The sequence below is a fragment of the Notolabrus celidotus genome, chromosome 6 (genome assembly GCF_009762535.1).
Source record: "Notolabrus celidotus isolate fNotCel1 chromosome 6, fNotCel1.pri, whole genome shotgun sequence".
In the NCBI taxonomy this organism is placed as follows: Eukaryota; Metazoa; Chordata; class Actinopteri; order Labriformes; family Labridae; genus Notolabrus; species Notolabrus celidotus.
Window position 1 is genome coordinate 7,499,606 of NC_048277.1, and position 288,358 is coordinate 7,787,963.

The following is a 288,358-nucleotide window of genomic DNA, read 5'->3' on the forward strand; positions in this document are numbered from 1 at the left end:
GGACTTACTGTTGTCAATAAATCACATTAACAGTCTATACCAATGACATTTTCTACTCACACTAACCGTGGCTCAACTTAACTTTGCATGTTAACATACGGATTGGTTCTCAACCTTTTTGAGTCTCGACCCTAAAGAGTAATATCATATATATTATAGCTTCTATAGCTTCTGTATGTGGGAAGCTAAAACCACTAGGCCACCAGCGCCCCCGTTATTACATTTTTAATGTAATTTTTAATGTCTTTCATTTATCTGAACAACCATCTGATGATCCCCAGATATTATTTTAGGACAAGGTTGAGAATCACTGCTGTAGTTTGCAGCTCAAGAACAAAGAGAAAGCATTAAGAAATCATGAAGAGGAGAAACACCGTCGACAGTGTTCTCATGAAGAGAGCAAATGCAGAGTTCAGTGATTTTGAATTGAACAAAAAATATTTAGCATCCACTCTGACAAAAAAAAGCAGCATTAGATTTATTTGCTACAGAGATAAATAAAGAAGTCAAGCTTTGATTTTTTTTTTCTTACAGTATGTTTGATGTTGGCTACAAACAGTGCAGTAACTATGGTAGTTATTTTTAATTCAGGAGAATCCATCTGTTCATGTGAGATAGCTGGAAAGAGTACAGAGGAAGAGACTCCTCTTGAAGAAGATGTGATTTTCTGTCTAATTACTGCACATCACTGAGCTCTTACTGCTGTTGGACACAGAGACAACTCTGCAGAAGACTGGGCACACACTTTTGTTTTTAATCTTTCCACAACAATGTTTCGCAACAATGATAAACACACCCATGCAGGAGGAAATGCGGATTTTCCAAAACAGCTATTACATTAGAGACGGGGAGGAGTTGGTTATCGTGTGGCGAGTATTCAGGCTGATATAAAGAATAAGATGAAAACTCTTAGAGCTCTGTGGCTCAGTCTAATGATGAGATATGACTGGTTTCAGTGTGACGGCCTAATGGTTGCAGTTAACCACCAGCTGCCTTACTTCCAGTTTACACTCAGAAGATGTTTATATATTTGGAAAAATGATATTCACTTAATACTGATTGCTTCCAGAACATTCCTTCAGCTCTTCCTGCTTCAGCAAACCTAAACACCAAATCCAGTCATTTGAAGACTGATGTGATGAATGAATAATGTTTGGGACCTTTGGGGGAAAATATTTAATTTCTCAGAAAAAGTAAAGAAATGTTGACTGCGAAGGGTGTTTCTGCATCTTTGCATTCATTTGAGTGTGTCTGCAGCTCAGATCTGATACTTCACATCTCTACTACACTACATTATCACTGAGCTGAGTGCTATTTGCAGGTTTTGCATTGAGTCTTTCCTGCTGGTCTCAATAAGGACTTTGTTGTCTCCTCTGTCTGCAGTGATCCTCAGCAGAGGCAGTTGTGCGTGCTGTTTGGGTATTTCTCCTCACATGATGAAGGTCTGCAGCCTCGTGCTGGCTGTGTGGCTTTCCTCGACACAATCAAAGGCATCAATTACAATCAGGCGTGTAATGGGGCTATCAGCGGTGCTTGAGAGGGAGGCCGTTTTCAGAAAGCCTGCTGGATTAAGATAAAAAGACGAGTTTGTGAGTGAGAAAGACTCATCATGTGTCTGAGGCTAAGTTTCAGTTTCTTAGATGAAGAACAGACAAATCTTGGCAAACAATGAATCAACATGTGGTTGTGTCTGTTAATTGTTTTAACAGCACTAAATGAGCTTTAGCCAAATAAACACTTCATCATTTAAACAAACAAAGACTGAGGCAGACATCACATGTGCAATACATACAAACAACAACTGCCATGTGCAGGTACGTCAGTGTTTACCCAAACTTTGTTTTTGCTATCCACATGACAACGACAGACTCCAAAAATCTCCACCTTAGATGGACTTTTTGAAAACCTCAACTTTTAGTGACCTAAACCTCTCTTTACATGTGGACAGGGCATGAGAGGAGCTGAGTATCAATACTTTACATATAAACTAATACACATATCCATTTAGTCTAGCTTTAATGTCATTTGGTTGTTTTATTCAATTAGTGTTATTTGTTGTATTGATTTTAATATTTTATTTATTAATATATCTTTAATACTTTCTCTTATTACTTAACACCTCATTCTCATTGCTATTTTTAGCACTTTTGTTTATCTTGAACTCTATCTTTTTCATTATCTTATCTTTTGACTATTTTTGAACTTGTTTTAAACTCTCAACCTTTTATTCGTTTGGTTACAGATATTTTTTATTGCTGTTGTTTTGCGTTGTTCCTCTTAAGTCCTTTATGTCATGCTAGTTCAATATGTCTCTCTGTCTTGATTTGTTCACTATTTTGGGGTTTTTATGATGTAAAGCACTTTGTAACATCTGTTTTGACAAGTGCTATATAAATATACTTCATTATTATTATTATAATTATTATGAGTCTTTACTCCTTAATGCTGTAAAGCTCTTTGGATTGCATTTGATTTGTATGAAAAGAGTTTTATAAATAAAGCTTGATTGATTATTTCAGCTTGAAAATGTATCCAGTAAACTTCAGAGCTGTGTAGCATTACCTTGGAGGCCTTGATAATCAAAATCCGGATTTAGCATACATGCCAAAATTGTGGAAAACACAATATTAGATAATACAAACAGTATAGTAGACAAAGCAAAGACAGGAACTTGGGAATAAACATTCAGAAGTCAGGCCAAAAGGAGAGATCTAATAAATATCAACAAAATGCAAGAACACAATGAAACAGCACAGAGAATAAATAGATGAATGTAAATAAATGTGATACAAGAGGTAGATCTTTAAAGGCGGTTAAATCAATGAAACAAAACAAAGAATGATAAGAATAATAAAATAAGCGTAATAAAAGATAGTATAAAGATTGTAAGGAGACAACCTCAGATCAGAAGAACTAAAAACAGATGAACGTAATAACCAGAACAATGAATTTCAAATTTAAGACAATGATCAAAATATTACATAACAAAGTTTTTATCAGAGAAATACCCCTGAGGATTCATCTGGAGCCCAGTCAGTCCTGCTGGTACACGTCCAGACCACAACCATGAGAGTTTCCACTGGAATCTGTATCAGACGTGTGAGGGGGGCTGTAGGCTGGAACCCTGGTGCGAAGCGTCTTGAAGCCTATTTGCAAATTACCTCCTTCAACAGCGTCTGGGGTAGAATAACACTCAGCAGCCGGCAGTCAGCTACCTGGCTCAGCTACCACAGAGAGAAGAGATATGAGGCATGGGCTGAGACTGGGGGTGCTGGGGGGGGATGTCAAACCTGACTAACCAAACCCTGCTGATACGAGACCTGTTGCTCCCTCCACTCTCACCCACCGGTGTCCTGTTTCAGTTGGTATGGGAGTTTTTTTAAAGGAAGTGTCCAGAGTTGTTAGCAGGAGACCTTTTACTGGTTTTGGACATGAGGGGATAATAAAGCTGGCTGTGGTGGACCTGAGTGTGGTGTTCATGTTCTAGATTTGCATGATGGATGGTGGCGATGGCTGAGCGGGACAGGTTGCCTGCTCTAATGGGTCCCTGAGGATCTTAATCAGCCGTTCCCACAACTCGGAGGATAAATAACAAGCAGGACAACTCAGCTGCTGCAGAGGTGGTGCAGAGAGAGCGTCCTGATGGCACTACCTTAAATAATGGTAAGATAATGAGCTATATCAAGACTCAAGGCTGGGAAACTGCACCCACACACTCTTATTAACTTAATCTTGGGCCACATGTCAATCTGCGTGCATCCAAGAGGCATCTTAATGTGTGGTGCAGGACATCATGAGTGTGTCGGCTCTCAGCCAAACCACATATTTAGGCAGTAGACACAAATACCATGGGAAGAGATCAGCTGCAGTGTGCTCATGTTCGGAGGAAACCTGCCAGGCTGCTTTAAACCCACTAGAGCTCTCAGTATAGAAATACTTAACACTGTGAAGTTCGGCATTCGGAAACAGCTGAACACAGTGGCATCCAGGTCGCAGGTTCTGATGCACATGCTGTTATGGAGTGAGATAAGCACTGTAACAGGATTAAGAACAAGAGTAGAGCTGTGGCTACTTGAAAGAAAAGGCAGCAGCTGTCAGAAATTGATGGAGTGTGTAGAATTTATTCTGCAACAGATGGTTGGAAACACCAAAGGAAGGAAGCAGAGCAGACTGAATGCAGCGGCCAGCAGGGCTAATGAATGCACAGCAGTCAGTTCTATGTGTAATATAATATGTAATATGAGCTTATACTGAGGAGAGATGCAAATCAGTTGATTTATCACCAGTTTGCTTAGGCATTCTGTGTTTTTATGCGGGTGAGTAGAGATCGGAACTCAAAGCAATGAAAACAGCTCCTGGACATTGACTGTGAATTTCAATCCACAAATAAATTAGAAAGTAATGATTGCAGATATAAACATGTTCAGACAAATGAGAGGTGATGAAGAAAAATATGACGTCTTATTAAATCTGATTCCACCGCTGTCTCGCATGCTCCTCATCTGACGTGTATGCACATGTGTAAATCCAAATTTATTAAGGCCTACACTTTCACAGTATTCTCCAGATGTTTTTCTCAAGAGTAGGAAAATATCTAGAAAAAAACGCTTTTTATTACTACGCCTTTTTTTCCTGGAATAATGTGCAGGAGGATGTTAAACTGTCAGGTCTGATTACTATCAGTACACACAACCACAATCATGGGAAGACTGCTGACTTGACAGATGTCCAGAAGACGATCAACACCCTCCTCAAAAGTGGAAGCCCAAGAAGGTCATTACTGAACAAGCTGGCTCGTCACCGAGTTCTGGATTGAAGCAAATTAATGGAAAGTTCACTGGAAGAGAAAAGTGTAGTGGAAAAACGCTCAAGCATCAGGGATGACCGAAGCCTTAAGAAGATTGTCGCCTCAAGTGCTTTGGAGAGCTTCACGAAGAGTGGACTGAGGCTGGTGTCAGAGCATCAAGAGCCACCACACACAGACATCTTCAGGAAAGAGATTACACCTGTCTCGTTCCAGATATCAAGACACTCCTTAACTGTTGCTTAGTGGTCCAAAGTCCACCTTTCAGATGAAAGTTAGCATTTCATTTGTAAATCAAGGTCCTGAAGCCTCCATAGAGTCTCCTAGAGTATGGTGGAAGAGTTGAGAGACACAGAGTCCAAGGTATTTGAAGTCCAGAATGAAGTTTCTGCAGTCTGTGATGATTTGGGGTGTCATGTCATCCGCTGGTGTTGGTCCTCTGTGTTTTATCAAGTCCAAAGTCAACACTGTGTCCACCAGGATATTTTAGAGCACTTCATCTGCTAACAAGCGTCATAAAGATACTGATTTCCTTTTTTCAGCAGGACTAAGCACCTGCCCACAGCGCCAAAACTACCACCATGGCTTACTGACCATGATATGACTGTGCTTGATTGGCCCGTCAACTCGAAACCCCACAGAGAAACAAAAATAAAGGCTTGAAATATATCCCTGTAAATAATATAGAATACATGAAAGTTACCTTTTAGAATAACCCTTTTAACCATTTTTTTCTCATAGGACCATTTTCTGTTCATGCCCTTTACTTCGAGGCAAAAGGAACCGTCTAACAGAGAACCGAAAATCCACCCCTTTAAATTTACATATACATCAAGATCCATCTCTAATCCACCAGCAGAATATATATATTGGATAGGTTGAATGCAAAATATTCTGTCTACAAAATTTCCAAGTCAGGGTTCTTAAGAAATCGTTCATTCTGCAGTCATCTGGTAAACTTCAGTCTCTCAGGTATTCAGTTAAACCCTTCTTTAACTCTAAAGGTGCTCAGGTATCTGTGCGTCCCTGGAGTTGATTGGTTTGTTTGCTGTTAGCATGCTCCTTTTTGATTGATTGGTTATCTCCCCATATTTTGCTCTCTGATCTGTTGGTGTTGAAGGTATTCACAGAAACAGTGAGCAGAAAGATAGGCAGTGCAGTCTGTGTTTCAGGGAGGTGGCTGTGCTCCATCAACACGACCACAGCTGCAGACAGATGGAAACCTGCCCAGATTCAGAGGCTTTGCAGTTGCGTCATGAATCCCCAGGATGGATGGAGGTTTTGATAAAAATAGATTATGTCCAAAAATAAAAAAGCTACACAATTTCATGAAATAAGCAGAAACTCACTAGACCTGCACTGATTTTACACAATCACAGCCTGCACTATGAAATATGTCAGATTGGATCCAGTGCCAACTACACATACTGGATGACAATATTGATCATGTTTACCTCCTGGTGGACATCAAAAATCAGAATAATAAAAAGGATTTTTTCTGATGGACTCTAGTTCTAACACTTACAACTGCAGCATTTCATTGTCAAAGTATTTCTGTTTCCTCTCAGTTTTTATGTTGTACTTGTCTTGTTATGTGTTGTTAGAGGAGCGTACAAATAATAAGACTGATGGCTGAAAAGGCTGTTGTGATGTGAGTGTGTAACAATTCAGTGCCGTCTCAAACACATCTCACAGCAAATGGAGATGGCAGAACAATTTCACTTGGAGGTGGAGACTACTCCTGGGAAGACAGAACAACATGAAAACACAGCACAGGATGCAATGCTTTCCATATAAGATTCTAGTGGAAGTGAACACCATCTGAGATAAAACAAACAGAGCTGAGATGGAGGAGGCGGGGCTGCAGTGAGCTGCCTCGAGCGTCAGCAGCTGCAGTACAGAAGACATTTACTACAATCAAATGATATGAAAGTGTTAAGACCTTAAGTAAAACTCACGTTAATGCATGATTTGAAGGTTGAGACATGATAGGCTGATGGTTTATTCTGCTCACTGTGGGGTGGTGTGACTGTCTGGGCTGCAGGACTCAAGTCAGACTCCAGTCCTGATTTTTAGAACTCCTGACCCGGGTAGGACTCACAAATTGACAGACTTGGACTCTGAAACCTTAAACTCATTTATTGATAAAGAATGATTCATTGTCTTAGATCATTTTTCTCCTATAAGGCCATAATAATTTATTCAGTTAGCAGCAGAAGCTGTCTCATGTGCGCACCTGCATGTGAGTTCACAAGCATGGGCAGCAGCAGTTTCTACCAGGATGCCTGAAGAGACGTCGCAAATCAAGTGCTCTGCTTTTAAAGCCTTTGCAATAAATATCAGCAGGAGCAGAGCAAGAACCATCAAGAACAGAAGAACCATCAGGAGGACAAGCTCAAACTTTAACAGACATCTGTTCAGGATTAATTCAGAAGACTAAGTAAGATGCTACAGTCAACCTACTTTGACTGGTGATTATGCTAGTCTTAGCAAGCTAATAGTGATAGACAATTTCAAGTGTCTCAACCACTGGTTAATGGACTGTGTCTACATAGTGCTTTCCTTTCCTTGTGTTCTGACAGCTCAAAGTGCTTTTACATTGCAAGTCACATTCACCCATTCACACCAAATCCATACCCTGATGGCAGTGGCTGCTATAAAGCCCATCAGTATTAAATTAACTCCGAAGCTGCCCCAATGGCTGTGCCATCGGTGTGTGAATGGGATAAGAGCTTGTCCAAGGTTGTGTCTGGGATCAAATCTCCAACCTACCAGTTGACAGGTGATGAACTCTCCTTCAGAATCAAATGTCAGTTTTATACACATCTAAAAGGTCCCCCACAGTCAGTGCAGGTTCACACTCTTTATAAAGAATCCTAATATTCACAATGAGGACTCAACTCAGACTAAATTTTGGACTTAGACTCCAGTAAAGGGAATTTGACCCAGACTTGAAACAGATTATTGTTTGTTGTCTCAGACTTGACTTGGACTTTTAACATTGAGGACTCAAAGTTTGGTGACTCAGCTACCGTTTCAAACTTGAATGTCTGAGTGGAGAGCCGGTCATGAAAAATGAGTGTTTATTTATTTTATTTGTCCGTCTACGTACCAGAGGTCTGATGAGGTTGAGAAGAAGTTGATGAGTTTTTTTATTCCTATCATGTGAATAATCAAGTGGCCACTTATGCAAAATAAATTTTAGAAACCCCACAATTTCCTACAACATCTATTAAAATGATGAGTTGCATTGAAACTGTTTCAACCTGAGCCAGTAATACTTTCATATCCTAGAGCTTTTTTAAAGTGCCTCATTAATGTAAAAAACAGAGAAAAAGAGAGAGAGACTGGAAGGTCATGACTCAAGGAGCTGAAGTTTCGGATGAATTCTTGATTCAGTCAGAGAATATAAAGAAACATGCTCTAACAGACACAGCTGGTGCATCAATGGTAGTCAATTTACAGCAACCACACAGTTGGACTGTTGGCTTTTGGGGCAAAGTGAGACCTATAACAGAGGCCCCTGAACAGTCACTGAACAGTCACTCAACTTACAGCGAGACAGATTCCTAGACTTCAGAACTGGCCGATATCACAGCCCCTTCGATGTTTAGTTGATTAAACAATATATTGGTGAAAATGTAATTTAACATTTTCTAGCTTTGTCTCAATATCAACATCACAATATTTATCAGTCTCTGTATTGTCGGAGCCAGAGTTTGGTTCGCATTGCCGGCATTGCAGCTGAGTGTGAGGCAGCGGGGATGAGGATCAACACCTCCAAGTCCGAGGCCATTGTGCTGAGTCGGAAAAGGGTGGCTTGCCCTCTGCGGGTCGGAGGAGAGTCTTTGCCCCAGGTGCAGGAGTTTAAGTATCTTGGGGTCTTGTTCACGAGCGCGAGATTGACAGACGGATCGGGGCGGCGTCTGCAGTGATGCGGACGCTGTACCGGTCTGTTGTGGTGAAGAGGGAGCTGAGCCAGAAGGCAAAGCTCTCACTTTACCGGTCAATCTACGTTCCCACCCTAACCTATTATCACGAGCTGTGGGTAGTGACCGAAAGAACGAGATCGCGAATACAAGCGAAGAAATTGTCTTTTTTTCGCAGGGTGTCTGGGCTCAGCCTTAGAGATAGGGTTAGGAGCTCAGACATCTGGGAGAGTCTCAAAGTAGGATGCCAGATGAGGAGGTTGGGCATCTGGTCAGGATGCCTCCTGGACGTCTCCCTGGGGAGGTGCTTCGGGCATGTCTGTCTGGGAGGAGGCCACGGGGAAGGCCCAGGACACGCTGGTGAGACTATGTCTCTCAGCTGGCCTGGGAGCGCCTCGGTATCCTCCCAGAAGAGCTGGTGGAAGTGGCCGGGGAGAGGAGTGTCTGGGCTTCCCTGCTGAGGCTGCTGCCCCCCGCGACCCGGACCTGTATAAGCGGGATAAGATGGATGGATGGACAGTATTTGCAAACAGAGTATACTAAGCTGTTTATTATCCTCACAAGATTTCACAACAGTTAATCTTATGTAAGGTATGGTTGTAGGTTGCAGATCTGTGTATTGAGTTGCATAATCGCTAATACAGGGGATTTGCGTGTCTAGTCAAGACAAGAATTACTGTAGCTCCATAATATCTACTGCCATAATGCTATAATGCTGTACTCCTCAGATGTAAACAAGGATAGATGACAGATAGCATTTCATAGCGTTGCGTGGTTTGTCAGCATGTTGATCTAGTAAATGGAGATATAGTTGTATGTAGGCTGTGTCTGGTTAAACTGATGTATAACCACTCCACCAGAGCAATGAGGAACCAGCACAGGCATGTGGACCTGCAAGGAGGACTGAAGGCAGGTGGTGCTAGCTCTGCTAACTTTAGCCACGCTCTGCATACCAACATAATTTACCTGTTGACTCTATAGTCCCATGTTTAGCTGTGTTGAATAAATCTCCTCAATCTGGCTAGTTATCAGTGTTTTCTTTCCTTTAGACTGCAGTAAATCAAAGTAGTCATAATTTAAACTTCTGTTTAAAAGTCCAGGAAATTCTGAACATCCTTAGCCAACACCAACACCAGTAACAGCCTTTGATTAAATCAAGTAAAGTCTCTGTCAAAACGTCCAAAAATTGACCACATATGTTAAAGTGAAACCAAACCATACAGTCAGATACAGGATCTGTTGTCCCACATTGTTGCTCCTCCAGTCGAGGACCTCCTCTATGGCTGTCAGTGCGTGTTAAATCATATGGATTCACCTCTCTCCAGGTCAAACAAATAATTCCTCTCTGTCTTTCTATAGCACGGCAACTACTTCCTGAAGAGGTTCAGAGCCCACACTGGATCGCACACAACTCACCTATAAATATTGTCACATGGAGTCATTACACACTAAGCGTGCATGAAGCCCGTGTGATGCTCTGAGAGGAAATCCAGCTGTCTGGAGGAGAGCCTGATGTTTTGCACTACACTGCTGGATCTTCACGTTCTGTCTCTACCTCTGGAACTAATCAATCCTGACGCTCAGGTCACACCTGCCTCCTCTCAGGCTACCATGCAGCACATGCACACCCACACAAACATATAATTTTACATGCATATTTCACTGTTCCAGGTTGGGGATCATTGCTGTTCAGCTCTTCAACATCAGTGAGGGAGGGTGAGCAGAATGAAAACAAAGTACACTCTGTCTGTGATTTATTTAAAAAACTGAACCTTTTCCTGAGATGTGTAGGTCCAAGCCTCCAGGATACACACAAAATGGTGTGTTCAGAAGGCCTCGAGGGTTTGGCTGTTAACAGCGCTCTGTAAATCCTCAAGGGTGGCCCTTTAGGGGAGATGGGGATCTGGGTTGTGTCTCTGACTCTTTTTTCATTCTAATATTGCACACCTGCACAAGCACACATGACTGCCCATGCAAGATCACACACAGGAGTATGTGTGTGTGTGTGTGTGTGTGTGTGTGTGTGTGTGTGTGTGTGTGTGTGTGTGTGTGTGTTTGTGTGTTTGTGTGTGTGAGAGTTGACTCTGGTAGCTGGTGCATGCAGAGATATAATCCAAGCAAGAAAACAGAGCAGACAGATGCGCCTTCACCAATTATCAGTCAGAACCCAAAAGGGATTCGTACATGTCTGCTCTGACATGTGGGCGACTCCTGGCAATGAAACACTTTATTTGAGTTCTGGGAATCAAATACATCAACAACTTTAGCTTCAAACTTTTATTGAATATATTTTCCAAACACATATCACACAAGGTTCACCTGTCAGTAAGCTGGTGTGAAGGCTAGAAACCAAATATAGAGTACTGAAGAGCTGAAGAGAGGATTTATGGCACGAATGACAGAGAACCACCCAATATGCTCATTTCCTGAAGTGTTCCAGTCTCTCTTTCTCTTTCTCTCTCTCTCTCTCTCTCTCTCTCTCTCTCTCTCTCTCTCTCTCTATCTCTCTCTCTCTCTCTCTCTCTCTCTCTCTCTCTTGCACGCACGCACGCGCGCATGCAGTAATTTCTGTGATACCATCAGAAACTCATTCCAGTCTGTGTTATTAAACTGCTTATCTACGTGTACATGTAGTCCTGTCAATGGAGGATTTGACATTGTCATGCTGATGAATGTGTTTTCATTTTGCTGGACTAAATTTATTGTGGAGTCTTGATTCTTAATTACAGCTCTCTGGCTTTTGATGTGTTTTGCACGTTCTTACATGTATGCATTTAAAATTAGGTTTCCCAAAGTGTGCGAAGAGAATATTAATTTCATGTGTTAGCCAAGCCATAACCTCCTGTGTTGGAAAATGAAGCCAATGCAAAAACTGCAGTTCCTTGAGTATCCACTTGAGGTTGCAGAGCCCTTATTAAAATGTCTTTTGTTGAAGCAGGAGAAAACATGTTTAAAGCCTTGTACAAAAAAACTTGATGGTTGTCATTTTATCTACTGGTTAAAACTATAGGCTGAGTATTAAAATGGACGCCACAAGGTTTTGTAGATTGCGAAGCCATAATTTTAAGAGGTCCCTCTACTGACTGGCTGCAGTATAGTTGATAAACCCCACCTCCTTCATGTTAACAGATGGAACATGGGTCAAAATATAAAATTGAAAAACACATCTATCTTTTTTCAAACATGCTCTCTCTTATCATAGTTACTTTTTATCATGTTGATTTATGTCCAAGAGTTAATTTTTTCTGAAAAGTTTTGATTGACATCCCTGTTGACAAATGCAGCGTTCTTTACCAGATTATCAGAGTAGGGAAGGAACTGTGAGGGAAAGCACATCAAACACTAACAGAAGAGTCATTGAAATTTCTATAGCCACGACTGTCTGCTTCAGATCGAAACAAGAATCTGTTCTGCTGCGGACTGGACCCTCCTGAGGGATTTAGAACGTTTTATCTGTAAATTAAATCTGTGATTTGGTTAGCAGAAAAGGTGTGACATCAGTCCTGCAACTCCACCATCGATTGCTTCTGAGGATGCCTTTGCTCCATCAGTGCAATATGTCAGCACTGATGGAGGCGTTCTTTTGGCTTCACATCACACAATGGGATTAGCATGGAAACACTGTCCATTTAATATACAGGCATTCATTATAGCAGTACCAGGGTGATTTTTTATTACTCAACTGTTTAGTTAGTTATGCACAGTTAGGCATGCTGAGAAGTGTTGCTGATTTGACTGGCAGGTGGGGGAATTGTAGATGTTCACAAAGCAGTTTAGCTAAGGCCTGAAATCCACCCTTTATTTGTTTATTTGAATCCTCATGAGCCTCCACCAAGGTAGCAACTACTCCTCCTGCGGGGCATACACCTCTCTGCCCATTTGTAGATTAGTCAAAAGTTAGGTTGAGTCAGCATTTCCAGTGTGATGACGGCCATCTTTGGGCTTCATAATGCCTTTTTAGAGACCCATAGGTAATGTCTTCTCTATCAGGACTTTAAGAGGTAGAAAGAGGGAGAGAATCAACATAACCATCAGGACAGATGGCTGTTCAACATGAGTCTGTTTCCTCCAAAGGTTTCTGCCCATTAAAAAGAAGATGTTTCCTCGCCAAAAGACTTGCTTGCGTTGGACTGATGTTCGGTCTCTCTAGATGATAACAAAGACAACAACAGCCTAGACTTGCTCTTATTGCTCTCTTGATATAGCTTTGGTTTTCATTTGGTGCTATGGAAAAAACACATTGTACAAATTTTATATAAGAAAAGGTTCAGAAAATCCTCTCCCTTGTGACCCCTATCATGTTCTCAGGAGCACTTTGTATTTCATAGTTGTTGCCTCTGTTTCACTGGGATACAGTAGCAGAAGTTATTGCTTAGTAACGAAAGCCAAAGAAAGACAATTTCCTCTCTGAACATCAAAACACTGCAGTAATATGAAGCAGAGTCTCATCTTAATGCTTCTTCTATCAAGAAATAACAGTGGATATTGAGTCCAGAGGAGAGGACTTTTAGCATCACGCACAGCCGACCGCTCTCAAGAAGCTGTGAGCGCCCGGCTCAGACTCTGCAGATCAAAGTGCTGATACTTCATCACACATACCACTACATGTTTGGTTGATAACAGAAGATTTGCCAGCATAAGGCATATTAAGGAAATTCCTCTCCCTGAGCTTGAGCTGTTCTTGATGCAGGAGGTCATATAAGGCAATAAAGTACATTAGAGTGGAAACACACTGATGATTTGAGTTCTGCTCAAAGAGAAGGCACTTAAGAGAAATGTAAATGAGAACAGAAATCAAGTTGTATTATGTGATATTTTCTAGTTTTAAAATATGTTTAGTCATTTAACATAACCATCTTGTGATATTGTGATAGGAATTATACATTGTCAAGGAAATGTAAAGTTCCTGTAAAACTTAGTGTAGAAGACACGCTTTTAATACCATCTCATATGATCCATATCGTACCATCTCTCTCTCTCTCTCTTTTCATCTCCCTCTCTCCCTCTCTCCAACATGGTCTCAGCAGATATGTGTCTAACATGAGTCTGGTCCTGCTGGAGGTTTCTGCCTGTTAAAGGAAGTTTGTCCTTGTAACTGTAACTTGCTAAATGCTGCAAAGTGCTCTGCTCATGGTGGATTAAGATGAGATCAGACTGAGTCCTGTCTATAAGACGGGACTGGATCTTATCCTGTCTTGATGTTGGGTTTTTGTTAATAATTTAACTAGACCTGCTCTGTTTGGAAAGAGTCTTGAGGTAATGTTTTGTGATTTGACGCTTTATAAAAAAAGGTTGATTGATTGATTGATAATTCCTGTGTTTTTGTCATCTAAAGAGTGAGTTGCATCATATACACCTGTTCAACCAATATACCAGTATCAAATGCAAAGAGATATGTTTGTATTTGTGTTTCGGTATTTTCCCAGAAGATGACAATAGAAGAAGCAAGCAACTGTTTCGCTGCACAAAGCATGCTCAGATACTTAACCATGTAGAACAGGCTGGCAGCTTCACTTTAGCCCTCATTAGGTCATAATCATACATTAAAAAACTGTGTTATGATATAAAGTTAATTTGTTGATTGAAAATACTTCATTTAAGACAAATAGCCAGCAGATTGATTGGTCACCAACAATTATCAATGCTACCGTAAACTATGCTCAGCAACAGTACTGGTCGCTAGCAGGTTGTTAAAGGAAGGAGCAACATAGTATCATATCAAGTACACATTACATAACAAAATGGGAGTTTTCACACAGTAAGACAGTTTAAACCTTCTTCCCTCTGCGAGCCTCCGAAACCAAACTGCATCTCAGTCACAGGTGGGATTCATATTACAGATTTTACGGTAAGTAGTTTCCATAAGAACAACAAACTTTGGGATTAAACACAATCTGAAAGTAGTTATGCAGATAGTTCAACCAAGTTCAGTTTTCAAAGCCATTGTTTAATCAATTTTTTAAACTTTTGTAGCTGAAATTAAATTAAAAACATTTTTTTTGGACAAGAAAAATACATTATTTCATTCTGTTTTATCATTCATGCTCTACTAAATAATAAATGTAATAAAACCCCTCAGTCCTTCCCCTTTTTCATTCATCACCCCTGCTGTGAAAGCAAGCCGCTGTATTTTGACGCGTACTAGAATTTACCCTTTCTAGTTATTCACGATTGTGCGGTACCTCCAACTGGTTTAGTCTCTGGATGATGATATACTCGTCCAAAGCTGATATTATTTGCAGTTTGCAATGATGAAAACTATTTTTTCTTCTGGTCCGTAGGCTCTCTGAACAAGCCTGCATATAATCTAAAGGAAAACCTTCTGAATGCTTCGTCGAACTAAACCAGATTATCCTCAGTATGGATTCACTGATGTTCACCTTCTTCATAATGAAGTAATTGGTAGATTGAATGGCTGCCTCTTAAGTGGCTTCCCCCTCGCAGCACTTAAAGATGACTGAACACATCAGTCTGTAATTTTTCAGATGATTTAATTTACAGGCTCTCTGCTGCAAATAATGATCATGTTTATTGAGAGGAATCCTTGATTTTATTTATCATTATCGCTATAATTACAACTCTGCATTATAAAAAACAACTGAGAGAATGAAATGCCTTCATTGACACTCGTGTCTCAAGAGGTTTAAATGCAAATGAGAACATTATAGCCTGGAAGTATTGATGTGTGTTTAACCAAGGATCTAAACAAACTAATAAGCTCAACATCTTCCTGCTGAGTTTATTTAAGAAAGCTAGCAGGAGTGTTGCTGCTGCAGAAACACATTATAGGTACTGATGAAAGGAGCATTTTAACAGCTTGTGGTGCAGCTAGAGGGCCCGGATATTTGCTGCGTTTAATACGTCTGTGAGAGGAGAGACAAGAATACCTCCAATCTCAGAGAGCATCTGATGCAGGTCTGTTCACGGCATGCTCATCCTGCAATGTGCCAATTTGAGAAAGCTGACACCATGCTTTTCATTTTAGTAGCAATGTATAGTCTGCAGTATGGTTCATTAACACCACTGATTAGGTGTACTTAAGAATATACTGAGTTGCAAAATCAACAGGTAAAAGTTAGATCTATGTGTCACCGTCTTTTTCTGTCCTGCGTCACGATGGGGGTCTGCATAATATGTTGACTGACAAGTACAACCGCACATCAACAACCCTCATGGTTTCCATATGAGGGAAACAGGCTACAAATGCAGAAACAATGCAAACTCCAAAAACAGATACAAAAGTCCAAAACAGGCAAAGATGGAAGTGCACTGTGCATGATAAAACACAGTGCAACAAGCTGACACACATCATCCAGGGACCCATAATCTAAGAGCATATGTAAAAGAAAAGCACTGCACACCATCATCTTAATGGAAGTGCTCCAGGCCTGGGAAGACTGCTGACTGGAACAGCTTCATTGTTGACGGGAGACAGAGAGAGAGAGAGAGAGAGAGAGAGAGAGAGAGAGAGAGAGAGAGAGAGAGAGAGAGGGAGGGGAAGGCAGGTAATTTACTTAGCATCAGACTGGAATTGTAGACCGACTGTGACCCATCAACATAAGTACAACTTTACAGTGTACAGCACTTCCAGGCATTAGAATATTAACCACCTGATGCTTCCTTTAGTTTAGGATCTCAGATAGCTATGCAGCTAGCAGTAGCATTATCTAACTCTACCCAGTGTTAGGCTCTGTTTGTGGTGTTAACTTGTTTACTGTCTTTGAACGTCTAGCTTTTTTTACTTCTAATATTTTTGCTTTTATCGTTAAAGCATGTTTTTTTTGCTTTTTGGCTGACAGTTTTTAGTTTGCAGCTGCTTTTGGTTGTTGCATCTGTGTTTGTTTCTTGCATGTACTAAAAAATCGCAATACTCCATATGTACATTTGCTGTAGAATGTCTGTTTAGCCGAACAGCTTGGGAAGTTTCAACACATTTTCACTTGTCGAACTGTAGAACAGAATACACATGTCTGCTGCCATGTTCAGAGTAAGCCTTTTTTTTATTGAAGAATGTCCTTTTGCACAGTTGTGCTTAAAGCTTTTAATGAAATGATAATGCAAACATGCTGATGTTTAACAGATAACATGTGTAACATGTTTGATAGCCTAATTTGGTATGTTTACATGCTAAAATAAGTAATAAGCACTAAACCTGGTAGACAGAGATGATGCTAGTTTTGCAAGTTTTCATACAAGTTTTTTTTTAATAATTAATATTAGATGATGCTTAGTCTATAAAGTTATTACTGGGGGAAAACTGAATGTCTCTATCAAATTGTATTTCAGTCTATCAAATAGTTATTGAATTTTACTCCTAAAAAGAAAGTAGGAGTTTGGGATGCTAGAGTCTGCGGTTTGTCATCTGGAAACCATGATTATCAACAGGTGAAGCAAATTCTCAGATCAATCAAAGATTTGAGTCACAGGTAGAGCTAAAGAGAATTTTATGATTCATCCTCTGGGGACCACAAATGCATGTAAAAAACCTTTCATGGAATCAACTGCTGCTGAGATTCTTCTGTTTTTAACACAAATAATGCACAGACCAAATGGCTACCAATAATACTGTCCCTGAGTAACATCACTTGTATGGAAAAAGATCTGTCTAAACAAGGCAAACACTGCGTGTGAAACTTCACAAACTAAGGCCCTCTGCTCCTGCTCGCCATGTCCCACATATTTCCCAGTCAGTGAAATATTTAATATCATGTTGGAAGAAACCCAAAATTCCCCTGCGAAGATATGAGAGCGCCTTGTCTTTGTATCGTGACTCTATAAACCCAACCAACCAGAAACCTTCATGTTTTCCATGTTTATCAAGATAAGTGAGGTGCACCTGTGTTATTAGAGATGATTCTGGAAACTGGAGCGGATACAGCAGGCACTGTCTGTTCATTCCAGTCCAGTAAGTCCAATCTGGGCACCATGCTGAGCGCTGATCATGGGAGCAGAGCTTCTATGTAGACATGTGAGAACCATCACGAGGCAGACTGTGGGGTTTTTACATGTCAGCGGGGTCTGCTTGTGGAGGCGGCTGTAATCAAAACACAGCAGCCATGTGCAGACTCAGAGCTGCCCCGTCCATATGGGAATATTTATGTCGCCTTTGTTGTGCCAACATCAAAGAGGAGGAGATCCATTTGAGTTGATTTTATGACATCTTTTAACAGATTTGCAGGGGGCAACTTAAATGCCCAGTAAAGTCTGTTCCACAGCATGCAAGACCACCCCATTAAGCCTCATATAATGCATGAATATAAAGGAATTCTATAGGGATGCATGTGAAAATCAAGGCACCCACAGATGTATGAAATAGCAGTTTAGCTGATTCTAATGCAGATGTTTTTTGCATTACCTCTTAGTAGTTCTTTGAGTATGTGTTTCAAATGAGCTCTGAGATTTTTTTGATTAAAATTATGGCTAGTAATCTGTCCTGTTGAAATGCCACTGAAGCAACTTGCAATGTTGTACAAACAGCATGTTACTGATCAGAGAGAGTGTGAGGGGCTGGACCACTAAGGCAGTTTTTTTTTGCACTGGCTGCGCCTGTTTTCTATTCAAACCAAATCAAGTTCAACGTTTTCAGTGCTCAGCATCCAAAGATAAGAAAAATACTTCAACGCCAGCTGTTTTTAGTTGCTGTGCACTTGGTGCTCTCAGTTGAAAATTGTTCAACTGTTGGAACACCATTGTGCTCATCAAAGTCACTTCTTGATCTCAGACCAAACCATAGACTGTATAAATAATGGATGTAGTATCCGTGACGTCACCCATGTGTTTCTGAACGCTGTTTTGAAGCCAATCATCAGCAGGAGCCATACTGGAAATGCTGAACTCAACATAACTGCTGTCTAACTAGTGTAAGGCATAGAGGCGGGCTTTGAGCCTCCTGGCCAACAGCTGCAGTGTTCCCGCCTGTCAGTCAAGTCAACTGTGCCTCTGATAATGGAAGACTCGTAATCTCATAACTCGTATCTTCGAAATTGACGCGATATGGAAAAATTCGCCCCCTTTCAGTGTGTGTGGATCGAGAAATGAGCTATCCAGACTACACTCGTTTTTTGTACCAGGCTGTACATGTTTATTTCTGCTGTAAAGATCAGCTTTTTTAAATTTGTGTGTAAGTGGTTTCCGGTACTTCCGGAGCCAGCCTCAAGCGGACAATCAATGAACTGCAGTTTTTAACACTTCCACCATGGCCTCAATCCTCGCTGCTGGAGGTTGCCGCTAGGAAACAAACAGAATCCAGAAAGGGCGGGACTTCTAATATCAACTTTGTCAACAGTAATGGTGGAGTTCCATACAGAATAGAAACTACCAACACTTGTTTATTCAAGGTACTTTCAAGGTCTGGAGCTGCTGCTGCTGCTGCTAATGCAAATAAGATTTATATTTGTTGTTTAATGTTTCCATTTAAAATACAGTTGAATGACAGCAAATATGAAGCATACTGAGAAATTACAAGAGACGAAATGGTCACTACCAAGGGAAGTGAATTCCCACAAGACAACTCTGACATTGAGGTCAACAGAGCAAAAAGCAGCTTTAGTGGACACACTAATGTTTAACTAATACAGTGGTGCATCCCTAGAAATCTCAATATAAGATATAGACATGGTCAACAGAGTCTGAAGGTCATGGGTGTTTTTGCATGATGGGAATTTAAAGAATGCAAATACGAACTATAAAAGTTAAAAAAGAAAACAGCACAAGAGACCAAAGTAAAAGCAGAACACCATAAATTTATTGTGGAAAAAAAGCAACAACTGGAAGAAAAAGTCTATTCTGGCACATTGTTCATCTTTATATTACAAAAAAAGGAGAAAAAAGGCTACAAATCTCCATAATTTATACAAATACAACAACTTTCAAAAATAAATCTTTAATTTAGTAAACGCTCTGTGAACAAGTTTCTGCAATAACCCACTGCTTAAGATCCCTGAGCAGAGACACAGAGTGAAACACCTTTTTACATCTTCACTCGAGAAATAACAAATATCAGTGTTTGTTCATAAACACTTTCTGTACACAGGAGACGTTAGGAGGCGGTGTGATGGTGTGGTGTGTGAGGTGTGGGGGCGGGGAGGACTGTGATTATCTTACTGAGCACATCACTGGTGATCGTCACAGTTAAACACAGAACAGTGTGAACACCAACTTGACGTATGAATTCAAACTGTGATCCTTCACTGACTATTTATCTACTCTTTATTTACTACAACAGGTGACCCCACTTTATTTTGGACATCCATTTTTTCCTTCATTTTACTTTAAAACACAGTGCCAGCTGGTTCTGTTGCTATGACATAAACAAAGCAATAACTTACAACGTTCTTCAAAACTAAGGACACGAATATTTCAGGAGCTTTGTGGCCAATCAAAACAAAGAAAAGATCACAAATAATGTACATACTCGTACTCCCGGGAAGGTGCTGTGTTATGTACTGTATGTTGACAATAACAAACAAACAAACAGATGTTAATTACACAGAATATATACAGAATGAGACCCTTAAGCCTGATGGAGAAATACTTCAAATGTAACAGACCAAACCTGCTCAATATCTGAGCTTCCACTTTTAGTCTGGCTACTTTTTTGCTGCACGATTTTCTGTATACTGTACACAATGTAAGTATATATTAGGATTCATTTTTACAAACACAATGAAATTAGTTTTATTCCAACAAAAACACAGGTATTCAAACATTTCCCTCCGACGTGCTGTCTTTGCATTGTTCTGTGATGAGAAACAAAGAGTGGCGTAGGCATAGCGCTTGTATTTGGTTTGAACTCTTTCACACACTCGTCGTAAAAGTTAGCAGAGTGTAAGGAGAGCGTGTAACAAAATCTGACATACCTGCCTCTTTGCTCTGTGGTAATCCCACAGGAGGAGAGCTTCATATTTCCACTCATAGCTTCTTATGTTTGCTGCAAAGCGATGCAGCCATGATGACTCAGCTTTTTTCCAAAGCAGAGGAAGAAGCAGCGGCGGTGAAAGCGTCACCTGTCTGCTTCTGTACTCTGCCGATACAGAAGATTCATACCTTGTTTTATAAGGCATTACTTTGTGAAAGTAGACTTGATTTCTTTGCTGTTGAGCTTTCTTAATAAAACGTTCCATATTAAAAAAAAATCAAGCCTTTGTCGAGAGCTAACAACAGCTTTTATGTGCTGCAATGGCCACTGATTTGATTCCCTTTTTTCAAGTTATTGTACCAAATATCCCGACTTCTGCTACTAATGGTGAGCCATGATGGTGCTTATGATCTTTATTATGAAGTGTAATCTCATTAGCAAAACAAAGTGAAGATGTGGACATAGATTTAAACTTAATTTAAATGATTATTTTGGTGCCCATTGATGGTAGCCATAATACCTTATTTTCTTCATCTGATAAACTCCAGAACTTTATTCAGATGCCTGATTAAGTTTTCTTTTACAGTTTATCTCACACTGCTTAGCGACAAATATCACCTCTTTATAAAAGCCTAATTTATCACAAATGATGATGTACCTTTCTTAGTTTAAGTGCTGCAGTTATAAAGAAAAATAAAGAAGAAGAAAGAAAAATGGTTCCTGTGAGACCTAATTTTGAATAGTTTCTAAAGAGTCCAAATACCATGCAGCGCCTGCCAAACTGTGAGCAATGCTTGTGAGGAGAGCTGCTGGCCTGAGGTGTATGCAGAGCTCAGGAGTTATTAGGAGGGCTTGAGCGCACAGTCATGGCCTCTCTGAGCAAACATCCTCCCTGAGTCTCTCCTGCATGTGGAGAGAGAATGAGGAGCGTGTGGGCCGTCATTTTCCCCCAGATCTGGCGTGCAGATGGCAGGTAGGAGGGCAGGCTGAGCTCAGGGGCTCGTGGTCCTCAGGCCCTGCTTCTCCATGATGTTCCACAGCTTACGCAGGTTGGACTGGGTGATGCTGTCGTCCGGTTTCAGCTGAAGTGCTCGGAGGTAATTGGCTTCGGCTTCTTTCAGTTTCCCGTTGAGGTGGAGGATCGCCCCCAGGTTCATCAAGGCTGCAGGATACTGAAACGAGAAAACAACCTCATTTTAGGATGAGATCAGTTTCATGCTAAGTACACCTCAGGGTAGCTTTAAGCTTCTCTGCAGAGTTAGACTCACTCTTCTGTCCAAGAATAGCAACACAACACTTTTTCCCTGGGACTGTAACTAAGTACTCTGGGCCTCATTCATCAAACAGCTTCTTAAAACCCACTTTAACAGTTTTCAACAGGATTATGACATTCATCACAGTTTTCTCATCTCTTGGATTCGTTCTTTCTTGGATAAAAAGCAAAATCTAACAACACACAAACCCAAACCCAAAAACACCCTTACACATGTCTGAGTGCTGATATGATGGTGCAAATTTAAGATGATCTTTCTGACATTTTGTCCTAGATAGGACAGCTCCAAAGAGAGAATGGGGAGTGGCAAGCACTAAATCTTGTCTGGATCAACCAGCACAACCAAAACTGTAGCCTCTGTAATACAACCGGTGTCTCATGCTGGTGCAAATCATTGGTTAATATTATCCAGCTGTCGTGAGTACTTGATTTTGATTGGTCAAAATCCAAAAGCATTGGTAATTTATTCTCAGAAGGAAAGGTGACGCCAGGGACAAACTGAACACACGTGATAGCAAATCATTTCATGAAAAATAAATCCAGCATGTTTCCCTCTACCTGTTTATACTGTGGCAAAAACATTACTGTTAACATTCTTAATCGGAAAAAAAAACCCTTTCCCCTTGTCTAACGTTACCATCAATGGAAATGTTCAGTTTAATGCGCATTATAAAAAATAGGCTGGCTAATGTTTGAACTTGACTTGACCTTGAATTAAAATGTTCTATTTAATGTTCATTCTTCCCTCAAGGAGGCTAATCTAATTTCCATGGAATTGCAACCAATCCTGGGAGTTGGATTTTTTTAAAAAGACAAATACATAAATAATTTCAAAATCAATTAAACATCTTTAAATCAGTATTTTTGACAACTTGTTTGTAGCTTAAGTTAGTATAATTAAGATTGTGTAAAGTGAACAGGTTGTTATGTGAATTAGAATCCTGACAGGGTCTTGCTTGCTCTGTTGGTATTCTATAATTGCATAACTGCCTGTGCACTTTACATTACCCCTTACTTACAGTTTGTTTCCTTAACCATGCAGCTGTTTTTTATGAAAGTAAATACATAAACATAATTTAGATGGAGTGGTCAACTTTCTAATCTGCCATGTTTGTCAAAACAACAGAATGACAAATTCTGATTTGAATATGTTTAGGCAAGAGTTTTAAAATGCGCTACAAACACTTATTCACATCCGTAATAACCTACTTTTACACACAGGTTTTAAACCATGTAACTGTCACATGTTCACTTGTTTCACAGCAGCAGCTTTTATAATAAATACACCTTCAAATAATTTGGATTCTGAACAATAACAGATATATGGTCAGAATTTCTCTTCTGATTCTGACATTTTCCCCCTCTGATTTAGGATCAAACATTTTTTTTCTACTTCATCTGGCATCTGTCCTTTTCTAGTGACAGAAATCAGATCTCATACGATGTGTCTGTTCAGAGAACTCAGTATAAATCTGCTGCTGTCACAGATGAATAAGTATCAGGTAAAGTGTTTTTTGTAAATTCTTGTTCACTTGCAGCATCTCTACCTCCAAGTCAAGTTTGCAACATTTTTTAGATTAAACTGAGGCATTGCTGACTTCTCTCTACTTCTCTTATCAGTTGTGTGGGATTCCTAAGTATCCACATGACCCTGCATGCATGCCCTTATATGGGCATTGGAGGCATCTATGTTAATTAAAAACAACTGGCATGAGCTTCAAACTTATCAGGACAGCATTCATCCACATAATAACAGACATAAATCATACTGCAGTTTAAAAACAGAGTCATGAATCTAAGCTGGACTTTTCTAAGAAACTTTCTTAAGAACTATTAGAAGAAATAGTGTGATGTTATTGAATGAAGTCCATGAGTGTTGATACGAAAGTCATCTGCTGAGCCGTGCGGTGAGAAGCAGAGCACAAACAGACAAAAACAGTTATTTACCCAGCATCAATGGTTTGTTTGGACTAAAGAATTATTTCATCACTGTTCATATTTTAAACATCAGAGGCCACCAGTTGATGTTTGGTGATATGAATAATGCAAATCAAGTCTATCTCTTCACACTTTGGGGTGTGAATTATTTAGCAAGGAATGGGAATTGGAGCAGCCACATCCAACAGATTATAATCTCAGTACGTGGAGTCTAAACAGGCAAACTCTGAACAGATTTGAGTTTTGAGAATCAGCTGTTTTATAAAATCAGAGGGAATGTATAACCCAATGAATGATAGGATCTACATCAAACAGTAATTATTTATATCACTGATTTTAAGAAATAGTTATAATTTTTATCGGATTAGTTTTTCAATTAAAGCAGATTTTGTGAGCCTACACAGCAAACTACAACCTCCTGTTTGTGTGATGGCCCAGACTGTATTGGTAACCATGCTTCTCTGAGTGTTCCTGTGGCTTCGGATGTCACAGGGACTCTGACTTTGAAGTGGGTCTAGATAAATATTCTGCAGATTCCTGCTGGTGCCGAGGGGCAGAGTCATCATCAGCGCCATGGCTGGTGAGTCATGAGGAAAAACGACCAGGGTGCAATCACATTAGGAGTGTGGTGTAACCAGGCCAAGGGAGGAACAACATCTGATCTCCATTTTGGTTGAAAGTGTGGAAAAGATGTCTGTCCTGTAGTGAGGCTACTGTTTTACTGCTTTGGATGAGGATGATGTTTGTAAATGTAATCCCTAGGAAACGAGGAATGCTGGAATAAAACACACCGTGTAAAAACAGCCCATCATGAGCTTTTACGGCACTGAATCTGACTTTTTCCTATAATTATCACCTCATAAATCACCGTCCCATGGAATGGCACATTATTATGGCTTTTGACGACTTGTGATGTATTGTACCACAGGCCCTAATTTCTTTTTCATGGCCTATTAACTAATCAGTAGTAATTCTCTGAGAAACATGCTCTGAATGAGGCAATAGTGTTTTCTTTTTTATAAATGTTACAAGAAATCTGTGGTATGTTATGAGAAAATGTGAACCAGCGACGATGGCAGTAAGACAGGAAAACAGCAAGAGCCACTTAAAATCAAAACAGCATATAAAAAAGATTATAAGGACTTATGAATCTCAATTCATGAACTGGAGGGTTTGAAAACAGAAAAAGATGTAATGTGTTATGGCCCTACCACTAAAAATAACATAATGGAATAAACCTACAGAACAACCAAATAAACTTTGTTTAAAACATTAAATCTCAGTTTGCATATTAAAGGTTTAGTTATGCATGCACTGAGAGAGATAAATAAAAACTTCTGTCAGATTGTATGGCCTTTATTTGGCTTTGACCTGAAGAACACTTACATGAATGTTGCATGAACTGCCCTTATTCAGTGGGACATTCTGTCCTCGTCTTAAACACTCAAACACTCATTGTTGATCCAGAGTGATGGTTGAATGAGTGAAGGCAAGAATTTCAACATAAATACTGTAATAAGTCCACTAACTCATTCCTCATAGGGAGAATAAAAACGTTAAAGGCACTGTTTTGAGTTTTTATGTTGCGTTGATTCTGGGGATCCTGTTTTAAATTGGTAGTGCGGTCAGAGAAAAAGACTACATTTCCCATGAGCACCATAGCTCACTGTGGTAAAGATGTGGCTCTAGCCAAAGTATGCAAATATTAATACTTTTGCAACTACTTCTGTTTGTTCATAACAACGTTTTATGCAGGATGCAGAGTGAAGAGATCATGTGTTGATTTGCGGTTTCATAAACTCTGATTTATTACCGTCAGTTAGCTTACAAAGGGGTGCAGACTTGAACACAGGAACTAAAAATGAGTATACAGAAATAACAGTCTGCCGCTGATTATCTAATTTTACTCTGCAGTTCATGAAGAGGTGTCAGTTAATAACCCCTCACAGTTCCTTTAAATAAGTCAAAGAGACTTAAGGATAATCATTTTGTCCCTCAGAGAGGAGATACTTTACTCCTGAACACATCTCAGACATGTTTCAGGTCTTAGGCTGGAGTAAAGGCTGGTATGAGTAACACTTCTGTTGTTCACCTTCTCCTCCTGTGCAGCATTACATCCACTACACACCAATAAACAGACTGGCTTTATACTCAGCTAACACATTAATCCCCAAACAGAGTTTCCTTGTGTTTGTTGATCATTTTTCACAGGGCAGCCTGAGTTTTTGACTTTAATGGTCGGGGTAATTTGGAGGCTGTTTGGTTTGTAAATTGCCTTCAGTTTGACTCGCCACTCAGAGGTCAAACCACAAAACAGCACAGGGGATCAATTTAGAAGTTCAGACTTTGGGGTAAAGTTAGACAAAATATGACTGTCTCTACATATGGACTTAGTTTGTAAAGTATTGTAGGGCTACATATTAATTTAGTTTCTACAACAGGTGGGTGACAAGCAGGTGTATATAAACAAACTAATGCTATTAAGATGAGTTAGTCAGGATCCTGCAGTAATTATTTAGCCTTTGAAAAGATGTTGGTTTGGTTTTAGGTTGTGATAGACTTGTTCTGTGTTACTTATATTACTAAAATAGGAGATTTGATAACTTTTAAAGTTAAAAGGTCTTCCTAGTATTAGCAAACTACTACTTTCAAAGGCAACAGTTAAAATTTTCAACATTTTCCTTTACCCTAATGAGCATTGTATTTAGATGCATATTGATAATAGGTTCTTGCACCTTTATTGCTGAATGATGATTAAAGAGGGGATAGTGTGTGGTAAAAAGAGTAGACTCTTGACAATGTGAGATAAGACCTGGATAGGAAGCTGATGTCACTGAGGATGAATTAGAATCATAAGCTTCATCAATTTGATGGACTCCTTTTTGTTGATCAGTTTGATATGATGAGTGTGATCAGGTTGTCCCTCACTTCGCTCCTTCTATTCAGAGTGAATCACCATTATTGAGGGGTTTCGACCAACCAGAATCAAGTATCTGCAGTCCTACGCATGTATACACATTAGTACCGAATTAACTACAGCTAACTTGAAGCCTTCTTATTATAAAGTCACATGACTCAAAATAAATTGTGCAATGGGAATGATCAACAGCTGCACATCCAATCTCATGCATGGATTTGATTGTTGGCCACATGATTCTTCGGTACAAAATTAAAGGCTCTTAAGGTATTTTCTTTGGTCAGTGGTCACAGTGAATCTGTGATCCCTGGTCATGGGAAAGGCTGATGTGAATGCTTTTAAAAAGTTACAAAAGATTTTTCTTCCAAACTCAGGAACAAAGTCTGCTTGGACCAGAGGAGACTTAGATGGATGAGAGGTTGGTGAAGATGTGTAACCACACTTCTGACACGAGTGTTAAAGATAGAAACTGTAAACCTTTGTGCAGACACCAACTTGGTGGAAAGTGCGTGAGAACCTGACCTAAACAGCCAAAACCCCAAACCAGGACAGGCAGCCTTCAGAGTTCATCCAGGATAGAAAGTGAGGAGTGATGTGATGTATAAAGCCCTGAGGAAAGATTTGTGAGTAGGAAATCATGTGAAAATCAGCTCTCAGTGCAGCTGCAGCAGAGACTTAAAGATCTTTTTCTCTGCGTCCATGCAGAACTTATCAAATCCCGAGTTTAGCTTCCTTCCTCCGCTCTCCCCAGTAAGCTCCCATCTTTCCTCACCCAGCCCTCTCCCCCACTTTCATACATCTTAGACTTCAGTGATTTATATCCCTACTTTTGCATTCTTCCTCACACTCACAACGCTGTGAAATGTTCCCTTGTCAGACGCTTTCATTTTTCCTCATTTCCTGCTGCTCTGTAACCTCTCTGCCTCCTTACCCTCTCTAAAACTGGCATGTAGCAGCCGAGGAGAGGCCAGATGTTGAGCATATTAACCTAGACCATAAAGTAACATATGCTACAAAGACTGAGTGAGTCAGGCTGCAGAATGAGCAGACCACTGAGGCTTTAGATTGGCATTTAGGTGAAGAATATATACATGGACTGGGAGATTTGCAAAGAACAGAAGTCACAGGGTGCATAGACCAACCACCAAACCAAGCATCCATTGGGACTCAGCTCATCTAGATGGGGGGAATTGTAGGACTGAAGGACTAAATCCTTTGAATGGAGGCAATTGTCCTCTCTCACTCAGAGAGAGCAAACATATGTGCTTAATATAAAACATGAGGGCCTTTGGAGAGCGAGGAGTCAGGCCACAGTAAAGCATGAAATGACAAATGAAGATGGACAGGGTACATGGCTTAAGTCAAGTCGTATCGGAGAGAACAAAGAATAATTGTAAAGAAGATGGATGAAGATGCTAAAGCACAATCATGCCTCAGCTGTAAGCAATATTAATAGCAAAAGGCATCCAAGCAAAGTGACCAAATAGGGGCAAAAAAGGGCCTTAGAGTTTGGATGTGGACAGTAAATGTGTGTTTGTAGGATAAAGCAGCCAAGAATCCGTCATGTGGAAGTGAGTTGAATCTGGCCTGAAATACAGAAGTATATATCCATCAAGAGGCCAAACACAGCGGTCTTCTCAATGGTCAGCCCTGTCTCATGATAATAACCCCCACCCTTTAAAATCTAAATAGTTTCAGGGGCCATTTCCACTCAGTTGGTGGAGTGTGGACCCAAAATGCAGAGGCTAACTCTTTGCTGCAAGGATTCTGGGCCTTTGCTCTTTGGTGCACGCCAAACCACTTCTCTGTTTCCCATATTTTCTGTTTTTGTCAGATGTCCTTCAATAAAGGCAAATTCCTAGGGAAGATCATCTGAAATAATCTACAGTAAAAGCACTTCAAACTATACTTCATTAAAGATGTGTAGTTATTAAACAGTTACTATCTTCCTCATGCTTGTTGTGGCCTGCTGCACATGTGCATCGTTCATTGGTTTAGCATAGTGACAACTTTACGTCACCTTGTGTATCTCAAACAGAAGAGTATAAAACCTGATAATCTTCTGTCCCCTGACCTTTCATTTCGGCCTTCTCTAAAGGTCAGGACTGATCTGGGGAAAAGGCATTTGACTTTGCTTCTCCCTTTACTTGGTACAACTACTAAATGAAGCGCTCTCATTGGATGAGTTTAAGGTGATGCTTGATTCCTCAGAGGCAGACACGTCTGGCTGCGGATGTCCTGCTTGATACATTTTGGATTGTGGCTGATCAGGACAAAAATATGCTGCTACATTTTGTTATTTCATGTATTCTAATGTGACAGGTCTTATGTTGTTGAGCCTTTGTTAAATGTGCTGGTGCTTGTATTGACTATGTGTTTTAATCCTTGTTATATAAAGGTTAAATAAAATAAAATGTCACAGAAAGAGAGCCTTTTGAAGCTCTGTAGTAAAGTCTAAAGCTCCTGTGAGGAACTTTAGTTTTGTGTCGATGTTGGCGACCCAAAGTGGTACCATGTCTTTACCTTTTAAATGTCAAAGTTTTAGGTATTGAAAATAACAATAACAATAATAGAAATAATCAATCTTATCAATGCTCATGATCTTCGAAAGTTTCATAGCTCATGAAGAAGCTTCTAGGGGCTTTAAGTAACATATAACACAAAGAGTCATTGCAGTTTGAGGAGTCCTGTCAGTTATTTATTTTAAAGGTAACTCTGTGGTCCCAAAAAGCCAACAAGGTCACCTTGCCACGCCACATCTTGACATTTTCTCTTGAGATACTTATGTGAGTTGTGAATACTTCTGTTTTATGTCAAACTGCATAAAACAAAGATAATCTTAGAAATCATCTAAAGTGTTTTTGGCGATAATGTGAGTAAGATTTATAAACCATACGGACCCAAATATAAGACAGGTTTTTATTCCTCTTAATACATTTGGAAAAAATGAGATTGTCTTCCAGTCAGGGTTCAGTGATTAAATGTTAATATTTGTTACAAAAGGCGGCTCAACTTTTCACTGTGAGTGCGCCCCTTCATGACTGAGGCCAACTGACTGCTCTGGTTTCAGGGATGAAAGATGGAGTAACACAGTAAACACATTTCTCAATTGTAGGATACGTTAATCGACAACTGAGGTGTAGCTTGATGTCTTGTTAAAGAAATGGTTATCAAAGCAGAGCAGACGTTTAACAACAGTCAAATATCCATGAAATATGGAGTCACAGATTGTAATGTCTGAAGATGGTGAGCAGAAACGATCGTCTTAAAACATGTGAGTATGTTTCTGAAGAACAGATCAAAGGTGTGCTTATTAACAGACCCTGACACCATGAGTGCTTCATTTACACATGATCACACTTTATTCCATCTATATGTGATAATTTAATGTTTAAAGACATTTAATGTGTTCAGCATTATGTGGCTGCTAGTCTATGTCTGTGTTAATTGTCAGGAAGGGTGTGTGTGGTCTCATAATCAGGGTTGTCCTTCATTCGATTCAATACGGTATGATCTATGTCAACAGAACACTGTGCTCACAGGAAGATGACCGTTTTCATGGTCCTCCTGTTTCTCCTCATCCTGTGACCTGATGCTCATGGGTCATGGATAATCTTGCCTCCAACTTTTTGCCACCAAAACAAATCTTTTGTCTTTAAAGTTAAGAAAGTTATAAAACAAAGAGTTATATCCATCAGCAGTTTCCCAGTAGCCTCTTAAAAGGCTTTTCTATCGGGGGAAACACTTCCTGGTTTCATGAGCCAGTTTCAAATTAACACCAGGTACTTGTGCTTTAATAAAAAGGAGAGACGCTCAGTGAAGAAACCCATCCTATCACGCCTTCATGCCAATATCTACTGATGACTAACATAACCTGCCACATGGCCCCTTATGCCCCATACGCCTGGATCCTGTATGAAGACAGATGGGGATAGATGGGCAGCGTGAGTTAGCTCATCACCAGGGTGTTCACATGGACACCTTCCTCCTCTGGTGTTTCATTAAGTTAGGCCCACGACACCTCGGGAGGCTTCATAGTTAGCTCTGACATCTCACAGTTAACCCCCTGCATGCCAGCTCCCACTGCCCATCACATCCACACGCAGAATCTCTTTACATGCAACATTATTTTTGCAGTTTCTTGGTTAGAGTGCCCAACATATTAAAAAAACAACCTTGGTTTGCTAAACTTTGCTTTTCACTTCACCTATGGAGTGAAAACAAGTCCAGCAGCAACCAGGCTGAATACATTGGTATACCCTGCCTTCCTCACATGACCCCTAAAGCAATCAGCAGCTTTGAAAAAATAACCCCAGAACAGCACCTGATCAGGCCTTTTAATCCAAAAATCTGCCCCTCACTTCGAGCTGTGTGGTTCTTCTGCACATGTGATGCATACATATAATGTAAAGCTATGAGAAAATATCTATTCTTTCATCTGGGTTAAATTAAATGTTTAAAATACACAATTCTCTGGCAAATGTTGAGCTCTGCATCTGCACTGAGAAAAACAGAGAGGAAAGGAGCTCAGTTTCATGTTTCTGTTAAACTCTTGAGTTTTAGTCTTTTGTTATACACTCCAGCTTTGTTTACCACTGTTTGTTTGTATTTCAGTTCATTGTGTACTTCCAGAACTAAACTTTATTGTCTGCAAAATGTTGTCCAGACATATTTCGATCATTAATCCTGAGCTGATTCCTTCTAATCAAAAAACCGAACAAACACAGCGACCACATGCCAAACATATTTGCCTCCCTCTGCACCCCTCGCTTCAACAACTCGACCCCTCCTGCCAGAGCTCTCAAAGACTGGAGCCCATTCATTTTCAAGATGTCAAAGTCCGGACTGAGTGTTATTATCATTATTCTTTCCAATCTACTTACCCAGGCTCGTCCTTTGAAGCTTGCTGATGGATGCTACACAAACAAACCTCTGAGCTCAGTAAAAACCCAGCCCTAATTTCACTGAGCGCCTCGGACAATGAGGGCAGTTGTCACGAGGCAGCCTGGGCAGTTATTATATTGGAGAGCCACCCAGACTGTGATTGCCTAAGTGTCCATCAGGGTAAACAGTAATGTGGATGATTAGCTAGCCGTAGTTATACTCACATTGGGTCGGAGGCTCGCTGCATGTCCGTAATACTTCTCTGCTGCCTCATTTAGGCTGGCTTGTCTGCAAGGGAAACACAGAGAGAGGCAGTCATTACTCATCTTTATTGCTGCTGGCTCGGGATGAGGCCTTGAACCCTGCATGTTTACTGGCACTCAGGGGTCACTGAGAAAATAACATGAAGGGAACAGCATGAGGGATGAGAAAATCCCCTCCAATCGCCTTTAGCTCTCTCTCTCTCCCTCTCCCTCTCTAGATAGCATCTTTCACTCGATAACATCTGTGCTGAGCGGTGCAGAGTCAGCACTTTCTGCTCTAATTGAACCTTGAGGTCGGGACATTTGGCTTATTGGGTACTTTCAGAAAAGTCATCAACAAAGCGAGGCTGATCAGGAATATTCACAGAGTTTCTGTTTATAGCTGGTGGGGAGATTGTGGTTCAGCATGCTGGATGAATCTAGAGAAACTGAGGGGATGCAAACAGTTTGGAAATAAATATTCATTTAAAGCTGCTTTGATTCTGGTTTGTGTGGATCTTGTGACCCTTGTAGGCGAATCAGAACACCTCATCTCTTTGCTGAAATGTTCCTTATCATGTGTAAGTGATATTCTTTAACATAACAAAACTCCTGACGTCATTTTGTCCTTGTTCACCGTTTGCATCACGACCCCCAATCTGTGACATCCTACGCATTTGCTGAAACAATCAATTAATCAGTCTTTATTTATACAGTGCCAAAACACAACAAATGTTATCCTCAGACTCTTTCCAAACAGAGCAGGTCTAGACCATGCTCTATGTTATATTATTAACAAAGACCCAACATCAAGACAGGATAAGATCCAGTCCCATCTTACAGACAGGACTCAGTCTGATCTCATCTTAATCCACTATGAGCAGAGCACTTTGCAGCGTTTAGGACAAACTTCCTTTAACAGGCAGAAACCTCCAGCAGGACCAGACTCATGTTAGACACACATCTGCTGAGACCGAGTTGGGGTTGGCAAGAGAGATAGAGGAGATGAAGAGAGAGAGATGATAGGAGTGAGATGGATAGTAGAAGTTGTAGCCGCTGGAGTCTGGCACGTCCACAACAGCAGGCCATCTACGGCAGAGATCCAGAGGAACCTACAAGACAAGGGAGCTCAGGGACTCCAGGAAGCATACATCAGGAGCCATAACCTGCAGCCATCGCCCAGTGAACATGCTGCCAGTCTGAAACAGCAATGAAACAACTTGTGTAACTAATACAGGCCCAAGAAATGATCCTGCAACCCTCATTCTGGTTGGGACTCAAAGGTTGAGAATCCCTGGTTTTGTCCAAGGTGTAATGTAACAACGTGATAATACTTTGTGAAAGTACTCAAGTACTTTCTGGAACTATCTGAACTTTACTTAAGTGTTTGTCGCTCCGTCAACCTCATATTATTTTCTCCACAACATTGAGTCTCAGATACATTTCCTCTGTGAGTCTTTGTTACTAAGAATTAAATCAGAAGACACTTTGGGGTCTGAAGATTTTTTTTAGACCACAAATATATATATATATATATATATATATATATATATATATATATATATATATATATATATATATATATATATATATATATTTATGTGCCTGAAAACTGAGAGGTGAAAAAGTGAAGGTGGCATTAATGCAACAGTGTGGATGCAAACTGGTGTAAAAACCTTGAAGAAGAAGAAGACAAAGATGAAAAAAAGGTGAATCAAGCGCAAATGTGCAACAAGATATTTCAAAGCCCCATTTTTACTTTGATTTTATGCGTTAGTTCAAAGCAAGTTAGCACTCTGTGTTCCTTTCTACTGCCTATAGCTGTTTTTTTTTACTGGGTACTCTGCAACCTGAAGGCATTCACTTTTTAGTTTTGTGATGTTTGAAACCCTGGCTGTCTGAATCTCCGTTTTCGAGAGCCCCATTGGTCCACCAGGTTTGAATATCTCAGTCATGTCATGCCTTGTATCATATTATAAACACTGAACCAAGGATAAAAACTACATTTTCCCCTGAAAGGGTCTTTGAGTTGAACAAACTGTGTTTTTTTTTCAGGCCTTTTATGGTTACAGTTTAAGTCAAATCTGACTATTTTCTTTTCAGTGACATCTTTTGCGTTTACTTTCAATACTAAGGTGCAATTAGCGTGGAAAAATAACCTTTGTTACAGTAAATAGCAGAGAGATTAAGACTTTTAGTCTGGTGTTATTAGAAAAGCTGAACTCACTTCTATCACTTCATTGTTCATTATAATTTCTGTACTTTTACTTTAGTATAGCTTTCAGGTACTTCATCCATGACAGCTGCCACTCATCACAAATGTCAGTCTGTTTCATAACCAGGTAAAACTTCTCACAGAAGCTTAACTCATGCTCTCATAACAAACAGGACAGTAGAGTAAATCACAGATGCACCAAAACATGCTGAATTTGCCAAACTGTGACAAAAAACTGTGACTTTTTGGGGCAGATGGCATGTCGGCATGAGTCCCTGGAACGAGACACGCTCCTGTGGACATAAAACCTGCAGTCATTACAGATACTTTCTATATTATTATTCTTATCTTCTCCCATAAGCCACTGCTCTGCCTACTGTTATACTCAGACCTCTGGCTCCTCTGTGACAAGACCCTTCCTGCTTTTAATATCCCTGAAACTTAAAATCACCTTTATAGCCCGCAGCTGCTTTTCACTGATGGTAACAATCGTCTCATTGCAAACTATCTAACTGTGATGAAGTCAAGGGCAGAGTCAAAGACAGCCGTCTGTGGAGCCCCTGAAGTCGTAATGATCAAAGGAGGAGAGGTCTTTGGAGCCACAGTTTCATTTAGGCTGTCGCGGTCTATTACAGGATCATCGTCCACATGAGTCCACATGAAAGGCAGAGCTTTAATTTAAGGATCAACAGATCACGGGCCAGTGTAAATACACATGATCAATGTTTGAAACACACAGTCTAATGTGTTAAAGTGGTTACAAGTTATTTATAATTCATCAATGAATGAGGTTTTTCAGTTTTAACGTGGTAAAGACTAAAAAGCCTCTAATAACTGTAATAATACTCAATACTTGTATATACTTTTCTTGGCTCTAGTTGTTCTAGTTAAGAGCTGAGCTGTTGCATTTTGTCTGAATACGGTGGATTAATATCTGATCGAGACAAACGTGAAGTGAACAGCAGGAGGAAAGAAAAGCCTGGATGAGTTTCACTACATCAGGGACTTGACCTTGGCTACATTTCTGAGCTGATAAAAACAGGACGAGCTCTGTGGCTCAAAACACAAGACCTGATAAAAAGTGACGCTGAGGTTTTTGGCTGAGGGCTGAACATAATTTGATAATTCACCACGATTTGTAATGATTAGATTTCTCTCTTTGATCTTTGACTCAGCTCCTTGTGTGTAATATTCCTCGCTAGTTTCTGAGCTGTGTCCTCATCTCCTTTTTCTCTGCTGGTAAAAGGTCTGCCACTAAACACAAATTAAAAGTTGTGTGCTCTCCAAATAACTTGAGTAATATTAAAAAAAACCTCCATGTTTTCAATGAATGATATGGGAAAGTAGCATTTTAGTCAGATTGTCAACAGGAGGGGTAAAATTATCAACAGTGCATTAGATGTGGCTTATTCCTTTGTGCAGATTGATAAGATGTCCGATCAGGTCCCTAGTGTTGCCTTTGCTATTCAGATAAAATAAAGGGGTTTTGACCAATCAGAATCAAGTACTTAACATGACCAGGTGATTGGGAAGTTAGCTGAGTAAAGGCTGATTTATACTTCTGCGTCTCCCCTACGCAGCAGGGGCTGACGCGGACATGAGCCCCACATACTTGTGCGTCGGTGTGTCTGTGTCGCGCAGCAATTCTCAACCGAAACGCCTGAGGGCAGTGTGGTCTCTCTGATAGCCGGTCGCCTGCTTCCGGTCCCACTACGATCTCTGTTTACTTTTCCACAGAGATTCAGAGCGTGTTATGTTAATCTACAGCTGATACATGTTGCTGTTTATCATACAGACATGATTACATGAAGAATAGAGAGGAGGAGATGAAATACACGGCCGATGTGCGGCCGATGTCCGGGATCCCGGAAGTGTTGTAAATGCGGGAAAGACAAAGCCGCCGAGCGGACCAATCACAGAGCTTGTGGTCCGCGTCGGCTCTACGGGGAGTAAAGGCTGATTTATACTTCTGCGTCGAATCGACGGCGTAACCTACGCCGTAGGTCCGCGTAGCTCCCGTACCTACGCAGAGGCCTACGCACGTAGCTGACGTGCACCTCCTCCAAAATGTAACTACGCGTAGAGCCGACGCGGACCGCAAGCTCTGTGATTGGTCCGCTCGACGGCTTTGTCTTTCCCGCATTCACAGCACTTCCGGGGTCCCGGACATCGGCCACACATCGGCCGTGTATTTCATCTCCTCCTCTCTATTCTACATGTAATCATGTCTGTATGATAAACAGCAACATGTATCAACTGTAGATTAACATAACACGCCCTGAATCGATGTGGAAAAGTAAACAGAGATCGTAGCGGGACCGGAAGCAGGCGACCGGCTATCAGAGAGACCGCACTGCCCTCAGGCGTTTCGGCGGAGAATTGCTGCGCGACACAGACACACCGACGCAGAAGTATGAGGGGCTCATGTCCGCGTCAGCCCCTGCTGCGTAGGGCGACGCAGAAGTATAAATCAGCCTTTACATTTTGGAGGAGGTGCACGTCAGCTACGTGCGTAGGCCTCGGCGTAGGTACGGGAGCTACGCGGACCCCCGGCGTAGGGTACGCCGTTGATTCAATGCAGAAGTATAAATCAGCCTTAAGGGAAAGACCAGTGAACAGAATAGCTTCAATGGAAACCACAGCTATAGGAGGAAGCTCATGAATAATCACCACAACAACCTGACTATCAGTGTTTACACATTAAAAAATGACGTGACTTTAACAGAGTTCACAGGTGTTGAAAGAAGTGATTTAAAAAGTCAAATCAAGCATAAAACTGTCTTTTTCTTTAAAAGTGAGAAACAAATTCAGTTTTTCTTAATGTCAGAAAATAATCCACACACACAACAGCAGTTCAGTGAGACTGTGCTTAAGAGAGCTGATCTTCTGATGTCAGCATGCTAACAATGACAAAGCTACATGAGGATGTTTAGAGATTCATTCCTCCTAATGTTTACTATCTCAGTTAAGTGTGTTAACATGCTGACATTTGTTAATTATCTCTAAAATGAAGTACTGTTAGCTTACTCTTCATCTCATTTACAGACACGCCTCATATAAAGAAGAGCATGCCACTGCTGTTTGTTGTCCTACACCACTGAGTTTTTCCAGCTCTCCTCCAAAGAAGTGTTTTACATTCCAGACGCTGACTCCAGTTGCCGAATTTGTCCGTAGATTATAAATGTGGGTTTCCTGTCCAACCACAACTCCGTGTTTGTTTGCCAGCATAATATTTAGAAAGCACGACCTTCCGGGGAAAAACAAGGCACAAATCTAATTCTATAATATCATTATCACATTTATAAACACATTATCAGAGCAGAGCTGGAGAGCTGCCACACCATGACCAGAGGAGGGGCAGCTGGACCTCCAAGGGCTGTCTGACTGCGGGTTCTCAGGCGATGGGGGCCAAGTATGTAAACCACAACCTGGGTCTAAACCCGAAAAGAGCGAGTGTGAGGCAGAAAGAGCACAGAAAGAGAAGGAGAGGGATGAGAAGATGGAGGGAGAAATATGTGAAAGAACAATCCTCAGAGGAGGAAAAATGTTTCAAATCAGCAACTCAACCGCTGATCTTTGTACTCTGACATCTCCTTGTCTGGAGACATTTTATTAACCCCAGACGTGAACAAATCACAGCGCTGACAGTACAGCTTGTAAGCATGACATTGTCGGATACTAATGGCTGAGGGAACAAATTGCATTTTCAGCAACAGCCATATATTGATGCTCAAACCACAGCCGCCTCGTCTGTCTCAGTGGAGAGTTTTTAAGGGGTAAGATTTGCTTTGGTAGAAAGCTGCACTGAGCACAGACGTCTTCCCCGAGGGTGGCACTGCCTCATACCGCCAATTCTTCATTCTATTACCTTCATGAGGTTTAGAGGAATTCTGAGTTTTGTGAAATAATGGCGGCTAAAAAAGCACAAATTGGTGTATCTAACATTGTGACATGGCAGTCATGTAGAGAGGGATCAGTCAGATATGGTTTATTGGCTCATAATAGGAAACATGTGGTTTGAATGGGGTTCTATCATGTGAGCTATGAATGCTTACCTTAGTAACAATGCTCCAGTGTGTTTCTATGAGCTTATATTCTCCTGGCTGTCTTCTGAGTAACAAAGATTATTTTCCACTTTCACTGATATTTTACACCCTGAAGTTAAGTGCAAGCTTGTCCCTGTTGGCTTGACTGGTAACCAGTCTTTCCTGTACTACATTCACAACATAAATCAGAAAAAAAGGTAACCATTGTTCAAAGGAGGTGGACGGAAATTATTAGTTTGGAAGTCAAATAGTCAAAAACCACAAACCCAAGAGAGCCATAAAGACATTTGTACATCTGAGAGAGTCTTCCTCTCCTTTAATCTCCTCCCTTCCCCCGTGTGGAATCACTTGGTCCCCTCCAACTGAGGGCCTTTCCTCTTCTGAGTCCAAGACAAACATATAAAGAACTTGAGCTGTGGAGGAGTGAGACCCCATGCCAAGCAGGCGGAGAAGAGTTCAGAATGAGCGCTGCATGAAGCTCTCTCTGGCTGCCAGGGGTCGAACCCTGGAAGAGGCTCTCTGTACGTGAGTGAAGAACCTGCTCCATAAGATCAGTGAGGGATGAGCTATGCAAAGAGCAGCTGGGGATTTGGATTTAAGACCAGGAGTGGGACAAAATATCAATACAGCCATTTATCTTCTGTCATCCTCTGACAGAAACAAAGATGCACTGATGCCAAATATTGATATCTTAATTGCTAAAATTTGGCGCTCTAAACAGATCTCACTGCCAGAATCACTATTTCATCACTCCTTCGATGGCTGTAATAACACGAATAAAGGTATATTAAAAGCATTTAATTGGCTGAAGAAGAGTTTGACATCAGGAAAATGAGAAGAAGAACGATAAAAACGTGTTCCTGCTCTTTATGCTGAGACGAGAAGGAAGGTGGAGGATGCTCTCCAGTCTGCAGAGACAGTTTTAACTAACCTCTGCCGGCTGGACTTTACTATCTGCAGAGTCCTACATGATGATTACTGCAGGTTCTGTCAACAATGAGTGTGAAATGCATTCCCATGTGCACAAGACTGTCAGCGTGCTCATACGTCAGAATTTTAACTGAAGGCTCCAGAGGAGTGGAGGCTGACTGAAAAAGACCCAGCTGTAGTTATTGACGTCAAATACAATATGACTGTTCACACAAAATATGAACAGTCATAAGCATAATAGTAATATAATACAGTATATATGTAATATATGATTGTCTTGCAATCAATTATCAAGTATCGCATTAATGTCAGTATATCTATTGTATTGTCTCGTCTCGTATCATATCTCATTTCGTCTCTTATCATGTCGTATGGTATCGTATCTTCTCATCTCGTATCTTATTGTATCGTCTTGTCTTGTATCATATTGTGTGGTATCGTGTCGTATCATACCTAATCTTTTATATTTTGTTGCAAATACTTGGGAGGCAGAGATAACTGATACCTGTCTTGTGACCAATTTTGTTCAGAATTTTCCTCCAAGCATCTCAAATGCTTCACACTGATCAATATGTTACATCTCTTTCAGGAATCCAAACCAAAGCAATGAGTTTTTTAAATAAGACATCTTGTTTAACAGGCTTTGTTGCATTTATGGAAGTACCAATATGATTCTCAGCAGAACAAACTTGGACACAACATTTATTCCATTTTATAATAATTTGATTACTTACAGTGTGTACTATATTTGCAGCTGTAAAGTTTGGAGCAGTTTGTCAAAAGTCAGTAAAAGCAGGTACAGAGATTGTTAATCCCCTGATACATTAGCTGAGTTTATTATATGAAGCAATAATAACATTTCATATAAAGTCATAATGAAACCTTCCTTTTTTTCATTATGTAAAAATAAAGTTAGAAATTGCAGATTTTTCCAACTGGTACTTTTTTCTGTTTCTACGTTTCTGTGTCTGTTGTTTGTAGTTCTGTCTTAAAGACATTCAGGTAGCACATGTGCAGGACTTTGACTTGGCAAACAGCGGTATGCTCCAGTCTCCAACTCACCAACTCATGGTGTCCATATTCCTGTTCTTGTGCACCTTTGAACAACAACTTACAACGTGTCATTTATTGGCTGTTGTAGGTGCAGGTGTAGGTTTCTCCCTGCTTTGTTTAAACAGTCTACTTTCACAAGCTGCCGTCTTCTGCATTTTTAAAGTTGTTTTGATTTTCTGACCTACCTCTCTGCAACAATGAGAATATCTCCCCCCTAAGAGATAACTGTATCCTCCAGGCTGACAGATGTACCAAGAAAATCCTTGAGATGTATTTAGAGAGGGAAATTTCTACTCTGGGTCATACTGTATTATTCTGCAGGTTTACTCAGTCATAGGGGTGGCACACTGTAAGCTGGCACATGGCTGTATTTACTAATTTCCACTCTGGCTTGTGTTCAGAAACACAACAGCTTGTGGGCTGCTAAAGCTCTGCCGCTCAGGCTCATCAGCTCAACCGAGAACTGATCTGGAAGCAGACTTTCAAGCACAAGCCAAAGCCGGCAGAGAGAGAGAGTGAGACAAAGAGGGAGGGAGGTAAAAAGAGAGAGAGAGAGCATATGAAGATGCATAGCTGCACAGCATGCTAAGACAAACCAGCAGCTCTCGGGCTGGCACTGCAGCGAGAGAGGAGGATTACATAGTACAGCCAAGTAAATCACAGTGGCTGAGGAGTAGTGTAAGCCTGTGGATAAACCCTGCAGACAGCAGAGCTCTCTCTCTCTCATACACAGACTCTTTTTACTCAGCCATGGAAAACTGCAGCCCACCCATCATCTCCACAAAGAATGCAATATATTTAGTGTCTTTGTGCGAATGCCGGGGCTTTGGGAAAATATTTAATTAAAGAAAGAATTGAATTCTTCCAGCTTCTTTCTCACACTCACCTAAGCATGTGTGCAGCACTGAAGACCACATCAAACTCCCCGCTGTCGAGACGCGCCGCTCTCTCTGCCATCTCTGCAGCTTCCAGCATCCGAGACTCTTCCAACAAAAACTGACCTGTCAGGGCAGGAGAGAACAGGAGCACAGTTAAAACGCTGAGGGATCCCCACTGAGCCACAGAGGGATACACAGTCGCAGAGTGTTTCATTTGGCCCTGACAGAAGGAGAGCCTCGTCTGGCCCTGAAACAACACACTGAAACATAAGATAGAGTGCAACAAACCATCATCTTTGGCAATCTCTCAGACTCATTTGTTCAGATTAGCCAACTTTGATAGATCTGTCTCTTTAAAATCAAATGCTTTTCTCACAAGAGGTTTGTGTCTTATTTCGGGTGTGGCGTTGTTCGCGGTCAACCTCTGCAGACCCACGGAATAAAATGGGATTGTGGAGCGCTTACAAGGCCATGAACTAGGGGCGGACCCCTCAGTAAGGGCCAGGTTTGGAGAGGAATTAATTCCCTGTTGACTTTGGTTAGCCCTGCCGCTGTACCAGGATGCTAAACCACGATGTGAACCTGAAGATATTTTCCTTAATAACGACGGATGAAACTGAAGCTGTGAGCACAAGCCTGAGGGGAGAGAGGAGTGTAAAGTGAGAGTTCAGACCTTTACTAAGAGTTAAATAGCTCCAGTGTACAGGGTATAATATATACTAGCATAAAAGCAAGCCCATGAGTTATAAAGAAGAGACAGTCCCTGAATTAATTAGTGTGGTGCAGAGCAGCTATGTTTCTATATACTAACATTACACATAATTCACAAAGGTGGTCCCTCCTTGCAGAAGTGGATACTGTAAGTTCTGCTAAAAGTCTGTGGCTGTATTCATAAAACTTCCTCGTCGAGACAGTTCCTCCTGGGATGACATTTTAAGAAAATTCCTAGAATAATGATGTTTTTGAAGAAGTTTCCTTGAAGGTAAGACCAGATCCTGTTAAAGATAGAAGATATGAAAGCATCTCAGCCCTGAAGAGAGCTCCTTAGGTGAAAAACTGTTGGGAGTGAGGAGGACTTTAGGAGGCTTCAGAGTTTTTCAAGCAGAGCAGAAAATAGCAGAAAGATGGTGAGATAGGAGAAGACTTCTCCAATCTCACCATCTGTCTGCTATTTTCTGATCTGCTAGGAGAAGAGAGATAGGCGAAGTCTTCTCCAAACAATGAATGACAGTCAGTTTATTATATTCTACAGATTGGATCGTGCATCTGTCCTCGCAGCAGGTGAGCCCTGCAGAGCTGAGAGAGTGCAGAATAACATTGATAGCAACAAGCTGCACAAACGTCACACTGCAGTCAATGCATGTCAGGAGAGACAGAACAGCTTATCCTCAGAGCAAGTGCAGATCACACACTGCTTTACTGATGTTAGTGTTTCAGATTTGGTTGGTGGGATTATTTCTTTAAGAAAGGGAGATGAGACATGGGCCTGAGGAAAAAGGGTAACGCTTTTGCTTTTCATCTTTTCAATACAGTCACAAATCACACAGCTGGGTTAACAAATCTCTTTAAAATGTACATTAACTAAGAGAAAGGAGACCCACCCGCCATTCCACCCAAAACCCACATACTTCATTGTGTTCATTTTAAAAAGCATATGCAGCAATTTCAACCAGTTCCCAAACTAACCAAAAGCTGCACATCAAAATCTTGGATATCAAGAATTAAAAAAGGCATGTCGCTTAACAAACTCAGCGGAAGGTTTTTTTAAGCTAATATCAATAAGGTTTCCTGTGCCCTAAATGTTCAGACTAAACCCCAAAAAAGTCTATCTACAGTTAAATCAAGACCCAGCAGGCACCTCGGATTACAATTCCCATCCCAAATACTGAAGAAGCAAGTGCATTTAATAATCGTCAATGTGTGTGTGACAGACGGGCTGACAATGTCAGGTAAACAACATATTTTTCCCTCCAAAGAAAATACTGGATGCAAAGATAATAATTATTCTTTCTGGATCCTTTGTTTGTAATATCTGTCCTCAAAAAGATCAGAGTTATAACAAGGTGAACGCTCCTCCTCCCAGCATCCATCAATAACACGTCAATCTGTATCCTGCAATCAAACTCCTTACTGTTTGTCAATCGATACAGTTCATCTGCTCCTCAACCGAGTTATTAACCTTTGAATGTGACAACTTAGATATGCAGTATGTCGAGTAACTGCAGGAACTCCCCTTTAACCCAGAGTATTGATTACATTAAATGTCACATACTGTAAAGGCTGGAGCGATGACAGCCAGCTGACATGTTCATTCATTATAAAATAAGAGAGGAGGTTTGAACACTTTCCAAGGAAGGAAGTGAGAAACTTTTCAGCTCATTCTTACACTGTCTCACTTTGATAGAATAAATCTGAGACAACACAGCTACATTATGAAAATACGAGAGATGCTGAAATGGTCACGTTTCATATTTTCAGCAAATTGAAGAGAACAATTGAAGGAAATCATCCTCTCTCATTGTGATCCTTCAGTCAGCACGTACAGACAGACACCACGGTTGATTAGAGGAAGAGTCCACAAAAGGGTCAGAAAACTTTGTTGACCAAACAAACCCCCAAAATGTCCAAGTTCCTGCCTTTGTGCACACAAGTTCAGCTCCTGAGTTTTACTGCCAGATTTCATACGTGAGGTTTCAAGTATTACGTCAGGAGATGTCAAATTGAAGGTTTGCAATAAATAATCTATACTCACCATAATGCATGTAACAGTTGCCTTTTGTGGGATCAAGCTGGATGGCCTTCAGGAAGTACCTCTCTGCTTCTGTTTTCTGCCCCTGAGGGAGACGGATTAAACACAGTGAAATTATTGTTTCAACTGCTCCTCAAAACGACTCATTATAAAAACACTACACTCAGCTCAAGTGCCAAAATACCTTTGAGTATGCCTAATGTCCCTCTGCAAACCACAGTCCCACTTCAACAATAAATCTTCCTAAACAGACATGAAACACACAGACCACAGGAGTTTTTCTTTCAGGCTTGAGTGTCGTCCTGTCAGAGCACACACTGTCATAGTTGGCAAAGTGATATGACGGGGCAGAGGCCCGTTCATTACACACTTTTATCTGTGCAAATAACACTTACAGAGAAAAACCACAGATTGTCGGCGTGTGTGGCCTGACCACAGTGAAACAAGAGAGAGAGCAGAGGAGAGAGACATTCAGAAACAAAGAGTGTGATCATTTTTCTAAAGGAATGTTGGGTTTATATAAGGATGCACAGGTGCACCACACACACACGTACACAGATACACACACACACACACACACACACACACACACACACACACACACACACACACACACACACACACACACACACACACACACACATACACAGAAGGAATTTTATCTGTGTGGAGTGTTTCTGAAGCCTGTGGAGAGATAAATGAATCAGTGATGGAAGGGTGAGCAGAGCATGATGAGGACAAGGATCACTGAGGCCCTGTGGACCTCCACAGCTCCCTCGGGTCCTTGAGACAGTGACACGTAACCAATCACAGCTCAAATAGAAACGAGCAGCTGGCCAATAGAAGTGCCAGCTGGGACTCTGACACATCCCTGCACTCAGTTGGGCACCAGATGTCATCACTTTAACAATTAACAATGTGCACTCATCTATGGAAGCTGATGTTTTGGCATGAACAATGCAGCCATCATATGAGTTTAATTCCAGTTTTTGCTTTAATTTGACATTTACATTGAAACTATAATACATCCAGATTAGATAAAGATTGCATAAGCCAGGAAAAACAATGCTTATCATCTCAGTGAGACATACAGCAAGTGACTCCAGTTTATTCAAACAGATGAGTGGGCTCAGATCCAAGCAGCACTGTGGTGCATTAATGAGTCAGGCATATTCTTTTTCAGAGAGCTGCAGATTCAATAAATACATGATTTTCTAATGTAAATATCTGAGCTGTGTTTCCCTTCATGCTGCGGAAAATCCAGCCCGTGTTAAGTATATGTTTGATAGATCTGATGGTGCCAAGTAATGATCACTGTTTCAGTATGAACAGCATAATCTCTGTGTGTTTTTACTCTCGTATTCACAGATGTAGGAATGTGTATGTTTGAGAGCCAGCTGGTTTTATAATAACAGAGAGCCACGTCTGTTTGTGAAACCTCAGGATTCAACTTCACACACTCAAATGAGTTGCAGTTGGATGGAGGATTTGGATTGTGACATGTCTGAGTGTATAAATGGGTGGTATGCTTAAATAAGCTGAGAGGCAGTTATGGGCTTTAAAAAAGAGAACAAGTTGCTCGTTCCTCATTACTCGTCTTAGAAGAAATGTTGTTACACTTCTTATTAATCCCTCGAGAAGCAATTGGTTACACCACTTGTTACATTAATACTCTGTTCAACCTCCTTAAACCGGCAACTGAATTCACTTTCATCTTCAAATTTCTGGATTAAAACTCATTTAGCTCACCTGCATGTCTCTAAGAATATCCACAACACCCAACCAGAACTAATGCTCAACTCTTCTTACCCTTTCTCTGCAAACTTAAAATCAAGGTTGTAATTCTGACCACCTCATATGAGTCTACCAACAGTCTACTACTTATCATCCAAAGAAAGGCAAACACTGACAGGGAGGGCAGGGGCCATGTGTCTTCTTATTCAGCTTTTTATTCAGAAGGTTTTGTGCTTCATATCTGGTGACAAAACCGTTCCTGTGAACAGATCAGGTTTATTAATCCTCTAATAATATTTATTATCTCTAATTGTTCTTATTCTTCTTTCTCTTATGTATTGCAACTCAACATGGATTGCCTTGTGGGAAGAGGACAAAAAGAGTTTAGCCAAGGTGTTGCACATGCCTCGCAAGCAAACCATTTATAACAAGAGGGTGAAATTAAGCCAAAATATGGATCCAGGATCTTAAATGAGAGTACACAGTATTATTCACAAATGGTACACAAAGGGTTAAATGCTCCTTAAAATGTCATGAGTTGCTTTTGTTTTGTATTTTCTTTGTTGTATTCTGTCTTTGATTTCTGGTTGGATTTTGTAGATTTACCTTGTGTTGTGCTGTTTATATTCTGCATTGGTTAATGTTTAGTGATCCTTGTCTTGTATTCCTTGTTTGTTTCTTAGTGCTCCTTGTGTGTGTGTGTTTTTCTAGTCTGTCGTGTTTTCTGTTTTATTTTGTAGTTACAGCTCCCTGTGTGTCTGGTTTAGTTTGACTTCCTGTGTTTTTCCTCCTCTTTGATTGTCTACACCTGTGCCTCGTTGTTCTCACCTGTGTCTTGTTACTCGTTACCCAGTGTGTTTATATAGTTTCTTTGTTTCCTCCCTTCTGTGTCCGTTCCTTATGTTATGTTGTGTTCCCTGTGCTGATACCCTCTTCTGCTCGCCATGATACCCTTGTGTTTTTGTCTGTGGATTCTGTGGACTTTGATTTAAGTACGTTTTTGTTTATTTCTTTTGTTTATTAAAACCTTTTATTTTAAATCTGCACATGGGTCCTCCTTCCAGTTTTCCCCAATGTGACACAGGCAGCATCTCTGGTGCTGTTTGGTGACTTTTAATGAGCCTTTATGTATTCATCTGGGGTAAGATTGGTCCCTTTCTATGTAAATGAAAGGGGCGCTGATGGGAGCAGCCATGTGCAGTGAAGTTGAAATTTTCACCTCCTACTGAGATTTGGTGGTAACTGAACTGCTGTATTCATGAGGGATGTCACACTCAAACATTGCCGCTATCATGACTTCCACCTCTGGTTGACCCAAAACAAAATATACCTGTACCTAAAGTCTGTTATAATGACTTTGACATCACTATTATTTTCATCGTTATCAGAGGTTAAACTAGTCTGGGGCTGTTCTAGGGTCAACACAGACATACACTGGCACACTTTCTCTACATGGATGAAGACGTTCTGGGTCGTTATACAAGACAGGGGTGAGTGTTTCTTATTTAGAGGAGCGGTTCTTTGCTGGCTCGCTTCAGGGAAGATGAAGCATACACAATGAGATTTGTATCTGCTGTCATGAATGGTGATCACGATAACGCCAATAAAAGAACAGATGCATCTTTATTCGTTTCAGAACTGGATTTTCCATCCTCAGCTGAACCACCAATAATACATATGACTCCAAATATGACCTGATGTCGAATGGAAGTACGGGTTGAATCCACAAAGAAGAGGATTAAAGGAAACCCCTCCAGTCAAAAACTGTGAGCTGCAGCTTCCTTTCATATCCAACCCAAGGCTGGATTTGTGTGAAATTATTATACATTTGAAAATTGTTAAAGCGTTGTGACCACTGCTGAGTATGACCCTGGTGAAGACCTGCTGTGGTCACAACACAGTCTATTTTGTAGATATGCTTTGTTATGTAAAGTAAGGTATTTAAATTCAACAGAAACACCTCATTGAGCCATTGAGGAATGTTTTTTTTAAGGAAGGTTGCAGTTTTTTGACCAAGTTTGCTAGTTACTCATGCAGCTGCCCTTCAAAAGAAAAATTAAAGATAGCAAGCTGTAAGTATCCAAGTTTGTGATTACAACAAAGACTCAGCAGCTCTCCTCCTCTCTCCCTTTGAACCCTCAGCCAGCTCCTCTGCTGTCACGCTGTTACCACACTTCTCAGCAGACGTCCCGGCCTCTTTGTGAATTGGATGCGCCCTTCACAGAATGATGAAAGAAGTCAATAACAAAGTGCCAACCACCCCTCAAACCAAGCTTTCATTAACTGTATCCACTTCTCATTCTAGTCAGCTCATCGTGTGGACACAACATCCCCTCCTTTGTCACACACATGCTGAGCTCATTGGCGCACACTTCAAATCTTTAAATCTCCTACAAACCATCAGATAAACTGCAGATGTAGCTCAGCTCTGTGTATGCTGAGGTGATTACAAATGCAGCCTGCATCACATTAGCAGAGGAAATGACAGGAAGATGACTGAATCCAATATAAGCATCAAGGCGGCCGTGTCTATCTCTGACCTGTGGTGTGTACTGAGAGCCTGAAACACATCCTGACCCCCGGGGTGTCAGCGGAGGTGTGGAGAGGGTCAGCACGGCAGGGAAGGGTGATACTAATCTATTTTATTAGCTCTCCTTCTATTTTTTCCTCCCTTCATCCACAAATCACAGCAGCTCTGTGCTCTGTAAACCTCAGCACCCAGCTCCGCTCCATCTTCCTTCTCTCACCTGTTTCTGACCTTGCTGCCAAATCTTATCTCACAGGCTCTGCTCCTCTCCCGCAGGGATCTGAACCTCAAATCTCCTGACAGAATCAGAAGCGTCTTCATCACTCACGTTGGTGCAGCAGGGAGTGTAGAGGCAGAGGGGGAATGGGCTGAGGCTGGATGGTTAACATTCCTGCACTAGTTCTGACCATATTTTTATTCTGTCGTCATCAGCAGCAGGAGCCAAAGCCACACCTGGAGGAGCAAGCTTTGTATTCTCTCCAACCAAGAGTTCACCAGTTCAATCTTTCTGCCACATTTCAATCAAAACATCTTCTCACTGTAACTTTCCTTCAGACAAAGAAGCACAAAGCGTGTCCAAACTTTCCCACTCTGATGGCATTATCTGCCCTCAGAGGATCATGTGGGCTAAACTCCTCCATCATCCATCATGGTCAGAGCTGTACTGATATTCACCCCTGCAAGTTTTTAGCTCCACTTTCCTGCACAATCAATAACACTGTCTTAAATAAAATGAGTTTCTCCTCACGGCTGACCGATTTCTTCCCGGAGTCCACTTCGCCGAGTCCCAACGCTCTCCTCTGAAGATATGTGCTCTTCCCCATGACTCCCCTCGCTGACAGTTTATCTTCAAATATTTTCTGATGTCCTGTGGCTTTAGTACAGAGGGGACCTCATGTCAGCTTAACTAGGAACTTTTAGATACATTGTCAGCTGAACTATACTTTCAGACAACAGGCAATCAGATGGGAGAACCAGTCTGGCATAGCACTGGAGCTCAGTTTGATGGAGACTCATAAATGATCTACAACCGCTGCTTAATAAAAGATGCAGTTTGTGCTTGAGTGAGCCGTGAATGTATGGCATGATCTTGAGATCCTGCACGTAATACCCAGAAGAATAGAACCCATTTTTAGAAATGTTGATGCCTTTGTAATGAACTTTGTAAATTAATGTTGATATGGAGCATCATATGAGTGACAATCAACGTTGCAGTCAGTATAACGCAATTAAGCTAGTGACATTAATCTCTTTGTCTTACCATAATAGTCAAGCATTTGCTTTGGATGGACTTCACAGGGTGCTGGACTGGAATTCTTTCAAACATCACGGGAAACATTTGATGTACATCACTGACGTATTATAAAAGGTACAGTGTGTAGAGATGGGAGTATTTAGTATTATCTAGCAGTCAGTTTACGGATTCCCTTGCTCACCCCTCTCGTTGGTGACTGATGGTGGCCTTCCAGGACAAGAAGCTCCTGTGATGCATTATAAGTATGATCCTCCATTTGTCAAGTTTTCTACCGTCAAGAACATTTATCAATACAATTATTTTGTGCACAACAAAGTACTGTCTTCTTCATCTTCATCTTCCAAATCGTGTGTCAACTCACTGAATGCAAATGCATGTATGTCACTAGTTTGTCAATTCTGTGCTGCTGTAGAAACATGGGCGTGCAAGATGGTGTCCTCCATGGAAGTGGACCTGCTCTTGCGTAGATATAAAAGTCTTATTTTGAGTGAAAAACAAAAAAATTCATTTCAAGACTCAGCTGACCATTCACTAATTCAAACATACTTTTAATTATTATATCCAATTTCTACCAAGTCTGTTCTGTTGACTGCCGCTCTGTGCCTGCACCTTTAAAGCTCATGTAAGTCACTTTTGGCGCTCCCCATGGACGGAGTGGTTTCTCTTGTCTCTGCTGGTTTTGTCCTGTACATGCAAAGCTAAGGTTTCTTTTTACAATTGAACCTATTGTTTATCATAAATATTAAAAATATGAGGAAGGCTGTTTCTGCAGTGCGCTGTAGGTTCCCTTGTCTTTTAGCAGAAACATGTGTTAAAAATGATTTCATTGAAACAGTCTGGTCTTATTTGCTTTCTTATGTCATAAATATGCATCAATATTAATTTTATGTTTTATAAACAAAAACTCCTCCATCACATGAACTTTAAAACACAAGAGTATAGTGTTTGAAAGACCATTAAAAAAAAGAGTGTAATATTTCTGTTTGCACAGAAGACTCCAGTGTTTCAGTGTGTGTTCAGATCATCATTAATCAGGACCCTGACAGAGAGGTGCTGGGTGTGAGCTGAACGGAGGGCCTCCACCCTTCTCCTGACCCTCCGTCAAACTCTTCTCTAATTTGTTTATTTCTCTTGTGACAGTCCTTTCAGCGCTAACCAATCCTCCCGATCAGCATGACTCCAGCTCGTCTATCTAGCTGCGATCTACAACGGATGACTGCGTGACCCGACCACATGACCACCTCCTCGTAAACTCCATACTCTGGAAACTGCTCTTGCCCCTGAGACCCCTCACACAGACGGCTGTTTCTTTGGTTACTGAAACCCCGGTCAGCTGTGTGACCCTGAGAGGATGTTATCTCTGAGGTCCTGGAAAATGCCAGGCAGATGTAGACTGTTCTGTACATTGTTCAGTGATACATATTCTTTGTATTGCACATGTGTGAGTGCAGCCTTTCTAAGTACTTTTAAAAACTTGGTACAAAGTTCGACTGACAAAAGAAGGAGAGCAAGGACAAAAAATGTAATCATGAAGTCTTATTCCCGCGTCACACAGGAGCATCTGGAGAGACACAAAGTAACCACCCTCCCTCATCCTTCTCTCAGGCTCACTCTTCTTCAATCACTCCCCTCTCTGTCTCACCCACACACTATTGATTAACTGTAGAGACTCCGGGAGAACATTACGACCATCAGTAAAAAGCTGCAGAGAGCTGATGAAAAGCCAGCGGTGATGAAAGGGAGAGCAATAAAAAGAGTGAACAGAAGTGAGGGAGCACAGGTAGTGAATGAGAAGTGGTTCAGGGTAGTAAAAAGTTTGAAAGCAAAGGTCAGACACGTAGGCAGCAGAGAGGATCTCTGATATGATACAGAGCAGCAGGAAACCTTTGAACAGCACAAGACTGATTAACATTAAGTGAACCCACTTTATTCCATCATTCAATCATTGTAGACCTTTTCAATCAGTGGACTTCTACATCCTTCATCTGCCTTTATAACTCTGCAACTATCTGGTATATATATCTATGTATGACTGCTGAAGAGGAAATGTGAATCATAACAGTTTGATCTGAAGAAATCTACTGTTTTATCTCTCTGTGTATCACGGATGGATGTCAGATGACGTCTTGTAGCGTGACCTGGTTTGTCAGTATTTTGATTTATGAAGTGGAAATAAAGTTAAATGAAGGCTGTGTCTGGTTAACTCCACCATGCGTAACAAACACAGGCATGTGTACTTTAACCTGCAGGGGGGACCAAAGGCTGGTCGTGCTAGCTCTGTTAACGGAGCCACACTCTGTAAATATGTTGACATTGTTTACCTGCAGACTCTGTGATCCTGTGTTTAGCCGTGTTACATAATTTTTTGCTCACTTTAGATTTTTTTTCTGAGTTCCTTTTTGCAACTATCTAGTCCGCTAGCAGTTAAAAAGACGAGCAAATTAGTCTTAGTCTTCAGTCTTTCCTTTCTTAAATGTTCTTTGTTCATTTTATAATGTTACTGCCCATAGGAAAATAAATTTAGAGAGGAGATTTCAAAAGTGTTTCATTTATGTCTCCTAGACAACAATGAGGTCTGTTTGAAAGCAAAATGAGACTATGGTTTATGTCTCCTGTTTCTCATTCTTGCCTTCAGAGAAAAAGTTGCAAAAAGTCTCAGCTTAGTCTCCCTTTCAGTTCAAAAGGAGATCTGGTCAAAATCTGAAATGATTCTCAGGTATTTCTCAAGTGTTGCGACTCCTTTTGAGCTCAGGTGGAGAAATCAGGGACCTCTCTCAATTGTCTCAATCTAACCTCATCCATTTGTTTTTGTCAGACTCAGTTTTTGTGTCTCAAGTTGAGCTCAGATGGAGCAAAGAAAGAGCCTGAGCTCATTTTTTCATGAACATTTATAGTGCCCTGCAAAATTAAGATTTCAATGTAATTGTCCACAAACTTACAATTCTCATTAAAACATTTGAACCACTTGCAAGATCAGCTATTTAGATGTCAAATGATCTCTTCTTTGAATTCACAAAATGGTCATTCCTTTACAAGTGTGTTTGGAACAAAACAACTTCACAAAGATTTAGTGGATTTGAGAGAAATTGCAAAAGATGGAGATTTCATACCAGGTATGACCGACCATTTATTTAAAATATGGGCTGACCAGATTTAGCCAGATTATTACAATTAAAGGGGTGGATTCTTTTGGGCACTGGTGGCCTAGTGGTCTAAGCTCCCCACATACAGAGGCTACAGTCCTCGTTGCAGGGGTCGCCGGTTCAATTCCTGGCCGGTTGAACATTTCCTGCATGTCTTCCCCCGCTCACTACTCCCCACATTTCCTGTCTCTCTTCAGCTGTCCTGTCAAATAAAGGCTAAAAATATATCTAAAAAAAGAGAAGAAAATGAGCCATTAATGAGATCTCTCATTTAAGTCTCAAATAAGACTCATGTCATGGTCTCAACTATTTCTCCTAGGGAACTTTAGGAGAAACTAATGAGAAACGAATGAGAACAATTTGAAACTTGAATGAGGCTGAAGTGAGAATCTCAATTTTGTCTCCAGAGACTTAGAAGGGAAAGTCTTCAGCAGTAACATTTTCCTCTGGGTGAGTCAAAAATGAGTTTGAAAAAACCTCTTTCCAGCTAAAATAATGGATTTACCTTAGTCATATGGTTTTATTATCAGATGATCATTAGTTTAGTTAAAGTATAATTTTTCCATAAATTAAATAATTTATGAAACAAAATACGTTGAAAAGGCTCATTGTTTTAAAATAACTATATCATGTTTGTATTCACAACTTTACAGAACCAAAGACTACATAAAATCATGGACAGTGCAACAGCTCCCCTGAGTGAGGCCACAACTCTAAGGATTTAAGCTTAATCTATAAAAATAAAACACACATCAATCAAATTTTTCTCCATCATGCTTTCTGTCATAGCGGTTAGTTCATATCATGATGATTAATGTGCCAGGGTTTATTTTCCTGAGAAATTCCCTTTTAATTGTTTTTCTTTATGTTTAAAACAGAGGATGTGATGTCATGATTGACACCTCTGTTGACCAATGAGACTCCTGCGACGTTCTTTACCACATTATCAGAGTAGAGGAGGGACGGAGAGAGGAACTATAACAAACACTTGCACAAGAGACACTGAACTTTCCGAAGACATAAGACCAATCTGAGGGATCTGTGAAGTTTATGGAGGAGTTAAAAGTGTGTTTCATTTAAAAGAAGGGTGTGACTTTAGTCCCATGGCTCCCCCGGCGCATTGAGTCAGCACCCATTGAGATGGTACTTTGGTTTCACATCTCACAGAGAGAAATGGAGGCACACTGTCCATATTAATCCATACTAATACACAGTCAATGTATAGGACTGGATGATGAAATGTGAACATGTGGTTTTTAAATTTGACCACAATAAGGAATAGAACAGGCCTGATTTAGTTGCTTATACAACTGGTATAATAGAAACTATTTTTACATTCTTCTTCTGATCAGTTTAGTATTTAAAGTTGAATAAGTGAGAATGAGGTCTTACCGTCATGGCCAGCAGCTTTCCGTAGGTCAGGTGTGCAGGAATGTGGTCTGGCTTGGCTTTCAGAGACTCTCTGTACCAGTGTTCAGCTTCAGGCAGCTTGTTCAGTCTGCTGTAGGCCTCTCCTGTGAGAGCAGAGGGGGGTCGAGTCAGGGGTTAAAGCAAGCTGGCAGAGGTTAAAATATCACACATCTCCCCATTGTTCAGCTGCACAAGAGTTTCCATGACACTGAGACCAGACCTTATTCCAGAGGGGCCTCAGACCACATGCTGTTTTTTATTATTTCATTTATATAGCAGGCACTATACTCAGAGGATACAAATCTTTACCTCCACATCTGCAGAAAGAGTCAAAAAGAGATGACCATTCAAGCATGCTTTTAATTTCTCAGAGACTGTAATAAGGCAGCTGAATGTTTAATATTAAAGGATGTGACAGAGTCAAGCCTCCTGATCTGTCAAACAATCATGTGATACCCCCTCCCCTCGCCAGATTTGACCCTCCGCCTGCTCACACCTGAAAAAACAATACCCACCCTCTCCTCGCCGTCTGAAAACACTCGTATTATTGCAGGAATTTGACAACACGGCTCGCTTATTGGACACAACACAGTTAAAATCAACAGACAAAGGGGAAGACCCGGATCAAACCTCACCAGGACTCTGTAACACGGCTTAAACCTGAAATGAGCGGACAAAATGTTTGGACTAGAGTGGAATGAGAGTTTAAATCAGCAGGGATTACAACTAATCACTTCCCCGATCAGAAAGTGTGATAAGCGACAGGTGAGACGCACGTAATCACAGCTCAGGGACATTTTCAGTGATTTAAAAACACGCTGTAAAAGATACCTCTTTACACAAGCATGTCAGGAATTAAATGTAAGACTTTTATTGTAATAAAATGCTCCAGACTTTAGACCTTTCCCCTTAGATGTAAAATAATACATAAGGATATATATTCAAGATGTTATCAACCAGTCCAGCCTTATGTTTCAGATTTAAGAGCTGGAAATCTACAACATATCAGCTTCATAATCAGAAATGTTGTCAACAGCTAACATCAAACTGAGCAAAAGAACAGATTAGGGAGTTTCATAAATCTCCAGAGTGTTGCAATAGAGTAATATTATATTCAAGAGAGTCCTTTATTCCTGCAGCCAGCTTATCAGTTCTCCTTTTCAGACTCAGATTTATACAATCTGACAAGAGTGGAGAGCAGCACAAGCAAGGGGTTTAATCTGAGTTTAATAAATCATCTGTGTATTTAATAGACAGGATTTTGTGGATTACAGATATTTCCCACCAACCGCTCAGCAATTTAAAAGCATATATCAAAATAAATTACTATAAGGCATGTTTTGACACAACCTTTTTTATTCGTTGGGTTTTAAAAGCAGCCAGAACGCTGGTCTGGCCTCCCTGGCAGCAAACGTCTGCATGAGGTTTGCACAAACGTCAACGTGCAATTAGAAGTGACGTCGAATCCAAGGAGCTGAAAAGCATCTCCTCAGAGTGGAACATTCCTCGGCCCACCAGAGAGAGCTGGAGCGAGCCCAGCGGGGTGCAGATTACCACCCAGGACTGCCTCTGATGAAAACTTGTGCTCCTCGACGTCTGACAAACAGCATGAGAGCAGCACGGTGACTGAAAGTGGAAATCTGTGTGAGCAGGTGTGCCAAGTGTGCAAATCAGTTCAGTGAGGAAACAAGACTAAGCTGCAGAAATCACAGATCTGAGGCCAGTGCCTCCATCACAGACGCAGAGCTGCTCCTAATGCTGAGAGCAGCTTTCATCAACATTTTGACATCGTCTCAGTCGCTCTGTCAAATCGCATTTTACCAACACGCAAGAAAACCTGTGGAACTACCAAGTCTGGATTACAGAAGTCCCAGGTCTTTGTGTCTTTGTGCCTGTGTTTGTGTGTGTAGCTGCTTGTGTATGGCAGAGGAGACAGAGAGAGAAAAAATGAAAAGCAAAGCAAGAGCAGCTATAACGAGCCAGAGAGCAGCTGTTCTCCAGCTGTAATCCAAAGAGCTGCGTTGTTCTTGTAGTAAAAAGTAAATCAAATCTAATTAACACGGTCATGTAAACCTCACAGAAGTCTGGTCAGACCCTGTTTAACAATTTGCACTCAAACATAGTTTGCCAAACAAAGATTTTCATCATTTTAAAGGTTGTTTGGATTATTTCTGTGATTTCAGCGTCTTCCCCCTCTGCTGCCAGGCTCGTCCATGATTCCCCTCACCCCCCACACGACACAGACTCTCACCCAGCCCCAGAGTCGCTTCACATTACACCAGTGTTGAGGCTCTATGTTTGACCTTATGCATGACATTAACACACACCGAGTACAAGTATAATCTGTTTACATTGTGAACTGATGTGAAGTTTGGTAGTGTGTACTGCTTTTGCCAAACTGTAGTATGCAGAATGTGAACAAGAGCAAAATCTACAATATGCCAAAGAACCCGGATATCATACTGATTCGGGAACATTTTTCAGTATGCAGCGGACCAGTCTACCTAGCGTACTGTTTCCCACAATGCACTGCACTAATGTTATTCTTCTTCTTCTGTTTGTAGCAGCTGGCACTCATTTCTCTGGTGCATTATCGCCACCTACTGTGTTTCAGACGTTAAATGTCTGTTACATTTAAAGTGAAGTAATGCGAAATAAACCCTGAATCGTGAATCTTCTAACTTCGAGGATTTACAGAGGGGATAAACATCTCACAGGTAACTGTTCATGTCTGTGAAAATTATTAAATTCTTCTTCGTAACTTCTTCAATCATGAGTGAATGCTACAGAAGCAGCTTGTCTGTTGTTTACTTCTGCTTTCCAAAACTGAAAACCAGCAAAGCTTGACCCAGCATACTGCAAAACAGATCAAACAGAACAGTCATAATAGATTCTAACTTTAAACAAATTTGTAGGTAGTTTATAGCAATACACTCACCATCACATTGCAGATTCCTGCACAACTGTACAGCTTTTGTAGACCTTTAAACATATTTTGTATTCCATTTTTTTAAATCTTAATCTTTATTATTACTGTGTTTTTATCACATTTACATTCCATGTGAGCAATAGTAATAAGAAATGTTATTAATGGAGCTCTTTTCAAAATCCTCAGACACTTTACAAAAACACATTTTAAAGGAGAACTAAACCCATTAAAAAAATCTCACATTAAAACAGGTTAAAACAGAAACATCAGCTTTTCAAAGCAGTTCTGAAGGTGAGGTGGGTTTAGGTCACTGATTTCAATCTTTGCAGGTCTGTACAGTCAGTACAGTAGGAGTACTGCTGCTTCTTATTAAATAGCATTCTACTTTTGTGCACCAAAACACTGACAAATCCTTGTATGCCTAAAACTATGAGCAATAAACCTGATTCTGATTGTTTGTCAAATCCCTTTTTATTCCTTTCAAGTTTTTTCAGTATGTAATGACCCTGGCTTAACCTAAACATTAAATCATGCTAAAATGAGATTAACCTAGTTTTAACTTCATATTTATCAAGCAGGGATTTCTTTAGTCCAAAGATTAAGGATTAAAATAGCAAGGGGGTTAATATCCTCTGAAATCTCAGAGCACTGTCTGATCGAAGACTATTTGATCTCCTCTTCTTCACCTACAACAGTTAAGTCATGGTGTTGTCCCAGCGTCAGTTATTTCAGTGTTTTCAACCTGATTTTTGGCGTAAATTCCAAAACGCTGAATGTGTAAACTCAGTGCTAACGCATGTTAAGAGCTGTAAGTGTAAAACAGCTTACAGGGCTGTACGATGATGTCTTACTGGAAACTGTGCTGCTTTATTCTCAATAAACATTGGGCTCAGATAAGAGTCTGCCGGTCCAGAAGAAATAAAATGGCTATTTATTCTAGGCGACCCAGATCAACTAAGAGAAACAGAAATGCATGATGTATTACAGCCATTTGTTCCAAAACGGCTCCAGAAATAACCCTTAACCTCAAATCCAGCCTCTGTTAGTTTTGCTGGTCTTAACAGCAGCATAGATTGTTCTGTAGAAACAAAAGCAGCTCTTACCCATCATGTTGTAGAGGCTCTGTGGTGCAAACTGTCTTGGCATTTTCTGTATTGCTTCTTTAAACACTGTGAGGGCCTCCTGTGAATGAGACAAACAAAAAGAGAAGGTGGGGGATGTTTGCGTTAGTGAGCGTAGAGACCCCGCCAGAGAAACTGGCACTGCACTAACTGCTCATTCCTCCCCTGCAGCCGGGGGCCCCGACTCTGTGAATGCACAGCGTGGAAATGGGGGTCGCTGGGAGGCTGGTTGGTACAGAGTCGTGTCTAAAGGGTCTATCCTCTGTGTCACGGCTGTTAGGACGACTAGAGTGGTGTCACATATTGATTCTGGGGTAAAGGAGTGTGGGTCCAATGATTCACCTCAGAGTTTAAACTGCAGAATGAGCTGGAACTACTTGATTCCTGAAGTAAATGTTGTGGTTAGAGGTTAGAGGAAGTGGGACTGTTCTCCTTCTGCAGCACGCCAACTATTTATAAAAGCCTGCGTTGAATCTGCAGCAGCTCTGCTTCAGTCCTGATTGACTCAGAAGCATCAGTGCTCGTGCTCAGTTTGAATACACAGCGATGGAAAATCAGTTAGTTTAGCCAGGACTGGAGGTCTTTAGGGGCCTGAAAGAGAGTGAATGTGTTCAGAACAGCCTGAGGATAATCTGCACAAACACCATGTCCCCTATGACACCGGCACTTTTGGAACACGTCCATATAAAAGCATCATTTTCTCAGCGTCGCCTGAAGGCTCTTCAGGGAACTGGCCGCATTTTTATCTCAGTTCAACGTGTTTTTACATTTTCCAGCACGTACTTTATGTTCAGGAGCACTCCCTGAAATTGCATGTTTAACGGTGTGGGTGTTTGAAGGACAAAATGTGTTTGCAGACATATTTTATGATACACAATTACCAGAAAATACTCTCAGGGGCCACTTTTGTACAATCTGTACAATATCAAGTAATTCAACAGAGCAGCCCAGAGGCAACCTGTAACCAAAAACTGAGAATAATATTGACTTTTTCTCCTCTGTGTATTTTTAAGGTCAAACTTAAAGGTGGTTACAGAATGATGAAATGTTGACAAGTGTTTCGAAATCCTTGTTTTCCTTTATGATGAAATGTGAGTGGCACATTATCAGAAAGACCTCAGAATAAAACGCAGCCAAGAAAAACAACACGGCCATGACATCACACGGTTTTAAAAGTATATTTTAAAAGTCTGTTAGAGAAAGTTATCTTTATGTGGTGCATTCTTTGGTGTTAGTTTTGGAAAACTTCTGGGATAAAACGTCATGTATTCACATTGATCAGCATTATTAGTGAAAATAGAGACATGATGATTTGATGCTACAAAGCCCTTTGTTTTTCCAATACCTGTCCCACAAGCAGTTCCTATTTGCGTTAAGTAATGTGAATTCAACTTTAGCTATGTAGTATCCACAACACATTACTGTATTTAATCACATATGTATCTCAATGTAGGAAGTAAAATGTGGAGTGTATTTGTCCTTCAGTTACCTCCTGGTGTCCCTGCTCGTGCAGCAGCTTGCCCAGGTTGTACAGGCAGCTAGTGACGGAGCTCTTGTGGGCGTGGGGGTCCTTCAGGTTCTCATCTGGGATATCAGCACAGGTCAGGAAGGTGCGCTTAGCTTCATCGTGGCGACCCTGGTTCATCAGGATGATGCCTGTGTTCAAGTAGGCCGCTGTGAGAGGAAGGACACACAGAGATGAATATGAGTTCAGGGAGATCTTTGATTTTGTGTTGATTTTGGACACTCATGTTAACAAAGCACATCTTCTAGATCTCTGCTGATCTAGTCTTATTCATGCGAGAGTATTTTCTAACGAAAAATAATACACTGCCTCTTAAAATGCTATCATACTACTAACTGTAAAACTTTGCAGGAGAAAATGTAAACAGAAGGATCTGACCCAGTTACCATGACAGGCATAAAAAATGACTTTACAGAAACTTTCATCTTCCAGCTGATGGTTTGGTTTGTATTTGCAGCTCAGAAAAATGCATCAGTATCAAAATAAAAAAATTGGAAAATGAATTTAAAACTCTACACCTCACGTTTAAAACCCCAAACTAACTTCAACAAGTTTTTAGCGTCATTCTTCAAGAGCACCTGGCTTCTACCTGGAGTTCACCACATTACTTCCCTCAACACACAGTAACTCTCTTTCTTTTTTGAGTGACCCAAACTATTCCTTTAATCTCAGTTTGCATCATCTAGGTGAATCTAAGGTACTTTGACTAACCAGTTTAAAACTGCATCCCACATTTAAAGGTAGAGTTGTTTTTTCTTCAAAGTGAGGTTGTATGAGATTCTTGTTAATAGTGAGTAATCAGCCACAGGGAGTGCTGGCCAGCTAGTTGATCAGCTGATCAATGAGCTGCAGGCAGAGGAACATGAATGCACCAATAGTGGAAAAACAAATGAGCTCTCTGAGGGTAAAATCAAGCACTGAACATTTTCTAAAATCTAAAATTGGTTCAAGGTTCTTGCCTGGTTTCTCAACAAACAGCTAACCTGGATCCTGTGGGTGCTTCACTCACTGTTGACAAGTACCTCATACTACCACACTTCAAAAACAAAACAAATCAATAACAAGAATATATCTCTTCAAATCCAGTTTGCATCATCCAGGTTGATCTGTGTTCGTTTTTTGAATGACATCAGCCAGCTACAAACAGACTGTGTTATGGACTGAACTGATGTTGTGATTTTCTGGTCTTAGGAGGACCAATCAGAGCGCTTTCACACTGCCTGTCACATTCGTACACTGACATACATTCACACACTGATGTCAGAGGATGCAGCACACAACACCCATCAGTACTTACTTATCTCATTCACACACATTCACACGCTGCTGGCTGTGCTATGGGGGGCAATTTTGGGCTCAGTATCTCACCCGAGGATATTTTGGCATGGAGACTGCAGGAGCTGGGATCAAACCGCCAATCCAAGAGAGACAAACTCTACCTCTGGGTCACAGCTATCCTGTCAGATTATCACCTCTGCTTAATAACATGCTAACTCATGAAGCTTCTCTATCAGTAAAAGTTGCATCTGATACTCACATCTGAAGACAATGTGTCAGCAAGACACAACGTTTTTAATCACAGACTAAAGATTCTTCAAAGACTGGACCACTAACCACAAGACTACCACTTGATTCATAACACCATTCAAGATGGCACAGAGGCATCCAGTTTCTCTCCTTTCCTACAGCAGTCTACAAGACAACTGCACTTTCTTTCTCTCTCAGTCATGTTTGATATATTTGATTTGCTCATTTGCAGCTTCTGTTCTGGTGCAAGTCAGAGCACATCTTGCTGTTGTCAACGGTCACATCTGAACAACACCATTAGCATACAATAAGACTAAACTCCCGTGATAATATATGTTTGATTATACTGTGATGCAAGGATAAGAAAATCAAACCACTGTAAAACAGTTCAGATTTATTTTCACAATCATCTTACACCAAATGGCCAAAATCCCTTGAAATGTCATCTGGTGCAGGGCCAGTTTTATTCCTCTTGACATACGGTAGCTGAAAAATTCACACAAACAACGCCTGCTGCACCATCTCTCTCCCGACCTCCTCCATATGTGATCTGATTTTCTGTTTTGTTGGTTTAACTGAGGTCTGATGTTCAGTCAAGTGTTTACTGAGGAGGGATTAGCTCTCTCTGCAGATTCATGCTGCTGCTTTGATTCATTGAGCGCTCCGTAAAGAGAAGAACCATCAGAGGCAGCTATTTAGCTGAACAGTCGAATGTTTTACATTTCACCACAGAGATCGATGCTATCATAATGAAACAGTAAACCAGTGTTGATAATTTTCTCTCTGCACTCTAGGTTTGAACTTTATAATGACCCTGAGTTTCATTTTTCATCATGGTTTAACTTTCCTTAAGCTTTCTAAGACAAAATCAAATGATCAATATGGAGCTGGAGAGTAATAAGTCTCTGTAGACCTGCCTATCTAAATAAATCTCTATCCCGCCTGACTGCTGGAATAAATTAACATGAAGCAGAAGCTCAATCTGGAAGGCGTTCTATAGGATGTTGAGCTGGAATCAAATAAAAAGTTATCTTCTTTCTCTGTGTGGATTATCTTAAAAGCTCACATTATTTTACTCCACATCCTCACACCTCACAGTCTTATCCGTCCTGTGTGCTGTTGCATTTAATGGTTAAAGTCCTGACTTTTTCCCACTGCATAGATCTGCACATAAAGAGGGAAAGATAAGAACATCTCCAAACAGACAAAAGAAAGTTTTCCAATTTCATCAGCCTTCTTAACTGATTTTCCTTAAACGAGAAATGTGAAAGAAATCAATCGCACTTTATCGCGACGGAGGAGCAGCCCGCATATTAAATGAAAAGTAGAATCTCTACAGTTTGCCTCAACTCGCTCCCAATTAGGCAGTGAGTAATGGTGTAACCTTGAAAAATGCTTCATCTGTCACCTTCTCATTCTGCCTCCAACATGTCTGCTGCTGCAGGTAATTAATTAACCTCGTTATCAGCTGTGCAGGATTGAATAATTGCACACTGAATGGAAATCTTCCTGTCGTACTGGGATCTTGATTAGGTCTATAATTAATCCAGGGATGAGAGGAAGAGACGTTTAGGAATTCTATGTTTGTCTGTCACTGACTGATGCCGTGAACAACGGGGAGCTAATGTAGTGCATGATCAGGTAAGATTGGGAGCAATTTGCACCAATCAGGAAGTGAGACCGCTGGAGGTGACACTGTGTGGAATATTTCAGGAGGAGAAGTAAAGTTGTGGTAAAATGCATACAAAGGAGAAGTTTGCAGGGGCGGTGCAATGAATCATAATTTTATCCTTAGACTGCAACTGGAGCTTTCTTTGTAAACACATGACAGAAATATGAAGCTATCGAAATAATAAGAAAAAATATTCTTTGTTAAGAAGCAATTCTTTCTCATTTAGCTTTAATACATCACATTTGTTGGATGGAGGTCTAAAATTGTCATGCTTTCACACTATTTTAATGCAGATGAAGCTCAGACACAGATTTATCTCTATTTACAGATTCTACATACAAATTATACAAATTAATCTATACACGAGGCTGTAGGTTTTCAGCATGGGAAGTGTTCTGGTTTCTTCTTGTAGTCTGAATAGTAATAACCAATCATGTATCAACATTCTCTAGTTTATGCAATAAAAAGACAACTGTATGGAGAGCAAAAGCAGGCGCAAAGCACACCGCCATGATGACATCTCAGATATCAGTGTGCAGGTCCAAATTGAAACTTGAGTGATTCAACAGGCTGATGCTGTGTCACACAAGCCAATCAGTTTATAGATTTCACGACTTCATTGAATGCATCAGGAATGATCGGTCTGACCTTCACTCACCAGACAAACCTTTCAAAAGTTGTTTTCTTCTTGAGTGCAGACCCAACAAAGCTTGACTTTTTTACTTGTTGTCACTTCAGCTAACTTAAACCTGGATAATTTCAAGTCATCACAATGAAATCAGTCCTTTGGTTTCCTTTCGCTGAAGTAAGCCTGACCACTGCTAAACTGAGCCACACTAGTAACATATGACTGACCAGGATGATGAAATGCAAGAAACAAAAGTGTTTATGTGGTAGAAGTAAACGCTTGGCCTGAAGTCGTTAAATGCTAACGCTGGCTACACTAGAATTACAAGTTGGCATCTGTTCCCAGAGGCATTTCAGACGATGATAGACAACGATTGCCAATGGGTCCTGAGGCAGCCCTCAGATTAATTGGCGCAAACTCAGAACTTTGACTTTTGGATTTTATTTGAATTCAGGAGGGACATGTTGCAAACACAAGTTAAGTGTAAAATATGGAGAAAGGCAGATAGACATACAAACTGAATTAAAGCTCTTCGAAATACCTGCTATATTATCACACTTCTGAATTTCATTCAATGGGATTGCATAACTCTCTCCTTTCATGCAGACCCATAGATCAGACACTCTGAGTGAGAGAAGTACTTCTAGAGGAGAGGTCAAATAAATGTGAGAGTCGTGCAGTTTTCATAATAAGTGACATCATGCAGTTATTTGGTTGACATGATTTGGTTTTTAAATCCAGTCTGCTGTGTCGAATGTTAAATTCAGTCGTAAACCCGATGCCCTCTTCCACCTTCCCCTCTCTCTGCACATAACCACAGCCTGTGTTCACTGTTGCCTGGACACCTCACAGCCACAACCACAAGAGCTGCAGATTGTCAATAAAAAAGAAGAGCTGTACTTACAAGCCAGAGTTGGCCGACTCCCAATGGCCAGCTTATAATAGTGGAGAGCTTCTGAGAACTTGTTGCTCTCTTGTAGCAGCAAACCGCTGGAAGAGACAAAGGGACAGAGGGTGGAGGCAGTTTAGAGTTTAAGAAATTCAAAAGAGGAGATGCTTAAAGTTAAAAAGCTGCTGTAAGGATCAGACGAGAACACATGCAGCTGATAAAAACCGAGGGGGGAGATTTAGATCTGAGCAAACCACAGACATCTGAGCTCACAGTGAGTGTTGGCTGTGGATGCTTTGTGTTTCCCCCCTCAGGCTAAAACAGCATCATTAATAACCCTGTCAGACAGACAGCACTCTGGAGAATACAAGACAAGACGGCGGCACTTCCTCTGAGAGAGCGTCTCTGATCAATGGACACACATGTAAAAGGAGAACCCGTTCATTTGAGCGCACACGCTCGCGTCATTGAGACGGCTTTGAGTGGAGACACACTTAGAGAAAATCAAGAATATCACTTTAAAGCCTGACAGGCACACTTTGACATCAGCAGAAATATTTAAAAGAATATGATAAAATGGAGACTCACAGGTTGTACAGCATGTCAGCCATGTTGCTGCGGTAATAGAGGGCATTTCTGTACGCCTGCTCAGCCTCCTCCATCTTCCCTTGGCTCTTCAAGACATTTCCAAGGTTGCCCCATGCTGACAGGACACAAAAGAAAAGGTTAATAAAAAGAAAATGTCACTCAACCTTTTTAAAAAACAACTTTTTCAAAGACAGAAAAAATCCTTACAATTAAAACAGCAGGAGGGGCATTACTGCAGAGAGTAATTATTTCCTTTTGTTATTCAGAGCTGCTTACTGACACATGCTCAGTGCTTTTAACCTCTGAGAGGAGAGTTGTTCTGCTGCACCTGGTGCACCCAGGCATTATGGGTAAAGAGAGATGACACACCAGGGGAGGTTTGTGCCAAAACCACCAGCCATTATGACAGGCTGCATGAAAAGGGGACCACCACAGAGCTAAAGCACAGCTAATAGCATTACTGTTGAAAGGCAGTGACTGACAGGTGTAACAGGTTTGCTAAAAGCTTTATACATAATGAGGCGGTGGAGTGTGAAGATAAATGTTGAGGGGGTCAGAGGACGGAGGGGAAATAATTGGATTTAAAAAAGCTTAGTACAAATTGCGTTGCGACGTAATATCTTAACTGATCTATCTTTAAGGTTGTTGAACGTTGATTCAGTTCATGCATGTGGACAAACGGAGAGCTGAATGTGCTCCACATTATTGCAGGAGTGAACACTGGTCTGTGCAAAGATATTGTTTGTTCTTCATCTCCACCAGTGGCTTCAAACTGGAATATTAAAGCTTGGCTTGTGCTGCTTTTTTTGAGATGTGTTGAAATATGCAGTGAGCCTTTGAGCGATGCATTTAAAGTATTTAGCTGTTTAAATTTACACCTTTGAAAAAACCTGGTCCACAGTCAATATAAAAAAAGACAAAATGTTTTCTTTTATTTCGATTTCCCTCTCAATGAGAAGCTTTTAAAGAGTGAAGAGTTTCTTTATACATCCTGAAACTTCCTGTTGTGTCTGTGTTTCAGACTGGGCTCTGTTCAGATTTCATATTAGTGATATTGAATGTGAGTGGGGGACATTACCGCTGCTCTATGGGGCTGACGGCCTGCCAAAACAAACAGCTGTCATGCCTCAGCCCTGCTGCAGAATCTGAAAGGGAAATTAGCTAACACAACATGTCTCTGTCTTGCCTTGAGTGTTCCCTGCCCGGCTGCTCTCCTCAGCAGCCCTGACAACTTTACCGTGGACGGGAATCTGTTTCTGATGACCTTGGACTTAAAAGCTGCTGAATATTTATCTGTTGTTAAAGGTGCCAATCCGAAGCGCGTGACGAGACAGGGCATCTGGTGTCAGTAAACAGATTGCATGCCGGGAAGGAGAAGATGTGAGACAGAGGTAAAACTTTGTCGTGTTCCCCAAACCCAAAGTTAAATCAAAGACACATTTGGCCATGAGTCATTCCAGTCACACCAGACTTATTTTGCCTCTGGGGATCAAATTCAGTTTTCGAAAACTTGAATATTCTACGGGGAGGCGGGTGATGAAGAGACGACTTTTGAAGCAGCTTTACAATTAATTATTCAGGGCGACAGTCAACTGACAGCGCAAACTATCAATCGAAAAGCTCACTCATTACTCAAATAATCAAACATGATGTCAGAGAGAGGTTCTGTGTCGTAAAAACACACCAGGATGAAATCTGCATGTGCTGGAGTAGCTACATGTGTGTGAAAGATGACTTGATGCATGCATGAGTCAGAGTAAGGCCATACCTTTAGCAGGATTGACATAGATCCCTGACTTGTAGAGCATCTCCTCATTCTGCCAGTCGCGGTTCCTCAAGACAGTTTTGACCCCAAAGAGAAGCACCAGGACAGCGCTGCAGTAGACCAGCACTGTCCTGGAGGACCTGCGTCTCAGACGGATGTACAGAGACCGGATCCCCACGGCCACCAGCAAGCAAAAACCCATGCTGGGGATGTACAGTACTCTCTCTGCTATCACAAAGCCCACGTAGAAAAACACGTTAGTGGCGGGGAGGAAAGGGATGGCCAGCAGACCCAGAGAGAACACCACAACATTTTCTGTGGTGGGCAGAGGAGTCCTGCTCTCGTAGTGCTTTTTGGTACCGTTTTGAGCACTGTGATTATGAGTGTCTGTGTGGGAGTTGTTCAAATGTTCATGATTGTTGTACTGGTAGCTGTGTCCGTTACTGTTCCCGTTCTTGCCGTTGGTGTAATGATGCGCTTTGCCATTGGTGTCCTTGCCTTTAGCTGCGTGATGTGTCCCGAGACTGAACCACGCCAACAAGAACAACGCAAGGTAGAAGGCAGCTGTGTGTAAGTTCCTCCAATCAGCAAGGCTCCTGATCAAAGGGAGGGCGTCCATCGACCAATCAAAGCTGAGCGTATCGGGGCACAGGAGAAGCCAGAAGTTGACAGCAGGTAGGTAGAAGAAGGTAAGCATCCTGGTAAGGAGCGAGGGTGAGTCAGCCGCTGGGTTGTCAGAGTTGGAGAAGTTTGGTGGTTTGTTTCCCATCCAGTAGAAACGTCCCGCCAACAGGACGACTCCCCAGGCTGCCAGCAGAAACACATTCAGCAGCAGGTGGATGTTCTTTCTCTGGAAGACAAATGAGGCACAGAAGCACAGATTAATCCCTCAAATTAGTCTAAAGAAAGAACCAATGTTAGAAAACGTACTGCACATATGAGAGCGTCAGGACAAATATAGCTTTCTGGGAAGCTGTAATATTTATGAGTCTTGGATCTTCACATTTCTTCTGCCCAAGGCCATGGGTTGGACATTGATCAAAGTCAGCCTTCATCTCACATCACTTAAACTCTTATGAATAGAAAAGCCTGGAGAGTACAGCCCTGCGATGCCATCTGGAACTAAATGAGTGTCCAAGGACAATTTACACACTTTTGAGAGTGTAGAGAAGCTTTGATATGTGTTTCATCAAAAATGTGTGTTTTGGATCATTCTGGAAACCCATGAAGGACGAACAAATCGGTGCAGCGTCATGTTTTTTTTTTCTCTTAGTGACTCTTTAAAGCACTCTTTCAGCCAACCCACCGGAAAAAGTCGGCACACTGAAGCCAAAACATTAGCACTGAGTCACTGATTGTTCAAAAACGATGGTGTCCCTCCATTAGTGTTTTCACTTCATGTACAGTTTTCCCTCCATGGCCTCCACAGACACTTCTAAACACAAACAATACAAACCTCTCTTTCCCAAACACTGTGTGGAACCACTTCTGAAATATTTATAGTGTGTTTGGTTGTTTCAAACTTTGTTGGCAGTATTGAAAAATGACTGGACATATTTCCAACCAGACATGTTCCATTTAAGGACCAGCTGACCTGTTTTAGCATGCTCATGGTGGAAACTCTTAAAAACATGTTTTACCCTGAAATAGCAGCCTGAGTATCCTGCAACATCAAGCCATACTGAGCCTCAGAAATACATCAAATAATTCAGGATCTCAGAATGCAAAGTAATATAGATTATCAATACATGACCTGCTGTTTGCTCCAATGCTTTGTTCCATTAGTCTACAGCTTCATCTCCAGGGCATCATATTTCCAAATGCTCTCTTTTTTATTATTCAAACTTTAACCCAAGGCAACCCAGTCTGACCTCTCATTACTTATATTTCAGTTGTAGCGATCATTCTTTATCCATAAATGCCAAGAGTCAAGAACATTCATGATCACAGACTTCAATCACAACTGCTTCAGGGATGTACTATTGATTTCCTCGCTTGTCCAATGTCATTTACAGATTACATGTGTGAAGAGAGCGTTTCATAAACTCTGGGGACGTATAACTGCAGGGTGAAGCTTTGTTGTCTCCTCATGATCATTGCTAATGCAAAAAGCTGCAGCCACACGTTGAAACAAGGCAAAAGACAACACAATTGAAACATTTGCAAACAAGTCTGGAGGTTATGCTGTTGTGAACATAGACGGTATAAAAAGGCAGATGTGTGTCTAACATGAGTCTGGTTCTGCTGGAGGTTTCTGCCTGTTAAAGGAAGTTTGTCCTTGCCACTGTAACTTGCTAAATGCTGCAAAGTGCTCTGCTCATGGTGGATTAAGATGAGATCAGACTGAGTCCGGTCTGCAAGATGGGACTGGATCTTATCCTGTCTTGGTGTTAGGTCTTCGTCAATAATATATCATAGAGTACGGTCTAGACCTGTTCTGTTTCTAAAGAGCCTGCAGATAACATTTCTTGTGATTTGGCGCTATAAAGATTGATTGAAAAAGATGGACGACATACGGTACCAATGATAGGAGCTGCATGGTCCCCCAAATAACCAGGAAAAAAAGTTTATATAGTAGCAGACAGTCACAAAACAAAGGAGGTGCATCACAGGAACAACTCAGAGTAAACATCTTCAGTGTGTTTACTAAAAACAGTCAGAAGAGCTGCTCTTTGAGAGGGTTTATCTAGCCCTGTTTTAAATCCAGTCAGTCTTTAAACACTCTGAAGTGTATGTCAGTGTCTGAGGGACGGCACTGTGGAGCTGTACAGTGTAGAAAACATTGATAGCAGTTGAAATATCACAAACATAAAAAAAAAAACCTGTTTAAGGTCAGCCCAGTCATGAGCTTCAGGGGAGACCTGACAGCAGCCGCAGAGCCTAGGTTCTCTACAGGGATGTTCTACCGCTGAAGAACTTATTCAGGTCTGTGGTACCGAAAGGTCATCGCTTCAATCCACATCAGCATCTCTCATTAATTTAAAGAGCCGCCAAAGAGTTACAGAGAGCTCTGTGGGAAGTCCAGGCACATATAGGAGACAGTGCATCTCAAATGAAGGTAAAAAATATGATACAGGATATATTTAGAAGGATGTATCACCAGATGATGTCAGATCATAATCATTAAAATAATAAAAGTGAGTGATTTCAGAAGAAAAATCTGAGCACACAGGCAAACATCTGACTTCAAAATATTAAAGTATATATGAAATATTTAACATTTCATGCATGATTTTAGAAAACAATGGAAAAATGGAAAAACGTCTGAATATCAAGATACAACTGTGTTTCATGATGTGAGGTTTCAAACTTAAGACCAAAACAGCTTAATTTTGCTGTAATAATTCATAGAGTGAATTACGTCTGCACAAGAGAAAGACTTGAGCAGAAAGCATGCAGGGCGTACAGGAAAAAAAACAACCTCCAGTCTTCTTGTAAACAAAAGAAGTAAATACTCTCCAATTCCTGTCTAACAAAGGTTAACACCACGTCGATGTTTCACTTTAATTAGTCCTCAGTGACACTCAGGAACGCAGCGTGTGTGGGATTCACCACTGAAGCTGGCTTTAAACAGACAAACATCACGAGGAGAAGACGGGACAGATACCAGACAAAAGTACACGCCATTTTTTTCATCCTTAATGATAGGGAGAAGAGTATAAAGATACTATTTACACGTTACTGTCAGCCTGCAGCCGCTTATCCAAACTGAGCACGGAGCCTCAGGCAAGACTGTCACGGTCCACACTGTGACTTTCCGCATACTCGTTTTTTTGTTTGGTAAACTAAATCTGGGGGAGAGGAGCTGGAATTTACCTCAAGAGAATGAAGACGACACGTTAGGATGTGTCCAGCTCAGATCAGGTAGTTAAGCATCAGTGATTATACTCGTCATTTAAATAATGTGTCGCAAACGACAAGAAAACAACTAGAAAAACGACTGCAGACGACGCTTCTCTAAGAATGCCTAAACTTCACTTCTTTAAAAGAGGCACTGATATTGACTTGTGCTCTCTCTCCTATTAGAGTAACCATTCACATGATATGAAGTCTGAAACAATGAATGAAATGGTAAGACCAAGCGGTAACCTCCGGTCGCGAGAATTGAAGCCAATGCGAAAGTGTTTAAAAACTGCAGTTTTTTGAGTGTCCGTTTGAGGTGGGTTGCAGAAACACCAGCAACCACATACAGACCAATTCAAAAAAGACAATCTTTACAGCAGAAATAAACATGTTTACAGCCTGGTAAAAAGACCAAGTGTAGTCTGGATAGCTCATTTCTCGATCAGCACACACAGTACGGGGGTGAAATTTTTAATAACGCTGCAATTTTGAAGATATTAAGATTACGAGTCTTCCAATGAGAGGCACAGCTGACTTGATTGACAGGCAGGAACACTGTAGCTGTTGGCGAGGAGGCTCAAACCCCGCCTCTTTACCTCACACTCTTTTGGATGAGTTCAGCATTTCCAATATGACTCCCGCCGATGATCGGCTTCAAAACAGCGCTCAGGAACAGATGGATGACGTCACGGATACTACGTCCATTATTTATACAGTCTATGGGTGAGACACCTGCAAGCTCAGGAAGGCAACTAAATTCATTTTTGCATTGTTCTCAGAACTACCTGACTTCTGACATACGACCCCCCAAATTAGGCCACTCTGTTTGAGCTGCAAGATGAACGGTCTCTAGCTTTGCTCTGCCAATGCCACTACTACCCTGCACTAGTGCTGTGCTCAAATCCTAAGCCCCATCACCTCCCCAGCATTCACCTGTAGGCTCTGAGTATAGGAGGTTTAAGATATGATGTCATCACTGCACGTAAAATGAACTTGGAGGAGTAACAACGTTCAGGGCGTCGATGCTCATCACAATGTTCTGCTGCAGTTAAGTTTCGTCCAACATTTGATGACCGACTGAACTTAATGTGACAAAACCAAGTCTGACAAAGCCTCCTGTACAAAGTTTCAACAAACTGCAGCAAGTTGAGCATTGATGCATAAAAAAAGATATATACGTATATATCCATTACACATAATTCAACATGAAAAAATTGACTATACAGAACATCAGAAGTGTGCAATGAGCTTTACTTCACAGGAATATGAGCGCTGTTTAAACCACCAGCCCTCTAAAAAGATTCTCCACATAGCTCAAAGTAAAACTCTTTCATCTGAACTTCACGTGAACTCTTGGGATGGATGGATGGATGGATGGTTATCATCCTCTTCAAATCTCACACACAGGGTTTCAACATGCACTTTCCATCCCTGAACCCACTGGAGCGCAGAGAGAGAGATCCTGTGGCTACTTTTTAATCAAAGCAGGTGAGCAGAAACTCTACAAAGAGCTGAAGAGGACTGAAGTGGTCAGGGGGGCCCTGGGGCTGTACTTTGTGCAGACTTTGCCACAGAGGCTTGCTGAGCACTGCTAATACATCTCAATCACTGCTTCAGGGAGATCCAGGCTGGATTTATGAGGCTCTTCAACTGGCTCTCAAGTTGCCTCTCTGGTCCAGGCATCGGCTTACGAGACGGCACCTCAAAGTTCACTCCGAGAAGCTTGTGAAGGGAAGACTTGAAGAAAAGCTTCCTCTAATTTTGGAGGGAATGGGTCAGACAAAGTTAGGTGTTGTACCGCTGGAGAGCTTAGCCAGGTTCCCTACTAGACCTCACCTCTACATTTCACCCTCAAGCTTTTTCCTTCTGGCAGATTTTGCAGCTTTGGTTCTGTGAAGTAACTTTCTTCCAGCTGTGATGTGGCAAATGTCAGCAGAGCAACAACTCTGCATGTTGCACAATTTTGTGTATAAATCTCTGAAGAGCAGAAAGTCCTGATGCAAACAACAACCTGGCACTGCTCCCATTTATCCTCATACCTGGCTGTGTGACAAACAGATATGTCATCCTGGCTCTTCTCAGACACACTCAGACGACACCACCTTAACCACATCGAGGCAGTGTTTCATTTGCATTCTCTGAGCTGCACTTGCACCTCCTCCTGTAAAGAATAAAGTCTTAGGGGCAGAATTGGTGACATGAAACAATCTTTTGACAGAACTTTGCACATTTGTAACCCTGCTGCTGCTCCTCTTGGCCTACTTTGACAACTGCTCTGACTTTCTAAGAAAATAACGTGAGAGAGGAGAAGTGTATCGACTTCAGCTAAACAGGAAGAGCTCCAGAGATGTTCTGAAGCACACGTGACCAAGGGAAAAACACGATTCCCTCGTCTATAACCTCTTGAATAAACAAACACGTATTTCCCTAATTTGTTTGCGGTTCATACGTCCACCATTCAAAATTGTAAGTTAAATTACCAGCTGGAAAACCACTCCCTGGGTGCTTCAGCTCTATTATGCAGGGAAAGCGTGGTATTCCAGCTTCTCTCTCTTTGGACTGTAATCCAGTTTAGTTTGAAATAAGTGGTTTAGCAAAACCCTGGAGGAGGCGTGAGGGCAGGCGTTTTTTCTGTTCTTGCGTTTGAGGCGCAGTCGCTTCAGAATTGAAACAATTTAGTCTCTACAAGACAGGCGTGTGTGTGCGATATCCTTGGAGATAAAATGCAAAACAGACCAATTACGGGATCCTTATTAATGCCTGAGCCTGCCTCGGTTTGACTGAAGAGAAAATGTAAAGTGTTTTCTTTCTGCATCCACTGGGGTGCCGGGAATGAGTCGGTGCAGGAAAATAAAGTGGAAAGAGCTCAGAGAGAAATTTAATTAATTAGTCTGGAGAAAGAACTCTATCCGCAGCCTGTCTGCATAATTGGCTGCTGCACCCCTCACCATTTTTCAGGGGCGTTTTAAGAACAATCCATCACGCGACACATCTAACCAGCTCATCAAACTGCAGCCGTGTGACTGACTCACACTCCAGCAGACACCTCGGAGAAAACCCTGTGTAAGAAGGAGTGGCGTGTCTCTCCGACCCCCTCCTCTTCATCATTACTGAGATCAATTGTCTGCAGAGAGCCTTTCATCAAGCTCCTGCTTCACATTGATAGACTTGTAATGGAAGTGAAAATGAGCTCAGGGTGCCAATCAGAGGGTATAACCACCGTCAAAGCCTTTACACTCACTCACACACACTTACACACACTCTGTTGAAATAGCAACCTAAGTTTTGGTAAGAACACTGGTTTGTTTGAAAGCTGTGTATTTTCTTTCCTGAGATCTGATGGATGGGTGTACGCTCGGCTCCTGTCTCTGTTCCCCGGCTGCTGGATCGGCTAATCAGGCTCGTGGTTGATGAACCACAAACTCTCCACTTATCTTCCTCCTCCTTATCGGCTGCAGCTGTTGTGAGCCTCTCCCCTGAGACACTAAAGACTCTTTGGGTGTAAAAACCTGATCGTGAGCCGGCAAAACAAGATAAGCGCTGGACTATTACACATCCTAACAGCGTGTTATGTATTACCAACAGCTGGCTCATGTTTCCAAAATGTGATTAAGCTGATGCCTGATCTGCTCAATGTGACATGAGAAAGCTGTTGTAGTTTCTTTTGGCCAATTCAATGGCCATTTGTGCTGCATTAAGGAATTAAAACATTGTTCAGGCTGTAGATTTTAGAACACTTTACAAACTTGATTATTTTATTCATCAATTTTCGTTCACTGAGAGTCCTGAGAAGCAGCCAGTCACCTCCACTGTAGGATAAATGAGCTGGACCAGGTCAGCCTGAAAGTGAAACCAAACACTAACTCCTACCTCTTGAGCAAAATACTTTACATTTTTTGTCTTTTTTTTGTAGAATATGAATAAAAACTGTGTTAAAATATGAAATGAAATCTAAAATAAGCATGTTTATTTGGGTGAGGAAGCACCAGTCTTGCACTGAAGAGGTAGTCGTGCAGATTTTGTTTCCACTTGTATTTTTGCAGCTCAGTGAGGCAAAAAGATCTAAAAAAAAAGGAGAAATAGACATCATTAACAAACACCTCATTCTGCTTCTTTTTGTGTTTAATCTGCACGGAGCCCCTTTAGTGACATTTCATTAAAAAAAATATGTGGTCATAAGATAAAAAATAGCAAAGCATGGCCAGCGGATAATTACCTTGTGGTGGTGAGATAATGAAATTGTGGCGATGAGATAATAAAACTGAATATGAGATATATGACCAATGTGAATGATGAAATCAGTGACTTCCACGAGAGGTCAGATTAATCTTGGCGGTGGAACTCATACAAAGAAATACACCATGCCAACACATGAGACTATGTTGTCCATGCTGGAGGGCCAGTGACTGGAACATGTTGTATTTTTTTATCTAAAATACAATTAAATTACTTTAAACTTGTCCCTTTCTGTGTCTGTAAGCAGCTAATAAACAATCTCTGCATGGATGACGAACAATAATCATCTCATGGCAGTGACTAAATTATCCAGCGGTCGTGCTTATCAACAGACTCATTGAGACGACCACATCTTGTTTTTATTCAGAATATAATTTTAACTGGCAATATTAATGACACAAACACTGCATATCTTTTAAAATGAAACCTTGAACTTTAAATGGAATAAAAATACAGTCTATTGATGGATGATGGGTCTGTTAATGGGCATACCTTCAATTTATTTTCAGAGACGTACTCACACATGCATTACCAGGTAATCGTTTCAGGTTCGCCATTATCACACAAACACTCAGTGACAGCGTCTGTTTCAGCTGTTTGACAGTCATCTAATGTCTCTTGAGCATTCACAACCATTACCTTAAACCCTGCATCATAACTCTGCTTCAGGTTGTGGTTTACTTTTCCTACTTTTGTGCAACTTTATTCATCATGTTTCATTCATCAAACCCAGAATATCAGCCAACCCCACTTTTTTAGATGTACTTAGAAGAAAGCAAACTGTATATTCAAGTCAATATATGTCACCAGAGAGGCTATGAAAAAAAAATTCACGGAAGGTATTACTCGCTGGTAGGGGTGCAACGGATCAAAAAACTCACGGTTCGGATCAGATCACGGTTTTGTGTCACGGATCGGATCATTTTTCGGATCAGCAAAAAAAAAAAAGAAAAAAAGAAGAAGACAAGACAAATATAACTTTGTCCTCCATTTATTTTGTAAAACACTTGTAAACTTTTGCCCATTAAATAAAAACAACATTCAACAGTAAATTTACTGCATGTGCAAAGCACCCTATCTGTGGGCCCAGTCCTGCCTCATTCACTGCATTTCATGGCATGGCAAGTGAAGGAGCTGAGGAACTTCAAAAGTTTCTCTCCATTCTTCTATCAATCGCTGATTTTCACCGTCCACTTTTCTTTGAGCAGCAAACTTGGAACACACCGTTTTCGTGCATTCTAGGGTCCTACAGCTGGCAAAGTGCCAATATGCGAACTGCTCCATAAACGAAAGTGAAAGTTAAAAATTGCACTCGCAGCAGTGGACTCTAAGTGACCCAGTAACAGCCTGTCTGCGTAGTGAGTGTGGATTGAACATGCGGTCGTCACGTGAACACGCGCAACTTTTTTTTTCATCAACCAATCCACAGACCACGTCCAAGCCGAACCGTGGAGAGGCATCCGTACGAATCACGGATCACGGATCAACAATGATCCGTTGCACCACTACTCGCTGGTGTTAGTTATCAACTTCACAGTGTTGAAACTATTCCAGGTTAGCTTTTCTTCCTGCTTTCACTTACAGTGCAAAGCCATGCCAATGAGTTACATTCACATTCATCATGCACATTATTAAGTAAGATTCCCAGGTAGTGCAGTGGACAGATTGTAAATATGTGTTTTTAAAAAAGTGTAATTGTTGAAGTGTGCAGCACTGCGTCTGAACTTGTCTCAGAGAGACACTGAGCCAAGGGGTAGGAAGTGTCTGTACACATTTTTCGACCACTGTACATACAGAGGTTCCAATAAATCAGACAATAAATCATCTGAAGGCACCTGCCTTAAATCCACATTCCTCTGCTCGTCACGCTGCTCATATAATCTCTATCAGCCCTGTCATCACTTCAGGATAGATAACCCTCCATAAACAGGGTTGTGAAGCTGCAGAGCAAAGTTGTCTTTAAGTCAGGTGGACGACTGCTGGATGGAGGACCACATGGTGCCAAAGGTCACAGAGTCAAACCCTGCAGCAGACCTGCTCCTGATTAAAGCTTTTAACCCTGAGAACCGATCAGAAAACCCACAGAGTCAGTGAAGTGGTGGGCGGATGGACGGCTCAAAGATGGAAGAGGGAGAGAGTCTGTTACAGCAAAGCCTGGAAGAAGACCAGAGATGAGCAGGAATGAGCTGGATGGATGTGAAACATAAAAGATAATGGATCTAGAAACATGCAGTTTCTATTGAGATGGATTGAAACTGTGTGTGTAACTTTATAGTGTGCCAATTGAAGGGAACAGCACTGATTGGAAGGTTAAATTCTGAACTAAAACACTCTCTCTTTATTACTGCCTCTCCAAAGACTCAATGTGAAAAAAACAGAAGCTGGAGTTCTTGGCGAAAGCAAATAAATCTGAGCAAGAAAATTTCCAACCATGACCTTGTAAAAAACACGCCAGCTCATGCTCTCTTGGTTGGCTTTTATTAACCATAATCATTGAACCAACACAGGATCCATTTCTCTTGAAACCTTCACTCAACATTCCCGCTCTTCTCCCATTAAACACACTTACTTTAAATGTTCCAATCATGCCACAGAATGTCTTCACCGCATGCTCAAGCCAGGTGATCCCTGTGTAAGGGTCAGGCAGGGTTCTGTCTTTCCTACTGCTGTAATCAGGGTGCAGTTATTTTGTCATCCATGGCAATCAAACATCTTCAGATTTATAACAGCATCCTCCTGACAGCTGGGGGGAGTTTCAGGAGGGGATGCAATAATCTGAACTTCTGCCTGAGTTTTAATAGAGAAGTGTGCTATAGGCAGGCAGGGGTAAGATAAATTAGGGCCTGAGGCAGAGATCCATAAACAGCTAATCGATGGAAAATCCTCCAGTGTGCCAACTCACAGTGGTTGCTGAAACTCGAGTCGATAAAGAGCAACTGAAGCAACAAAGTTTTTAAAATATTTTCCAGGAGCCAGGGCTCAGTTGATTAAATCTATCAGGTTGGATCAAATCTTGAAAATGGGCCGTTCAAAAGACAGAAAGATTACAAAATCAGATCAGATTAAGTAATCTGATATTAGTTTGTATCCACATAAAAACTCTGGCTAGTGTTGTTCAAACATTTTGAGTAGGATTGGATAACTGTGATCCAAGGTATCTGGATTACTCTGCAGAGGGCTGGACTCAGGCTGGATTACTAAATGTACTCTTACACAGCAACGACAAACAACATTTCACAGTAGTGCTGATTCTTTGAACTTTGTTGCCTTTGAATACAATCACTACCAAGACAGTGATCTGGAACCCATCGGCACTCATCATCTATCATTGTCTGTCAACGCTCTGCAAGGTATGCCTCTGAGAATAGATGCCAACTTTTCAGTATCTCCAGTGTAGCCGCTGGTTTCCATAATTGACTTTCAGCCAGAACTTCCCTTCCATGCGTCATCTACAACATAAGCTGCGTAATTTCTTGGTCCATTACATCTGCCACAGTGGCGCTTGTTTTTCATGTAGTAGATCTCAAGTAGACCTCGGTTTAACAGTAGACGGAAGAGGGTTCACCCCAGCTATGACACCCTAAAGGCTTAAGTTTGCTGAAATAACAACATGATGATGCAGATTTGTAAAAATAAAACAGTCAAGCTTTGAAAGGTCTGTCCTCAAGAAGAGAAGAAAACAACTATTAAAATGTTTGTTTGATGAATGGAGGTTGGATTGGTCATTTCTGATGGATCTCAGGAGGTCAGGAAATTGCAGAGATTGTTGGCTGCACTTGCATGCCAGATCATCGTCACCAGATCATCACAGATGGGATTTGGGATCACGGGTGAAACCAGAATTTTTTTAATGAGGTGCGAACTGGGGCACTGACGTTTGTGGAGGTGGCCAGGTGTGGTCAACATTAGGGGCTTTACCCAAATTTAGTAGAGCCATTCCCCCCAGGAAATGTATTCTATATTATGGCAGGTATGTGTTTTTACTTCAACCCATCTTAGATCTGAAAACAGATAGGGTAAAAAATCTGAAAATCTTTTGAAAAAAGACAATTGCTAAACAAGCAAGTAAACAAAGACACTGGATGGCAAATGTTTTGACAAACAGTATGTTTATTACAACAGTCTTTTACTAGCTAGCTACCACACCTTCATATCGAGGTGAGGTGATATGGTTGAATAAAACTGAGCACACACACTCAAGAGGGGGTGGCTTGAAGTCTGTGCGCACAAACACAACCTTTCCCATCTCCACATGGCCAAGGCCAACCTTGGCTCCACCCTTGGTAGGGATGTCATTACAGTGGTGTGTGTTCCACCTGCTTTTGCACCAAAAGGAGTGTTCTACCTCCATACACTAATCCCTGCAAATACTGTACAAGATTGATCAACACTGCTTGGACAAGAAACACACTACAAACAGAAACCAGACCACTTCCCAAGCTGAAAATCCAGACCTGAGGACAAATTCTGTCTGTCAGTAGAGAAGGTAGACTTTGTAAAAATAAAACAACAAGGATTTTGTTTGTGTCCAATATTTCACTAACATAATTCACTGTTAATATCAAACACAACATTTCTGTCAGGATCTTTTGTTGTTTGCAGATTTTGGCGACCTCTTCGGTGAAAAAATGAAGTCCTCTTTAGAGCTCTGATAATCCACATCACTAATGGAGCGCTGCCTGCAAGCTAGTTCAGGCAGACAACTCGAGCCGCGCTCATCATACTGACACGTCACCACCTCTCCATCAGCTGATCTCAACATCCTCATTTGGCGGTCTATTTAAACGGCAAGCCTCCTGTCTCTGCCTCTGCTTGCAGTGCTCCTGCTGTTCTGCTCAGTGCGTGTGAAGTTTGTCCCCACCTCCTCCCCGGCTTCCACCTGCGGGCTCCAGGGGGGTTAGTCCTCTCTCATTGCTCCTAATGTCTGCATTTAAATAATCTACGAGGAGTAATGAAATTCGGAGCCCACACGCTAAACACAATACTGTATGCTGCAATAAACTTATTAAGTAAACGTGAGTTGTCTGACTGAAGTCTGTATCTGGATCAGGTTCACTCAGTCCAGTTTTTCCTTGACAAACCAGGACAGTGATTTCCAGTTACGGCTCATTTTTATCCTGATCAAACTCTTTATCTGATCAAACCCTTGGCTCAACACCATCTTGACTTTTTGACTCAAGTTGTTAAAAAAGTCTCACTCGATTTTGTTTTCTGTTATTTGTTAAAATGTCTTTACTTGGGTCATACAGCCACATGGAGTCCATTCACTGGAAGTCATTACAGTTAATCAAAGAGTACAGAAAATAAAAGAACAAGCTTCATTACTCAATCAAAACTGAGCTTACAGTCTGAAGAAGCAAAAGCATCAGGCCGACTGAACAATAAGGACATAATAATAATGGAAAACCGAGCCGACTCCTTAACATTTCATGCAAGATATTTATTGAGTGAAACCACAGAAATGGTTTGAAAAATAAACTGAGTGTTCCTGATTTCTGCTCTTTAGTTTCCCGTATTTATTTTTGTTGCACAGGCCAACTAGACTATGTGACCACTACTGCAAATTTGCTCTGACAAGATGCTGATTCAAGCTCTACAGAGAGAGATGTGTGGGTTTGAGATGAGTGCTCTGGTGCCGCTCGAGGATTCTCGAGGACTTTAGTGATAAATGGAAAAAATATATATCAAAAAAGACATCAAAATGCAGTTTCTGAGGCTTGTTTCCAGTGGAACCCAAACCAGATTAGTCCTACCCATGCATGGATTTCCAGTCATTACTTTGCATTTGGGAGATCAGAGTCATTGTATTGCGGGGTTTAGAGATGCGGTAAGCTCCTGTATGAATGAGACAAACACAGCCGGAGCTCGGGTCCAAGTTAAGCAGATAAACTGTCAGAGGGATGTCAGGAGCTGGATGTGAAAATTGCTCCGATTGCATTTTTTTCTCTGAACCGCATTTTGAAAATAGCTCTCTGGTGTGTCATGTTACCATCGACCACATCTCAGTGACAGCATGCCATTTGTTTCTGTTTATACTGCCCAGTAACAAGCACAAGAGCAGCTCAGCGTGCGTAAAAAAGATGAAGTGTGGTGTGGGATGATGACGAACGGCAGAAAACTGAATTACCCATAAAACAATGATTACTCCCATTTTTTAACAATGGAATCTTTAATGTTTTCCCACAGATGAATGATTAAGTAATCTGATCACAGAGTGTGTGCAGGAGACTTTGTTGAAGAGAGTCACAAGACATCAGTACTTCAGCTTTTATACCTCATGTTTATACTTTAGGAAATACTAAACGTTGATTTGAAACAATTTGAAGTCTTGCTCCTAGTGACAAATCTGCAACTCTCTTTTAGCCCTACTGAGCTACCAAATATAAACGGACAGTTCAGATTTTTTGAAGTGTGGATGTATGAGGTACTTCTCAATAGTAAGCGTAAAAGCCACATGGGTTCCCAGTCAGCTCGGCCTCTTTGTTGAGAAACTGGCTGAAGAACTGAAATGGAAACTCGGCTTCGAACTGCTGCAGGCAGAGTCAACTCTACCTCATATGTACTTTAACTAATCAAAAGATACACTATATTTAGAAACTTTTCAAAGTTATACTTCGTCCTCAGAAAGCCAATTCAGTTTTGCACAATCCTCGGACATGACATTGACATATTCTTGATCAGCTGTTAGGTCTGGGGGCTCCAAAAGAGACAAAATGACAACCAAACCAAACAATGAATGATTCTGATACCAGCAGCTCACATAAGGCTGCAGTCTGCATCACTCACCATCCAGAGTCCCTGTCTCAGTGAACGGTGCTGTTTTTACCCACTTTCTTCAATTTCTAGAAGTTACATCAGAAAACCAGAAAAGCTGAATGGAAGTGAGTCTTCAGAGAAAATGTTTAGCTCTCACTGTTAGTTTTTTTAATCGCATAATGACAAAACCCACGGTCCACACTGTATGTTTACCTTATCATAATACACTGTGCTAGCTGTTGAGATAACAAACTCTGTTGACATTGCTGTGTCAGAACCACCATGTTCAGACTTTGGTGCTTAAAATGATGTCAACTGAGATGCATAAATATCAAAATGTACAGTGTATCAAAAGTCATGGTAATTCTTGCATCATAGACCTGAGCAGCTAATCAGTGTGCTTCAGGCGTAGACGTGTGTCACGTCTTAAAACAGTGAGAACAAAGTAGCTTTCTGGAGACAAGTTACACTTCTGAAAATGTTCTAAATATAGTGTACACTTACTCTGACATTAGTGTTTGGGTTGGAGTTTCTTAAGACTAACTAAATTAGGTAGAGTTAACAGTCTGCAGCAGTTGATGACCTAACATCTGTGATGGTTTCTTGGCCAGTTCCTCCACAAAGGGGTTGAGCTAACTGGGATCCCCTTTGGGTAACGCACTTTCTGTTGACTCCTCCCTTTTTAAGCCCAAAAATATATATTTTATCGACATCTCCAGTTCCATATGTCTACAAGACACAGCAACAGGACGGTGAAGCATAATGAAACTCTGAGCTTTTGACTCCATGCCTGTTAATGTTGCTCGAAGTGAATAAGTTTAATGATGATGACATTTCTGTGTTGTGTTGACAGCTTGTTTGTGGTTCTCCTTATTGGACGAACGGTATGTTGTTGCATGTTATATTGGTCATAATACTGGACCAATTTAAGTTTGACCTCCAGTAGTGTTGGATGAAAACATGCAATGACTAAAAGATCTACGAGGGGAATATGAATGATTGCAGAACATTTGCATGAAAATCAATCCCACCAGCTTGAAATATTTCAGTCTGGATGAAAAGTGGTGGATTTACTGACACTGCCACAAAGCCAGCATGGATAATTTAAAAGACCATACTCGCCTCAGTATAATGGGGTCATTATTGATCTTTCACGCAGTATCTCACAGAATAAAAAATGACACTGCTGATTCTGAAAATGAATGGCTCCATTATTCAGACTCGTAAAAATCCACATAAAATCATAAAAGTCAGTGAAGGAAAAACATGAATTCACAGTTTACAGCAAAGACAGTAAATCACAAACGGCCTGATGGAGAAAATTTGAAGGAGCACTGTATGTCAGAGACAAAGGTAAAGACGAAGAGAAGGTGAGATCAAACAGAAAATGGAAGCATGCCAGGCGCCTGACTGAAGGTGTCCACGCAGGCCTGAACTCACAGACAGGTACGATAACTCTATTCTACGAGGCAATGCCTCCAGATTACCAATGAGTCTGGGGATCGAGTGAAGAATTCCCTGAAGTACTGGCACAGAAATCCAGCACCAGTACGTCTCTTTTTGGTGCAACACTGAATCCTCCTGTAATGGGTGTTTCCTAAATCCACAGTCAGGGTTTCACAGCATATCTTGATTATATGACACAAACCTTCTGGTATATTAGGTGGCATATTGGTCTAAACTTATGTATCACAAAACAAAGACTGGATGACACAGAGTTTAATTAATGTGAGTCTCATTACGGCTGAAGTTTCCGTTGGTGGAGGAGAATTTTTTCCGCTGTTTGCGTCCGTGTTTACCACCGGGGTTATTGTCCCGTGTGGCTCCGCTTTACTGCTGTGATAATCATTCCAATGTGCCACAGAAGACAAATTAGAATTGGGTGTGGGCCAGAGACCATTTAGTCCACACGGTCCACTGAATGTTTAAGGACAAAAACTGCAGCTCAGCAGCTAAACAGGAAACAATAGAAGACAATTAGAGAGGACTGCAGGAGCAGAGTGATGGGACCACAGCTGAGGAGCTGCACCCAGTCTGCAAGAGCGCCATCACAAAGGATGCTTTTTAATACCCGGCATTGCAACAGAGTCCATTGACTTCTTATTTATCTTATTGTTTGAATGCCTGCTGTGAAAGTTATGAGTTCATTTTCCAAGAGGATAACAAACAGCAGACCTGAAGTGATACTCTGTTTCAGACTGAGAAAATAAATACATAAAGGACTGAGTGGAGGAGAGTTTCAAAGTAATAAGGGGCTGAATCTAAGCAAAAATCTGTTTGAAGGTTAATCTAAAATGTTCGATGAGTGATCGGGTCACAGAATAAATATTCTTTATCAATCAGGTTTGGAAGTAAAAAAAACACTCATTTAAAAAGATAAGCACACTGTCCATCATTATTCACTGAACTGTGCTCATTGATATCCAATCACAATCTTCATTTCAGGATCACTCTTCCTTTCCCTGCTGTGCAAAAAAATCCCCTAAAACTTAACAAACAGCAGAAATCAATAATGTCAGGATCCATGTTTAAAACACTCTGCCAGCAGTTTCTCAAGATGCAGCTGCATCACATTACAGCAGACTTCATGTTGTTCCCACTTTATTTTTACATTTATAAACATTTGACTGATAATAAAGCAAAAGGACCACAAAGAAGAAGAGAAGTGAGACCAAAAGAGTGAAGAGAGTGAAATGAAGAGTTGAATTCACATTAAATGTTGTGGGTGCATTAATTATTGCAACCTGTCAGGTTCACTTTTGCTTGAATATGAATATAGATGTGTGCATTATTAAAGCTACAAAATGTATCATGGTAACATGCAATCAGATGCAAATCACCCCAACTTTCCCTCAGCCCTCTAGTAAAATTTAGATTCAGCAGGAATTATTCAGGACATTTCTTCACGAGTGTGTGGGCGGGGCTAATGACTCATCATGTGATGGTATGAGTATGTAACAGCATGAATAAAAACATCTGAGTCTGAAGACCCATTTCAAGACGGAACAGCAAAGATGTCTGCACATCTCTCTGTTCACATGAAGCATTGGTATAAACTATCATCATAGTGGAGGTCTTTCTCTGTCCACCATTGTGTACTTTTGATATCATGTCCTGCATCATGAGACTCATCTACCGCCAAGTTATATTTTATTTGCATAGAGAAAAATTCTAACAAAGGTTGTCTCAAAGACAGTTTACAAAAGGAGCAGGCCTGGACTGTATTATTTGTAGTACAATGATTAGACACCCAACACAAGACCAGCATGAGCAGACACATGGTAACCAAAGAAGTAGAAACCAACATCCATAAGAAATAATTCAGGTCCTAATTCCAACAATATCTATTAATCTTTTAGCATGTCCATTAAAAAAGGGAAACTTTCTGAAAAAATAAAGGTGTATTAGCCTTTACAGTGATGAGTTTTCTTCTGAGGTTTGGCAGGAACAAGGCGGACACACTTTGGAAGTTGAAAAGCAGGAACAGGGAGGCTTGTGTACAGAATAAAAACATCCAGACACATAACTCAACAAACAAATTAATAATACAAATCTGATGGCACAGCAGGATTTACACATGCTCAGTGAGGAAGCTCCATGACTGATTCATATCCCATGTTTGAATAAACTACAACAGCAGCTAGGTGTATGGATGTGTGCTTCCTAAAATAGAGCCTCCAGTCGATGGTGGTTCATGGGAAGCGACAGGCCATCTGACAGAAGCATTGCCTCCTGAAAATGTCTACAGCAGACTCTCTCTCTCTCTCTCTCTCTCTCTCTCTCTCTCTCTCTCTCTCTCTCTCTCTCTCTCTCTCTCTCTCTCTCTCTCTCTCTCTCTGTCCCTTGGCTGCCCCTCCATTAATGTCTCTCTGCCTCCTCTTCAACACTCGTCCTCCCTCTCTTCGCACATGCCCTGTTTCTCCTCAGCTCTCCCGCTCTGAGCCGGGAGCACCCGCGGTGATGACAGACCTCTCCTGGAAAAATGCAGCCCGAACACGAGGGAAGTCTGCTGGGACTCAACCTATTCAGGTAATAGTCTGGAGCGCGCTGCCTGCAGGACCCCGAGTGAACACTACAGGACGTGTTGAGATGATGCAGCAGTGGATTTTCAGACAGGCTACATGTTTCCCTTTCCGCTGTTTGTTGAAAGTGGCCGTTTGCCCATTCTGCATCTGAATGATTTCATTCCTCTTATCCATCTGAGAGATTTTGGCAGGAGTTTATAGTTTATTGGATATCTGGTTATGCTTGTTTGGATTAGGATTCCTGAACGCTGTATTTACTGTCTTAGGCACACAAACAATTCACATGAGAAACTGTAACCTGCCACAGGGCGCCGAGTCCATCCAGCTTGCACATTCATCTTTTTGGTTCATTTTACACAACAACAACAACAACTCAGAACACTAATTGAGTTTGTAAACTTTGGAGTATGAAAATAGGATACGATATTCCTCTGACAAAACAGCAAAAATAACAATAAAATGTAAATTATTTCTGTTATTACATGACATTTCAACACAAGGCCAAACAAAAACGTCCCCTTTATCCTGTCTGGAAGTCTGGAGTTATGCAGTTCTGACTGATTTAACATGCCAGTTTAATGCTGAGACCAGAAATACAAACTTTGCTCAGCATCTGAAACAGAGGGACAAACTATACTTCACTCACAGCCACAGTTTGTCAACCTGTCTGTAAAACGTGCTGAAAAAGAGGCGGAAAACTTAAAACATTGACTCTGAAATCCGTCAGTTCATTAAATGTTGTCCCTGTTTTCCCTGTGAGTCTGTTCTTTGCTGTAACACATCACTGTGGATCAATTATCTCTTGTGAAAGCTTAACGATTTTAGGAAAAGAGACAAACCAGCAAATCTATACACATCTCCATTAAGACGACCTGATGTATGCATTAGCCTGGTGTGCTGGTGCTCAGAGACATCCCTCTCCAGGACGGAGGTATTACACAACACACGCCACTATTGATTCACAGAGATGCTCGCTATAAAAAGAGCGAGAGATGCCATCTTTGTCTGCAAGAAGCAATGCAAGCGACAACGTGAAATATTCAGAGTCTCAAGCTGTGTTTCACTTTTATATTTCACACCAACACAAACCTGTTTGAGGGATTTTTCAGTCTCTATTCTGTTATTCCATCTCCTCTCAGCAGACAGAGTCAGGGTCACAGAGCCGGCTCCCCGCCTGTCAGGTTCACTTCTCCCTGATGAATGGTACACTGAAGCAAACCCAGTTCAAGTCACTTTCTATCACTGTGGTTTTACTTTCCTCAATTTACCCCATGGCAGCATATTTAGTGGTCAAAAGACCTGTTCAGTATCTCCTCCATTACCCAGCGACTCTCTGTGCAGCATTGAGTGACAGCATATGAGTATGACAATGAAATGATTAGTTTCATATTTTGGTAAGTATGCATATTCCCTATTTTCTAAGGAGGGAAATGTGTTATGGGCCAACTTCCCACAGCAGGACGCGGTTAGCTTAGCTTAACATTTAAGTAAGAAAAAGAGGAAAACCCTGGCTTCATCCTAATGAAACTAAATCTGACATTTAGCATCTTGGGAGTTGACAAATGAACAACTCCTGCTTTGTTCATGAAATGTTTACCAAAAAAACATCTAATAAAAAAACACATTGTTCTTCAATGAAGGTGTTGTGTGTGTGATAATTTCACAGACTTAAGCAGTAACTTCAGGTATTTATTCTAATTATCTGACAAGCTCACAGCAACAAGACTCTGTGCAAGCTTTATTAACTCTTTGTGCAATATGCTAAGCTAAACTAAAGCCTGAAGGTTGTAGTTGAATACATTTAGTACAGGCAGGAGAAGAGGGACAATCTTTGCAAGGAGGCAATTTCCAAAATATGGCTTGCAGTAGTGTAAATGTTCAGTTTCAATGAACCTAAAACGTGCTGGAGGAGAGGAGGAGGATAGGGAAAGAAAATTTAACACTCTAGATGGTTTAAACTCTGTGACGTCATCCATTGGTTTTTGAATACAAGTCCAAAGATGGCAGGCATCAAACTGGAAATGCAGACTCAACCTAACTTACCATTAACATAAACATAAACACAGAAATAGAGGAGCTGAGGTGGGCTTCAGCCTCAACATGCCACCTGTCTGTCAACTTAGCCAGGCGCCTTATTATGCAAATGTATGTCACCATGATGAAATCAAAACAGATGTGTTATCCATAAAATTAAGAAAAATCATCTCCCTGCTCAGTGTATGAATAAATGAATGAGCAATGTTCCAAAACAACAGACTGTAAACATTTTAAATTAAGATGAGCATTTTAACATGGGACCCAATGAGGCCTCCTTGGCTTTAGAATACAGCCCCAAGTGGACATTTAAGGAACTGCAGCTTTTTTGAACCTCTGCATTTGCTCCATGTTTCCCGAATGGATGTTGCAAATTGGTAAACACATCTATGGAAAAACTGAGAGCTTGCTGGCATTACTGTCATATTAATGATCCATACGTGAGATTTGTCTCTATCTTTTTGTCAAACTTTCAGCAAGAAAGTGAGTTCTCAAAAAAAAAATGCAAATAAATCTGATTCATCAACTGCCAATAAAACAACAAAAAGACAATATAAAAAAAAATTCCAGACTATATTTCCTTTGTTTTTGCAGAGCCAAGTTCTGAACTTACTCGCTGGAGCTTCACACAGACACGGCAGTAAAATCTTCAGATCAAACTCTCATAAAGAAAGTGAGATCTGTAGTTTGCAAAATTGCACATTTTGAGCCTAAAACCGCCTCAAAATGTGCAGCAGAGGATCATTTGGCTCTGGACTGAAAAACAGCGATGGCAAGACTCCAGGCTGCTGTCACCACTTTTGTGCCAAGTCCTAAAGCTCGACTAAGAACCCGCTGGCAGAAGCTTCATATTGACTATCAGACCTGAGTTTGGTATTAAGCTCTTCATTTCCAACAAATAAACAAATTCTCCCAAAATATGGAGCAAAGTGTTTCCTTTGTGAGTTTACTTTTGTTTTTCTTCAAATGTGTTTCCATTATTCACGCCTCTGAATGCCCATCTCCATATCCAGACCAGAGGCGGTGGTGTGTATCCCCATGTGAGAAGCAGGTGGGTGAGGGCAGGGGGCAGTAGCTGAGCCCACCAGGCCCGATCCATCACACGGTGACAGGAGCCATTAGAGCATGGACGAGCATCTGTGGAGCCCCAGGTACGAATGTAAAGGCTGGGCTGCGTTCCCCCTCACCTCATCTGATACACAGCAAGGGTATGTATGGATGTCATAGTTTGTATGCACAATCTATAGCTCTCTCTCTATCTCACACACACACACACAAACCTTGGCAGGAAAACAGCTACTGTAAATATACATATGTTTGGAAAGACCTCTCATCACACACCTGCCCTCCTGCTTTGTCCTCCATACCTGAATCACTGAGGTCATCTCCAGGACACCTGAGCTCTCAGTAAACCAGGTAGACCCTTTCAGCTCTATCACCCTCCAGACACACAACACACACACACAACACACACACACACACACACACACACACACACACACACACACACACACACACACACACACACACACACACACACACACACACATGACCTTGTGCTAATAGCCAAAGTGTGAACAGAAAACGGGAGGTGTGAAAAGACAAAGTGCGTTAGCCTGACATTCAGTACGGGCCAGCTGGGTCACGTCCCAGATTTGGAAATGATTCTCCAGAGGCGACATCATCAGACGGTGGACACGAACAAAAGAGGACTACAGAGGAACGTCTCGAGTATCTCTGAAGACATATTCAAAGATATGGATGTGCTGCATCAACATGACATCATCAAGGTAAGTCCTCTTCATCCAGTTTACTCTTTCAAAGAGTCAGATTCCTGCAACATGTTTTCAAAAGCTTGTTCTCTTTCTGCTCATGTCGGGGAAGTCAGACCCTGAGGGACTGAGGATCCTAATGTACCTGTCTGTTCGGTAAAGGAAGGGGTTCCTCTTCTTAAACAACAAGCTCACTTTACATTGTCCTGCTTGTTACATGGCTACTTAATTAATCAATCAATACGTTTACACCAAATATGGATCTGTACATAAACTTATTGATTAAAGAGGGTCATGTTTCTTCCGTTGACAGTAGTCCATCACACCGTTAGACAGTTTGAGATAAGTCCATAGTAACTGTTAACTCTGTAGCCTCCTTTAAATGAGCTAACTTAGCTTTCATTACTTGCATTAAACTGAACACTCCAGTATGCAGTGCTGCCACTTCTAATTGAACCCCTCTGACTTCTTACCAGCTGCCAGCACCATAACAGTTTCTCTTGGGATTCATAATAGCACCTACGATGTGTTACCCACTATGGTGCACTTCATTAATCTCACACCTGAGAGTATCGTCACATTAAAGCAAACTTGCATGGAGAGGTGAGGCATTTTTTAGTAATTGTAGACATTTAGAATATAAAACAACTGATTTACTAATACTGGCTGCATGATACCCTCGCCAACATGTGAATAAGCAAAGTACAGGAACGTTCTTTTTCCTCTAAAAGCACTGACTGAAGTAAAACAAGGTGAACAGGAGCGCCTGACTCAGCGCAGCAGCTGATTGAGTTTTTCTGCCTCGTCTCTGTCAGAGTCCTTAAATACCCCTGTAAGATTATCTATTTCACTTCTTTACTACTCACTGTATTTACTTCAGGGTCTGTAACAGCGACAAAATGCAGCTCAGCCGTCATTGCACTCTTACCTTGATACTGATCCTGCAGGGGTGTGACATTGGTGTCCCAGCGTGTGATTTCACATTGCACAACAGCGTTGTGGAAGCGGGAGCTTCACATATGAACACTCACAGAGCTGTTCCACCCTTCCTGCTCCACCGGCTCACAGCAATCTCTTTTGGATGCTCTGTTACGACCTCTGATGCTGGCACAGCGTTGGAACTACTTTGTATAATGAGTTGATCTTTAGTTTTGTTCTTTGCTTGTGTTTCAGGCCTTGTTCCCTCCTCGTCTGTTCTCTGTATTATTCATCCTTTGTCTTTCTGGTGTTTAGTGATCCATGTCTCATGTTGTATTCTTTTGTGTATTCTCTTGCGTTTAGTCTGGTCTGTTGTGTTTCCCGTTTTATTTTGTAGTTTCTGATCCCTGTGTTTCCAGTTTAGTTTTACTTCCTGCGCTTGTGTGTTGTCTCCTTTTTGATGAACCTGATTAGTTTCACCTGTGTTCACACCTGTGTTAATTACGCTGTGCATTTGTTTTCTCTGTTTCCTCTGTCCTGTGTTGGATCATTGTAAGTCTTTGTATTCTCTGTGTGCTGCTTTTCCCCCCAGTGTTTCCTTGTTTTTGCTGTTTTATTTTTGACTTTTGGATTTAGTTTCTTGGACATTTTAGTAAGTTTCGCTTGTACCTTTTGATTCTTAAGGCATTAAACCTTGATTTTTCTGCACAAGGGTCCTCCTTCCAGTTTTTCCCAAATGTGACACTTTGTCCCACCCTCACAGCTCTGAGGCATTTATACTGAAGGTGAACTACACCTCAACTACAGTCTCAATGGTTTTATATCTTTAACCTCTCCTTTCCTTTGTTTCCCACTATAAACACAACGCTTTCAAATTAATACTCTTTGCACACTGACAATTAGTAAGTCCAGTCTGTGATAGAACTGCAACCCATCTTCACAGTGATGCTGAACTAACACACCGATATTATGAATCACTCCTTTGTAATGACCAGTTGTTACAGCTGTATGTTATTTCCTGTCTGTTTGTTTTCTCTAGCTTTAGTTGTGTTGTTTGTTACTTTATTCTTTAGCTAATCATTATTTTTATTTATCTTTTTGTGTTAACAATAATAAATGACATGGCTAAGTATTTTAATGTGTTGTTATATTTTTATGTTGTTGTTAGCCTCACAGGGCGTCCCCAGGGTGAGGCGTAACACATTAGAATGGAGCACTTAACACAGCTGTGATATTCATCAGGATTATCTCTGCAGCGTAGGAAGAACTCATGCTGAGATGTTTAGATTAAATATACAACCTCATAATTCAGTTTTTCCCATCACCTTAACTTAACTTTAATCGTCCAAACATTTATTTAACTGGTGAACGAACAAAGAACAAAGTCCTCAGGACAGATCATTTAATGCATTACGCTATGGAATAAACACCTTGAGATCACATTAAAAAAACATTCCTTCCTCCACTTCATTAAGACCTCTAATTACGCTTCAGTGTCTCTTTTTGAAAATGAGCCTGTAACTAATGCTGTGGAGGAGAAAGTCTTATAAAATACACGCTTTCCACATAAATTTCAATAACAACCCATGCACTTACACCACTGCCAATGATGTTACATTTAAATGCTATAAACTCATTGCCTCGGAGTAGCTAAAGACGTAAGAACACATGGTCATAAATGCTCTCATCAGGCTTTTAAAGGTGGAGAATATCAGCACTGTAAAGGTCAGAGTGAGTAAACAGTTTAAAGACAGCACATGTATTGGAAAAAACTCATTAGGAAACAATGTAAGCTGTGAACACACTTGGGTGGAGGATTTAGAACTAAAGTGTGTATCGGTTTAGTGTGAACATACACACCAAAGACTCAAGGGAGAATAAGAGAGAGAGGGGGTAACTAAGAGAAAATGGTGCATTGTGGGTACATATTCATAACAAATATGTTGTAAAAGTGCTGATGGCTGACTTTGATTTATCTAAAGAGCATCATGTTTTTCTTGAATACTTAGAAGTGACACCAAATCTCTTAATAAAAGCTTTGGGATGCCAGAGGATGCCATGAGCTTCAGTACCGCGTCACTGTCAGCCCAACATGTGCTTATTCAATTACAGCTCGGGCGCTATTGTTTGTCTCTGGCTGTCTCGGTTTTCTCGTTCTTTGAGCCGAGGAACTTCTTGTACTTCTAAAGTGATCGCATGCAGACGAAGAGATAAAGTTGCATTTACTTCATACGCTAACTTTTGATATTCAAAGACTTTAAGAGAACAGAGTTTGCATGTGTTTGTCCAATCCTTTTAAGGGTGTCTTTAGCCAGGGGACAATAAATGTGATGAGAGTCAGATATGATCCATGCGGACTCTGAAGTTGACATTAAACACACAAAGGCCTGTAAGAAGTAAGAAAGGACCTGTACACAAGCAAAGTGACAGTTTGAATTGTTTGAGCTGACCTATTTAAACTCCAGCACACTTTAAGGTCTCTCATTTCATATCCACGTATTTTGCATCACAATGTATAACAAAACTTATTTTGCAAGTTTATTTTCATCCTACGTGCTTCACTCTCCTCTTCCAGGATCCAAATGTCATGCTATGCAAGATGCATCCAATAAATCAGGATAATATCCATGCATTACCTCCTTCCCTCTGATTTGCATGCAGAGAGACTGCAGTTAGAGTCTTGATGGGCTGAGTTCTGAGCCACACGGATTTACAGCAAAGCTCCCAGTCTCTGCTGCCTCCAACCATCAAACCACACAGAAGCAGTAATGACACAAAGGAGATTTTCAGCTGATATAAAACTCTAATGTAATTGCCCATTCGCCACAATCAGATAAGCAGGCCCATTTCACCATTTCCATCGTTAAATGTCAAACGAGCGCAGCTGAGTGCAGAGCTCTGTGATAGCGCGGCCCTTTGTGGCCTGTCAGTCTTGAAGCAAGGGGCCCTTCAGTCTGAATGAAGAATGGGTTTTTAGTAGGGAAGTATGAAGAAGCTGGGACATAGTGACAGCTCCTTTTTCATGATTGTATGCCTTGTTTCCTTCTTATCTCACAACATTAATATCCCATTCACTCACTGCCGTCTGGGGGTTTAGTGACCAAGTTGTCAGCACCTAACAGATCTCAGGCCCATGCTTTTATCACGGGGGCTGCATTTATTTTCACTATAGGGATTGCAGCTCTGTACAAACTAATGCCTCCGCCGGTCACTGAAGGCTCAAAATGCCCTGAGGAATAACTACTCTTTGCCTTTCATCAGCTTAAGTGACAGCCTCTCCACAGAGACGGATGCACACCTGTCTACTGGTTTCCATCAGAATAACAGATCAGGTCACAATGCCCCTATGGATACATATGAATCCATGATCACAGAGCAAGCGATATTACAGACAGAGAGCTCTTATAAAACAGAAACCTCCCACGTTAGTGTAATTGAAGTGATAACGTCTTTTCTTCTTTCACGTCTTCTGTGGTGAGACTTAATCACATGCTGCAGTAATGACAGCTGTCAGCTCAAAGCTGCACGTTAGCAGAATCTAACCAAATATGTGGCAACGTAACTGTCACACAACTATGCTGAATGTGAGCCTTATCTCAGCAGAATGGAAAACTGAGGTTTTTTTGCATTGTATCCAAAAAGTGTGTGAGAACACCCACGATGTCTTATCAAACTGAAGAAACGCTCTGCTCAGCTGCACTGGTCCTCTAAGGTCGAACCTTCAGGCTGTCTTGGGTGTGATACTCTATCATTACACCTGCGTTAGCCAATTCAGCTAAATGTTACTTTACATCTGACTACAACACTAACTATATGTTTCCTTTTTTTTTTTTTTTTTTTACAATATAGACACAACCTGAATCATCACAGGGTACCAACGGACTTCTTCATGCATCTTATAGGTCATTTTATTCAGTGCCAAATGTGTGTCAATAACATTTAGACTTTTACACTAACAATTAGATCCTCTCTTGTCACTCACTGGTTAAAACTGGACAGCAACAATAAAGTCTACAGAATCAGGACAGAAACCCTCCTCAGCTAAAGACATACGACGGTCTGGACCCCAGGAGTAACTATGGAAGTGCCGTGCTGGAGCAGAACACTTCTTCCCCCAGATATGATGCCAAGTCATTTGACCATGATGGCAAACCAAGGTAAAGAAGTCTGAAGGGAGATGTTAACCTTTAGACAGTGATTTTTTTCAAAGACAATTGGATCAGAAGGCTTTGTGGATTTTCAATCAAAAAGCAGAAAAAAACTCTCAGCTATGGGGGATCATCTCCTTCAGCCCTCTTGGCCCTGTGTCCTCTGGTCTGACCACGCCTGACGAGACTTTAGAAGACCTGTCTGCATGAGGCGATGGGCTGGATTCCAGAGGACACAGAGTCAGATCAAGCGTAAATCATGAGAGGACAGCAGCAGACGCCTGAACTCTTCACTTCCACACGGTGCAGAGGAACGAGTGAGGAGCTGGATCTGCTCTTTAATGATCCAATCTGTTTCTTTCTCTTTAACTCTCTGTTTCAGTTTTTGCATCCATCCTGTCCTCCTTCTATCCCTCCTCTCAACACAACATGTCTCCAAGAGTCTTTCTTTCCTGGGGGCGGGCCTTAAAGCTACCCTCCAATTGGCTGCTCTAAGGCCCTTTTGTCATGTCTGTGCACATGTCTTGTTGAATTTGTTGTGATGGGTAGAGAGTCATGGGTGTCACATTGACTAGACAGCAAACAGTAAACACTTCTGACAGGAGCTGTTGGGGGAGAAGGCTGCTTAATATCTGAGTGCTTCAAAAGCAACCAGAAAATGTAGAAACAGGCTTCACGTTTACTTATTTCAGCATTTTCTTTTCTCATCTTCCTCTTCTTTGCTTGCAGAGTTCAATGTGAGTAAATGGGAAACTCAGGCGTGCACACACACACATGCACATGAACATAAACATGCTGGTATGTGATGCATACAGAACACACAAAAGGAGGAAATCTCCAGAGACACTTACAATGCTAATGTGCTACATGTGGCAAACAGCTCACTATTCATCATTATGTTTCATAAAGACATCATCCAGTCCTGCATAATGAACACAAGCGGATGGTTAAGCTATAAACTATTCATCCTCACACTGGGTGTGGTTTAATAAACTGCTTAATTGGTTTAGATTGGTTCTTAAATTGATGATTGGAATTATCTTCAGGGAGAGGGACGTGAGACTGTTTAAGAGCTGGCAACGTAAACAGGCAACAAAATGAACTCGGGGCCTAAACAGGTCAAGAGGCCGACTGGATATGTTTCAGAATGAGTTTAATACTGAGCTCAAGAATGCAAACACTGTAGGAAATTAAATATCAGCAAATGGACTTATCAACCTTTAAATGCACTCAGATCCTCAATTAAAAGAAGGATTAATAAACATCTCACTAAAAGGCAGCATCAATGTTTGTGCTTCAGAATCAACTCAGAAAAACAGACTCTGCTTCCTGTTTCCTCTCATACATGCGTGTTTCCTTGCATTTGACTAAAAACACAACAACCCGACCTGAGCGTCGCAGCTGTGCATACACAGGCTAATGTTTTCCACGTCACATTGTCATGTAAAGCAAACACACACATATTGTTTACACACACTTATGTATGTACATCCACTACCCGGGTTGTTTGCTCGATTCTGAAGTGTGATAAAGCGTCACCACGGGCTGAGGAAAAAATGTTTACCTTGTAGAGGAGCATGATGATCTGTCGCAGCTTGAGTTTGTGGACAACGCAGACATCATACAGAGCCGAGACAGCCAGGACAGTCACCCCGAGCTCCTTCCATAGCATGCTACAGGCAGCGCAGCCCAGACTGCCAATGAACCATGCCATGAGCCTGCAGGGCCCGGCGTGACCCCGCAGTGTACAGTGACGTATGTAGCACAGCAGGGAGAGCAGGAAGAAGAGGGCTGCTCCTTCATCTGCCCTGCCCACGACGCCCGCCACTGCTTCAGTGTGAATGGGATGAGAAGCAAAAAGCAGGCCGGCCAGCAGCGCCCACAGGCCTCCTCCGAGCAGCAGGCGAGCCAGGGAGGTGAACAGACCGGTTACTGCCCCGTGTAAGACTACATTCACCAGGTGGTAACCCCATGGCTCCAGTCCACCCGCAGCATGGTTGAGACGGAAGGAGAGGGTGCAGAGAGGCCGGTATGACTTGTGACTTCCACTGTGTGTGAGTAAGGTTCCCCAGAAGTCATCATAGAAGATGTTAGTCCAGGGGGTTTCTGGGAGCAGGTCCTGATTGGTCTTGATTGCCCGGCTGTAAAGAGAAAAGGAAATGATTAGGAGAGAAAGTTGATGTCTGAACTGCAGATGAAAAGGTCTAATTATATTGGATACACCCTGAACGCTGACATTTTCGTAGATTCAATTTGTGTCACAGTGCTTCCCTGCCCAACCACTTTACCGTCCTGCCACATTCAATACCAGTGCTGTGTCTGAAAACAGTGTTTATTGTATACACTATTTCTCTTGGCCCTGCAGACTCTCTGTGGAGGATGCACGGCTATTCTTTACCCGTGCAGACACAGCACAAAATATAGGCTGCTATGAAATGAGGCATTCAAAGCAGTCACAGCTTACAGCTCTGCCCTGAACGTGTGGTCATGTGGCATTCACTAACAGAATATCAGAAGGCCAGCTCAAGCTCCGGGCAGCTTTGCCACCACAGCCACAGCTCTTACAGCTGTGGATTAAGCAAAAGCACCCCACCCTTTACCACAAACAGATACTCGCATGCAGTAGGGGAATGCCATATAGGCAGAGGGCAGCTTAGAGAGGGGGCGACCTGCAGTGATAATCGACACGGCAGCTCAGAGTCAGTCGGGGAGGACGCGGGAGAAGTGCAAAACAGACACATAGGTCCACATGAAAGGACATTTCTAGACACCAAATATGTACTTTCAGACTGTCTTGGTCTGCATGGTCGCTAAATAAAGGCTCAGTTGGACTTCCTTTCTGCCTGGGATGAACCTGCTTGACCTAACATAATGCTGCTACATCAGCCACAAGCTGTGTGTGTCTGCAGCACGGGTGGTGCTGGTCAGCAGGGGTCAAAGGAGGAGAAGAAATACATGTTCCTCCCCTGCAGGAGTCCTTCAAAATCTTTTCTGGAGGTGTCTGACGGAGCAGCTGCTCTCAGTGGGAGACTGAGGTGATGATGATTCGAAGGTAAAACATCCGCAGAGAGACGGTGGTTGGCAGTAGCAGAACAGAACAGAGGTGTTGTAATTAAAGGTGTGATAAATGGGATATGACACATGATAACAGGCCAAGAGCACCAGAGTGTGATGTGTCCTCACAGCAGTCACAATTAACACACTCAATTAGGTCAAAGAGGGAGGAGGGTAAGGGAAGGTGTGAGGAAGTCAAGGAGGGAGTTATCATTCCTTTAAATGAATGAAAGAATCACTTTAGAGAAGCTGATGACTCAAAACAGCACCTGACTCTAATATCATGAACAGCTCACTCTGCCTTCCTGAAGCTCCCAAACACAACACTTTACCTTGGCAGCTCCCACCTCTCAATACCACAGAGCTCATTGGGACTTTGGTGTGGAGCAGCGGGGATTGCAGCATTCATCAAATCCCAGAATGAACTGGCTCCCTCTGAGAAGGGTGAGCAGACATGATGGATCTAAGGGAAATGAAAACTACCTGCCTGGCCTCGGGATGTTGGAAGGGGCATGGAAATAATCAGCTTGGATTTAATAGAAAAGCCTTGGATGTCAGTGCACAGATGATTGGGTTTCCCTGCTCCGTCTGAAGGAGCCTCCACCCCTCCACCATCAGTAGCTCAACCCTCTGCTTCATGACTCAGATATGCCAGTTTATTTTCTCTGGCTCATTTGTCAAGCGAGATCTTCATTCCACCGCGAGATGCTCACATAAGAGGCATTATGGTTCAATTACATCTCAAAGCCATTTTGGAGACAAGTGCGCTCTTTTTCCAGCGCACATTGCGGTGAAGAAAAAGTGAGCCCAGATACTTTATATATTGCCTCAAAACCACACAAGACTGTTTTTCTGGCAGAGGAATCAGCCAGTGCCAGTCACTCAAGAGCCGACAGTGTTAACAGCTTTGGCTCCCCGAGTCGCCGTGCAGGAGGGTCTTTTCTCTGATCGTCTCCTGATTAGGTCAGGAAAAAACGGGCAAAAAGAGAGAAGTGCAGGGAAGGAGGAGTCTCAATCTATAGCAAATCATTAATCCACAGCAGGCCTTCATCACCAGACCCCTCACCAGCCAAGAGGCCAGCTGGAGAGGCAGATAGAGTTTCTGTGGCCGGCCAGAACAGTTCCTCAGCGCGGCTGGCAGCAGGAAGGACCTCTCTGTGCAGAACCTTTTCCCAGCCGGGAGCACATTCTTCCAACAACCGCGCGCCTGCATGCCGACTCCCAGAGGACCGAGGGGATCATGTGGCTACTAACAACAGAAGCCCCTGAAGAACTTCTCTACCTCCCGTTGCTCTGTCTCGATCATCTACTTCCTGCTGCCAACCTCAATTCCTCCACTACTTGTCTGGATCTGAGTCGTGTGCCTCAATCTGTCAAAATCCAATGCTTGTCAGAATGTGGACTGACAGGGAGGGGTCAGAGGCCATGGTTTTAACCTTTTACTCTATACTGTATGCAATATGCATGTAGGGGAATGCTCTCATGCACACTTGTAGTTATACATTAAACACTATACAATAAGAGGAGGAGCTGTGGTGAACCAAGAGACCCTACAAATGTGAACACTATCTTTAGAAAGTGTTACACAACTTCAACAAAACAAAAAGTGTGATCCAGCGGAAAACCAAAGACAGAGCTGTGTCTGTTGCTTCAATCTACAGCCTGAATAAGAAACAAAGAGAATCCCTTTCACTCCAAAACCACTTTAGAGAGCAGGGTGGTGAAAAACAGTCAGCCTTGTCTACAAAGCTGAGACTGATGCCAGACTGCTGAGGCCACAGTCGATAGAGAAGCCTTGTTTGATTCTTGTTTTTCAGACATTTTCTCTATCATTTATAACTTATTTTGCATGATTGATCCTCTATCAGAAACAATTGCCAACCACAGAATCATAAATCCAATCCAAAACAATTTCCTAAGTGGGCTTTTCCCAAGCCCTCTCTGCGGAGTTCAAAAGCATTTCCATGAAAAATGCTTTAGCTATCTCCTCATCTTTTTAGCTGAGGAATAATCATGTGAGAGCTGACCTCTCTGCCCCTGGATCAGTCTCACTCATGATGTGAACGCAGCAGCAGGGTGAAGACAAATACACAGCTCAATGGCTACAAAATCCCTCACAGAGAGGCTACCTAAGATTGAAGATTGATTGTCTTTACTGCGCAGTCTAAGCATGGGGCGCACACACAGGAGATGAGACTCCAGATTGAAAAGCAAGGACATGTCATCAGGATTTTCCCTCTACAAATATTCAATGAATTTAAGATGAAGCTGTGAGTGGAATGAAGCTGTGGCTTCAAAATAAATCCCCCAAAGACTGAAAGAAGAGAAAGAAAAGAAAAATGTTCCCATCAATAAATGCAGATGCTGAGCACTGGCCTGCATAAAACAGGGGATTCAAAGTCAAGAGACAGACACTCTGTGTGGCTGAAAACAGCAGCATCAGCCATCATGGTTGTAGTGATGAGAACATTTGCATGCATACGTTGCAAAGGTTTGACTTTATTGCAATAAATGTGTTCTTTTTTATGCTTGTTTCATTCCTGCGGAGTATTTAGACAAGAAGAGCTACTAATCCCAAATCTCTCATTTTAACATGATGCTACCAAAAGGCTAGCTTGCAGTCACTTACTTTAGCTTAGCATACACACTTGAAACAGGGGAAATAGCTAGTATAGTTGTGTGTTTTGGAAGCAAAACTACCCATTACAGCTGAGTTATAAATACAGTACTTCAGGTTTTTAACTTATATAAAAACAATGTTAAAAAAAGGCCATTTAATTACTATTAAACAAGAGATTATTAAAAGGTGTTTCTCAAAATTGTCCCTCTATGGTTGGGGCCAAGCATTAGTGTTCCATATTAGGTGTGGGAAACGGAAATATAGATTTGAGGAAAGGCTTTAGACGTAATTTGAACTAAATACATATATGAATCTTTTATATTTTGGTAAAACCTTTGGAGTTGAACCTGTTAAACCAACATCTCTCTGAGAACTATCTACAGGCTAACTTTCCCTCAGTTTGTCCGTGTCAGACCTTTACGATGGGAAAGTAGCTCTCTAACTCTCCAACATGCTTGATTGTTTTTGCATAACTAAAATTGATTGCTTATCCTTCAGAACAGACTTGGATTACCAATAAATTATGCATGAATCAAGTCTGAGAAACTTTATAGAACAACAACAACAAACGAAGCTTGTGTAAACTCATAAATACATTTTGATTCAACAGAGGGAGGAAAGTGAAAAGTTCAGACTAACTGCTGCAGAGTTTGGATGGTGGTGAAGGTTGAAAATTGGAGCCATTTAAAGATTTCCATTCGTGACAGCATGAGAAAAGAAAATGAACTCTGGTGGGAGTTTGAGGAGAGTGATCGAAGGTCTGCCAACTACATGTCATCACCCAGCTTTAATATCTGAAAGAGGCACAGTGGTATTTTTAGACTGCCCACAGAGACACCGGGGAAGCCCTCTCACTGTTTCCGGCAAGTTCCTTTGTCTAATGTTTCTTCCCATGGGCATGCAGCAGGTCATTAACGACATACCTCCACAGCGGTTATGGTACACAATACTGAAGAAACCCTCTTCTACAGCCAAGAGCCAACTCAATCTGTTCTCCTTCTAAATGTTTTATTAGCACAGAAATAAATCAAAATAATGCCCTTAACAAGATTTTAATAGAATATTTAAAACAATATCTTTTGACTCATGAATTGAAAGATACATTATGTTCATACTAGGCCTTGAGGGGGCTGAGATTAATGGATTCAAAGGCAAAAAGCAATGAAACTCTCAAAGAGTGTATCTGAATGCATCAATTATTAATGCAGAGAGTGATGGAGATGAAGTGCACAAGGATGGAGGACAATTATTATTGTGGGGGCAATGATACAAACAGCTTCTCAAAGCATGGGGGAGATTAATGTGACTCAAGGGCAGCAAAGAATGATGCCAAAGGAGGAGTAAGTGTAGTGAAGTATTCATATGTTCAGGCTACATCAGCCAGGGGAGAAAGGGACCCGAGTCCACAGACACTAGTCTGTTTTGGCTTGAGTTCACAACTCTTCATTTTTAATTATTCAAGCTAAAATGTAACTTATAACTCTTGAATTAAAGTCTGAATGCTTTAATATTTTAGCTCAAACATGGGCGCAGAGCAGAGAGTACAAAAAGAGGAAGACTACAGAGGACATTCAGAGAAAGTGGTTTTTGGAGAGCTCTCTGCAGCCACACACCCACTGAGCGGGCCGTAAAATCCCCTTTGTTTAGAATGAATAGCTGCTTTCTCTTATTTGACACATGTGATTAGTAAGCCCATAATAAAAGCTCTTAATAAAAGAAAACAGCCTCAGGGAGTGTTCAAGAACATTTTTTACAGGACAGTATTTTCAGTGTGAAAACTCTTTTTGCATCAGGCAGAGGGAATACTTCACCAAGCTTCATTTGTCCTGAAAATAACCTCTCCATCCCAGTGCATACAGTCCCAGGAGCTCCGGCTAAGAACTATAATTCAGCTTCATCTCACTTCCAGTCAAAATAACTAAAATTACGCTATTTCATCAGACAAATTTGTGCAGCGTAGAATAACCATCTCTTCTTTTTTTTCTACCATTGGTGTGCCAAATGTAGCTGAAGTTGTTACTCTATAATTGCCAGTGACACCTGTTACCTCCCTCCATCATTATTACTGATGATAAGGAGGAGAGCAAGGATGGATGGGTGGGACTATAATGAAGGACAATCAGGATAAAGGTAAGGTACAGAGCTAATCAAAGGTGAATCTTGGTTGAGTGTGCTGCCAATGATAATTACTCCCTGGATTTCTTTACCTACCTTATCATCACGTTGTGTCATGACTGCAATGTAAATGTATTTTACTTGATTCTTCTAATCTTTAACCTTCTACTTTTCACACTTTATTTCAGTTAATAACACTTTCGTCAAAAATAATTAATTATTTCTGAGCAATAGTCACATTTGGTGGTATGGCTCTGTTCCAAGAGCTCCCTGCCATTCCACAGGCGTACATGGAATGCCAAAGCCTGCAGGGGGAGAGCACACCTTCCCTCTCTTTCAGGAGCAAGGGTGGAGGTGGGTTGCAAAGTTGTGTGGAGGAAGCAGCAGGCTGAAGCAGTATAAATTGAATGCCGATTTCAACTTTTGCCAGTTGGATGCGTACGAGGTAATCAGCTGAGTCATCAGCTGGTAGAGGGGTGTTAGGATCAGCTGATATACTGAGGGCTGAGCTTGACTCCAGGGCCCCTCTGAACTAATGCTGCTCTCAATTCCTGCCACCTCCGTTATATATCAAAATTACAGTCCCTTACAATACAATTGTTGTTGTCTACATTTATCAAGTTCAGTGTGTTCTTCCGAGTCCAACATGCAACCCGGATCCAATCAATCCGACACCCTTCCCTCAATAAGAGCCAGGGCTCTGCCGGTCCTGCAGTGTTTATTCACATTGTTCCTCTGGCACTATGATACAGATCCACTCTGTTTCATGGCACAGTTCACAGCAAACACAGAGACACTGAGCCTGCTGCAGAGCAGGCTGGTCCAGCACAGCAGTGTGGTTTAGCTCAGTGAGTACCCGTGCCTGCTGTTTAGCATCCCCGATCAGACCTTTGTGCTGTACTGGGTGGGCACTGTAGGGCATGACCTGAATGATGATCCTCAGAGAGGCGCAGCCAGCTAGCAAACCAACCAACCAGTGAGCCACACTTCTGTCCAGCCAACCAGGCTGGCAAGGCAGGAATCCTGGCAGCTTGGCTTTAAAATCCCTCATTGTGAAGTTGCCAGGGGCATGCATGTGTCCTGCTCAATCCTCTGATGTCCAGCAGAGGCCTCAGGGCCACTGTCCTGTTTGATCAAGCTGTCTGCAAGCCTGTCTCCATTACTTCCTCACCAACTAGACCTCAAAAATATTTTTCAACACCTACTTCAAAATTCTAAATGAATACAATCTCTGATTCTGAATAAACAGCAGCTGGGGATGGAGCTGCCCCTCTGTGTGCTCAGAGAAACACTAAAGAGACAAAGGGATCTCAATCACTCTCAGACCAGGAGGGTAATAAACAAATCTCTAAGCTTTCAGGTCCATTTGAAGGCGTGAGTGTAAAGTTGTGTGTTGTTTATATACGATGCAGGTGCAGCAGCCAATTACGGGAGCTTCCTGTGCAGAGTGTAGTGTGGGGTGATATACACTCTGATTATTGTATCCAATAAATCTGTCAGCATGTGCTCAGCTGTGGCAAGACAGCAAAGAGCTGCTGGACCGCCCCTGTAGGCCTCTCTCACACACCTCCCTCTTTCTCAGGCTCTAACTCTTCTCTCTCTTTCTTCTGCCCCTAAAGAGAAACTGTTTCTCTGCGTCTGCCACTTATGCTTCAAACTTTCCGGGGCTGTGGCTTAATCTGAAGTATTACTAGAATAAGGTATACTAAGGTCAAGGGATCAACAAACTCATTGAAAAGTGCTTTCATTTCTGTACCAGTTTTCATGACAATCCACCCAGTAGTAGTTGGGATATTTCAGTCAGGACTAGAGACTGATGGGGGGGGCTGCCTCCCGTTTAATCTTGCTAAGCCAGCCAATAAAATGTCATACAGCTGAAGATGAAGGATTTTCAAATAAATTTAAGGAAAACAAAAACGCAGGAAAAACACTGTCTAACAATCCAAACAATGATGTACAAAATTCCACCAAATAAGGAGACTGATAGAAAACTACTTCAGGTTTTATTATTAGAATAAAACTCTACTAGGGCTGACAGCAATGATAAGGTCTGAAATAACATGTTACTTTTTAAAAATCACATGTTTTTTGTCCCTTTCAACACACCATAGTCAAGCTGCTGCAGTGTCTTCCTGCTTCCTGCTTCCATTGCGATGGGAAATGAAGACAACATTGCTTTTGAACGTCACATTTCACTTTAAAAAACTCCCAGACAGCTCAGACGACAAGTCAGGGGTCAAGCGCACTTTGTGTCATAAGGAATTTAAATGTCACTGAAGTACTTTGGGTTTGAGCTACCACCTACGAGCTAAGCCTACAGGTGCAGGTAAACAGACTGATGTCAGTGGGAATCAAGAAGCTGGCAGAGCATTATTTAGGAGTGTTTGAATCGCCACAGAAGATGAAACACTCAGAAGCTGTATTCTCCCTCTTGGTCAAAGTTTCAGACCACATTCATTCCATTCATTTGTTTCCTGAATCAAGGTTTTATATTGATAATATGGAGTTACAAACTGTTTTTAACCATGATTGAAAAAAATGAACCCTAACAGCCCTAAACTATACCTATGTGATTAACTTAATTACAATAACCTCCAGTGTCTTTAGTGTGTCAAAGTTCCTCTGATGGTCATAGTCGCCAAATTGAATAATGACATTCCTCAGAGTCCCTTAAACCAATGATACACTAAAGTGGAACATTTAAGCAAACAGACTTTATTAGATGAGCGTCACATCCCAACAAGAAACAAGAAAAAGCTCTTTGTTCTTCACAAGCTCTGCCTCCAGGTTCCCCCCTCAGACTGACCCATGTCTAATGCTGCGGTCCTCACCACGGCTCTGTTTGGAGGGGGCCACTCCACGGCACCCCTCCTCACAACAGGAGGCCTTTTGTCACGCTCTGACCTTTGCAGCCATGTGGTTATAAATTTGTTTGATTTGTTCCTCCTCTCCTGTTTGGAGCGCTTCCCTTTCACATGGAGAGGTCGATCAATGCAGGGGAGGAGGCTCTTTGTGGGCTTATGGCTGTGTGCGTGCGAGACCCATCCGGTCTGGCCCTCCACTGGCCCGTGCTTATGCTTTCTGGTTTGGGCTCAGAAGATGTTGACCCACAGAGGGGTTCAGAGACCCATAGCAGATGAGGGGAGGGCTAGAAGAAGGAGATGGAAAAATCTTCTGCAAGCCAGGGCTGGAGCGTATGCAGAGCTGCAACAAGTGAGTGAACGGATCATCTGTCCAGCATTTGCCGTAATTCATCCCGAACCTTTCTGCATGGCTTTACAAAGAACAGCAGCCCTGCAGAATGAGCCTGAATCATGGCATCAACACAGAGGCCTCCACTCACTGATGTTTATTGCATGAGGGCTTAGGTGCAGGAAGGGCCTTTAAGGATGCCAGTGGAGCAGAAAGGAGAAGACATCTTTAGTGCCCTGGCTGTCTTATATGTTCAGCATTTGAAACAGCTGTGTCTTGTCCTAGTTCTCCTCCAGGCTATAAGGCTCTTCTCTTTAAATATGAAGGAGCTGCCTGGGTGCAGGAGGACTCGGGGTGCTCGATTGCAGGCGATGTGATTAGTGGCTCTTTTTAAGAAGCCCTGTGCAATTGATTTAACACAAACAAATGTGAGAGAACCAATCAGCCAAGGGTGGTAACGGCACATGCTAAAGTAGGCAGATGGAGAGCGGGAGGCAGAGAGCCATTGATTACTCCGCTCTGATCATACTCTCATTAGCCTTTTATAAACCTTTACAGCAGACTTCTTCTACACTCTCTCTGCAACCACAACACAGCAAGAGGGCCTCTGAAGTGAAGTGGAACACACACACACACACACACACACACACACAAACACACACACGCACGCACGCACACACACACGAAGAATCATTACATTAATGAATGGCAGCGCTCAAGGATGCAGCTCTGAGTGATCTCATTAGATGCTATCACAACAGGCCAGTGTTCTCACTCCGCTCTCAGCCCGGCCTTTTCTTACTCTCCCATTCAGCCTCCCAATGCAGACCCTAATTGAAGGCACATGTAGCCTCACTCACACAGTGATCGTGATCCCCCATTGCGAGCCACGTGAGAGTGCGGAGGCTGTCAGTGCTAGCGTGGAAGGATGGGGGTTGGTGCTCCTATGGGGATCAGTAAAGGCTCTTCATGATGGTGGGGACTGATGAAGCTCTGATTGCTGACATCCCCACCTTGTTAACTTTGCTCTCTGGTAGTCAGGCCCAAAGTAAGCTGCTGCTGCTAAAAGAGGTTGCCTGGTTAAGTAGTAGTCTGGTTTTCATTTTAACTTGAATGTTAACCAGAAAACAGCTTCAGGAGGATAACACTCATAAAATCCCCTCTTCTGTTAGCTTAGCGTAAAAATGTTCAGCTTAATGAGAGGAACTTTGAACAGACATAAAACAGATGAGAATTCAGTAAAGGAAATAATAAAATACAATAAAACACATCGTTCTTGTTGGAATATTTGACTCTCTTTGAATGCTCCAGACAGCTACGTCCACGTTAGTAGTGATGCATTTTTAAAAAAGCAACAAAAACAAACAAAAAACATAGAAACGCACACGCTCACAACTACAGACGACATTAAATGCATTGTTCTCATATTACATATGTTCGACAACAGTCATAAGTGAAAGAAATGTGACACCAGGAGGTAAGGACACCTTTCCTTCAGCTCCACCATCATGCCCCGAGGCCCACTCTTAAAGCAAAAGGCACCTAAACATCCAGAGCGCCGCTCCCCGCCCGCCCGCCATCGCGTGAGACAGCGCTGCCTTGTAAAGCCATAAACTTACCCAAGAAGAACCCAAATAGCCTCTTACGTGTTTTTAAATGCTTTGTCTTCCACATGGTGGCAATTTGCATTTTTGTGAAGGAGCTCATTTACGTGTTCAAGTTTTATGGCCACCAAATCACACAAACCACACCGCCGCCCCAACCAGCGCTTGTGCTTTTAACACACGTTGGCTTTTCCTAGTTAAGTTTTCCATTTAGAAAGGGAGAATCTCTTTAAAATACATGAACACAGGGAAAATATCGATTCAGTTATAATAAAAAAGCTTGATGTAGCAGTTTCTTTACTTAATCCAAACCGTCTTCTGCTCAAGCATCTGCATTCAGCTAACTTACAGTGCTGAGATGTAAAATCAATTCAACACAAAGGAGAGAAAATGAAGACCAATCAGAGGCGACACGTGGATGAGACACGTTCTGTGAAAATGCGTCTAATAAAAGGTCTTTGTGCTGTGACATGGACATCACTGGGAAGGCTCCATTAACAGTAATGTTCCCTCCTGCGGTTCATGTTTGCTCTGTATTGTATTATCTCTCCAGTCACCACAACACAAAGGACTTCCCCCCAGTGATTCCCTCTCTCTGAGTCAATAACATTCACAGGCAATTTTCTTCTGTTCCCTTTGTCGGCTTAAATTGAATTCCAAACTTAGACACTGAATGAACTTCCACAGTCAGCACTATTGGATTTCTCACACCATTTCGCTTAACAGAAGGAATGCACATCCTAAAAACCAACGCAGTGCAACGCGATGCTAAAATATGAGTTTGTGAGGATATATCATTACTGTGGGATGACATGCGCAGGATCAGCTGTAATCGATGTGTTTGTCTTAGTGTTCTCCTCAGAGAGCAGGTATTACACACTGATCCATACTTCACTGTCCTGATGGCGGTCTGATCGTCAGACAGCAGCTTGTTTTGGTTTTTCAGAAGGTGTTAATGATCAGAGCTGCTCGATTTCCTGATTTTCAAAAGAGACATGTAAATTCAATAGAGAATTATCCCCTGGTGTTGAAGTAATAGTAAAAATAGACCTACTTTCTCTGTCCTTTGGGGGCAGGTGCAGAATGTTTGTAAGAAATATCCTGCAAAGGAGAGGGCAGCACATCGGCCTGGTCTGTTCTGGACCTCGTATTATTTTGATGAGGGTCATAAAAGCTTGGCATGACAGAGATAGGATGTTACAGAGAGTTAGTGGCAATAAAAAGAGGCTTGGGAAAGAGCTGAATATTTCACATGGGTCAGATGGAAATTATAAAACTTAGATGGACGTTTTTCAAAAACCACTGATGCCTTTAAATACTTGACAAAGTGTGTGAAGTTCTGCAGGCAGCATGCTGACCTGAATGAGGGAAACAGGTAGAGAAAATAACTTAATTTCAAGGCCTCTGCTGAGGTAGCTGTTCTCTTTGAAGTTTCCCTCTATGACTTTTTGTGGTTTGTGGCAAAACAACAGAAGACCATGTGGTGCAGGCGGCTTATTACTCGTAGAGCTGCATTAATAACTGCATGTCAGGCCTCACTCTTGCAGATATTACAGGCAGCACCAACAAATCAATGCCAGCGGTACGATAAACCAGAGCAAACTGGTGAATGATTTCATTAGGAACATAAAAGAACATTTCTTAAACGGCTTAAAATGGTTACAATGAAATGTTAGTCAGAGCAAGACAGGGATTTCATTAAATTTACATCATTACCAGCCTTCATCACTCGTGTTAATAAAGTGTCAGGGCTGCACCATTGATGAAGGGTTAGACAGGAGGCTTCTAAATGAACCAGGCCTCAAATCTAATGAAGCAAGAAGAAAGAGAGCTCACTGACTGTACATCAAACATCAAAAAGCTCCATTTTGTGTATACAAGAGAAAAATGCCTCTTAATAAAGCTCAGATATAAAGATTTATAGCAGCAGAGTCAGACGTGGTAGAGGACGTGGAGACAGGGGGGACATATCATGGTTTTAGTGTAGCATTCAGGCCACAGCCGCTCTTCATATTCACTCACAGTATGATAAATATGTCCACAGGTCTGATCAGAAAAAGCCCAACCCAGGATTCATGTGGTCTGAGACAGAGGTCTGCTCTTTACTGGGAAGTTCTCTGTAATTAAAGCATGCACATGGTTCTCATTTATTTATAATACTTGTATGTTATTAAGTGCAAATTTAAGAAACTCCACTCTGTGAACAGTCAGGACAAATGTGGATTAAACACCCCGAAGCAAGAATCTAATTTAATGTTCTCAACAAGTCAAGAAAGAGAAGCTGAGATTTCTGTGAATGAATTAATTCACATCATCATCAGCTCAGCTCATGAACGACCCAAATCATCAGCAGAACCTCCGGAGTAACAACAACTCAAAACCCTCTTTTCTCCTTCTTTACTTAGGAACATTCACGCTGACAGAAAGACTGGCATTCATTGCATTTCTGGAATACTTGTTGGTGGCATATTGTAGGTGGAGGGAACAAAGCTGAAGGAGGGGACGCTGAGGCACCGGGCCCCCAGATAGAAGGACAAAGAGCCCGGCAGAGCTCAGGCTGAGTGAAAGGGCCACACAAAAGGCTGAGAGGGAGAGCGTTTTGGAGGGAGAGGAGGCAGAGCCGGGGCCTGTGCCCACGCACCGAGACCCCGGGTCCTGGTGAGGCGCTGGAGCCGAACATGTGTGGTCCTTTATCAGACCCAGCAAGCGGCGAGCACCACGCCTCCATCAATGGGAAGACGGATGCCCCCTTGCTGATTGCCCCAAAACCCAATAAGAAAAGCTGGAGGAACAAAAGCACCCGCTGGATAGGAGAGGGCCTTTGAAAAGGTCGCATGAGCATGGCTCCATGGGTTTGCTCCTCTTCAGAGGAGGACAATGAAGCTGACAGGTGTTAAAGGAAGACACACAAGAGGACTGAGCCAGAGAAAGGAGATGGATTGGTTTGAGTGTGGAGGTGGATGCTGAGCTGAAAGAAAGGGAAGAAGCTCTTAAGAAGCAAATGGCTTCCTGAGGAGAGCACAACAAGTATCTGTGTCCCACATTTTTAGCCGGCTTGTTTATTGACGGAGCACACAATGGATTCCAGCCGAGTAAACACGGAGATGTAGGATTGGTAAACAGTTATATACAGACGTGTTGTCAGCAGAACTGTCTACTGTTTGTGTTTATCTGTTTATAATGACGCCTGACACACAACAACCCTCAAAGTCATCCCACTAACATGTCAATATTTCAAGCCTCACGCGCTTAAGCAGAAGGACTTGTCACAACACGGGGATAAAGCTGTGACTCATCCTTCCGTTTGTTCATTTGTCTTCATTGGACGTGACGGAGAAAGTCGCAGCGCTCTGCAGCAGGAAACAGATGGAGCCGTGTCCTTCATCAGATCAAAAAGCAGGGAGGCAGTTCAGACCCCTCAGCTCCTCGTCTGCAGCCCAACAAACACACGCTGCCTCTCTGCTGTTTCCAGGTCAGCCTTCAGACGAGGCAGAGAGCAGACAGCAGCTCCTCTCAGGAAACCTTTCCTTAAGGAATTAGGGTCAAGATCACAGATCACAGATCAGGGACGGATGGAAGGAGCAACGGGAGGACACTTACGTCATTCCCTGTGTTCTCCTGTCCCGGTCTGTCTTTGGTGATCAGCTCTCTTACACAAGAGGCTTTAGAGCTGCGTTATCCGCTCTGATGAGACCGGGGTTCAGAGAGTAGCAGGCTGGTGATGCGGCTCATCAGACACTACAATCCCTGTCCTCAAAGTCCGGCAGGCCATATCTAACAACTGTCAGTACGTATCCGTCAGCACGGAGCATGCCTAGCACATAAACATGCACACTTCACACGGCACTCAGCAGCTTGTTACAGTCTGTGCCAGGGAGGCTTAACAGTCCTCCTGTTTCCACGCCACACACACACCAAGTTTAAACTCAGCTCTGAAGAGGTGAAACCAACAACAACACAGAGACTGTTTCTGCTTCTGCACCAACATGATGTGTCTCCCTGCAAATCTCATGGCTGTCCCTGTAACATTTTGAGGTAATGAGGCTGCTCTCATGGTAGTATTTAGGTGATAAAATGAAAAGTCAGTCTAAATGTACGTTTACACTGAGTAACAAGATCAACAAGTCACCAGAGGGCTGTTCATTTCTTATAAAGAGCAGAGGTGTGTGTGAGAGGAGCCAGCAGACTGAGAAAGGATGCTGTGTGTGAGCCTTTGAGTCAGAGCAGCAGAGAGATCAGCATGACCCTCCTGTTTTAATGGAATATTCCAACATCAGCTGAAGCTCTGTATTAGGAGCTTTTAGTTGGTGATGCATCAGACTGAAACTGATACTCATGCTTTTATACAAAAGAGAAGAGACTCGTGTTATTTTAAAGTTATGTCATATACCTGTTGGTGCAGAGAAGGTGTCAGGTAGGAGAGGCAACTAATCACTTGCTGCTGAATCTACCCTTTCAAATGTTTGATTGGGAGTCACATGTAAAGCATTTAAAAACAGGGTGAGATTTTCTTTGTTTTTCAGATACTGACACAAGAACAGAACAAGGTCAGCAAAGGCATAAATCATCCTGCTTTGTCCACAGGGAGCACTAAAATCAACACAATCCAAAAGTCCATCACAGGAGCTTTAATCTGATGAGTGGGGAAATATTCTCATTTCAGATGTTGTTGTTCGTTTTTAGGAAACACACAAATAGAAATGTCTTTTTGTCTCATTTTTCAATCAACCTGACCTGTATTCTGCAGGTTACCACAACGTTTCATCCTATTGTGTCAGCAAGATAGGAAAATACTGACATAGGACATATAGACAATAAGATATTGTTGTATCATAATATAACAATAACAGTGGCTTAAATAGAAGCTTTAAGAAATAGTGTGTGAAAGGTGGAGGGGATGTTATGTTTATGGTTGCCTGATCGGTGCAATAAACTATTGACTGTAAATGGGAATTCTTTATTGTTTATTATTCCGATAACGAAATGTTATAACAAGCCTTACTACTCGGTATAGTAGGTGGCAGTATGAGATCTGCCATTACATACAAAGAAGAAGAAGAAGAAGCACAGCAGCAGCAAGGTTCAGAATAGCATCACCGGTATGGATGTTTTTTTATTTTCAGAGGAACGGTAATGTAACTGTACTTTGAAAAACATGTGCCAGAAGAAAATAGTCTTCACTTTTTAACACAGTGCGAGTCACCTAAAAAGTCTTCATCGCTACAACGATGTATTCATGGAATACAAAGCAGCAGTAGCTGCCGCTAACATTATCATTAAAAAAAGCCTAGTGCTGATTCAACAGGCATCTGAGAACTTTAGAAAGTTCAGCAGAGAAAATCCAAAGCTAAAGCTAGATGACAAAATACTAAATTTACAGCACTTGATGACCCACATTTAGCCAAGGTATAAGTAAACCAAGGATTTCACCAGCTGACGTGGTTCAAACACAGCTAAAGTCTCCTGATAGGTGATCTTATTAGCTCAAACTAATCCATATTAACAGTTCACAGGTTAGTGACCACAAATATTTTCATTATTTCCTTTATTTTTTCGGCAAGCAAGTTTCTTCAGGTCTGTTAACAGTGTTTGTTTTAATTAGCCAGCTTTAATATATAACTTAGCCTTTAACCCACCAAGCATGACTTCTGGGAGCTTGGGACGGACTAGTTGATGATAAACAGAATGAAGAGTCAAACTTTAATGTGAGGATTAAGGATCTGTTTTGTTAGAGGTATTTTAGCTTCAACTTCTACTGGAGAAAAACAGTCATTCTTGGACATCAAGTATCTAAGAAAACTATTTTTAAAGGACTAGTTACCAAAAGTTTCTGTTTGTCAAACACCTGACATCTGAAATGTTCTCTTCTTCAGCCGGTTTGAAACACAGCATTTTTCTACAGTCATGCTGCTGGACAGTCTTGCTCCACCCAAGGAACAGTGCAACACATCTGTCTCACATTGTGCACACATGCAAACAGTGGTGGTGTGAGCTGATGAGAGCATCATTATAACATCTGGAGCAGAAAATATCAGGATGACAGTTTAGTGGCTTCGTCTGTAAAATTGTGTGGTGAACCCGTTAAACAACCTGCTGAGCAGCCTGAGTCTTGTGGGAGAAGCAGAACAGAAACAAAACTTGGTTAACAAACTGCAGGCAGTAAACAGGCATTGTGCAACATCGCTATGGGTGTGACCACCCAGGTCCAGCATCTGGAAATGAGTCAAACACAGTCCAGCTCTGTGCAACACAACGACAACCCACATGTTCTTCCTGTGGTGCAAAATCAAAGCTCTTCCCTCTAAGATAAATATCAGCCAATCTCTCACCATCAGGTCCGATGTGCAGGGGAAACAATCATTTTACAGTACGTGCAAACATGTAAGCTCATTTACAAATGTCGGGGGAGTCTAAAGAGGAACAATAACAGGATCCCAGCCAAGAAGTTCTTACTGTATCTGTTTCCAGACACACAGCGTGCTAACTTCACTGCAGAAAACCCTTCAGCGTGTTTCTCTCTGGACTGCTGGAATCAAGGCGTATCACACCATCAGGACATGAAAATCCACGAGGGGCCAGGTGAAACCTTCTACACCATCAATCTGGCTGAAGACAAGGTGATAAGTTCATCCTTGTTCAGTCTCCTTCACTCGCCGTCACTCATCTCACCTCACGGGCAGATTAAGACACGACATCCAGATATAAACTGAAAAAAGAGTCTAAAGATGTTTGAGTTAAGCGAGCCAGAAATACCCTCCTGAGGTGAAAGTTGCTCTCTAAGCATTTGTCCGAGTAACAAACTGTCAGTCCAGGAATGTGCTACTGAATGTAATTGGTTGGAAAGCCCTTCACAGTGGTAAATTTCTTCTTCTTGCAACACCTCAAGCTATATTTACGCTACGCCCTCAGACATATGCAGAATATCGATAAATCAGAACAAAAATCATCCAGAGTGCTGCTTTTGGATGCTTCCTGTACACTGGGGAGTCATTTGTTATTGCAGGTGGCCCCTGTACAAGCCCAGTGCTCCTTCTCAAGTATCTCAAATAAAGAAAACAAAAAGAGTCTCAGCATGAGAATGTAGCGATTTTCTTTGCTCTGCACACAAAGCAGCAAACACAGAAAGTGCAGATTTGCATGATTACATAAAAAAAGATTCATACATTTTTTTGGTTCTGCAAGATTAAGCTAATGCCCGGGCGAGCAGGGCAAACACTTTGCATAGGTAAATTCACAAAAGTAGATTAGTCTGTTTCTCCCATAATCCCTTTGTTGCCCAGAGGAAGGGATTTGTGGGTCAGGCCGGGGTGGGGGGGGTTGGAGGGTGGATGGGGTAGAGGGGGTGGGGTCATTCGATGTCCACCTACAGCAGAGTGTAAAGAGACGCTGCAATGCTTCGACCAGACACGCAAGCAAAGCCACCGTGCCTTGCTCCCCCACCCCCACCAACACAGACACAAACCCAGACGCACACATACACACAAACACACACACGCAAACACACACGCACAAACACATGCACGCATACATCTTCTCTCAGACAGACCAGGAACACACCATAATGGCACTATGACCTACAAACCACAGCCCCACAGGAATTATTCACAAGCTTCTAGATCAGATTCCATTAAAAGTCAGCTGCAGCAATGCATAACAGAGAGAGGGGGGGTACGTACCCCACCCTACCTCACCCCAACTCCATGCATTTTCACACACCATCATTTAATGAGCACCAAAACAAAGACATTCATGTGAAACAGTCCTGCTTTGTTTCAGACGTACTGTACAGCTCATTGTTCATCACAGCTAAAACACATTCATAAAGAGAGGACACTGGAGGCTGTGAGGAGGAGAAACAGCAGCAGCAGAGGAAGATGCTAAATACATGTTAACTGCAGATGACATTTATACTAAAAATCTGGATACAATATGTTCAACTTGTTTACAGACCTACAGAAACACATAGAAGCTACAATCCAGATCTGGTAATCTCGATCCCGGGGGAGTTACTAACACGAGCATAGATCTTATTAGGATTAGATAAACGTGTGATTGAAGTAATTAGCCTCAGAAACCCAATTAATACTCAGTGTTGTCTAATTTGAGATAAGGACTCTGCTGCAGCTCCATAATATGCGCGTAAGCTTTGAAGCGTCATAAAGGCTGCAGTACTACATCATGACTCAGACATTTACCAAACAGGAACTACAGCTGGGGGCCAGGAAAAAACTCTTTTCATGTCTCACCTCTCCTCGGAGATTTATAGCTCAGAATCAAATCCAGGTGAGTTCAGCAAAGAATGTAAACAAGATGCAGCCTGCATGTTTGACATTTTTCTGTACGTCTGTTAAAAATGGACAAGCATTTGTTTTTGTTTGTTTCTGATTGTCTTCTTTCTGTCTGTGGATGTTTGACTAAACTATGCTCATGCTTTTTGAGGTTTAATTCAGCACAGGGTTGTTTTAAGCTGGGCAACAACATCATACACTGCAAAACATCAAACCAAAGCATGTGTATTTGTCTTATTTATAATCAGAAATAGCACATCAGACTTAATGTGAGCCACATTCACCTGACAGGTCCAGATAAACATCTTATTCCAACAGAGTGCAAGCAGAAATCAGACCTGAATGATTAAAAGTATGCCAATGAGGTAAGAAAAAATTACTGTTTTTAAGTTAATGAACGCAAATGAAGACTCAGGGTTCCCACTCTTTTCCAGGGATCATTTTTCAGGACATTTCAAGGACATTTTCAGTGATGATCAAGCTGGTATGACAGTCTAAATTGAGTTCCTAATTTAGTTCCTAAATAGTCTAATATGTTCCTCTCAGTGGAAGTCTACATTGAAGACATGTAGTCTATGGCTATCCATGAAATCATCTCTTACATGCTTAAAAATTATGGCAAATTGATAATAGAATAATGCAACCACAGCTGTACAGCACTTCACTTTATTAGTGCAACCAAGTAACAATGATGGGCAACATCTCAGCTTTCTCTTTTCTCAAAAAATATAAAATTAGCTAAGAAAAAAACAAAAGAGCCTGCAAAGGAATCTGGAGGCTGCCTTACTGACATAAAGGAATAATAATAATAATCAGAGGATCAGAGCATACATTGATCTAAATAGATCTGAATGACAAAAATGGCCACAAATGTTGAATGGGGATGTGTTTTTTTAACCTTGTTAGATCGCACACAGTCATGTTGGAATCATTTTCCAGGAGAATCCATGATTTTCCAGGACATTTTACTTTTTCTCCCATTTTTCAGGTGTTTTCCAGTACTGGAAAACTGGTCAACTGTTTTCCAGGTTTTCCAGTTTTTCCAGGACGCGTGGGAACCCTGAGACTGTTCTTATTTTTAAAGCTCATAAAGTTTGTTTGATGAGGAATTTCTGATTATAAACAACAAATACACCCGATTTAACAAACTATTCTGACTTGATAATATTTCCAATTTTTGCCATCCGGATTAGCATGTTAGCATGCTAGTTTAAACCAAGCAGCTTCCTCCAGTGTTGAAAAAAGAAGCCAGTGCCAAAGTGGAAAAACTGTAGTTCATTAAGTGTCCACTTGAAGCTGTCTCATAATAGAGCCCAGATTCAAATGTCTCTTTCTAAAGCAGAGTCAAACATGTCAGTTTTGGTCTTTGAGTGTTATTTCTCTATTCTGGACAACTTTATAAGAGTGATTTTTATTATAACTCACATATTTACATCTTATTAAGAGTAACAAATAATCATGTATAATTATGAGCGTGGTTGATTGACTGACAGGGAGGTGCTTAGTTTCTGTTTGCCAGTTGATTAGGCCATTGCCTTTCCAAAACCAACCCCTACACCCTCTCCACACACTTCTATTGTGTTTGCATGCTTGTGAGGAGGGTCTGCCCAAAACCTCTGAGCATGGATGGAGTGGGGGTAAGTTGTAAAACCCTCCGACAGCCAGTCTCCACCATAGACTGTATGATGAATGGACATAGTATCCGTGACGTCAGCCATCTGTTTCTGAAGCTCTTTTTTGAGGCCCATCTGCAGCGTGAATGCTGAACTCAAGACATACTCTGTCGAGCTTGTGTGAGGTAAAGAGGCCGCCTTTGAGCCTCCTAGCCAACAGCTACAGTGTTCACATTGACTTTTATTCTCACGGCTGGAGGTTTGCCGCTTGGTCTCCACTGATGCTGAATTGCTGATCGGGTGTAAAATTCTTTATCGTTCTTCATGTTAGTCGCTCCCTAAGTTAAAGTAAAGCATTGTAACTCACACAGACACAGACTTGGGGTCTATTAACTCTTGATGTAAACTGCTTCTGATTTGTGTGACGTGATGTGAGAAAGGACGCTCCTCTTTTCTAGAATCACCAGAAGTTTGTCAGAGTCATCTTTATATGGTGACTGCCACCTTTGAGCCTCTTCAGAAACCACAGGTTGATATCACTGAGACTAGACGTCCATGTTTTATAAAGGTTATGGTTTTAATTCAAGCAGAGACACCCACAGTTTATATACTGTTCAAATAAATGGACTACACTCATACAGAGCTGTTCTCTTCTTTCTGCTGCTCAATGCACTTTTACACTTTCAGTCACATTCAGCTTTCTTTTCACACATTCACACACTGATGGCTGTCTATAGGAGCAGCTCATGGTTCAGTGGCTAACCCAAGGACACATTGTCACTAACGGCAAGAAAAAAAGTTAACCTCATAGTCGTGCTTAGAGAAGTCAAGCACAGTAGTCATTGATTTATCCTCTGAGGACAATAAATGTCAGTATAAATCAGGTGATACATAAAGTGGTTGTTATGGTGTTTCAGTGGTGAGACGACAGAATAAGAGACCTACAATGCCATGTTTTCAGCAAATTATCATCTCTGTTTTACCATAATAAGATCATTGACATCAACTGTAACTTTAAAACTGTCTTGAGGGAAGGGTGTTTGGAAAATTAAACTGAAATACCAAAAACCCAATGATATTAAATGACAGCCAACGCTGTAAAGTCTAAAGCCAACATGCCTTTAAATACATCATGAAACTAAATACTGCTCAGTATCACACAAATGATTCACAAACATGTAATAAACCTGAGTTTTCTTTCTTTAAATTAACAGCATCTGGAAACAATTTTCACTTTTACAGCTGTTTTCATTCCAGCTGTATAAATTGCGCCCATGTTTTATACGTTCTTTATAGTGGCATCATGAAACCAAGCAGCTTGTTCACAGCAGAATTCAGACAGCTTATGAAATGTCAACAACAGTAAACAGTTCATAAACTGCCACTACCTTTCAGGTTTACTGGAAATGTTTGATCACTTACATGAAAAACTGCAGAGCACCTCGGCCTGCCAAAATCTGAGAAATACTGAGTTCACTGTTAACTTCTTCACTGGATGAAAATAAAAGAAAGACTCTTGGTTTCCAAACAGCTAATAAACATCTGACATACCAGCAGCCTCATTCCTCTTGCTGTTGGTGCTCTGAAGGACCACCTGTTAGAAATGATGCTCATTAGGATGGAGACTGGGAGGCCGCCATGGGGCTGCTCTATCAAACAGCCAGACTCATCCTGGAGGAATCCGGCTGTAAAAGGCACTCTCACTGGGAAATCACTCAGACGAGCTCGTAAAAGGCACACAGCCGTTTACTCACATGGACTCACACACACCCACACACAGTCCTAATATGCCCAAACAAACACGCTGTTGAATGTGAGCTGCAGAATAATACAAAAAAAAGCAGAGGCGATAACTATTACCCCTCCAAAGGAATTCAAAGGCACTTTATTCAGCAGACGAGATTCTTCTGACCTATCGACTCCGGTGTGAGAAGAGGAAATCTCACAGAGAGAGAAAAGCACCCTTCAGCAAACAATAGATGATGGCTTGTCAACATTTTGGTTTGCAATCCAATGCCTTTAGAGATGTTTGATTTCAGTGTCTTCTGGTTTGTAGCTCTAAAGTAGTTTTTCCAGTGTAACATCTTTAAGCTGATGACATAACTTCTTAACACACCAAATGGAAATAACTACTTTCTTGTCTCTCTATTTATTACCTCCAACTAAACAGCAACCATTCAAGGCCAAAGCAGAAGTCAGAAAACCTGCAGTTCCTTGAGTGCCCAATTGAGGCTATCCTCAAAAGCCAAGAAAGCCCATCAGGCCTCATGATGAAATGTCTGTTTTCACAGCTGTAATAAATGTGTTTACACCCTGGTACAAAAAAATGCCCCATTATTTTCGTCTTTATCCACGTTTCCTTTATTCCAAACATCTGTTTGTGGGTGTTTTTTATTTCGAACCCTCTATATATGTTGTTGTTGTCTACTAGGAAGCTGGACAATGGCCTAAGCTCCACCTCTTTTCTGGACTAGCCAGAAATGAGGTGGAGTCAGCTTTCCCAATATGGCAACCACCATCGTCGGGCTTCATCACAGCTCTCCAGACACTGCTGGGTGTTATTGCAGAGACTGCGTTTATGTTTTTTACTCTCTATGTTCAGTTTTATTCCCCTTCCACCACAGGGGACGCAGTGTAGGGAGAGGTCACGGCCACATTAAAAAAGCTGATACAGCGCACCTCTGAAAGTCCCTTTGTCACCTTTAATTACCCAGAGTGCCTCTCTCCAGATAATATTATCCTCACCTCGGGTATTAATAGATTTTAAATGAGCACATGCTGTTTCTTTACATCGTCTGCTGGGCCGTTCTGTATTTACTCCACTCTTCTTGGGGAGCAGCATCGCCTGCACCAGATTGTGCAGGATGTCGAGTCTCCCGCAGAACTATTTTGAGTCTCGGGATCAGGTTTCAGTGTTTTACATGAACAGGGGAAGTTTTTCCAGAGGTAATGAGAATCTGTGCCAGCCCAGAAAAGTGCAAAGCACACTCAGCGGGCCCCTGGGGCAGACAAAACAGCATTAAGTATTAAGACTGCTTAAATGGAAAGAAATTCACTGTGTCAACCCAATTTCCTCATGAAGGAGCGAGGAAGCCATAATCTGAAAAATAACATGTTGACAGAAGGTGTGCGTTCATTTTGCTACCATAGCTGTGCGGGTAATGACCCAAGCTGTGTGGTGCCAAGCCATTATATTTGCCCTCAGTCAGTGAACCTCTGACTCACAGCGGCAGATTATTGGTGATGAAATGTTCAAGACTGCTGAGGGAATAACTGAACTTTGATCCCTGCCCACATGGCTCAGAACAGAAACATAATGTTCAAGACAAAACTGTTTAATGCTGAAATGATTGAGCAATTAACAGAACAGCTTTGTTGATTCATGATTAATAAACATAAAAATGACAAATGTGTTCTTTTGAAAGATTTTCAGAGGTGAGAATGAGCAGCTATCCTTTCTTTTATGAAGTGTCAACTGAAAAACTTTGGATTTTGAATGCTGGCTGGACAAAACAAACATTTTAAATATTTCCTTGAGCTCTTGAAAAATGTCAGAGCCCATCTTAGTTATTTTGAAATAAATAAGTAAATAAACAAAGAGTATGGAGATTGATTTGTCTCATAATAATAACTTGTGACCTCAAAATTGGTTTAAAAGAGTTGATGGCTGCTATGAATGCAGATGAAAATATGCTTGCATGCTTATGCTAGGCCAGAACATATAATGCTATATACACCAGGATCCTATCTCTCTGTTCTCTTTGTTTATCACTTACTTTAACTCTTCCTGTCCCATTAAAGTTACTAACCATAGACCCTTCTGGAGTCCTTGAGCTCTTTACTACTATCTGTCTCACCAATCATCTCTCTCTCTTCATCTCCCTTTATCCCTCTCTCCAACACGGTCTCAGCAGATGTGTGTCTAACATGAGTCTGGTCCTGATGGAGGTTTCTGCCTGTTAAAGGAAGTTTGTCCTTGCCACTGTAACTTGCTAAATGCTGCAAAGTGCTCTGTTCATGGTGGATTAAGATGAGAACAGACTGAGTCCTGTCTTCAAGATGGGACTGGATCTTATCCTGTCTTGATGTTGGGTATTTGTTAATAATAGAACATAGAGTACAGTCTGGACCTGTTCTGTTTGTAAAGAGCCTTCAGATAACATTTGTTGCGATTTGGTGACATATAAATAAGGATTGATTGATTGATTGATGTGTTCACCATCTTGTATCCTATCGTATCACATTGTAATGGTTCATAATCGATCTGCTGGGGAAGCAGGATCTCTGCTGCTGACAGGAAGAAGCTGAACAGACTGGTGAAGAAGGCCAGCTCTGTCCTGGGCTGCCCGCTGGACCCTGTGGAGGTGGTGGCTGACAGGAGGATGATAGTAAAGCTATCTTCTCTGATGGACAACACGTCACACCCCCTCCAGGAGACCATAACAACACTAAGTAGCTCATTCAGTGACAGACTTCTTCACCCGCGGTGTCTCACGGAGATATACCCCAGGTCTTTTCTTCCTGCAGTGGTCAGACTATATCACCAATAATATATATATATATGTGTTCTAGATATGCTTATTTTTTACCTCTTTAATTTTAATTCTAATTGCTAATAACTTTTTAATAATTGTTACTTTATAGGCTCTTGTTTGCTTTATGTATAATTTTTTGCACTGCTACTGTGACACTTGAATTTCCCCGTTGTGGGACGAGTAAAGGACTTGGTCTTCTCTCTCTTCTTCTCTCTCTAATGTATTATAACCTAAAGTAATGTATTTAATTGTTTGGTATTGTGCCGTGCCGTTTCTCAACCCTAGTTGGACATTTAAATTACCTCCAGGGTACAGACAGCTCTGTCTCTCACACAGTGCTGATAACGACTTGTTGGATAATGTGAGGTGATAAACACTCGTTATGATCTCTCTGTGGGCCTTTTGTTTTTCTCAGTCTCTTCACCACGCTGAGCTCAGGTGCTCTGTAAAGTCTTCAGCTGTCTTATCAGCCTGAAGAAGCTGCGTGGGCGTGAGTTCATGTTTACATATCTGTGCATGAGCGGGAGACAGAGACACACTGACATATTGTACATACTGTCAGAACAAATCAGCACCAGGGAGTCCTTGAGTCACAGATGTATAGTTACAAGCAAACTGAACACTTAATGATGAAGAGGAGACAGAACGAGCTGAAGCATCAGTGTCAGAGAGATAGATCGTGTAAGACACAGCTGTATGTGGATCTAAACAAAGCCCCAAAGGTTAATTGCGTAAACCGGTTAGCATGTCAGATCCTCACGAAGAGTTCAGAGGAAAGATTTACCTGCTGGAAGAAGTAAGTGAATTAAGAGTGGAAAGAAGGATTTAGAAGAGCCTAACAAGAGAACAACGAACAAAGAAGGTCAAACACATTAAACTGTGTCCTAAAACTCTTTGTCCTTAGATAGATCCATTAACAGAGGCTGGACCCTCGAGATGGGCGGCCCAGGTTTGGATCCAACAGGTGGCCCTTGTCTGCATGTCATTTCCCAACCTCTCTTACCAGTTTCCTGTCAAATAATCTCCAAAAGTGAGGCTTATTCAGTAGTTTTAATGCAACGATGAGTTGTTGCAACAAACACCATTAGCCTGCAGTTAGTACTGAAGTTGTCTAGACTTTGTGACAGAACTGAGTCACATTGAGTTGTAAATCTCCTCATAGCTTCAGGCAAAAGGTGGAAATGCTTGAACTTTTGACACTTAAAACATCTACCATTACTAGTATTCTCTACTGGCCTAGCTTAAATTGAGCGTCCTGTTCTCATCTCCTAAAATTATATCAGGTTTGCTATTAACATCTTGTGTCAACAACTAGTTGGTGACTAAATATTTCAGTGATTAATTCAAGTTGGTTCTCACCAACAATCCTACATCACAGCCTTTAAATTTGAACTCATGCTGGTTTCTGATGTTTCTGTCCAAAAAGTATAACATTGGAGAACATCTCAATTGTTCTACAAACTCAGATAATCAATATGACTTTTGTCCTCTGACCTCCATTTCTGTCAGTGTGGCAATGACTCTGAACACACAGCTCAGATTCATACAGCAGGGACCAAATCCACTGCAAGTGAGGATGAATTGAAGTGCTCATCAGTCAGTTTATCTACTCAAAACTCATCCACTGAAGTTAAGAGTGAGCTCAGTCTCATATCATTGCCCTAAAGTAGCAGCGCGTGTGGGTGAACCACTGAAGGATCATGAAATCACTTGCAGCAGAGGGAATGGAAACCCCGCTCTCTGCCAGCCTGTTATTTCAGAGCAACAGAGAGCATTCCTGGAGCTTACATTAAAAATTGAACTCACGCAAACTGGGTTAAAATGCACCACAGTGCACACATTAAGCTCAGCTCAGTAGCCATGGTTTTAGTCACTCTTGCACTCGTGGCAAAGAAAAACACACTTTAGCACTGTGGAGTGTGGACTGGCAGCTGTGGGTGCCCAGAAGAGCCAGCAGGAAAAGGCTGCTTAACCATCACTCAAAAAGTGAAGGGGAGAAGGAATTCCTGCAGTCCTGATTCCATGTTTCACACTGCATATGTGGTTTACGGTGAAGGACAAAATGAAGAGGGCTAAACGCACACAACAGCAGTGTGAAGGCACACCATCCTCTGTACTGCCCTCCTCATCACTTCTGTAAGCCTCAGGGATTTCTTTGAGGAGGAGAGTAAAGGACCTTCAGTGAGAGGCCTTCACCAGCAGCACTCCAGGAGCACTCACAGGTTTTTATGAGGTGCAAAGTGAGCTGTTACTCCCTCCAACCCTCCAGCCGCTTTACCTGAGGGCGAGGAATTCTCTCTCAGACCCAAAGAAAAACACTTGTATACACATTTTTATGACTTGAGAAATGTACTCGCAATTGACCTATCCCCTCTTTGGCTGAGAAAAACTATGCTCGACGGTAATGTGGTTAAAATGTGCTGCACGGCAAGACTCTGCACTGATCATGGAAACAGGAGAAGCACAGCTGGTCTCAAAGTCGGACCAACTCAGGAAAAATAGTTGGCTCAAACCATCTGATGACCAGTGTCTTCGATATTCATTCATATTCCAACAATGTAGTTATCCCTTCACCTAAGCTATTGTCATCTTTTGCTGGGAATGTTGGACGCCATTTTTGAATGAATGAGTTGTCCGTAAGAGAATTTATCCGGCACCAAAATATATCAACAACCATACAGGACTGCATATAATAAACGTGAAAACAAACATTGAAGCATTGCATGGTCACCTCTGAGGGAAGTCAAGTTTAGACCATACTATCAGAGCTTAAGCAGCTGGATGCAGCGAGGGACAAAGAGTTTGAGGCTTCTTTCAGTCCACACCCTGAGTCATTTGTACCTTTGCCATCATGTTTAGGTGCACATCAGACCACAAGGGGTGCAGTCGCATGGTTGTGAACTTGTGAGCTAGATTCAGTATGCACTGGACTGTCATGTAGGAGTTACTCATTATCTGTTTCGCACTCATCTTGTAGTTCGAAAACCCTTTCCTGTTTCTTTCTTGTTTAAATGCAGACAATGCTCACACCAACTCAACAAAAAGGGAACCCAACAAAGTCTGCATGCTCTCAATGGAGCTCTTATAAAACAGTTTCAACATAGTGACAATACTAAGTTTTCATGCAATCAAGCTAACATCCCAAAGACAAGCTTTACAATATGAGAAAATATGCCAAGTGCAATAGCTCAATAGTTCAATATTGCATTTACTTGATGAAGTAAACATAAATTTCAAATTGCATCTTAGATTTAACTCGGTTTTTTCTCTTCACATTCATGTTACACAGTAACAGTGTCTGCAACATATTCCTCCTGAAGTCTAAAGTAAACACCAAGGCGTTGTTTCACTGCAAAATTGGCACTTATTAATCTGAGGTTAGCAGATTGCTCGCTTAACTTCATCTGAATGCATCAAAATACTGTGAAAGCATGAACACTATTCCCAAACCTATGCTCAACAGGTAAAATGTGACCAGAGGAAGTGATGCTTGTTTACATAAAATCACTATTCCAAACTTTGGTATGCGATTTATTGTGCATCACAACCAAAGATGAGCTCGTTTTTCCACAGAGAGTAGAACTGTAGTTGATAAACCATGCACCAATCAAAGCCTACTTTGATGTCTATGTTTTCAGTGCAGCTGCAAGTGCACTATGTGTCTATACCTTTATAGTTGGACTCTGAAAGCCTTTGCTTTGGGTCCACGTTGGTATCATTTTACAACATTGGGCAGTAAAGAAGAATGATTCTCTGTCTGTCATATGGAAACCCACACAGTCAAACATATGGCCTGTAAAACCAAATGGCCTGTGCCACTGTGGAATGTTTTTTTAATAACCTCACAGCTGTAGTGTTGACCGCTTGGTTTACTGGCCTGAATGTGAACAAAGAGCTGCAGCAGCATTCCCACAACCTCATCATGTAGTATCGATCGTCCTGTGGGTCATGGACCTCTTTTCCTCTCCCCATCATCCCTCTCTTCACTAAACTTTGCCCCAGGACTCTACTTGTCATCTCATTCCACCGAGCCGGTCAGAGGACTTTAACAAATCAATTACCAGTCTTTGCTGGCTTGCTCCATTAGAGGCCACCACTGGAGCTGGTTTCTGGGCAGAGGAGTAAATTTAATTCAGCCAACACTGCTCTGTGTTTGCCGCTCTCAAATCCAACTGCTTCACTGAAAGAACTGAACTCACAATAACAAATTAGCTTGGACATGAGTAAAATGTTAGCAAAGAAAATCAGAACCAATCATTTTATTGGCTCCAAAGAATAATGCTGGTTACAATATTGATTATTCTCATTGACCGCTCATCCCAAGACGTGTCAAAAACAAATGATGAATTGGTCCTGAGAGCTTGTGAAGCCAATCCTTACATGTACAGCATATTGCTTCATGCCACTGTTGACCATTAACCATTAAAAACACATCAATGAGTCACACTGCATGACTTCTTCCATCATAACCATCAGCGTGTTGTTCAGTTTATTTCAACCCTGCTGCTTTTTAAAAACAAGAGCATCAGTACTAATCTTTAAATTAAGACGTCCACAATAAGCACACTATTTACCCTGGTTTAAGTCGTGTTTCCAAACACTGCTGTGCTTTCTTAAGAAGGCTTTAATTGTGACTCGTTTTTTTAAGATTAACGTCTTCAGCATTAAAGATTGGATTTAGAGCTGAGTTCCAGTGTTTGAAAAAAGAGAGTAACCTAGCCTTATCCTTTAAACCCTGACTGTACCACAAGAGAGGGATGTGACTATTAGGAATAACAAAAAACCTGTTTATACCTCCTGAATAATACATGATGTGCCACATATTGTGCTCCTGTTTGTGTGTGTGTTCAGTGAAAGCAGCAGCAGGATAATTACAGAGTCGAACTTGAGGCTCCTCACAATCAGAGAGCATTCAGGGAGAATCATCAGGTACTTTCTGTTCACCCTAAGCCAGGCAAAATCATTTCAGGTTCATTCAGAAGGAACCAGATGCAGGTTTAGCTGTACTTAAACTCTCCATGTAAACACTGAGCTGGCTGTTTTATCCAGCTCATAAATCTCACAATGATCAGAGTAGGCTCACTGTATACAGCCCAATAAACAGCATTAAACCCCCCTTAAATAAACTGTCCCAACAGCCATAAACACATCACCAACTGGGCTAATAACCCGACTGAAGTGGCTGAATGCAGCGCAAGCAAATATGTGCTGTCAAGCCCTGGAGACATTTAGTGCATGAGGGAATTATGTTTACATCTGCAATGAGGATGCATGACGCTGGAGACATCCCAGAATATCTGCCCATTTGTGACAATATGGAAACATTTCTTCAGCCTAGTGCTGGGCGATACTGAAAAAGATGTTATCATGATAACATTTTTCATATCAGTCGATATCGATACATTTCACGATAAATATCAAATCGTTCTTTCATATCATTTTGTAGGCAGATTTTTTCTCCCGAGTGAAAGTTGAAGAAAGCAGAAGGTTTGTTGGCTTTTATCTGGGATTTAGTCGTCTAGTAAATAGTCGAAATATCTTAACTAATGAAGTTAAGTAGCCTTCCTTGTCGAGCACGTTTTCACTCTGCTTTGAGCTGGTAGGTTTTGCGTTTTCTTCAATGTCGCTGTCGCTCATTTCAGCTGTGTTTACATTCCGCTCCAAATGCTTTAAAGGTGACATATCACGCTTTTTTCATCAATATATATTGGTCTAAGAGGTCCCCAAAACATGACTTTAAAGTTCATGCTCAAAAAAACACTTTGAAATCAGATTTTGGCATGCCTGAAAAACCCTCTTCTTCAGTCCTCCTCAGAACACTCTTTCTCTCTGACCACGCCCCCTCAGGAAGTGGATGTGCCTCGGATGTCCAGCACGTTGATCTAATGTTTACATGTTGGGTGAATATACACGGCTGCTCAGAGATCACGTTACTTCAACCCTCGGAATCTGATCCAGAATCTGATCCTGACGGAGAGGCGCCTGTAGCAGGACCTTTCTGAATGATTGGTCACAGATTTAGTGTTTCTTGTTGTTTTATTTATCAGTATGTAGACGTGTGTCTTGGTACACAGCTACAGCTACAGCTATGAAGATGTAGCTATGTTGCTATGCTAATTAGCGCTAGCACTTATCCATGACAAATAAAAATCATCCACTAGATCTTCAAATCTGCAGACGTGGGGAGTAAAACCGACCTCTGCCAGAAAGGCAGCGGGACCTTTTCTGAAGGATTGGTCACAGATTTTGTGTTTCTTGTTGTTTTATTTGTCAGTATGTAGACGTGTGTCTTGGTACACAGCTACAGCTACGACATGTAGCTATGTAGCTATGCTAACTAGCGCTAGCACTTATCCATGATAAATAAAAATCATCCACTAGATCTTCAAATCTGCAGACGTGGGGAGTAAAACCGACCTTTGTGTTTATTAAGACAGCCTACAACTAGCATGCCTCCCTCCTAAGCTCCTTGTTAGCACACATTTGTGCAGGTAATGAAAAATGGAGGGGGGATTCAGTATTATTTTATACAGTCTATGGGCTGAACAAGCTCCGAGCTCTGACTCCGTGACAGACCGGATATTGTTGTTACGTAACAAAAACATGGAAGTCTGAAACGGCTCGTTTCAGACACATTTACAGAAAGGTGGAGAAATCAGAACAGGGGCAGAATGGATTTTTTTCAGTCTCGGGGGGTTTGTAGACATGCCAGGGACACATATTTCAGGTAGAGAACCATTAAAAAGTCCATTTTGCATGATATGTCACCTTTAAGGCCTCCTACCTCTCACCCTGCGACATGATTGGCTGTTCTATGCCGACTTCTTCTGTCTAATGTTGGGTGGGAACCAGTGTTTAAAACATACTCCCTTTCCAGTCGTTGGGGGTGTAATTACATGTTTAAATATATCAATGTTTTATCCAACATTTGTTATATTTCAATTGAGAAAAATGATAATGAGATAATTATCGTCATCGTTTTATCGCCCAGCCCTACTGCAGCCCCATTCACACATGTACTGCACTCCTGAAAACTGCCAGGTTGGGCTGCATTTGTGAACGCAAACAGACACTTTTTCCCCCTGACTTTGGGCAGCGTTTTTTAAAGTCCACAAGAAGCAGGGATTACTTTATCATCTTTACTTGGTCAGTTTTTGGTTTTCTGCCGTTGGGTTTGTCTTGCAGATACGTGTTGTGGTGATTTTAACACATGACAATGACTTCATTACTGAAGACTCGTCCTCCTTTTGAATGTGCAACCAAAAAGAGTATTTTTGTTGTGAGAGGGCGTCTGACACAGATAATCTCCTGCTGTGAGACTCATGTTTGAAAGCCAAGTTTCTGAAAATATCAGAGCCTGTAGGTTCTGAAAATGTCAGGAGTTCATGTGTCAAAAGGATATTAATGCGTTTGCATTGCTGCACCTCCTCTTTAACCTGCAGCCATTGCAGTGAGCACCATAAAGCATCCACTGCGATGTAGCATTTTTCCTCTTTCTGTGTGGCTCCTGCTAATAAAATGTGTTTGACCTCCTAAGTATTTGCTAATGAGGGCTTCAGGAAGGAGTCCAATTGTTCTTTGTAAATATAAATAAATAAAAGTGGAAAACGAGGAAAGCTGCTCAACGTATCAAAGTTAATGAAGTCTCGTCTCGGTGAGCCAAGGAGATTTTCACACTAAAACCAGCGTTGGCGACTGCACAACGCTGGCAGGAGGACAGAGTCATGGAGCAGCCAAAGGTTCCACCACACAAAGCTCAACTAGCATCAGAGCAGCTGTGCGGTATTGACAAGGTGAAGGATCAGAGCGTCTGCACGTTCACACACACACACACACACACACACACACACATAAATACACACATAAATACACACATAAATACACTGAATGTTTAGATGAATAGTGTTTATTCTGCGTGCTTTGTGTGTCATGGTGCATTTGTGTGATTGCGTCTTTTTCCATTACTGTTGTTATTTGTCTTCCACGAGGCAACAAATGGTTCGAACATCAAGGTAGACGTCAGGTCAACAGGTTTGCGAATGTGAAAGTGGAGTCCACTTCAAGGTCTGGAGCTGTCAGAGAGTATAACTGCAGAGATGAAAACATTGTGCATGCACTCAGAGGAGAACTGGGCTTTATCTCCAGCTGGGGTCAGTGCAATATGTTGATTCTTTGATCCATTTTTAAATCACGTCAAGATGCCGTGATACACTTTGATCTCGAACACATTCTTGTCTGAAATCTGTGATCAAATGCACCTGTCTTTCAAGGTTCTTTTTATCTCTAAACTGTTGAGCCATTAGTCACAGCAATATTTATGTTGACCTTTTTCCAATTTTTTAATATTCGCTCTCTGAAGCGGCTTCTTGCATGCAGAAATCCCCCTGTAAGAGGTCTAAATACAGAGAATTTTAACAGCCTTTTGACGGGGGACTAAAAGGTTTAAACTCTTAATCTGGTTTAGGCTGAGGGCGTTGATGCTGCAGCAGCTGACTCACCCCTGGGAGGCCACTGACAGTCACACTCAAAGCCTCCTAAGTCAGACAAATCTGCAAATAATTACTGCTTTCAGGAGAATCCTCAGTTTAATTAATTAATGTATTCTTAATCTGTTTTCAGGATGGATGCAGCACACTGGATGAGGAATGCATCCATGCATAAGTCAGGAGGAAGAAGTGCATTTGCCAGTATTCAAATTATTCAGTATTATCCTGCAGATTAAGGACCCTGCAGAGCGCTGGGAGTATCTGATGTAGAGGACTGCAGACAGCACTGGACCTGTGATGCTCATACAGATCTAACAGCACAGCAGTCAATGAACCTGTGGCCCTCCGTCAGCTTTTCTCAGGTTTCTACTTCCCACAGCGTCCCACATGCTGCCATTCATGCTCAGGCCAAGGATTTCCCTGCTTACCGTGATCAAGGATACGTGAATGGAAACCAACAGGTTACAGACTGGAAAAGCAATACCATGAAAAAAAGAGGAGCGTTGATTTGGTCTGACAAATTGTTTTCAATCAGTCAGATAATGGACATGATGTGTGACAGAAGCTCTGGTTTCTTGAGGAAAAGCAGAAGTCTTCTTAATAAATACCACAAGTTCATTCATAATGATGATTATGTGATTATGGCACAGCTACAAATGAGTCCTTTCCAAGTATGGACTCACTCAGACGTTATATTGTAAAACTATTAGGCTCTGGCAAAATGACTGTCCAGACGAAAACCTGAGTTATGTATTTAGGGAGTCCTTTGGAGCACAGTGCAGAATATTCTCATTTCCACTGAAAACAAAAGTTTTGCCTCAAGTATAAGAGCAGACTTTGCCTTGAGTTGAGCAGATTTGGGTTGAATCGTGACTCTGAGATGGGAAATGGTGATTGCACAGGCTGAAAGCCAGGTTTTCAATTTAGTGTAAAACACAAACTACCCATGAAAATCACGGCCAATTATCCTGGAAAACAAACGTGTTAGCAAAGCCAACATGAAAATGGGGGATAATTTTGTGTTGAATAAATAAATACACCAAAGATTAATTAACACGCCATGGAAGTAGCTGTAAATGATATTTAACTAAGCCAAGGAATCTAATAACACTGGCACAACCGAGGAGAGGATCATTTTAGATGCTGATGCCCAAAATGTTCTCTGAGTTGAACATTTCTTTTATATTTGTCTACTTTTCTGTGTTTAGAAACAGTCCGACAATACACTGAAACCTCAGTTTGGTATGTATCCTGGATGTGAAGTCTCAGTTTGGTTAATTTTCTGTCATTAAGGGAAACAAACGCAGCATGTTTCTTTTTCAGGACCTTAAAAAACTTCTAACATTGTCTAAAGGTCAGCAGGCTGTAGGCTGCTCAGATTGTTTCTACATTTTAATTCAAACATTAAAAATCTAAATACATTCAAAAATAAAACAGACTAACGCAGGGTCTACAATGAACACTCCCAACATGCAAAATGTGGGCAGATTTTCATTTTAGCAAATCAATTTCCGAGGTTTATTCCCCACATGGTGGACAAATGTTCGGACAAAAATAGTCTTGTAATTAAAAATAACTATGATGAGTTATTTCTGCATTTTGGCACAGCTGCAGCTTCTCTCTCCTCCTCTGCTCTCTGCATGTCTGAGCCTCACAGGGACAGACTGATACACACAAACACTGAAGCACATAAACACACACACACAGAAACACCAGCCAGCATGCTCCACTGTTCACTACACTGGACAGCAGCTACTCTGCCGAAACAGGGTTTATGAGATCAAGACTTTACGACAGGGTGACTAACAAGCAGCTCGCTTTAGTTTTGTTTTCTATAGGAGGATGGGTTGATTGATTTTGTCTGAGGGATGACGCAATCTAGGCTCAATAAACGAGCCCACTCTGCTCACATGCCCCTCCTGCTCCTCACCATGACAGACACACACACAGTGATGAAGAGCGCTCTTATCTCCTGTAAACACTCTGATTGTTGCGGGAACTCTCCTGTGCTGTGTCAACTTTGGGTGAGAAGCACAGCTCGTTGTACTAGAGGTGATTCAGTAACGTTACCACGTCAGTCTGTGTCATTTTGATATCACAAGAAATTAACATCAAGCTTCCTCCTCATGCTGTTCAGCTGCAGTAAAACAGATCACAGGTGAAAGGAATTAAAAGGATGTTTTGCGGTGATTATGGATGAAGTCAACGGAGCAGACTAACACATTGAGGGGGAAACAGAAAGAGGAGAGGCAGGCTGGTGTGTGTGAAGTGAGAGGAGGTTTAGAAAGCAGTAAGATTTTATTCAGGCTTGATATGATCAACAGTTGTGTTAGAGCCATAAGGTAATTCACATATTTTTGCATTATTTAGATCATTTTTATGGAAAGTAGAGACTTAGTCATTACTTTTTCTTAGAATTCTCTTGAATATATTTCATATTCACTTAAATGACTTTCAAAGTGAAGCTGGTCAGGGTGTCTGTGCATTTAATTGACCTGCTGTCGTGAATTGGTGCTGTCAGGCGCAGCTGATTGGAGCAAATCAAGTGGAAACCTCCGCCCGCGAGAATTGAAGCCAATGCAGAAGTGTTAAAAACTGCAGTTTCTCGATTGTCCCCATGAGGCTGGCTCTGGAAGTACCAGAAACCACATACACACCAATTTTAAGAAAGCTGATCTTTACAGCAGAAATAAAAATGTTTACAGCCTGGAACAAAACAAAAGTTTAGTCTTGATAGCTAATTTCTCGATCGGCACACACTGTTTGGGGGGTGAATTTTTTCATAACACTGACTGACAGGCAGGAACACTGTAGCTGTTGGTGAGGAGGCTCAAAGCCCGCCTTTTTACCTCACACTAGCTGGACAGGAGTTAGGTTGAGTTAAGCATTTCCAATATGGTTCCCACCGACGACTGGCTTCAAAACAGCGCTTCAGAAACATATGGGTGACGTCACGGATACTACGTCCATTATTTATACAGTCTGTGGAGCAAATTGACAACTGAGCATGTGCGCTGGAATGAGGGCTTTGATCTGAGCAGGACAAGGAGAAACAGATTTTCTGACCGTAGCTTTGCTTAGTTTTTCATAGTTTTGTACCTTTTTAGGAAAATAAAAGTATCTCTCTTTAGTACACAAGTTCAAAGAGTCTAGATAAGTGATTTTTGTTTGTTAGCTGTCGATAATTTGAGTAAATTCTCAGTTTGTTTCATTTTTGGAATACATGCAAGTTAGCCTGCCGAGTCAGTGGCAAAGAGGATTTTTGCTTAAAGTTGCCACTACAAGTTGATTAAAGTAAAATGTTTTGCTTCAAATTTTGCAAATTTTGAAGTTTGTATTAAACATTATATCTTGTTATCTCAATTAAATGTCCTTGAGGAATCTCGGATAGTTCTACCAGTGGAGGTGGTGGCTGACAGGAGAATTATTGCCAAGCTGTCATCTCTGATGGACATATATATATATATATATATATATATTCTTGTTGGAATTCTTGCCTTCTTTTTTTGCTGCTGTAACTCTGTGAATTTGCCCATTGTGGGATGAATAAAGCAGTATTGTATCGTATGTATTCAGATCGGCACAAGGTCCTGTACTGAAACGGTTCACTACAAGACGTGTACCTTTACACCGGAACAGTTGAAGCCATGTAAATACTTTTCTGACTTTTTAAGCTTGATTTCTAATTATTTTTGCAGGAAGAAATATTTATAAAGTGTTTAAAAGATGGATGAAAGAAAGGGGTTCTCCTTTTGGCAGAAAACAGGCACATCTCTGAAAAATCTCTTCCTCTAAATCAGACTGTCTAGTATTCTAAGACTTCTTATTTGTGGATGTCAATTTGTTACCAAAAATAAAAAGCACACAAAGCATCCTGACGTGCTCCATGTATCCAGCCAGCTCATCTGTCTGCTGAGACGACCTTTATCCATCACTCCCCCATGATCCAGCGCCAAACGTCTCCAACAGCCGAGTGTGAAACGCATCAAAACCTCCAACAACAGATTCCAGCGGCACGTCGGCGACCCAATCAAAACACCAAACTAATCCCATTTACGTCACCAAGCACTCCAACATAATATATTTTACATACAAATATTTCCTGCTCTGACACATCAGGCTATACACACACCAGTCATCCACTCCCTGTAATGGAGCTACACTTTATTAAATGAAAGAATGCAAAGGCTGCAGAGAGAGATAAATGAGATCTTTCTCTTTGTGTGAGCCGTCTGTGCGCTCACAGGGAAACTATGGCAGATTATTCCTCCTGTAAAAATCAATACCCCCAACGAGCTGCTGATGGTAGCTCCAGAGCGAAGTGAGGATATCAGCTGCAGGACGTGCAGTGCAGGCGGCGGCATTATCACAGCGACAATCAGGGTCTATTGTCTGCAAACAACGGGGCCCAGTCTCGAGGGAGCCAATGAGTCCACGCGGCAGGTACCCGAGGCCTGGCTGCTTCACTCCAGCTGTCAGGAGGGAGAGTTGTCAGCTCCATCAATCATGTAGAGTGATGGGTGCACTGAGTTAGCTAATGTGCTAAATGGTACTAAATGAGAAGCGGAGGCAGGGAGAACCACAAAGCCGTTAAATCGAGAGTTTGCTGATGATGATGTATTTTTCTTTCTACATTTGGGGAAAATCTGCCAACACTGCAAGAAAATGTCTCTCCTCTTTGACAGAAATTCTCTCTCTTCAAGAAGTCTCTTGATAGAAACATCATTCCTCTTTCAGCATGGCTCGTCTTTCGCCAGGAGAGAGGGGCTTGTTTCTAGAAAATAAAACATGAAGCCTGACCAGGAGGATGAAAAACCAGCTGAGGTCAACACTTCTTGGGCAGGAAGAGACAAGGTTTGAGGTTTCTGAGTGACACTCTGTTTGAAAAGCCATGAGCCTCATGCGTCTGAAGGTGAGGGTCTTCATCAGAGATCCCAGCAGTCACTCATACCAACGAAAACAAAGCTCTAAAGCCAGCAGGCCGAGGATGGATTTCCTTTAAACTGCTTCCTAATTAAAACAGCCGCTGATGTTTCTACCATGTGGGGGAGAGAAATGTGTCCGCTATACCGGCTTGGACACGCTCGGAGGAGCCGTCTGGGGGATCTGTTGTGGTTTTGAGCCCTTTTAACATCTCATCAGGTAAATGTTGTAAGACTCATAAGCAGCTCGAGTTCACAGTCAGGACAAGACTCACCACAGAGTGAAACGTTGAGCCTCCAGGCCCTCACGGCCATACTTAAACCATCAGGGATCAGACCTTCTATCTGATGCCATAATGCTCCATCACTCTTCTTCTCTCCTGCCAGCTAAGCTATTTTCTCTTTCGCATATCCTCCATCTATCTCAGATGAAAATGTATTTTTGTTGAGAGTGCATTTAAGAAGTCTCATTATTCTGTCAGAGCAGCTGACAGAGCTTCTCCCCCGATCATCAAACCTCGAGGGCTGGTGAAGGAAAAGCAGTTGTGCTCACTTTCTCCCAACTTAAACTTCCTCCTCAGATCAAAAATAAACTCAGGCCAATTGTCTGAATCCACCTCCTGTCGAAGAGGAAGACCTCACCGGGTAAAATAGCAGGAGAGGAAAGGAAGCGGTGCCAAAGGTCAGAGATGAGGAGAGAAACCACGGCCACAGACACTCAAGGTCAGCGCTCAGCCAAAATAAACCCCTGAAATCAACCCTGTGAAGCATCATGATTCCATCAATCTGTCACCAGCGTGATTTTATTCACGATGACAGAGAGAGAAAAAGAGAGAGCGAGCGAGAGGAGAAGGAGAGAGCTGGCTCCGCATGTGAAATACAATACAACACAAGCTGTTCTCCATCTGGAGAGATGTCAGGCTCGTCTGCCTCACCGAGCCATGACAAGCTACATTAGAGCGAGTCAATTTACACCTCATTTGATAGGATTTGGTTATGCCACAAACGTAAAGTCAAACTAAAAAAAGAGCCACAACCTTTCTTAATATGACTAATACATAAAAATAACATTTATGTAAGCGCTCTGATCATCATCCAGGTGTAGTGAAATAAAAGTACACACAGAAACAGAGTCTCTCTACAAAGCCAGCCTACATACAGGATCTGGTTTCGTTCCTCCATAACCCACATCACTGTTTAGTGAAAAGCCCCCTAAAGCTGAGATTACAGCTCTGGACTGGATTCAACTCTTGCCCTCAATCACTGCAGCGATTCGATGAAAGGCTTGGCAAGCTTCACACCAAAGTGCGGTTGGTATTTTTACTTAAATGAAACTATACAAGAACCTGCGCCAGACTGGTTGTCTGGTAGCAAATAACCTGTGGTGTCCCAGAGGGTGGCACACTGCAGGCTGGTGTGCTTTGCACGCATTTTGCTGAGTACTAAAACCACGCTCTGGTTCCCAGGGCTCAACGGTATCAATTAGAGGCAGCTTGTGAAAAGATGTGCTTCCTCTGGTGCTGTGGCCTGTCAAAGGTAGGAAGTTAGGGGAGAGAGAGGGACAGAGGGAGGAGCCGGGACTGTTCAGGTCCACATGGATACTGTCTTCACTTTGTTCTGAAGGATTGTTGGAAATGAAGGGTTCCACAAAACACACCTGACCAGTCCTCATTCTATTTCCTTTCTCTTGTCTGAAGTGTGCAATCATCTCTACCTGAACTAAGCACCTTGAAAGGACACACAGCTACAGGGTAAAGTCCACAGGGGGAACATGTTTACAGTGTCAAAGTGTTACAAGCCCAAGGAGAGCAGAAGGTTACCCACAGTGGCTAAACTACACTGACCGCTGACCACAATCCCCTCTCTGCTACATGTGACTCACCTACACACACTTAGAAAACATCGGATACTGTAATTATTTTTGAAAAAGCTCAACAATAACCAAAGTCAGAGAAACTCTATCACTGATGTTCTTTTATAAATGAAGTGAAGCCGGAATCAAAAAAAGTAGACAGGTCTCAGAGTTGACACCACATGCAGAGAACATTTGGTGGTCTGCTGTTCTGCGCTATAATATGGATCCCCCTCCTGAGATTATCAGCAGAGTCCACCAGGTTGCAACATGATTGAGACTAAAGTCATCCCTTTCATTCATAGCAAACTTTAACTAAACATACTATGGACCAAGTACAGTAATTGGACCAGTGGCTGGAGAGTTGCTGGTTTATTTGCCTGGGCACTGTTGATGTGCTTTTGAGCAAGGCATGAACCCCCAACTGTTCAGGTGGACGCTGATTGATGGCAGTCTCCTCACTCCGACATCTCTCCTTGAGTGCATGTTTGTGTGAGTGTATGTGTACAAAATCTGTGTAGCGTAATCAAAAAACACCAGAGTAAAACTCTAATTTCCCCCATGGGGATTAACGAAGTACGTGTTTGTTTATGTTTGTTTTTGTTTACATTTCTATCACTGATAATGATTCAGAACTTGTAGCCGCCCTTTAGCCCTCAGGAGCGATACCCAGAAGTGACTAACGTCGTGACGCATCAGCATCACAACATCATGTATCTGTACCCTCCAGACATTTTACTAATCACTACTGTGGTTGTGTTGGTTCAATTGACCAAACTGTTGATGTTATGGGAGCTTCATTACCATGGTTACAGTAAAAAAAAAGTGTGGTTGAGGGTTAGGAGATGAGGGTGGTTATTCTTAAAAAGAAGGAATGTTGGTTTGAAACAGGAAATAAACAGCTGTCTCCCGTCTGAAGAGTCGGATGTTTTGGTCAACCAACTATCCACCCTGACCTCCACCCTATGCCAACGCTTCTTTATAATGTGTCCGGAAGTGATCTGATCACGACTAGCTCGATTGTCACATTGACTGAACCATGAACTGTTGCAGAGAATTTGCAGAAATGGCTGACAGGCAGGGGGAAGACACGGATAGATTCACTCATGTTACTGTTGATGGGGAGCTTTTTTGTGTACTTTTACTAACAGGTTTTCTTTGGGAGGTATTTTACTTCTCTACATTTAAAGCTTACGATCTATACTGCATGACCTCCAGCTGACTGGAGTCAGTCAACCATCAGACGGTCACCAACATCCGGAGAAGAGGAACACGCATGCCTCTGCTGAAATCACAAGAAGAAAGTTTAATGTACTCATAGATTCAGACTACCAGGGTTACTGCTTCATCTGTACAACTGTTTCCGGTAAGGTCGACAGTGAGATACAACCTGATTTTCATCAGTGTGAATCCCCCTGCAAGCCTTTATATTGGCCTCTTTGAACAGCTGGCTGTGACTCGAGGGAACAGGGACTATCTAAAAAGTGCAACATAGGAAAAAAGCTACGTAAGGATTCAATAAGTTCATCTGATTTAGTGAAGTGTTAACAAAATGCCTTCATAATTGGTCTCTTGTTGGTTTTACTGCATAAATTAGTTGGAAAAACATGCTGTTATATAATTTGGGTGTCATATCTTACTTTTTGAGCCCGCCCCCCTTTTCATTTTAAGTAAGTACCCCATACTTTAAGTACATTTCAAATAAAGTGCTTTTTACTTTAACTAAAGTAGAGTAATTTAGTCCTCTTTTCACTCCTGTAGGGTTGCGCCAACAATTGCAGCCTGTGACGTTACTCTTGAACCCAGCACAGGGCGTTATTTTATCCTAAAAGCAACAAGCCGTGCACAGTGACAACACCAACACACAGAATAGGGTGCTATTTTCTACATTCAGCCATTCTGGATATCACATTTCCATTATTATTGTAATTAAATCTGACTATTATTACTCCGATTACAGAGAAATAAAACATGGCAACCATTCTGTCAGCTGGCATCCAGAAGCTGAGGGCTGGTATCCAGCCTGGCAAGCTGCTCCATAACTTATTGGGCTCCAAATCCCAGAGTGCATTAAAGGAAGCATCATCTTTCCAGCCGAGCATGCCATGCCACCTAAAGCTAACAAATGACGCCGGAATTTCTGACAACACAAAGAAGCTTTTGTTGGCCCACGAGCTGTGAATCTTCTGCTCTCCTTCCTCCGTCTCACACATGAAAACGTTAACCAGAGCACGTACGGCCGTAATGGGTTCACCCAATGGGTTCTGACAGATTTGGCTGCGAAGCTGCAGCAGTTTTCTGCTCTGTCCAAACAGTGCACACTGAGGTCTTGCTTCTTTGTCCTCCATAAACAACACAGCAACACAACTAGGGCTTAATTCCTCTCTATTTGGGGACAAATGGCCTCCTTCATTGGGTCCAGGGAGAACAGAAGGACCACACAGCCTCCTCTGCTTACAATGGACAAAGGCATTGCTCCCAAGCAGCCAACTTGAGTCATAACCTTATCGAAAGCAGCCAGTGGTCCTTGTCAGAGAATAAGGCCACAGAGATGGAGGGGCCCAGTAAAGAGGGGTCTCCTTCTCCTCTTCCTTAATGAAACAAGTAAACTATAGCATCCCTGTTGGGTATGGGGGACAGGGAAGTTTTTGTTTCTAATGGATTGGGTTTCTCTGCTTACACGTCGTGCCCCCTCTAGTCCACAGTCCTGTTAATCCCATTAATATGAAGAGGGCCAAGAGCCTGAGAGTGGCCACAGCTTAAGAGCCATCAGCCAGCATTAGCCCTCCAAATCCAAACCCTTGTCTAGACCCATTAACAACTTAGCCCAGCGGAGTCAAACCATTTGACTCCCATGTTAAATGATGGGAACATAACCTGTGGTCAGCAAGAAGTGTTCACTGCACCTGTCCACAACACAGAAGCAGAGCTGACACACCAGATATGTCCTGTTTCAGATTATAAACACTCCTAATCTTTGATGTTTCATGTTTGATCCATCAGATGAATGACTTTGGAAACTTAACTTTTTCTCATGTTGAGTAGTTTGAACACCTGCCACGCGATACTGACCGTGTGGATGATTCACCTTGCTCCCATTTAAGGTGATTAATACTGTTGTGTCTGTTTGTCCGACTCACGCTGTGTGTGTCCCACTATAACCACATGATGTATTAGGAGAGATAATCTGTTTCCTTTTAATTAAATATCCAGACAAGGTGCGCTGAGGATACCCCAAGAAGACATTATGTGCAGCAGAGTGCAGCAAAGACAATCTCTAATGCCTCTGTCCACCAACAGGCAGCAACCCGCCTTCCACATATGGCCCATTTCTCATCCCACTGCATATGAGTCGTGTGATTTAAAAGCATTAGAGCCTGATTAATGCAGCTTTGAAGAGGCTTACTCTGGCCAGGCAAGAGCACAGCGAGGGGGTTTAAGAAACAATGGGAACGGTTACTCCTCAAGAACAGCTTTCAATCTCCCACTGAAACAAGTAACCTGGTGCTGTGTCATACCACCAATCACAATCAGCTGAACTTGAGGCAATCAGTGGTCTGATTCAGCTCCCTTCAACCTGCCACGAATATTCTGTTTCATCCACAGGCCAATAACGGTCCGCTTCAGTCATCAAAGGCGAGTACTTTCAGCTCCACACGCTGTGATCAGCTCCACATCAAGCTATCACAGGTATTTACGACTCATGTGGGTTTTAGGTTTCTCAAGAGTCTCCACATCATCTGGATCTGGAGGTTACAGGTGTCCGGTGGCACAGAAGGAGCACGTTCCATTTATAAAATGTCAATCAAGATTACGCTGAATAAGTAAAACACTTGGACTGCAGCTTATCCGTTCCAACAATGCTCAGGACTACAAGCCGCTACTGTTCACACACTAATCAGATTTTCAAACAGTGATGTTTGAATCGACTCTTTGAGTTTTAGAGTTCTGAATCCTTTTTACAGTGAATACCAGCTTTGTATAAAGTGAGCTGACTTACATTTAAACACCACTTTTATACCACACCTGTTCATCCCTTTGCAAACTCACACATGACATGAAATCTGCACAATATGAAAAAAAAAAATGCAATGTGCCATAACAGTGTTCAATATTGGGATATCTTTTAGAAACATGGCAAATAAAAATATATTAAAAAGTGCAAATCATCTGATATAACTCAAAGTTGTATTGTCTATCTGCTGCTCTTGATGTTGAAATATCCAAAGATCATTTTTATCACTAAATTATCACTGATTCATCTGACTGCATCACATTACTGAGAAAGCATGGCCATTATACCAAGGCCTCTATCTAACATGTAAAGTGCTCATGCTGAGTGAGACAACATTGATTTTTTTTATGTTAAACATTCCCCCAATTCATTCAATGAATGAAGGATTTTTCAAAGTGATAACTGAAAATGCTCATGTTGGATTATTGATTTATTTCTGATTTATTGTGCAGCTCTAGTCTGTTTACATTGTTCAGTATTGCAGTAAATAAACATATGTGCAGATTGGGTATAACTCTCAGTTACTATGTCCATCTGATGTGACCACTATTGGCCCCCAATGAATCTGTGTGTAGCTAAAAGATCCTCTGAGAGAGACCTGAAGGCATCAGACTGCTGTGACAGCCTGACAGGTTACATGTACACATGCTGAGTGAGTATTGCTTCTTTACATAAAATAATTGTCTTATTACAATAAACTCCAACTTTAGGATGTGTTTGTTGAGATTACTTATGTTGCAGCACGGATGAAATTTCAGCCTGTATGGTACTTTAATAAGTGTTGCAGGTATCTGGCGGTAGACCAAATCAATGGAGTGACAGAATTGTTTAAATGATGACCAAGAGTCAGGTGATGTACTTCTCAAAGTCTAAGAGAGTGGTGAAAGATAAAATAGATGAAATACATGAAAATCTGCCTTTCAATCATCATACTGAGAATTTAAACAAAAAACTGATGGTGAAGTTGTGTTTCTTTTACAGAAACAAACCTTTTGATTTATTTGTGTTACTCTAAAAAAAAAGCTAATTCTAGCAACCAGTTTATCTGTGATTGGCTGCCGTGATACTCTTTATATGCATGCTTCCCCAGCCTCTCCTAAAATGATGGACTCAGTGTACCATGATGCATTGCAGTTTGTTTCTGGTTTAGGATTCCGCACACATCACTGTATATTGTATGAGAAGGTAGGCTTGTCTTCCTTACACAACAGAAGAATGGAGCATTGGTAATCTTTGGCCCCATGGACAAATGAATTTTGTCATTCCTCGTACTCGCTCTGTCTTTGGTAGTAGTGCTTTTAATGTTTTGCTCCCTCATTTTGGTCTGAGCTGCAAGGTCACCTAAGACTGGATTGTGTAATTAGATTGGAGGATTTTAAAACTAGAGGATAAAGGATCCTCTGATCAGCTTGGGCACATGTTTTATTGCTTAACACTGCTAATTTATTGATTGGCGTAATAGTTGCTTGTTATTGATTTTGTTTTGTCTTGTTCTCTAAAACGTTTTATGCTGCTGTCTTGGCAATGACTCTCTTGTATCTCAATGGGAAAAGTCAAAAAATAAAAAATTGAACTAAAGGAAAGTCACAGGGTCATCTCATTAGTTAGGATTAATCCTCCGCGACCATGAACTTCTGTACAAAGTTTAATGGAAGTCAATCTGGTAGCTGAGACATTTCAGTGGCAGAGTGACCAACATTTCACCGAACCTGCAGGTATTGCAGAGGATAAATAATTGACACTTGGTCTGACATTTTCAGAAAGGAACTTTTTGAGGCTTTCAGTTGCAGGAGCGTGAAGAGAGCTGCAGGACAGAAAAAGTTTGCCTCAGCATGTCCAGCTCTCTCACACCTTTACACAGATCACAGCGGAAGCTGCCTGCTCACTAAGGGCCACACAGCAGAGAAGGGAAGGAGCTCATTTAACTGTTTTGACAGTCATCCAGAAACCTGCTGACCCTGAGTGGAAAGGCACAGGAAAAGAAGTCCCCTGTGAGGGAACCAGAGAGCAGGATTCTGCTGTGATGTGTGTGTTTCCAGACGGTTTACATGTGAGGAAGAGCACCAATAAAACACCTTCTCAAATTTAAGCCCTCCTGCACATTTTCCAGGAACGCAGGTATTCCAGTGTTTTCCTTTCTGCCCCCGCAGCAGAGCGCAGCACAAAGGCCAACATATCTTCATAAAGCTAATGGATGAAATTGAATGACCAAGATGAAGTATAATGAGGCTTTATTCTGAGCCTGATGACAGTCAGGGAGAGAGGAGCATCATATCGAGTCAGCTGTTTCTTATTGACCTGAATCTGAACTTCCTCTCTTCATGATGCTTAAAGTAAATCTGTGGATTCTGTGGGCAATGGAAGCAGCACATCAACATATCAGACCCCCTCATTAATGCTATTTTTAGAGACAAATGTATTTTCTGCCTGGCAAGCTTATCTTGCATTTGTGGCCAGAGAGGAAGCAACAATGTCTGCCCTCGTTGGCTGTTTGCTGGAAAATGAGAGCTTAAGAAAACGGAGATCCAATCTCTCTGTGGTTGGACACTGAGCTGATCTTTCCGGGCTGGCCAAGCTTGGATAAGGATGGTCACAAATGTTGGCAGAAAATAAGAAGAGATTCATCCGTTACTGTGAGGGACTGGATGACAGGACATGAGTTTTTGTTTTACGGATAAAAATAGGGAAAGAAATCAGAATGAAAATTGCAAAAGAAGAAGTTTTTTTGCAGCTACTTTCCCTGAAATAATAAGAGTCTCATGTTGGCTCACTGTAATTGTGAATAATCCATCAGAGAAATCATCGGAGAAAGTGTGAGGCCAAAAGGATTGGGCAGGATGCCTCCTGCAGATCTGCTTCCTCTCCTGCCAGCAGGCTGAACTCTCTGGTGGTTTCAAGGAGGAAATACAGGAAGATCCAAATTCTCGCCTCCGGGCAACGGAGCCATTGAACATTTAGATAGGCAATTACCGCCGGTTATTACTCATTCATATCCTTTTTATTGTATTTGATTTATTTGACATTTATTACAAGATAAAGGACAGATTTTAATGTTCTCTGGAGTGCACGCAAAACAAGCTTTTAAAATGACATGAATCGTGGTTCAAGATAATGGCATGAAAAGGCTTCCTATCTGTAAATCTAGCAGATGCACAAGATTGGGGGCATATGTTTTGGTCCACTTGGGATTTTGAAGTTGAGTTAGCTTTCATAAATGCTAAATGTGAGCTCACTAGTTGTGAGCTTTTATGCTGTTTGTTCTGGGACATCTTCAGTTTTCACATCTTTTTCCCTAAATACAGCTGTGTGCTGCGGTCCAGAGTGCAATGACAGTGATAAACTTTATCCAAAGCAGTTCATTTAAGGGCCCAAACCAGAACAATGTAATGCTATGAAGGACCAGAGAGCAGAGGGGGGTCTGCAAAGTCAGGTGGTTGTCATTATAAGCACGCATGGCCAGTTAACCTATAAAAAACATATAAATTAATTTTGAAATGTGTCATAAGTCTGTGTGTGCTGTTGTCATGATGCCATCTCCATGGACTCTGTTACCCACTCTGTGTCATGGGGAACTTTGATGTCTCCATCCTGGCAACTGCAAGCAAACACAACATCCTCCATTTGAATCCACTTCAAACCCTCCCCTTCAAACCAGGGAAGAGAGAAAAGCCTGCTCACCAAACGGGACCATCTGGAGGCAGCCGTCGGATGATGGGAGCTGGAGGCCTGAAAGGCTTTGGGGGGGTAGTTGAAGAGAAGGCAGACAGAAAGAGAGAGTGGAGAAGCTACACCATGCCGTGAGTCTCTCTGTGCAGGCGGGGCGGTAATTACAGGGCGAAGGCAGAGAGGGCCCGACTGGGAAAAAAGTGGAGATACTCAAACTGCCGGGTTGCCGCCCTCAACATAACCACAAGCAGCCCATCCTAAAGTTTAGGGCATGAGAGGAAGGTTCCAGATCATTGCAACAACACAGCGCCAAGGACGAGGCAGCCATGAGCGCAGACGGAGTCAAGAGTCCATGTCAGGCCAGGTAGGTCAAAAAAGGCAGGTCTGAACCTCAAGCGGACCACACAGAGCCTTTAGACTACTGACAGAGACTCTGATTCTAACATCCAGTCTGTTTTCCCGCACATCTTCAAAGACACAGTTAATGAGACTTGACAAAAACTAGGAAAAGAAATTAGGATTAAAGATTCTCTTTTTTTTCCAGTCTGGACGGTATGATCATTACACAACATGAGTCACTGCCCAAAGCGCTGTGTGGCTTCTTTGTCGTCATGGACTCGGAGTTCACTTCAAACTGCATCAGTGTAAAGAGTTCGGTTCGTCCCACAATCCCGACTTCTGCAATAAAGGTCTGAGGGCAGCGAGCAGAGCAGAGACTCACCGTTACCAACTGCCTGAGCATTATAAATCATCGTCCGTGCCCCGGGAGGCCACGTCCTTCGGTGTGACCCGCAACCTTCACACATCCTAACACAGTCAAACACACTGAGGCAGAGAAATGAGCCGGGTGCAGTTCATCACATCCGTCAGGCTCCTGACGGGCAACGATAATCCATGAGACGAGTGAGTGAGAGGGCTGAAATATACCTCTAACACAGCTCCATTTTTAGACTTCCCTGCGAGTACTTTTACCCAGTTTAACCTGTGGCTCAAGAGCTTTTCAAAACACAAACTTTTAAGACTCTGGCATGAACAGAACCACCTAAACTCAGCTAAAACTGCACCTGTTTTTCACTACTTAGTATGTTCCAACCGCGAGTTTCCAGTGTGCAGGCTCACAAACGTCACGATATTGCTGCAATATTTCTCCTCTGACATTTATCTGGGCTCTCCCATGCCTTCACTCAGCCCAAACTGCAGATTAGAGCAGAAGAGATATGAACCAACATGACGCATGATTCCCATTTTCCAGTGCAGGTGTCAAAGCCGTGCATGTGCGGATGATGAGTGTGTCCAAAGGAAGGGAGAGGAAAAGCTCTCCAGGGCGATTTGGCACAGCGGAACAGGCCACTCGTCCGGGCTGTCATTTTTTATCGAGGGAGTGGCTCTAACTGCCTCAGGGGTCAAAAAACTGCTTTGCTTGGGTTTTTTCAAACAGCCTGGGGATTAACATTTCTCATCACGCATGTAAACATGTTCTGCTTTAACTGTGGCCTCCTCATGGCCTCTGTTACCATGTATGGGTTGCATGAAGCTGAAATGAATGTGTAACCAGTGGCGTCACCTTTGATAAGACTGAGAACACCCAGTGCAGACCACTCCCTTCACAAGTTGACAAGAATAAATGGAGGAAAGCAGCAGTGCATAATGGATTAAAACAGCCGTACGAGACCACCGGGCAATCGATTGCAAATCCTCAGGTGTGAGCTCTGCAGCCTGCAGCTATTTTCACACACGACAATTTGGATTTTAACTTTTAATCTCTTGCTGAGTTGAGTCGATGCATCGCTTTTTAACAGCCGGTGGCAAAGGAGCGGCACAGTCTGTCTTCTCCAAGAGAGGAATCAATATTGCACTGTGACAAAATATCCATATTTAATTCTCCTGCAACTGTTTATCACAAGCCTCTCTGCTTTAAATGCAAACTGAATGAGACATCAGCTCTCACTCTCTCTGAGCTGGAGGCCTTAGACTCTGCAACAATAATGTATTAGAGTTTTTGAAAAACATTATCACAATGATCCATAAATTACTGTCAGACTGGGTAAAAATAAATCCTGTCCACTGGCTGCAGGGCACTGGGTAATGGCTCCCTGTTTGATTTATCATCATCCAAATGTTACGTAATTCGCCTGGTGACAGCTCCTTTACCATCACAGAGTCACTTCAGCGTTTTTCTCCACACAAGCACAACATTAGCAAGTGAGATCAGCCTGTTTGACCAGGGCTGTTTTTAAATCTCTCACCGCCTCCCTTCCTCTACTGTATCTCCCTCCCCCAGTGGAGCCTGAGGGGATGGGAGACGGCTGCTAATTACATGCCTGAGCCAACACATAGTGTTAAAAACAGATAACGCTGGATGACAGATATAGCCTGCAATTAGAACATGTCAGAGGCAGAACACGTCACACAAGACAAACCTTTAAAACCAACTGGTTCTGGGATCTGAGAGCTCTGTCATCCATCTGCAACATCTTGGACCACATGTTAATAAATAACATCATGTTAACATCTCCTAACAGAACAATCAGGCGTCTCTGTCTCACATTAAAACTTGGAGGCTCTCCGGCAGCCTCACAGCGGCTGACTCTGCAGCAGCAGCAGCAGGTATCTTCAGCAGCCGGAGCCTCTCACCTCTGCACAGTGCAGCCTCTCCCTGACAGGTTTATGGACACCACACACTGCCGGTCTCACACAGTAGCTACCGGAATCACCTGACTGTGAAACAAAGTGCAGAGGCAGAGCGACTCCACCATGAGAGAAGTATCAGGCGTTCAGTGGAAAGACCTCAGGGAACATGTTAAGCAGGAAGCGTTATGTATACACAGCAGTTAGCAGAGCTGTAAAGGAAATACACTATTAGCTGATGTGTTAATGTACTGCTTCCTAATGTGCTGTACACACTGCTCCTAAATACAGAGCACATACACACTTCTCATTTCACAAATATGAGCACGTTATTAATGAAAAGGCAGCGTGGAGACTGCATGGAAACGATGATGCCTCTGACCTACATCAAGGCATGAATGGTGCATAAATGAGCCTGGGGCACTGACAACCATTCAGCCATCAAATATCAAAAGGCCGGCTCTGAGTAATGCATCGCCCAGCTGAACCCCTGCCCTGTGCTCGCTGCTCAAACTCATGGTTTCAAGTGAGGGTGAAAACTTCCTGCACAAGTCAACTCAAAGCAGAATGTGCAGCTCTGATGAAAGTTTCAGAAGGATGGGAGATTTGTTAAGAGTGTGGAGTGATGAGAAGACACATATACCTCCTCCGGAGATCAATTATTTCCACAAGACCTAAAGCAGGTCCAGACTCTGGGGACTTTGCACTGAGGCATTCAAGCATGCTGCATATTTACGACTCATTCAGAGATGTTAGTGAAAGAAAGCTGCAAGACTATGATTGGAAAGCAATGTTTGATGATGCAAACTTACTAAAAGATCATGTGTTTGCAGATGAAAGTTGTATCATAGTTTAAAATCATGTAATGCTGTTGGTGAAATGCTTCTCTCCTCCACACTGGATGGATGAGACAGCTCAGCTCACATGCTTTACTGTTCTTTTACAATAAACCAGGCTACTCTTCATTCAGAGTTGCAGCAGTGATTTAAGCTTCTTATCGTTTAATGTTGTCCAGTGTGATAAGATATATGTGAGGACGTAAAGAGGAGACAGTGACGTTAGTATCAAGCTGGGTGTCATTCATTCATCCAAGTACCTGTCATCGTAGCAGAAATCGGCGCCCAGAGTGTTGACATACAGGACCAGAGCCACGGCGCCGCACAGCAATTCTGCAAACATTTCTCAGTCTCGCACTCACGCGGGGAAAAGATCCAAAAATAAATAAACAAAAAACAGGAAAATAATAAAAGCGAGACAGAGAGAGGGAGCGGATCCGGGTCTCTAGTCCCTCTCAGTGCCCGTCTTTGTCAGGATGTCTCTGCGAAAACAAGTCCGGTTCCCCCCCATCATCCTCGCCGAAGTGCACAAAGTGGGTAATCCATAGCGCGCCGGGTTTCTAACCCATGTTGGGTCCGGGATGGAGAGCTTTCTGTCCCGCTGGGAGCTGGAAACAGAAGAAAAGGCGAGCAGCGTCTGGTGGATGTGTGACAGCGGACCGCACGCCTTCCCTCCACACACGGAGGAGGATCAGCCTCTGATGCTGAGCGGCCGCCCGCTGCTGGGGAACAAACGTCGTGATTCAGACCACTGTCAAACCAGCCTAAATAACCACTACCACATCCGGTCACACTTTCAAAATAAAGCCCACTTATTAAAGTTTAACAGCTTTGAGTTTCTACTCTACATTTTAAACACTACTGGGACAAAAGGGAACCAAAATAATAACAAAGGAGAGTTTATGAGCATTTAAAATCTCTAAAATAATTATATATTTTTTTAAAGACAGAAAGATTGGAGGAAAGTATTACAGCCCTTACTTCATGCTGGCACTGCCTTATATTTCTCATTATACTGTATTTGACTTCACATGTTATTGATGTTACAGTTGTATCAGAAAATTCTATTTGCTTGAAAATATTGATTTGTACTTTGTTGTTGACATTGCTATCCATCTTTCTGGCCTAAACAAACAAACAAATACATAAATAGATAAATGAATGAATAGATAGAAAGTAGTAAAGGAAAGTATGTACTACAATTAAACATGCCAATTCACACAGTTTAGGAAAAAATAGGTGTGTTTGATATGGTACAGCAAAACTTGACTTGCATCTTTTTGTATTTGATGTATTTAATATTTAACATATTTTGTTGAAAAGATGGGTTTATTTTGGGTGAGCTTGTTGGGTTATAAATTATGTATTTTTATTTCCTTTTTTAAGATTGTTTTAATTTTATTTCATCACATCTGAGATAAAGTGTTTCCTTTAGTTTTTGTTGTTAATGAAGAGTAGGCCCATAAATGTGTTTGTAAAAGTGTGTAAAAGAATAAAAGTAACTCCTTATTAAACAAACAGATATTGGACATTTACTATGTTTTTCATTTGCCAGCATATCCGATCTGAAACTAGATTAAATAAACAGCATACAATGACTGATATCTTTATAAGTACATGTATCTTACAGCTTCTATCTGTGTGTGTTTTCTGTTTGATGGATTCTTCCTCACTTTCTCACTCCCTCTTGTGCTTTTATACTTGGATAAATCCGCTTCTGTTCCGCTCCTGCTCGTGGTCTCTCCAGAATATTGACGCAGTCGCAAACCGAGCGCATGTGGTGTGGAGATCTCAAACGCATGCGCACTGTTCCGCCTCCGGATACGGGGATAAATCACACTACATGATGCTGAGACCAGTCGGTAAGGGTCACTTACTGCTGCTAACAGCAGTCAATAACACGGAGGTGGTCCCTGGAGTGACGTTCAGGGACATCTCGGAGATTTTAAGGTGGGTACTCAGAGCAGAATCATGAATATTTGATTTAATGTCACTTTATTTTATCCCCGCAGGGTTATCAGCTTAATGAGCGGGATGTTAACGCAGTTAGACTACTGTACTCATTTATCACCTACACACAGAGCACACTATAGTCTAATCAAATACATATCTTATGCAGCACATATTAATTCAACCCTAAGGCTATATAAAGCCGAAAATTATCCTTTGTTTTGTGAATTATTCAGTAAAATCCAACTGCTTTCCTAATCCAAATGTATTTTCTAGCTACAACAAACTAAATAAATCATCAGAGTTGCAGAAAAACGGAGCAGAGAAAGGAAAATTGTGTGCTCTGACTTTTTTGTTGTTGCTAAAAAATGAAGCACCTTGAAGTGAGATGAAATAAAATAGGAGGGGAAACATATTTTTCTTGATTGAAAGAGAAGAGGTGGACAACCTCGTCACACGTGCTTGTGCAAGTCTTCCAAGCTACATTCATAGCTTGCCACTAAACTGGGTTTGACCATGCTGTAGAGGAGCACAGAGTACTGCTGTCCCTGCAGTGACCAGTAGGGGGCTCACAGTTCATGATATCTGTAGAGAGATAACACAACTCACATGTCTCTTTTTGAACTAAAAGAGTTATCCTTCAATGAATGATTAAATTGTCTAAATTATGATCTATGCTGATGATGTCATTGTTAGAAAATGTCTCTTTAAAAAACGCTTTTAATGAAAGAAGATTTACCCTGTGGTTTCTTTCCAATTATGACTGACTGTAATGTCTCATATCAGACATAATATCGGAGTGAACAACATGTTTTACATTTTCAACAACAACGTACAGCCTTATTAAATCAACATGTTTATAACATTAAAGTGCATGAGGACTCTCCTCAAGGAGGACTTTGCACAACGTACAGCAGAAAGAGAGCAGCAGGAAAGAAAGGGTTGAAAAAGAATAATTCCTGAAGTGCTCCTCAAACAAAGCATGTAGCCCGACGCTCTGCGTGTTGACTCAGCAACGTTTCAATAGGCAGCCTCCATCTGTCAGAGCAGACTCCAGTGTAGCCTTTCAGAGGACTGCAGCAGGACACGAGCGTGTTTACACATTTCAGAATTGAATGAGAGTGATCAGAGAAACCAGAACAAGGTTTGTGCTAGCTTGCTAATAAAGAGCAGAGAGAGGTCAAAGATGAGTGATAATGTTGGAGTCATCAGAGGAGCCAATGATGAGAAGATGCTTTCTATTATTAATGTCACAGACTATATTTATAGTTTGTGCATGTGCGGCTTCTCAGATGGCTGTCCAATTTCTATCTACACTTGAGGTCAAAATTATTAGCCCCCCAGGAATTCTGGAACATTTTCCTTAAATTCTGCCCAATGTTTGAATCATTGATAAAACTTGATATAAGCAAACATTCACCAGTGTTCTTTAGTAGCTTTGGTACATTTTGGAAAGTAAAATACATTTTTAGGATAACTTTATATCAAATATAGTGAAAAATGGGGTGGTCAAAATAATTACCCCCCCTGTGAATTTTTACTTTTAAAACACACCTGAGCAGTCAGTTTGTTTCCTAACAACACCTGTAGGTCTGTTGGCTTCCTAACAACACCTGAGCATTCAAACAGCATTGAGATTTACTTAAGGGACTCCAAACAGGGCACTTGAACACGTTATTGAGAGAGACTACTCATACTAACCATGCCATCGTAGTGGGCTTCAAGACCATCGTCCCAGAAGAACCCCTTTACTCAAAGAGCGGCACATCAGAGCCAAATTGAGGTTTGCCAGAGAACATTTGAAAGGTAAAGATGAGTTTTGGAAGTCCATCCTTTGGTCTGATGGAACTTTTTGGGCATATGGATGTTGTTCATGTTTGGCCAAGAAAGGGGGAGTCCTTCAACCCTTAGAACACGATCCTCAGAATTAAACATGGTGGAGGGAGCATCTTACTGTGGGGCTGTTTTGACAATAATCCAAAGCTTACGTCAAAATTGGTCAAACAGTTCTTAAAGGACACCAAAACCAAGGTCCTGGAGTGGCCCATACAGAGCCCAGATCTCAATTCTGTTGAAAATCTGTGGCGGGTACTCAAAGTGAATGTCCATGCTCAGAAACCATGTATTTTGGACCAGCTGGAACAATTTGGATTGGAAAAATGGGCCAAAATCCCTCTAGAGACATGTGTCAACCTTGTAGAGAACTATTTGAAGAGGTTGTTGTAAGGTGTGGCTTAGAAAGGGTGCACTATTGACTACTTAGGGCCAGGGGGCTAATAATTTTGGACATGCCATTTTTACCTTTTCTTGTTTCAATTCATTGCATCAATAAAATATCCAAGTCAAACATAGTGAACATTTGTCTTTGTTATTTTGGAAACACATAAACTATAAACACTTGTTTTTAATGGTCATTTTCATGGAGAAATCAAGGGTTTTATCTGATTTCACAAGGGGGGGGGGGTAATAATTTTGACCTCAAGTGTGTCTGTCTGTGCTACACTTGTGTCTTTTGGGGGAAAAAAGTATGTTTTACTTGCCTGTGCAAAAGTGAAAAGAATTATAACTTTTATCCAGCACTCTGCTTAATTCTACTTGCAAAGCACTTGTATTGAAAAATATAATTTGATGCCACTTTGTACCCCAACTCTATTTCAACTCTTGGGGAAATCAATTTTCAAATTTTACATGAGAGGTAATTAATCACTTTAACAGATGTCATACTTTTTAAAAACTTCAACTAAACTAGTTTGATCACATTTTTAATATGCTATAAAATAAAGAAATAAAAAGAGGCTCTGAAAAAAATTCAGTTGGGCAAGAGGTATTCAAGTCCTCTTTTCACGTAAATACTGAAATGGAAATTAAGTTGACAAAGATGCGTTTTTTTTTGTATACACTACAACGTTCAAAGCCAAAGTGCTTGATGCATAAAAATGGCCTCTGTTTGTCATCATTAAACATGTATCATTCTGTGATTTGTCAGTTGAATAATTGCTCTTGTAGTTTTGTCACAACAAAATGTCTAACTCACCAAATGTTTGAAAAATGAGCATCTCCCTAAATAAGAAAACTAGGTTTGGCATTTTCATATCAAAACTGGATTATGCAGTTATTCAACTATCCAACCAAACAGCCTGAAACGTTTGGTCATATAAAGCATGAATTAGCATCAAAGCTCAGCTTTAATAAGAACTTTGACTTACTTTGATGATGATACAGCTGAACAGTGGATTTTTACCTGTAGTGGAGTATTCTGTGTGTTATTATCCAGAAATTTATCAGACCCTGTCTGCACTTTATCACAGGACAGTTACAGATGTAATCATACTGTCTTTTGGCCTTCATCTTTAAAACAGGAAGACTTCATTTTGTCTTTACTAACACACGCTTGTCTGGCAGCAGATGTGTTTCTTCACACACAGTTTTGGATTGTTCATATTTTTTTCATATTCGTGTTGTGTTATTTGAGTGGCTTTATAGAATGAACTGCTGATGAGTGTTGTACACAGAGCAGACAGGGAAAGGAAAAAAAGTAGTGGCAGGGTGGGAGAAGCTGCTGTGTGAGAGTATACTGTACATCAAGAACATAATAAGTAACATCCTGTAATAAAATAAGATAATACATTTCTTGACATAATGCTTTACATTAACTGACTACAATGAATTTTCTACAGGGGAGCACAGAACATCAAGCGTTTGAACTTCAATCAGTCTCTCCAGGATTTCGCAGGATTTTTTTGTGATTGTTGCAGCCCAAAATGCCTGAATTTGCGACAGCTTTTTGTAAAAATTGCGGTAAAAGTTGCGTTTTTTTTTTTTTTTTCCCCAATAACATCTCAGGGGCAAGTAAATATGCTAAATTACAGATGTTTTTTAGAAAACATTGTTGATGTGACCACTGTGACTGTATTTTGATTCACTTGATTCACAGAAAAACGCCATGAAAGGTCTGTGTTGCACATTTACGACAGGCCCTAAATGCACCTCGCAGCGACAGAGGAACAGTCAGTTCATGGCACTCTGAAATTAATCTGCATCTTTGATGAGGAGGAGTTCATCAAAACTTACTAAAGGTGTCTGATGTATCACCAAACTGGAATAAATCAAGCTGTAGACGGGAGCTTTTTACAGTAATAGCGGCAAAAACGTCAAATATTAAACAGACGTCCCCCGGTTGTGTCTTTGTCACTAACGCACACCGGGGGTAAAAATAATCCATGAAGATGAGACAGATGCATGGAGATGAGGAGAGCTGGTTCATAAAGCACACCTGCTGCAGGTAGGTGACCAAGCAAACACTGAGCCCTTCAGATAATAACTCTAGTATCTATAAATAACAACGCTGTCATCGTCACTTGTCCTGCCTGCTGTCCCCTCTTTTCACCCGTTCTTCGTGCGTGTTTAGCTGTTGAAAAGAGCCGATCAAGTGAGGACTTATGTTTATGTTACAAGGAAGTCAGTTGATGATGAAACCAATGACGTACAGGGGCTGAGATTAAGGTAATTGGTCAAATTTGCGGGAAAGTTGCGGTGATTGTATAAAATTGCAAGGCCGCGAAAAAATCGCGCTGATTGGTTGAATTTGCGTTGATAGTTGCGATTGCGAAATCGCAACTTCCTGGAGGGACTGTTCAATAATCAGTGTCCATCATGACTGTGAGGAGGCAAAATTGTGATTGCATTAAAATTCATGTAATTGTGCAGCCCAGGGTCAATGATCAGTGTTTGTCATGTATGGTTTTTATAGGCGTGTGTTTCTTTGTTTACAATGCATTGTTGTTGGTTTTTAATTGTTTTCGTTGGCACTAATGTGGAGGACGCTAAATATGCAGCACTTGAGTCTAAGACAAGTTACCCAAGGGAGAAACAGGTGAATTGTATCCATTCATAATCATAATCCTGTTGTGTTGTATTGTATTGTATCGTAATGTTTGATATTGGATCGTATCGTATCACATTGTGATTATCATAGGAATATGTTATTGGATAAAGCTTCCTTTATTGTTAATAACCAAGTGATGAACCTGTATGTAAAAGAGATTTGAGGTGACAGTTAAAAAAGTTATGAGCGTCACACATGGTCCATTAAAGTGAGAACATGTGTTTGTGTGTGTGAGAGTGAATAAGAAGCATTTTACATGGAAACACATTCAATAGAAAATGTTAAGCTATTGTTGGTTCTTGGCGGTGTGCCTTTAAAAGTAATCAGTGTTTTGGGTGGCTGAAAACGAAAACTTTGGAGACCAGGTGGATTGAAAATCTTTTAAAAACGCCACCCCTTTGATTGCCGTATATAACTGGTAACATGTGTACCCTGTGAAACTGGTGATGTCACAGCTCCATTTGCACATGTGTATTACATTCCCAGTCAAATAGCTGTCAGTGAGGAGGAGGACAATAGGAACAATGGTGGACCTTCAGGTTGTGTGTGCTGCTGACTCTACTGAGGTTATTAATGCTTCTCCTGCAAAGTGTAGATTTGCTGCTCAATGAGTGTGACCAGTCGAAAACCAAAGTTCAAGGATTTCCAGCGTCTGTTTGCCATCGTCTTTTTGTTTGTTTGTACTCACCACCCTGTCACCTTTAAGCGCACATTGTGTTCCTCAGCGGGGTTTCATTACAAAGTTGTACTGCCAACTACTTGCCTGGCATGCATATGCCAGCATTCCAGCCGTTTTGCGGATCCATGTGTACAAGGATCGTTTTCACAACGTTGTCATGTGCTGGCAGATTTTTTTGAAAGGCAAAAGAAAGACTTTTTCCTCCTCTGATGGGGCTGCTCTCCTCTAAACAAGGCCTGTCTGTGGGCGAGGGGGTGTTTGTGCCTGATGAGTGTGACAGAGGAGGACCTCCCTGCATGGATTTGGACCCTGGATGGTTTGAAAGCATTAAAGGAACACTTAAGATAATTACAGGTTCAGATCCCTGTCTGAGGGCTAAATCACTTCTGCATGGAAAAAAGAAGACGAAAAACGTGAATGTGGTGAAACAGAAAGTAATGCTCAACACAGGCTCTCCTAAGTACAGCTTTGCATTAAGCCAAGAGGTTTAATCTACTCTGTGGATGTTTAGGAGGGACAGCAGAATATAAAACAGGCTGGAAAATACAGAACAAAGCAGCTTCACTGAATGATAACCCGTTTACAAATGATTGTGGGTTCCCTCACTTCTCTGTTTTTCAACCTTATTCTAAAAAAGGCTCTGCAGCAATCAGGGAAAACATGACATTGTTAGTTTGAGACTGTAAATCAGAGTCCTGACACAGAGCTTACTCAGCAGGTTGTACAATCATCAGTAAATTACTTTCTCTTCAGAGCCGTAGGTGCAGCCGCAGTGAACGACACACTGAGGACAGATCGAGCGGAGGTGGAAGAAAAAAGTGTCCGTCAAAGAGCTCTGTGGCATTTCCATTTATATCATCTGTTGTCCTCTTTCATTAGGGACTTAGTGAGTCAGTCCACGTGGCAGCTCCATTAACTGAGGCTGCTGCAGGAAGTGTGATGAACCTTCTGTTGTGTGGAGAGAGCGCAGGTCTTTGGAGAATCAGACCAGTATTACATTGCACCTGGTCCTTCTGAATAAACTTATAGGAGCTAATTGCTTCCACACTCTCGTATATGTATGTACACCCTCCTACAGAACATTTCAGAGTGCTGTGGAGCATGGACAACAACATTTCCAATTTAAAAAGCAATTAAATACTGAGCACAGCGATGAGCAGAGGGTGCAGTGTGTTATCTGAGCAATCAACTGAAGCAATGCTATCATCTTCAGGATGAACTCAACCTAATCTGCTCTATGTAACCTGGAGGTTTGTCTGTTTTTAAAAAGCTGCAACACTTCCATTCACTTAAAGAAATTGACACCATCATAGCAGTCCATCAGCATGACCTGGGTCTGACTTTGAACCCTGATGAACCCTGGTACAAGTCTGAGAAGAGAGGGAACGTCCTGATCTTTGGCGATGAAGGGAATCCCGTATTTTCTTCTTTAAGTCAAATGTACCGAGGATGATTCTTGAAGGGGTGAAATTAAAGTAAGGCAAGCCATGGATGAGTCATTTTTATCATCCTAATTTATCTTCTCTTTCCACACATCAACCACCACATGAGACTGATCTGTAGAGAATTAAGCAAATAAATTATTCATCTCAACATGGTCTTCTGTGTGATCACTGTACCCACTCTAAGGCAGTGGAAATGATACATTTTATTAACCAGCAAAAGTGTACTGTTAGTCATAGCTGTGGTTTATTTTGGTCTCTATTAAAGGACCGGTCTGCAATGCCCAGAATTAGCACTCCCAACCCGTGCCTGCTTCTGCTACTGGTCGTGGGCCCACAGGGTGACGGCTCCACACTGTTTTTTCAGGGCCTATGGAGGAAAACCTCACTCTTATTGTGCAGCTCTCCCCTCAGGTCTGGCTCCAGAGAAATGCCCTGGTGTCTCTCTTCTAGGTAAGGTGGCTCTTTTACCTTTTTACTTTTTAACGGGGAGGGATTGTGTATCTTATCTGGCCTGGGAACACCTCTGGATCCCCCAGGAGGAACTACAAAGTGTTGCTGAGGGACGTCTTGGCTGACTTGCTCGGCCTGCTGCCATCACGACGTGATGTGAGATAGGCGGGGGAAATGGATGGGTCTGCTTAAAGATATTATATTCACTACTTAGAAAAAGTTATACAAGAACAAAGCAAAATTAAACGTTTCAAACATTTTATACCGAACATAAAAAGTTCACAAACATTAATAACAACGACAAAATGAGATGCTAAGTTTTCCAACCTTTAAAAAACACAAAAGATCTTCCCTGTTTAATATTTAACAAAAAAAAAAAAAAAACAAATCTTCATTTCCTTTTCACAGTTGTTCCACAAATGTAATCCATGTTATCCACTAGCTTGTCATTGCATGAAAATAGATGGCTCTTCCTAATTTCAAACATCCCCCTAATACATTTTTTCACTGATTCATACGTTATCTTTGCGGTCTTATTCGTGGCACTTAGGCAGTAAAGGAAAACAAACTGAATACTCTGTGCACTCTTCAACACTTTGCGTGTAACCTGTTTTATTAAATGTCAGCTTTAATTTCTGTTATCATTAGCAGGACAGAGTTCAGTGAATTCCACTTCTCGCTGATTTGGCACCAAATTCTCCTCAGGATGAAAATGCCAACTCAGCAGCTTTCAGCTATAAATAATAACAAAAGATCCTAAAGTCAAGCTAAGCTACAGTCCAGCAGAGCCAAAACTGCCATCTGTTTATGTTATACAGACATACAGGCATTGTGAGAGGAATGCTGCGGCTTCTTTCAGACTAACCCGGGGAAAGGGGAGCGCTGCAACTGATCAGGAGACCACTGTGGAGCTGGAGATGGCACACTTCCCACAACTGTACAAATAACCATGCCAGCCCCCATACACGACCTGCCAGCCGCCCGCGTCCTCTCAGCTCGGTCACAGCACAGGAGCACTCCTACCCATCTGCTTCAATGAAATTACACCCATCATGGTATACTCCAAGATGAATCAGCTTCACAACCCCAGAGACAATTGTTGAAACCTCTGTTATTCCTAACCTCTGCCTCCAGAAACCACACAACTGGCACCGCACACCAGAGCTGTGTGAATCATGGTGGGCTCCACTGTAACCTTTAAAAGCTGCAAAAGTTCAACTTAAAATTAAGCTGATTCTGTTACACACTGGCCTGTTGTTTAGATATCGTTTTCAGTTATTTCTTATTTTTATTTGGTAAACTTTTTTCATTGTTTCCCTTCAGACATCTTTATCTCCTGCTTATGTTAAGGATATTGTTAAATTCCTGGGGAAAGGTGGTTGACAAGTCCACCAATCAACAATGGCCAAATTGATCCCCACTGAGAGAAACATGCTGCAAATTCAGAAAGAATCCGGATTCAGAAACACTTGAAAAAGTCCAATACGAATGAGATGGCAAACGTGCTGCAAATTAAAAAAGTGATGCAAAAAGTTGAAACGGCTGCATTAACGGGAAACACACTGCAAATATATAATAGATGAAAAGTTAAGAGCACACAAAACCAGAAGAAAGGATATTCAGACTGCATATCAAGACATTATAACACCAGTGCTCCAGGCCTGCAGGAGGCGCTCAGTGGATCAGTTCATCATTGATGGGAGAGAGAGAGGGGGAGATTGTTTAGGTCATTGCAGATCAGTTTCTCTTGTCAGCCACACTGGGGGAGGGGAGTAATATAAAAAAAGGGGAAATGGCAAGAGGAAAGAGAAACAAAGTATAAACACTTTTTTAAAATTATTATAATTATATTGAAATACAGAAAATGTAAACTTCAATGTTCCAAAACTTGCTCTTACATATTTTCAGGTGAAGGCAGGATGTTTGTGTCCCTGTTACGTCTCATCTGCAGTGTGTAACACATAGAAGCAGAAAGGGGGCAGACTGTGGCGATGTGCGACATGTTGTAGGGCGATATTGTGTACTGTGTGTGTGTGTGTGCATGTCTGAGTGTGTTTATGTGGAGCTCCAGCTATGGGTTTACATGCTGTGCTTCTACAACACTATAACACAATGTGACTCACTCACTGGGACACCAACATTACGCTGTTTCGAAGTTCAGTATGTAAACTCAAATGCGTGATGATGACTGACCTCCATTAGGTTGCTGTTTCAGACTCTCAGTCAGTACATTTACAGGCACAGTTAAGTCAAGCTACAGTTACAGCCTGATTAATAATAATAAAAATAATTGAGCAGATTTGTATAGCGCTTTTCTTGGTACTCAAAGTCACTTTACAGAGAAAAAAATAAAGCAAATAAATAAAACAGAACAAATACGGGGGAAGGAGTAGAGGTTATGTCTGGTATGCCTTTTTTGGTTTATGTTTTGGGTTGTTTTTTAAATGATTAAAGATAGTCAGAGTTGCGAATGTGTCAAGGGAGAGTTCCAGAGAGTCAGGGCAGCAATGGCAAAGGTGCGGTGCTTGGTCCTGGGGTTAGGGTACCGGAGACTAGCATCTGATGATCTGAGGCGGTAAGATGGGGAGTGGCATTTGAGGAGGTCGGTCAGGTATGAGGGGGCGAGGTTTTTGAGGGCTTTGTAGGTGATGGGCAGGAACTTGAAGTGGATTCGGTGCTGTAACCCAGCAGCTGAGTTCTGGACAGATTGAAGATTTTGGAGGTCAGTGGACGGAAAGCCGTAAAGGATGTTGTTGCAATACTTGAGTGTGGAGGTTATAGAGACCCGTATGAGTGTTTAGGCAATTTAATCGGACTGCTGTCCTTGTCCCAGTGTACAAGCACCAGGTGAGAATCAATTCACAAGTATGTCTGCCTCCACTAGTAGGTGGCGTTACGCTTCCTTTCAGATAGTTACTATTTGACCATCTTCTTGTTGCTCTATTAGTCAAAACGATTAACAAGAAAGGTCAGCAAGAGGTTAACTGGTTATATGCCATGCAGTGAAAACATGGACAGTTTCACAGCTCTGTACCTTTTGTATGTATGCTTTGATAACTTCCTCTTGTTTATGTCCCATCTTCTTCTTCTTCTGTTGAGTTTTTTTTTTTCACTATCAGGCTTGCTTCTATGCATTTATGCTGCTCAACTTACGGGTCAAAGTCCAGCTTAAAGAGCATTTGCAGAGCGCCTTGGCAGGCTGGGGCGTATACATGTGAGAGAAAACTGACCCTCATGTTAGTCAGAGTTTGAGGAATTCAACGTTGTGCTTTTTTAGTTGAGCTAACCTGTTAACATCTGTTTTAAAAGTCCAGTTTAATTCGAACTAACACAATAAATAGATTTTTTTATCATCATTTAAATGTACTCCGTATGAAAATGGCTCATAAAACTCGCCCCTGGTGTGGGAAAAAGAGAAATAACACTCAGATTTCCAACAAGGAATATTTACAAAATACACAAAACACAGTTACTTGAAGAACTCTTAAAGCTGTAAACTGAAAACTGATGTGCAGCAACAAACTGTACCAAAAAAACCCTTTAAGTAATCACTTCAGTGAGACCCCCTCAGACTGCACAAGTGAAGCTGGAGCATCTTTCACCTGTACCTAATAAAAGTGTTCACTGAGAGGATGTTTACAGCTTTTTTATCAAACACACAGTTCTCTAAATCTGTCCCAGAACCCTTATGAGCCTCAGAGCTGTGAGTCAGTATGTTAAAATGTGTGTGTGAGATGAAAACAGGATATTGTCTGTGATGCATGTGTGTTAGGGAGACAGGTTGTGTGTGTCTGGATGTTTTGTGTCTGTTTATAAGAGCGTGTGTTTATACATCAGTCCCTGCAGTGTGTGATGTGTAACATTTGGTCGTCAGCCTGAGTGCCTGTGATGAGAAGTGCAGCTGATCTGGGGTAATGTGTTCAGCAGAGGAGCAGAGCCGAGCCGGGGGAGTCTTTAAACGTCAGCTCAGGTCTCCTCCGCCCGCTCCTCCTGCTCTCGGCCTTCACTCCTCTGCTAAGGTCACACCATAGGGCGGCTAAGTACAAATAAAAGTCCTGCTGATGTTAAGGACTTGTATATTTCTGGGTGTCATGTCTTGAGTCAGAGTTTGACAGAATTACATGGGAGCTGTCTCTAGTCTTTAGTCTCTGTTGCAGTTTGAGACGTTGTAATGAGACACATTTTCTGCAGATGATAAAGACAACCAGCAGAAAGAAGGTGGTTAACCTGTTCATGAATAATGCTCTTTAATCAATCACTACTCTGCCGTTAAGAAGAAAAAACAACAACACATAGAGCTTTGTAATTATTTAACAGAGATTAGTCAAGATTTTTCACAACAGGAAAACACCTGAAACTGGAGCTTCAATAATTAAACAATAATAGCGCATCCATGTTAACAGGTCAGTTAGCCAAAATGCTAAAAAGCAGCTCCAGCTCAGTGGAGATCATCAGATGTTGTTTTCATTATTTATGACTGCACCTTTCATACATTAAAAGTGTCATCTATGAAAAACAGTGATGTCAAATGATGAAACGATCAATACGTTATTAAAAGATGTGGACCTCTGAGTTGTCTTCTTCTTTTTCCCCCCACAGTTTAGTAGAAAACATTCAGAAAGAGGACACAATAACAGACAAAAAGAGAAAGTTGTATCCTTTATACACATTTTTTTCCTATTTATTATTGTTTATGTATGCTGCTCCTTGCAGTCTACATGCTCTTGCTTGTCTTCTTTTTTTAATTTGTGTGTCTTCTTATTGTGGCTTTGAAACAGGACCTGAGGAACAAAATTCCGTTTCACCTCATGCAACAGCTTGTGTTGGTATGACAATAAAAAACCTTGAAACCTTGAAAAGAGACCAAAAGGCAAAACAGATAATCTCACTTAAATGTCCATGTCAAAGAAGTGGTGTCCATCAACTGAAAATCCATTGTAAAAAGTTGCAGGAGAAAATACAGGTAAGACTCAATAAACTGACCCAGAAAGGAGGAAAAAGAGAGATTAAGGCCTTGATTAGATGAGAATGACCCTTTATAAAGGTTTTCCTTCTTTACTTTGCATTTTAAGAGAATCTGCATTCACATAAAGATGCAAAATAGACTAAAAGGCTGCAGTATGCTATGGAAGAGGTGTAACTTTGTAATGAAACACCTCTGAAGAAGACCACACACCTGCGCTAAGCGGAGAGTACAAACAAACAAATAAGAAGACGATGGTGATGACACGCTGGAAAACCATTAACTTTGTATGTAGAAGCATTAATAAACTTAGTAGAGTCAGCAGCACAAACATAGCTAAGTAACCCATCACAGTTGTAATTGTCCTCGTACTCACACATGGCTGTTTAACTGTGAATGTAATATGAATGTCTGAATGTATAAAAAGTATCACTCATTTACACTGTGACAGAAGAGGTTGAGTTTTTGAAGGTTACATGAACGGCCAAATCACAACAATAGTTTATCATTTCCTACAATGCACACAAGATGATCAAAACATGGGTGAAAACCAGACACAGCTGACATCGACAGGTGACACGGGTAACTTTTATGGAGGGAAACACACGCAGGCGGGAAGTCAAACTAGCCCAGATACATAGGGAGCACGAACTACAAAATAAAACAGGAAACACTTTAGACTTAACCAAGAAATACAAGTGAAAATACACATACACTGAATACACTGAAAGACACGACAGATAAGACAAAGACTACAGAATAGAGCAGGGAATAAAGTTATTTAAATACAAAAATAAAGGTTTGAACCTTTGATAGGTATTAATCTGTAGTTTTTACGTACCTTCTCTGAGCTTTTTGGTGGTTCAACTACTCCACTGCTGCTAGTTAATGTTGGCTAAGAGTTGTAAGAGCTGCTGTTACAAATCAAGGCATGAGGGACTAAAGAACTACTGTGCAGAATAAAGTTTTATTGTCTTGGTGATAATCATCAGTCAGATTTATTTCATGGAGATGTTCCTCTGATTGTGATGAGCAGAGGGAACCGGCTTAGACTGCCGACTCTGCACATAAAGTCCAAACCTAATGTGAATCACTCCGAGTGGTCTCGTGGTGTGCCCTGCATCAGCAACAACCTCTGAGCGGGCTGCACTCCTACGCTGTAAACATGCTGTTTGATTTATAGTGGAGAGCACACAGTCGAGAGTGACTAGTCACTGAATGCTAATGTACCAGAGTCAAGCCTTGCATACAAATGTCCTCTCTCTCTCATCTGCCAACACGTTTTCTCTTTTTCTGTCTATCCTCCGCTCTTTCTCTCTTCTGCACCCACTCCACTGCTCTCTCTGTCACTCTGACTTGCATTTTTACTCTCTCGGGAGAAAACACACAGTTGACAAATTGTTTGGCTCCGCTCTACGTAGTGGAATAGTTTCAGTGGTGAAGACAACACGCAAGCAAGGAGCGCCAAGTGGCTCCAACATTTTCCTTTTGTTCTCCGGCTGCTTTCTTTTCCTTTCAGCCGCAGTTGTGTTCGGAGCCAGATCCTCACATGGTGCTTCAGAGCTGAAGTGGAGCCACACATCAGGACTCAGACTGGATTGACATGAAGGAGACAGGAAACTGTGTTTGGGGCTGAGAGAGCTGCACTCTGGCTGTAATTTGTCCTTATAATGTGGTGGAGGGGATTCTGTCATTATACATCAGAGCAAACCAACATCTGTCACACTGGTAATAATGTCATTACATGTATGAAAGAACAGAGACCAGTGTCACCAGAGACAAACAAGTGGGATGAGACATATCGAGAAAACATGGTCAAAAATCATCTCACTAAGTGCAAAATGACTTTCATGTGTCACGGCTCTTTTTCTCAGATTCAGTGTCATACTGCTCTGATTATATTCTTCTTATGTTGGTGTGAAGGTAAAACATCAACTCAGGCTCAGAGGAAGCAGAAATACTGTTAAACCATGTGTATGTTTACAGATCAAAGAGAGACTCCGTGCCAGATTCAGCTGAATTTGGCATTTTTCTCCTCTTAGCTGTTGTGGACACTGATGACTGATGTGAGTCACAGTGGACATGTGTTTATCTGCAGAATTCATAAACAAGAGCAGAACGGAGAAAATAGCTTGAGAGACAGAACATGAGATCAACATTGAAAAATGAGTCCTAACAGCATGCAGGCAGGGTCTGTGCTTTCGTTTTAAGCTTCTGAGAGGAGATTTGTGTGGATTTAGTGGAACCTCTTCGCTCCGTGTTCACCTGAGTCCAAACAATCCGAGCAGAGGAGGGAAACGACCCCTGCTTCAGAACAACTCCTCCAAAGGATCAAGGCGTGAAAGCACCTTGATTTTTGGGGGCTCATAAAGAAAGAGGAAGTGTAATGCCTTTAACAGAGCAGGAGTCATGTTGTTTTGAAGAATTATACCTAGTACAGAAATAACTCACACCAACAAAATTTGATATAAATCAGGTATATAGACCGACAGCTGGTAGCATTTCTCCAGGGATGAGCCTTGCGGGGGGGCATTTAGAGACCGACCCGTAGCGTCTATAAACCTTGCCATATGCCCCTTTATACACAACACACACATTGATCACTGTATGAGTTATATCAACGCATGCATTGTTGGTATATTCACTGAAACAATCCCTCTGCACAGCAAAAACGACCAGGCAGAGCTGAGGTGAAGCAGGCGTGTGGGGAGATAGAGGTCAGGGTGTCCTCAGATTGGCCTCATCCTGAAAGCAGTAACATGATGTGAGGAGACAAGGGAAACAAAACTTTACCATCTACAAGCAAAAAAAAAAAAAAAACACTACCCACTTCTTCTTCATGAGTAGGATCTGCACTTCTCTGGACACTATCTACTACACCCTCTAAATAGCAGGGGGGAAACTGCAGGGTTGACTTTAGACCAGGTTTTAGTTAGTCTATGACACAGAAGCTTTCTGTGTCCTTAACATAGTAATGCACCACCAATGCTTAAAATAACCCTGGATGACATTCTGTCTCACTCTACATCACTTTATTTGCTGTTTCCAGGTTATAAACATGACCTAGCTGTCTGGAGGATGAGTTCTACCCAAGCAGCAACCTCCGGCCACAAGAATTGAAGCCAATGTGGAAGTGTTAAAAACTGCAGTTTCCCGAGTGTCCACTTGAGGCTGGCTCTGGAAGTACTGGAAACCACTTGCACACCAATTCAAGAAAACCGACCTTTATAGCAGAAATAAACATGTTTACAGCCTGGTACAAAAGCAGTTTAAGTCTGGATAGCTCATTTCTCGATCAGCACACACTGGATGCGGGTGATTTTTTCCATAACACGACTGTTTCGAAGATATTAAGATTACGAGTTTTCCATTGTGAGAGGCACAGATGACTTGACTGACAGGCGGGAACACTGTAGCTGTTGGCTAGGAGGCTCAAAGCCCGCCTCTTTACCTCACACTAGCTGGACAGAAGTTAGGTTGAGTTCAGCAATTCCAATATGGCAGCCGCCGAAGACCGGCTTCAAAACAGGGCTTCGGAAACAGATGGGTGACATCACGGATACTGCGTCCATTATTTATACAGTCTATGGTTCTACCCAACAGAGGCCTTGAGGTAACTGAGTAGCAGTAAAACGGTAGATAGCACCAGGAGAGGAAAGTAGGGATGGGTACCTTTCACATTTGAACCGATACGGTACCGATAACCAGTACCTGGGAATCGGTACCGGTACTCAACAGTACCAATTTTCGTTACTTTTGTGTGTTTATGTGGTAATAAATGTTAATTTGTTTAATAATAAAATCACAATTTTTTTAAATTTAACATATTTATTTCATTTAACATGAAATGAACAGAAACAGGATTATATGGGTGATTAGATATATTAGCTGACACATGCTTGGGCGTCTAATTACTCTTTCGGGAGTTTATCAATGAACACACTTGATGGTCTGCGGACGGGGAAAAGTCAGTTCTCCGTCTCTTTATAATAACAGGACACACAACTTACTTGTTGGGCATTCACGCACACAGGATCGGTTATAAGCAGGTAGTCGGAGCAAGAGAGTCCGTCTCAACTTAATCCTCCTCTCTGCTCTCTGCATCTGCGCAGGAGTGCGCCAAACGGAGCCTGCTGCTGACGGGCGTGCGCACTCACAGCGAGTCTGAGCTGCAGGCTCCGTTTGACGCGCTCCCGCGCAGATGCAGAGAGCAGAGAGTAGAGACCCGATCAGTCTCGAACTTTATTACAGGGGGAAAGTGTGGAAAATCGCCTACTCTTCCCTTCCCCTCCCTCATAGTCACAAGGTCGTGAGGTACCGAAACATGGTACCGTTTGATTTTGCGTGAATCGGTACTCGGTAGTACCGACAGAATTCGGTAGGTACCTATAAAAGCACCGAATTCGGTACCCATCCCTAGAGGAAAGCAGGCAAAAGCTTAGATGAAGCAAAGCAGCTGACTTACACTGTAGCCGTCTCATATACAAGTTCGGCTGTACATCAGTTCGTCACAGACATGTCTTACAGCTCTTGCAAAGATGACACGGGCCTGCAGTCCTTGATGTTTGATATGATGTCAACCTCTCCCATGTTCTCGAGACAGATCTCTGTTACATAACTTCAATGCCAAACATAAATCAGTTAATTGTGTCAAGACGAGCTCACTATCTAAGAACTGTCTTTCAAGCTCGGCATCTTTATCATGTGAGTGATGCTGGCTCCCTTGGTTGGCGACTCCCTTTGTTTACATATGAGCAACTAACAGCCCTGCTGGTGTAATATCTGTGTGTTACTCTAAACCAGACTGTTGCCACCTTGGTTTTGAATTCTTTGAAAGTTTAGTTGACTCTTCTGTTTGTTTCAGGCTTTTCTTGTTGCTCCTCGAATGCAAACAACAGATTCATTTATAAGTTCACAGTTTTGTCAACCAGGAGGAATTTGACCATTATTGATCATAAATTAACTCTGTCTTGTATTCCCTGTACCCATTTGTAACTGTTAGCATTTAAGTCTCTCTTAGTAGCAGTATACACACTTGTGAAACAGTATTGTTGATGTTAGATCTTCAACTACAAGACTTACCCCGTTGCAGCGGCTTTATCATGCTTTATGCTGATGCTCTGGTGTGCTTCTGTTGCTCATAAAGATGCACCGTTATTAATTTCAGGCTGTTTCATGACTAAAAAAACCCTCCCCACACACACTGTGGCTTTAATTAAGATGCCTTTGACGTAACATGGTCCCATCTGATCTGACAGGTCTGTCTTCCGTGGTGCATTGTAAAAATCAAGTGGAGGACAACAGCTCCCGGGCTCTCAGTGCAGTCATGTTTGCCAGCTCACGCAAGATGAATAGATGACAAACACCAAACAAAGAACGAGTGCTTAAAGCACCACATTACCACAAGCAGCCTCTGCATATTTTCCGTCACTTGTAATGAAATTGGATTTAAATGTTGAATTTACACAAGAGCGTCTGCCAGGCCAGCGTGCACGGACTCAGAGATGGTTTAATGCATCTGGTGAGTTAAAAAAATGAATGAATGTTTTCTTTTTTATTTCTTCTTTTAAGAAGATATTTTTAGCTCCGTTCGTTGCTGTTTTGGCGTATCAGGGAGCCCTAACTGAATTTTACAGCAGGACATTTTCCACATCATCATAATTTCTGGTTTCCAGAGAAAACGAACGGGATGCAGCCGACGATGTTTTTATTATTCCCACTGAACAAAGCCGGCGAGACGTCCATCTTTAGCCTAATGTGAACAATGATAATCAGCTCCTTGTGTGCCCAAAGAGCCGATATTAAACTGTAGTGTGCTTTACTTCCAGCATACAGATTTTGTAACTGCAGCAGCACATTAATGTTAATCAGAGCTAAATCAGTGACATGCAGCATCACTGTGTAATATGATTATTAGCAAAGCCTGAGAGATAATAAGAGGAGAATATGAGGTTACATAAAGTGCTCTCGTTCTGCCGCTCAGCAGCCTCATATCACAAATAATGACCATGAGAGAGAGATTCTTCCACACACATAATGATGTCTTTTGTCCGAGCTGCGCTTTGGGCGCTGTTAAACTCCAAACTGTTTATATCCTCAACTAGGATTACACAGACCCTTAGCTCTGCTGCTCCACCACACCGCCCTGTGATATAAGACCCAGAGTCACTGAGGCTCTAATGGGCCCTTTAATCTGCACATCCTTTCAACAGCACTGCCCGGCGCAGCAGACGCGGGCGGGGACAGATGTGGAGGATGCTGAGGGAAATATTTTGACTGACGATAAACAGTGGCTTGATAATGTTTGGACATTTTTCTGCAACATTTCAATTTGTAGGGAGATTGTGTTGAGCAGGTTTATGTGTTTGTTTGAGTTTATTTTTGTCCAGGACATCTGGAAGTGATTCAAATAAGACTTTTAACTTTTTGTGTTGAGATCAACTGGTTTTCTGATTTTTGTTTCAGTTCATATTCAAGTTTCAAAATTAAGCGATGCTCAGGGTATCCTACAACTCTCTTTAAGCGTTTCATTCCATACATACAAAATTGATAATGTTCAACTCTGCCACACAGCACATGACTGTTTGATTCACCTAAGTGACTTTGGCCTCTGAGGTTGGATCAGGGAATTTCCCACATGGAATTTCCCTGCCCCTCAGTAACACCAAATCGACCCTCCTCGACTGTAGGCTGAGTCTCGTGGATTTCATTCTCCCTGTAAACCACAGGAAAGTTTCTCCTCTTACAACCAGCAACTTTAACATGTAAAAAGGTAAAAACTCTACGTTAAAGCAGCATTCCTTTTGTAATGTGTCCTATGGTGATTTTACTGATGCATCTGCCCTTAAACTCACTCTATAATGAAGAAAATAATCTTCTATGACTTTTGCACACATAGTTTGTTTTTCCTTGATCCTGGAAACCATGCGAACATCTCAGTCCTGCTGTAAAGAGTTCACTCACCGTATTTCACAGAGAAAACCTTGTGGAACAGCTCAATCTAACTCTGAACTTTACTCCTGGAGTGAAATTTTATTGCAGGCTCTTTCCCTCCTGTGCTGTGATCGTGCTCTTCTCTCACTAAACACACACAGATGCTCTCAAAATGACTCACCGTGCATTAACGACCTGTTGCTGTTAACACGCTGCATCATTTTTCAACACATTTATCCTGATATATTGACTGCTACTCTAAATGGGCACTTCACAGACTTCTCACATGAATGTGTGGTTTCTTATAGGTCGAGTACTACCCTCAAAGTAAACATAGTTATCTCATGTAAGACCTTAAATGTTTGAATTTTGAAGTTTGCTCCATTTAGGGACAAAAACAGGCAGTATTTTGCCCTGTGATGCTTCAATTTTGAGCGTTCCCCCTTAAAACTCTCCGTTTGACTAAATCAACTCTGAGATCCAAGAAACATTCAGTGACCTTTAGTGATTTTCCATGACAGATAGCTAAGCTAGAGGCTGTCATGATCAGGATTTGTTGCAGGGCAGCTCAGTCTGTGAGGTCCAGGACTTAAACTGGCAGAGCTGCCAGTTCACCTCCTGGTCACTGTTGAGCTCACATTGCGCAAGGCACTGAACCTCCAGCAGCTAGTCTGTGTGCAGCTCCCTCTCTCTGACATCTCTTCAATAACACACATTCACAGTCATGTTTAAGCATGTGTGTGTATGTTTCAGCTCATGTGTGTGCTGCATGATCAATAACAGAGTAAAGTAAAAAAAAAATGAACCCCCCCTGCAGATGAATAAAGTATATCTTCTTCTTGAAAAAGGTCAGACTGTTAGAAGGTAACAAATTACATTTCCTTAAGTTACTGTTATGGAGTAGCTTTTTTTGTGTAGTTTTAGTCATTTCACTTTTACTTGAGTATTTTCTTCACTACATTTTAGATACAAGCTCTACATCAGCTGCATAACTGCCAGCTGATTGGATGATATCCAAGTGAACGAACAATCATTCATGCTCAGGGATGAATCCAAACAGGACAGGCTTTGATAAAGTTGGAAATACATTCAGACTTGATCTTTATGGGTCAAGAACTTATTACCGGAACAAGTCCAACACTTGTAATGACAGTAAGGTAACAGGTCTGATTTTCATCAGTAATAGCCGCCTTCCAAGCTGAACCATTTGATTTGTTCAGAACAGTTGACCATGATTTGATCAGAGGGAGCGTCTACAAAGTGCAATAATTAGAAAGAATAAAAAAACATTATTCAGTGAGTTCACCTTGGACAGGTGTAGAGTCTACAGAGTCACTTCAGAGTCACACTGTTTCATGTTGATTATATAACAACTATTGATGAGAATATATAGGTTTAAATAATTTTGGGGTCATATCTTACTATCAGCTGCATTATAAGTGAGTACTTGGAAAATTTCCAATAAAGAACTTTTTACTTTTACTTTAGAAGATTAGCTGATTGGTAGTTTTACTTCCTTCCAGTAAAATTTCATTAAAGTAACCGTGCTTTTACTTCAGTTGAATATTTGTGTACTCTTTCCACCCCTCCTATCTAAACTATTAAATACCTGATTAGTATAAATATACCAGACACCGACATTCGTTTTCTTTTAGTATACACTGTGCTTTATTATGTTTTTATTGGTAAGTGCAATAATTGTCACCACAGAGCCCCTGAGCTGTGGATGCTGCAAAAAAGTCCAACTTCAAGTGTCCACTTACTTTTGGCCAAAACCCGTAACACTCTGCTGGCATCATTAAAGAAATAACTCCATGCGCTTAGTTTTCCTTCCCGCTCTCATCACCTCAGCTTCCAGCCCTCTTAACTGTGGCTGTTTTCTGGGTTGTTGCACTCAGTGTGAGTCTTGTAAGTGTGTGGCACAGCTTATTTTCTCAGCCTGTAAAAATGTAAGATGACTCAAGCACAAATAAATCATTCTTGTTTGTTTCCCCACTTTTTTTCCACTAAAATAGAGAAGGGGAGAAAAAGATGCATGCTTTTGAGGATTCTTGGCCGATCTGAAATCAGGACACCAGGCTTCGCCTCAGGCTGTGTCAATATGTGTGCTTCTCTGCGTGCCTGGAATCCACTGACCCAGCAGCAATACTTGGCTACAGTCGCTTCGCTCTAAAACCATGAATGAAATTAAAGAGCTGACGTTTAATAATTATCCATGCTACCTTTTCATGCCTTCAGAGGAGGTAACTAATGTGCTCAAGATGTTGAAGAAGAGCATTGGCCATCAAAAGCTCTCATTTTCCACTCTATTTGTGCAAAATTTCTCAATTTTCCACTTCCAATACACTTTTTCTCTGGCTCTAGGAGGAGTTGTCAAGTGCATCTCTTCCTATACTTCTCTTAACACTTGCCTCTGGAGGCAGTGGTGGAGTTTGTTTACCTCTGCCAGACACACAAGGACAGTGTTGCCTTTGTGTATCTGCATTCTTTGCATGAGTTCCACAGAGTGGGAGAGTGCTCACCGTTACAAACAACAGGATGTGACAATGCACTGCCCCGAGTGGCCTTCTCTCTCTCCCTCGGCTTAAACCCAACATGCAAACATCTTGAAGCACTTAATCTCATCAAGGCGTCTTTTTTTCCGTCTTCGTGCAGCCGCTGTCCTTTAGAAGTGGCTAGCTGACTGGACCAAACACACTCCACCCATCTGCAGCATCCCAGAAAGTGTGGACCACGGCCTGTGAGAAACTAATTAGCCTCTGGCCAAATGCTTTGATGATAAGGAACAGGGGTTTGTCGACACATAGAGCAGATGTGATGTTTTGTAAGCTAGAAAAACAGCACCTCCTGCAGGAAAGAGTGAGAAAGGAAAAGTTAAAGTGACACAGACTTTAGACAGGAGGATCAGACTGAAGAGAAAAAGTGCACGCAGTAAACTTCACACCTGATGCCTAAAGTGACTCTGTAAAATATGTGGGATTTATTTCTCACTGGAACCATAATCATATCCAGAAGTGTTTCTTTCCCTGCTCTCAGTGTTCAGAGTCCCAGATGGGATAGACCTTAGACAGACTCGTCACCGTGTGGAAGCAAGCAGCACTGAGGTCACACATCTCCCCCATCCCACACACTCTTACATTACAAAGCCACTGTTCGTCTATGAATCCCCAGCATCCAGCCATCTGGAGCTCATCTTCACACTCTGACACACAAACCCTCTCACAAGCTCTGACCTCACTCACACAAGTCCCACGAACGAGGGTCCAAGCATGATATCACCGGGGTTTATCTCACTGTGCAAACATAAGCTCATCTGTGCAAACACATCGATTTTCTGCATTATAAAACACAATGCACACATGCATGTTCCCACTCTGCAGACACTGAACCCAGGGGAGAGGCTGTGTAGTGCACAGTGAGAGGACTTAAGAGTGGAAAGATCTGCAAAGCCAGGCACTGCATCTCAATGCTTCAAAGACCAGTTTGACTTCTTAAGCTCAGTTTGACTCTGGCTGTGGGGTTTCACTAACTTATAGCCCCGTGTCTCAGCCAGGTATTCGTTTACTTCACGTTCAAAGTCTCCTACAAGCTGCATTTCACTTTGAAGGTTTGCAGTTCAGTGTTTCAAATTTTCAAAAAAGCAAACAGGTGCAGGTTCTGGCAGTGCACAACAACAGAGCATATGCAGGAATTTAAGGCTGTTTGCGCTAAATAAAGCTCTTAAACTGTCAAAGAAATAATACACAGATCTAAATCTGGAACTTTTTGAAAGCACAGCAGTGTTAACGCGCAAACTTCAGAAGGTGTCTACAGTGTAACAGATGGGGATGCTGTAGCTGGCACTGGAGAGCTGCTCTGATGTTTCTGTTTCACTTTTAACATGCCTTTTCTTTAGAAATATTTAAAATGTATTTATTGTGAAGCTGAGCTGGAAAACTAGGTCTCTTTTTACAAAAACAAAAGTCAGCAGCTTAAACTGCAAGGTGGTGCAAAGTTTAATCTTTTCTTGACACAAGACACAGAAAAAAATAGATCTGATTCAAAATTCAATAATCAGGTGTAATTAAATAATCGGGGTAAGAATAGATAATATTAATGAAGGAGTAAGAAACTACAGAGCCCCTGAAGTCCTGCAAAGTTATCTTCACATCCACTCATGAAAACATTCTTGTGCACACAAGGTATAAAGGTGTGCAGTTGTGTATGCTCTCTAGTGCCATGTGGGCTGAACCAGACATAAGCTTTCACTTTTATCCCCAACATGCTGTTTACTCTGATAACAACAGAAGTATATTAAGTCTCTCACAGATACCTTCGTAGAAGTAATAAGGTAAAGATCATGCTTTAATGAAGAAAGCAAAACGCTATCAAGATATAGGGAGATTTATTTTTTTGTCAATGTTTTATCTGGTAAAAATAATTTAGTGAGCTGCAATTAAAAATGAAGGCAAATAATGACATTTAATTTTCACGGCTCAGGCTGTGTCAGTTTTTTCTTCTTTCTTTTGTTGTTTCACCCCTCCTCTCTGCATTTTCCCCTTCATTCATTGTGTGTGTGGTGTAGGTGTGGATCACTCCTGCTGCTGTATGGAGACACACCTGTGAGCAATCTCCTAATCTGTGCTACTACATATACCTGGTCCTCCTGCCACTTCAGTGCCAGATCATTACTTTAAACCCACACTTAAAAAAAAAAAACATATTTCTTTTTAATATACATTTTTAATAAAGTGAATTTTTTAAGATACCTCTAATTAGAAATGTAATTTTGACTTCAGTTGATTGATAATACCTAAAGCTAGTAATAGTAAAAATATGTTTTTTGAAACATTTTGAACATTTTTAAAAAGTGAGTTAACTTTACTTTAAACCCACACTAGGTTTTTTTTTTTTTTACCAGGCCAGCATCTTAGATTATCCTTTATTCCTTTTCTAACACTGCTGCATTTGCAAATATTAATTACTTCAGTACACAAGAGGTCTCAGTAGGAAACATATCTCCCTTTAACTCTGTCGGTGGGATACTTAATTCATCTAATGCTGAGGTGAGGTGTTAAAAGCACAATTATAGCCTGATCCTGCAGAAGCAGGACTTTGTACCCATTGGCTCAGAAAAGCGATTGTTTTGTTGTGTATACTGTCATAGTGAATGACAATTAAGATCATGTCTGGATGCCTCAAGACCTCCCAACAGAAAAATTAGTAAACAAACAATTTGTATAATTTGCCATGATATTGATTTTAATGTTTGGATAGACAAATACAGTCCAAACACTCAGTTGGCTTTGTTTGTTTACAGTCTTCTTCCAGCTGTTGTCCAGCTCAGCCTTACCTCTTTCAACGTCATCACGTTGGTCGTATTGATTGGTCGGGTATGTCTATCGGTCAAGCCATGGCACGAATTTATGGTTCTGTAATTGCGTACTCTGAAACATGCAGTGTCCATCGTAATAGACAAAGTCAGTCTGACCTCTTACTGTCTTTAAAACAGCTTTAATTTTATGTTGATCATACATTAGCATAAATAGACCCAGATAACTAATACAAGCAATGAGACACACAAATACAAAAAACTATGCAAATATTTTACTTTCCCCCAGTGTTGTCTGACCGTGCAGCTAAAGAGCTTTTCATTGCTTTAAATCTGAAAAACAGCTCCCGTGAAAACCGTCAACATCAAGCAGGGTAACATGGACACTTATATAATGTGGAGGAGCTCAACAGAAGGCATTAGTTGAAAAAAATGGTGATGTACTTTAAGCATAAAAACATGCACCAAACGGCTCATGTGACCGAGGCAATAGCCAGGTGCACCTTTTATTTTGTATATAAATATATTACCATCATAAAGGTTTTTAAGGTGACGACAGAAGACTGGTTTTCATTAATTTAAATGATATGCTAATAGAATACACTGACCGGATAAATAATACCTCCCGGAGTGAGCTGATGGGATCTGGGGTCAGCAGTTCAGGTACCTGACAGACAGAACAGACAAGCTCACATTTAAAGGACACAAAGATGAATGTCCTCCCCGCAGTAATTAAACCTTACAATGGATTCTGTAATTACTGCAAATGTTATTCTGACGGATGAATTACCTCTCCATTACGTCTGCTTTGTGTGTGTGTGTGTGTGTGTTTATACCTCGTGGTGGTTCAGTCCACCTGGCGCCGAGCAACTCTGGAAATATCTCGGCAACCCAACCATCTCCAACCAGTTTGTAAATCAGTGATTTTCCTCTGTATCCCTGCAGTTACATCATTTCTTTATACGTTTTTTTATGTTGTTGTTTGTTTACTTTACCTTTGTTGAACAGTCAGTAACTGCAGAAGGGTTTTAATTGGTAAAATTCTGCCTCAATTAAAAAACAGCAGATCAAATCATGTGGGTGAACTAAAATATTGAACATGTTTTTGGTCTATTAGGGCCGTGTACAAACTCTTGAGACTTGAACAACCAAACTAGGGCATTGACTATGCAAGCACACACATACGAGTAAATGGCATGTATTTACTCCTTCTGTACTTTGACTAAAGACATAGGCTGTTTCCGAAATGGCCTGCTACATACTACTTACTAATGTAGTAGGCAGTAGGTATTGCCTACTACATACTGCGTTTGAATTTAGTATGTAGTATGACTGTTCTGTCCGATCTGTCATGCAGCATGCTGAGCCAGACTTCGCTGGATTTCCGGTTTCGGAAGGCGGAAGTAAACAACGGCGAAGCCGATAAATAAAATGCTTCTTTAGCATCACTTATGATTTAAAAAGTTAGGAAGTGGTTTATATGTAATTTGATAACGTTCACAGCACCCCAAAACGGATTTCCTCCCGTCAAAAAATGAGGAAAAAGAAAAAGCAGAACGAGCGCTGTGCATTGTGGGAAACAGTACGCGAGGCAGACTGGTCCGATGCATACTGAGATATTTTCCCGAATCAGTAGACATCCGGGGAGTTTTGGCATACTGCAGATTTTGTTCTTGTTCACATACTACTTACCACATACTGAATTTTGGACATATCAGTACGTACTGCTAGTATAGTAGGCGATTTTGGAAACAGCCTAAGATAAGATAAGGTATTACTTTATTGATCCCTGTGGGGGAAATTCAGTTGTTGCAGCAAACCAGACTTAAGTACAATGGGGAATAAGCTTAAATAAGTAAAATAAAATAAAATAAGTAAAGATAGATAAATAAAGATGGAATACAAATTTAAGTTGTACACAAATGTTACAAATGGCTTAAATAGTGGTAATTACAGGCAGTATTAAAAATGATTCAGTAGTGATAGGTTGACATGTTGTGATTATTGCAGATTAAGCAATATAATAAATACATATGGTTATATAATATGACTGTAAGCTGTAGTAAAAAATAATCATACAATATAACATAATATAATGTAACAAAGATGATTATATAATATAATATAATATGCATTATAATGTCAGCAGCAGCCAGAGAGAGTCAGTACCAACCAAAGTACCAAACAGATGTTTGGATATTCCACAGATATTCCTGTGTATATTATTTAGCTTCAAAACTAACACAACAGAGCAGCACGATTGAATCTTCTAATCTTAATTCTTTAAATCTCCTGTGAAAATGTTTTGTCTGATAATGAAACAAACTGAAATTAAAACTGATAAGCGAGGAGACCATGAGGAACAAGCCTGACTATTTCTGTGAAGTTATTATTGAAACCACTACCATGGGACATATATATCAGGTAAATAGATTAACAGTGAGCTGCAGTGACAGCCATATTTTAGTTTCTCCATTCAAAAGATTTTCAGATTTTTCATATCTAGATTCTGAGAGAAATAGGTGCACCACATTCATTCAGCAGCACTGATCCATGCCCACTCAAGTCAATGCTTGTGTCTCCACAGGCTCACCACACACCGCACTGCATCTCTCTGCTCTGCTACAGATACATGCTGTCTATTTTCAGTGGATCCCCCGCTCAGCACTTAGAAACTGAAAAGAACAAATCCTCCCAGACAAGAAGTCAGACGTGGGAGCATCCAGTACATTTCAAAATAAAACACCATGCACAGATCCCGACTGCTTTTCAGATTGTATAAATGTAAATATTTTGTTCACAACAGCTACAAATCTGTGATCCTTGTGGAAGTGTGATTGGTACACCTGAAATCTAGTGCAGCTCAATGAGAGCTGAATCCAGCCTTGAAGCTGTGAGGTGAGATGCAGGTCGAGGGATAAATCTATGAAGGGTCAACGCTACAATAGCAGGGTAGAAATGTATCAGAACAGTTTGCTTTGGAGGTTATCTAGAACCCTTTGTATGTCCTCTAGGTGTGCTTTTAATACAAACCATCTACAGGTTTCTAACACACACACACACACACACACACACACACACACACACACACACACACACACACACACACACACACACACACACACACACACACACACACACACACAAAAAAAACAAACGAAACACACATGCTTTTTTGAATGTGACCTTTATCTTTTTAATTTATGTTAATTTATGAAATGATTAAAGCCACTGAGAAGGTGCTCCTTTTGTGTTGTCACATAGTTTTTCAAAACTGGTCAATACCTTGTGTTCTTTCCCCTCATTATTCAAGTAATGTAGTAATATTTGGTTGTTTTCAGCTTTCTTACTTCATTTACCTGGTCATTATGTTGTCTTGAAGCTGTAATCGCTTTAAACCCCTTTTTAACAACCAAGTTTTTCCACCATTTTAACGGGCAGATATTCTTTGGCGTTTCTCAGATGATATTTTCCCTTGGTTTTCTCACGTTAAAATATTTAAAGAGGAGGATATTTGTATTCCCTGTGTAGTTATCTGTTGAACTAGAAGCTACTGCATGACGCATGTTGTGTTGATTTACCATTCTGATTGGGCTCGGAGGACACAGTTAAAGGACCTCTTTGGACAATCACATCCAAAGAAAACACAAACACATCTATGATTGTGCTCGGAAAGTTTGCTGCAGTGAGCAAAGAAGTTTCTGTTTGTTATTTATTGCTCCTTCCACAGAAGTGACCCCTTATGGCATCATAATATGTGTCTGGAGAGAAGCTAAGCACACTGAAAATCAATAACATCTCTGCTGTGTTGTTGTTGCGACGAGCCATTTTACACAACACTCCTCCGATTCTTGTGGAGCGACCTTCTGTTCGTCACCTCCCTAAGACCCCGATCCCGAGGAGGAGGATTATTCGACATGCAAACAATGTAGCAGACGTTAAATCAGAGGCCATGTGGGAGCCATCACCTCTCTATGGCATTGCATCATGCCCATAACTCAGCGGCTCTCACTCCCACACAGACATATACTGTCTCTCTTAGAGAACATGAGATATAATATGAACTTCATGGATACACAGGAGGAGAAGGGGGGGGGTCAGCATTTCTCCCAGCAGGTTTGGAGACACGGCAGCCCCAGGTGTGACAGTTTACCAAGCAATTATGAGACAAACAGAATTCCCTTTATGTCAGAGGCACTGTCGCATAATAGTGGCCTCAAACACAGGAAGTTTTACTGTAATGGTTCACCAGAGATGTTTGCAGTCCTCCTGTGATTTGAGCTGCAGTCAAGAAAAGCAATCAGCTTTTTTATATATGGAGGAACCTGGCAGAAAGCTGAGGTGACTTGTCACAACCGCAGACCATCAACATATCTCTCCAATGTGAATACTTTGTGTTATTGGGTTGTAAAAGGACAAAGCAGCACTTTAACATCGTTTATGAGCATTAGAACAACTTGTTACAAGTAAAAAAAAAATCTATAACAGTTCGAGCTGTGGAGGTGATTTGTGTTAGCTCAGCCATCTTTGCAGCATTACAGGAAATTCCACACAATAAAATCCATGAGACCTTGAGCCGTAAAATTGAAGGATAGATTGAGAACATGCTGAGAAACATCTGACCTGATAATCTGAGGCCATGCAAAAATGCAGTCTGCTCTGAATGTTCTGTACCTGAAAAAAAAGATGTATTCACACATGCACAAAGCTCATAACTTTTCAGAGAGCTTCATGTGTGAAAGCTAACAGCTGAAAAATGACAGTCCTCTGATAAAAGCTTTGCAAGAGGTCGGGGTGAGCAGAGAGGAGGAGGATATATTCAGGAAAATTCACTTCAAGGGAGGGAGGGTGGTGACGTTTATATCATTGGACTGGTGCAAAAACGATATGTTAAAAGATAAATAAAAACAACAGAAGTTGAAGAAAGAGAGTCATCTTTGAGACAAGAACAACCAAATATCCGTACATCCTTCTGCTGCGGGCTTTTGATGTCATGCCCTTCCCAAGATTCATCTTCTAACCCTGCACCCTCATCTGACAGTGAAGACTTCATTATGTGAGGGACATGTGTAAACAAGCTACTTTAATGCTTGCCACTTCGTGAGACTACAGTAGAGCAGTACAGCTTTAAGCTAAATGCTTACATTAGCAAGCTAAGCATTTTCACCTTAAGTCTCCACCTTCAGACATGGAAGAGGCGGGTTTATGACCCATACTGCGGTCAGTCACCAGGGGGAGCTCTAAATGTTTTAGCTTCTCTTTTCGGGAGCAGTTATGCCGTCCATCTTCTCATGCAGTTTATGGCTTAAACATGCTGGTTAGCTGAGGCCTGTCTGCGTGGAGTTTGCATGATATCTCTATGTGCATGCCTGGGTTCTCAAACCTGCCTACAGTTGCCGGGAGGTGTCGGACAATTTGCATATTCAAAACTCTTTGCAAAAGGGAAACACAACTACATTAATAAAAAACACAAATGCAAACGCCACCTCACGACCGCAAATAGCCACGACACAAATGCAAATAGTGTCCTGTCACTCTTTGCATGTTTCATACCAGCAAGTGACCTGAGGGGGGAAGAATATAAACGAAAAGATGCACATGTGTAACAAAATAAAGGATGAATCTGCCCTCTGCTGAGCTCAAACTCATCTGACAATAAATTTGGATGTCAGTGGGAGCATTTAATAACTCTTCAGAGCATAAATTAAAAACATGTCAGGGAGCCTCTCTCTGGGCTTCAATACCTGAAAACTATTAGTGCAGATAATCATGTCTTCTTAGTGGGAAACATAAAGTCTCATGACATAAAAAATAACACATCCCAGACCCTCTTTTCATTCGACACATTTTTGACAGCAGCCACCAAACCCTCCTGGAAAGTGTGTTTTAATACTCACTCCAGGAACATCTGGAGGAGTGCTGCTGGAGCTCACACCATCCTTAACTGGATAAATTACACCAAATCATCTGCAGTACAGGGTTCAGGTCTTTCTGATTGGATTTGCTCGGATGCACAGCCAATATGTCTCAGGCTCTCTAATTAGAATCTGTCTTATACATCATATAGAGGGATTAATACTTTTACAGTTGTGTCTGTTTATGTCATGAAGAAGAGAGTATATGAGCTGAATTAACAACCTGATGTGTAAAAGCCTCACACAGAGGTATTCTCACAGTCAGCTCTTTGCAAAGTCCTGTCCTCCAGCCTCCTGTACACTCCTCACACAGAGTACACCGGGAAGTGATCATGGGGGAAACAATGCAGAGAGACTCAGAGTTAAGAATGATGATGCTTTCACTTACTGATGTGTGATATGCTAATGGAGGTATTATTGTCTTGTGATGCAATCATTAAAAACCTGAATTGGCCGCACAGAGATTGGCCTCTTTCAACTAATGAACAGAAACTGTCAGGGAGCTACAACCAGTGCATGTAAAGAGTAACTCAGTTACATCTACTGTAGTAAATGACCCATCCATCCATCCATCTTCTTCCGCTTATCCGGGTCCGGGTCGCAGGGGCAGCAGCCTCAGCAGGGAAGCCCAGACACTCCTCTCCCCGGCCACTTCCACCAGCTCTTCTGGGAGGATACTGAGGCGCTCCCAGGCCAGCTGAGAGACATAGTCTCGCCAGCGTGTCCTGGGCCTTCCCCGTGGCCTCCTCCCAGTCGGACATGCCCGAAACACCTCCCCAGGGAGACGTCCGGGAGGCATCCTAACCAGATGCCCGAACCACCTCATCCGCCTCATGTCCACTGTGGTCTTCCAACTTGGATTGGAATTGTTAATCCAATTATTCGCAGTTTTAAGAGACAGACAAAGGTTTTCACAGACAACCCGACCTCCTCACTCACTTTCCTTCCCTCCTTTTATTCCTGTTACAATTTAATAAAGAGCTGGTGTTGTATAGTTTGGGGTAGCCACACACAGACACTATCAATAATTCCTCCATTTCTAGATGAAGTAACTCCCCTGAAACGTGCTTCACATCACACATCAACAGAGGATATCCATGCTGATTGGCCAGGAGATCAGATTTTTCAACTCTTGGGAGTAAGCAAATCAATCAAGTATATTGCACTCCATTCTTACTGCTGAACTTGCTTCAATTGCACCGCTGACATGAATTTGCATCTATTCCCATCTTTGATGATTTTATCTGTGTTAAGTGTTACTACGACATTAAGTCCGATTTTTACAGGACAAACAAACATGTGTATAGTATAGTGCATAAAGACAGTTTTGGTCTTTATACCTCACTCCTTTGTTCAAATGGAAACTTTACAAGGGTTGATTTGTTTCTTAATCTCATCCATTTTCTATCACAAGCATTTTTAAGCGAAGTTGTACATAATAAGACATAATTAGGTGTTGCTTATATGACTGACAAGTCAAAGCGTCGGCCTCAACTCCACCTCTTTGCCTCTTTCTGGATGAACTAAAAGTTATGTGTTGTCAGCATTTCCATGTCCACCTCCAGTGGTAAAGTTTTATACAGTTTTTGCTTCAAATCCATACAATAATTCATCAAAGCCAAATATAGAATAAAACCTATAAACTCATGATAAAAACACCCCAACATGCATGTTACAAAAACTGTTTGCTTCAATAAACACCTGAGTGGAACCAATGAGGGCTTAGCAATGCACACCTTGAACCTATAGTCCACCCTCTGTTCTGTCAGAGTTAAGGCTGATTTATACTTCTGCGTCTCCCCTACGCAGCAGGGGCTGACGCGGACATGAGCCCCACATACTTGTGCGTCGATGTGTCTGTGTCGCGCAGCAATTCTCCGCCGAAACGCCTGAGGGCAGTGCGGTCTCTCTGATAGCCGGCCGCCTGCTTCCGGTCCCGCTACGATCTCTGTTTACCGAGTTTCAGAGCATGTTATGTTAATCTACAACTGATACATGTTGCTGTTTATCATACAGACATGATTACATGAGGAATAGAGAGGAGGAGATGAAATACACGGCTGATGTGCGGCCGATGTCCGGGATCCCGGAAGTGCTGTAAATGCGGGAAAGACAAAGCCGCCGAGCGGACCAATCACAGAGCTTGCGGTCCGCATCGGCTCTACGTGGAGTTACATTTTGGAGGAGGTGCACGTCAGCTACGTGCGTAGGCCTCGGCGTAGGTACGGGAGCTACGCGGACCCCCGGCGTAGGCTACGCCGTTGATTCAACGCAGAAGTATAAATCAGCCTTAACTGTCTGATAGTTTTCACAGTGTTACATCGAAACTTTGTCAAAGATGAAATAAGATAATAAATAAAAAGGTAAAACTGCTCCTCATGTAAATGGATCATATATGACTTATTCATATTGAAGAAAAGTGAACTGATGCCCAAATAAATGTTCATGGAAAAACATACACTGGTATCATCTACCAGAATGATGTGATAATGTAATGCAGACCATATTATAGTAATGCATACCACTCTGTTAACATACGTTTTTAAGTTTGTAGTTGTGGACCAAAAGCTACCATTCTTAAGACGAGGGTAAACGTAAGAGGCTTTTCACACACACACATTTAGTGTGTAATGAAGTGACACAAACTCCTGTACTGTATTGCATGCATGTGAGCAATAGAAATGATGTCAAAGTATGCAACAAATCCAAAAGTAAAATAGAAGGATGCCTCAGGGTGATCCACACAGAACAGAAGTTGGGCTCAGAGTGTGTATTTTTCAGAGTAGGTATCTCCTGTAGAGCGAGACGTTAGCTCTTATAACAGCTGTCATAAACACCGCACTGCACTCCTTTAACACGCTGACCACACAGCATCCAGAGCGAGTGATGCAAAGAGCAGCAAAATAAATGAGCTGCTGCCAGAAGTCTCAGCTTACATTGCGACGTTAAGCTGCACTGAGCGATACGAGCAGAGCCGCTCGGAGGAGCAGTTGTTTTCAGGAGTTTAATTTCTGGGAAATTTTATAGAACCACACGTCTGATGTGCTGTTAACCGCAGAGCGAGGATGTCAGAGTGGATCGGCTGTGGCAGGAATGTCTGGATGGGATGAAGACAAATCCTTTTCAACCTCAGCATGAAAAATAAGCTGAAGGTTTCAACCACCAGCAGAACCAGAGACGTGTAATTCTTTGCATCATTTGCTCGTAAGTCGGAGCAGTCAGTGTGTTAAAGGTTTTTCAAGATTTTCACTGAATCAAGCTCCTTTATGGAGAATGTTCAACCCACAACAAAGACAGCAGCAATCAAGTCAGCGTGAAACATGACCTCCAAAGAGACTCTGCTTTATGCTTCATTAGCAGAGCATTATAACTGTAGATGCAGACCGCTGTTTGTCATGTTTAGAATCAAACTGATGATCCTTTACTAAAACAAACCATGTTGATATGGTGTGAGTGAAAAGTGGAACATCATATTTTCTCTGCAGCTTTACAAGACACAAACAAATGATGACATCCTGCTGTTGAGCTACATAGATCAACAAAGAGTTACATCAATGAAAGGAAACATTTATCCATTTATGTTGAAATGAAACAAATTAAAAATGAATTTGGCAGCTACATTTTCAGTTTTAAAAGCAATCATTCACCCTAAAGCAAACTATAATGCATTAAGACATCAAAGAGGGATTAGATGGATGACATGCTGCAGCATTTATAAACTTTACACTTTATGTCCTCAAGATTTTAAATGCACGTTCTTCATAGAAGTTTACTGGAAGAGGACACCTTCTTGTTTTTACGAATTTCCAGCAGGCTGTACTCTGTGGAGTGTGATGCTACCCGAAGAGACAAAGTTGATGTTGTGCAGCGCCTCAGCAGACATAGAGTCAAGTAAAGTGCAGACTTCACTTGTCCAGTGCAACGTGACATCAGAGGGTATCTCACAAACTACCAGAGGTTCCCAGCTGAAACTAATCCGATGGAAATAATGCTCTCCTCTGCTGCTGGATATGCTCTGTTTTGTTAGGATGAGGTAAGTGGCAGCGGTGCAGAATATGCAGGAGAGAGGAGGACTCTTTCCCACAGATGACTGTTTTCATGAAACCTGTTGTTGATTTATGTTCACAAAGGAACCAAGGATGTCAAAGCAACTTAAATGCAAGCTGGAAAAAAAGGCAGACACCTTGTTTGTCACTGACAGGTGGGGATAGTATGTCAGGAGCATGGGGACATTTCTCTTTGGCCTGAGGGTGGGTTGGGCCTGCCGTGAACAGTCAGTTTGAACAGCAAGAATGAGTGAATAGACCTCTCTGATTCCACGTATCATCACTAGGACACCAGATTGACTTTGTATCAGGGGTGGTGAGGTTAAAATCTGTTTAATATCTGTTTTAACTGATTCAAATGTTCATGAGATAAGGCCAGTATGGAGTATGGAGCTTCAAAATTCTGCTCCTCCGTAAGGATCCATTTAAAGCTCCAAAGGCCTCAAATTAAAATGTTTAACTTTACAGCAGCAACAAACATATATACAGCCTGGAACAAAACACAGCTTCAGCCTCTTTAGACTTGTTTTTCTATTTATGTAAACTGTAAGGGGGTGAATTTTCATAGATGGCATCTGTATTAATCACCAGTATATTAAACCTGATATTATGCAAAATCTCTTGGCAGTGTTTGTATAGTCCTGCCTTGTGGGGATTCACTGCATGCAAAAGTTAGACAAATACTCTATCCCTGTGCAGCTAAGTATGCTAACACGCACCCAAGAGCTCTGTTCTCCTGTGTCTTCAGTGAGTATAATAATCTTATGATTTTTGATATTTTTGCAATGAGTTGCAGGTATACTGTGCTTACCACATCCTGCTGCTGCTGTGGGTATATCCATTATTTGCACAGTCATGCAGCCCCTCTGGGTAATGTCTGGACATGTTCAGTAATGTAGAACATGTGAGAAAGAAATGCTGAAAACAAATTAATGTATTGATAATGTCCTGAAGGCTGACAGCATTAAACAATCTGCAATGGTCCAAACAATCTTCATTTGAAAAAATGCACTGCAAATTCAAAATTGATGCAAATTGAATTACCTGAAAAAGTCCAAAACAAATGCAGCAACTGAACCATGCATAACATGAAAAAAATATAATAATAAAAAAATAAACGTGCCGCAAAATTCAAAAACAGCTGCATGAATAGCAAATATGCAACACAAAAGAAAACTCCTGCAAATCGAGACATGACAATAGAAGCGCAACCAGGAGTGTGGGTGTTTAGTGGAACACTATTAATAATGTGAAATGTTTCTTAGTCTAAGCTTATGTAAACTCAAGGAGTTGTTTAGGTTGAAAGCGTCACATTCTAATGACAGGGAGTAATGTTAAAATCACATTAGTGGGGCGCCGTTTGCCTAGAGGTTGAAGCACAATATTCAGAGGCTATAGTCCTCATTGCAGCAGTTGCTGGTTTAACTCCAGGCCACTACCATTTGCTTCATGTCTGCCAGTTCCCAGACTCTCTGCTACCCACATGTCCTGTCTCTCTTCAGCTGTCCTGTCAATAGGAAGCAAAAATGCCCCAAAATATAACTTTAAATAAATCACATCAGCCGCAGAGCTAATTGAGCTCTGTGGCAAACGTACATTCTGCAGTCAGAGCCTGACAGGGGCAGCAAATAATACCTCTATAACTGCCTGTCTGACAGAGTTGTAGCTAACTTAAGCCACACTTAGAAGCAGTAACTTTGGCAGAGCTAGCTTTCCATCAGAAGTAGTCAGTGAGGCCTGTTTACAGAAGTGTGTATTGCTTTGTGGTTTGATAAGTTCACAGCCTCATCTACTTCACTCTCTTCCGTCACTGATAAACTGTTTCAGCGATCCTCCAGGCCTTGAGCTCTTCCACTGCCATGTCTTGCAGCATGTTTGCTGTCACTGCTTTTGTTTTTTTTGTTTTGTGTCCTGTTATTCTTTATTTCTGGCACATTTCTGTTGCTGCATTTCTTTTGGACTTTTGCATGTGTTTCTGAATTTGCACCACTTTCCCCTCATAGGAAACATTCGGGCAGTTCCAGATCAGTTAAATTTACTGGCCTCTGTGACTTGGAGCTTAAACAGACTTTTTACTTATGAATGAGTTTACAACCAAATTAAACTTTATTTTTTAATAAAGAGGAAACTCTTTATAGATCCATGAGCTTCAATCCAACACGAAACTGACCCTGATATATTTATAATAGCTTGAATTAGTCGATAATAAACAAAGAACGTCTGCACGCTACAGGATCGTTTTATATCCAGCCCACAGCAGACGACTCTTTGTGCAGCCAGTCACATAATATTTGTTACAGCAATAAAAATCTGTGAGAAGTAGGCGGTTGCTCTGTGTCTGACAAACAGATCAGAGCTCAGATGATTGCACATGTGGAGAGAGAGCAAAGGCTTATAATCAGCAGCCCCCGCGCTCATTAGCTGTTTGTGCAATACATCAGAAGAAAACCTGTGTATATATTTAATCTAGCTCAAATGGTGCAATTTCCTGTGTTACGGAAAATTCAATTTTACAGCAAACCTTTGCAAAAAACAGCCGTGAGGGTTGTTATATACTGTTTCTGTGTGTTTCTTCCCTCATATATTTTCCTATACAGTTCCTCTGTGGGAGCGGGAGTGTGTAAACAGTGGTTAGCCTTTGGTTCAAAGTCTGGCTGAAGGCACAGAGCAAACTTCAACCACATAAGTTAGACTACTTTATATGGAGCGTTGAAAACATCCATATGTTTAGCTGTAGAGAATGTAAGTGAGGATTTTCAGGGCATGTTTTTCTTTGTTTGTTTTTGTGGAGCTCCTTTGTGAGACCTTGAACATGATAGCTACGTAAATTATTGAACACACAAAGACCTGATTTACCTTCTCACCCTGTGCAGCTGTCTGAGAGTTCAACAGATGAGCTCCTTTTGAGCCAAGTTTTCTTTATACTACACACACAGATGTGAGACGTATCAGACACTCCACTCATTTATCATAGTGTTTACACTGAGCGGCCCTCTTATCATAAACTCTAACAATAAAACATAAAGAAACTGTACACATGTTATCCATTATTGCATTGCTCTTTGGCTCTGAGTTTGAACAGATGACACATAACGTAAACATTAAAGAACACAGATTTCCTCCTTTGCTGCGATACTGATGCCTCCTGACGACGTTTAAAACACACAATTAGGAAGATGAGACTAACTTAAAGCTCCTGTGGGGAGATTAGAGCTGGTCATGGTGTGTCTTTATGACCTAAAAAATCAAACAAGACCACCAACAAGTTTACTCTTTTAAGTATTCACTAATCAAATTTGGACACAACCTCTATTAATCAATCAATCTTCCTGCTGCTGCCAAACTTTGAATCTGTTCTCACCTCTGCTTCTATATTTCAGTGTGGATCGTTGCGACCCTGCTCCACCCTCGTCACCTCCACACCTCTCCATCAGTGTTCCAGGTTTAGTTCATAAGATGCATACCTCTCATCACATCCAGTATCCTTCAATCACCACCACCACCACCACCACCAGTGTCTTGGACCCATCAGGGGGTTATCCTGACCTGCGATCTGCTTCATCACCGCTTTGAAGTCATGAAGATGTCTCGATGGGGTCTAAGCACCAAAATCATTTCACATTTGACATCTGATGTCATGTCAAGGTTATTTATAAAGCACAGTTAAAAAACAGCTTATGTTAATAGAAATACAACCAAAGCAGACAGTGAAATCAAATAACTGCAAAGACAAGCAGAAACAGACATAAGAACAAAGTATAAGAACCAAACAGCAAAGAGCAGGGACAACAATTTAACCCAAACATTATATGAACCCAACACAAAAAAAAAAGAACCCGAAAAAACAGAATTAATCCAAACTCCAGAAGAACCTATGAAGTCTACTTTGAGTAGAGGAGAAAGGGGCAGGATGGTTGGACCAACATGAAGACAGTAAAAGGAACAGTTTCTTCAATTTGATGCACAGATACACGGAAACTGGGCAGTCAGTGTATGGTTATGCAACAGTGGTTTGATTGAAATTACATGACTCAACTTGAGATATGATTGAATGTTATTTCACATCAGGGCCCAAAGGACTTCATAACAGCATCGATAAGCTCAATCATTATTGATTTTCAGGTTCTGAAAAATAGGAACTGGATCTCTGATAGAACCAAGCTCTAATCTCCATCCCTACTGAAGAGACGGCTGATCTGAACCAAGCAGCAACCTCCGGTATCCAAATATGAAGCCCATGCGGAAGTGTTATAAACTGTACTGGGGGTGGATTTTTTTCTAACGCAACAGTTCAGAAAATATTAAGATTATGAGTTTTTGCCCAAATAAGGACATGACTGACTTGACTCACAGGCGGGAACACATAGCTGTTGGCTAGGAGGCTTCAACCCCGCCTATTTATGTCAGAATATGCCTGGTTGAGTTCCACATTTCCAATATGGCTGCCGCCGCCGATTCGCTTCAAAGCAGCTCTCAGGAACAGATGGGTGACGTTATGGATACTACGTCAATTATTTATACAGTCTATGATCTGAACCCACATAGAGATTTACAGTAGTGAAGCTGAGATGTCACAAAGTCATGAATTCCTCTCTCTAAGTCATCAAAGAAAAGACTTCATGTTATATGAGTCTCAGCTGAAGAAAGCTGGTTTTCACAACTGAAGTGGTCTCTTTGTCAAATAGTAGTCTTTTATGTAACCTTGAGCTTAGTGCCACTTGAAAGTGTAAAAGTATTGAATCCATGTGTGAGAACCTGCATCTGAGCATTTCTCTGTCTCCAGTTTATTTACCTTTCAATATGTCTAGAGTAATGATGACACTACACCACAGGACTAAAGACTAATATCTTTAAGTTTTAAAAACCAAATGTTTGATGTCTCCTGTATATACTTTTCCTTTGAAAAACAAAAAAACCAGAGGTTTCACAGTTTAAACATTTATCATCATGTGAATAATGTCCAAATTGAATGCATTCACTTTTTAACTCCATGCCTGTTTTCTTGGCCCTTTCAGCACAGCATAGCTAACCTGCTGCTCCTGCTGTAGCATTGATGGAAAAATAACACCACCACTGCACTTTGAAACCGCACACTTCATTGAAAAAAAACCTTCCAGACAGCTCAGTCGACAACGTTCTATGATCTTTATGTCAAACAGAATTCAAATATCACCAAAGTACTTCAAGTTTGAGCTACCACCCATGAGCTGAGCATACCGATGCAGCTGATCAGACAGATGTCAGCAGGCAACCACATCACTAGAGTCATCAGAGCGCTGTTTCAGAGTGTGAGAATAAAACTATAAATTTAAGAACTTAACAACTCTTGCAAAACAGGTGACAACTGACTACAGTCCGGTCAACATTGTGGAAGACTCAGGTCTTAAGGCTGATTTATACTTCTGCGTCTCCCCTACGCAGCAGGGGCTGACGCAGACAGGATACTTGTGCGTTGGTGTGTCTGTGTCGCACAGCTATTCTCTGCCGAAACGCCTGAGGGCAGTGTGGTCTCTCTGATAGCCGGCCGCCTGCTTCCGGTCCCGCTACGATCTCTGTTTACTTTTCCACAGAGTTTCAGAGCGTGTTATGTTAATCTACAGCTGATACATGTTGCTGTTTATCATACAGACATGATTACATGAAGAATAGAGAGGAGGAGATGAAACACACGGCCGATGTGCGGCCGATGTCCGGGATCCCGGAAGTGTTGTAAATGCAGGAAAGACAAAGCCGCCGAGCGGACCAATCACAGAGCTTGCGGTCCGCGTCGGCTCTATGGGGAGTTACATTTTGGAGGAGGTGCACGTCAGCTACGTGCGTAGGCCTCGGCGTAGGTACGGGAGCTACGCGGACCCCCGGCGTAGGGTACGCCGTTGATTCAACGCAGAAGTATAAATCAGCCTTAAGGGACGCCCTCAGGTTGGCATGTTGTGACTATGGTTGTGACCAGTCATGCCTTACCGTTGTGAAGAACAAATTTCATGCATACAGGACCTGAATGAAACAAAGCTAACTGGAACCCCTGGAAAGTGCAAATACTGTCACATTAACAAGGGAACCCAGGACTCTAGCAAGTCATAAAAATGATCTCAGAATAACAGCCCTCCAAAGTAGCACTGATTGGACATTTTGTAAATACACTGCAACATACAGTATCTCTCAATGTGTAACAGTGTTATCCTTTAAAAAAATTAAAACATAAACTCTTTTTTTAAAGATTAATCACTTCAAAGCTCTCTGTTCCACGTGTTGGACCCCACTGGAACAGCAGATCAGCATTTATTTAATAATAAATGTTAAAGTCAAGATCATAAAGAACATTTCATTGCAATCATTTGATTCCCAAATCTGAACACTAGTAAGAATTACCTTATGTTGTTTATATGAACTTGAAAACTGATTCAATTGCAAAATAAACTGAATTTGAAACATTTGATCAAAAATGGGATTAAGTGCAATTAACATTGAAATCGTACGATGAACCATGATTATCAAAAAATGATTTATTGGATAGCTGTTGAAGTATCTGATATTCAACCACATAAGATTAAGTAAATGTTGCTAGTCTGTGTTGTTTAAAATATGTCCAGGGGCCCACAAGAATGAGTTACAATAGTAGGCTCCAGAAGTCTCTAGGGAGGGCCTAAAAAGATCACCTTTGACATAGGCAAATCTATGATTGACAGTGACAGTTGACGTCTCTGTCAATACTTAGAACAAGGCGCTCATAAATGGAGTCAAATAGCAGCTAACGTTAAACTTGTATTGAAGAGTCCATATATGTGTATGTTTGGAGGACACCCTCATTCTAATATGAGTACACCTTCATAGTATTTAAGCCAGAACGTGGAGACAGAAGAGAGGTGACTTCATCTGGCCCGGTCGTCCTCCAAGCAGTCGCGATGCTTGTTACTGATGCTGATGCTGTTTGATTGTAATAAATTGAATTACTATTCAAGCTGGCCAGTGTCACGAGGTTCATTCTACATCTGCACATCACGGGCTGTTAAGACACGACACTGTAAAACAAAACTGAGACTAAAACTTAACCAACTGAAATGTCTTTTTGAATGTTTATGAAATAATTTTTTTTTTTCCTTTTTCTGCAAACGTAACAGCCTTTGAATTTCAAATGAACCCTCTCTCTCTAATCTTCATGTCTGGAGCAGGGAGTATTTAACGCTGACACATTTACAGTCTGTCATAACAAAGTACATTCAGACTTATAATGATCCACTCAGATGGTAATGACAGCCTTGAGTAAGACAGCAACCACTTGTCGTGTGTACGCTGAGCCCACACCAGCTTTACAGTCTTCTCTCCTGGGACTTCACAAAAAGCCACATCGTGTTAGTGTTACCATCTGAAAGTCATTCTCTTCACACTGACAGAGGTTTGGTATTCAGTGACTGACATCTTTAAAGCCCCTCAAATTTTGTCTTTAAATGGTCAACTCATGCATGACAGCTGTAACAAAATATCCTGCTTTGAGAAATGATTTACAAGAAAGTCAGAGAGTACGTCTCTTAATAAGAGGTAATGTTTCTATTAGAGCAGAGGAGAACATTTCTTTTATTCAGAGCTCCCACTAACCAAAGTTAGGCCTTAAATTATGTGTCTGTGAGGATGGTTGGTCTGGAAAATATCAATGTGAATACTGTTGTGTCAAGCTAATGTTGCTGAAGGCATCCCTGCTAACAGAACACAAGTATTCTTCCACAATGACAGACTTCTGGCTCCGAATATACTCTATTTTCCACAATACTGAAAGAATGAACATGTTTGGGTCAGATAGAGTCTGGCAAACACAGCACATACTTTCTCTGCCCTGAACTCCATAATGATAGATGTTTTCAATGTGGTCCTGCATCTGCTTCTGGGATCAACAGACTGCAATGGTGGAGATCATATGCTGTAAAGATAGGGGAGATATATCCAGCTCTTCTCAGTGTACGAAAGTGACGCCGGAATACCCAAAATGACATGAAAATCACGGTATGGTGGTGTAATTTGAAACCAGAGAGGATGGTTGATGGGGGCAATCTTTTGATTTCCTGCCCCTTCTTCAAAACACGCAACTAACTTACCTACAGTTTTCAGTCACGGGACCAGCTCAGAAGCCTGGAGGGCAAAAAAGAGCGTAGTGAAATGACGGCTTTCATTGAACACTCTATGGAGCTGCAGCACGGGCTTGTTAATCGTCCATCTATTCAAAATGAGTCATATGTTTATCACCTGACAAGTCCTTGCCAGAACTTCACGTCATGATGTTCACATTTATCTAAACAAGAATACTTCCCTTTACACCGCCGCCAGGAGGAAAGCCTATAAAAGTAGACGGCTTAATGTATTTTCGATCCGCTCAGTAACCCTGCAGTTTGAGGGGTGTAGGGTGAGAAATTAGTCATTGGAGCAAAGGTGACTGATATCATTCATGCAGATGTGTTAAACCATATCTTCCTCCTAAAAGTTCACTGTGAAGCCTCAACACTAAATATTAACCTTCTCCTCAACTTAACTAAGACCAAGTGTCAGGATTAAAGTGTCCGGCTGTGAAAGCAGAGTCATTATTACTAAGCTAGTGTTAGCTGCTGGTTTGCTATCTGTGTCACCAAGTTACAGCTGATATAGTTTACATCAGTCTACACACACAAATCATGTCAGAAGGAGTACTACATTGACTAAACCTTATTAATTAAAATACTCTGTTTACTTCAGCCTACCATTAATGAAATGTTTGCTCAAAGATGCGTGGACTTGGATCGTTGTTGTTGTTTGTTCCCTCACCAGGGACAGCAGAGCATCTAATATAATTAATCCACATCTCCTCCTCTCAGGATTTTCTTTCTCAGATGGGATTCTTAAAAGCTCCCTCAGGTGGGTCCAGATCACAGCAGAGCAGACTCTTGAGTTGATTTGAAGCAGACACTCACAGTTATGTAAACCTCAATGACTCTTGTGTCTGTGTTTGTTTTCTCTCACTGTTCCCCCTCTACGCAGGTAATCTGTTGAAGAACGCTGGAGGAGCCTCATTTGTCAACAGAGATGTCAATCATGGAACCACACCCCCTTTCTTTAAAATCGAATCGTTTGTTATAACTTACCTCCTCCACATGACTTTAATGACAGAAATCATGTTTGAGAAACATTTGCTTTACCTGTATTTTGATTTTATAGTTTGACCCATGTTGGAGGCGGGCTTTATGAACTGTACTGCAGAAGGAGGCGCTCTAAATGTTGCTTATTTGGTGAAGATGTGCTTTTATTTGTATGTATCATGCAGAATAAAACTGAATATGGGTTGTTCATTGTCAACAGGATATCAAATCAATCCACAGAAAGTAGTCAGTCTCATTGCCTCTCTGCCTGTTGACACTGTGGTAAAAACATGAGTGTGGTCTCAGGCTGGTCTGGAGAGTGGGGAAATAATGACAGTTAGTAGGCACAGATGTGAGAGCAGCCTGAGGAGCTAGTGGACTCCAACCATCTCTGAGAGGGAAAAGAGGAACAACATCCTGAACTGGAATCCAGACAACATTGCAGACTATGATGCCAAGCTACCAAGGGTGGGATCAGGACCTCAAGCATTTAAACTCCAGATCAGAACAGATCATACCCGATGTATACAGTAGACACAGAGTTTTTAATTAGAGACATTTGAATTTGGAATAGCAAAAAGTGTTCACATTAACCCAACCACATACTGATTCAGCGGCATCATGTGACGTCTCATCTCTTTCCTGCTTTGCAATAACTGCATTATGATAAACAGCTGCTCAACATTCATCAGCTCCAGCTCCAGAGTAATACGCTTGGATTCAGTCGCCATGGTTTCTTGTGAACAAACAAGCAGAGAATGTGGCAGAACTGGGAACTGGCGATATGACGAGCATAGCACTGCCTGTTAGCTTAAAGGCAGAGTATTGCAGATCAACGTGGGACACTCCAACGCACAGGTGCTGCTCACTATGACGTAGCTGAGACAAAGAGTTTAAAGCAGGCTTTACTCTGCAGCCTCCTCTTGCTGACCCCTCTGGCTCCAGACCAAAAGAATCAGGGTTTGCATGCAGAACAGTGTTTCCCTACAGGTACAGGTCAAGAGAATTTATCGACCATGTGTTGCGCAGATTCAAACAATGCTTCATCATCTGCTGGAGAAGAGGAGGTTTGATTCACGGCTTTTTGCTCAGCTTGATGGCTCTTATCTTTTTTGACAGCAGCTTTTGCTTTTTTAAACCAAAACAATAAAAACTGGAAACACATGTGGAGATGGAAGAAAACCAGAATGACCTGCAGCGCTCTCATTTCTCAGCCCAAAAGAGCATTTGTTTTCGGATTCCTTTTTAATTCATTTATTGAATCAGTGTGTTCGGTGTATGATGAGGTCATCACCAACCCGAGACAGATGCTTCACAGTTTAACAACACAGTGAATCTTAAAGTTATTGATGGGGGAATCTGTTAAAGGGTGAGAAGAAACATTTGATTAGTGATTGATTGTTAGGCAAAACAGGGAAGAGAGATATCTTAGAGGATTTTTGAAATCCCTGTTCTCATCTGTTATTTTATTACGACGTGTCTGTTTCATTGCAGTCACTCCAACATCCTCAAATACATCAGCTTTCAGAAGTCAAGACAAACAACATCAATTTTCTGGGTCATTAAATCATAAAGTCGCTGCTGAAAATATTGAATGAAGATAAAAAATGTTTTTGTAAAAGGTTCAGCAGTGATCAATTCAACTAGTCTCCTTTGCTGAAATGCCTCAGGAGGCTAGTCACACGACAAATATAAGCCCGATTAAGAACAAATCAGCTGGAGGATGAAAATAAATGAACACATGAGAAATGTTCAGTAATCCAATCCTATGAGGAGTTTCTTTTAAAGTGTTCAAAATGTTATTTTAAGAATAAATATTACTGTTTCTTGGATTTGTTCAGATCTGCCTCAGGGGAGGGACGATAGATCAGGATCAGTGCTGCTGCGTCGTGTTGAAAAGTGTCTCCACATTAAAAAAGGTTTCAGAATGCAGATAGAAAATATCTAACTTCTCATCATCCAGAAGCAATTTGTGTATTTTCTCTCTGTCTGTAGATGTATATGCACCTGTCTTTACCCTGGACTGTAAATCATGGACAGCACAACGCTTCTTCCAAACTGAAGCCAACACTTCTAGAGCTCCCCCTGGTGACAGGCTGCAGTAAAGGTTATAAAGTCATTGAACTTTTCAGAAGTGCAAGGTCTGCTTCAAAACAACACAAGAATCTTTCCTGCTGTGAGGTGTACCTGCCTGATGTGTTCTTTGGTTGGTGGAAGTGGCGGGACATGCCTTGGCCACATGGAGGCACATCATCCACAGTTATATCGATAAATGGTCTTCACAGATTCTGCATGAAAACACAAAATCTGTAGACTCACCAGTGGATTTGTTACCAAAAGTTTTCTTTTTTCCAACTGTAGTGTAAGAATAATCCTCCTGTCTTTCCATGGCCCAATGCACCATAATGCAATCTTAAAAAGATATCTGCATGCACACTTAGCTAACAACCGGCCCTATCAACACCAAATTCATTCTTGGTTCTGAAGTCCTACTGTAAACGATGGCAATGCATGAAGTCATGCATCGGAAGTCCTTTATCAAGAACCGCTGCCTTCACCGGAGGCTCCAAGAGGTTTGCCAATGTTCCCAGAGGTTATATTGTCTTCAAACAATGGTGAAAGGGTTCCAAGATGGTTGTTTATCTGAGCTTCTGCTGGCTGTTTAATGGGAAAGGAAATGGAAGTGGCGTGGACAATTATACCCATGTTGGTCAATAGACTGAAGAAATCCAGACTCAGGAAGGGGAACTATTAGGGACAAACAACAAACTTATTCCCAAATGCACCATGAAAGGACATCTCTGTTTAGCAGTCTTATTTAGCTGCTGGTACTTGTGAAGAGAAAAGTTAATTGCAGGTGTGTTTCTTCAAATTTGATTCAAGCAACATATTTCAAACAGCTGGTACAAGGGTATGTTAACCATTGGGCTGTTTCACCTTTTCTTTTAACAACAAACTGACATTTCTGCCCCCAGGAGATCAGTTTCTGGAGTCAGGAAAGTGAAATGTTGTCCCATTCTTGCCTGATAGGTGTATAGGTATATACTGTAGGTATATATATGATTTCAGCTGCTCAACAGTTCAGATTCTTCTCATGGGTCTCGTCTTCATGATGCTCCAAATGTTTTCAAAGGTAAGATCAGCACCTGGACTCTTCTACTACAGAGCTATGCTGTTGTAACACATGCAGAATGTGGTTTGGCATTGACTTGCTGAAATATGTAAGGTCTTCCTGAAAAAGGAATTGTCTGGATGGCAGCATATGTTGCTCCAAAACCTGTATATGTTATTCAGCATTAATGGAGCCTTAACAGATGTGTATGCTACCCATGCCATGGACTCTTATGATCCCCATACCATCAGGGATGCTGGCTTTGAACTGTGCGTTGACAACAAGCAGAATAGTCCCTCTCTTCTTTAGAGACACAGTGCCCAGTATTTCCAAAAAGAATGTCAGATTTTGATTATTCAGACTGCAGGACAGTTTTCCACTCCCCCTCAGTCCTTCTTAAATGGGCTCAGGTCCAGAGAAGTCTCTGTGTTTCTGGATCATGTTTATATATGGTTTCATCTTTGTATGGTGCAGTTTTAACCTACATCTGTGGATGCAGTGATGAGCTGTGCTCACAGACAATGGTTTTTGAATGATTTTAAGCCCATGCGGTGCTTTCCACTAAAGTCATGCCTGTTTTTAATCCAGTGCTGCCTGAATATCAGGTCCACCCAGTCTTTGTTTTGGTCCTTGTCCCTTCTGTACAGAGATGTCTCCATTTTCTCAGAATCTTTTAATGATATGATGTACTGTAGACGATGAATCCACTAATTCTTTGTCATGTTACTCTGAGGAACATTATGCTGAAGCTGTTGAACTATGTCCTCAAGCAGTCACTCAGAGTGTTGAACCTCTTCCCATCTTTCCTTCTGAGAGGCTCAGCCTCTCTGGAGTGTTCATTTTTATACCCAGCATGTGACTAACCTGTTGATCATGAACCTCATTAGTTAGGAGACGTTTCTCCAGGTGTTTTTTTAAACATGTTGCTGGCATTGAATTTAAAATGGGCATATATTTTTCATAAAACAATTAACTTTTTTCAGTTTCAACATTTGATATTTAGTCTTTAGACTATTCTCAATCAAATGCATGCTTTTAATGATTTACAAACAATCATAATCTGTTTGAAAAACAATTTACACAGCGTCACAACTTTATGGGGAATTGTAGCTGCAGCTGCTGAAATTGCAAGCTTCTTTAAGATATTGCTTCTTATGGTAATGTAACAGTATATATGTTTACTTGGACACACTACACATGCTAGGTATGGTGGGGGCTCTGGGAAATGTGCCTCAATTGCCCGAAGGATTTCCATTAAGAGAAGCTGGCTACAAATTCAGAAACTGACTAAACTAACTCAATAACATTTACAACAAACTGAATCAAAAGAACATGCAACCAATGAAACAAAGGGCTGCAGAAGGGAGAAACAAATAAGAGGAAACAAGCTGCATTTACTGACATCTTTGAGATTATAACTTCAAGCTAAATATTTCTGTAAATCCTGTATTGCTGAAGAAGAGTCATGGTGAATTCTCAGATTTCAGTTTTCATTGTGTGGGTAGATTTTTTATACTTTTGGCAGTGCTGGACACCAGACGAGTAGAAGAATCCTGATAGCCAAGGCCAAAACAATTCACCAACAGCAGATTATCATTCCTTGCAGTTTATTTCCACACAGCGTTTGTACTTACTCTGCCAAATCAGACCTTGTCTAAAGCCAGCTCACAAGTGCTCCGTATACTAGCAACACTCAGAAATGATGAATATGCTGAGAGGAGCCAGAACAACCCTGCCATTAACAAAACTTAAGGAGCAGAAACTGCAGTCAGAAACAAGTCATCCATCAGGGGTTTGAAATGACTTCATTGTAGGTGATTATTTTGGAGGGTGTTATGTGTATGTGCTGTGCGTAGCTGCACATATTTCTCTCTCTCTGACATTTGTTACTTTCATTTCAGTTGTTTTATTTCAGGTCAGATGTGCAGGATGTTTAAAATAAGTCATGTGATATTTTGGAGCAGTGTCAAAGTATGAATAAAGGAATGTAGCAGGTTTCAGAGGGTGAAATCTTAGCGTGGAGTATCATGAACTACAAATGAACAACAGGTGATTTCTGTTATACAGCTGCACATCTACCTTAATCATTTGATGTAGTGTTAAAAATTCTGGACACATCGGAGCTGGACTAACAAGTACTGGCACAAAAACAGTCCTAATGCAAACAGACTACTTCATCATACCACAAGGACAAATTCAGGTTGACTGGTTACATTTGTTGTAATGACTGCAGCTCATTTTCAATTAAATTGAGTCCTATTAATTTAATCAAAACCTGTTCTTTAAAGGTTTGCACTGCAGCCTCATCGAGGATTTGACTGAAATGCAAAATAAATCGAGTTATCTTTTGGTACGGCTACAGGTTTGATTGTCTTAAGCTCTCTGCACATTGCACTCTTCAATGAAAGAATAACAGCCTCAGTGATTCCAGTATTGAGAAAGTCTGAAGGCCTCATTATTTGCAAAGTGGGTGCAGTTCTTGTGGTATTACATCATGTTCATGGGTGCTCTGTTATTGTTTGGAGAAGAGATCGTTATAGGGCACAGAGCAGCTTGTTGTGCGATATTCCCTGCAGAACAAATGAGATCACATTCATGAGCTACACATACTTGTTCAAATCAACACTCCCATGAGCTAACTGTGAGATTAAATGAAGGGATGTAATACTAGTAGAGCTGTACATCCATGCAGATGTCTACATAGTAATCTATTCACATAATCTCTAACAAGCACCAGAATACTTCACACTCGGTCTATTCATGGACACATCTGCAACAACTCCAGGATGTGGGCTTGAAGAGGCACCATAGTCAAATTTATTTTAGGCGGTCTGAAATTGCAGCTGAGTGTTTTGGGTTTGAGGCACAAAGTCGTGACAACTCCCATTTTATTCACACGTTGACGAGCATTAAACACATCAAACAGTCAGCTTTAGTTTGACTGAATTTACTGCATAATGTTGACCAAGAATTCTATCATTCCCAGTATGCTGCATCCCTTTTCCTTTGAGTACAATAGACAGAGACAGTCCAGAACCCCTGAGGCTGAGGGTCAAACCACATAACTGTTATGTTTAGAAAATTGCTTTAACTGGAGTAAACAAGGCACTCATTGAGCACCAGATCCCTTGCTGCAGCATGACATGTATGACTCTCTATCATGGCATGAACGGAGACATTTTTATTTCCTGAATATTTTGCAAACAGCAAGCCTCAAAAGCCAACAACTGCTGAACACCTCCACTGAGGATCACCTCCTAATGGATCCCTGACTGCAGTTAGCTAGAATGTGCAACAGGTGACGATGTGAAATATATGAACCATGTTTAAGTCAGACTTACAATTTTTCATTTTTATAAAGGTTGACATTTTATATCAGCTTGTTTCTGTCTTGTCGATAATTTGACAAATGGATGGTTTTAATGACTCTGCGTTTAGTGGAAAGAATACTAGCCATGATGGCTTGTAGCTGATAATGAAGCTGCATACCTGCCAACACTTCCGTTTCTGTGGGTTTCTCTGGTATTTGAAAGCCATCTCTCACCCCCTCCTGTTGTGTTGTTTCTCTTGACCCAGGACTTCCACCAGATCTGTGTCTGGTCCATCTCCGATCCGCTGTGGTCCGGTCCGGCTCTGTGCTCTCTCATCCGTCAACACCCACCAATTGCATTTTCAGAACGGAGCATTGAGCAGGATTTTCCGTGGTAATTACTGCATTTATCCTCCTCCTCTCCTCATCCATGTTGTCTTTATGGTCCTCTAAAAACCTCTGACCTGTTGACTCCAGGCCTGGCTCTGCTCATCATGACGGTTTGCTGTTGTACTTAAGTGAAAAACGATCTGGCGATAACACTGAGTATTTTATTCTGAAAATTAACCGTGTGTTTTCATTCTGTTTGGGTGACTGACTTCCTGTCCTGTCGATCTGCTCTGTTGAGATTGAAGCGTTGTGCTCCGGCATCTGGAAAAAATAGAAGTCTTGCATATCTGGTGTTGCTGGATAAACACTAAATAATCCCATTTACACAGACTGTACCTTTAACTCATTAATACATGATTGTTGTAAGTAGTGTCCTCTAAGTTGCTTTGTTAAAAACACTCCTGCTGCAGCTCGTGTCAGATATCACATAACAGGCATGAAATGGACTGAAGAGCTAAAAGTGAGTAAGTTCAGTTTTATCCACTCAGATTTATTGTAGCAGGACTTCACTGCACATGAGTTTTGTAAAGGAAAAAAATCGCTCTAAATCTGGACTTAAATCATCTAGTGTGTGGTCAGCCTAAAACAGACTACCCCTCCCAGCTCCACCCACATGCCATCTCCCCACAGGTACTCCCTGCAAGAGAGAAGAGAGACAGACTGAGAGTCTAATGAACAGAAGAGCAGCAGGCAGGTTCAAACACTTGAATTTAAGTGGATGTTACATTTTGGAATATTTTCACTGCCTCACTGACGTCTGACAGCCCTGTCTTTGGGACTATGTTTCTAACTGCACCATGGTCCTGTATCCTGAGCCTACTTTGAATCATCACTTTTACTTCTGTGGATATTTAATATCAAAGCAGCCAGACATAGCCAGAGTGTCTGCACTGACAAAAAACACCTCAAAAAACACATGACTTCACCCTCAGTGGATATTTTTAAAGGAGCACCTTCAATTTCAAACAAGGTGAACATTTAGGTGGACAAGATGCCAAACACGTTAACATTTTGAGTCTGGTAACTACATGTAATAAAACTTCTAAAACATATCAGTAATCAGTATGAACTCAAACTGTTTCTGTGCCACCATCTGTTGATTCAAAGACCTCATTTATTGGCCACAGTCAGCAGAGTTGGCATAAGGTGGCTCACTAAAGATCCAGTCTTCAGGGCTTCCAATAGCAAAAAAAAAACTAAACCAGAACCATGGACCAGGATTAATAGCAATGCTGTCTCATCAATAAAATTCTGTACATACCTCTACTGCTAAGCTCATCCAGAGAACGTCTCTGAGTTACAGCTCACCGGCTGACTTTTACGGTGATCAACTTGAGCCAAAAGTTAATACATCCAATTGTTTTAAATTATCTTCTAGCCTCTCAGCTGGACAAGGGAACTATGACTTAAATCACAATTCGCACGAATAACAGAATGTTTCTGGTGTAAAGAAGTCTCTGGAAAATAGACTGACTTCAGAGAATGCTTGCTGCGATGTATGATAGATATATGAGCTGGGAAATCGATCAAATCGAGAGCAGATGTAAAATGGAAAATGTCAACGAAATTCAGCTCTACTTAGACTCATACTTTTGGAGTGTTATTTGGAAGAAACTCTTTAGTGAGCTTCAAATCAACATTTGTCAAATTATTCTTGGAGTGTCCCGTTAATTCACTTCGGACTGAGCAAAGAGAGTCATCCTGAACCAAAATCAAGATATCCAGCCGCCTGCAGGATGGTAAAAACAACAAACTGCTGCACGTCAGCTTCTGTGCTCGGGTTTGGATGAGGTTGTGAAAGCTTCTCCTCAGTGTGACTGATGCCACGGCCTTCAGACAGCCTGGTGAAACACGAGGCTGGTACTTCTGTGGTATTTGCTTTCTGGTCTAAGCAGACATTTACAAAATGTGCCACCCAGTGAGAAGGCAGTGCACATTCATCACGGTGATTATCAGGGAGGTCTCTGTCTCCGTCTGTTTCTCCCTGCATGTCTTATCTTTCTCCAGTCTTTTGAGACCATATTAATGCACCAAATGGAATAATGACTGTGAATCTAATATTCCCCGGATCAGGTGTAACCACAATGTAAGACCTGTGCTCAATAACTCACCCTAAAACCAGCCCCCGTACCTTCAGGAGTCGGAGCGGTTTCCCCCCTCCCCTCCTGACTGGAGTTTCGGAGGCCGCTTAGCTCTCCGCTTTACAGACGCTTGCAATGTGAAAGAGATTGTTTTTTGGCAGGAGCGCTGACGGAGGGCCAGGATGGAAAATATCAGCAGGAGCCTGTGGAAAAGAAGCTGTAGCTATAAACTGAAGCCCCCTGATCCCCTGAGGAGGATTCAGTTCTCACCACACTCTTACTCTGCAGCGCTTTAGGCTGATATTAAACTTATGAAGGAGTTTGGAAGTGGTTACAGTGTGGGATAAATCACAGGGGAACGTAAATGTGATGTTACTGCAGTTATAACAAAAAACACGCTAACTACATGGAATGAATTTAACCTTCAGGAACATAGAGGATAACACGATATGACACTTTATGCTCAAGGTAAACCGAGAGAAAGAATTTCCTCCTCATCTCTACAATGAAGGGAGAGGTATAAAAAACAAATAGAGCCCCTGAAGCCCCATAAGGTAATAATATTTCTCCTGTGAGCAAGAATTTATTGTATTGTGTGCACAAGATAGTTGTTTTATGTGCACGTTATTGACCTGTGCAAATGAAGCAATGGTAATGATTTCACATGACATCTGTTGCTGTTAAATGCGGTTATTACCCGGCTCTCTTACTGATCTTCCGGCCGTGTAAGATGCTTGATTCTGATTGGTCCAAATCCTTTGACAACCCCTTAACAACGGTTAATAACTTTCACTAACGTAAGCAATGCCAGAGGCAAACTGATCACACGTCTTGTCAAATCAATCCACAGAAAAGAGTTCAGACACATTAGGTTGTATCTTAAGTTAGTAGCGGAGTAATAAGCGGGATAATGTATGGTTAGCAGGTTTTTATTGGAAAAAGAACCCCTTCAGGGTGGTCAAGACCCCTCCGCTTCGCTTCGCATCGGGGTCTTGTCTCACCCTGTTTGGATCCATGTTGGATTGATTTTTTGAAAGAGTGCACACAACCGCTTCGCAAACCGCTTGTCTTGTGCGCACAAGATAAAAATTGTCATCTTTACTGGATTTCAGAGGCTCTGTAGGAAAGAAGTACATCCAGCTAAATCTAAGTCAAACAAGGAAAAAGTATCTACTGCTGACTTATGAAATGATCAACATCTCCCTCTTCTCAAAGATTTGGCACAGATCTGATCATTTTGACAATAAAGTTATGAATTCATCAAATGCTGCGGCCCACATCTTTGTCTGTTGCTATTGTATTAATTCCTTCAGTCATTTGAGCTCTGTTGAGGACAAAAGTCTTGTAAGGAAAACAAAGGACTGCGAAATCTTGGATTAGGTGAACAAACTACCATTGCCATTTTCAGTGTTTGAAAACCACCACTAGTTAAGGCCACAAGAGGGAGTATTTCACCACTCCAGAATGAGCTCAGATTAATAATGTATATAATGAAGTGATTTATAAAGGATTACATTACAAGCCTTTGCTTCAAAACATATAAATACCCTTAACAATAAAACACAAAGCTTTGCATTTTCTGAACTGTTGAAAAGCATTTACACAAAAAGACCGACATATATTCAAAATGTCTATAGCTAACAGTCGCTCATTTACACCCCTCACAGACACTGGGCCAGACCAGCATCCTTTCACATCACAGTCTTTGAACATTGTTTTTGTGGTCAGCTGTCTGCCTGATGTCATTTCATACTTACACTCTCCATCTGTCTGCTTTTGGACTCAACAACCCAGCAAGAAAGTGTCTGCCTCTTAGCAGCAATGCCCCACGCTTCAGAAGTTTCTCATTTCATCTGTTTGCTGATCAGTTTTGGAAACAGAGGACTCATTGGCTGGGCTGTGAACTGAAAAACAAGCTCAAATATCTGCTTTAAGCTCTTTTGGAACATCAATTTGAGTGAGTGTGTCTTATAGCTGTAAGGAAACACAAGTAGCTGCAGTGATGTCTGATTTTTCCACAGAGACAACAGAAAGACATGAAATTGCTGCCAGTTAAAAATCAATATTTCACAGACTATTACAGTGATGACATGTTTTGTTCACTAATTCCTGCAAATGCTGTTAAAGTAGCCACTTTTGGGGAGCTCTGCAGACTCAGTTTGTTTTCTGATCCCATGCAGTGAAGGAGCTGTTCATAAAATATTTATTTTGGCTAAAAGTTGCCAAACCATTTATCCCAGAAAACACTGAGACTTGTGCAGCAGCTCTGGACAGCCTGTCGTTTTCATTTTTCAGAAACGGACACAGAAACATGACAGATTCTTAAAAGCATACTCACAGAACACCTTCTTTAAAGAGAGAGCTGTCACATCGCGGGGTTGTTTCTGCTGCACAGACACACACATCTGACACATTGCTGACTATAGGGGAACTTTACAGTCGTGTCAATATGTGCAGCCAAGTCTGAGGTACTCTGCATGCTTCATTGACACATACTTTACTTCTTCTTCACCTCTCTTTTTGTACATATGTGATTTTGATTTAGTCTCCAGAAGACTGTTCATCTAAAGTTTGACAACTCAGATACAATTCAAGATAATTCATGTTATATAACAGTGTTTAGATTATTTGTCAGTGAATACCATCTTAAAAAATGATTTTGAAATATGAAGAGCGAGGTCATATTTTGCCCAGAGTTAAATCTATAGTTTTCAATAAAAAAGTTTAGAAACCTTCAACGTGCCTTAAGATACTGATGGGTCATGTGTCTATTGATTAACGTTTATTCAAGAGATAGATTTCATTGGTCTGGAGGAAAAACATGCTCCATGTTATTATACACCACCACCCAACAGGGGCAGCAGAGTGGTCTGTAAGTCCGATGAATTGAGACTTCAAGCCAAATAATAGAGTGTTGCGGTACATCACAGTCTATAACAGTGTCTGAAACCACATTCGAGTGGTCTACCTACGGCATACACAAATAGTGTGTGTTGCATACTGCCTACTAACTTCATGGTTTCTCCAATAGACTGTATAAATAATGGACATTCGTGACGTCACCCATCTGTTCATGGGCGCTGTTTTGAAGCCAATCGTTGGCAGGAGTCATATTTTTTAAAGCTGAACTCAACCAAACTTAGTGTGAGGTAAATAGGCGGGTTTTGAGCCTCCTAGACAACAGCTATGTGTTCCCGCATGTCAGTCAAGTCAGTCATGTCCTTATTTGTGCAAAACTTGTAATCTTAATATCTTCTGAACCATCGCTTTAGACTAAAATTCACCCCCCATGCAGTGTGTGCCAGTAGAGAAATTAGCAACGTAGACCCAAGCTGTTTTTTTAACCAGGCTGTAAACATGTTTATTTCTGCTGCAAAGATCCTCTTTTATGAATTGGTGTGTATGTGGTTTCCGGTTTTTCTGCAGCCAGCCTCAAGCAGATACTCGATGAATTTCAGTTTATAACACTTCCGCATTGGCTTCTTATGTTGAGGCCGGAGGTTGCCGCTTGGTTGCTCCACATACGAATGCTTGTTCTTTATGCATTGACTTCTTCAATCAGGCATTTCCAGTCTGAGCTACAATATGACAGCAAACCTTACATGTATGTGTAGCCGTATGTGAAATTCAACAACATTTTACCAACATTTGCTCATACTACTACATAGTTTTAACGACATATGAAACGTGTTACTTATATGTGTATGCTGCTTGTTGCTGGTATGTAAGCTCCATTAGTGTAAAGTTTGTATTCTGGGTGGGTTGAATAAGTCTAGTGAGCTCACATCACATACTAGAATACTATGAATCCAGAATGTATCCATACTTCAGGCTGTATTTAGTATGAATAGTATGATAAGATATGTTTAAGACGGTCCATCTTTGAGAAATCATGCCAGAGCTAGTATATGACACATATCATGGCCGTATTTACTGTTATGTCCCTCTCTGAACATTTATCACAAACACACATACGAGGAAATGATCTGATAGAGGTGGTTGGTTTTGTTGAAGTCATTTTGATTAATGTATTCATTGTTGTTGTATGTTTGTAACCTAATGTTATTATTCAATCTATATCTATTTTTTCATATTGATTATTTAAAGGTGACATATCATGCAAAATTGACTTTTCAATGGTTCTTTACCTGAAATATGTGTCCCTGGCATGTCTACGAACCCCCCGAGAATGAAAAAAATCCATTCTGCCCCTGTTTTGATTTCTCCACCTTTCTGTAAATGTGTGTGAAACGAGCCGTTTCAGACTTCCGTGTTTTTGTTACGTAACAACAATATCTGGTCTGTAACGGAGTCAGAGCTCGGAGCTTGTTCAGCCCATAGACTGTATAAAATAATACTGAATCCCCCCTCCGTTTTTCATTACCTGCACAAATGTGTGCTAACAAGGAGCTTAGGAGGGAGGCATGCTAGTTGTAGGCTGTCTTAATAAACACAAAGGTCAGTTTTACTCCCCACGTTTGCAGATTTGAAGATCTAGTGGATGATTTTTATTTATCATGGATAAGTGCTAGCGCTAATTAGCATAGCCACATAGCTACATGTTTATAGCTGTAGCTGTGTACCAAGACACACGTCGACATACTGACAAATAAAACAAGAAACACTAAATCTATGACCAATTGTTCAGAAAGGTCCTGCTACAGGCGCCTCTCCGTCAGGATCAGATTCTGGATCAGATTCAGAGGGTTGAAGTAAAGTGATCTGTGAGCAGCCGTGTATATTCAGCCAACATGTAAACATTAGATCAACGTGCCGGAGAGCCGAGGGCACATCCACTTCCTGAGGAGGCGTGGTCAGAGGGAAAACAGACTGTTCTGAGGAGGACTGAAGAATAGGGCTTTTCAGGCATCCCAAAATCTGATTTCAAAGTGTTTTTTTTGAGCATAAACTTTAAAGACATGTTTTGGGGACCTCTTAGACCAATATATTTTGATGAAAAAAGTGTGATATGTCACCTTTAAACCAAAATATTATTCATATTGTCTTTTTTTAGATATTAATCATGGTAACCGATAAAATGTTTCTCTTTTTTTGTAAAACATTTGTCATGTTGTCTGTTTTTGATCCTCTATGTTCTCCGATGCTGATGTAATTCAGCCTCCAGTCCACATGTTGTCATAATCAAACCTCTTACTGCTTCTTGACCTAGCCCTGAAGAAGACCCTGTGAGGTTGGTGTTTTTTCTGTATTTTGTTTTTGGTTTTTATGAGTGATGTCCTGATTACTTGAAGTTTTTTAAGTGTGTCCCTTGCTCCAGTGTTTCTTGTGAAAATCTTGTGTTTTTCTTAGTGAACAGGATAATGGTCTTAAAACTACGAGCGCCGTTTTAATGGAAAATAAAAATCTGCTCTATATTATTTGGGATATAGCGCCCCAGTTGCACTCTAATGGGAAGCTTTCCAGTATTTAAGCATTTGCTTAATCATCTCTTAGGTCATCATGAAGCCACCCTGAATGCTTCATCTTGTATCCATGAAGCATGCCATATCAGCTCGGCTGGAGGAACTCTGCAACATCCTGCAGATCAGGATGTGGTGAAAAACTGCAGAGCTCTAATGTGCCTGTGCAAATTCAGCAAACTCATACTTATAACAAACATTAATAACATGAGTGTCCCCCAATACCTCAAACCCAAACCAAATAACAGTAGACTAAACCAAGTGCCCTGGCCGTATCGTTTCTTCCTTAAGTGGTCTGAATGAAAGCTTCCATGGGAGTCTGAGGGTCAATTGGGTTAAAAGATGTTATATTTTCGAGACAGTTATCTCTGTAATCCAGTTTAAAAAATGTTCTCAAATGAATGCAATACGCTTCGATGGATGGGAAAAGATTTGGTCAGACAAATAGGAATCCAAACATTGTGCAGCACAGTGAGCAGCAGACAGAGGTTGCGCCCACATGCATTACAGACAGAAGGGGATCATTTCCTCTCACTTGTTATCAGCTTCATAAATCAATCATGTCCTAGTGTCCAGGCTTGTAAAGATTAGGATAGAGATGGAGATGTATTTTAACACATCTTGCTTTATAACCCTAATTTTAGCTGATGTGAACAGTTTAAGTGCCTGTTGGGAGGCCTGTTCTTCTGAGAGGTCACAGTTTAAGGTTAGACCCATGGTAAGTCAGCTGGTGTTAAAACAGTGCAAGACACAGAGTTCACTTTTATTAGCGGATACACATAAAATCAAGTGCTTTAATAGCTGTGAAAGCTTGTTTTATTGCTTTATTACGACATTGTATTCAGATTAAGTTATGAAATGTGCTGCTTTACCCGCTTTGTCTGCCAGAGTACGTTTCATTGCACTTTTCCACCTACTGCCTGTTTTATTTCAGTAGTCACCAGAACTAATAGAAATCCGTGCGAGGACCTGACAGATTTCCATTTTACAAAAGGAAAAGCTCTGACGTCACCCCACTCTGGAGCCCCAAACCACCACCTTCAATCACAACCAGGCACTGCAGCCCAGATGAAGGGGGAACGGATGGAAACATACGGACACAGGACACAAGTGATCATCGTAAATGAGTCGTTAATGACGGGATAATTGCTTTAATGGGGTGGGAACATTTTGATGTGCGAGTCAACTGTACCATTAACTGTCCTTTACGTGCCTCTCTTTGCTTCATTTCCAGAGAAGCATGGAAATCTGTATCTTTAGCTACTATTATTCCAATTATACTGTCAATAAAAATGAAGCAAAATCAAAACTAAAAACAGAAATATGAGCTCCTGTTCCCTCTATGCATAACACGAAGCGCTCAGATCCTCAGTATTTCTAAACTTTGACCTTTAACTCTCTGACCTCTGAGGTTGAAGTTTGATTCGGACTATGTTCACCCAAACAACACTTTATCCTGAAACAAGGCTGTGCCATGATTGAAATAACATCCACAACCCTTTTCTGCAAACAGCATTTATCTTTAAACCCTGCAGAACAGAAAACTGGCTTTTTCCCTCCTACAAATCCAGAGTATGACTCCCGTGGGATGTAGAAAAGGACTTGTGAAAGCCAGAGCTGAATATAAGATATATTCACTCACACAGGTTACAGAAGGGGCTGAAAATAAAGCAGCTGAGATATTCTAAAACATTTGGTGGATAACTGTGGGAATTAATCCATAAAGCTCAACTCTTCGTTTATGATGGAGAAAAGTATTTTATAACAGACATCAAAGTCAGTTTGCTCCTTTAGATTCTGGTCCTCTGGGTGGAAATCCCTGTTGTCCTTTCTAAAACAAAGAGTGAAACAATTGTAAGGTTAAGCAAAAGTTTGAGTGGAAGAATGTTTCATAATATAGTTTAAGATGTTTATTATCATTTTGCAAAGAGCTGAATGAGAAGATTATTTAAGCTTGTGTTGGCAGGTGGCTGGCTTCTCTTTCGTTTCTTCTTGAGACAAACTTTATCACAGAGCTTCTCCTGATGGTACTATAACCTTATTCTTTTATTATTCTTTTTTTAAGAATTGCATGTATGTTGTTGGATCCATTGTTCAGTATGTCCAAATTTTAAATTAATTTTAGAGTGAATTTGTCTCTTAAAATGTTTATTTCTCAATCGTTGCTTGTTCTTATGGTTGTATGATCCTTTTTTATTTGATGCCTTTGTGAAACACTTGGTAACTCGGTCTTGAAAAAGTGCTCTACAAATAAAGCTTAATGTCATAATAACAATAAATGTCAGCTTAGCTTAACTAAACACAAAGACTGAGAGCAGTGGAAAACAGCCAGCTTGTCACTTAAAAGTTCTTAAAAACATGCTGTCCAGCATCTACAATGATACTGATTAACATTTAACTGTAAAAGCACCAAAGTGGTAATTTACTCTGTACTGGATCAGACCATGTAGCTCTGTGTGAGAGCAAACACAGCCTAGCTTTACCAGAGTTAATGCACCTCTTACATCTTGGGGGTTGCACCAGCTGAGTTCTCACTCAGGTAAATGTTGCATCTTGAATCTTCCACCTAGCTCTGAGCAGGTTTAAAGTCCTCCATTAAACACTGGTTGTCATGGTGCATACTTTTGAAAGATGGGATAGCTTGGAGAAGGAGCAGATTATTTTTATCTGCAGTATGGCCTCTGCTCTCTCTCTCTCCCTCGGAAATATATAGACTTTAATTTGCATTCCTGCTTTTTTTTTTTTCACGAGCAGAGATATTTTATCAATACCTCTAGTACCATATTGTGGCCGAGGATTTCACCACTCTGTGTCACTTGTTTTTTTTTGCAGTGGCTATAGATTAAGGATATAGGCTTACGTTATCACCTCATCAATGCTTTGTCATACCTTTGCATCGCTGTTGGTTGATAAACAGAGTGAATGGGAGCTAGTTTCAGCCATTGGCCTGTTTGGAGGCAGTCAGGCATTAGAGGCAGCACCATAACAAACACCCTAGTAAGAAGTGTTTTTCAGTGACTGGACACACAAAGTTAAAAGGATATTTCAGGGATAACATTTTGGCAAGTTTGGACATTAGGCTGTACTAGTTCAGATGAACTTTATGTCGTTGTGGTGCAACCAAACAATGACACGAACCAGCTAGTTTCAGCGTATGGTTTACTGAGGACATTAGACCCCAAATTAAGACCCCAAACACAGAGCTGCTGCAACAGCCCACTGGACTTTATGCCTCACAAATATGAGTCTCTCAGAGAAAGCAATTATTGCTGTTTCCTAATATGTGAAACTGTTCCTTTACACAACAGGTATCAAATGGGCCTAACACTCCAGCTATAGTAATTTCAGCTCTTACTTTCTTCATTCTGGTGACGCACACACACACAGTGAGATAATGCTAATGTTAGTGTGAATGTTTGAAGAAACCAATAAAAAAATGGGAAACACATGTTCCCATGCTCCCACGAGAGGAGACTTATGGCAAGTGGTCCTTAAATTAAATCACGTCTAATGAAATGAAGTCAGTTTAAGAGGAGCCACCCCAACGCAAATGTACAGTGAAGTTTAGTGATGGTATTTATTCCCCTGTGACTAAAGCAGCTTCACTAACCAAAGGGAGACAGTGAGGTCACTTTAATTGGATCCATAGAGCCTGTTCAGATAGATTGGTGATGCAACAATTGCACTTTTGGAGGCCTTCCAGTATGTCACACAGCATTGTAAATATCGGCAGCCGTCCTGTAAATGGAGCATGTAAGAGCTCGTCTTGCACAATAACTCCTGATGTGTGATAAGAAGTGAAAGCAGCAGCATGCTGGCTTTGCATGCACACTGCCATACTTTCAACTTGGCAGCAGTCAGGAGCCAGGTTGGTTGTAACATGAGAGCGCACCAACCAACACCACATCCTTGGAAAGTAAGCTAGGTCTGGTCAGATCTGTCATCGCTGCTCTGCAGAAATACAGGGGTAGAATATGAAGGATGGCGCTGTTTGTGACACTTGTGGTATTTTACTGCACAGTAACAGCGGATCAGGAATAGCTCCAGGACAACAACAACTTCACATTGAGTCCACAATTTCCACTTCATATTTGCTCACTGAGTTAACTAGTGTTTTAGGATTTGTCTCTTTTGCCTAAAAATAATTCCTTGTCACACGTGGTTTCATGAAAACGTAGCAATGCTGGAGTCTTTTACTTTTGCATGAGTGTTTGAGCTGACTATGTACTGCTCTGTATTCTTCACAGCATTAACCTCACTGTAAAAAATATGACAAGGTGTACTTGTCTTATATCTAGTTCAATAAATCTTTACAATTAATATAAGCCTCATACACTTGACAAGTTCAGATACAACACTTAATTTTAAGATATTACGAGACAAAGAAAAGGCTACGTGTAGCAGGAAAAATAAAACATTGTTTTTACATTTCTGGAAAATATAAAGCCACAAGCAGTGATGAACAGGCCTTCACACCTGTGCACACATGGGGGCGGTGTGTTGCAAAGGCAAGGTGAGGAGAAACTTTGGGTTGTCCAGCAGCTGCGACAGTGAACTAGCAGCTGGTTTCTCTCACCATGATCCAAGATATAGATATAGACCGCTTAAGGCCTGGGACTGTCAGCATACATGTGTACATTAATTGAAAAGGAGCCAATACATACATAAGTTCCTAATTTTTATTATTTAATGTGTCTGCAATACACTTACTGAAGATACGATGATCAGATAAAACCACAAGGACATTTTCTCTGAAATATGCACATTGTAAATTGTGTGATCAGAATTCAAATCAAAATAGCTGACTTCCTGTTAGGTCTAAGATATGGGTGCAAGAGGATTGTTTGTAGGTCTGAGCACGACACATATGCCTTGCAAATTTCATGTATGTTAATCGAACCAAATGGAGGGACTGAATGTTTAAATTTTGGAAACTTGTGGGGTGCTTTGAATACAGTTTTAGAGAAGTTGTGCCAAAACCCATGACATATCAAGTTTTTTCACCAGACCTGATGTGTGAGGTGAGTTTGGTGAGTTGTGCGTGTTAAGGCCTCCAAATTTCATTACAGAGGAGAAGAAGAAATAATAATATTAACATTTAGGTTTCAATGGGGTTGCACCCATGCTCCTAAATATGTAAGATTTGAGGTTTTGCAGTGCCCTGAAAGAGTGCCACCTAGAGGTTCTAGTGAGAAAGTCAAACTCCAGTGGAGGATCTGGAGACACAAATGAAGTATTATGCAAGAAAATACATATTTAATGACTTTTAAGTTGAGACATCAGGGAAAAGTTGTCCTCATATAAAAGAAGAACAGCTAGTGAACCTTGATAAAATGGGCACTGAAGTTAATGAAGCCTGCGCGTCAGGTGGGAATCTGTAGGTGAAAATAATACACACTGTATCATAGCTGCCAGGTAGAGTCTAAATTTAGAGGCCCTGTAGGTGACAATAACTCTTTGAAGTAGGTCTGACCTACAGGGACGTTTCGATTGTTAACCCAGACAATGACACAAGATCAAGGAGCCTTCAGAAAGTTTTACAGTCTTTCTTCTGCAGAACAAAAATGTGAATGAGTTCTTCAGCTTCCCCTGGCACACAACTCCAGATCAGAGCCCAAAAAGAGCACAATCCAAACCTGATCCCAAAGCCACAGCGCTACACAATGATACAGCAAAGTCCATGAATGGAAGAACTGTGCACATGCTTAGCCACATCCCCGACCACTGGCATATCTCTGATTATAGCCACATAGCGTGATCCTAGACGCACTGTCAGACCTCTAAGGCAGAGCCACAGATGACTCCAAGACCCCAACCTCACAAGCCCCAATACTTGAAGATTATGAATGAAACTCTCCAAGTGTGATGTCAGTCCTTCCAAAGCCGTAAACCAGAGCAGAGTGGTGACACTGGCTGCAGACCATCACTTTTTTGCCACTCTGCTATGGCTCAGCTCTCTGCGAGATGACATGGCTCCAAGAGGTGCTGTAGTAGAAGATCTCTGCTCAGGAGCTCTTGGAGTGAGGCTGTAGTAGTGTCCTGTTCAACTGTGTGTTTCATGGAAAGCTATATAAGTGTTCTTAGAAACATTGGTAAAGTTATAATAAGTTAGCTAAAGTGAGATAATTAAGTTTTCTACACTGTGTGCAAACTCCAAACATAAAAAATAGACAAATCTTCAGTATGAAAACATTGAGATCAAACAAAGATTCATCACAGTCATTTTCTAGTCGTTGTCTGCTTTAATTTATGCCTAGAATGAGAGCTACTCCACAGATCATTACTCAGTGTCTCCGAGTGTAAACACATCTGGCTCTGAAATCTGGGCTGGACTCTCGCCTCGCCTGCATCTGTTCAGCCTTTCAAAAATAACTTGAAGAGGAGACAGTCAAAGCTCAAGAGTCCTCATCAACGCCACACATGTGGAACGTCCACGTAGTCTCAGTTTGTGAAGAAAGAAAGTAGAGCAGAGAGGGCCTGGGAGAGTTATTACACCTGTTTGACTGCTGTGCAGTGGAGCAGACACATTTCATGGTATATCATCGGACCAGCCCCCCTGTAGACAAGACCCACCTTTTACTGGACCATATCTGTCCAGATGGACCATATAAAACCTACAACAGTGTGCTGGATGGTCACAAAGAAAGTAGAGCATTTGCATAAAAAAAGCAGCTGATGGAAACATGAAATTCCTGGTTTATGGTGGAAAAGATCTGCTTTTGGAGGAACAGTCATTCAACGTAATGAATCCATTAGAGGTCCCACACTGCCCTCATCTGGTGATCAGTGGTATTGCAGCTGCAAAGCAGTTGAATTTCATGGCCATACAGTTTTGAGAAGTTTTTCCTTGGGTTATTATGATTTATTTATTAATATATATTAGATAACCAACATTAAATGAAGAACAACTTTTAGCTTTTAAATGTGTTTGATTTTAGTATATCTTAAATATAAGAAATAACTTAAATACAGCAATTTTGACAAGGAAGTGTTAAAAAGATAGAGGCCAATTCAAGGACTTCAAGTATTTCAATAGACCCAAAACTATTACTATTACATCTATTTGCACTTCTCAGCAGGGATTATATGATTATATATTATAATCATGCACATCAAGTTCAAACCAACCAGATACACCATGTCAAGTGACAGACGTCAAAACGTGGAAAGGGATTCATCAGTCCTATAGTGGTGCTCTCTGGTGGCTTGGTTTGCAGACATACCCGAGGAGGTTGTTGTTCAGTGAGTGGATCCTCTCATAACAAGAGGATTTGGTCTGATCCCAGCTTCTGTAGTCAACATGCCAAAGTGTTCCTGATCCTGATCATACTCCCTGTGCATAGCCAGTCCTTTGAGTGGTCTCAACAACATGTAAGTCAACAGTAAGAGGAAACTCTCATTTGTAAATGCATGGGCCTGCATTTTTTTCTTATTTTTGATTTCAGTTTCATACTGAGGAATGACTTATTAAAGAGTATTTCTCATCTTGTTTCATGCCTTTTTTTTAATCTGAAATACTAGTTCTGCATAACTTCATCTTTAGCTGGTTAAAGTTTGCATGTAGTGTAGTCTTAATTTGGTAATACACAGGATTAAGATAAAGTATTGCAGGGGCAAAAGTATTATGCTGTTATATAAAAACCCATGTACTTTGAGGCCTGAGTTAAATATAATAAGGATAATTATAACTTTATTTATAGAGCACATTTGACAAGAAATGTTTACAAAGTGCTTTGACAAGCAAAGCATGGTTTGAATAACAAAGCAAACCTTTTCAAAAACATCAGGGGGAATTTTAACAATGCAGAACAGAATACAACGCAAGAGGTTAAAAATAATCAACGTAAATTAAACAGAATGAAGTGGTGTGACAATAGACCTATAAATCATTGTTTAAGAGGTTTTTCAAAAATAAATAAATAAAAAAATATAAAAAAAACTGATAACTAAATAAAAGAATTAAAGGACAATAAAAGAGGTTTTCAGAATAACAGGAACTGTTTTTTTCCGAACTGTATTTCCTTTTCCATTTGTGGTACTGGAATCAGAAAAGCCCTCTGACAAAGGGAAAAAGAGAAAGACAAAAGAACTGGTTCGGGTTTTTGTGTCTTCTTCCTGGATGTGCACTTCCTTGTTAGTGTTGCTATGGTCACCTACGATGACTTCGATGACGTCACTCCCGTCAGTGCTCAGTCACATTCCTGCACACCTCGCGCCGTCTGTCCTGTACACAGACAGAGTTACGCCACACGGATTAAACTGATGCAGAAGAGCAGAATGAACTCCTCCAACCTGGATCTGACTTTTCATCCACCGGTACGTGACGATCTGTTCTTCCTTAAAGTCCGCTGACCTCACCTGTAGCGTTTATTTTCATGACAGTCTGCACCTTACTGGTGCTGGCAGCCTTCCTGTGACTATGACTACCCGACCAGTGGCTCATGTTTGTAAGTTATTGTGTTTAATTTAGTTACAGCGAAAGTTTGGACACAATAGGTGTGAATGAGGCTGTGTGTGTTTCAGGATGTGTCACAATAAGAGAGTGTGCTCACAGGGGGAGGAAGCGAACACGTGTTTAATGAACTTAAGTTTTCCATCCAGTCATTTCTGTTTGAGTAACTTTAGTTTTACAGAATGCAATCGTTTTCTTCAACTAGTTTTTACTTCTTGACTGATTTAACCATAAAATTCTTGACAGGCCGACTACATTTCTAGAAATAGTCTGCTCCCCCCTTATCTGCTGCAGGGACTGATTATTGAGTGTGGGCGTTTCTGCAGATCATGACACTCATCTTTACAGGAACTGTTACCAACTTTAAAACTTACAAATATGTATTTCAATGTGTATTTATGTAAAGCAGGAGAACCTAGATATATTTTGGATCGTCAAAAAAGTCAACAAAGTACAAAACAGTGTAACCAGTCTCACTGTCAAGTCAAACTGTACAAATAAAATAAATTATAGTAGGAAAAAAATAATGAAATCGTCTTTAATATATTCAAAAAACTGTAAATATAATGCATAACTTTATTCTAGGTATGTTTATGCAAATAAGTTCAGTAAAACTAAATGTAAGCGGTTATGCAGAGGGGATAGATAAATGAATGAATTAATAAATAAATAATACATAGAATGTTATGATAATGACTACATAAATAAACTGAATCATGAATAAATGCACACACAGTCACAACAGCATTTTAGACACATAACTTTTCCCCAGAAGAACCCAGAGGCACAGTCTCTTTCTTTTGCTCTTTTTTTAAACAAATTACTATAAGATACTGCAAACTTTGTCTCCTCAATGGCCCTGCCAGCCAAATCATAAACACTTGAACCCAGCTTTAATATCACGTAGAAATAATTATGCAACTTGGTGTAGTGAATTATTTAGGCTCCCGCAGGGGGATTTTACTCTCTAAATTTGATATTTATGACAAACTAACTTTAAATGTAGCAAGCCAGGAGCCCTTCTTCTTCTTCTTCTTCTTCTTCTTCTTCTTCTTCTTCTTCTTCTTCTTCTTCTTCTTCTTCTTCTTCTTCTTCTTCATGTTCTTCATGTTCTGCTCGTTTGCAATATGTCCTTTAAAGTTTGTATTTTTAATAATGATTAATTGTACATTATGAGAGTAATGTTAGTGACTCATGGGGAACTTTTTTTAGGTTGGTTTTGAAAAGTGTCTTGCATATTCCAGTTTTGGTCACAAATTCAGACCACGAACTTAGTCTCTTTAGTCCAAACCACAACCTTAGTGTGTGCTCAAAATGTGTGTGCACCGTGGGACCTCTGAGTGCAGGTAGACCAGACTCACTGTGTCTTTGAAGCATTCATTTGGACAAGGACTCAAAGTAGCAGTTTTTTGTCAGTACTATGATGAATTCAAATGTATTTTGATACCTGTCATTCATTTTGATTGCTATGCAGTTTAACTCCCAGCTTGAACTTTTCTTAGCTCTGACTCAGTGCTGAAACTAACAGCTGTTACCTGCCAAACACTAAAGCTGATAAGGTATCTGCATGCAAAGCAGTAAGCTCAAGTATATTTACGCCCTTGATCTATAATTGATGGTAATTTATTGTAGTCAGACCAAAGCAATTAAGTGTGGAATCATCATGTGCCAAATGTTGTTATAATGTGTTCCACCTGTTTGAACACACACTCCTGGTTTTTACCAAGGAGCCATAAACCTGTCTGTGGCTTGTGTCCAACAGGACGGCCTGTAAAGATTAGACACTATATGATCTTGTGCATGAAGACATAAGCACTACATCACTCTTCCCAAACAATGATTCATCTAAGTTCCTTGTTCTTATTTCCTCTCTAGGCCTCGTCTGTTGCTCACTGTGGTTTGGTGACTTTCCTCGTGAGGTTTGTCATGCTTGCTCGAGTGTTTGTGTTGTACAATGTTTAGACTTGAAGCATGACATATTCAAAAACTGGAGACTGCATGAAGTCTTTAATAGGTTTGAAGTTTTTTATTTGTTTTAATTTGTGTTGACTTTTTGATTTCAGTTTCAGTATTATTTTTTTTAAATGGTTTGTTAGTTTAGTTTTTAGTTTTTGAGGACACTTGTTTTCACTTATTTTTCACAAGTTTTAGTGTTTGTTTCAGTTCATTTGTATTATGGGTTGTTGTCAGGGTCAAGATCAAGACCAGGGGCCAGACCAAGTGTTATGTAATAATGACTTTAGAAATCATAACATTTTAAAAATAAGCTCAAATGCAAAAGATGAACACCCACATTCATACAGAAAAATCAAACCATAAAGCACATGTGTCGGTCAGAGTGTATGAAATAAAATAAAATGTTTTCTTTATAACTTTATTTATTTTTATTTATTTTTATAAGAACACAATACACTTTAATGTCACGATTGAGTGTCATCATTTCAGATTTTTTTATACACAACAATACACATTGGTACACATTCTTTTTTAATGGTAACTTTATAAATGTGGTCTGATAAACTTTTTCTTAAATTAAATTGGAGCGGAGCATATTTTAGATTTTCAGAAATTTGCTTCCAAAGTTTGAAGAGCAAAATATAATTAAATATAAGTAGTGGTGTATGTGTGTGTGGTGTAGTGTGGTGTAGTGTGGTGTAGTGTGGTGTGGTGTGTGTATTATATGTCTGACTCCTCTGACCTTCTACCAGCCTACATGCATATCTGAGTTTCCTGTCGGTTTGTCTTGTACCAGCCCCGGTATCTACATTTGCATGGGTCAAAGCACGCACGCACACACACGCTGTCTCTCTCTCTCTCTCTCTCTCTCTCTCTCTCTCTCACACACACACACACACACACACACACACACACACACACACACACACACACACACACACACACACACACACACACACACACACACACACACACTGACACACTACCTGGTGTTCTTGTTCATGAATCGACTGAGCTGACTCAACATGCACAACATCCCTCTGATAAGCAGTCTTCCAAACCAATGGACATAAAAAGTGTAGCTTGCATGAAACCCTCCTCTGACTGAGCTGGAGCAGTCAATATTCCCCCTCCTCATCCTCACACAACTGTCTGCTCAGGTCTGGGAGAAGTTGTCAGATTAAATTAGTCTCTGAGCAAAGAGGAGAAGCAGCTGGTGTTTTAGGAGTGCAGCACACAGGAGGGCATGTTTTACTTCAGACAACTCTGTTAATCAAAGTGATTATACAAGAGAACATCAATGAAATATGACATTTCAGACAGATCATTTAAAATCTGGCTTTCAGAACTGAACTTTTGGTTTTGTCAATTTTTAAACAAGTTTTGCCATTTAGGGATGAGCCTGAATCCAAATATGAATTTGGAAAGGCACAGATAATGAGATGGAAATATGGATATTTTTTTGTGTACGATTTTGCTCAATATTATCTGAAAAGGGAAAGAAAGCACATTTTTTAAGTTCTGCGCTTTACTGCCTGAAGCCTTGCAGCTTCAGTCATCTTCCTCTGCTGGATTCATTCAGAGAGGCTCTGGCTTCATTTCACGCAAACCTCCACAGCCAGTCATTTGAGTAGGATGTGCTAATTACCTCCATTTTAAAAAGCCTCTTTCAAAAGCTGCTTCATGTAGTCCCCATTATTGAAGTCTGCTAGATATTGTGGACCTTGTCTCTCTACACACAGGCTGCACACCATCGGAGTAGCTGTGTATGTATGACTGCACACCCCTGGTACCTTTTTACTCTTTGCTGATCTGTTAGTGTTTTTTCAGGGTTCTGATTTCTTTTAACATTCAAACAAAAACCCCACAGGGAATCTTTGCTTTAAAAAATGTAAATAATACTACCACTAATAACTTTTGCAGTCTGCTGAAACTCTCTTCACTGACACCTATGGCACTGAACAGAGGCTTTGAAAACACAAGTATGAAGTTAGTCCTGTGCCTGAGGGTCATATAAGTAAAGGCATCAGTTTCAGTGTTTTTCAAAACCAGTTAAAAACTTCAGTCTATTGTTTTTACTACAAAATGTCATTTATTGTTAAAAAAAATACAATCGTTTTTTATTGGAGTGCCAAATCGTACCCCTCATGTTCGGAGACAACAGCCAATGAAGTTGCATTTGCAGCCCTGGGTTCGCCCCCCCACCCTCAGCTCCTTACTCGAGTTACTCCCCACTCTGTTTACTAGTTTCTGACTCAATCCACTTCCCTATCCACCAATGAAGTCCTGAAGAAGACCAAAAAAAACTCCTTATAAATGTGCCTTTGATGAAATGTGCCACACTGCTAAAGTCGAGTTTGTTTACTTATCACAGGTCTTATAATTTTTTAGCTTGTGTGTATAAACTACTGGTTTGAGGAATTAAAAAACTACACTCAAATGTAAACTAGTTAAGTTTTGTTATTTAGTCCTCATGTGTTATTGAATTATCATGTGCTCCAGACTGTGATAGAGGCTCTTTTTCTCTCACCGTGAAGGCTAAACACAACTCTCTTCTTTTAGACTTTCTGCACCATAACGTTCTTTTGAAGCATTTCATACATTTAGAATAATACTTCTAACTGTTTTTATCTGGCTAAAGGCTGCACTGTTCAACCTGAAGACTCTCCTCCTGTCTCTCTCCCAGGTTTCATCGACTTATTAAAGAGGTGGTTGCTAAGAGATGACAATCGGCAACATGTGTGAGAGCCTCTGTTGTAGAGCAGCCTGAAGCTTCACTTCTCCAGGATCTGTTTCCTCCACACCTCCGTGAGCACCTGGCTCATGTAAACGACGCAGGAAAACGTTCTCAAATCAACAAACTCACAGACACCATGGCAGCTTTTACTGCTCCGTGTGCCGTCACTGACACCATGACCAACACTGTGGACCGGACAGCGTGGCACAGGCAAGGGAATGGAGATGAGGAGGGTAAATGTGAGGACGAAGACGTGGGACAGAGAAGAGTTCTGGAGTTCTTCCAGATGTGTGACATCGAGAACAAGGGCTTCATCAGCCGGCGTGACATGCAGGTGAGGCGACTACTATTTGGTGAAAAGACTGACCTTTGTTGAATAGAAGTAGTTAAATAGAAGAGCTTCAATTATTTAATGTGAGAAAATATTACCTTCAGAGGCTCAATGTCCCTGAAAATGATAAAAACACACTGTGAATAACTTTAATGACTTACAGGAACACTGAATGGACAACGTAGCCTCGTTGTTGGAGCCAATTTTTCTTCATTTTCACATTTTCATGATGTTTGGAGAAAACAGCTCCTCATTGAAACAGAATGAGTGTAATACACGGGGTCTGTGTGTGTGCGCTCATTAATGATTCTCAGCAGGATGGTCAAGACATGTGCACCTTATTCAACACGGCATGAAAGAGACTGAGTCACAGAGAGCCGTGCGTAAGCTTTGTCATGTAACTCCTACCCACATTATTGTGCAGATTTACTCGCCCCTTGGATGTGCGTCCCTGCCGCGGCTAACCCTTTGATGAAGCACTTGTAGGCTCTCGCTGGCGGAGCATAAATACACTTTGATCTGGTGTTCATGGTAATAGATTTTAAATGAGATGAGGAGAAAGACAGAGGTCCAGTCCTTCCGGTTTCTATTATGTATGACTTGAATGTATACTTGAAATAAGTGCTTTAGAGCGCTAGTAATTTGTTTAAACTTTGGATACATGCGCCAAAGGTTATCTGATGATTGGCTCTGCTTACAGGGAGCCACAGTGTTTACTCTAGGTCTTCACAGCTTAAACGTACGTTTCTCACCCTGATGTAACAACATGCTGGCTTTACAGTTCTTCTGTTTGCTGACATGAGGGTTATGTTGTGCCCAGATAACACACTTTACAAGAACAGCTGAGAGGTGCTGTCCCTCCCCTGGATTGTCTGGGTGGCCTTGGTCAACATGTGAAGCAGTGTAAACACGCGTAAAAACCCTGGCTGCTAATAGAGGTGTGGCTGTGTTGGCTTTTCTTTTGAATGGTCCAGCAGTCTTTATGGTCAGAGGGATGTTTTGAGGTGGTTCTCACTCAGCCATGTCACTTTTAGATTTACTCTTTTGTTAAAAGTTGGCTTCCTCTTGTAACTAAGAGCAAGGGCACACAAACATGACCCAGAAAGGTTGAACTGGAAAATTAACCCAAACATTGAGATCATTATGTTAATACTACTTTGAGTAGTCACAGGAGAATATGAGTCAGCTTATCCTGAAGGGAGGGTAAAATCAAGAATCACATCTGGGTTTTGATGTAACAATCTGCTGTAACAACCTCCTCACTATACATTATCCTGCTTATCAACCGACTACCAGCTGAAGAAATTGACATAAAATAGTGATTTAAAAAGGATCTGATTGATTAAAAATTATCAATTTACACAGCTAAATAAAAAGGTATGTCAGATTTGACCGCTGGTAGCGTTGTCATTGCATTGGTATATTTTTTTCTACCTACTTACAGGTCAAACAACATTAAACGTTTGAATTTTAACTGTTACATAAAATGACCACAGCTTCTGATAAAAGTCGTCTGCCCAGTCACTTATAAAGGCTGTTGACTTTTCCTTTTCACCCAACCAGTCCGTCAGCAAAACCATTTTTTTTTTAATTTAGTTGACGTCTCTTTCATTCAGCTCCTGCTGTCTTTAAACCTCCTTCACTGATTTCTTCCTTTCTTCTTCTTTTCTCTGCTGGTGGCTGGTCAGCCATTAATCAACAATCTAAAGTTTGGTGTTATCCGAATATCCAAGATTAAAAATATCCTCCATGTTGTTTACTGGTTTACCGAATACTAGCGGAAAATGCGAACAGTTTCAACAGGCAGAGGTGAAATATGCTGGATTTACTTGATTTGACATGTTAGATCAGGTTGTTCTTGGCCACAACACCAGTGATACGGGGAACTGACCAATCAGAATCGAGTAGTTTAACACTAAGGTGTTGTAAGGTGGCAAAATATAGTACTGCCAAATGTGGCACGTCGTTGCTTGTGAAAGATTGATGACAAATAAACATGTATTGAATTGACTGATGGAAAGAGAAAATCTGAGCATGCTCTGTGGTCTAATAACGGTGGGTTGTTACAGACGCTCTTCTTATGTCACCACATCTGTCTTCATGTATTACAATAACAATCATCTGAATCATTATTGGTGTGTGCACGTTATCTCTGTATTTATACAGTAAACTTTTGCACACCTCCTTGGCATCCCAGTGCACATTCCTTTACCATATAAATAACTTGTTCATATACAGAGTAGATCATTTTTAAAGTATTTCATATAAAACTGCTATATTTATAGTTTTTGTGCTCGTTTACTTCATGAAGTTTCTTTTTTCCAGAAAGCACACAAAGCACATTGACAAATTCACTGTGTATGTACTTGACAATAAAACCCAAATCTGATTCTTATTCTTATTCTGCTATAGACATTTAGAACATCTATTCTTCTTACTAATCTCTGTTGGCATCACTCCATGCATCATTTCCCTGCCCAGAAAATCTCTTTTGGCCAATTGGTACTCAAGGAGCATTTAAGGGATAGGGGAAAGAAACAACATACAGACGAGAAAAACAACTATAAACACATTCAGGTCCTGTTCTGGACAATGCATCAGCTTTTCTGAACCCATTTGTGCTAGATATAAAGGTTGTATGAAGTGGCACGTATAGTCAGAGTTTGATCCAGGGTCTGTAACAAGTGTAGAAAAGTGAGTACTGTCCATGTCAGCGCTCAATTTTTACACAACCAGCAATAGAGCTGCAAAGCCCAAGTCAATGCAACTGTCTCCTCCTCCTCAAGAACTCACCATCAATTCTCCCTCATTAAAACATTGGGTGTACTTAGAATAATCCTTAAAAGGCTCTTGCCGATAAAACTTGAATAAACATCTGCTCCAGTGAAGCTGCACGGAGTACAAACACGAAGGACTGCAGCTGCTCTGGAAAGATGTCAGCTGTTCAGGTGTTTGGTTGTCTGAGTGTGAGGAACTGTGCAGACTTAAAGCTGGGGTTGGTAGTTACTGAAAACTAGCATGAATTTGAATGTAGCATTTCCTCAGGACTCCTTCTACCCCCCTCCTCGGAGTTCCTCCAAAATGACGCCCTCGCTCACATGCATGAGTGCCGCTGATTTGCAACCATATGATGGTGACTGATTCAAAACCAGTCCTCAGCACATCGTTTGTGTTCTGTACTACGTCAACTCATGTCTCACTCAGAGGTAAGAAAAAACCAAAACATTCTCATAGTGAAAGTTAAAAACACAAACAAACATGAAATGTACGCTTTGCAGGAGGTGGGTAGAACGGCAGGACGGGATTTGATTGGTTTCATAGTTTGGCTTCTGATGGCAGGGATTGGTTGGTGTTTTCCCAATTTTACTCCGGCTGTAGACAAGGGCTTTTTTTCACTCTTTTTTAAGAACACATTATGTATTGATTTTCCATCGGGAAATAAAGATCATTTCAACCAGTATGACAAAAAGTGAATCTAAATCTGATTACCAACCCCAGCTTTAGATAGCTGATTCTTTCACTACTTATAAATTATGATGTAACACCTTCGTCAAAGTTAAACTTATGTAATCATAGGACCTTGACTTTGAATATGTGCACATCTTATTCCAACATGAATATTTTTTAAGCTCAGAACAAAAAAGGGTTCAGAATGTTTCAAGTCTGGATGACTGTCAGTCATAATGACTGGACACTTTATTAGACTGTGAATTATTTTACTGTTCTCTCCTTCTTCCTCTTTTGAAGATGTTTGTCACTGTTGCAATGAAACATTTTTTCAAGATGTTTTTTATGCTATTAGATTGTTTGTTTTTGTTTTTCATTTTTAATGCTTTTAGGTTAGAAGCCAAAAAGTAGCTTTATTTCTGAATGCAAACCAGGGTGAAACTCCGACCCGAACAAACAAACACCTTGTTTAAGTGAGCCTGCTTTGAGGAGAGTACTTTCAGTTTACTTGACATTAAAGTATGACATTTCAATATAATTTACCAGCATGTTTTTATCATAATGAACGCTTAGTGCTTTAGGTCTAATCTTTAAATCTAAATCACTTTGATTAATTCCAGTTTAGTCATTTTTATTATATTGTTCTGTGGAAGAAAAGTCATGCTTAAGTAGTCATGTTAGTCTGTGAGTGGTTATAATGCATTGAAATACATTGTGGTGATGGTTCATAATTATTTTACATACAGCTATAGCTTTTATTCAAACAACCTCTTATCTGCAGGCTGTATTTTATCTGTGGATGAATTTATTCATTTTCATGCATTGGAATATAAATGTTGTGGCTTGGTGTTGGTGTTATTTTATCGGAGGAGTGCAAAACTACTGTTACGTTTATTTTAAAATGTTGTATTGATAAATTGAAATTCCGTACAAATTATCGATGAGTGGTCAAAACGACCACCTCAACTGTCTGAGAATTAAAATGCTTATTTCGTATGTGATTCACGTCCTGTGTCCTGATAACTTCTTCTATTTTTAACTGCTGAACATTTGTTCCCTTGGACGTGATGATGACCGTGCAGTGACCGTCCTTCGGCAGTAGTTGTTATAGCTACAGGATGGTTAGTGTCCTTGAGGCTTTGTTCTTGCAGCAGTAGCAGCTGTGTTTTGTGTCTTGTTAAATAGAGGCTGAACGGAGGGCTCCCTCTCAGTGCGGAGGAGTTGGAGAACGTGTTTGATACCCTCGATTCTGACGGCAATGGATTCCTCACCCTGGATGAGTTCTCCTCCGGCTTCAGTACGTTCTCAGTCTGTTACAAACGGAGCGAGAATTCTAATCAGTGGGAGCAGTCTGATGTTCTGATCGTTCACTCCGGCTCTTGATTTTTCCAGGTGAGTTTTTATTCGGCCAGAAGATCACTGTAGTGGACAACATGGGGGAGGAGAACACTGGTAAAAGTCCTGAGGTCCTGTACCAGAGCCAGTGGGAGGAGAGGTTGATGAGAGGAGAAGACGATGAAGAGGAGAAACACTTCAGCATGCTTATGGAGAGCCTCGGAGCCAACAGTGTCTTTGAGGAGTGAGTACTGTGTGTGTGTGTGTGTCTGTGTGTGGGTGCTTCTGATTTCAGTGAAGTTAGGTCAACTTCATATCTTTTAAATGCCTCACAAGCGTACGCTTTCAATGACTGAGCCTGGGACTATAATCAGCTGTGCAAACTGAAGAGTTTAAAGTTTCCACTGACAAGCAATGTTGTTACTGTGTTCCCTCTCTGCACTGCAAAAACTGCAATCTTAACAAGTCTATTTCTTTCATTTCCAGTCAGAATATCACTTAATGTAAGTCACACTCACCTGAAAAATCCACACACAACATTGTATTTCATGGAACTTAACAAGTAACTTATACCAGTACTTCCTGCACTGGTCAGAAAGAATGAATTTAACAGAAAAAAACAATTTATATAACCAATTTTAAACACCTATTGTTACAACAGCCCTGCTGGAAATAAAACATCCCTACTTACATATGTTAGAAATTTGATAAAAATAGCCTGAGAATAAGAACAAGTAACAGAAATGAAGAAGCAGATTTCATTAAGCAGTGCAGTAATTAGTCATTAATTAGTCGTCTCTTAAACGTGCGATGTATTGAAAGAGCTGAGTGCAACATCTGAAATTGATCAATGAGTATCATAGACTGTATAATAAATGGATGTAGTATCCGTGATGTCACCCATCTGTTTGTGAAGCGCTGTTTTAAAGCCGATCGTCCGGTGGGAGCCATATTGGAAATGCTGAACTCAACCTAACTTCTGTCGAGCAAGTGTGAGGTAAAGAGGCGGGCTTTTAGCAAGTGTTTTTTTGGACCATGCTGTAAACATGTTTATTTCTGTTGCAAAGATCATCTTTTTTGAAAGGGTGTGTATGTGGTTTCTGGTGTTTCTGCAGCCAGCCTCAAGTCAACGCTCAATGAACTGCAGTGTTTAGCACGTCTGCATGGGCTTCATATTCTAAGACCAGAGGTTGTCACTTTGTGAATATATGCCTTATATTAAGTGTAATGAAATATTTTGGGCAGATTAAAACAGATGTGTTTAGTAAATTTGAGTTTTTGCAGTGTGAGCAGTCCTCGCTCTGCCTTTTTTGTGTTTGTGTCGGTGCATAAATATTGAACACAAATTTAGCATTGAACCGTAAGAATTGTCAGGAAGCTTCACTTTTAGAAAACATTCAGCTTTCATAAGTTCCTGTACTTTATGTTTTTTGCTGTCTCTCTGCATTAATATTTCACTCTGAACACACTGATCAATAGTAACTGAAGCTGACTGAATTAGTCGTCTCTTAAACGTGCGATGTATTGAAAGATGTGAGTGCAACATCTGAAATTGATCAATGAGTATCATAGACTGTATAATAAATGGATGTAGTATCCATGACATCACCCATCTGTTTGTGAAGTGCTGTTTTAAAGCCGATCGTCTGGTGGGAGCCATATTGGAAATGCTGAATTCAACCTAACTTCTGTCGAGCAAGTGTGAGGTAAAGAGGCGGGCTTTTAGCATCCTTGCTAACAGCTACAGTGTTCCCGCCTGTCAGTCAAGTCAGTCATGCCCTTAAATGGGCAAAACTCGTAATCTTAATATCTTCTGAACTACCTTGTTATAAAAAATGTGTCCCCCTTACAGTGTGTGCCGATACAGAAGCTAGCTACGTAGACCCAAGTGTTTTTTTTAACCATGCTGTAATGTTTATTTCTGTTGCAAAGATCATCTTTTTTGAAAGGGTGTGTATGTGGTTTCTGGTGTTTCTGCAGCCAGCCTCAAGTCAACACTCAATGAACTGCAGTGTTTAGCACGTCTGCATGGGCTTCATATTCTAAGACCAGAGGTTGTCACTTTGTGAATATATGCCTTATATTAAGTGTAATGAAATATTTTGGGCAGATTAAAACAGATGTGTTTACTAAATTTGAGTTTTTGCAGTGTGAGCAGTCCTCGCTCTGCCTTTTTTGTGTTTGTGTCGGTGCATAAATATTGAACACAAATTTAGCATTGAACCGTAAGAATTGTCAGGAAGCTTCACTTTTAGAAAACTTTCAGCTTTCATAAGTTCCTGTACTGTATGTTTTTTGCTGTCTCTCTCTGCATTAATATTTCACTCTGAACACACTGATCAATAGTAACTGTAGCTGAGGTCTGTTTGGACATTGCTTTGTCAGTCAGAAAGACACTCGATGACAGGATCTCCTGAAATGCATGACTAGACTCACCTTTAACAAACAACTCCAGGTCAATAAAAGTAAGCAGTATGGGAGGTGGATGCCAGATTTACACATCCTTTTGGCCTCTGCTCATCTGGCTGGCTCAGGGTGAGGTTTCATATCAGGTTTGTTTGTGCAGCACTGACACATGTTGACCTGAGCTGAAGTATAACTGTTGAAAACTCTCAACAGGGATTTATTTGACCCTATCAAGGCTTAAAGAAAACATGGCATTGTTTCTAGCATGTCTGTCATCACAGCTGATTTTGATGCAAATGTAAATCCTTATATCAATGTTTGTATTCAGTGGTTTGTCAATACTTTGGTTTCAGACTTTGTAACACAGAAACACTTAAAAGCAGCCCTAGTGTTTATAGAGAACATAAAGTACAGGAGAAGGATTCAGAAACACTGACGTCTGTCAAAGCTTTATAAGAGTTCAGGGAGGAACTTCTTCTTTCTCTTCTTCTCCAGTCATCTTTAATCTTGGAATATTTCCCTGTGGATATTTAGTAATATTTTTGCTTGAGATTCCTATCTTTAGTGCTAATGACAATGGGAAAATTATTTTGCAAAACTCTCCCGTAATATAAAAAATACTGGTAACACTTTATATTAACTACACACTTTTAAGCATTAATTAAGCATTAATTAATTCTTAACTCATCATCTGTAAAGCATTGTTCATACATTAATACTCATTTATATATCATGTACAAACACAGTTATAAATGTTTTATTATTCATGAATGTGACTCTCTATAATGTGTTAACTAACTCTTTGTTCATACTTTATAAATGATGGATTCACCAAATACAAATGAGCTATTATGGTCATTATAAACCAGTTTAAGGTGCTGTTGGTCTTAAATCTCATTAATGAATGCTTTGTAAAGCATAAAAAGTCCTCACTTTAGATCAGCTCACAAAACCATGAACAAGCAGCTTATAATTTCTTTGTGACTACCTTAATTAATCATAATTTGCTATGTAATAAGGTGTTCACTAACCCTTACTAAATGTTAGAATCATAACCTGTAAATGTGTTTATAACTGGTTTATAATGACCATAATAGCTCATTTGCAATTGGTGAATCCATCATTTATAAAGTATAAACAAAGAGTTAGTTAACACATTATAGAGAGTCATATTCATGAATAATAAAACATTTATAACTGTGTTTGTACATGATATATAAATGAGTATTAATGTATGAACAATGCTTTACAGATGATGAGTTAAGTATTAATTAATGCTTAACTAATGCTTAAAAGTGTGTAGTTAATATAAAGTGTTACCAAAATACTTTTTGCAAAGCTGTTTGGACTGCTGCTATCTTTTGCTGTTGGGCTGTAAAACAAGAAGTTAGAAATGATGATCTCAGTAGACTTGATAAAAGTTAGATTTAACGACGAATGACAACATTTTTAAAAGCAAACTTTTTAGTCTTGCTTTTTGAGTCTTACTCAATCTTACTTTTCTAACAATTTTAATGCTGTCTTATTTTAAATTATTATAGATACATATATATTATTTATTCAGTTCATTTTTAATTGTTATTTATTTTCAAATTTATTGGGGATAATTGCATTATTCATTTAGTAATCAATTAAATCTTATCATCTTATTCCAGTGATTTTTAAAGACTACCTCTCATTATTTTTATATTTTGTTCTGTTTTACTTTGCTTTTTCACTTTTAGCACAGAATCTTATTTTATTTTACTGGTTTAATCTTTTTGTGTTTTATTATCTTATTAAGTTATTGTATTTATATCTTAAGTTTCAACATCTTATTGTACCTCCAGTGTTTCCTCTTTAAGATACTGTATCATGGCAGCGTTTCCTCAGTTAGTTAACAACTTCTTTATTTATTTATTTATTTATCTTGTTCTTAATCTTGCATGTGTATTGTGGGGTGGGAGGATATTTTTTTGTATTTTTAATGTATTCTGTTTTATTACTACCATTATTATTTTTATGTACAGCACTTTGTGTAACAATATTATTGTATGGAAAATGCTTTACAAAAATAGTCTGATTGATTGATTGATTGATTGATTGATTGATTGATTGATTGATTGATCGATTGATGACAGAACTGAGAGAAAAAGCTTTGTTATACTTTGTTTTGTTATAATCAAATACACGTGTTTGTGTTGGATAGTTCACCAGCATGAAGAATTCACCAGCATTTCCTCACCATGTTATTTGTGTTTGTCCTTTAAATAAGAACCTGATGAAAAAGAGTCATTTAAAAGTCAACCTCTTCCTCTTCCATCAGTCCTGCTGAGGTGCGTAGTTTATGGGCCCAGCTGCGGCGGGATGAACCTCACCTTCTGTCCAACTTTGAAGACTTCCTCGCCAGAGTAACATCCCAGATCATAGAGGCCAACCAGGAGAAGAGAGAGATGGAGAGCGCTCTGAAAAGGTCAGAAGGAACATGTTCATGCTCTTTATTTCAAGTCAGTGTCGAGGGTCTGGCAGATTTAAGTTTTGACGTATCAAATGAGGAGCACTGAGCTGGGAATGTCACCATAAAGACAGATTCATGCTTTAAATTGATGGCTTTAATGAGCTGTTGTCACTCTAGAATATTTGATACTGTTTTTAAAATAATGTTGATTAAAGCAGTTTCTTTACACAAAGTTTTGTTGAGGATAAACTGCTCGTAACGCGCTGTCTAACCTGAATCTCATGCATACAGGAAAGCAGCAACACACGATGATGAGATCCAGCGGCTTTACGAGGAAATGGAACATCAAATCAAAACTGAAAAAGACAGGATTGTTCTGCAGGTACAGACGTTTTAATGAGGCATGACAAGTTTTCTTTTTGTTGGGGATTTTATGAAACACTGTCAATCTTCTTCCTCACAATCACCTTTCTCCTTATGTCTCCATCTCCTCTCTTTGTGGTCTAAAGGACTATGAGCGGTATCTGTCTCGCAGTCAGGATCTGGAGCTGCAGCTGTCCAGCAAAGAGAAGGAGCTGGAGCATATCTTTCAGAAACAGAGGAGGGTGAGTGGAACGCACCAATGAATATATCAAACAAGATAACACAAAGCTGTAAAAAGCTAATAAAACAATGAAGTATAACTGTACAATCAACACACCCATTATGTATTATTATCAACACAGTGATGGATTTATGTTTGACGGAGACAGTCTCTAAAATGGACAATTTGTCAAGCACATTGTAAACATGAGAACTTTTTAGTGACACAGATTTTTTTCAATGGGAGATAGTCAAACAATCTGTGCATAGACGGGACGATTCAAATCAGTGAGGGGAAAAACAAATTCTGAGAAATGTTTTCAACAGCAAGGGCACCGCCTGCCTTTGACTTTATTCTTGTTCGACCAAGGCAGTCCACCAAAATATATTTTTGCTAATCATTTGAATCTTTCCATTAACCAGACACAGCCTACATACAACTGTATCCCCATTTACTAGATCAACATACTGACAAACCTCACTGCGCTACCAGATGACATCTGACATCTGTGCTTGTTTACAACCCGGTAGTAGAACTCTAAAGCATCATGGGAGTAGGCTTTAACTGGAGCTGCAGCCCTGAATAGTGGCAAGTGGCTGTGCAACAGCTTAAATACAACATATGAATCAGAATCAGAATCAGAATCAGCTTTATTGGCCAGGTATGCTTGAACACACAAGGAATTTGACTTTGGTAAACTGTGCTCTCTTCATACAAGGCATAAGAATAAGACCTACAAATAAAAATAAAAATATGATAACAATAACATCAGCTATAAATACAAATCATATATGAATGACATCACAGGACTTCAAATATGAAAATGTTAATTATTAGTTTAATCAACTTGTTATTCTGGTTCTGACCAGCGAGGTTTACAATGTGTAATCGTTCAGTCAACAGATTGTGCATACTGCCAAAGATTGCCTCCCGCCTTCAGTTAACAATTATCTCTTGCTATCTCTTTCTCTTCCTTGTGTCTGTGTTAGAAGTAGTGTCTCTCCACCTGCTCAACAGGTAACAGAGAAATAGAGATGTAACAGACATCATTATGACAAAGGAAGAGCTCATGCCTTTTCAGAAGTCGCTAATACATCTAACAATTGCAACTATTGGTTGTTCTTTTATTTGTTTTGATTTCAACGTTGCCATTTAGGAGAAGAACATGCTAGGTTCTTTCCAAAATAAAAGCATGTCAAAACAGTACATAAAGTAATCTAAGTGTAAGACGGTGCTAAAGGCAAAATAAAAGCATCATTAATATTACTGTTATGAGGTGGCATCTTCCTGAAAGCTTGAGCATTAATTGGGTTACAAACCCTATCAAGGTACACTGTGAGAAATCAGGTTGTAAGCCCAGCATCATGAATTGTATTGTGTTATGAATTGAGTGTATCATTACATCCAATCTGAATTAACCTTAGCACATACGTTGGTTTACTTCCCTGACAATGTAGCTGCTTTAGAGGTTGTGCAATTCTCTAAATGAGAAGTAGATAATGAAAGATTTGGATGTCAAAGCTAACTTGATGCAAGATTCCGTCTGAAAACTCAGATATCCACGGCAAGCATCTAACATCTTTGAACACTCAATTAAATTAGGTCATTGATTTTACAGCTTAAGCAAATGCAAGTTAATCAGTGTTTCTTCACTGAGCTTCTTCTTCTTCAGCAGCAGCTTGTGTTGGTAGATACTGTCTGATTGATGTTAATAGGTTATGTTGCACCTTCAATTACAGACCTGCACTCAGCCTTTAATACTAGTTAGTGAAGGGGAATTAAGACGTCTCCACACACCTCCTGAGCCCCCCTAATTAGTGTGGCAGCCATTTAACATGCCCCCGTTTGTGTTTAAATTCATTATTCAGTGTTATTAACTGGCTAACGTTAGTCGGTGTCTCAGAGTCGTCTTTTATGCAAAGTGTGACCAGTACACAGTTCACCCCCACAGTGGAATAATGAGACTGCGACATAATGATGAAAGGACAGCCCTGTGATGGTGTGTGCTTTGGTCCACTTGTGAACACAAGAACACAAGAGGGGAAAATGAAGCAATATATAATTTCAGTATCTGAATCGAACAAAGCAAACAAGCTACGGGTGTGAAAGAAGACTTAATTTTGAAGTGTTGCAGTTATCTCTTCCAACTCATTACATAAGTACAAAGAAAGCAAATTATTATAATGTTTATGAATGGTGATTAATTATCAATGAAAGGGCCTGATCTTACTCAATCAAAGACTGTTTTTTAATGTATGAGACAAGATCAGGTAAAACTTTTTCATGCTCTGTTAACACAAAAGAGCATTGATTATGAGATAAATATACAGTGTATATGGATTAAATGCAAAGAAAGAGTGCCTGATAGACAAAAAAACAATACAGTCATGATTAGATGAGAACAAAAGTTAGCCTAGTAGAAAGTAATAATGGTCATAATATTGGTAGCATTATCAGCTGTGATAATGAACAAAAAAATATAATACATTTTAAACACAACTATCCAAACTAAAAATAAGAAAGTGGTATTACATGAGATGATGAAATTACAAGTTATGATGCCAGATACTAAAAACTAATATTCATTGACATAAACCATATATTAATTATCTTTTCTTCTCTCTCTGCCATTTTTCTGTCCTCCTCTCCATCTCCAGTTGGAGCTTCAGTGTCAGGACCTTCACAGCGAACAACATGAGACAAAGGTGGAGAATGTGAAGCTAAAGCAGACAAATGATGAGTTAGCTCGAGAGCTGGAGAGCACCAGCCAGGAGCTGATGTTAGCTCAGGACCAGCTGAGTATGCTGCAGGAGCAGTCCACGCGGCTCCACGAGGACAAGGAGATGTGAGCTTTAGCAGTTTCTCTGAGGCTTCTATATAAACGCACTGTTTCTGATTTCTTGCTTATTGGTCAGGATGCAATCAAATGTGATCTAACATGAATCTATTCACATTGTTTACACTGATCTTATTGTTTTGAACCTCTCACCTCATGTAGATAACTTTCCTGTTTCATAATGTTTTATTATACCCATGCTTTGCTCTTCTCACCATTGCATTGTTGTCTTACATCTACAAGTGTTATGATCTCTGCATTTCACATACCAGTAGACTTGGAAAAAATGTTTGTTTCTACATTCAGAACAGAGTTAAAGTTGAGTCAGATTCCTGTATGTGTTCCCTTAGCCGACCAGTGAAGCTGATTCTTATTCTTATTTAGGGAAATCTACAGACTGACCGAGGGACTTCAGCGAGAGCGAGCAAGCCTCCTCAAACAGCTGGACCTTTTGAGGTATGGATCAGGAGAATCCAAAAACCTGACATGGATATGTTTGGTTATGTCTGTGGCCTCCAATGATGGAGTCTAATGATGTTAAATCACAAAAAAATCGATTGAAACTATGTTTTTTTTAGAAAGTGGAATTATTTAAGTGAATACTTAATTTGTTACATGGATTTGTTTATCTTCACAGTAGATGTGATTTCACTTGAGCTTAAAAGTAAAGCTTAACACTTCTTAGTTTTATCACTAACAATCAAACTGAATTTCCTCATCTGAAACTAGTAAATTAATTTACTGCAACATCTGAAACAGTACTTGGTCTTTTTCCAGCTTTTCAGCACAACTTGAGATCCAATGGCATGGAACCACTCTGAGTTCTCACTCTGTCTTTATTTCTTTGTTTTGTTGAAGGGAAATGAACAAACATTTACGGGATGAAAAAGACATTTGTTATCAGGTATGAACCATTTATTATAGTTCCAATGATCATTGTCCCATGGTTGCGATTGTGTGTACTTAACTACACTGAACGATACGCTGTATTTATACTTTTAAAACTGTGATAAAGACTTGAAATGAAATATTCTAACATTTTGAGTTTTTTTGGAGCCATTACATCAAAATTCTATTTTAAAAATGATTTAATGATTTTAGTTTACATGTAATGAATCTAGAATATATTAGATTTTGATTGTTTAAAAAAGCTGATGGATAATATTTAACTTTTTTAAGATATTCTAATATTTTGAGCTGCACCATTAAATGTAATTTGTTCCTGCAGACACCGAAGAACTCTAATCAGGCTCTGGGTTTGAAGCAGAGGTCTTCAATCGGTGCTATGAAACACACAGATGTCTTTAAGAGGTAAACCCTCTTAATGTGATGCACTAAATACAAAGTCCATCAGTCTTTGTCCAGTGTGAGCTTTAATGTCACCTTCTATCTGCAGTGAGGATGAAGAGGAGCAGACCATGAACTCTCTCAGGCTCAACCTGGCCAACGGCTCGTGTCGGTCGAGAGGACACCTCCAGAGGATCATCTCCATCGAGGAGGACCACCTCCCACACCTACTCCAGACTGACTGTCAGGCCCATAGCCCGCTTCAGGAGTGCAGTGAGGGAGAGGGAGCCTCAGAGGAAGAGGAGAACATAGACTTGGTGATGAGCGATATTTACCCGCCTGCCTCCAACGCCCAGCAGCAGAAGAGAAAGGGAGAGGAAAGGAAAACGCCGACGTCTCCGAGGGGTCAGCCTGTTGGCAAAGAGACCAGCATAAATGTAAGGAAATGACTCATGTATACAAGTGTAAGTTGTAAGCTCAAAATAACGATAATAATAAATCTGTAAATATTTTTATATTTGTTTATTTTTCCTAAGGGGGAAGGAGGTCCCTCGCCGCCCGACTGCCTCTTCAAGATCGTCCTGGTGGGGAACTCAAGCGTAGGAAAGACGTCCCTCCTTCGACGATTTTGTGATGACTGCTTCCACCCGGGCACTTCTGCCACTGTTGGTATGTAACAAAAGTATTGTGCAAGCACGCACTCAAGTTCCTGTGAGCAAACGCAGCAGCACACCCAGCCCTGTGGTTGACCACAGACGCTGTGTGTGTGTGTGTGTGTGTGTGTGTGTGTGTGTGTGTGTGTGTGTGTGTGTGTGTGTGTGTGTGTGTGTGTGTGTGTGTATGTGAGTGTGTGCGTGTGTGTGTGTGTGTTACAGTCTTACAGAGCATGTAGATGTAGCAGATGGTTTTAACACATGATAATATTTTATCACGTACACTATACAGTGTGCTACACAGTCAGCATGAGCTAGAGGACTTCTGTCTGTTCAGATCTGTGGGTGTATTGTGGTCCTTCCGATATACAGCAGGACTTTGAATAATGTAAATAATGTTGTGTTCTAATGATTATAAGCATTGAGCTTTATGTCTCTGTGTTATTAGAGGTCACAGCTAACCAGCTGCCTTCAGATATGTGTTCTCTGTTGAAATGTTTTATTAAAACGTGGAGAAAAAAAAACCTTGCTCAGGGTCAAATCTATCAAACACTGAAGCATAATTCTTCATTTTGCAACCTCACTGGAGTAAAATATTATGTTTTCAGCTCTGAAAATTAATTATTTTATTACACAGCAGTTGTGAGATTTCATTATGGAGCTCAGAAAGCAAAGTGATGAAAAAGTCTTTAGTCAAGGATCTTTGGCTTTGATTCAGCCTTTGGAAAACTGTTTTGTCAGAGTATTTATAAAGGTTGTAAGTTGCACAGTGGGTGCTGGGGTTTGGTTGTGCAAAATGTACTAGTTTTAGATTGTTGTGTTTTTAACTAATTTTAGTATTACTTGTCAAACCAACAACAAATTTCTTACTGTAAAACTTAAAATAAAAGCAGGTCCCAGTTAATCGCCTGGTCCCCCTTTTCATCGGCTTGCAATAACAAATGCTCTAATTCACATTTACGGTACAGAGACAACAATGGGACCTGAATTATGTCAGGATTTCAAGTTTGTGTAAATCTGAAACAACAGGTCTACACCTCACCTTCAATTAAAGAGAGCGAGATAATGCATGAGGAGAAGGAGGGTTATTGAAGAGCTGGGGTATAATATTTGAGTGTCCATGTACAGTGCTTGTGTGCCCAGCATTGTGAGGGGTCTCCCATGAGATAGGTTTAAAAAGATTTACACACCAGTGAGTAAAAGGAGGGATGGAGGGGGGTTAAACTTTTGTGATGGTAATGCCAAAAAGGTATGCAATTGTCATATTATTTATTAACTAGTGTTATATAAAGGTTAATAATATTCCAAGTTTAAATCAGCAATATTTATTTATTGTTCAGTCTTTACTCTGCAAGAAGTGTTGATTCAAACTTTTTAAAAACATGTGAATATAATGTAAAACTTACAATTAAAAGCCTCTTCCAAATAAAGGCAGGGTGAGTTTATGGATTGAAACAAAAAAAAGCTTGCACTATTAACTGAAGTTTTCTGGTAATAAATCAATAGATTTGCACATTGCTTATTTTTACATCAACATGTCTTGTGTTGTTTAAACATTGTACAATAAACACTTATTAAGCTGAATGTGATTACCAACATTATGTTCCCTGTACATGCAGGTATAGATTACAGTGTAAAGACAATAACTGTGGACAGCAGCCAGGTGGCGCTGCAGATGTGGGATACAGCAGGACAGGAGAGGTGAGACATCAACACATAAAGATAAAGATGTTATCATATTTAACAAATATTTGCATCTCCTCAGTAAACCATGAGCAGGCTTTCAAGTAATTTTGGGGTATCAGTTAACTCTTCTTCTTTCTTTTTACTTCCTCCTCCTCCTCCTCCTCCTCCTCCTCCTCCTCCTGCCACAGGTATCGGAGCATCACCAAACAGTTCTTCCGTAAAGCTGATGGCGTGGTGGTGATGTATGACATCACAGCCGAGGATAGCTTCACGGCTGTCAGACAGTGGCTGACAAGTGTTAAGGTACGCCAGTAACCGTCAACCTGTGCTGCACACATTTACACTCAGACAGAGGTGTCAGTTTGTTTGAGACTGAAACCTCAACTTTCTAAGACATAGAGGGGAAATATTGAGAGATGAGAGTGAAAGGTAAAAAAGCTGGTTGCTGATTGTGTTTTCAGCTATGCTTTTAAACACTGATAACTTAAGCCCGCCTTGTCATGACACACCCTTTATTCTAGCTCTGATGCTGGCAGAGAGGTGGGACCACTTGGTCCTGTCATCACTCTTTGACATTTATATCAAAAGCGAGACAATGCAATGGTGTAAAATTCTCAGCTAGAAATTGGCGATATGAAAATGTCTTAAGTCACATTTAACACCCTGAATGAGTTCCTCTTTGTTGTTATTTGTGATGAGAAACAATTTCATCATCCACTGAATGCCAGTCTGAGTACCATCGGGCTGCGACCTACTTTAACCATCCACCTCTTGGTATCAGCATCTCTGAGTCTGTGTTCTTTGATTAACTTCTTTCACAGGAGAGTGCGGGCGAGGACATCCCCATCATGCTCCTGGCAAACAAAACGGACAAGGAGACGGAGAGACAAGTTCAGAGAGGAGTCGGTGAAAGACTCTCCAAGGTCAGTTCTACAGATCAGTGTCAGTTATTTTCCCATCAGAGTTCCTTCACAAAATCATACTTTGATTGTTTATAATGAATTAAATGTATCACATAAGAGAGAGTTTCATTCCTTTGTGTTTTGTATGTCTCTCGTCTCTGGTGTGTGTTGTAGTTTCTATGGTTACAGTGTGAACAAAAAGTGTCACCTTTTCAGCACAGATTACAATTTACTTTTCAATATAAGCCTACACAGATCGATGGAGAAAGATTAACAGTGGTCAGACTCGCTGGTTTTTGCTTTCTTGTGCTATATAACAGCCATCAGTATCATCTTCATCTTTATCATCATCATCATCATCATCATCATCATCTGTTGCCTCTTTTCCAGGACTGCCAGATGAGCTTCTACGAGTGCAGCGCCTTCTCCGGACAAAATGTGGTGGAGTCCATGGTTAATTTAGCCAGGTGAGGCAAATAATGACTTTGTGTGAATTTTTCCAATAAACAAACAAACAAACAAACAAACAAACAAACAAACAAACAAACAAACAAACAAAAGACTGTCAGACTGAATATGAAGCAACTTACAGAGTGGGATTATTCCTGCGTTATCACCCAGCTTTCTTGTTAATCATCCCGCTGCGTTAATTACTTAATTCTGATTTGTTGATGATGAAGAAGCACAGAGGTGTGTCACTCATCCAAATAAGTTCTTGTGCTCGTTCTCAGAGGAAACAGAGATTCATTTGATTCTGCGTCTTCATTTCTCTCAGGATCCTGAAAGAGCAAGAGGACAGAGAGAAGGAGAAAACGGTGCAGCTGGACGGCAGCCCCGTAGAAAAGAAGAAATCCTGCTGCTAACACACACACACACACACCACACAGAGAGAGAGAGAGAGAGAGAGAGAGAGAGAGAGAGAGGAGAGAGAGAGAGAGAGAGAGAGAGAGAGAGAGAGAGAGAGAGAGAGAGTGAAGCACTACCCTTTACAGAGATACACACTGTGACAGTGGGAGCACAGGTGCCACAGAGGACACTTTATTGTGACTGCTTTTCACACTGTCTTCCACCATGTAGCACTGTGGGAACACCAACACCAGGATCAATACTGAGTGTTTGTTTTTGTCGTATGTCACGGATGTTTTTGCACTTTTGTAAACAGTTTACTACCCAGATTATGTACCGCTCGAGGAACATTGTAATTTTGTGTGTATGAAGGAAAATAGTGATAATATACAGCTGATCAAATCAAAGTCAAACTGAGTGTGTTTTGAAACAAACTTTGAATTCTCATTTTAAAACATCTGACTGAAGCTCAAAGGTTTTAATTTAGCCTCCACAGACCCTTCACCCGTCATATGTGGGCTTTTATTCCTTTTATCTTTATGCTGTTTGGAGAGTTTTTTACCTTTGTTTTCTCTTTTTAAAAAGTGCACGACGAACACTAACACATGAGCAGGTAAATATAATTAATGTTGAACAACCTTGTAGTTATCACTAGTTAGCTTAGCTTTCATGTTCAGTCTTTGGTCAGATAGGCAATGATTTAACTGTCGGAGCTGAGATCAGGTGTAGTTCTTTGTTGTATTTCAGGACATCACTTTGGTGTGTTTGGGTGAAAACAACTTTTTCTTGTTTTTTTCACTGAAACGTGTGCAGTGAAATCTCAAACTAAAGCTTCAAATCTTGTATTTCCTGCAGAGCTGTGTTATTTAAAAGTTGTTTTTGTTTTGCAGGTGTTTAGATGAATTGTTGTTTGTAAGTTATTATTGATTTGTAACACTGTAAAAGTTCTCCATGATGTGTTTTCTATTGAGTGAACTGAAAATATACTCTCTTATTTTTCCCTTGACAGAAGGAATAAAATTTAGTGCAAGGATGTTAATTTTAGAATGCCAAGTTTGGTGCCAAGTATTTTTGTAAAAATAAATGTGATTTAAATACAAATGCTGTTAGGTAAGTTATCAATCAATCAATCAATCAGACTTTATTTATAAAGCGCTTTTCATACAAGTTATGTCATTTGTAAGCACAGGTAAGAAACACTGTGAAAGGTTTAGGTTAAAAGAAGGGACATATTGTGCTTTAGTGTACAGGTGCAGCTCAAAAAATTAGAATATCATGAAAAAGTTCAAAAATTTTTGTCACTTAAGTCAGAAAGTGAAACACATATTATATTGATTCATTACACATAAAGTGACATATTTCAAGCCTTAATTCTTGTAATTTTGAAGATTATGGCTTACAGATAATGTAAACCCAAAATCATTGTCTCAGAAAATTTGAATATTACATAAGATCAATAAAAAAAGGACATATTAAACAGAAATGTCAGGCTTCTGAAAAGTATTTTCATTTCATTTCACAAGTATTTGGGTTTCATGTACTTAATAATGATGTCCTGAAGCTACTGATTTCCTAGTTATTGAAACAGAAGTTTAAACGCAAACTAACCAACTGGTATGAAGATAAAAAAACACACTGAACACAATCCACAGTGTCTGATCTGAGTCTGCTGGTTCACGATGTCTTATTGGTTTGCAGAGTTTGGCTAACACTAGCAGAGCTAGCACCACCACCCTTCAGTCCTCCTTCCAGGTTAGCATCCAAATGCCTTTGCTTTGTTAAGTCAACTAAAACGAACATCCTTTGTACCAATACAACATAAACCAAATTAAGGCAAACTAAGTCTGTTTAAACTCTAGTCTTCAACACTGACAAGCCTAAAGAGACTGAATACTTATGCACGATATCCATGTCTTGGTTCAGTACATTGACATATATTTTGCCATCTACTTGGGTGTGTTGGATATGCACGTATAACTTTAATATTTTTTACAAAACTATTGAGCAAAGAGACAAAGTACCTGTTTCAGAAAGGACAAGGATCAGATTATTGGTCCTGTAGAGCCGCTCTGACTTCATTCATTAAAGATACAGAGACAACAAAGAGAAGCTTTTTTATTGATCCCGGAAGGGAAGCATTATGAAATTTGAATCTTAGTCTTTCTTATACTTAGGAGTGCCTCAACAACAGATTATTCATTTCTTATTTATTGACAAGATTATAAATGTTTTTATCACTATCTGTCACGAGTAGCAGGAAATTATTGGTGTTTGCTAAAGAATGACTTCACTGTTAAAAAGATCAGATTTTAAACTTTGATATACTGCCACTAATATTGCTTTGCTACCACCAGTGGTAATGTTATGTAAATAAACATGCTGATATCATGAAATACAATTAAAGACACGTTTGTGTATCATCACCTGTAAAGGACCTGAGTTTTTCCTGTCTTCCTGGTGCACCTACATCAAAAGAAATCATTCAGCCTCACCCGTGCATGAGTTTGGACATTGCTGTTTATTCAGTTTTGAAGTTGACATGACAATATGTGAAACATCTTATTCAATACATTTTAAAGAATACGTGAGGAACTAACATGCCAATTCATCGAGTCTTAAGACTTGCAAACTTCATGACAAACTTTGTTTATTTTTAACCAAGCAGCCATATTTTCTTCAGAGCCGTTTTCCTTAAAGCCGTAACAGTGCTCATGCTGCACATTTCTAAAACATGTTCATTAGATCCTCTGCACAATGTATGTGGCTTCTAGAGGTGGGTTATTGGCTGTTTGATGATACTATAACACAATACTATACATATGTCTGCTAAGGGGGTAAAAAAAAGAAAGAGGAAAGCTTCATTTGGTACTGATACTTAGTGTGAGGTTGTTAATATATATTTAAAATCATCTCCGCCTGGTTCCATATCTCCTGAGGAAAACCCTTCACTGTGTTCCTTGGCAGCGACCTCAGTAAGAGTGAAGGTGAAGTGAAGAGATCATTTTCATCAGCTGTAATCCACGTCTGTAAAACTCTGTGAAACTCTACTATAACACAAGAAACATTGTTCTCTAGTTATCAGGGCAGATACAGCAGGTTCAATCATTTTTCATTGGCTCGCCTTGAAAATAATTGAACAATAAATAGATGTATGTTTGTGTCTTTTTCATGATTGAAAAAATAATCTCAGGTCAAATTAAACCGTTGTACCAAAGTGCTTTTTCATGTTATAACAAGACATTTTCATATTTTAAAGTAGGAAAATGAATTTGGAAGCATATATATTCAACAAAATAAGCTTGTATGAAGACACTACAGTGACTTCTTGAGTTGTTTTTGTCATTTTATTTTACTTCCACATCAAAAATAAATAACCGGATATGTCTCAACAAGAGGGAGTCACGCAGATGAAGCAGATGAAGCAGATGAAGCAGATGAAGCAGATGAAGCAGATGAAGCAGTGAAGCTCATGTTCATCATTAATATGTATGGATCTTAATACCGGTCTAATAAAGAGGAAGAAAATGTATCCGCATTCGACAGACCCTGAAGGTTTTCAGTGCGAGCATGTTAGCAGTCAAAAAGGGCAGGAAATTCCGTAAAATTCAACTTACAAATTGTTCTTTCATGAGACATTTATATGTTTTGACAGTTTTTAAAGTTAAAATGATACCTTCATATAATCACATCAAAATTTAGTGTTCCGTGAAATAAGATAATTTCATGTTAAATAATGTTTTTCATATTTTAACAAATTATTTTGTTGTTTAAGAGAAGACATGTTCATATTATTACAAGATATTCTTATATTTTATAAGTTATTTAATGTTTTTAGTAGATTTTTGTGAAAATAGAATATGTACTTGTTATAACAAGACTTTCTTAGTATTCAAATGACAGTCAAGTTAGAGTGTATTGAAAAAAACTATTTTTTGTTGATATATTAAACAATTTATCTTGTTAAATAATGTGTATATGTTTCTTTTAAAACATGATTTTGAAAACAGTATCTATTGTTCATTTTTAAGGAAATGGTGTGCAGAGAAAGTATGGAAACTTATGACATGATCATTTTTAATGTCCTAATAACCTGAAAATATCTTGTTATAACTAAAAAATAGAATCTTGTTAGGTCAATACATGTTTTGGGTTGTAATGCATTATGAATCTTTTTCTTTTACTGTATGATTATGTAAGCTTCTGCACAAAATTATTTACTGGATCTTATAAAGACGTGTGGTTAGAACTGCTGATGTCCAGATATATATTAAAAAATAACTTGTTAACGTAATATCGAACCTCAAAATTTCTAAAGGAGAGTGTGTGTGCAAGTTGTGGAACAATTGAAAAAAGCTAAATGCAGCAATGCAGAAAAGCAGTAGGTACACTTCGGCACTTGGTCAAGGCATTGGGGACGGGATGTCATTGGCATGTCAACATCACGGGGCACACGTGGAGTCCAAGCTGTGCAACAGAGTGAGCTTTGACCCCTTCTACGACACACTCACAGGAAGCTACGATACACTGACAATGCAAACACGTTACCTTTCACATCACACACAGACAAGTACCTACACAGGTTTGTCCTTGGCTGTTAGTTTTCCAACGTTACTCAATTTAAACAACTAGAAATTAAAGTTTTTCTGTTTATCATTCCCTACTATACGTAATAAAACATAAGAACTACACCTTAAATGTATTGTCTACTGTTAGAAGAACAAAGACAACACAGTTTGAATTAAATGAGCTCCACTGTGACTTAAATTATCCCTCCCAAAGGTCCAGGTTATTGCAGAAAACAAATACTGAAGAGAACACACAGGTACATCACTCCATCTCACAGAAACGCACATCAATAATCAATAACATTCACCAAGATCTGAAAAGACTCCTGGCCGTTTTTTGTCAGTGTTACATTCAGGATTGTTTTAACAGTCAGTTTCAGTAACTTCCTGCCGTCATCATGCGCTGTGGTGACCATAGTGTCAGCAGGGCCTCCTCTGCTCCATCCTCTGCCTCACCTACGTCACCCAGAGTGTCTGTCTGCTGTCATGGGAGCGTCTCTGTCTCCCTCTGGTGCCCTGTGGTTCACACTCAGCAGGTCTTCGAGGTCGCGCCTAACGCATCTTGTAGTCGTGGGATATGGCCGCTTCACACAGCTGGCCTTTGAAATCCAGCTCGAAGGTGAAGTCCAAGTCACGCTGCAGGTAAAGAAAAGAGAAAGACAAAGATGGTGTTAAAGGGATAGTTTGAAGAGGGGTTGTATGAGGTTACCCACAGGGGGTCCTGGTCAGCTTGGACCCTTAGCTGAAAGACCAGGACAGAAGCTATACTATCAACCACTGCAGATGGCTCGTAAGCTATATGTAGTGCACTTATCTGCTGGTCTGGTTTGCAAACTCTTTTGTGCAAAGAGACAAAATACAACAAAACTGAAACATGAGCTATTCAGACAGCAACTATGACATGCTGTTTACTGTGGACCCGAGAGGACAACTTTATGAACCAGAATTTACAGAGGAAAAACAAATATTGCAAGGTACAGCCATGACACTGACCTGGCTGGTAGCATGGCATGACTGACATCGAGTGAATATTCTCTGTTGCCTTCAGTACATCTCTATGCTTTGCCTGTTAGTAAAATTAACCTCTGTATTTAATTGTTCATCCACTCTGAAACTAGATCGGTTAATTAGATATTGGTTACGGACTTCTTACTTTTTTTTACCAGACTGTCTCTTTTATCGTATTACACTGATATTTCATTGTTTTTATCCTGCCTGTCTTTTACTTATCAGTCTGCTTGATATCATTAGTATATGGTACCTCCTGTGTATAATCAATTTTGGTCTGTATGTCCCTGTGTTTGTATTTAAGTTATTAATCTTTTTTTACAAGCTGCTCTATACAAATTGCCCCTCTAGGGATTAACAAGTTGTTTGTATTTAATTCAATTTAATGGAGTACACTTACTGATAATACATTGAAGATCCCTCAGGTGGGTCCAGTCAACAACAAAACACACTGTTGTGTTAAATTGAAGCAATGACTAATGACTCTTGTGTTCATGTTTGTTACGTCTTCTCTCAACGTTCCTCCTCTACTCTGATAAACTTGGTACAGAACGCTGCAGGAGCCTCATTTGTGGACAGAGCTGTCAATCATTATGTCACATCATGTCTTTTAAAAAATGGAATAACAAATTAAACAAAACATTTTAGAGAAATCAGCATTTGTACACAAATCAGCATAATAAGAATAACAGACAGAAAAAAACATTTGGATTGAATTATTTCTGTGTATTTTAATTTGAAAGTTTGTAGTCTGTCCATTCCGTTAACATTATAGAAGCAGGGTCATGAAGCAGTGGGAGCTCTAAATCTTTTTGTTTCATAGTCAGTGAATACTTATGGTGTCAAATTCAAGATACAGTCTATGTTATGGCCCGTTGTTAGGAGGTATGGGATAAAGCAGCACAAATCATATATGTTTTCACATTAGAGACGCAGTGTAACCTTAGATGAACAAGTACTTAAAAAAGCAAAGATAGGAACACAGAAAGCAGAAATGTTTGTCTGTCAGAGGCGTACACCTGTGGAACAGCTTCTGAAGAAATTAAAAACGTGTTGTTCACTTTGTACATTTATAAAAATGTTTAAGAAAGGGGATACAAAAATATGAAGATAAAGTATAAACATGAGTATTTATTAAAAGATTAAAACGTTGGTTGTTTGGTTGAAGCTCCTTAGCTTCTGACTATTTTAGTTTGAAGTGATCGGATGAACTCCAGGTTTTTTTAATTTAAAGTTTGTTTTGTTCTTATCATTTTTATATTCATTTATTTATTCAGTTATGTTCCTGTTTATTCATTTTAATATAATATTTCTGTATTTATTGGGTTTTTATATGTCCTCCTTGATGTATTACAGGCAATTTATTTTAATCATGCATATTTATTATTACCTTCATTAAATTACAATCAACAAAACCTGTATCCTTAGATGTGTATGTGTGTGTACATACATATGTATATGTGTTTGCTTGTTTCTATGCATATATACTGTTTGTATGGATTTGTATCTCCTTTCCATTTCTATTGAGTATAATTTATTTGTTTAATATTATCATTTTTTATTCATTTTGTATTTGTATATACATTTATATATATATAAAGTGTACGTTTTGCTAACAAAAACAAATCTTGGGGGGAAAAAAAGGTATTGTTATCATGTTAACTTTGTATAATTAACAAGTTGAATATGTTTTAAAGGGGTAAGAATAATGAGCCAGAGGTTAATGGTAAGTATATTTTTTCAGAGAATGAAACATAAGACAGAGGAACACGGTAGGATCTTCCACTTGGACCTGACAGCAGCCCTTGGTGTTGAATGAGCACAAATTGTTGGTGTGAGACAACAGGAGGAAGTGAGTCAGGCCTCTCCGGCTCACAGGGGGAGGAGAGGATGCTCACAAGGTCAACAATAGAATCTGTTGTTGTTTGTCTGCAGTGCAGCTGTATGTTTGACCATCATCCAACACCAAGGAGAAAACAATCTGCTGCAGGCTGCCAGAGCAGGAAGTGACTAATTTCTCAGCTTTAAATATAAACAATATATCGATAAGAGCTCAGACTGAACAAAGAAACACTGCTTGTATTAAATAAGTCGGGTTTGGATATGATTGTATTTCCTACAAACGGTACTCAAGTGTTTTTATGTAATGTATACAGATACTTTATTTCTTCAGTACAGAGACAGGAAATTAGACTTCTATTACTACAATAACTAAGAGTACACTCATGTACAGTACTTCACATTACTCACAGTGTTTTTCTCATTGGGCTTCATAACGATGCTGCCCGTTATCTCCTCTCCTCTCCGCACCGTCAAATAGTCCTCCAGATAAAACACTGTCTGCTTCCAGTGGGTGTATGGAGCATCTGGTGCTGGAACACACAGGGACAAACACAAACACAAACACTCTAAAAACCAGCCCTTATAACCTTATAATAAAGCAGTACAACATCGAAGCCTTATCAGAGGTCCATAACATGTAAATAATGACTTAAGTTATGGTTAATAAATACATTATTTTTGCTCTATAGATTGGTTATCGGCCATTTACGAGGTCTGCTGACTGGCTTCCAAATTTTCTTCTTAAAGCTCCAGGGAGGATTTTTTTTAGCTGGGTGTGAAACAAACTGATGAAATGAAAACTGATGCCTCTTTTAAGCAAACAAGAATATCAGCACAAAGATAAACTGCTACAATAAAGTTATTAGAATAGGTGTCAGTAGAAGTGATTAACTTCATGCTGCCAAAACAGCCAAACAGCTTATACCCGCAAAGTCCCTTTGTTCACAGGGGCTGTAAAATAAAAAAAGTTACTCACAGGAGATTTACATGTAATATTCATATTCATATTCACTGCTGCATATATTTAATGTGTGCAATCATTAGCCAATGTAACTCCATTACCATAAATATATTATTACATTGAAAGGGCAGTACGTTTAATAGTGGTCTATTGTGCAGTTATGTAACTATGCAGTGATACTCCATTGCCGCTTATCTTATTCAAATGCAAATGCTAGGGCTGTACACATTTAGTGGACTCATCAATGATGTCATCACCCTCATTAGTCAGTCTAAACTGTTGCACAGCCACTAGCCTGGGCTGTAGCTCCAGTTAATGTCTACTACCATAACGCTACAACTCTACTACCCAGATGTAAACAAGCACAGAGGACAGATGGCATCTTGTAGTGGATGTAGTGGTGTATAGATTACACGCAGACTCTGTGATCCTGTGTTTAACTGAGTTGAATCAATTGAGCTTGACATCGACTGTTTTCTTACCTTCAGACCAGTCGGTCAGTCTGCACTTATATTTCCATCTATAGGGCTAGGACATTAGTTTCTCCGGATTATCCCTTGCATAGGACATATGTCATTTTATGAACTTTATCAGTATTTTTTTTATATTTTCATAGTCTATCCACGACTTTCTTACATTTAAATCCTTTATCTAATATGAATAACCTTCTTCTTGTTCTTTTCTCTCTCTGTCTTTTAAAGTGATAGTGATATTTTCTTTTCCTTGGAGGATCAATAAAGTACTTTGAAGTCTTCATAAACTGTGCCTGAAAAGTCCATTTCAAATCAGCAACACATAAAATGTCTCTCATGGAAGGCCACAGTAAACTTGTCCTCCCCTTGTCAATGATAAAACTGTCATTTTCGACCCAGCTCACCTTCTTCACTTTCATTACAGGCCTGATGTGTTTGCAAACAGTGAGCAGAGTGTGGAGAGATACACCAGGATAAAGTGTCAGTCCTTTAGAGGGCTAACAGAGATAAATGTCCTCCTCTTAGTTCCTGATGTGGATGGAAATAAACTAACAGCTCAGAGAAAAAGCAATGATAAAGAAGCGATGGTACAAGAAGAGCAGGTATCTCCACTTGAGTTCAGGATGAAAGCACAGAATAAAAAGGAGATGTATGACTCCACTGTTGACCTCTCTCCTGCTGCTCTTTCATCACCCTCCTGCTTTGTATCTCTCGTGTTGCCCTCTGTGCATCCATGTGTGTGTTCACGTCTGTTCTCTCATGTGCGCAGATGGAGGCAGAACAGGCCCAAAACAAATGGGAGCATCCGTTGCCCTGACCATCACAGATCGCTTGGCCTGACATTCAAAAAGTCTGTGGGGCTTAAAGAGAGTTTCTGCCAGCTGTCCTGGTGCAGCTCCGGATTAGCTCTGCCTTCATAGACGAGCTCTTTGTGAGTCCATTGATAAAAGAGCCGGCCAATCAGCATGGCTGCTGCTCATGCCTGACTCTCCCTCTGTTTGTTTTGGGTGTACTTCAAGCTAGCTGTGTTTCTCATGCTAATTCAGTTGATGAGATGGCATTCTGTGTATGGAGTACGAATTGTAATCTTTGTAATTTCTGCTTCTGTTTAGTTTCATGGCGGAAGATTTGTGTGTGGGACCCAAGTCAAGCTTTGGCCCCTGTATGTGGGTACATTTGGATCTGTATCTTCAAGGTTTTGCAGACACTCAGTCCTCACATCCTGTTTGACATACAGAACAAGCTCACAGGACATGGACCAACAGGACAGGTAGTGGAAAAGCTAAGTTATGGAAAAGATTCAAGGTACTGCTGATTCAATAATCAATATTAAAACAGATTACAGGGATTAAATGACATGATGCATCATCACTCGGCAAACACACCTTTTGTCCACACTAACCTTCACTACGAAACTGTCTGCTTGCCTCTCATTTAAACGTGCAATACTTGCCACTACCACTAGAGGTCAGTCACACACTACTTTAGACCAAGTACCAATTCTGCCTTCTTTTAATCAGTTCCCACTGGTGGTTTGATACTTCAGGCCACCTGAAGCCTTCTGTTCACTTTAAAATATTTGCTTTTTTTCTGACCCGTAAAAAGAAATGGGTTTCAGCTTATATGGAAACTTCATCCTATTGTTGGAGTTTAAAAAGTGAATTGGCAAACTAATATGAGTTAGAAAGAAGCTGTAAAGTTTGAGAATTGTCTTCCTTCATTTTTGATTCCACGCCTAGACCAGGGGTGAGTCCAGAGGAGTGACTAAGGGTAACATGCCCCATGAAATCTAATTGGCCAACCCAAATCTTAAATGGCTACTTTCCTTATTACAGGCAGGCCTTATGCTTGTGACTTTCTTTGCATTAAAATGAAGCCCATTTTTCTTTTGTTGCTTTTTGACTTCAGACAAACATTTTTAGAATTATACATTTGTGATGCAATTATTTAAGATGATATGATTTATATGTTGTCACTCTGTTGTGTTACTTTTTGAAGTTGACAAAATACTTCACGCCACCCCTGCTTAGGCCAAGTCCCCTGCTGAGCCACCCAAGACAAAAAAATCTGGACATGCTCCTGGGCTAGGCTAATTTAAGAAGCTTGAAACCATTCTCACAGTCCATAGTGTCAGGGTTATTTTGGGGGCCTTTCTATGCCTTTATTGAGAGGATAGGACAGTGGGTAGAGTGTGAACCTGAGCAGAGAGAGTGGAAAAAAAACAGCACGGGTAAGGTTTTAACCTGGACCACCCACTTTTGGGATTCTGTAATTTGACCACTGAGGTAAAATAAAAGACTCAAAGGGAAGAAACAACTAGCCTTGGAAATATACAGCACTTTTATCCACCAATTCACACATTGTTGATTAATAAATCTTTATAAAACCAGAGAGGTTTAACCTATCAGATATTTAGATTTTTCCGTTTTGAAAGTCTGTCACGTCGCCTATTTACAGGGATAGGTAGCTAAAACTATAAAAATGTATATATCTAGTGTTATATAAATGTAACTACCATCATGTCATTTCCACTGTCTGTTTTGGATGAGGACTGACTGCAAGCTCCCAGAGGCGAGCTAACAGCAGCACATGAGTGAAGCTTGAACGTATGGCTGCCTTTGACAACAAGATAAATGAGTATCAAAATAACGAGTAAGAGGGTCTGTGAACATCAGCACTGCCTGTCTACTTAAAGCAAAAAAGCAAAACATGTAGTTATTCCTGTGAACTCGTTTTGGTTAATGCTTTCACCCAAACTAAATACAGGTCAGTCTGTGCTCAGTTGTGAAGGTTGCTTGATTTCAAGCTCAGGCCACCCTCATTTGATTCACCTGCTGAGAACCAGAGCTGCCTGCTGCTTTTACATTTCATCTTTACAAAGCTCAATAAATTCAGCGAGGGGCCACAGCATGGACGAGGACAGTACCCTCAAATAATGTTAAGCATCTATTATCCTGCTGTACTGTAGCAGAGAGAGAGGTACTCAATCTGACCACATGGAGGTACTGTTTCACTGCTTCAAATCTGTTAAGAAAGGTATCAAAGTAAGGGCTAATGTTTTCAGATTATCATTGCCAAAACGATAAAACATTCACTGCAGTTTCAATGCCTTGTAGTATCCCCCCCACACACACACAAACACACAAACACACACACACTGTTGCCCGGGGTAAAGTGAGAGAGGTGAGAAAGTGTGAAACATGTTACCTGTGGAGAAACCGGTCTTCTTGTGACACTTTGTGAACTCGATGTGGAAGTATGTGACCAGTGCGTGGATGTAGTCGTTTCTCTGGATCTGCAGGCAGAAGGCTGAGGTAAAAGAGAGGTCCTCCACCTTCACTGTGTAGATATCCACCTCCTGTGAGAGTGAAGACATAACACAAACAACGCTCAGTCACAGCAGGTCACAGGTCAAATGAAATGCACCGCGTTAACCAGGCACACCTCTATTCAAACCAACATTTAATGAAATATGCTTCAGGCCAAGAGTTAACTGAACACAGGGAGACAGCTCCACTGATTAAAAATGCACAAAAATAAGACTTAAAAGGAATTAAAGAGACTTAGAGACTTAAACCAACATGTTGTGGATTAAATAAATTAGATTAGGCTATAACATGTTAATGAGCTTGTCTGGGAGGTTTATTTTTGCCGCTCTGAAGAACCAGAGCGAGCTGATTCTGCCGTCTCCGATCACTGAGCTAAACCGAGCTTATGGGCCTCTGCACTATCTTCTGTGGTGCAGACACGAGAGTGGAATCATGCTCTTAGTTAACTCTTTGCAAGAGAAAGAAAAAGCTTTGATCTGTCCCAAAATTCCCAAAAGTGTGTTTAATATCAGTCACTATCTTCACATTCATTATCTGTTGCAAGATTTATATTTTGACATCACTCGTTTACACTTCTTCAGTTCAGGTGTTCATTTGTACCGAAAACATGATGAAAGTGAAACTTCATCAGATATTTACATATCAGATTGCACAGGTGGAATAAAAGAACCTCTGACAGCTGTAGAGGGAAGTCACCTCTCATAAAAATAAAGTATTTCTATGAAGTATGAGCAGATTGAGCTTTGATGATGTTGAGAAATGTTTGTTTAAGATCTTTTTTCAAAAACTGGACAAACTGGTGTCAGTACCATCACCACTTTTCTGCTTATTATTACCAAAGTTTTAACTAATGCACACTTTTGTGACACTCATGTGTAGCCTTTATTGTTCCTTTATTTTCATTGCAAATCAACCTGGTACAGAATTAATAAAGCTAGTCTCTGATTAAATTCAGAATCCCTTGTCATTGTGTACAGAGCTGTGTTAGAAGGCCAATTAATTCATGAGCTGCTGAAGCCGTGTAACTCCAGCAGGACTCAGGTCTCTGTTCAGGGTTTGATGGTAGTCCTTGCAGCAGGCTCAAGGTGACTTTAGAAGAGTCTCTCACAGGAAATGAGAAGTGTGGGCACCGTGGACGTTCTAAAAGCCCTTTGTTTAGACTTGCCTTTTGGATAACAACATCCTTGGATCAATGTTCATAATAATGCAATAGTTAGCATGATTTTCAGTGATATCTTAGGATGTGCTGAGCATAGTTCTCCAAAATAGTTTTAAAATAATGGATTCACACAGTATGAAAGACTTTATTTTATGAAGTTAAGTCTTTTTTTTTATGCTTTTATTTAGAGGACAAGGCAGTGGATAGAGTAGAGAAACTGGAGTGAGAAACAGGGGAATGACATGCAGGGAAGTGCCTCGTGTTGGAACTAAAGAACTACAGCCTCTGTGTATGGGATGAGTGATTTAACCCCTTGGCCAAACTAGTGCCTGAATATTAAACCATATTTTTCACACCACGACTCATTTATTTGTCTCATATGTACACACAACGATCTCATGCCTGTCATCATCAATAGGAAAACCTGCCGTTGGACTGCACTTGACCACACTGTAACTCATCCACAACATTTATTTTGCTATCTGTCTCCACAGTGTGTCTTGAAACGGGGAAACAGAGTTTTAGGTACGCTCCTCCTGCAGCTTGGGTTCTGCTGCAGGAGGGTTTGGGTCTTTTTAGATCTTTTAAGAAGTAGATTGAAGATGTTAATAAACCGGATCATGATTTGACTGAAAACTGTCTGCAGTGTGACCCAGAGTATGTTACCTGTGTTGGTAACTGTCATGTGTTGTATTTCTGTAACCTTGTTCAAATTTGCTGCTGCCTCGACCTGTACACAAGAATGAGAGTTGTACTCTCTGTAAGGCTTTTCCTGTTCAAATACATAATCAAATTAAAAAACTGCTTCTACATTTTGGTGAAAGTGCCACAAATTGAACTCCTCCATGTCGGCCATCTGCTATTTTCTTTTTGACTGCAATGCATGATGGTGTATGGCTTGGTTAGTGACTGTTAGTTGTACGCCAATTCATTATGAAGTGTTGGACACAGTTTGTCTGCTATGGTAGAATAATTGTCCCTCATAATCTGGACAGCACCAGAATACAGTGAAATCCCTCTATAGTGTACGGTGCAGTGAGTAATGTGTGCTGTCAGACACAGCCTGGCCACAGTCTTTGGTGCTTACAACCTTAGGGGCTGTCTACAGGAGAGAGGTTTTAGAAGTCCTTTTAATCGGCTTCTCAGACAGAGGGTTTGTGTTGTTGTGCTTCGTTAATTTAGAGCTTAGTTGATTTTTGTTTAATGATTTAGTTCTTTGTGTGAATAAAATAAATCTGGATTGGAGCACAAGGAAGAACAAGTTTAGGAAACATAACCGTATGATGAAGAGTGCAGCTTTTTCCAGCAGAAAAAAAGGTGAAGCCTGGCAGCCTGGGACTGTGCCAAGATCCCGATAACCATTGCATCAAACAGAGGCCATAGCCTTTGTGTAAGTAGGACAGGATCGGGGGGCCAGGAGTCATCTGGGAGCTCTGAGTGTTGTCAGGCTCCAGGTGTTGTTCATGCTCTGTGCAAGCAAACCCAAATCTGTAAATGTCCCCTGCTTCCAGGGAGTTTAAAGGGTATCTGATACCACTTTGTCCCAGTAGACCATGTTCAGAGCAGAACATGTTGTTCCACATCCAAGTTTACTGTGCTGTGAACGGCGCTGTGCCAAAATATCATGTCAGCTGTGATTACTGAGGAGCAGAGGGGAGTGCAGCTCACCTGAAAGTACACTGCAGGGTAAACACAGGGGCTGTGGTGTGATAATCTTGTTTCATGTACCTTTGGCGATAATAAATATTCACTGTTAGCTTGTTGGCTTTGGCACCAGATGCCACATTTGCTGTGAAGGAACAAGCCGTATGTTTGCTGGCAGTAAAGACAATCCATTATTAAAGTCAGATTCCCCGGCTGTCTTTTGAAAATAATCACTCCCATAAACACTCGATACTTCCTCTGGTCATGCAGAATAAACTTCTTAAAGTTGCGTTTCAAAGTTTAAAATGGCAATATAACTCCCTGCAATGTTTAAAAATCCTCTACAGGTTGAATTTAAATATTTAAAGGTAGTATCATGCCGGGTGATAATGCTAAATTAATTATATTCTGCAGGATTATGTTCAGTAGTGATCCTCAGTGAGTATTGTGAGCAGCACTTTAATAACACGAGGTCCTGTGTGTGCTACTCCTCTCTAATGAGGTCATCCTGTAATACATGTAAAGTCAATAAAACTCATCTGTGAGCTATCACTGTTGCTCCTTTCCTCCACAAGAACCACAGCAGAGCAGCATTACTGTCAGCTTCATGCAGATTTCCTTGTGAACCTCTCCTGACTGATTTCTGTTTGTTTCATGTCTCAGTGCATTCAAAAGAAAGTCTGCCTCACATGAAGACAAACAAAAGAAAACAGGGTGTGCAACAATCAGAGACATAAAGTGGAGGTATGATCAAAAGGTAATCTTCCAGCGGAACAGAGGTGAGACGGAGAAGAGTCGTCTAATCAATGCTTGCTCTGGGGTCACGATGACAAGGGGCTCAATCAGGAGGACTAGACAGGCTGCTATTGACATGCATGGCACAGCGGATCTAATCCTGGCACAGACAGACACACACCAAGGTCACACTCAGCACAGCTGTAGCATGCTATACAATATGTTTACAAATTAATGTCAGTGAGCGGTTATAATGGATGCACGTGTGTGATTTAAAGCTGTAATTACCGCCATATCTTCATTATAGTGTATAACAGCGACCCCACTTTGCATTATGTATGGGAGATAAGTGCCAATATGTTGGCGCTGTACTGTATAATTAATCTTCATTATTGCACAGAGAGTGCCAAGCTCATTTTCCTCAAAAGTTTTTCAGCTGAGAAGTGTAAACAGACATAATGGTGAATAAATATGTGATGAAAAAACAAGCGAATGTAATTTGTTCTGCCTTGTATTGTCTCATGTTTATGAGTGTATGTTTTGTCTCATGTTTATGAGTGTATCTTGGTAATAATCAGAAAAATAGTCAACAATATCAATGTTAAACGAAAAAGCTGATGATCTTTGTGATGTGTTTTCTAAACTGAGGTCAAAAAGAGCTCTGAACCTTCACTTTTATGCCACAGTGGATGAAAGTCCACGAAGCCCAAAAAAGGAGCCATGTCCAAATCTGTGTTTAAAATGTGTGCACACAGGCTCATTACTTGTTCCTGCTGATCTGCAATCTGGTGGCACATGAGGGATGCAGCTATGAACTTGTTTCTGTCATGAGTTGCTTCTGTTTAGTTTAGTATTTTGTGTTTCTTGTTAATTTTGTAGTTTTATTTTGTTGATCATGCCTTGTGTTTTCTTCTTTAGAGTTACTCTTGTTTGTTTTGTATTTTTCCTGTTGTGTGTTTCAGTAATTATGTCCTGTGTGTCCTCTAAATCGCCTGCTACATACTACCCATAAATGTGGCATTTCAAGGTAGTATGTAGTATGACTGTGGATCTGTTCTGCAGTATGTTGGGTCAGGCGTTGCTGGATTTCCGGTTCAGAAAGCGGATGCAAACAACTGCCAAGCTGATAGAGAAACTGCTTCTTTAGCATCCACTTCTGATTTAAAAATTTAAGAAGAGGTTTATAGGGAATTTAATCGTTTTCATAGCACCTAAAAACTGAGTGCCCCCTGTCATATATGGAAAAAAGAAGACACAGAACGTTAGCACTGTGCATTGTGGGAAACAGTATGCGAGGGAGACTGGTTTGCTGCATACTGAGACACTTTCCTGCAGATTTTGCTCTTACCTGTATAGTAGGTGGTATCAAAAACAGCCAATGTGAGTATTTTCCCTCATGTTCCTCACTCTATAGTCTTTCCTGTTCTATTTTGTAGTTCCAGCTCCCTGTGTGTCTCCTTAGTTTTACTTCCTGCCCTTGGTTACTTCCCTCCTGTTTGAATACTCTCGTTAGTTTCACCTGTGTGTTGTGTCACACCTGTGTTGATTACCCTGTGTGTATTTAATTTCTCTGTTTCTCCTCTCTGTCTCTTCATTGAGTCTCACTTGTGTCTTTCCTGTGTTTTTCCCTTCTATGGATTTATTTCATGAACATCTTAAAAAAGCCACCTCTTCTTCCTTTTGTTTTTGGTTAAATACATCTGTGAGCAGTCTTCATCCTGGGTCCTCCATCTTAGTTTTCTAACACAGCGTGACAGTTTCACTTCTAACCGTGCTAGAAAATGTCCACTTATTTAATCATAAAGGCTTGCTATGTTGAATGTTTCTGTTGTCATTTTCAGAAAGGGGCCGGGACGTTACTGTATGTGAGGCTCAAAACAAAGCGACACCTGTGGTGCACCAACTTAATGTGCCGTGCTTATAGAGAGACATGGAGGCTACGCTACATTATCTTAACTACGACAGGGGGACGTAGCAGTGAAGTTTTTTATCCACCAGAGAAATGAGTGAAGTCAGCAGTGTGGTAGCATTTCAGGAACAACAAGAACGACCAAGACGGGCGGATCACCCGTCTGTGAAACCTGCTGCAAGAAGAGTTGTAGCTAAAGGGTGAAACATCAAATTTGATGCAGGTTCTGCAGGATCACTGCCCAGCACTGCACGACCAGGTAAAGGTGATGCTTAATAACTGAGTGATACTTCATTGGTGGCAAGTTACTTATCGACTGTGTTGGGTATTAAAGCAGAGCTGCATGAAGAGAATATAGTCCTCTAAGGGGCTTTGGTCAGTGACCATTTAACGCTGTCTGTATGGAATAAGGGCTGCACGGTGGTGCAGTGGGTAGCGCTGTTGCCTCACAGATAGAAGGTTTCCTGGTTCGAATCCCTGGCCGGGCTTTCTGTGTGGAGTTTGCATGTTCTCGCCGTGCATGTGTGGGTTCTCTCCGGGTTCTCCGGGTTCTCCAGCTTCCTCCCACAGTCCAAAAACATGCTCAGGTTGATTGATCCCTCTAAAATTGCCCCGTAGATGCGAGTGTGTGCATGAATGGTTGTCTGTCTCTCTGTGTTAGCCCTGTGATAGGTTGGCGACCTGTCCAGGGTGTACCCTGCCTTCTGCCCGAAGCCAGCTGGGATAGGCTCCAGCCCCCCGTGACCCCTAACGGGATAAGCGGTCAAGATAATGGATGGATGTATGGAGTAAACACTTTATCGTAGGTTAAATGACCTGCTGTAAAATGCTACAATGACATCAGTAACCTTGTACACTTCCTACACAATTCCACAGGGTTTCCTTTACTGCAATTAAGATATTAATGACTCTGTGCAAGAAATGTTCTCAATTTTCAGTCAAAAGATAGATAATATTTTTACACCATATTTTGAAATCAAGAGTTATTTTATTCATCTCAATTATATTCGATTATGATGTGTCTTCTGTTCCAAAGGCAGCAATAAATAACATTTCTAAAATATATAAAGGATGTTCATGTGATTTCAGATTTTAAGATTTTTGTGAATATATAAATGTTGTTTTTGTTTTATGAAATGTTTGTGCTGTTGAGCTTTAGGGCCACTGTAGATTTGAACAACAAACAGAGACTAGAAACACTTCAGGCTTTCAAAAAATACTGTCTCTGTGCGTTGATATTTACTTATTTAATTAATGTTTCACTCACCTTGATGAGGCAGGAGTTGGTCACCACCTGTTTAGTGTCCACAACGTCCACCAGTGGTTCCTTCATGGCCACATTTCGAATACAGGTCATGTCGAAGCCGTAGACGTTCTCCCACCCTGGTTAAAAAAGCATTACTTAGCAATAGTGTCACCATGATTTACGGGATTTCAGAACTACAAACACATGATGTCATTTTTTTTATTTCAAAGATAATCTTCAGTTCAGTTTCAAACCAAAGGAGATGCAAACAGTCGGTTTAAACTACACTAGCTAAGGTCTCTCTCACAGGATGTCTAAAAATAGTCTGGTGTACTAACTCAGAGTAAAACTTTGAGTCATTTTGCAACAATATTCATCTCAACAAATGAAAAGCAGCTTGTAATCTTTTATGATTTGTTAACATAAGCCTCTTGAACGCAGTCTCCTCTCCTGTTCAGATGCGCTTTCTGCTTCTGCGGAATCCTCCCATACATAATTTATTGAGCTCCTTAAGTAAGTGTGTGAGCAAACATCTCTATCATGACCTGAAAGTAGAGAGAGCTACTTGAGTGAGCCTGAGAGCGAGTGATAATGAGCAGGTCACACACCCCCGGGACTTGTAATGCGCTGTATTTGCATTTCTTGCTGCCCACTTAACAAAGGCAGCTTGCAGCCCAGAGGAGCACTAATGACCACAATATGCTCTGAAACACTGGAGGGCTGCAGGACGCCACTTCTAACTCAGGCTATGGGTCAGCTTGGGCCATCTGCTGGAAAAGGAATACGTTTGTGGTCAATATGCGTCCCACTACCCACAGACTAATGAAAGACTATATTTTACCATCCCATCACTGTGGCTGCGATTTGATGCAGTCAGTCCTATGATTGCAGTGTGGCTTCACTGGATGATTTCCCAGATGTACGGAGGAGTGCGAGTAGGAGGCTTGTTGGCTATTGTTATGTTTGCGTGCCTTTTGTCATCAGGGTTATGCACTGGCCTAACTCTGACTCCGGTGCTTTGCGTCCAGCAGCCAAACCTCGCCCACAGCCCTCGTGGCAGGTTTTAGAGTGGGATGACACAGAGATAGAGAGGCTTGTTGACTCATAATATCAATTATCGCCTCCAGTGTTGTGCCCGCAGAGAAGTTCAAGATCATTTGGAGAGCAGGAGAGGTTGTGTATGAGTGCGCCCACACCGGTGTGAGCACTCTGCAGAGGAGTGGACAATGTTCTTCATGCAGAGCTCATTTGCAATGTAACGACATATTACTGATTATGATCGGCCATAAACTGCACAGAGTACAAAGGGTACTGTACATCTTGTTTCTAATGATACACACACACACACACACACACACACACACACACACACACACACACACACACACACACACACACACACACACACACACACACACACACACACACACACACACACACACATCCTCTCACAGTGAGCTTACAGTGTATTTTGAAGTCCTTGTATTGTCTGTCCTCTATGGCCACCACATACAGAGAGGCTCGGTCAGGAAACATTAATCCTCCGGGTTTCTGTTTGACAAACGAGGCAGGGAAATAATTCAGCAATTAATCCTGAACACATTATAAAAGGTCTACATTACAGCTCCGCTGACATTTAATCCCTCAGCCAAGAACAAGTTTGAGTTATAGAGGCGAAAGTGTTCCCTCTGTGAATGGACTGGGACAGGGGAGCTGTTCATGAGGTCACTATGAGGCTGTAACTTTTGCTTTCTAATTACCAAAGACCAAAAAATATATGATAGATGTTAATAATAATATACTTTTCTGATGCGTGATGGCATTACAGCTCATGTTAGTCATCATTTTTTTATAGCAGAGATTTTAAACCTGAGTTAATGAGATAATGTTAACAGATTTCTAGATGAAAGTCAAAGTCTGCCACAAATTCAGACATTTTAAAGGATTCCTGTTTATGACAAAGTCTAAGGGCCACTTTATGGATGAAAATGAGATTGAGATTACAATTGTACATTTAGGAGACTTAAGTCCCAGATTTACAAGATTGCAGTTTCACATTTTCTAGATTAAAGTCACAAATAAACAAAGGATAAAATCGTACTTTATGTGAATTAAGTTGTACATTTTCCAGAATGAAAAAAATTAAACGGTGGTTATAAAATATGAAATTTGTACATTTACTCAAATGAAATCACAAATTTACAAGAATAAAAACTTTGCATGTCTGTCTATGTCCGCCTGTATATTATTTTGAAAGAGAAGATAAAAAAAACACAGCCATCTGCCCGCACTTTAATGAGGAACATGGAACATCTTGTGAAATTATAGGTATGTCTTTGGGCATATAAGCACCAGAATGTAGTATAACAATTTTCAAACTGTTGTGCAAGAAACTGAGTTCCTTCAAAAAGAGAGCAGGCTAACAGGCAGGGTGTACACGCTTCTACAATCACTTTTAGTCCTGAGGTGTTGAGTTTAACTTCACGAGATGATCAAAGATGGCTGGCTGCTCCTCTAAAATCACCTCATATTTTCGGTTAGTCTAGGCATAGATTTACTAGAGGCTGTAATCATGACTACTTTCTTTATTTTCATAAGGTTACAACCTTATAACACCAAATGCACAGCCAGAGTCTTGTAAATTTAAATACAGGACTTTATCAAAGTCTCAATTTTTTCTCTATCCTGAATGTGGCCCTCATCTTCCTTCGTAGTCGTTTGTATTAAAGTTAAATCAGGCTAATTTCTCAACTAACTCCACTGAGTCTAAAGATCAGAACACTGTCACCAAGGGTAGTCACTGAATCTTCTTTCATTAATTACTGTATCTCTTCATAATAACAGAGTACCACACCTAAAACACACATGAAGAGAGAAGCTTGGTAACTCAATGGGTAAAGTACTCTCTCTCTCTCTCTCTCTCTCTCTCTCTCTCTCTCTCTCTCTCTCTCTCTCTCTCTCTCTCTCTCTCTCTCTCTCTCTCAGAAATCTTTAAAAATCTTTCCATCAAAAAAGAGTCATAAATGAGCTTCAAGGTTAAGAAAAACAAAATAAAAGATTTTGTTTTGATGTTTTCTGCTATAAGGAACAGTCTGACAGATTTAGATTTGCAGGAGAACCATCCCTTGTTTTAAAGAATAACAAGCCAAAAGGCTGGGAGTGATTTCTTTAAAGGGGGAATTTAATTTGACTGTTACTGGATTATCATTTCAATTATTCTTTTAAAGTAGACAGTCATCCCAGTTTTTAGAGACTGCTCAGTGTTATCAGGATTATAAAATGATCTGCCAGTAGCCTGACAGTCAAGATCTATGGATAATACAGTGCTTTCTATTTTTCCCCTGATGTATCACTCGTATCAGGAGAAGCCCACACTCTGTATTGTGTTAGTGTCACTGCACACTCCACACATCACCATACCAGCCACTTGTCCCTGGCGAAGATGACAGTGTTGAGCATTGACTCGTAGAAGAGGCAGTAACCCATCCACTCAGATATGATGATGTCAACCTTCTCAACAGGGAGCTCCACCTCCTCCACCTTTCCTCTGAAGATGGTGATCACTGCAACACACATAATTCATGTTAAGTTACAGCAAAGTCAATCATTATGAATACAAACTGTGTTTTTAAGAAGCAACATGAACATTTAGAGATGACAATGACTGAAAAATCAATTTGTAACTGCACAGAACAGACTGAACACTTCTGCAATATTGTCTCTAAGATCCATGAGATCCATGTACAACTAAAAAAACTCACGTGTGAACATTTGAAAGAAAAAACAATTGACAGAAAGAAGGAAAAAGAACATAAGAAGAAAAAAATAAATGGAATGGATAAATAGATAGATATGAAGAGGAGAAGAAAGGAAGCCAGAAGAAAGAAGTACAATAAAGGACAGTGCTAATAGAGAGAGAATGAAAAGAACACAACAGAAAGAAAAGAATGAATAAAAATACAAACAAAAATAAGGATATGAAAATAAAAAATAAAAGGTGAAAAAGTAAGATGCTACAAGGAAAGGAAAGACAGAAATGAAAAAGGAAGGAAAAGTTAGAGAGAATAAAAATATTTTAAAAATGAAAAATGGACAGAAAAGGAAAAAGATAGAAAGACAGAAGGAAAAAATAATAAGATAAAGAAAGAGAAAGCTAGAGAGAAGAAGAAAACACAAAAGGGAATCATGAAAAAAGAAGGAAAGATAAAGAGTAAAGAAAGAAGCAAAGAATGAAAGTAAGAATAAGAGAGGGAAAAGGAAAGAAGGAAAAAAGGAAATAAGTAAAACAAAAGAAAGAAGGGAAAATGGAAAAAGGAAAGAAAGAAAGAAAGAGAGAGAGAAGTAAAACAATGAAAGAAAGATAGAGAGAAGGAAAGAAATAAATGGAAAATGGAAAGATAGAGAGAAAGAAAAGTGGAGAGAAAGAAAGAAATAATGAGAAAAAGAGAAGAGGGGAGAAAGAAAATAAGGAAATAAATAAATAAAGACATTAGAAAGGAAAAAGAAAAAAGAAAAACAAAATGGAAAATGGAAAGACAGAGAGAAAGAAAGTAAAAAAGAAAGAAAGAAAAGAATGAATAAAAATACAAACAAAAATAAGGATATGAAAATAAAAAATAAAAGGTGAAAAAGTAAGATGTTTACAAGGAAAGGAAAGACAGAAATGAAAAAGGAAGGAAAAGTTAGAGAGAATAAAAAGGTTTTAAAAATGAAAAATGGACAGAAAAGGAAAAAGATAGAAAGACAGAAGGAAACACAAAAGGGAATCACGAAAAAAGAAGGAAAGATAAAGAGTAAAGAAAGAAGCAAAGAATGAAAGTAAGAATAAGAGAGGGAAAAGGAAAGACAGTCAAAACAAAATGGAAAATGGAAAGACAGAGAGAAAGGAAGTAAGAAAGAAAGAAAAGAATGAATAAAAATAGAAACAAAAAAAAGAAAGAAAGAAAGAAAGAAAGAAAGAAAGAAAGAAAGAAAGAAAGAAAGAAAGAAAGAAAGAAAGAGAACAAAAGAACAGACAGTCTGTATGTGCAGTATTTTTCTTCCAGCAGTCTCAAACCCAGCAGAGTTTCAGGTTCTCAGTTTGAGGAAGGATCTGTGACCTCTCTGAGAAGAGCCCACTTCAGTTTTGTTGTTCTGCATTGGCAGGAAGTTACTGCAGAGTTTTCTGGTGATGTAAGTGACCGTCAGGATGACATGTGAACCTCTAATACTCTAACAGGTGATTGATTCCTGCTTGTTCACTTTGTAAAACTTGGAGTGAACACGGTGTTAACTCACTTTTCAATTACATGTGCATACTTGATATTCATAGGTGAACAGATGGGACGCTGGCTGACTTGCTGGTTTATGGAGCAATCATTCTGCTGATGCACAGTCAGGGAATTTGATTTAAAAGTAACAGGAGGCTTCTGTTTAAAATAAATACATATGCTCTGAAGTTATATAAGCTGGATGCAAATTTTTTCAAATGCATACCAATGAGTTGGTCCGTGAAGTATGAATGATAAACACAGACTCAGAAATAAACCATACTCAGAGATGAAAAATCCTTAACAGTGAGATATGAATGAGAGCAACCCATATGGGTTTTTTGACCTAAACTTGTGGCCTAGCCCCTTTTGGGGGCTGAAACCAGTCCCTATAATATGACCATGAAATTCCTCAGTCTTTGATGATTTCAAAGCTTAAAAGCACAGTGAGAATTATTATATCATGTTGAATCCTGCTCCAGTATCAGACATGAGGACTGAACATTATGTCAAAAAAAGAATATCTTAAGAAAAAAACGACCCCTCCTGCTTGATAACTTACTTCTCACTGACACACTTTACCAGCAGAGCTCTGAACAGAGACACTTCAGGGGGAGGGACGAATATCGAGGCAGTGAGACTATTTCAGAATTAGTTAAAGCTCCTTACAGTGCCTTTAATGTTGCTCAGAAGTTAGTGCTGATGTGGGTTGTTGTCCAACTGATTAACCAATGATTAAGTATGTTGTACTTCATAAAATGACCTGATGTTCCACCTTTCCATTGTTATGAAGCCTGAATCACAGGCACCATTTTTTAGGTGGTTTAGGCAGGACTGCGATGCCTCTGTCATGCCATGCTAATTGTGCATAGTTCAGAAAGGCTTCAGTGAAGATTGTACTGTTTTTCACCGCTTTTGTTTCTGCAAATCAGTGTAAAAGTATTAATGCAATGTAACATGAAGCAGCATCATGTGTTGTTGCAGAATCTCTCTGTGAAAAGTGTCTTGAGTTACTCATTATTCAGGTAGCATTGAACAATGAATGAACAATGAACAATTGTCATATATCCAATATGTACTATACTGCAACCTGTAGTGCAGAAATGGGACTTTATGAAAGCATTTAACCTCCCACCCTGAGTGTGACATCAGAGGTAAACGGCCACCATGCGATTATGGTAAATAGAGTGTTGTGTTGCTCCCAGATGCAGAGCTGTGTCATCAGTGTGGAGAGAAAGAGCAAACAGCTGCAGCTCTTACCGCTGTCCAGGTGGTTGGACTTGATGATCCTCTCTGAGTACTCTGAAATACTGGAGCATTCAATCTGTCAGAAAATGAGAGGAGAAAAAACATATTTTATGGAGGTTTGTGATGCTTTGAGAAAGATATGTACTTGCAATGAAATGTCCTCAGTGTGCCTATGATGCATCTTGAGAACATCTTCAATGTTAAATTCCAATCGCTCTGTACCTATTTAAAAAAATCACATTCAAACTGTGAAAAGCAAACTTATCTCTGTATACTTTGTAACAGAGGTTAAAGTGCATCATCTTGTGCTAGCTTTGTTAAGTAGTGCTATAGCTGCAGGTAAAAACATGCCTCTGCAGCAGTTTGTTCTCCCTGAAGGAGCAACAAACCCACAGCCAGAGCAAAGACACTAAAACTCAAAATCTGAAGGATGAGAACAGCCAAGGAGAACAGAGCTCGTCTTACCCTGCAGCTGTGAAGACAAAGAGCTGACAGGTTGGGTTGAGACTCACCTACAAGCTTATTCAAACATTTGACAGTTTGATAAAGAGCACTTTTGTTTTTAAAGACAAAACCCCGAAACAGGAGGAAAAAAACAGCATAGATCCATAAAGGCTCGATAAAATGAAATCATCAAGATGTGCACTCTCACAAACTGCCCTGAAACTCTTCTGTGTCTGTTTGGAATCCATAATTGTCCAAAATATTTGTAGCTATCCACATCCCTTTAAGTCCTGTGAGTCTTGTTTGTCCAGCCCATGGCACAGATCTACGACTGGATTAAGATCTGGGGACTTGAAAGAGAAAGTCAACACCTTGAACTTGTTGTGTTTCCCCAGGCCACCTTCTTACATTGCTCCATGGTCCAGTCCATGCTCCACTGGTCTGCTACTACACAGCCTTATATGCATCAAACTGTGATGCACTGGGGCGCAGTTTAAGTGTTCGCCCCATGGACTGAGGCTATAGTCCTGCTTGAGTGCTAGTGGCACTTTTGTTGAACCACAAAAAAAACACCTATGTCTTTGAATGTGGCTCACTGGTTTTCCTTCCTTGGACCACTGATCCCTGCAGACTTAGAACAACACACAATAGCTCTAGTTTTGGTGATCTTCTGACCCAGTCGTCTAACCATCATATTTTGGTCTTCATCAAAGTCGCTCTCATCCTTACACTCACCATTTTTTCAGCTTCCAACACAACAACTTCAAGGACAAAATGTTCTAGCTACCTAAAACATCCCACTCACTGACAGGTGCCACTGTAAAGACATGATCAACCATAGTAATAGTCAGTAAACTACCGGTTTGTGCATGTATCAATAAAGATCCAAGAGGACTTTGCTCCATTCATTTCAATAAAAATGACAGAAAACCTGATGAACTTACAAACATTTTATGTCTTTATATTCAGGACACGATGATCAGTGTGTTTAGCTGTGTATGTAATGTATGTAACTATTGTGTGAACGTTTGCAGAGAGAGAAGTTAAAAGACAAATACTGAGGTGCAAGAATTCTCAAAGGACACAAGTAAGAGAAAAAAAATATGCTTTTTCAGTTAGTCTATGTTCTGGATAACTGGCATTATGGGCAACAAAAGGAGACATGAAAAGCAAATTGAATAAAAAGTTAAATAAAATAAAAACATCCATCCTTCCATTATCTTGACCGCTTATCCCATTCAGGGTCACAGGGGGGCTGGAGCCAATCCCAGCGGACTTTGGGCAGTAAAATAAAAACCAAAACTTAAAAACATAAAGACTTATAAAACAGATGCATAAAATGAGAGTTCAAATTAACTAAAATCACACAATTAAAGCTTTCCTGCAAAAATGTGTCTTGGGTAATGAAATAAAACACGGGGATGAGTGTAGGAGCTCTGACTGAAAAAGCCCTGTCCCCTTTAGTTTTCAGTCGGGTCCTGATGAGTCTGTGTGGTCACTAGCTGATAAATACTGCATGGTAGTTCACTCCTGTGATTCTAAACCTTTGGGTTCAACCCTTTTAAGGGTAAAGAGGTAAATCTAAGGGGATCATAAGATTACCATTATAGGAGGAAAGAAGAACGTTCTGTTTCACAAATTGTTAACAACCTTTTTCAGCAGTAAAATCTGTCGCTGCCAGATTGAGTTAAATTTGATTTTCCACCTGACATGCAGTAGAAGAATAAAGTAGCATAAAATGGAAGCAGAAATGAAGCATGGTAGAATAGAATACATACATTTAGTTACTTTACATCACTTCTGAGGAGTGATTCTGTTTCGAGATACTGCCTTGATGCTTCTATTCTCAGACACTTATAGCAGAAAAATGACTCTCAATTTGATTTATGTGTGGCCCTCACAAACAGCTCCTTCTGATGTATCTCTCTGCACTTTCATTCCTTTGTGATTTGTAGCAAAGTTCAGTGTAGATATAAATCTGTTTTCCTCTGTAAACTCTCCGAGCGTGAATGTTTGTCAAATAGAGCAGACACCATAAGGTGCTCTCTGAGGAAGTAAACAAGGTCATCTTTTTCTAACATCTCTCTGAAGACGTCTTCTTCTCCCATCCTGAAAAAACCCACCTCAGGCTTCACCTTGTTAGTATACCTGAAAGAGTATTGGGTAAACCGTATCAGTAAATTATTTATAATTTACTCAGAGGATAAGAGGACTTCAGAGTCCTGATTTAAAGACAACAGGTGAGATAAAATAGAAAACAAGCTTTGAGTTTAAAGATTTTTTTTCCGTCTCAGTGTGATAACAAGAAGAAGGTATTTCATCACCTACATTGTGTCTGAGACCTGAGAGCCTCACAACTGCAAATAACCAACATGGAAGGGATCACCATGCGACACCAGGATTAAATTAGCATTTAAAGAAAATAAAAAACTATAAAGGGATATAAATCACAAAGTGCCCAACCTCTTTTTCAGCCCTGAAACACTGCCAGAGCCTCCTTTTTTAAGGAATTAATGTAATGATTAGTCGCTGCTCAACTGCGACCAGCGCTGAAGTCCCAGTGGGACCTTCAATTTCTACTTTCATTACTCTCTTGACATTTTAAATTCTTATCAATTATCCTTACACACTGCTTCATTCCTTTGTTCCATTTCTCGCCTCCTGAAATGCAGCTCTCTCACATGTTCCTCCAAACAATCTCTTTTCCATCTTCTCTTAGAAATCCTGAGCTAGTATTTTGTGTCCTGTTCTGCCCACCCGTGCAGAACCAAGGCTGATTTATAGTAGATCCAGGAATAACAGAGCTGTAACGTATCAAAGGTCCTTCATTCATCACAATTAACTCTCGACACTTTTTGTAAGCAGCTCACAAACATAATTAGAACATAATTCAGAGGGAGGCATTTGTCAATACTAACCTCTTACTGCATCAAGTAGACTGAGGGTATAGATTTTCACCTGAGAGGGCACACCAAGTTTCACTTCCCCGGTTAATCAGAGGTGTGCAGAATCATCTGGTCGTAATCAAGCAGGGGACCCTTGAATGAACTCAGTGCTCCAGATCGTAAAAAAGGTAAAGCCAGAATTGGAGGCTCTTAGGGGAGAGGGGGGTGAAAAATAGAGGCACTCAGTTGTGCCTGACACTCTCGTGGAAGAATTAAGTCTGCTGGGCTTTTATTTTGGAGGCAGAAACCAATTAGACATGTTCAATAAGCAACACACCCACTGAGAGATGGGCAAATTAGGAAATATTGCCTTGAATATGTCTCTGTTTTTCCCTTCAATACAGAGCCACATACAACCCTGACTCCATAAAGGTGGGACACCGTGTTAATGTGGATAAAAACAGACTTTGATACTTTGCAAATCATTTAAACCCTGTATCCAACTGAACAAGGTGCACAGACAAGATATCAAATGTTAAAGCTGAAAATCTGTATTGTTTCATGAAAAGTGCATTAGCAAATAGTTCAACAGTTTCAGAATAATGTTCCTCAGAGTAAATGACAAAGAATGAGTGGATTTTATCATCTACAGTACATAATATCATTAAAAGATTAAATCTGAGGACACCTCTGTACAAAAGGGACAAGGACCAAAACCAAGACTGGATGGACCTGATCTTAAAAACAGACATGACTCTGTAGTGGAAATTACTACATAGGCTCTAAGTCATTTCCAAAACCATTGTGTGTGAACACAGTTCATCACTTCATCCACAGATGCAGGTTTAAACTGAACCATGCAAAGACGAAACCATATATAAACATGATCCAGAAACACCAGAGACTTCTGTGGACCTGAGACTGTTTAAGATGAACTGAGGAAAAGTCAAAAACTATCCTGTGGTATAGGAATCTAAATTTGACATTAGTTTTGGCTTACCTATCTGTGAAGGCTCCATTAATCCAGACGACGCCTTTTTAGGGAAGACCATACATTTTTCAGCAAGAAGATGCCAAACCACATTCTGTACGTATTACAACCACATGGCTCTGTAGAAGAATAGTCAAGTTGCTGAACTGGCCTGTCTGCAGTCCTGACCTGAAAACATTTGCCACATTATGACACAAAAATACGACAAAGGAGACCCTGAACTGTTGAGCATTTGAAATCCTGTATCAGGCAAAGAAGAGGTGATGCAACACAACAGTTAACGTGCACCTGCATCAGCTTTTTTTAGAATGTGTTGCCCGTGTCAAAGTTAAAATAAGTACAGTATATACTTCCCATAAAAAAATTACATCTTTCATTTTCAACATTTGATTTGTTGTCTTTGCACTATTTTTACTTAAGCATGGAGTTTAAATGATTTGAAAAGCATCACAATCTGATTTATCAACATTTGGCCCAACTTTTTGGAAATGGGGTTGTTTTGCCAACACATCCATTCTCTACTGAGATTCTGACCTTTTCTCGTAGTTTCAGTTTCCCAGCATGCACACATGATGCACACTTGACATTAGCGTCCCTTCCCTGCAGCGTCCCTGTTTTCTGCTGCCTATTAGTGGAGGACGGTGTGAAGGCTGCTGGTGGCGCCCACAGCCTTCTGCCTGTATGTCTGTCAACTGCTTCACGCACAACACTGATGCCCCCACCTAATGACTCATGTTGCACCAGGTGTATGATCCTTGTGCACTTGCAGGCATATGAGTGTGCGTGTGCATTTCTGTGCTGTTATTGTGTGATAATAGGGCTGCCAATGACAGCCTCTAATTAGCAATGATTTCTTGTCTCTTTCTGGATCTCTGTAAGAGGAGACAGTATTAGCCATGTGTCCATCAGTGTCAGTGGGAGAGCTGATGCCTTGCGGCGTGTTTACATTCACAACACCCTCGCACGGTGACTCTAGCACCTCTCACTAGTGTCAGTAAGACTCACTGTCACTGTCATTGTATTCTTCCCTCTGGGCTTCCTCAAGCCTTTTCTCTGGAGACTCAACAACAAGCTTCTAAATTTTCCCAGGTATCACTTCTCCCGTGTGTCCGTTCTGTGACCTGTCAGTCATACAGTAACCCAGACAGGAGCAACACTAAGAAATGTGCCGATAAATGGGATATGACTTTGCTCTGGAGCATTTAAGTTTGAATACAGTTACTTTTCTCTAGAATTGAAAGTTGACCTTGTCTAAGTGCTCACGAAAGGTTAGGAAGAGTTTCTGCAAAAAACTAACACTAAGAAATGTCAGTGGATCAAAGGTTCAGAATGATATGCTCAAGGCAAGACTACAGGAGATTAAAAATCCTAATAGATTCAGAAACCAGGTTTCATGACCCACATAATGAGAAAATACACAGATTTCCTTCTTTCTCATTAAAAACTTGAATAGATTACAAGCAGGAGAATAATGAATGATGCAGTACTCATTAGAGGATGTCATTAAGGAAGAACTGTATCGCCTCATTTAACCTGATGTGATCACACAGGTGTGAACAACATGGAGACAAACAGCCAGCTGATAACACTTACAGTGAGATGACAGCACAAAGACTGACACATCTAGATCAGATAAGGGGGAGACGTGGTTAACAGATGTGTTTACTCTTCAGCAAGAAAAGAAGAGCGTGTTCCTTTTGTACCTGTGAGGCAGAGATCACACTACAAGATAATTGGGCTGATTCGGGACCCGATTCCTTCCTTCGGACCAAAGTCAGCAAAGGCGTGATGTTCTGAAAGTTCACAAGGTGATCTTGTCAGGTTTTCTTGAAGTGTGAAGTATTCAGAGGGATTTTACTTCCCCTGCGAAGGAGACAATCAGGGCCGCATCGATTTGGAAACATTCATATTAAACAGGTTCAATATTTACGATCAGACATCCTCTTGTGTGTGGTGAGCCGAGCATGCACTCTGTGGATTGTCACGTTGAACAGAACAACAGCCAATCAGGAAGCATGCTAACTGAAGAAGGAAGCACAACAAACACAACCAGGGCAATAACTATGAACGAGAAGCAGGAACTTAGATGGATGTCAAAAAAAGAGAGACCAACTTGTTGATTTGTTGCAACAACTCAACGTGAAAAGGTCCCACAATGAAACTGACAAGGAGAGGAGCTGAAAAGAATTTACTATTACGATGGATGAACCAAGTGGCTAAGCAGCTAGCAACAGTTAGCTTTACAACCATCCCGTCATTTGCTATTACGCTAAAGTCATGTTTGACTGTGAAAGATTTTGGAAAGTGTGGACTCTGAATGAATGAATCTGTCAGGGTGTGGTGTGCTGTGTTGGTCATTTCTCTTCACACACTGTAAGAACAAAACTTTAAAATCTGTTATCATTAATCATCACATGTGGACTCTTTCTCATAACAGACTCCTAGGATTGAAAAAACAGCATGCTGGCTAAGTTTGACCTCAGGGCTTGTAGTTTACCACAGAAACTTTCTCTCATTGGCTGTTTTGGTCCTTTTCTTAAGGTGATGTTAAAATTATCCAGATAATAGATCTTAAATTACAAACCTGCTCAAAGTTATCTCAAAACTTAATGATCTGTGAGCCGTTGGGGGGTTTTAAGACAGGATCCTCAACATCCTCTCTTGGCCTTATTATCTATCCCAGACATCACTTATAAACAAGATCTTACTCTAGACTCTTCCCCTGATAGTTGAGGGGGTTCAGCTGGGTATAAAATGATCCAAAGCTCTTGTAGTCTGACTCCAGCCTGATACAGATGAGTTGATCCAGCTCTCAATGGCGTTTGTAATTCTTCATTGAGGGTTTCAAAAGCCGGCTGTCGATGTCATTAGACTGTGATACACTTGTTTGTGTACTTGTTTTTTTATCATTTACATTCTGTTCAGTGGCTCTAACTAGCATTGTCATTTGCTGCTGTTTCTATTATCTGGCTGCTTTCATCACATCCACGCTTTGAAATCCCCCTTAGATAAAGCTTTCCAAAATGCTGTTTTATCGACTGTAAACCAAAGTGTCATCGACAGGGAGAATCCAGACATGAGAATAAACTCTTTTTTAAAGCTTTGAGTCATTTCAGGCAAACGCCCAGAACAAAATCAAAGGAGAAGGAGCCTCCAGACAAACATCAGGGATTAGTAATTAGGTTTTCATATTCACGGCTCATTCACACTTCTTTCTGGCTGATGATTGGTTGACTGAATCATCTCCAGTTTTTCACTTTGCTTAATACAATGATCCTGGAGAGTCACAGCCACTAGAGAGCACATTCACAGAGAATATTTGTAACTTTCTTGGAGGCGGTGTCATAAAATAAATAGTCCAAGCTCTGAGTGTGAGAGCCTGTGGACTAAAGCTGCTCCCTGTGGTTACTTATCAGGGTTTGAGGAGGGCTGGAGTGACTCAAGTATGTGGACAGAGCACAAATATATTAATTACTTCTACAGCTTCAACTGCAACTTTTTTATTACCCTGAAGGGTATTTGATCTGCAGCAGGCAGCAAGACCCAAAACACCATACAGCACATCCGGAATAAACAGAAGCTCCACAGCTTAAGTGAAAACAAACATACTCCCACCACACTGAACCAGAGAATGAAGGAGTGACAGCAACACAGGAAAGTGCATCATCAAGTCAACATCTTGTTGATGCTTTTTGAAATCCTGCATACCACTCTCCTGTTGGCATCCATTCATAACACCTAGAGTCTGAGATCTCTCATGCCCATTAACTAATCTGTAGCTGGTGCTCAGAGATGGAAAGTAAAGAGCTTCACCTGCTTGATTTAGTTTAAAAGAGGGTTTATGGATCTCTACTTAATAATATGTATATCAACAACTTGATGCATTTGTGCTGCATGTTTAAACATGACACTGTGTATTTTCTGCTATTCTTGTTTTTAGAAAGGCAGTTTAATAATCTCCAAATAAAAGGTGACCTTCTGTTGGCTACCCACAGAAACAGCCACTGGACACGTCCTTCAGAGGGACTCTTGACTTTGATACTGAGAGGACACTTCAAAGTCTGGATGCTGAACCTTAACAGCAGGAAACACATGTCTTCATCCTTCAGCCACAGAATTTGTCTTCACAAGTTTTTGTTTTTCTGAGCAGAGAATGAATGCACTTTGGCACCTGTCTGCAATGAATAGCTAACAGAAACTAATTCTCATTCCATGCTGCACAGCAATAACACTTTTAATAACATTATGAAGGAGACAAATATTGAAGTGTACGATATTGGTCCAAATGTAAGACAAACCTGATTAAAAGACAGACCCCACCATTCCAGATTAATATCTGGGAAAATACTTTTTGAAGACCAAATCTTGTTTTATACAGAAAAATAAATCGTATTAAAAAAACAACCATCTGTATCCTCTCTGCTGAGCTCCAAGGCTTTCACCTGAATGTCAGCTCTAGTAATGGGCTACCTTTGATCTGTTTTTCACACTCACACACTCTCCTCTCAGTCTTTTTGGAAGCAGCCACTTTGAGCACCACAGTGAGATCTTCTCTGACTGTTAGTATTATACATACGAGGTTTTTGACTTGCCATCTTTGAACATCACACTCAGTAACACCATATTTCAGTTCAGTGACACCCAGTAAATGACCCTGCTGTATTGATAGCTATCATCTTAAAACTAGCATCATAACTCTGCCTCAGTTGTTGAACAACTTGTCCTACTTTTGAGCCACTTTGTTCTGGACACTCTTCATCTTTCATCCTCCTGGTGCTGTGGTTGTGAGTGACAGCTGGCCTCAGTCATGAGGGGTAAACTCACTTGACATAAGAGGTGCTGTCCACTGCTGTGATGGACTGTAGCTTTCAAAAAGTCTAGACCCTGATACCACTTTCACAGACATATTCTAAGGAAAGAAGACTCATATTTGGATCAATATGGTACAATAACTCTAACGTGTTATGAATAAGTTTGAAAAATTCAATCTTAATTTTAGTTTTTTATTGAAGCATAAATGTAGGATATTAAATGTGTGTCCATGATTGAATGGCTCTGGTGCATATGGACTTTAGCACCACAGAGTGTTTTATAGGTACTCTGCAGATCCAAAAAGAGGTTATCATTTTTCTTTTTAAAGTAACGAGGTCCGTATGATGGAGTGGTGTTGTTGTTGGCCCATAGCCCAGTCTCTCCACCTCTCCAGCCCATCTTTCATTTGCAGCTTTAATAAGCTTAGGGATGATAAAGGTGTTGGGCCACGCTGCAGAGCTTAAACGTAGAGCACCTAAATCCAAGGTGAACTAAATCCCTGAAATCTTAGCGTCTTATTTATGAGGATAAAACCCTGCAGGACAGGAGGGGCATGCTGAGGTCATATTTCAGTTCAAAGTACAAAGCGGGAGATAGGAAAAAAGAGCATAAGCAGAAGAGGAGGGGAAAATGAACACAGAGATGTGAGGCAAAGTCACATACACACATGTAAGCTCATAACATCAACCAGTAGCTCAGAACAAGTCTCCTGGCATTCCCAAGTTCGTCATCCCACCCCTGAAGCACACCCTGTCTGCATCAAAGAATACTTCCTCGTGGTGATCCTGGTTAGTGGTGTGTCTGCAGAATATATATTTCCAGACATGCCCTGACTAGTGATTACTTCTGCGCCAGCACACGACAACACACACAGCTCTATATCTGTTCAGCTCAGCCTATCAACCAGCCTGAGAGGCTGCACACGTTTATCGCCCGCCTGTCAGACAAGATACTCCTCTAAGATTAACAGGAGTCTGGTGGAAATGGTTAAAATGCAGATCCAGAGGGAGTGAGGTGCACACAGTGTCTGCAGCGATCAGACTGATGGTTCAACATGATAACACCCAACAGAAAGGGATCATGCCTTACCCCATACACGTGCTTCGCCCCCGCTTTGGCTGCAAACATGGATAGGATCCCAGTCCCGCTCCCCACATCCAGCACTATTTTGTCCTTGAAGACGTGCTTGTTGTGGTACATGGAGTTCCTGTAGGTGAGCGTCCTCACTTCGTCCTTCAGCATCTCCTGGTTAGCATGGACAAACAATATCAGGGAGAAGCTGACACAACTAAAACCTGTGGAGAGGGACAACCTTTCTGTTAATTTAAAAACATGGGCTGGGGAATGGAGGTCTGGATTTGCTGTGATACCTGTAGAGGAGCGGTGAAAAATAAAACCCTGAACCTAATGTTACTCTATTACCTCTCAGACTTTCGCTCATACATTCAAATCCTCAGTTGGTGTTTCTGAATAAGCCCTGGGAACCTGCAGGCTCAGCCTGCTCTACATCTCCTGTCTGAATCTCTGTCACAGTGTGTGAGAGTGAAGACTATTCAGAAATGTCAGAAATACACCTGCCCTATATTCCCAAAATATATGAAAGAAGAGAACAGTATGCAGGTCACATGTGCACTGTGCACACAGGCTCCGTGACTTTTTATTTCTGCTGTCTTGTGTTGTGTCTTAAGGGTGCAGCTGAACTTTGGAGAGCTTACAGTAAAACATCATTACAAACAGTGCAACAATTAAACAGAAAAAAAGAAAACAACTTGTAATTAAAGGTGCAGATACGATAGATTCGTTTTTCAAGTCCTCATCCATTCTCCATTCAGACTGTGTTGAGCTCTGTGCCGGTATATAAATATGGATGGATAAAATGTGGGTCTAGTCCACAGCAGAACAGATTCTTGTGTCAGTTTTAAGCAGACACTCACAGTTATGGAAAGGTGCATGACTCTTGTGTTCGTTAAATCGCACTATTTGTCACCTGTGCTGTCAATCACAATGTCACATCCTCTCTTTGTAGCATCAAATAACTAATCAAAACTAAACTTCTCAAAAACAACAAACCCTTCCATATAAATCAAGATGATGACATGGTTTCTAAAACCTTGTTTACATTTTTTTTATTATTTCAGTGTATTTCAATTTAAGTTTAAGCTTGACCCATGTCCCATCTGTTAACATGGAAAAGGTGAGCTTTATGACCTATACTGCAACCAGTCAGAAGAGGGAGCTCTAAATAGTTTTGCTTTACAACAGGTTTGCTATCTATCTTCGTACGAGTAGGAATTCAGCTGTCTGGAGCTCATGTCCTTTGATCAGACTGACCGACAGAGACCCTGACCAAGGTTCAAACCACCAGTGAGACAAAGTATTTAGTTGTTCAAGTTTATTATTGCAGTCTAAAAAAGAAGGATAATCTACCTGGGAGGCTTATTGAGAAATGATGATGACTGTTAAAGTGCTTTGATGAGACAAAAGAGGATTTTGAAACAATTAGGCACATCTGAAGGGAGATGAAATGCAATGTCTGTAGAGAACAAAGAAAAGTAGGCTAATTCACAGCCTCTGTCTGCTTGGCCAAGAGCTTCAGTGTGGATCTGTGAGAGAGAAATTCTGTCTGACTCAGTGAGAGCCACAGTTGTGACTGTGCAGGCTGTCTGCACTACAAGCAGCCAAATGTGCATGCAGTGTAAGGAAAACTGTTTGTTCATTTGAATCTGTTGCATCTCCAATTATAACTGTATGAACACAAAGTTTTACAAAGCAAAGGGTGATATACAAGTGCAATTACTTATCCAATAACAACTGGAAGGAGTTTTTTTTTCCTGCATGGTTTTGTCAAGAAAAGTCACCAGGCATGATTAGCATCCTTCTAATGAAGACGCAGGAAGGAGAACAGCTCATAGGACATACCTCATGTATACCAAAGTGTGCATAGGAGTCGAAGTAGTAGTCCCGCGAGGTCATCTCCTCTGGGTTAAGGAACTTGGACATCTTCCCCCGCCCAGGACAGCTAGGTAGGTTGGCAGCATGGGGGGTGTGTGGGGGGATAGGAGGCCGGGAGGCATGCTGGATGGAAGGCACAGGCTTGGGCAATGAGGTGGGCTGTGCCGAGCGGGATTGAATTATGCGGACTGGCTGTGGCTGTGACTGTTGGTGCTAGAAAGAGAGTGACAAAGAAGAAAACACTTTAAGACTGTTAGAGGAGGCAACAAAGCAAGGATGTCACAGAGGGTTGTCATGTACATTCAAAAGTGTGTTTTATTCAAAGACAGTGACAGGCTTTGACTTTACAGCCAATCCTTTTAACATTTCATCTGATCTCTCAGCTCATCCGTCAGTCTGCTGCTTCACAAAGCAGTCTGCTGAGTTCACAGTGAGTCCAGGGAGTCCGCTGGGTTTATGGGATGCTCTCAGCGCTGACATGGAGTCAGGCTGTCCGTCAGCAGAAGGCAGAGATGGCCAGAGAGCTCTTCTCCGCACAGAAGGTACAGCCTTAATGCCCTGATTATCACCTCGGACGCCAGCTGGGGAGGTCTAGCCTCAGTGCTTGTGTGTGTGTGTTTTGGATTGTGAGCAAGAGAAAGAGAGAGAGTGGCAGATTACCAGCATTTCATTTTTCAGCCAGTAAGCCATTCTGGTGTTTATTCTCGTTCCAATTTTCAGGCCTCTAAAAATAAATGTTAAATAATTGGCGAGCTCCACAAAATAGGAGGTGATTTTATACAACAGACAACAATGCTTCAGTGTTACAACAGTTTATGTAATTTTTTATCTGGCTGATGTGTCAGGATCTTCACCTCGTGCAGCATTCAGCCTTATAAAGCACAGTTTTCTATCTTCATTCTTGAGGCACTTTACAGCAGAGATGTGCAGTTCAAGAACCCTATTTTTCAATAATCTAAAACAAGCGATGTTGAGTGCACAACCGAAATGAATGAAGGCGTGTCCCACCACATTTTTCTCATTACCGGCGCACAGTCTGGGTTCTTAGTGAGGTGCAGGGTGCAAAGAGATTGTATTAAGTCCCTTGATTATTCAAAGGTGTGTTTTTGGGCATAACATGAATCAAACCAATCAGACTGTCTGCTATCAATCCCTTTAAGGGTCAGGTAGGTCTGCAGGTAGGCATGTTGCTATTTACAGGACTGATTTCAGTCTTTCTACTGAAATATACCTGGCTTGAGGCATTGTTGAAGTTCTCCCAGGCAAATGCAAGAAAACCCCCAGTTCATCGTTTGAGTTCTGTCAATGCATGGATTGACATTATATCCATTGAAACGATTTCTCTGAACAGCAGAAATGATTAGGGACTCCACAAATTAACAGATGTACATTGACCCATGAGGCACAGCAGTGTAGCTTAATTAGTTATTCAAAACTCAGGACACACCGACAGCATAGGACTGAATTTAATTATGATTAACGTCCCAAGTGTTGTACATATGGGGAAGGTAAGCTGTTAAGTCTTTATTTGCTTGTTTTTGCTGCTGGATCACGTGGCTGTAAATTGAACTGCATGCATAATGGATTCAGTCTTTATGAATATTTGTGGGCACAGCTGATAGTTATGTTTGAGAATTGTAAATCAAATCTATACGCCTTCATTTGTGTAAATGTGTGTGTGTGTGTGTGTGTGTGTGTGTGTGTGTGTGTGTGTGTGTGTGTGTCTGTTTCTGTATTTACTGGACAAGTGTGCACATGATGGAAGGACTGTTTACGATCAGGGTCTGCAGTTTTTTGCACGGCTGAGGTGAAGTAGGCATGTGATGAGGTAAAAAAATACTTGCTTCTTCAAACAGTCCATCCTACTAAAAATCTCAGTTTCATTGTATCAGTACAAACACTGATATTTCCTTATGAGTGGGAGCACTGCTGCATGTCACAGTTGATGTTTAAAAATCCAAGGAACAAACATTGTGAACTCTTACACCCATCTTACTGTCTAACTTATGCACCCTCTAAATAGCAGTAAATAACTGCACCACTGACTGTAGCCTTTAGACCAGGTTTTTGTTGGTCTAAGGTACAGACGGTTTCTACCCCAAGTTAGCAATATGCCACCTGTACAACTGACCACAACACAAGACCAACACATCCATTGGTGCTAACATGGGTATAAGTTCACTCGATAATTACGTTACACAGGCCCTGGCTGGAAAATGAAAACTGTCTTGGGTGGAAAATAAAAATGACACTTGTGCTGCATGCCAAGACGTTTAGTTCCAAGTGTACGATCAGGCCAAGTTAAATAAAATAATATCCTTCAGATGTAACCCTGACTTCAGGAGGTGTCAGATAACAGTTGAAATTAATGCCTATTTCTAAACAACTGAAGCAAGTCGTTTGTCCCTTTAATTAGTATGGCTTGCATATAACAGAGTCAATAAGGTGGATAACCTTACTAATAGATGAGGTCATACTGCTGTGACAGGTCTGAGTGCATCTTCATAGCAAACACAAAGTAGTATTCCTATTAGTGCCATTGATTTTTCCTCATTTGAAAGAGTCAGTTTCCCCCTTCTCTTCATCTTTCTCTCCCTACCTTCATATTTAACTTGGTCTTCTCGTTCCCTGCTGGGGTAAATGCCACAGACTGGGACATAATGACCAAAAAAACAGGTGTGGGAAAATAGCTACTCACAACATGGTGCATCCACACAAAGGCTGATGTGAGTCAGGCACAAAGCAGGAGTTCACAAATGATGCATTATTAAGATGCTTTTAGCTATGCTACCTGCTGGGCTCTGAGGATGGCTAGTCTGTCAGTCCGTAGTGTTGTTTCAGACTCAAATGTGCACTTCTGACAGGAGTTTTTGCATGTTGGCGTGCTCATGTTGGTTCAAAATCATAACCAAAGTAATCTTGAGACACTTTGCAAAATGAGAAGGGTTAGACCTTACTCTTTGTTGTGGTGTTATTAGAGACCACCAAACACTTCGCTAATTAAAGCAACAGTGGAGAGGAAAAACTTCCTTTTAACAGGTAGAAACCTAAAGCAGAACGAGACTCATGGAAAATAGACAACTGCCTCGAGTTGTGAGTACACAAGCTAAAATGGGGTTAGATGGAGAGACAGGAAGAAAGAGTACCAGTTGCCTGTATTTCAGAATGTCAATATCCAGCTAGCATTCTGCTATTTTAGACTGATGCCAAATTTCTAAACTACAGCTGCATTACCAAAACATGACTACTAAACTAAACTAATTAATTGGTCAATAAACCATGCTAAATTAACAAGTAAATGTGCAGAGATCATCTTAAATGTTCTTACCAGTTTTAGTATGAAATCTTGTTTTTAATGGATTTTAAGTTGATCAGTAACAGCTAAAAAGGAGGCAGAACATCTGTGTGAAAAAGTTTTAAAAAGGTCATAAAACTTTCAATATGAGCATCAAAAAACCCAAACCCACACTGATTTTCTACACAACCTAGTTTTTCAAGAGAGAAAATGGTTACTTTTACAAAAATATTGATTTATTTCATGTATTACCATCAAGAGGTATCCAAAGTGTTGAAAAATGGAACCAATGTGGTAGTGCAAAAAACTGCAGTTCCTCGAGTGTCCAGTAGAGGCCGGCTCAAATGCCGAGGAAACTCCATTAGAGTCCATGTTCAAAAAATATATCCAACTTTACAGCAGAATTAAACATTTCCACCTCATTACGAAAGTGATTTTGGTCTCTTTCTCTTATTTCTTTATTTGTGACAACAGTATAAGTGGTTGAGAATAAGAGGTATATTTCATTAGGTCTGTGTGTATTTAATCAAATAATAATGCAGCAACCTGCTAGTAAAAGGGGCTGTAGCTACAGTTCATGGCAGCCATATTGCTATAATGCTGTACTACCTAGATGTAAACAAGCACTGATGACAGTTGGCGTTGGCAGTTGAAGGGCAGCATGGTTTGCTAGTATGTTGATCTAGAAAATGGAGGTACATTTCTATATATGCTGTGTCTGGTTAAACTGATAGATAACCCTTCAACCAGAGCAATGTTACCAGCCCAGGCATGTGTTGAGGATAACCTACAGGATGGACCACTAAGACTATGTCCCTGCTTGGTCTATGATGCTATGGACTTCTTTAATTTCTTTAAGCTCTGTTGTCTATCTGAAGAAGAAGCTCCACAGTGCAGCTCAGCTCAATTTTGTTTTTCAGTTATTTTGATTAAACACCCCGAGACATATTTTATGAATACTTCTACAACGTATTAATTGTTGGAATCATCAAAGAGGATGTGTGAAGAAGAGCTTTTATTGAGGTGTTACCTCAATAAATGTTATCACTTTTAATGAGCAGTCATTTCATGATGCTAGGGAATGAACACTCGGATGACACGACTCTCAGTTTTAAGATGCGTTCACTGCCAGGTTAAAAGACTGCGGATGAAATCTTGGCATCTTTGAAGTGAGAGTAAAAAGGAGTGTTTCAAAAGGAGCCAACACTGAAACAGTCGATGAAGACAGGGTCACAGAGGAAGTGATTAAGAATGTAATAGAAGATCTATCAGGACTTTCTAAACGTTGTATTGCAAATAAACTAAACTGCTTCGGGCTGTGATTAATGGTTGGTTTATATTTAAGTAACAGAGTTTGGTTAGAGATGAGCAGCTGCACTGAGTCTAACTGATGTGCTCAGAGAGTGGCACGAGTCCTTGAGTGGAGCACTCTGGACATATTATCAAATTTGTTGATCTATTTCTGACTGGATTCTCACCTCGAAGTAGAGGTGAGGGCTGTCATTTGAGGAGGACACTCAATTTGAACTTATGTTACACAGACATGGATACAGAGTCACTTTGCACCTGTTTGACTGCTGAAGGTGACCTCTGTTTGTCTGCTTTAACTCTTGAGGTAAAGTCACGAGGCTGGCACTCTCATTTTCTTTTATCGTTGCTTTAATGCGTATCCGGAGAGAGGTACCTTATAGATTGCTTCAAGACGATTATGGCCAACTGTGGGGAGGTCTCTAATTAATCGTTTTATGGAAAAGTCCTCTGACAGTCAGGAAAGAGCATCACTTTGGTCTTCTGCCATTACAGCACTTAGGCGCCTATGGGAACACAAATGTTCCAAAAGAGCAGAGAGCAGCGGAAGCTCGATATTCATCCATCCAGGCAGTGTCATCTCATTGTAATGCATCAGGTGCCTGCTGCCCTCAGACGTGAATGTGGTAATAAAATCTTCAGGGCTTCTCCCATGAATAAACTTGCTTTGAGGAAACTTTGTGTGATGACTAATGTTAAATTAAGCATCATGGTGCTTGTCTCTGACTCTACAGGGTGTCTGAATCTTTAAAGCAGGTGAATCAGCAGTGCTCTTTCAGCGTGTTGTAACACTTTGAATACAGATGTGGCTCACTCTATAAAATGCAGGGTTCATGTTGTGCTGATCTGTAATTGCAGCTCTAAAGGAAGCTGAAGTAGATGGATGTTTTCTCAGAATGTGTCAGGTTGTAAATCACATTGTTTGCATTATTACATTTTTTAGAGGAGGTCTTCAAAAGGTAGTCTGGAACTAATTCTTAGCATCCTGGTGATTCAGCTGCTAGTGTGAGCTGCTGGCACATCCTGCTTCAGCTCATCCTCTTCCCTGCTCCACACATCAGGTGCCAGCATTTGTCTGCACGCTGCTGCAGCACCTTGGACAGCGCAGCGGGAAGCAGCAGCTCCCTCTGTTTGCAGCATTCCTCTTTCAAACAGGTTCATTTAGGTAACGAGATTAAAATGCTCATTGTTTTTCGAGAACATTGTCTAAGGACCTCCGAGCGAGAGCAGGTGGCTTTCAAGTGTCCGTGGTGTCATTTCAGAAAGAAGGGGAGAACAGATGTTCTATCATCCTCTCTGCTCTGTCTGTGAGTTAAGTAAGAGGGGAATCATACAGTTCCCCCTGCAGAACATCCTAATCTACACGATTAAAATGACACCAGTAGAAAGAGGATGCATGATTTTTTTCTGGAATCGACGTCGAAAGTCTTCCTTTGCCTGACGCCTGCTCTGCATAAAATGCTTCTTTTTTTAACTGTCCGTATATATCTTCCTACAGAAGGAACCTATTACTCACACGGCTCTCTTTCATCAGGACAGTCCTGCATTCAGTCCGACATGCAACTCCTACTACAAGTAGGACTCATGTTGCAGGACGCATTCAGCACTCAGGACAGCGTCCTAAAAACTGTCCACTCTTACATTAATTTATAAAATGAAAGGTGTCTCTCACACTTACCTCACTGCTCTCAGACTCCGCCATTTTTCTCCTGAGGAGCATGCAGCGGGACGAGTGCTTAATTCCCATAAGAGCCAGCAAAAATATGCAAAGTAAAAGAAGATAAGAAAACGCCTCCCTCCAGAATTTCACGCTCTTGGTTCTTTCATCCAATAAGTCTCATTCACATCCCAAACTGCAATGGTCTTTAGAAATTCTAATACTGTAAAAAGAGGAAAAACTACACGAGGTCCCAAAAGCATTGCAGCCACTGGTGCCAGAGAGAGTAGTGGATTCCATGGTGCAAAAGTTTGCAGTCCGCCGGCAAGCTTTCCTGGAGAGCAACAGAGGAAAAGGCATCATTTGGTATCAGCTAAGATGCGATAGATATACAAGCACCATCCTGTCGCATGGCCCGGTGAGCTCAGATAGGAATCTCAGAGGGTTGCAGCAGATTGTCATGAATACACTGTTTTAGCCCCAGTTTGATTGATTCCTCTACCGCAACATTGTTTCTAAAAATAGCAACGCGCCCGCTGCCTGCACACCGAGTAGACTCTCAGCTGAGTGCATGCACAGCAATCTGATGAGCCTCAAAACGTACCCACGAATATCTTATGAACACATGACACCATACGTCCCAACGGCAGTCATCTTTAATGCAACTCCTCTGGAATCTGTGCTCCGTTTATCCTCTCTCCATCCTCACAGACGCCGTCTGCACACGGAAAGTTAGAGCAGCTTCACTCTCTGTGGAACAGCGAGGACGCTGTGTACACACATCGACACGCGCACACTCAGGGGTGGAGAGAGAGGGGAGAGTGCAAGGAAGTGTCCACTCCTGGCTCACTGGCCGGAGGGGCATTATCAGAGCTTGCTGCTGTTTGCACGCCTGTTAGGGGCCCCTGCTTCACCTGCTCCTCTCACTCCAGGGGTGAACAAGGACATCCTGCACATACACACATACACACACTTTGGTGCACCTCTCTAAAGCTGACCCTCTCTCTGTGGGCATCTCTAAATTGCTACTAGCCTCCCCTGCCATTATTCCATAATGTCATGTATCTGACCGTTATTAATCCAGAAGAAGAAGAAGAAACATACTTTATTAATCCCCATGGCGGAAATTCAAGCCAGGGTGGCCTCTTAAGATATCTCATTTCTGCTCAAATTGCATTCTCTGTGTGAAGGACTGCAGGATGCCCGGCCATTTGTTATCAGAAATGTTTCATAACTGAGTGTGCGTCTCTGTGAAAATGCTCTGCTTTTGCACTGGAGTCTATTTTGAGTAGAGGCCATCCCTCTCTACCACCCACACCACTCACCACTTGTTACATTATTCATCAGAGAGGGTGGGCAGACACTCGGCAGGCAGTAAGCACGCACCAGGAGAGAAAAGGGCCCAAAAGCTCTTTTTTTGCTGCACAGTCAATGTGCTGTCATACACACAAATACACCTGTTATAAACCTGTTTGAGGCATGGAAACATACAGATGTGGGAACAAAACTTAGACTCTGATGTTTCGCTAGATGCTTTGTGAGGCTGTTGTACTCAGGCTAACTTTACATAGCTGTCATGCTCACAAAGAGCAAACCAACACAATGTTTAGCATCTGCATTATCTTGATCATGCATGTCTAATGGCTGATGTTTGCTAATTTTGCCTTATGTTGATTTTGTCAAACCCAGTAGACAAAGGGGTGCACCTATCTTTTGGCAGATCTTGCTCTGTGCATGCACTAGCCTTTATTTCTTAATAAACATCTCATCCTGCTTTGACTGTCAAATGTTAGGCCCTGTCCATGACTTTTCACAGACTTTTTGTCGATGTTGATTGAAAATTAATGCTCAGACCAGATTTCACAGGAAAATCTGCTTCTGCAACAAGATTCCCAACAAGACATGTGATGCGACTTAAACGTTTTTGAATTACTGAGGCCGTAACATCACATGCTGATCAAAAAATGTATTTCATGTAGTTTACATTGCTTTGGGATTTATGTGATGTCATCAGTCATTGTTTTATGGAGAATATGTGATGTCTGCTGTATGCAAATACCAGATGCTCTTTTTGAAAAACAGTAAAAACAAAACAAAACAAAGCACAGGGGTGAATAAAGTTGCCAGACAGAATAAGGAGTCATTGTCTGTTTCGTGGGTGCAACACATATAAAGTGTTTTTTCAAATGGCGTCCACTGAGCCCTTATTTTCATCAGGTATCATCAGCATCCAGGTTTTTTTCTGTCTCCATAGTCAGAACTGAGCTGCCCAACTCTGATTTCAAAGATCACAATACCATCACAATGAACAATTTCTAAGAATGAAGATAAACATGTTACCAGACATGCTGATGTTGTAACCCAGTTGAAAACTGGTTTGAATAAGTCACCATGTTTACAACATAATTTCAGCTCTGAAATCCTGAGTGCTTACTGGGTGGGTTAAAAGACAAAGTTTTTTTGCAATCAATACATTTTCCAGGTATTACATCGTTACCTGGAATATTTGATCATTTCACATTTTATCCTGACGGTTTATTTATGCACCCTCTGGGAAACATGAACTTGCAGACACATCCAATTGTTGTAGAGATATTCCTGAAACAAGCTAAAAACATCAACATTCTGGTGGCACACCGAGAAAAAGATACTATCCAAGGTTATAAGCATTTCTTTTCTGAGGACTTAGATGTAAAATATCTATTCCAGTTTACCAGGTAGACTTTCAGATATTTCCATGATTAAGTATTTATTTTCCTGTGAGAGGATCGCCAAGGTCATTTGGATGTATCTTCATGGGGACTCGAATATGTTTACTGAATTTCACCCCATTTCATCCAGAAGTTTTAAAGAGAATATGAGTCTTAACCCCATGTCAGCCCCCTCATCCTACCAGCTGACCCTACCTCAACCCTTTAAGTCATGTCATGGTCTTGTTACTACAAAAGCTGTTGAGATATATTTGTCTTGTGTAAAAACACAGCCTTTCCATCCTCACTAGCTCAGCCGAATACACCTGACAAGTCTACAAATGAAAGGTCTTTCTGGAGCACGAGGATCAATATTCCACCTCAGAGACAAATGATCATACAGTCAGGCAGATAGCTGTTACAGTGTTCTCTCATCTCAGTCTAATTACTCTCCATAATGTACGCCATCATCCCTCACAATGGCAGCAGATGACTTGGCGTTCTCACTGGGTTGTTGCTCTGTTTCAGACTCACACAGAGAGGATCAGAATCTCAGATTCACTGAATTGACTTCAGTTAGCTCGCTTTCCTGCCTCTGATGTGTATCTGCTGCTGTTTTATACTCACACGGCTGACTGGGCCCCAAAAATACTTCCTCTTTATGTTCCAGATGAAAGACCGGTGCTAAGATCAGTGTTAACAGTCCGTTGTCCAGAGTTACAATAATTGCTTTGCTCATCTGATACAGAGAGGGGGGGTTGACTGTGTGTGTCTGTGTGCACAAGGAGCTAGTCATTACCATGAGAGGACACTAGAGCTTTGTGAGGCTTAATTAGGCGAAACTGCCACTTTCATTTTAATAAGAACTTCTGAGTTGCACAAAGACTTTCTGAGAAACACAAAGAGGCATGCAGCAGAAAAAGCCTGGACTTCATTAACTCCACTGTGCAGTGACAGCTACAAAAACTACTGTCAGATATTGTTGCATTAGCTGTTTATTGTTAATTATTCAGCTCTACAGACAGATAAGTGTAAGAAACTTTGTATTCACTGCTCTACTTCAGTTGCTAAGAAGTGGTATATAATAAATATTCAGGTTGTATTTCAGTTCTCCACCCACCTTCTCTTCAGGTTCAGTGTTTGTTCTTTTCATACTTGTGCACTCGGAGCTCACCGTCAGTTCATCTTCTGCAGCTGTGAATGAACTGCTTCATAGATGTTTCTTATCACTGAGAGCAGACATCACTTTTCACTCATGGATTTTGGTACTGATAAAGTTTGAAGCATGTATTGCCAGCAGCACATTTTGAGTGTAATGGTAACCTTTCCCGCTTCAGCATCCCCACAAGGAAGCACAGGGGAGACTCCTTGGTCTGCTCCAGGGCAGAGGTTAATGCTAACTCCGGGGCTAACTCTGTACACTTTCATTTGTCAGCAGGAATCAGCATACAGGAGTCCAGCTCAGGTCTTCAGTTGCAGGCTCTATCATCAGCACACAAACTAAACTTTTCATTGATAAACTGGTGATTATATCTATGCTCTCGTGCTCCTTCGGTTCCAACGTCAACAAGCAAAGAACACACAGGCACAGACGTCACGTCCTCCTTCACTATCATTCAGGCTATGTCCACCCTTACGCACACAGCTATTCCTAAAACAGAGATATGCTACTAAATATATCAGTAACAACTATACTTTGATAGAGAACAAAGTAACCTTTGCTTGATTGTGCAGAAAGTAAGAGAAAATGCAACTTGAGTAGTTTTCCTATCATGCTCTAGTCTGGCAATTTTTGAAGATTTGAAATAGAAGTGATTGTCTTACATACAAGAAAAAGCTTCAAGACACCTTATATGTAAAGTCAAAGGGCCTGATCTACTCAGATCCCAAATAACGAGCGCTAATTTGCGTGTGCAAATAATAATTTGGCACGTTATTTCTGGGCGTGTTGCGGGTGATCTACTATGACTGCGTGCGCAAATGATAACAAGTGCAAAAGTGGTGCAGACCGCCCTATTTTAATGAGGATTTTGCGTGTGCTATCGGCTGTCCCCATGGAGAGTTTGATAGAACAGAGTGGCCTTAAGCGATAAATGAAGTTTGAAGCCATGGAGTTGGAGATCTTTGTGGAGGAGGGAAATAAACACATCGGTGAATTCCAGCAGAGACATCTCAGCGTTGCCAGAAGAAACGCGATTTTGGAGGCCATCTGTGAAAAGGTGAATGCTGTGAGAAAAAACAGAAGATCTGCCGATGAAATAAACGCATCTACTCTACTCCAAAACGCAATCAGTGTTTTGATGGAGTTTAGAGAGCAATTTGATGAGGCTAAGTCTGCCACTCTTGCTCTAGCTACTTAATTGGGAAGTCAATCGCAGTTTTGAAACAACCAGGGCCAGAAAAGTTAGGCGTCACTTTGATGAAGACAGCCACCTCACTGACGCAGAGAGCAACTTTCAGGTGAACGTTTTTAATGCCTGATATCATC

The 288,358-nt window shown here is 40.8% G+C and overlaps 3 protein-coding genes and 1 long non-coding RNA gene across 5 annotated transcripts; 2 read left to right on the forward strand and 2 right to left on the reverse strand.

Annotated features, from left to right (window-relative positions):
- Positions 1 to 19,450: 19,450 nt before the first annotated feature.
- On the reverse strand, positions 19,451 to 148,329 carry tmtc2b (transmembrane O-mannosyltransferase targeting cadherins 2b). Its single transcript, XM_034685028.1, has 12 exons — positions 147,847 to 148,329; positions 95,725 to 96,301; positions 66,432 to 67,278; positions 64,664 to 64,778; positions 64,091 to 64,176; positions 59,324 to 59,508; positions 57,817 to 57,895; positions 53,767 to 53,888; positions 43,719 to 43,800; positions 40,975 to 41,089; positions 31,827 to 31,890; positions 19,451 to 21,762 (listed from the first exon to the last, which is right to left on the reverse strand). The coding sequence occupies exons 1-12, from the start codon at positions 147,927 to 147,929 to the stop codon at positions 21,583 to 21,585; spliced, it is 2,535 nt and encodes an 844-aa protein (XP_034540919.1). The 5' UTR covers positions 147,930 to 148,329; the 3' UTR covers positions 19,451 to 21,582.
- On the forward strand, positions 46,343 to 47,983 carry LOC117813955. Its single transcript, XR_004631496.1, has 4 exons — positions 46,343 to 46,441; positions 46,866 to 46,939; positions 47,086 to 47,215; positions 47,592 to 47,983. It is a non-coding gene; the product is annotated as an uncharacterized LOC117813955 (long non-coding RNA).
- A 67,397-nt stretch (positions 148,330 to 215,726) lies between the features above and the next one.
- cracr2aa (calcium release activated channel regulator 2Aa) lies at positions 215,727 to 259,725 on the forward strand. Of its 2 annotated transcripts, XM_034686552.1 has the most exons (19): positions 215,727 to 215,890; positions 220,669 to 221,053; positions 225,683 to 225,794; positions 225,890 to 226,076; positions 230,544 to 230,690; positions 230,967 to 231,057; positions 231,185 to 231,280; positions 233,916 to 234,103; positions 234,479 to 234,550; positions 234,953 to 234,998; positions 235,323 to 235,405; positions 235,491 to 235,818; positions 235,918 to 236,050; positions 237,654 to 237,735; positions 237,909 to 238,023; positions 238,542 to 238,643; positions 239,013 to 239,089; positions 239,398 to 239,502; positions 259,674 to 259,725. In XM_034686552.1, the coding sequence occupies exons 2-18, from the start codon at positions 220,856 to 220,858 to the stop codon at positions 239,483 to 239,485; spliced, it is 2,145 nt and encodes a 714-aa protein (XP_034542443.1). In that variant the 5' UTR covers positions 215,727 to 215,890; positions 220,669 to 220,855; the 3' UTR covers positions 239,486 to 239,502; positions 259,674 to 259,725. The 2 variants fall into 2 exon arrangements, with proteins under 2 accessions (XP_034542443.1, XP_034542444.1); XM_034686553.1 differs by lacking the exon at positions 259,674 to 259,725 and having other exon boundaries at positions 239,398 to 241,899.
- Positions 241,968 to 283,971, reverse strand: LOC117814957 (protein arginine N-methyltransferase 8-B). The gene is made up of 10 exons (XM_034686554.1): positions 283,202 to 283,971; positions 276,888 to 277,133; positions 275,058 to 275,213; positions 264,849 to 264,912; positions 261,760 to 261,902; positions 259,803 to 259,890; positions 258,361 to 258,476; positions 251,525 to 251,675; positions 247,292 to 247,413; positions 241,968 to 244,669 (listed from the first exon to the last, which is right to left on the reverse strand). Exons 1-10 carry the CDS (start codon positions 283,268 to 283,270, stop codon positions 244,586 to 244,588), a joined length of 1,239 nt encoding a protein of 412 aa, XP_034542445.1. The 5' UTR covers positions 283,271 to 283,971; the 3' UTR covers positions 241,968 to 244,585.
- Between the last annotated feature and the right edge of the window lie 4,387 nt (positions 283,972 to 288,358).

Bases quoted from the DNA above. Each gene is read 5' to 3' on its own strand.
- tmtc2b (XM_034685028.1), bottom strand. From the start codon at position 147,929: ATGTTTGCAGAATTGCTGTGCGGCGCCGTGGCTCTGGTCCTGTATGTC. The intron at 59,509-64,090 runs GTAAGTACAGCT...TTCCTCTCACAG, and splicing joins GAGTCGGCCAACTCTGGCTT to CGGCCTACTTGAACACAGGC. The intron at 53,889-57,816 runs GTAAGAGCTGCT...CTGCTCTCACAG, and splicing joins GAGCCTCTACAACATGATGG to GAGAGGCCTACAGCAGACTG.
- cracr2aa (XM_034686552.1), top strand. From the start codon at position 220,856: ATGGCAGCTTTTACTGCTCCGTGTGCCGTCACTGACACCATGACCAAC. The intron at 231,058-231,184 runs GTACAGACGTTT...TGTGGTCTAAAG, and splicing joins AAGACAGGATTGTTCTGCAG to GACTATGAGCGGTATCTGTC. The intron at 231,281-233,915 runs GTGAGTGGAACG...CTCCATCTCCAG, and splicing joins TCTTTCAGAAACAGAGGAGG to TTGGAGCTTCAGTGTCAGGA.
- LOC117814957 (XM_034686554.1), bottom strand. From the start codon at position 283,270: ATGGGAATTAAGCACTCGTCCCGCTGCATGCTCCTCAGGAGAAAAATG. The intron at 251,676-258,360 runs GTGAGTGAAACA...TCACTCTCACAG, and splicing joins CCAACTCCTGCCTCATCAAG to GAGGTGGATATCTACACAGT. The intron at 244,670-247,291 runs GTGAGTAATGTG...CTTTACCTGCAG, and splicing joins AGCCCAATGAGAAAAACACT to CGTGACTTGGACTTCACCTT.